At 31.9% G+C, this 285,978-nt stretch overlaps 31 protein-coding genes, 4 long non-coding RNA genes and 1 pseudogene across 61 annotated transcripts; 13 read left to right on the top strand and 23 right to left on the bottom strand.

Annotated features, from left to right (window-relative positions):
• The first annotated feature begins 13,368 nt into the window (after positions 1-13,368).
• On the top strand, positions 13,369-18,003 carry LOC137834679 (transcription factor MYB65-like). Of its 4 annotated transcripts, none has more exons than XM_068642807.1 (5): positions 13,369-13,512; positions 13,729-13,871; positions 14,687-15,051; positions 16,243-17,239; positions 17,569-18,003. In XM_068642807.1, the coding sequence occupies exons 3-5, from the start codon at positions 14,704-14,706 to the stop codon at positions 17,757-17,759; spliced, it is 1,536 nt and encodes a 511-aa protein (XP_068498908.1). In that variant the 5' UTR covers positions 13,369-13,512; positions 13,729-13,871; positions 14,687-14,703; the 3' UTR covers positions 17,760-18,003. The 4 variants fall into 4 exon arrangements, with proteins under 4 accessions (XP_068498908.1, XP_068498907.1, XP_068498905.1 ...); XM_068642805.1 differs by having other exon boundaries at positions 13,387-13,512; positions 17,557-18,003; XM_068642806.1 differs by having other exon boundaries at positions 13,376-13,871.
• Positions 16,036-16,626, bottom strand: LOC137834680 (uncharacterized). The gene is made up of 2 exons (XR_011084931.1): positions 16,490-16,626; positions 16,036-16,330 (listed from the first exon to the last, which is right to left on the bottom strand). It is a non-coding gene; the product is annotated as an uncharacterized lncRNA (long non-coding RNA).
• A 2,129-nt stretch (positions 18,004-20,132) lies between the features above and the next one.
• On the bottom strand, positions 20,133-26,203 carry LOC137834682 (vacuolar protein sorting-associated protein 26A). Its single transcript, XM_068642808.1, has 13 exons — positions 25,898-26,203; positions 25,628-25,681; positions 25,414-25,488; positions 25,120-25,194; positions 24,918-24,990; positions 23,988-24,032; positions 23,735-23,846; positions 23,536-23,602; positions 23,273-23,317; positions 22,666-22,721; positions 21,760-21,935; positions 20,601-20,811; positions 20,133-20,430 (listed from the first exon to the last, which is right to left on the bottom strand). The coding sequence occupies exons 2-12, from the start codon at positions 25,628-25,630 to the stop codon at positions 20,630-20,632; spliced, it is 909 nt and encodes a 302-aa protein (XP_068498909.1). The 5' UTR covers positions 25,631-25,681; positions 25,898-26,203; the 3' UTR covers positions 20,133-20,430; positions 20,601-20,629.
• A 2,145-nt stretch (positions 26,204-28,348) lies between these two features.
• LOC137836118 (proline-rich receptor-like protein kinase PERK8) lies at positions 28,349-30,595 on the bottom strand. The gene is made up of 5 exons (XM_068644977.1): positions 30,169-30,595; positions 29,926-30,074; positions 29,105-29,320; positions 28,598-28,747; positions 28,349-28,495 (listed from the first exon to the last, which is right to left on the bottom strand). The coding sequence occupies exons 1-5, from the start codon at positions 30,593-30,595 to the stop codon at positions 28,349-28,351; spliced, it is 1,089 nt and encodes a 362-aa protein (XP_068501078.1).
• Positions 30,596-32,057: 1,462 nt separating this feature from the next.
• On the bottom strand, positions 32,058-37,449 carry LOC137834683 (probable serine/threonine-protein kinase PBL26). Of its 2 annotated transcripts, none has more exons than XM_068642810.1 (9): positions 37,156-37,449; positions 36,598-36,731; positions 36,287-36,381; positions 35,741-35,937; positions 34,244-34,864; positions 34,000-34,148; positions 33,466-33,681; positions 32,935-33,084; positions 32,058-32,640 (listed from the first exon to the last, which is right to left on the bottom strand). In XM_068642810.1, exons 1-9 carry the CDS (start codon positions 37,304-37,306, stop codon positions 32,272-32,274), a joined length of 2,082 nt encoding a protein of 693 aa, XP_068498911.1. In that variant the 5' UTR covers positions 37,307-37,449; the 3' UTR covers positions 32,058-32,271. The 2 variants fall into 2 exon arrangements, with proteins under 2 accessions (XP_068498911.1, XP_068498910.1); XM_068642809.1 differs by having other exon boundaries at positions 32,073-32,640; positions 37,126-37,449.
• Positions 37,450-40,887: 3,438 nt separating this feature from the next.
• LOC137834684 (uncharacterized) lies at positions 40,888-45,459 on the top strand. 2 transcript variants are annotated; one of them, XM_068642811.1, is made up of 9 exons: positions 40,888-40,990; positions 41,088-41,225; positions 42,195-42,255; positions 42,683-42,734; positions 43,055-43,150; positions 44,137-44,190; positions 44,278-44,343; positions 45,058-45,136; positions 45,227-45,459. In XM_068642811.1, exons 1-9 carry the CDS (start codon positions 40,922-40,924, stop codon positions 45,302-45,304), a joined length of 693 nt encoding a protein of 230 aa, XP_068498912.1. In that variant the 5' UTR covers positions 40,888-40,921; the 3' UTR covers positions 45,305-45,459. The 2 variants fall into 2 exon arrangements, with proteins under 2 accessions (XP_068498912.1, XP_068498914.1); XM_068642813.1 differs by having other exon boundaries at positions 42,195-42,228.
• A 1,321-nt stretch (positions 45,460-46,780) lies between these two features.
• Positions 46,781-49,702, bottom strand: LOC137834685 (BTB/POZ domain-containing protein At3g05675). Of its 5 annotated transcripts, XM_068642817.1 has the most exons (3): positions 49,559-49,702; positions 48,575-48,665; positions 46,781-48,212 (listed from the first exon to the last, which is right to left on the bottom strand). In XM_068642817.1, exon 3 carries the CDS (start codon positions 47,875-47,877, stop codon positions 46,987-46,989), a length of 891 nt encoding a protein of 296 aa, XP_068498918.1. In that variant the 5' UTR covers positions 47,878-48,212; positions 48,575-48,665; positions 49,559-49,702; the 3' UTR covers positions 46,781-46,986. The 5 variants fall into 5 exon arrangements, with proteins under 5 accessions (XP_068498918.1, XP_068498919.1, XP_068498915.1 ...); XM_068642818.1 differs by lacking the exon at positions 48,575-48,665 and having other exon boundaries at positions 46,781-48,083; XM_068642814.1 differs by lacking the exon at positions 48,575-48,665.
• Positions 49,703-51,220: 1,518 nt separating this feature from the next.
• On the bottom strand, positions 51,221-145,770 carry LOC137834689 (ABC transporter C family member 12-like). Of its 5 annotated transcripts, XM_068642823.1 has the most exons (36): positions 145,618-145,725; positions 145,337-145,437; positions 144,791-145,200; positions 144,317-144,495; positions 143,790-143,829; positions 143,006-143,162; positions 142,740-142,854; positions 142,567-142,647; positions 142,406-142,430; positions 142,100-142,156; positions 65,173-65,351; positions 64,646-64,685; positions 63,855-64,011; positions 63,590-63,704; positions 63,417-63,497; positions 63,256-63,280; positions 62,948-63,004; positions 62,279-62,344; positions 61,738-61,812; positions 61,502-61,609; positions 61,239-61,373; positions 60,793-60,899; positions 60,612-60,705; positions 59,637-59,804; positions 59,408-59,548; positions 58,466-58,666; positions 58,263-58,361; positions 58,017-58,169; positions 57,371-57,756; positions 56,778-56,958; positions 56,265-56,588; positions 54,607-55,363; positions 53,898-54,019; positions 53,354-53,599; positions 52,097-52,514; positions 51,221-51,462 (listed from the first exon to the last, which is right to left on the bottom strand). In XM_068642823.1, the coding sequence occupies exons 3-36, from the start codon at positions 145,121-145,123 to the stop codon at positions 51,383-51,385; spliced, it is 5,502 nt and encodes a 1,833-aa protein (XP_068498924.1). In that variant the 5' UTR covers positions 145,124-145,200; positions 145,337-145,437; positions 145,618-145,725; the 3' UTR covers positions 51,221-51,382. The 5 variants fall into 5 exon arrangements, with proteins under 5 accessions (XP_068498924.1, XP_068498923.1, XP_068498925.1 ...); XM_068642822.1 differs by having other exon boundaries at positions 145,337-145,770; XM_068642824.1 differs by lacking the exons at positions 142,100-142,156; positions 142,406-142,430; positions 142,567-142,647; ... (5 more) ...; positions 145,337-145,437; positions 145,618-145,725 and adding exons at positions 65,645-66,054; positions 66,191-66,291; positions 66,472-66,582.
• LOC137836191 (immune-associated nucleotide-binding protein 9-like) lies at positions 81,421-94,069 on the bottom strand (annotated as a pseudogene).
• LOC137836192 (uncharacterized) lies at positions 94,974-96,224 on the top strand. Its single transcript, XR_011085202.1, has 2 exons — positions 94,974-95,275; positions 95,378-96,224. It is a non-coding gene; the product is annotated as an uncharacterized lncRNA (long non-coding RNA).
• Positions 97,522-101,005, top strand: LOC137834686 (uncharacterized). Its single transcript, XR_011084932.1, has 3 exons — positions 97,522-97,654; positions 97,722-100,448; positions 100,698-101,005. It is a non-coding gene; the product is annotated as an uncharacterized lncRNA (long non-coding RNA).
• Positions 101,047-108,579, top strand: LOC137834557 (uncharacterized). The gene is made up of 6 exons (XM_068642580.1): positions 101,047-101,070; positions 102,695-102,789; positions 103,109-103,204; positions 103,451-103,504; positions 108,370-108,435; positions 108,573-108,579. Exons 1-6 carry the CDS (start codon positions 101,047-101,049, stop codon positions 108,577-108,579), a joined length of 342 nt encoding a protein of 113 aa, XP_068498681.1.
• On the bottom strand, positions 120,638-124,081 carry LOC137834687 (disease resistance protein RPM1-like). Its single transcript, XM_068642819.1, has 2 exons — positions 123,566-124,081; positions 120,638-123,227 (listed from the first exon to the last, which is right to left on the bottom strand). Exons 1-2 carry the CDS (start codon positions 123,961-123,963, stop codon positions 120,794-120,796), a joined length of 2,832 nt encoding a protein of 943 aa, XP_068498920.1. The 5' UTR covers positions 123,964-124,081; the 3' UTR covers positions 120,638-120,793.
• LOC137834690 (WD repeat-containing protein 55-like) lies at positions 124,837-128,082 on the bottom strand. Its single transcript, XM_068642827.1, has 14 exons — positions 127,959-128,082; positions 127,834-127,866; positions 127,687-127,751; positions 127,509-127,596; positions 127,345-127,432; positions 126,752-126,858; positions 126,620-126,662; positions 126,475-126,525; positions 126,163-126,236; positions 125,962-126,019; positions 125,821-125,867; positions 125,627-125,700; positions 125,334-125,389; positions 124,837-125,155 (listed from the first exon to the last, which is right to left on the bottom strand). Exons 1-14 carry the CDS (start codon positions 128,072-128,074, stop codon positions 125,060-125,062), a joined length of 996 nt encoding a protein of 331 aa, XP_068498928.1. The 5' UTR covers positions 128,075-128,082; the 3' UTR covers positions 124,837-125,059.
• LOC137834692 (WD repeat-containing protein 55-like) lies at positions 130,108-133,073 on the bottom strand. Its single transcript, XM_068642831.1, has 12 exons — positions 132,979-133,073; positions 132,853-132,888; positions 132,710-132,774; positions 132,318-132,405; positions 132,166-132,238; positions 131,637-131,743; positions 131,506-131,548; positions 131,359-131,409; positions 130,918-130,991; positions 130,739-130,790; positions 130,593-130,642; positions 130,108-130,451 (listed from the first exon to the last, which is right to left on the bottom strand). Exons 1-12 carry the CDS (start codon positions 133,071-133,073, stop codon positions 130,319-130,321), a joined length of 867 nt encoding a protein of 288 aa, XP_068498932.1. The 3' UTR covers positions 130,108-130,318.
• LOC137834691 (WD repeat-containing protein 55-like) lies at positions 135,985-140,624 on the bottom strand. Of its 2 annotated transcripts, XM_068642828.1 has the most exons (16): positions 140,597-140,624; positions 140,366-140,475; positions 138,866-138,967; positions 138,737-138,769; positions 138,593-138,657; positions 138,415-138,502; positions 138,240-138,327; positions 137,883-137,989; positions 137,753-137,795; positions 137,606-137,656; positions 137,273-137,346; positions 137,072-137,123; positions 136,931-136,977; positions 136,746-136,816; positions 136,460-136,515; positions 135,985-136,301 (listed from the first exon to the last, which is right to left on the bottom strand). In XM_068642828.1, the coding sequence occupies exons 3-16, from the start codon at positions 138,958-138,960 to the stop codon at positions 136,257-136,259; spliced, it is 915 nt and encodes a 304-aa protein (XP_068498929.1). In that variant the 5' UTR covers positions 138,961-138,967; positions 140,366-140,475; positions 140,597-140,624; the 3' UTR covers positions 135,985-136,256. The 2 variants fall into 2 exon arrangements, with proteins under 2 accessions (XP_068498929.1, XP_068498930.1); XM_068642829.1 differs by lacking the exons at positions 140,366-140,475; positions 140,597-140,624 and having other exon boundaries at positions 138,411-138,502.
• A 3,434-nt stretch (positions 145,771-149,204) lies between the features above and the next one.
• LOC137834694 (immune-associated nucleotide-binding protein 9-like) lies at positions 149,205-151,680 on the bottom strand. The gene is made up of 6 exons (XM_068642833.1): positions 151,622-151,680; positions 151,172-151,379; positions 150,352-150,620; positions 149,915-150,079; positions 149,696-149,830; positions 149,205-149,573 (listed from the first exon to the last, which is right to left on the bottom strand). Exons 2-6 carry the CDS (start codon positions 151,368-151,370, stop codon positions 149,334-149,336), a joined length of 1,008 nt encoding a protein of 335 aa, XP_068498934.1. The 5' UTR covers positions 151,371-151,379; positions 151,622-151,680; the 3' UTR covers positions 149,205-149,333.
• Positions 151,681-154,200: 2,520 nt separating this feature from the next.
• On the bottom strand, positions 154,201-154,997 carry LOC137834695 (probable histone H2B.1). The gene has a single exon (XM_068642834.1). The coding sequence runs from the start codon at positions 154,891-154,893 to the stop codon at positions 154,450-154,452; it is 444 nt and encodes a 147-aa protein (XP_068498935.1). The 5' UTR covers positions 154,894-154,997; the 3' UTR covers positions 154,201-154,449.
• Positions 154,998-155,923: 926 nt separating this feature from the next.
• LOC137834693 (immune-associated nucleotide-binding protein 9-like) lies at positions 155,924-158,511 on the bottom strand. Its single transcript, XM_068642832.1, has 6 exons — positions 158,473-158,511; positions 158,024-158,246; positions 157,479-157,747; positions 156,663-156,827; positions 156,442-156,576; positions 155,924-156,329 (listed from the first exon to the last, which is right to left on the bottom strand). The coding sequence occupies exons 2-6, from the start codon at positions 158,223-158,225 to the stop codon at positions 156,084-156,086; spliced, it is 1,017 nt and encodes a 338-aa protein (XP_068498933.1). The 5' UTR covers positions 158,226-158,246; positions 158,473-158,511; the 3' UTR covers positions 155,924-156,083.
• Positions 158,512-161,847: 3,336 nt separating this feature from the next.
• On the top strand, positions 161,848-162,339 carry LOC137836119 (uncharacterized). The gene has a single exon (XM_068644978.1). It carries the CDS (start codon positions 161,848-161,850, stop codon positions 162,337-162,339), a length of 492 nt encoding a protein of 163 aa, XP_068501079.1.
• Positions 162,340-168,318: 5,979 nt separating this feature from the next.
• LOC137834688 (cysteine-rich receptor-like protein kinase 10) lies at positions 168,319-173,176 on the top strand. The gene is made up of 8 exons (XM_068642821.1): positions 168,319-168,855; positions 169,048-169,442; positions 170,703-170,825; positions 170,908-171,077; positions 171,169-171,379; positions 171,985-172,222; positions 172,321-172,471; positions 172,803-173,176. The coding sequence occupies exons 1-8, from the start codon at positions 168,470-168,472 to the stop codon at positions 173,109-173,111; spliced, it is 1,983 nt and encodes a 660-aa protein (XP_068498922.1). The 5' UTR covers positions 168,319-168,469; the 3' UTR covers positions 173,112-173,176.
• A 1,952-nt stretch (positions 173,177-175,128) lies between these two features.
• On the bottom strand, positions 175,129-177,821 carry LOC137836193 (probable pectinesterase/pectinesterase inhibitor 21). Its single transcript, XM_068645045.1, has 3 exons — positions 177,743-177,821; positions 176,391-177,414; positions 175,129-176,050 (listed from the first exon to the last, which is right to left on the bottom strand). Exons 2-3 carry the CDS (start codon positions 177,400-177,402, stop codon positions 175,314-175,316), a joined length of 1,749 nt encoding a protein of 582 aa, XP_068501146.1. The 5' UTR covers positions 177,403-177,414; positions 177,743-177,821; the 3' UTR covers positions 175,129-175,313.
• Positions 177,822-181,009: 3,188 nt separating this feature from the next.
• On the top strand, positions 181,010-185,004 carry LOC137834696 (cysteine-rich receptor-like protein kinase 10). The gene is made up of 7 exons (XM_068642835.1): positions 181,010-182,042; positions 182,242-182,367; positions 182,688-182,866; positions 182,938-183,148; positions 183,363-183,600; positions 183,766-183,916; positions 184,533-185,004. The coding sequence occupies exons 1-7, from the start codon at positions 181,271-181,273 to the stop codon at positions 184,839-184,841; spliced, it is 1,986 nt and encodes a 661-aa protein (XP_068498936.1). The 5' UTR covers positions 181,010-181,270; the 3' UTR covers positions 184,842-185,004.
• A 1,253-nt stretch (positions 185,005-186,257) lies between these two features.
• On the bottom strand, positions 186,258-189,117 carry LOC137834697 (pentatricopeptide repeat-containing protein At1g11290, chloroplastic-like). The gene has a single exon (XM_068642836.1). The coding sequence runs from the start codon at positions 188,969-188,971 to the stop codon at positions 186,548-186,550; it is 2,424 nt and encodes an 807-aa protein (XP_068498937.1). The 5' UTR covers positions 188,972-189,117; the 3' UTR covers positions 186,258-186,547.
• A 1,325-nt stretch (positions 189,118-190,442) lies between these two features.
• On the bottom strand, positions 190,443-193,333 carry LOC137834698 (pentatricopeptide repeat-containing protein At1g11290, chloroplastic-like). Its single transcript, XM_068642837.1, has one exon. It carries the CDS (start codon positions 193,193-193,195, stop codon positions 190,751-190,753), a length of 2,445 nt encoding a protein of 814 aa, XP_068498938.1. The 5' UTR covers positions 193,196-193,333; the 3' UTR covers positions 190,443-190,750.
• A 385-nt stretch (positions 193,334-193,718) lies between these two features.
• LOC137834699 (uncharacterized) lies at positions 193,719-196,798 on the bottom strand. 2 transcript variants are annotated; one of them, XM_068642838.1, is made up of 3 exons: positions 196,736-196,798; positions 195,927-196,105; positions 193,719-195,665 (listed from the first exon to the last, which is right to left on the bottom strand). In XM_068642838.1, exon 3 carries the CDS (start codon positions 195,633-195,635, stop codon positions 193,806-193,808), a length of 1,830 nt encoding a protein of 609 aa, XP_068498939.1. In that variant the 5' UTR covers positions 195,636-195,665; positions 195,927-196,105; positions 196,736-196,798; the 3' UTR covers positions 193,719-193,805. The 2 variants fall into 2 exon arrangements, with proteins under 2 accessions (XP_068498939.1, XP_068498940.1); XM_068642839.1 differs by having other exon boundaries at positions 195,747-196,105; positions 196,736-196,792.
• Positions 196,799-200,198: 3,400 nt separating this feature from the next.
• On the bottom strand, positions 200,199-209,532 carry LOC137836194 (uncharacterized). The gene is made up of 12 exons (XM_068645046.1): positions 209,490-209,532; positions 208,824-208,949; positions 207,045-207,153; positions 206,760-206,859; positions 205,424-205,497; positions 204,627-204,701; positions 204,208-204,532; positions 202,834-203,039; positions 202,451-202,750; positions 201,363-201,554; positions 201,187-201,275; positions 200,199-200,544 (listed from the first exon to the last, which is right to left on the bottom strand). The coding sequence occupies exons 2-12, from the start codon at positions 208,919-208,921 to the stop codon at positions 200,337-200,339; spliced, it is 1,776 nt and encodes a 591-aa protein (XP_068501147.1). The 5' UTR covers positions 208,922-208,949; positions 209,490-209,532; the 3' UTR covers positions 200,199-200,336.
• Positions 209,533-215,132: 5,600 nt separating this feature from the next.
• On the bottom strand, positions 215,133-216,068 carry LOC137836120 (zinc finger protein 3-like). The gene has a single exon (XM_068644979.1). The coding sequence runs from the start codon at positions 216,066-216,068 to the stop codon at positions 215,133-215,135; it is 936 nt and encodes a 311-aa protein (XP_068501080.1).
• Positions 216,069-218,521: 2,453 nt separating this feature from the next.
• Positions 218,522-219,391, bottom strand: LOC137836122 (zinc finger protein 1-like). Its single transcript, XM_068644980.1, has one exon. It carries the CDS (start codon positions 219,389-219,391, stop codon positions 218,522-218,524), a length of 870 nt encoding a protein of 289 aa, XP_068501081.1.
• A 2,772-nt stretch (positions 219,392-222,163) lies between these two features.
• On the top strand, positions 222,164-227,098 carry LOC137834700 (uncharacterized). Of its 4 annotated transcripts, none has more exons than XM_068642841.1 (6): positions 222,164-222,486; positions 224,223-224,295; positions 224,386-224,479; positions 225,634-225,762; positions 225,848-225,905; positions 226,288-227,098. In XM_068642841.1, exons 1-6 carry the CDS (start codon positions 222,454-222,456, stop codon positions 226,759-226,761), a joined length of 861 nt encoding a protein of 286 aa, XP_068498942.1. In that variant the 5' UTR covers positions 222,164-222,453; the 3' UTR covers positions 226,762-227,098. The 4 variants fall into 4 exon arrangements, with proteins under 4 accessions (XP_068498942.1, XP_068498941.1, XP_068498943.1 ...); XM_068642840.1 differs by having other exon boundaries at positions 222,171-222,486; positions 225,845-225,905; XM_068642842.1 differs by having other exon boundaries at positions 222,171-222,486; positions 225,691-225,762; positions 225,845-225,905.
• A 1,515-nt stretch (positions 227,099-228,613) lies between these two features.
• Positions 228,614-234,532, top strand: LOC137834701 (disease resistance protein RPM1-like). 4 transcript variants are annotated; one of them, XR_011084935.1, is made up of 4 exons: positions 228,614-229,128; positions 229,468-231,898; positions 234,136-234,209; positions 234,389-234,532. XR_011084935.1 is itself a non-coding variant. In XM_068642845.1 (3 exons), the coding sequence occupies exons 1-2, from the start codon at positions 228,731-228,733 to the stop codon at positions 231,893-231,895; spliced, it is 2,826 nt and encodes a 941-aa protein (XP_068498946.1). In that variant the 5' UTR covers positions 228,614-228,730; the 3' UTR covers positions 231,896-231,898; positions 232,800-233,327. The 4 variants fall into 4 exon arrangements, 3 of the variants coding, with proteins under 3 accessions (XP_068498946.1, XP_068498947.1, XP_068498945.1); XM_068642845.1 differs by lacking the exons at positions 234,136-234,209; positions 234,389-234,532 and adding an exon at positions 232,800-233,327; XM_068642846.1 differs by lacking the exons at positions 234,136-234,209; positions 234,389-234,532 and adding an exon at positions 232,254-232,742.
• A 963-nt stretch (positions 234,533-235,495) lies between these two features.
• Positions 235,496-238,706, top strand: LOC137834702 (uncharacterized). Of its 6 annotated transcripts, none has more exons than XR_011084940.1 (6): positions 235,496-235,882; positions 236,226-237,001; positions 237,298-237,373; positions 237,531-237,752; positions 238,439-238,524; positions 238,652-238,706. It is a non-coding gene; the product is annotated as an uncharacterized lncRNA (long non-coding RNA). The 6 variants fall into 6 exon arrangements; XR_011084939.1 differs by lacking the exon at positions 238,652-238,706 and having other exon boundaries at positions 235,497-235,882; positions 236,226-236,347; positions 236,511-237,001; positions 238,439-238,638; XR_011084941.1 differs by lacking the exon at positions 238,652-238,706 and having other exon boundaries at positions 235,500-235,882; positions 236,226-236,347; positions 236,784-237,001; positions 238,439-238,638.
• A 9,963-nt stretch (positions 238,707-248,669) lies between these two features.
• Positions 248,670-264,087, top strand: LOC137836123 (uncharacterized). The gene is made up of 29 exons (XM_068644981.1): positions 248,670-248,909; positions 249,006-249,038; positions 249,118-249,182; positions 249,273-249,360; positions 249,448-249,535; positions 249,786-249,892; positions 249,980-250,022; positions 250,119-250,169; positions 250,429-250,502; positions 250,652-250,703; positions 250,798-250,844; positions 250,959-251,029; positions 251,260-251,315; positions 251,474-251,508; positions 257,466-257,852; positions 259,693-259,815; positions 259,908-259,940; positions 260,023-260,087; positions 260,178-260,265; positions 260,342-260,429; positions 260,916-261,022; positions 261,112-261,154; positions 261,249-261,299; positions 261,538-261,611; positions 261,755-261,812; positions 261,907-261,953; positions 262,074-262,147; positions 262,385-262,440; positions 262,619-264,087. The coding sequence occupies exons 1-29, from the start codon at positions 248,815-248,817 to the stop codon at positions 262,712-262,714; spliced, it is 2,295 nt and encodes a 764-aa protein (XP_068501082.1). The 5' UTR covers positions 248,670-248,814; the 3' UTR covers positions 262,715-264,087.
• LOC137834704 (WD repeat-containing protein 55-like) lies at positions 254,702-257,711 on the top strand. The gene is made up of 12 exons (XM_068642848.1): positions 254,702-254,796; positions 254,887-254,922; positions 255,001-255,065; positions 255,369-255,456; positions 255,536-255,608; positions 256,031-256,137; positions 256,226-256,268; positions 256,365-256,415; positions 256,783-256,856; positions 256,984-257,035; positions 257,132-257,181; positions 257,323-257,711. The coding sequence occupies exons 1-12, from the start codon at positions 254,702-254,704 to the stop codon at positions 257,453-257,455; spliced, it is 867 nt and encodes a 288-aa protein (XP_068498949.1). The 3' UTR covers positions 257,456-257,711.
• A 321-nt stretch (positions 264,088-264,408) lies between the features above and the next one.
• LOC137834703 (cytochrome P450 78A5-like) lies at positions 264,409-269,831 on the bottom strand. Its single transcript, XM_068642847.1, has 7 exons — positions 269,446-269,831; positions 268,522-268,721; positions 267,642-268,286; positions 266,971-267,121; positions 266,551-266,700; positions 265,843-266,012; positions 264,409-264,958 (listed from the first exon to the last, which is right to left on the bottom strand). Exons 1-7 carry the CDS (start codon positions 269,708-269,710, stop codon positions 264,851-264,853), a joined length of 1,689 nt encoding a protein of 562 aa, XP_068498948.1. The 5' UTR covers positions 269,711-269,831; the 3' UTR covers positions 264,409-264,850.
• Positions 269,832-274,663: 4,832 nt separating this feature from the next.
• Positions 274,664-279,350, bottom strand: LOC137834705 (WAT1-related protein At5g07050-like). The gene is made up of 7 exons (XM_068642849.1): positions 279,033-279,350; positions 278,886-278,948; positions 278,116-278,232; positions 277,767-278,022; positions 276,921-277,082; positions 276,186-276,337; positions 274,664-275,009 (listed from the first exon to the last, which is right to left on the bottom strand). The coding sequence occupies exons 1-7, from the start codon at positions 279,239-279,241 to the stop codon at positions 274,820-274,822; spliced, it is 1,149 nt and encodes a 382-aa protein (XP_068498950.1). The 5' UTR covers positions 279,242-279,350; the 3' UTR covers positions 274,664-274,819.
• Positions 279,351-285,978: the final 6,628 nt, after the last annotated feature.

The raw sequence follows: 285,978 nt of genomic DNA on the forward strand, positions 1-285,978 counted from the left end.
TCTGGGAAAAATTTCAGACCAAAACACCCAAGGAGTAAGGCATAGTAAGTCCCAGACAGAGAGTGAACAAAACTTGTTTTCTGAAAAAAAAAACGTTCTGGCTTTTCTTCCCTGTATCTTCTTTTTGTGATTCGTTTATGGACGTGCCTCCCCACCTTTGTGCAAACAACATATGAAAGTAATCGTGTGAACTTTTTCAGCGCAATTCGGACGCAGAATAAAAACTGCAGAAAGTAGGTCGAAATTTCAGAAGTTTTGGTAGAGAATATAGCTTTGCTTTGAGCGAAAATTTCTGAAAAATTCTCCCGAAATAGTTTTTTCCTGAAATTCCACATAAGAATCACCACTGAATTCGGGCAATACGCGACAAATTTCAGGTCAAACAGATGAGTATTGAACCACCAAAAAAATCAAACAGTTTCACACACGAACGAACCATCCTTTCGGACTGGCAGTGGTCAATAAAAAATTTATTGCCAATCTTGTGGGACGAATCCGGGGTTCAAATCTCTGCCAAAACTCAATAGACACAGTGACGAACGTCTGGTAAAAATTTCAGACCAAAACACCCAAGGAATAAGGCGTAGTAAGTCCCAGACCGATAGTGAACAAAACTGGTTTTCCGAAAACAAAACGTCCTAGGTTTTCTTCCCCGTATCTTCTTTTTGTGATTCGTTTATGGACGTGCCTCCCTACCTGGGTGCAAACACATATGAAAATACTCGTGTGAACTTTTTCAGCGCAATACGGACGCAGAATAAAAACTGCAGAAAGTAGGGCGAAATTTCACAAGTTTTGGTAGAGGATAGCCTTGCTTTGAGCGAAAATTTCTGAAAAATTATCCCGAAATAGTTTTCTCCTGAAATTCCACGTAAGAATCTCCACTGAATTCGGGACAAAACGTGTCAAATTTAAGGTCAAACGGATGAATATTAACCCACAAAAAAAATTAATGATTTTCACACACTAACGAACCTTCCTTTCCTCCCTGGCAGTGATCAATAAAAAATGGATTGCCAATCTTGTGGGACAAATCCAGGGCTCAAATCTCAGCCAAAACTCAATAGACACAGTGACGAACGTCTGGTAAAAATTTCAGACCAAAACACCCAAGGTGTAAGGCGTAGTAAGTCCCAAACCGAGAGTGAACAAAACTGGTTTTCTGAAGAAAAAAACGTCCTTTTTTTCTTCCCCGTATCTTCTTTTTGTGATTCATTTATGGACGTGGCTCCCCACCTGGGTGCAAACAACATATGAAAGTACTCGTGTGAACTTTTTCAGCACAATCAGAATAAAAATCGCAGAAAGTAGGGCGAAATTTCACAACTTTTGGTAGAGGATAGCCTTGGTTAGAGCGAATATATCTGAAAAATTCTCCCGAAATAGTTTTTTCCTGAAATTCCACGTAAGAATTTCCACTGAATTCGGGACAAAACGCGACAAATGTCAGGTCAAACGGATAAGTATTGACCCACGAATAAAATCAAAAAGTTTCACACACGAACGAACCTTCCTTTCGGCACTGGCAGTGGTAAATAAAAAATTTATTGCCAATCTTGTGGGACGATCCAAGGCTCAAATCTTAGCCAAAACTCAATAGACACAGTGACGAACGTCTGGTAAAAATATCAGACCAAAACACCCGAGGAGTAAGACGTAGTAAGTCCCAGACCGAGAGTGAACAAAACTGGTTTTTCGAAAACAAAACGTCCTGGCTTTTGTTCCCCGTATCTTCTTTTTCTGATTCGTTTATGGACGTGCCTCCCTACCTGGGTAAAAAAAACATATGAAAGTACTCGTGTGAATGTTTTCAGCGCAATACGGACACTGAATAAAAACTGCAGAAAGTAGGGCGAAATTTCACAAGTTTTGGTAGAGGATAGCCTTGGTTTGAGGGAAAATTTCTGAAAAATTCTCCCGAAATAGTTTTTTGCTGAAATTCCACGTCAGAATCTCCACTGAATTCGGGAAAAAACGCTACAAATTTCAGGTCAAACGGATGAGTATTAACCCACGAAAAAAATCAAACAGTTTCACACACGGACGAACCTTCCTTTCGGCCCTGGCACTGATCAATAAAAAATTTATTGCCAATCTTGTGGGACGAATCCAGGGCTCAAATCTCAGCTATAACTCAATAGACATAGTGACGAACGTCTGGTAAATATTTCAGACCAAAATACCCAAGGATTAAGGCGTAGTAAGTCCGTAACCGAGGGTGAACAAAACTGGTTTTCTGGAAAAAAAAACGTCCTTGTTTTTCTTCCCCGTATCTTCTTTTTGTGATTCGTTTATGGACGTGCCTCCCCACCTGGGTGCAAACAACATATGAACATACTCGTGTGAACTTTTTCAGCGTAATCAGAGTAAAATTGCAGAGAGTAGAGCGAAATTTCACAAGTTTTGGTAGAGGATAGCCTTGGTTGGAGCGAAAATATCTGAAAAATTCTCCCGAAATAGTTTTTTCCTGCAATTCCACGTAAGAATCTCCACTGAATTCGTGACAAAACGCGACAAATTTCAGGTCAAACGGATGAGTATTGAACCACGAAAAAAATGAAACAATTTTACACACGAACGAACCTTCCTTTCGACTCTGGCAGTGATCAATAAAAAATTTATTGCCAACCTTGTGGTATAAATTCAGGGCTCAAATCTCAGCCAAAACTCAATAGACACAGTGACGAACGTCTGGTAAAAATTTCAGACCAAAATACCCAAGGAGTAAGGCGTAGTATGTCCGAAACCGAGAGTGAACAAAACTGGTTTTCTGAAAAAAAAAACGTCCTTGTTTTTCTTCCCCGTATCTTCTTTTTGTGATTCGTTTATGGACGTGCCTCCCCACCCGGGTGCAAACAACATATGAAAGTAGTCGTGTGAACTTTTTCAGCGCAATCAGAATAAAAATTGCAGAAAGTAGGTCGAAATTTCACAAGTTTTGGTACACGATGACCTTGGTTTGAGCGAAAATTTCTGAAAAATTCTCTCGAAATAGTTTTTTTCCTGAAATTCCTGTAAGAATCTCCACTGAATTTGGGACAAAACGCGACAAATTTCAGGTCAAACGGATGAGTATTGACCCACGAAAAAAATAAAACAATTTCACACACGAACGACCCTTCCTTTCGCCCTAGCAGTGATCAATAAAAATTTTATTGTCAATCTTGTGGGACGAATGCAGGGCTCAAATCTCAGCAGAAACTCAATAGATACAGTGACGAACGTCTGGTAAAAATTTCAGACCAAAACACCCAAGGAGTAAGGCATCGTAAATCCCTGACCGAGAGTGAAAAAAACTGGTTTTTCGAAAACAAAACGTCCTGTTTTTTCTTCCCCGTATCTTCTTTTTGTGATTCATTTATGGACGTGCCTCCCTACCGGCGTGCAAACAACATATGAAAGTACTTTTGTGACTTTTTTCAGCGCAATACGGACACAGAATAAAAACTGCAGAAAGTAGGGAGAAATTTCACAAGTTTTGGTAGAGGATAGCCTTGGTTTGAGGGAAAATTTCTGAAAAATTCTTCCGAAATAGTTTTTTTCTCGAAATTCCACGTAAGAATCTCCACTGAATTCGAGACAAAACGCGACAATTTTCAGGTCAAACGGATGAGTATATAGCCACGAAAAAAATTAAACAGTTTCACACACGAACGAACCTTCCTTTCGGCACTGGCAGTGGTCAATATAAAATTTATTGCCAATCTTGTGGAACGAATCCGGAGCTCAAATCTCAGCCAAAACTCTATAGACACAGTGACGAACGTCTGGTAAATATTTCAGACCAAAACACCCAAGTAGTAAGGCATAATAATTCCCAGACAGAGAGTGAAAAAAACTGGTTTTCCGAAAAAAAAAACGTTCTGGCTTTTCTTCCCCGTATCTTCTTTTTGTGATTCGTTTATGGACGTGCCTCCCCACCTGGGTTGAGAAAACATATGAAAGTACTTGTGGGAATTTTTTCAGCGCAATACGGACACCGAATAAAAACTGCAGAAAGTAGGGCGAAATTTTACAAGTTTTGGTAGAGGATAGCCTTGGTTTGAGGGAAAATTTCTGAAAAATTCTCCTGAAATAGTTTTTTCCTGAAATTCAACGTCAGAATCTCCACTGAATTCAGGACAAAACGCGACAAATTTCAGGTCAAACATATGAGTATTGACCCACGAAAAAAATCAAACAGTTTTACACACGGACGAACCTCCCTTTTGGCCCTGGCAGTGGTGATCAATAAAAATTTATTGCCAATGTTGTAGGGCGAATCCAGGGCTCAAATCTCAGCCAAAACTCAATAGACACAATGACGAACGTCTGGTAAAAATTTCAGACCAAAACACCCACGGAGTAAGGCGTCGTAAATCCAAGACCGAGAGTGAACAAAACTGGTTTTTCGAAAACAAAACGTCCTGGATTTTCTTCCCCGTATCTTCTTTTTGTGATTCGTTTATGGACGTGCCACCCTACCTGGGTGCAAGCAACATATGAAAGTACTCGTGTGAACTTTTTCAGCGCAATATGGACGCAAAATAAAAATTGCTGAAAGTAGGGCGAAATTTCACAAGTTTTGGTAGAGGATAGCCTTGGTTGGAGCGAAAATTTCTGAAAAATTCTCCAGAAATAGTTTTTTCCTGAAATTCCACGTAAGAATCTCCGCTGAATTCGGGGCAAAACGCGACAAGTTTCACGTCAAATGGATGAGTATATAGCCACGAAAAAAATCAAACAGTTTCACACACGAACGAACCTTCCTTTCGGCTCTGGCAGTGATCAATAAAAAATATATTGCCAATCTTGTGGGACAAATCCGGGGCTTAAATCTCAGCCAAAACTCAATAGACACAGTGTCGAACGTCTTGTAAAAATTTCAGACCAAAACACACAAGGAGTAAGACGTAGTAAGTCCCAGACCGAGAGTGAACAAAACTGGTTTATTGAAAACAAAACATCCTGGCTTTTCTTCCCCGTATCTTCTTTTTGTGATTCTTTTATGGACGTGCCTCCTTACCTGGGTGCAAACAACATATGGAAGTACTTGTGTGAACATTTTCAGCGCAATACGGACCCAGAATAAAAATTGCCGAAAGTAGGGCGAAATTTCACAAGTTTTGGTAGACCAAAACACCAAAGGAGTAAGGCGTCGTATATCCTAGACCGAGAGTGAACAAAACTGGTTTTTCGAAAACAAAACGTCCTGGCTTTTCTTCCCCGTATTTTCTTTTTGTGATTCATTTATGGACGTGCAACCCTACCTGGGTGCAAGCAACATATGAAAGTACTCGTGTGAACTTTTTCAGCGCAATACGGACGCAGAATAAAAATTGCTGAAAGTAGGGCGAAATTTCACAAGTTTTGGTAGAGGATGGCCTTGGTTTGAGCGAAAAAATTCTGAAAAATTCTCCCAAAATAGTTTTTTCCTGAAATAACACGTAAGAATCTCCACTGAATTCGGGACAAAGCGCGACAAATTTCAGGTCAAACGGATGAGTATTGACCCACGAAAAAAATCAAACAATTTCACACACGAACGAACCTTCCTTTTGGCTCTGGCAGTGATCAATAAAAAATATATTGCCAATCTTGTGGGACGAATCCGGGGCTTAAATCTCAGCCAAAACTCAATAGACACAGTGTCGAACGTCTTGTAAAAATTTCAGACCAAAACACACAAGGAGTAAGACGTAGTAAGTCCGAGACCGAGAGTGAACAAAACTGGTTTATTGAAAACAAAACATCCTGGCTTTTCTTCCCCGTATCTTCTTTTTGTGATTCGTTTATGGACGTGCCTCCCTACCTGGGTAAAAAAAACATATGAAAGTACTTGTGTGAATTTTTTCAGCACAATACGGACACAGAATAAAAACTGCAGAAAGTAGGGAGAAATTTCACAAGTTTTGGTAGAGCATAGCCTTGGTTTGAGGGAAAATTTCTGAAAAATTCTCCCGAAATAATTTTTTCTCGAAATTCCACGTAAGAATCTCCGCTGAATTCGGGGCAAAACGCGACAAGTTTCACGTCAAATGGATGAGTATATAGCCACGAAAAAAATCAAACAGTTTCACACACGAACGAACCTTCCTTTCGGCACTGGCAGTGGTCAATAAAATATTTATTGCCAATCTTGTGGAACGAATCCGGGGCTCAAATCTCAGCCAAAACTCAAGAGACACAGTGACGAACGTCTGGTAAAAATTTCAGACCAAAACACCCAAGGAGTAAGGCATAATAATTCCCAGACAGAGAGTGAAAAAAACTGGTTTTCCGAAAAAAAAAACGTTCTGGCTTTTCTTCCCCGTATCTTCTTTTTGTGATTCGTTTATGGACGTGCCTCCCCATCTGGGTTCAAACAACATATGAAAGTACTCGTGCGAACTTTTTAAGCGCAATACAGACGCAGAATAAAAATTACAGAAAGTAGAGCGAAATTTCACAAGTTTTGGTAGAGGATAGCCTTGCTTTTAGCGAAAATTTCTGAAAAATTTTCCCGAAATAGTTTTTTCCTGAAATTCCACATAAGAATCTCCAATGAATTCGTGACAAAACACGAAAAAATCAAACAGTTTCACACATGAACGAACCTTCTATTCAAACCTGGCAGTGATCAATAAAAAATTTATTGCCAATCTTGTGGGACAAATCCGGGGCTCAAATCTCAGCCAAAACTCAACAGACACAGTGACGAACGTCTGGTAAAAATTTCAGACCAAAACACCCAAGGAGTAAGGCGTAGTAAGTCCCAAACCGAGAGTGAACAAAACTGGTTTTCTGAAGAAAAAAAGCGTCCTTGTTTTTCTTCCCCGTATCTTCTTTTTGTGATTCGTTTATGGACGTGCCTCCCCACCTGAGTGCAAAAAACATATGAAAGTACTCGTGTGAACTTTTTCAGCGCAATCAGAATAAAAATTGCAAAAAGTAGGGCAAAATTTCAAATGTTTTTGTAGAGGATAGCCTTGGTTGGAGCAAAATTTTTTGAAAAATTCTCCCGGAATAGTTTTTTCCTGAAATTCCACGTAAGAATATCCACTAAATTCATGACAAAACGCAACAAATTTCAGGTCAAATGGATGAGTATTGACCCACGAAAAATATCAAACAATTTCACACACCAACGAACCTTCCTTTTAGACCTGGCAGTGATCAATAAAAAATGTATTGCCAATCTTGTGGGACGAATCCTTGGCTAAAATATCAGCGAAAACTTAATAGACACAGTGACGAACGGCTGGTAAAAATTTCAGACCAAAACACCCAAGGAGTAAGGCGTAGTAAGTCCCAGACCGAGAGTGAACAAAACTGGTTTTCTGGAAAAAAAACGTCCTGACTTTTCTTCCCTGTATCTTCTTTTTGTGATTCGTTTATGGACGTGCCTCCCCACCTGGGTGCAAACAGCATATGAAAGTACTCGTGTGAACTTTTTCAGCGCAATACGGACACAGAATAAAAACTGCTGAAAGTAGGGCGAAATTTCACAAGTTTTGGTAGAGGATAGCCTTGGTTTGAGGGAAAATTTCTGAAAAATTCTCCTAAAATAGTTTTTTCCTGAAATTCCACGTAAGAATCACCACTGAATTCGGGACAAAACGCGACAAGTTTCAGGTCAAACGGATGAGTATTGAGTCACCAAAAAAATCAAACAGTTTCACACACGAACGAACCTTCCTTTCGACACAGGCAGTGGTCAATACAAAATTTATTGCCAATCTTGAGGGATGAATCCGAGGCTCAAATCTCCGCCAAAACTCAAGAGACACAGTGACGAACGTCTGGTAAAAATTTCAGACCAAAACATTCAAGGAGTAAGGCGTAGTAAGTCCCAGACCGAGAGTGAACAAAACTAGTTTTCCGAAAACAAAACGTGCTGGCTTTTCCTCCCCGTATCTTCTTTTTGTGATTCGTTTATGGACGTGCCTCCCTACCTGGGTAAAAAAACATATGAAAGTACTCGTGTGAATTTTTTCAGCGCAATAGGGACACAGAATAAAAACTGCAGAAAGTAGGGCGAAATTTCACAAGTTTTGGTAGAGATAGCCTTGGTTTGAGCGAAAATTTCTGAAAAATTCTCCCGCAATAGTTTTTTCCTGAAATTCCACGTAAGAATCTTCACTGAATTCGGGACAAAATGCGACAAATTTCAGGTCAAACGGATGAGTATTGACCCACGAAAAAAATCAAACAGTTTCACACACGAACGAACTTCCTTTCGGCCCTGGCAGTGATCAATAAAAAATTTATTGCCAATCTTGAGGGACGAATCTGGGGCTCAAATCTCAGCCAAAACTCAACAGACACAGTGACGAACGTCTCGTAAAAATTTCAGACCAAAACACCCAAGGAGTAAGGCGTAGTAAGTCCCAGATCGAGAGTGAACAAAACTGGTTTTCCGAAAACAAAACGTCCTGGCTTTTCTTCCCCGTATCTTCTTTTTGTGATTCGTTTATGGATGTGCCTCCCTACCTGGGTGCAAACAACATAGGAAAGTAATCGTGTGAACTTTTGGAGCGCAATACGGACGCAGAATAAAAATTGCAGAAAGTAGGGCGAAATTTCACAAGTTTTGGTAGAGGATAGCCTTGGTTTGAGCGAAAATTTCTGAAAAATTCTCTTGAAATAGTTTTTTCCAGAAATTCCACGTAAGAATCACCACTGAATTTGGGACAAATTGCAAAAAATTTCAGGTCAAATGGATGAGTATTGACCTAAGAAAAAAATCAAAGAATTTCACACACGAACGAATTTCCTTTCGGCCCTGGCAGGGATCAATAAAATATTTATTGCCAATCTTGTGGGACGAATCCGGGGCTCAAATCTCAGCCAAAACTCAACAGACAAAGTGACGAACGTCTGGTAAAAATTTCATACCAAAACACCCAAGGAGTAAAGCGTAGTAAGTCCCAGTCCGAGAGTAAACAAAATTGGTTTTCCGAAAACCAAACGTCCTGGCTTTTCTTCCCCGTATCTTCTTTTTGTGATTCGTTTATGGACGTGCCTCCCTACCTGGGTGCAAAGAACATATGAAAGTAATCGTGTGAACTTTTTCAGCGCAATACGGATGCAGAATAAAAATTACAGAAAGTAGGGCAAAATTTCACAAGTTTTGATAGAGGATAGCGTTGGTTTGAGCGAAAATTTTTGAAAAATTCTCCCGAAATATTTTTTTCCTGAAATTTCACGTAAGAATCTTCACTGAATTCGGGACAAAACGCGACAAATTTCAGGTCAAACGGAGGAGTATTGACCCACGAAAAAAATCAAACAGTTTCACACACGAACGAACTTCCTTTCGGCCCTGGCAGTGATCAATAAAAAATTTATTGCCAATCTTGTGGGAAGAATCCGGGGCTCAAAAATCAGCCAAAACTCAACAGACACAGTGACGAACGTCTGGTAAAAATTTCAGACCAAAACACCCAAGGAGTAAGGCGTAGTAAGTCCCAGACCGAGAGTAAACAAAATTGGTTTTCCGAAAACAAAACGTCCTGGCTTTTCTTCCCCGTCTCTTCTTTTTGTGATTCGTTTATGGACGTGCCTCCCTACCTGGGTGCAAACAACATATGAAAGTAATCATGTGAACTTTTTCAGCGCAATACGGACGCAGAATAAAAATTGCAGAAAGTAGGGCGAAATTTCACATGTTTTGGTAGGGGATAGCCTTGGTTTGAGCGAAAATTTCTGAAATATTCTCTCGAAATAGTTTTTTCCTGAAATTCCACGTAAGAATCTTTACTGAATTCGGGACAAAACGCGACAAATTTCAGGTCAAACGGATGAGTATTGACCCACGAAAAAAATCAAACAGTTTCACACACGAAAGAACTTCCTTTCAGCCTTGGCAGTGATCAATAAAAAATTTATTGCCAATCTTGTGGGACGAATCCGGGGCTCAAATCTCAGCCAAAACTCAACAGACACAGTGACGAACGTCTGGTAAAAATTTCAGACCAAAACACCCAAGGAGTAAGGCGTAGTAAGTCCCAGACCGAGAGTAAACAAAATTGGTTTTCCGAAAACAAAACGTCCTGGCTTTTCTTCCCCGTCTCTTCTTTTTGTGATTCGTTTATGGACGTGCCTCCCTACCTGGGTGCAAACAACATATGAAAGTAATCATGTGAACTTTTTCAGCGCAATACGGACGCAGAATAAAAATTGCAGAAAGTAGGGCGAAATTTCACATGTTTTGGTAGGGGATAGCCTTGGTTTGAGCGAAAATTTCTGAAATATTCTCTCGAAATAGTTTTTTCCTGAAATTCCACGTAAGAATCTTTACTGAATTCGAGACAAAACGCGACAAATTTCAGGTCAAACGGATGAGTATTGACCCACGAAAAAAATCAAACAGTTTCACACACGAAAGAACTTCCTTTCAGCCTTGGCAGTGATCAATAAAAAATTTATTGCCAATCTTGTGGGACGAATCCGGGGCTCAAATCTCAGCCAAAACTCAACAGACACAGTGATGAACGTTTGGTAAAAATTTCAGACCAAAACACCCAAGTAGTAAGACGTAGTAAGTCCCAGACCGAGAGTGAACAAAACTGATTTTCCGAAAACAAAACGTCCTGATTTTTCAAGCAACTTTTTTAACATAGCATATTCACGAGGTACTGAATGGAGGGTAGAAAACTCATGATTTTTTGAAATAATAATAAAAAATAGATAATACTTTTTAATAAAGGATATTAAATATATTTTTAGAGATTTAAATGTATACATGAAAATCACCCATTTCTAATGTAAATAAATCGTTCGCAAAATAAAATTTGTATTTTTGTTACGCATTTTTATTCATGAGAACTCTTATTAATTATACTCTAAAATCAACTAAATTCAAATAAATGATATTAATCATTGATTATTTTTTAGAACAAGTCAATAATATATATTTTGAAACAAAATTCTTTGAATGATTAAGAATAATCTTCCTTTTTCAAAATTGTAAGGCATGATCAATACACATTTCAGCTATATATTGCAATGTCGGGTCTAAAAGATTCTTTTAGATAAAATATTTAATATGCACCAAGCTTTAAATTAAGAGAGGGAAAAAAAATAGACTAAGAATTTTATGCTAATTACATAAAATTCTTATATTTTTATTTGTTGTCTCACAGCTTTTTCTGCATTACTCTAGTTGCATATATCTTCTACCCAAACCATAACCAAAACTCAAGATACAAATTTACTGTCAATAAATACAAACTTGCACCCTTTAATGCTACTGATATTCTTTATTTGACCCAACATCTATCTAGTAAATTTGTGTATTTCAACAATAATAGTAACTATCTAGTGTGAAAAATTCATGTAAATTTGTGTCATTTTTTTTTACTAAGATGAAATTTTATATGATAATTATTAAAATGGATAAAAATTTAAAAATTTATTAAAATAGATAAGTTATGTTAAAATGACACGATTCTAGTTGAAATGATTATATGGAAGTTGTATCGCCTTGACATAACTTAAATTCAAATAGATTGAAGTCGTGTCATCTCTTCATAATGAAGTTGTGTCACATTGATACAACTTCTTCATGATGAAGTCGTGTCACATTGACACAACTTATAAATTTTGATGATTTTTTAAAATCTTATCATTTTAATAATTAATGTGTGAAATTTTACATGATTGATAAGAAATCTCACTCATGAATTATGTAAATACAAATAGATATGATTTAAACATATCATTAAGTAAACTTGTATGCATTGTATAAAAATTTATATAATTTAAATATGCTAGTTTATTTATATATTATGAGTGTAGTTGTTTGAAAAATTGTCTCTTGTTATTTTTTTTTTCAAAAAATTAGAGGAGACTCAATCATATTTTTTTAAATTATTTATTCTATTAAGAGTTGTAATATTTTATATTTAACTCATGAGTGAGCTTTAAATTTCATCTTAGATTTAAATTAATGATTAGTATAATATTAATTATTTTATTGAATATTGAATTATTTGGTGACACAACTTGGAATATTCATTATTTTTACTCAAATAATATGCTATATCAAATCTCATTTTATATTTTTATGAAAATTTTGATTAATATGTATTTTGGATTATTTTTTTAGTGCAATTAATTGGAATACTTGAATGTCTTATACTTGACAAAAGCATTGACAAGAGCAAAAGTACTTTTCTCCCATGCTTTACTAACCACATACACTCAATTGCATTATGTTATTTATAAATATGAACAAATATAAATTCAAATCTATAATTTATAATGAATACTGTTATTATATAAGCATTATGTTATTTTATAAACATTACAAACTTTTTTATGATAATAATATTTATAAACTACCATAAAATCATATTTTTTTAATAAATATATTAATAATTATAAAATAATTATTCATTCATATTATATAAAAAGATATTTTGTATTGAGATATTTACTATGCAATTTTACAAATTATCAAAATCAGGTAAAATTTTTAAATAATATGAAAGTTGATAAGTTGTGAGAATGTAATACGACTTGAGTTGAAATCTGATTATATTAAAGTCGTGATATCTTGTTCAATTTAAATACATTAAAGTAATACGTTCCTTACCTATTTTAATAATTTTTTAAAATTTTATAACTTGTTTATTTTAATAATTTTTTTTAAAATTATTTATTTTAATAATTAATAAGTGAAATTGTAAAGAATCATCTAATATAATTACTAACCGATTTCATTAATAATAATTAATTTATAAACATCAATTTATATTTTAAATATTATTATAGTAGGTAATGTTCTCATTTATAACTTTATTTCTCTCAATCTAAACTAAAATTCAGCAATAACCATGAGTTAAGTAATTTTTTCTTTTTCATGAAAATCAAATACTAATAATCTATCAAAAATATCAATTTCTTCTAATAAATATTCTTCCATGCACATAATTTCTTTAAATTTTTTTTTTAACATATTTGTCATTATTAATAATAAATGAAGTAAATTAAAAACATATAACACCCAGCTCATTCATTGAAGCTCACATAATTATAAAGCTATGATTGAAGATAGTAAATGTTGACAATGTTGAAGTCAACTCTGGATAAAAAAATATTATTTTTTCATTATAATAAGTAAAAAAATATATTTATATATAATTTTTTATTTCTTAACTAATAAAGCGATTAACAAGATAATTTAACTGAAAAATAGTAAAAAATAATGCCAATATTATTTTATTATAATTAAGTCGAACTGAGGTACATCTAAAAATATCTCAACATAAAAAAAGAATTTAATTTTTTTATAAATAAATTAAATTTATTTATATATATAAAAACTAATTTTTTTTATAGGTTTTAACTTAGAAAAAAAATAAAAAATCATAGCTTGCAGCACTATATATATTTGTCTCTTCACTTCATATTTTTCTCTTTGTTCACTTGTTCTCTCACTCTCTTCATTTTGTTTTCTTTAACCCTTTTTTGTGCATGAAACTGCGAATGTTTCAGCCTTTGATCTCATGTTCTTCTCTCTCTTCCTTCGATCCTCTTCCAACCACGGTTCTGTTCTCATTTCCATTCCCATTTCTCTCTTTCAATATCAATTCTCAATTCCATTTTATTGTTTTTGTAATTCAATTCATTGAAATTCCCAAACCAATTCATTGTTGCACTCTGTGTGTTAATGTTGCATGGAATTCACTCTGTTGGGTCTAATTATCAGTTTTTTATTTAAATTTAAATTTCTTTGTTTTGCTTTTCATTTCTGAATTGCAGGGACGCGGTTTTCCTTCAGTTTTTAACTCAGGTTCAGCTTCTCTGCCAGCAGCAATAAGATTCATGTTGGTTGGGAATTTGAACTAAAATCTTTGGGTTTTGGATTTTGGATTCTAGCTTCAATACTCTCACGTCCTGTTTAGGTATTATTATTAATGATATTATGATTATTTATTATTATTATTGGAATTGTTATTTATTAATAAGTTCCCTTTCCTTTGGAAGAATTTTGGACGTGTTAAGATGTGAAGTCCCTGCAAATTTTGTTGAAGTGTTGAACGTGCAATTTGCTCTTTTGATCATGTTTCTTTATTTTGTTTTATTTGCATGATATATTTCTGTAACCTGCTTCAGGCTTGTGGGGAAAATGAATTCTGTGTTGTGGGTATGGTCTGTTGGTGAAATTTTTTGTTTTTCCATCTCCAAGATAAAAGGCTTATGTTCCTCTTTCTATTCACTTTGTATTTGGGTAAGAATGGTGAATACGATTTGAAACTGTGATAGTTGTACTTGGTTTTAATTTGGGGTCTGCTTTCCTGGTTTACAGATGATCATCAATAGTTTTTTGTTTAAGCAGAAACTTGTATTGTTAGAACTTATATGCATACTGCTTTGCTTGCCCTCTGTGATTTACAAATTTATAAAAGGATCTGCTTGGATTTTATGGTGCTTTTAGTTTTAATTGTTTCCCTTACGTTTAAGGATTATGGTATCTCTGTTTTTGAGGCACCTTGGTAAAGTTCTTTTTCTGGTTTTCTTCTTTATTGTCTCGATCGTGGAATTTCATTCTACTTGTGTATTGATGTGTAATGCAATGTGGTCCCCTGCACAAAAGTAACACCCGAGGGGAGGAAGAGAATGAAAGGGAATTTAGTGGCCTGCTTCGCAAAATATATTTTTTTTGGCTTCTGTTTTTCATTTTCTAGTACTTTAATATGTGATTCAAAACTCATTGCAGAGACTATTATTTAAGAGATGAGTCAAATAACACATGACATTGATGACAATGTGCATGGTGAGGATCAGACTGGGTCACAGTTGAACGATGAGGGTAATGGAGGAGGTGTTGTTCTGAAGAAAGGACCATGGACAGCTGCTGAAGATGTTATTTTGGTGGACTATGTCAATAAGCATGGAGAGGGGAATTGGAATGCAGTTCAGAAGTATTCAGGCCTTTCTCGTTGTGGAAAAAGTTGCCGACTGCGATGGGCCAATCACCTAAGGCCAAACTTAAAGAAAGGCGCATTTACTGCAGAAGAGGAGCAGATGATTGCTGAACTCCATGCCAAAATGGGAAACAAATGGGCACGCATGGCAGCACATGTAAGCAGACTGCACGTTTTTGTTGCCTTACGTATTTAGTTATTTTGTTTCAATTTGCTGTTTCTTTCACTTTTTGCTAAAATCTATGAATTTTATTTGCCATTGTTGATGTCAGTGTTGTGTACACCATCCTATCTTCTAACAGTGAACATCATATCATGACAACCATGTCTTCTTTTTCATTTGACTTGTCCCTTACAATATGAAATCAGTTTGTTACATTTAAGAATCTCAATGCCATTGAACAGAATAATACAGTTTTGTTGCCATTTAGTAAGATTCTGAATTTAACATAAAGCATTCTGCATAAATGTCATTGAATGCCGCAACATTTAAGTTTGGCAAATTTTTCACAATAGAGAGCCTTGTAAGTTCTTTCTAGATAGTTCTTGGACATCATCGTGTCTATTTTGGGAAAGTACTCAGTATCATGGTACTGTGTCCTTGATGAGACTTGTCTCTGAGCATCTATTTGATTTTTCTCTCTCTTAGATATGAAGATAGACTAACATAATTTTTTACCTTCTTCATCATAATTTTAGACCATAAATATTAGAAAATAGCACGAAAAGGAAAACTGTTAATGCTTAATATGAAAAAGGTAACCTATGTCACGTTTTGTTTCCTGTCTGATAAAATACGACACACCACAAGGTAATATGCCAAACTGGGGAATTGACAATCATATCAATTTTAAAGTACATTCAGATTTTTATTGAGATTGCATTTATTGTGAACCTGTGGATTTCTTTTCCTTGCATATCACATAAGATTGACAGCAAAATTCAGTTTCTTCCTAGCTTCCATCACCTTTTCATTGAGTCCAAATCACCATCATTCTCTCAGTTTGAAAAGCATATGCAATCAGTGAGTCTTTATTTAAGATCACAAACAATGCTGCTATTGCCAGGGGTGGAAGAGGGAGATTCCAATACTGGTATTTCTACCAATACCACCCTCCCAAAGAAAAAGAAATAGTGAGTGAAAGAAAAGACATGTGAGAGATTAATGCTAATGAGTAAACAGAGGAGACTAATAAAACAAATGAGAACATATTTTTTCTTAGAAGCTGGAATTACCCTTACAAATGGGAGAGGAGGCTAGCAATTGCTACACACTTTTCTTTTTCTGTTATTATTATGGTGTATTAATTTTCTCTATCCATGATTATTTAGAATCTTTTGTTTTCAGTTGCCTGGTCGTACAGATAACGAAATAAAAAACTACTGGAACACCCGGATGAAGAGGCGTCAACGGGCTGGTTTGCCACTTTATCCTCCTGAAATAGTTATGCAAGCATTTCAAGATAGTAAGCATGGCCAAGGTACTGGTGAAATCAATGATGGAGATGGATGCCACCATGATTTCATGGAGAAAAACAATTATGAGATGCATGATGCAATATTTGACAGTCTGAAGGAAAATCAGGGAATCTTACCTTTTGTGCCTGAGCTTTCTGATATTTCTGCTAATAGCATTCTGCCAAATGTTCTTGGTTCTCCTCCATACTGTAATTTCCTGCCATCGACATTACCTAATCAGGATCATCTTCAAGAGACATCAGTGTCTTTTATTGGTTCCAATGAATTGAACACTAATGGGTTTTATCCATTCAACCACTTTAAGGATAATACTTCTGGTAAGATTGCGGAATCATTTGGATTGCATTCTCCCCTTGATCATGGTGCCTCCTCATATGGCTCAATTTGTTACAGCCATTCATTATCGAATGACAATTACTCTACTTCTAAGCCGACTTCTGAGGCTGTGAAGTCAGAGCTCCCTTCACTCCAATATCCAGAAACTGAATTTGTTAGCTGGGGTTCCTCTCCCCCGCCTCCATTGAATGAGTCTATTGATGTTTTAATTCATTCTCCTCAACCACCTTATGCACTAGACTCAGGTTCTTCGCCACTCAGTTGTTGCTTCCTTAATGAATTTCTTTATCAGCAGGCGAAGGCTCTCAATTATTCAAAGAATAATTGGTCTGACAAGAGTTCAAGTTCATCCATTGCAACTCCCGTTGACAGAGCTGAGAGCTCGGCTTTGAATATGTACGAGACAGAGTGGGAGGATTATGCTGACCCTGTATCTCCCTTTGGTGCAACTTCAATCCTTAATGAGCATCCTGTTGTTGGCACCAATGGAAAGTCGTGGGATGGATGGGAACCTTTTCAGACCTTTAGTGGTTAGTACCTTCTAGTCTTCTAGTGTGATATGATAAGGATGATATCTGGAAAGCATTCACTATTTTCTGCATACATCCACATATATATTTGACACTGAATTTTTTTTTTATTTAGGTTATTTTACTTAGCAAAGCTTAATTATGTCATGTCATGCATATTCTGGATCATAAAAAGTTGACTCGTCCTAAATAAATTAAATCAAAAAAATTATTTCCTATGAAGTTTGATGAAAATAAAGTCGGTGGATTTTTCTCTTAATTCATGTGTTAAGTTTGTTAGTTGCAACAAATATATCGTGAAGTTGAGATTTCATTAGAAAAATCTGCAGGCAACAATGAGAAATTGCAATCAGTTGATCAAGTTTTGGCCCCTAAGAGTGAAAATCAATCCATGTCTCTGTTGAATCTCACTTGGCCAGATGTCTTACTGGCCTCAGATTGGCACGAGCTGTATTCTGAGCATGACGGCATGAACCACGCTGGTATGATTGATGCTAGTGATGATGTCAAGAGACAGTAAGCATGTGGTGGCTAGTGGAACTCATTCTTCAAATACAGGAGATTTTTTTTGCTTGTGGATTAACATGACTCTTTTTTGCAATTGTCTGATATTCATTCAGAAAACTGCTCAACATATGATTCAAAACTTTTATTATCCATTTATGTTTACTCCCTAATATGGGTAATAGGTGTAACATAACATCTACTGTCCAAATAGTCTAATATGGGTATGACTTGTGTTATCAAATGCCCAAGTAGAGAAACTGTTTCTTTTTTGTAGCTTTATAGACCCTATTTCTTTGTTACATTTATTATGTATGTCTTCAAACACTTCAAGACAAGTTACCTTTGCAGGGTTTTGAATAATTTGTGGAATAACACTGCACTTGGATTGTAGCTCAATGGAATGAAAATTGTCTTGCATTTTCCTCTGGATTTTTACATAAAAACAATATGTTAATCCCATTTTTAGGGGAAGAAAACAAAAACCTAAAAAAACTACCCGGCCAACCTTCCCACACCCGAGTCACACCTTTGTGGTTCTCCAATAAGAAAAACCTTCAACCCTTTGCCTAATGACGTTAGCTCACGGCCTTTAGGGGTTTCTTCACCCAAATTACCTCCAAAATTCACCAAATCAAGCTTAATCCTTTTCATAACAAACCCCAACCAAGAATCCACCAAAAAGACCAAGAATCCACCAACGTTCTCATCTCCCTTACCTCTTGCTTCCGCCACTATCACCAAAGTTCTCTCAAGAACTTATCCTAAATCACCTCTAACCTTTCAAGAACCGTTATATCCCAAAATAAATCTCTTAAACCTTTTAATCTTGGCCTAACCGCAGCCTTAGCCACCCTTTTCCATACTACAACTCAATTTCTTAGAACCTACTTTAATATAAAGTAAAATTCCTAAACTTCCCCTTACTCTTAGTTGAAAATATTCTAATTGAGGCTAATTTAAAAGTAATTTGGTTGAAATTGAGTTGAAAATACCATGATAGGAATATAATTGAAGATATTTAGGATTTGAGTTAAAGATATTATGATGGAAATAGTTGAAGATACTCTCATAAACAATGGACTATATTAAAAATGTTTAAGATGAAAATGTTTTCATCAAAACGTTAGTTTGAAATTATTCTAAAGGATAGAGTTAAAAATACTGAACTCAAATTATAATTACTATGATAAAGATCGAGCTAAAACTATTTTTTTTTTTTTTTTCAAAATCAAAATAAATATACTCTAAGAATAAATATACCATAAGCAACTAAGCCGAATAAAAAATATATTAGTAAGTTTAGAGAATATATTTTGGAAATAATCATTGTTCCCTTCTTAATTGTAAGACCCAAATATTTTCTAAAGGGTAGGTTTTCTAAATTCCAATATAAACTTAACTGATCAAAATAAAATAAAAAAATCAAAGCAAAGGAAAAGTCTCTATTCTGGTTACTTTTCTCTTATAACAACTTTTCACTACATTTAAAATGCTAGGACACGTCCATCTTATTCAAATTTAAAATGACATTCTTTTTTATGACCAAAAGAAGAAGATAGGAAAATGATATATATTATAGATAAAATTGTATCAAAACACTATTAGAATAAAACTGATTTTTCTAATTTTTAGAATAATTCTAGATGAAATATCGTAATCAGATTTACAATGAATGGATAAAAACAGTTTTTTTTTTTTTATCAAAAACCATATTTTTTTTAAAGACTTGGAATATATATATAGACACGAGTTTCTTTTAGAAAGATTTGGATCATAAAATAGTAAATAGTAAGTATAAATGAGTTTCATCATTGTTAACTACAAGATAATCTCATCTTGTATTTACTTAATTACATAGAGCATCTAATATCATTCTCTATTGATATAGTCTAAAGTCATGTTAATAGTTTAACTGTCTAAAGTCATGTGTTAATAGTGAACTACAAAGCCAAATAAAATGTACACATATATTCTTAATAAAAAAATTGTACAGAAGTGTCTAACATGCTATTCCTGTATCTGAAGATATTACCATTTCTGGATGTTACATTAATTATTACCTTGTTCACAATTCATAACTTTTTGGTTTCCCCTTAATTAAGAAAAGAGAAAAGTTTCTTTAACACCATCAACAGTAAATAGCATACAGTTAACAAACACTTATAATAATATAATATTAAATAAAAATGAATAAAATGTTAATTTATCGACACCCTTAAGAAAAGGGGGGAAGGAGGGTTGCCCCAATTATTTGAAAACATTATGTCAACATTCTTTTTACATTTCAATAACCTCTTTCATTGTTTGCAAAATATTACACCATCCTCTTAGAAGAGGTTGTTGTGAATGTAAAAATACAAGGAGAATTTATGCAATTTCACGAAACTACAGACAAAATGGGCTCAAATGGTACATTGAGTACAAAGTATGGTCACTGGAATAGATGTAACATAAAGTAGAAGATGGCAATGCATAGACAGATAAGCCATCAGATTTCGTCTCTTAAAAAGAATTGAAAAAGGATATCATTATGTTCATGTAGTAAACAAAGCAAAGTTGAAAACAAAAGGCCAAAGTACTACAGATATCACACGTATACAAATCACCCACTTTCTCACGGGTATCACTGATCCAATACATTTCTGAAGATGCTTCCTTCGATGTCATGTTTAAAAATTACAGAACTGTCAAGACATGAATGAGAGATCAGTCAATGTACATGTTTGAAAGTGATGAATTTCAAGCATGATAGAATACCAATCCATTTTACCACTTAAGAAGCAGGATTCAAGTGACTACTTCCATATGTAAGAGCTCTCAATGTCCATCACAATTTTTTTTATTTGTTACATACCTAATACGCATTCCCTTTATGATGTGTAATCATGAAGTTTCTTCTTGCAGCCTATACATTGTGATTTCCTGCTGCTTGAAATATCGCCTGTCCTCTTCATCAACCAACACGAGATTTAAAAAGTACTTCACACTGAATTTGTTATTAATGTTGCGATGAGTTGGTGTCAGCTCATAAGGACTGAGGAACAGTCTGATCGGAATTGATTCACCTGTAAATACAATCACACACATAAAGGTGAAATGTATTTTCATTGAGGTGAAATAAACATCTGTTTATTGTTTTCAGTTTTAATCATTGTCTATGCGATGATGTACGAAAACATTAGCACATTTTTACAAATATATTAGTTTAGGGCTTTAAAGTAATGTTAATACTTTGGCATAAAAGATTTGACAAAATTGTTGTCTATAAATATCTTGAGACAACCTTCTTTTATCTCGGCTTGAGACCAGTTTCTGTAAAGTTTGACAATTTTTTATATTTTGATACACTCTCTTCCCTGGAGACATGCTTAAATTATACTAACCTACGTAGAGAAATGAAATGAGTTACAAATTTAGCCGATTCTAACATAAACTAATCTTAACAGTGATGATACGACCAAGTCTTCTAAAAACATATTATTAAAAGCTTTGTTATTAATTTCAGAACATCCATGGCATGGCTTTCGAAACTTCACCTAAAACATTCATATATTTCTCAAATATCAATGATTTATAATTAATAATTTTTAAAATAAAGAGCTGTAGTTTACCAATCAATCCAGAGAAATGTAATTTATCTTAATATATACATAAAAAAATGCAAGTTTTTTACGTCATTAAAATCAACATCTAAGCGGCAGAAAATTGTTGCCTTAATTAATGTTTTGCTCATAGCAAACATAAGTTATGAATACAAAGCCAGTAAAATACATGACATCTCTGGTAAAAGAGGGAATTAAAAAAGATTTAAGAATATGTATGTATAATTATGAGATATTATGCTTCAAAACATTTTTTATCTTAAAGTTCAGTCAATACAAAAGGGGTAGTTGGTTTACCCCCCAAAGGTATATGAAAACATAGATGATAGGTCTAAAACATTTTTATGTTATCCAGATTAATTTGTAAATAGAAAGTACAAAAGATGTAATCCAATTTCAGGGCTAACCTACCTCTAACAGGAGCACCATCCATCAACTCAAATTTAGCCAATGTTTCTGTCTCAACATGGGTGTTGGTCCCTGACCCTGTGGATTCTCGACGCCTAATCTCAAGATCCATGTTTTTTATCTTGATTCTGACAAGTAAAAAGTATATCTTACCAATGATGACATCTTTCAAATGATACCTGAAGAGTAGTAAATATGAATAAGTATTTGCAAGTCTCCCCAATAAAGTACAAATTAGATGAGAAAAATATCTTCTCTTCAAAACAAATGCACTAAAGCTCTATGCAATATACAGTACTAAGATGCACAGACATTTCTAAATTAGCCATGTCATGTCATAGCCACGTTGAACATATCCACGTTGAACACTGCACAAACATTTAAAAATCTTAGCTGCAATTTTATAATTTTTTTCCTATATATTTCAAACTTTCATGCCAACATAGATTGGTATACTACAATAATTAGATAAATTTTTGTATTTCATTATTATTGTTACAACTTTACAAGTCACAAAGTTTAAAATTTCAATTCAATCTTTTGATTAAAATGTCTATTTCAAATGAATTTTAAATATTATATTATAGTCATGATGTGTCCTATAATTTATAAAATTTACTGTACGTATTTTTGCTTCATAGATGCATTGTTTTTTTTGACAAAAATATCTTTGGTGCAGATAACTGCTAAATTGTCTAGGTGTTTCTATTATAATCAATAGGCATCGTGTAAATGGAAAAACAAATTCATAGGTAGGTCTACAAGAACAAGATAACGCAATACATATGTTTCATACTGCAAGTATGAACAGAAACTCCACAGGAGACAGGTTGGTACATAATTAAGATAAACAGCCAGGTAAAAGTAGACACAATTCCAGTCAAATAGCCAATTAAATTTTCAGCTTACTTGCTTTTATTGTATTCAAATTCAATGTGTAGACAGTCTTCAATTCCAACTTCCATCTGTCCAAGGTACAATACCATGAAATATAATTAAGAAATGGAACTAGCTAATAACAAAGTTGAGGTAAAGCACACAAGGAATAAATTTTATTAAGAGCCATTATTCCCAATATTGGCACCAATGTGTTTTCAGAATCAAGAACAAGGCACAGACGATAAAATGAACACTCCTGGGTTTTGAACTCCCTCTATCTCCCAATTTCTTTACAATTTCCCACACAATAAATTACTCTGCTCAGAACCCCTCTTCGTATTTCTATACAACATCAGGCACTCGACTCACTAAGTAACCCACTAACTGACCCCTTACTGATTAACTAAGGCCCTCAGCTAACAGAGCTATCACAATAACTACATGCACCAGCAGATACTTAGCAACGGGTAAATCAAAGGCAATGGTTGACATTGATGTTATGGCTTCACTTTATCATTGTTCCTGAGTCATTATTGTTTTTGATTGATTGAAAATTGTGAAAATGAATATCACAGTTTGCAGCAATGGATATGTGCTAGACAGAATTAAAATTTAATTACCACATCATTACGCTCACCTTGATGCTATTGTTAATTTCTGGAGGTGGAGAATAATTCCGAACCTGACAGATGAAGAAAAAATATAGAAGTTAATGAAAAAAGTACATACACAATACAAACTTATTTCTTTTAGATGGGGTAGTGTACTCAAGTGAATTATATACTCTACAACTACATCCAACACAACATTGTCCATGAATGAAGCGATTTCATAAAACAAAAATAAATTTGATATCGGAGACCACAAATCAGAAATTCCATTTCCTGAAAAAGAACATACCACGAAATCCTGGTATTCTATTATGCTTCCAGCATAGCCCCGATTAATGGTCACTTTCAATACATACCTGGAAATTGCAAATGCATAAAAGCATAACAAAATATCATATTCATCCTAGCAGAATAAATATTTCAGAAAGACTACAAACAAAGATCATATGCATAAACAGACAAGTCCATGGATCTACAAAGTATCTTACCTAAGCCTCACATTCACCCCATTATATGTTTCATATGGCATTTCAACAGTAGAAAATTCAAATGCGTATGTTTTCCTCTCATAAATTTCTCCAGGAACATCTAGTTCTCGTACTGCAGAAGACAGTAAAAAGAAAATATGTTATTCCACAACAGTAGGCATCCCAAGGGTCAAATTGTACTAAATAAAGACCAACTACAACCAGGTAGAATATTTTCATTCAAGAATGGAAGTGGCAGAGAACAGCCGATTACCAAGGGAAGTAAAGTCATAAAAATTTCCTCTGTCAAAATACATCTCTGCACAACGAAACAAAATTCAAAATGAACTTATCAGTAATAAATTAGGAAAAAGATAACTGTCACAACAAAAATTATTCCCAAAGTAATAACGATGAATGGATAATTGATTTTTTGCCAGCCATTACCAGTAAAAAATTTAACAGTTACATACATCATTGTAAAAATAATCTTGAAGTGCTCAAAAAATTGAAATAAGATTATCAATGTCAGGGAGATCACAACAGTTTCAGATGCAGATGCTCAAGAGAGAAAAGGGTGGGTACAACAAATCCAAAGAAAACAAGTTCCATAAACTACTTTGATAAAACTGAAATGAAAAGCTTCAATTAGGAAATCCAACTTTCTGCTGTACATCTTTAGGACTGGAAGTGTTCTGTAAAATAATTGAGTTATGTTTCCCTAAGATTATAAGAAAACAATGAATAAAATTTAAGAGTAGCATGCATCCCTGATGCCAGATTGATTTTTAAATGATTCCAGACTCCTTAAAGGTATGAAGATCAATTACATAGAGAAAATCACACATCTATCTTACATGTGATGCAAATGTAACATGCCTAGGAGTTCTAATCGTAATTGAGCATTCAATACACGCGATAGAAAAGGACAAAAATAGTAGATAATGAAAATTTTATTTTAGAGGAAATGGAGAATCATATACTTTGAATGGTAACTGACAAGGTAAATTCCTTTATGCAAGCGCAGCAAAATTCCACAAAGTACAACAGAATTTTTCTATCATTATCAGTTTCATCACTTATAATAATACTGAAAAGATTTTTAAACAACAACTCATTCTACTTCTTCCTTTTGTTTTCTTCCATTGAGATTTTCCAGACACATAACACATTGAAGAATCAGAGAGGTTAGTCAAGTACGAACCTATCTGTCCAAGGAGCTCAACTTTTACACCATTGTGATCAATCTTCTTTCCTTGCATTGGTTCTACAGTAATCTAAAAATGGCAGCAGATAAAATAATATTAACAGTGAGGTTGACAATATATCAAAAGTTACTGAAACACACCATGAGTTTAAACTTAAACTCAATGGTCCAATATTATGAACAACAACAAATAACATACCTTCCCAGCAATGTTTTCTTGACTTTGGAAAAGTGGGACTGTAACCGTTTGACCATTTTCCTTTTTAAAGGGAACCTAAAAACCCACAGAAAGGAAATCAACCAAAACTAGCATGTAAGACACTACAACGATACAACGAAAATCAAAGCTATTGAAAGATAACAATTCCCCTCCCACCACCCTGAACTTCCACTAGCATCAACCTTTGCCTTTTGCAACATTATTACAAAATGCAGTTGCTACAATGCGATGTATACCATTACTTATAAAAACAAAACAAAAATAGCTGCTTACCTGCTTCCGGTTCTTCCCATCGTTAAACGAGATCACGACATTACATGCAGGCTTGAAAGCTCCAAGCAAGTAATTCTATATATTTTGTTTAAATTTGGTTCCCCAAAAATAATCATAAAGAGTCATCACCACCACCAAATCAAGTGAACAAAGGTTAGAACAACAACAAAAAGGAACATAACCAAAACAAGAAACCCAAGAAAACAAAACTCACCATGCTGCTCAAAATTCAGTATTCTTCTTTCTACTTCAGTGCACACACCAACACCTGAGAAGCACAAATCTACTAAATTAATACCATTCAAACAAAAAACAATGCTCCTGATTCACAGATCTTCAGCCCAAACCCAAATCAAAATAAGTCAATGTCCAATTGGGTGTCCAAGATCACACTAAAACCCCCTTTTCAGCCAAATTATCAAGTCCTACCATTATCCCCCTCCCAAACCCTAAAACCCGATATCTAACGAAATTGAAGAGGTACCGTGTGCGCGATTCCACGGATCAACAAAAGGAAACGGTGGAGAAACCGCGATTATCTGCCACGTGGTTTGATTCGGTGAGAAAGCGATGAACGAAACGCATAATTTGAAGTGAATCGGAAATTGAGTGAGCCCTAACAGTAAAACGTGAAAGGTAGAAGAAGTTGCAGAATCTTGTCTTCTTATTCTTCTGCGTTTCTACAGCCAAAACGCATTGTCGTTTCGTTCACGCTTTGTGTCGTCTTGTGTTTTCTTTCCGAATTCACCTCTGCTATGTCCCATGTGGACAGCAACAACGACAAAATAATAATCTTTTTTTTTTCTGATAAGAAAATATAATGTAGTAATTTCGAAAATTTTAAATAATCAAATTTATATTTTTTTCTTAAAAAAATAAGAAATTTTTAATTTATAATAACAAATAAACATTTATCACCAAATTACATCAAAATTTTGGATACCTAGATGAATAAAATAAAAAATAATTTCTTTTGTAAAAATAACATTTTATTATTAATAAAATTTATTAAATTATATATATATATATATATATATATATATATATATATATATGTATGTATAAGTATATGTAAAATACAAAGTTTGTTTCGCATCTTATATGGAAAAGTTTTTTTTCCCATTTATTTCAGTAGTTTTGAAGATAAATAACTTATCTTTAAAATAACCTCTTGTAAGAGAAAACTCTGCAAAAAAAAGCTATTTGGATAAATTTTCAAAAATGAAAATTTTTTCTATTATCTTTTAGTTCCATTCTTATATAAAACATTTTCTTTAAATTAAACTTACTTAATTTAAAATTGGGTTTTAATAAAGTTACTTAAATAAATGTTTATTTTGATTTTAATCCGTTATAAATATAATTGAATATTTTAAAAACCAACAATGCTTCTTGTAAGTTACTTTGAAAAATATATGAAGTTGAGTTTTTTTTTAAACATTTATGGTAATGATAGTGTACATTTTTTAGAATTCAAGTGATAATTCTAATAAAACTTATATGAAAAAGGAAGTCTCTTCTTCCTAAGAGACATTCACCTTATTTCATCTTCTTTAAGTTTTCTTTACTTTCTTCTTTTTAACTCTTGTTGTTTAGTTTTTTTTAATCTTATTTTTACAAATAATCTTTAGTTTAATTTGAAATTATTGTTTAAATGTATAAAAGGTTTCATACTTATTGTTTTATTTTGTTTGCTTTGTATAAATATAATTTTTAAAAATATGTGAAATATCACCGTTATTATTGAAATATATATATTTTTTATTAAGGTTAGACACAAAGACAAAGAGAGATGAATATATACACATCTTTGTTCAATTAAAAAATCTTTAATATATTTCGTTTAAGACAAGATGAAGATTTCCATCTTAAGTCCTGGAAACCTCTCCACCAAGAAAGTAGTGAAAAGAACCTAGATATTTGAAGAAAAAGTAATTACTTAGAATGAATGGATATAAGAGAGTTAATGTCATGAGATGAAGAATTTCTGACAATGATATCATCGACATAAACTAAAACAAAAAGAGTAGAGTTATTCCATAATTTAATGAAGAGAGAAAAGTCACTTTTGGTTAAATTGAAGCTTAGATTTTGCAAGATATAACTGAATTTTTGAAACCAATATTTGGTCCATACCATAAATTGCAAACTCTTTTGTTTAATTGAACCCTTTGTTGGAGATCTCACATCGACTAGAGATTAGAGCCTTTCATTGTATATAAGTGGGTGCAAACCTCAACCCTATGAGCCGGTTTTATGGGGTTGAGTTAGGCTTAAAGTCCACTTTCGTAACATGGTATCAGAGTCATTTTCGAGCCTATCCAAACGAGGGGTGTGTTGGAGATCACTTTCGTAACATCCTTTACCATCAACCTTGCTTTGTGACCTTGAAAACTACCATCTATATTGAATTTGTCTTTAAAAATCTATTTATAACCCACAATAGATATTTTTTTTTGTGTGTTTTTTTAAATCAAGTGTATTTTATTTTACTTAACATTTTTTATTACCTAACTAAATTTGAGTGTTGACTCATGGTTATTTATGGTTATTGACTTGAGGTTGAGTTATGTTGTCATTGGATCACGTGTGTGTATAGCTTAATCGAATATATAAAAGACAATGTTAAATAAACGTGACTTAAAACATCCACAATATAAAAAAATATAGTCTAAAATATCGTTTAAAATACCAAAAATTTAAAAAAACATGATCTAAAGTACCCACAATTTATTAAACGTTGCTCATAATTGTCCACTATTATTAACCTATCACTTAAATAAATAAGCAACGTTTTTGCTATATTCTTTGATCTAAAGGAAAATAAAACTTACTTTTTAACAAACAACTAAAAAATATTGCTTAATCTCAATTTAAGTATTGTTTAACTGTAAACATGACCTAAAGTAAGAAAATGGTGTAGGGTTTTCATCTTTCATTGTGATTCTGACCACTCTTGTGATGGTGAGGAATAATCTGTATGATCTTTTGAGGTAGAAGAAGGGCTTGAGATTAGAAGGTTATGGTCTTTTCTCACAATGCAGCTACAACCTTTGCCTATCTGATTTAAGGCCTTCACCACCTATCATCAAATACAAAATCACCTTATAGAAAACAGCAGAATATGACAACTTTAGATGCCATTCATGTTATGGAATGGAACTGGCTTGTGCAGTAGACTTACTGTACTCATGTGCAATCTCTTTTCGGGATCCCTCTGAAGACAATTTCCAGCCAAACGGCTCATCCAATAGAGTTGATGGCAATCATGGGAGTTGATCATTCTGCCATCAATAAGGGCTTGGCATTTTCCTTCCTTCAGTAGTGGTCTAGCCTGAACAAGAATCACCAACTAAATATCCTTGGAATTTGCATTTTTGTGTTTTTTTTATAAAAGCTTTCATATTAGGCATCATTATGCAACTTGACATATCAGTCAGGCTGACATCTCAAGTAATATGAAAAAAATATCATTGTTGTGTTTGCTTATGAACTCTATTTGCTAATTAGAGAGCTAATCATCAACTAATAGACATTTCAAAGAAATTTAAAGTGTGACCAATCTAATTAATATCATGTTAGTTGGTTTAATATCCAACATTGCAGCAGAATTAAGCAGCAGAACATGCAGTGATGCCAAAAAGAAAGAAGAAATGATACTCAGTTTATATGCATAAAGCTTTTCTCTTACCCATCCCACCAGACCTTTATCAGCAACCCTTTTGTCTGTGGTTCTCATTCCAGTTATTAGCTGTAGCAGAACCACCCCAAAGGAATACACATCAGTCTTAATTGACACTTTTCCAAATTCTGCATATTCTGGTGCCATATAAGTCAGATTCCCAACACACTCTGTAGAGTATGAGGAGTCTTCAATCACAGTTCTAGCCAAACCAAAGTCCCCTAGCTGATAAAACACAAATATAACTTCTTAGTTGAACTTGATGAGGTGATGAATCTTTTGTCTGTGGAACCAAATTGCAAACTTACTACATGATCACTCATCATTAAAATAAAGTAAATAAAATGTGCATGTATATAGCAATATGGTGTTTCTAATATTCCATTATAAATGAAAGCCTATATGGTAGAGAGTAGATACTGCAATTTTGCAAAGGAAGAAGCATTGTTAATAAAATAAACTAGTTCTCCATTCTTTTGAAGACCATGTAATATGTATTTTGTTTTATATATCCTAATGTATTGACCGGATTAAAAAATGGATTTTAAGTTTAATTCAATCTTATAAAACTAACTTATAAAATGACACCTACTTATATACTACGAAATATCCTTATCTCTAGTCGAATTGATTTAAGATCTCCAACAGACTATGTATAGTATTACCAATAAATCATGGTCATGTGTAAGAAGAATGTTGTTTGTTGTCATATTTCTGTATATTATGTTATTCTATGTAGTAAGATGAGGTTAGCACCCACTTATATATTACGAAATGTCTTTATCTATAGTCGATTTGGAATTTCCAACATAGACTATGCATAGTATTACCAATACATCATAATCATGGGTAAGAAGAATGTTGTTTGTTGTCATATCTCTGTGTATTATGTTATTCTCATGCAGGTATAACAATCCTTTGGCAGCTCCATCAGCTACTTTCACCCTGTCTTGCCAATTAAGAAGTTTACGAGAATGTTCTACACAGTAAGAAGCCAAAGTTAGTATTTACTATCAATAAATGCACACATTCATAATCTTGGTAGTGTAAGTTTGGTTTGATTTTTGTCATACGTGATAAATGTTGGTCCAATGAACCATTGCAGACATATTCATACACAAGAAGTCTATGGTTTCCTTCTGAGCATGATCCTAACAGCATCACCACATTCTCATGTATTGCTTTGCTGAGTGCATCAACTTCAGACTTGAATTCCTTCTCTCCTTTTCGGTTTGCACACATGTGTTGCTTAACAGCAATCTTCTGTCCACACAACTCCCCTTTATACACAGAACCAAACCCCCCTTCTGACAGAAAGTTCTTAGGGGAAAAACCTTGTGTGGCTGCATGCAACTCAACATATGAAAACTCTCTTTTTTTGTTTCTTTCAAACTGTGGTCTTCTGTTATGGCACACAGAGCAAACAGATTGTGCAACCTTTTGGTGTGTTTCATGGTTGCTCATGTGCTGTTTTTCTTGTTCAACTTGTGGATTAGACATTTTTGTTTGAGCATAGAGAATGAAAATGCACAATGCCCTATTTGAAGGATTTTGCCAACCTTGAACATGGAGCCAGAAAAATTGGCCTTTTGTGAGACTATATATATATATATATATATATAAATATGCATGTTGGGGCCTTGGTTTTCCAAGGTTTACTAAGTAGAAGAGCAATATAACTAAGGACCTTAAATCTATCTTTACCATATGACATTGTAGTAGATTCTTTTCAGCCAATCTTTGAATATACCTGAATTTTGAATGTTATCAATTTTCTTCCATTTGATCATACACCAATTTCTTACAATATGGTGATTATTATTGGTTTGAGGAGTTTTCATAATTTTCATATGATGCAATAGAATACAATTTTCTATTACAAAATATAAAGTGTTTGATCATTAGTTCTCTTCCTTGATTTGATGCTTTCCATTAATTAGATAGTTGTAGGTCGCATTTATCAAGCTTGTGGTTGTGATTTTCTAGCTATATTTAACATTGTAAGAAGTTATTTACAAATCAATATAGTTACAATAACAAAGACCAAGATTCCAAAAACCTTGATATATAGTCAACTTTTCTAAAATCTTCACACTTATGGCAAAAATGTGATATTTTGAAAAAGTAAAATCAAAAGAAAAGGAAAATTATCTTGTGGGGTTAAGATTTTAAAAAGAAAAATGTTGAAGATAGAGACATCTCCATAGTAGGAGGAGTATTGTCTATGGGATGTTTTGGATTGAAATGTTTTAACTTTCGAAAAGAGCTAAAGTTAGAAACGTTGTTGAAAACAATGTTTGAGAATTCAAGATAAGCGTTGGACATGCTTGGAATAACAATGTTCAAGAGATTGAATCACAACTTGTAGGCTTTTCATGTATATTTTAATAATACCCAACAACAGTGTTGAAGCAATTTCTTCACACACAAAATTCTTCAAAAATGATTTTTAACCAATAAAAATAAGATTTAGAATAAACAATTTTATGTTCATTTTAATAAATTTTAACCAATTAAAATATTAGTATGCACTACTAGAAAATCATTAAATAGAAACCAATTTTAGAGACTAAAAATAATTAGTTGTTATATTGACTAAATTATATATTATTTTAGAGACTAAAAAAATTATTGGTTTCTAAATTAGTTTTTATTATTGATAAATAGTTTCTAAATTGGTATCTAATTAGCTGTTAAGGTTTTAACAACTAATTATTTAGATTCTAAATTTGGTAGCAAAAATCTTGATAGCTTCAAGATTTTGGAGAAAATATTATTTGTCTGTTGGAGATCCAACATTGACTAGAGATAAGGACATTTCATAGTATATAGATGAGTGCAAACCTCATCTTATAAGCCGATTTTATAAGATCGAGTTAGGCTTAAAGTCCACTTCTTAATATGGTATCTAACATTTCATAATATATAACTGGTGCAAACCTCACATTATAAGGTTGAGTTACTTTTGTCACCATATAGTTTATTGATAGGAGAAAGCATTTTAAGCTTCATGAGAGGATGAAACTAAATCCATCCATAATAATACTTCATCCCAGAAGATAAAATTCATCTGAACTCAACTGGGTAACCATATTATATCACAAAACAACCACTTGAACAAGTGGAAACTTTATTCCTTTGAAGGAACTAAACTTAAACATTCTCCCTTATTTCGCCTATATACTAAGCCTAGCATCTAACAATTGAGAAACCTCATTGGATTTTGAAATTTCCATTGCTTCACCATTACTAGTTGACTCATCATGAAAGCATGAGCTACTTAGAGGGATGCTCTGAATTGGAGGGGATGGTGGCTGTCTTAAATTCATGTGCATCATCAGACTTATGCTATTACTATCTATGGATTCTGAACTGTGGCTGTGAGCTATTAATTCATCTTCAAATTTGAAGGATTCCTTCATTTCATCTTCAGATTCATCAGAGTCTGATGCAGTATAAATCGAATCTGATCTTGCAGGGGAGTAATCTCTTAATATGATGTCACATGTTCTGCCTTCCACTATGTCAGTCAAAGCATCAACAACCTGTAGTGACAGATATGAAGTCAGGTAAAATAAAAAACCATCACCTTAGAATCTGCTCATACATTTTATCAAGTTGACCATGAATGTTATTGTTTTTCATATAATCTAGCTCTGTTTCTAACATATTCTTTACTTTAGATGATTGTTGTTAGTTGAAGTGTCACCCTAGCTAAGATATCAAGTTGCATAGTGATGCATAACATGAAAGATTTTATAGAAAAAAAAACATATTAGGCTTGTTCAAAGCTTATAAATAATAAACAAAAGAAGATAATTTCCAAAATTGTAGCCTACCTGAATCATATTTAGTCTCCTCTGAGGCTCCCTGCTTAGACATTTCTCTGCTATCCGAACCATCCAAAATAGTTGATGGACATCATGAGACCGAATGATCCTTTCATCAATTAAATCTGGATAGTTCCTCTCTCTTAAAAGTGGCCTTGCCTGCAAGAAATTTTCTTTTGGATATTCATTGGCAAACAAATTATGATATTTAGTTATGTGTATTTATCAGAATGTTGGAGTTAAACTTATAAATCAGACCAAACACTTCTATAAAGTCAAAATGAAAAGAACATTATCAACAACAGTAGTTGATTCTGTTCATGTACTTAAAGGTCAACTGAAGAAAAATATAAATTAGAATAAATGAACTACCAATTCTGCCTAAATGTCTTAAATGATTGAAGAAAAGATCCAAAAGGGACTAAGATTTTAGCATATTGGTGAAATTTATTTGAATCATGTTGATGCCTTGATGAGCTGAGGTTGTACTAAAGCATTAAGATACTTAAAATTGAAATTTCATGGCCTCTAGATTCTTACCCATCCCACAAGACTTCTTCCTTCAAGTCTTCTATCAGTAGTTCTCATTCCTGTTATTAGCTGTAGTAAAACCACTCCAAAAGAGTATACATCTGTTTTGCTGGAAACTTTCCCATGTTCAGCATATTCTGGTGCCAAATACCCCAAAGTTCCAACAACTTCTGTTGAGTGTATTGAGTCTTCATTTTGATTTCTTGCTAATCCAAAGTCTCCTAGCTAATAAATTCACCAGGAAACAAAAAATGTTGGTTTCAATGAAGTTCAGCTTCTTTATGGAATTAACAGTGAGCTTATATAGTACTCTCAGGCTATCATGTCATTTTGCTGTCTCATTTTCACAATTGCATATTAAGTAATGCTCACAATGTATTCATTCTTAAATGTTCCATCAATTATTCAACAATTGAGCATTGTCAATAGTCTAGACTAAATCTTCCAAAGCAATATTGCAATTTACATTTGAATATGTATGTCATATTTTAACTAGCATCATATGAGTGCATATATATGTAGATTCAAGACTTGGTGTATTACCAATGGTCGATGATCATGTGTTATAAGGATATTGTTTGGTCTCACATCTCTGTGTATCATGTTGTTCTTGTGTAAGTATAGTAACCCTTTGGCAGCTCCTATTGCTATATTGATCCTATCTTCCCAACTAAGAGGTGATCGAGAGTGTTCTACATCAATTTAACAAAAGTTAGTCTCTGATAAGATGTATTAAGAAAAACACAAGAAGAAACAAAAAATACTAAAAAAAATCCTGATTTCTTACCTGATAGATGTTGGTCAAGTGAGCCATTGCAAACATATTCATACACAAGAAGCCTATTAGTTCCTTCTGAGCATGAGCCTAGCAGCACAACCACATTCTCATGTCTTGCTTTGCTAAGTGCATTCACTTCTGACTTAAATTCCTTCTCTCCTTGGAATCCTGCATTTTTATGCTGCTTAACAGCAATCTTCATTCCATTAAGCAGTCCTTTGTAGACAGATCCAAATCCTCCTTCTGACAGAAAGTTCTTGGGAGAAAATCCTTTTGTAGCAGCACAGAGCTCTGCATAAGTAAAATCTCTCTTCAATCCAACTTTTGGTCGTCTATTATTGCACACAGAACAAAGTGGATTTGCAAATTCTTCCTCCGTATGAGATTTTTCATTATTTCTACCGTAGTTCTCTCTTTTATTTTCTTTCAATTGGTTAATTTCTTCATTCTCTGAAATGTGAAATAGTGATTGGTTCCCTGCTGTTTCTTGTTCTATATTTGAATAGAGATTTCCCTCTTGGTATTGCTGGCCATACCGCAAGCTTCTGAAACTTGAAGTGGAGAGTTCTGTACTCCACTGACTTGAGACTCCAAATGATGTCAACATATCACTTGATGAAGACCTGGACACTGCTTGATGTAACATTGGTCATAGTCAGTTGTACAACTTAATCATCAAAAACAAATATATAGGATTTAAGTAGTATCATACATAATTGGTTTTGGTCTAGTCCCCCCATATTTTTTTTTTGTATTTTTTTTAATAATATTTTTTTCATGTGATGGCAGATGGTTGTTGTTACTTGAGCTGAGATGTCATGTTGCATAGTGATGCCTAATTGAAAGCTTTTATAAAAAAAAAGTACTATCATACATCATTGAATTAATGGAGATTTTACTCAAGTTCTTTAGCTGTTTTATTTAGCAGTGAATGTTGCTAAAGGTTGTTAATGTGACTATTACCTCTACAAGAAGTAACTCAACAATGATAAACTTCCACCATAATTTTTATTTTGCAAGATTCTTGATTTAAAATTGAGAATCTTCAGTACATGAAATGGAAGTAGATAGGATTGATTGACCAAAAGACTATCTATTCAAAGTTAATACAAATTTACCATCTTAGATATATTTGCAGACTCTTTGACACATAGGATATGACAGAACAACAGGATTCCTTGTGTTTATGGCAAGGATTTTCACTATTTGATAGCACTGACCACCAACAAGATTCAAATAAATTTTTACTAAGTTATAATTGAATCTTCTGAATTTTCCATAGATTTGAGAAGTGAATTATTACAGTTCATCTAATTAAAAGCTTTTGACATTGTAGGTGGGGTATTACAGATATTGCTGTATGAGGTTTGTTATGCTTTCCAATTTGTTGATACCATGTTTAGGGAAAAAGAGAGAAAACACATAACCTGTCTTTGACATTACATAAATATTAATTTAAATATATTTGTATACTTAGACAATATTGTTATGCCAAAAAATACTCACTCTGAAGAGAACGTTCTTCCTCTTCACTTCCTGGAAACATTTCTTTATAGCTTACATTTTCTTGCCTGTCAACAAGTGATTTGGTGCTGGATGTTGATTTTGGATCTTTCAACCTCTCAATTGAATTGTCACTTGTTATCCTATACATGCCACAAGGATGCTGGCGCATGAAATACTTCAAATCTTTGTGGATCTGTCTGCATTGGGGCAAAATGCTATAGCTTTAGCTCAGTGTATATAAATAACATTGCATAGGTAGTCTATGAATTATTTGATATCATAAGCTAGTTTCTGTTTTTGTTAGAGAAACTAATTCTCCTTGACATTAAATTAGCAGTTTTGCAAGTTTCAGTATGAATTCTGCTTAAAATACATCTGTATAACTGAGTTCTGAAAAGATTAAAAATAATGGAAGATCCTATATATTATCATCTTTTTATTCTCAGAGTGGGAATTTTTTGTACATTGTGTATTTGTTCTCTGAACATGTGCAATTCCATCATAAGTATAGAGCAAGACAAAACCATATGGAAGTTAGAAATACACCTAAATAAAATCAAAGTTGTCGCCTGAAAATCCTTGGCAGCATTAGAAGCAACTTCTGCAGTAGGGCCTACAAGCACTTCAATTTGGAATCCAATCTGTGAAACATCATTCCAAAGAAAAATTTCATTAACCATTTTCTTCTTAAACATTGTGTAAAGTTCTCTTCAGTTTATCAGTAAACATGCATAAAACATTCATCATATTGATTTTAGTACATCACAAATATGTATAGATTTTCGGCTCCACATCTTGTCAAATCCCTTCTCTAACTGTGTTATGTGATATTTCAGAATTATATGGATTGTGCTAACCTCATTCGATTTACAGTAGTTGGAGATCTCCTTGATCTTCTCGTTCATAAGATATTCTTTCTTTTTTTTGGTATGCCATTTTGCAATTATTTTCTGGTTTGTTGAGCTGGTATCAAGTCTGACCATGTAACCCACTAAAGAGAAAAAGAAGTTAGCAACATCAATCACAATTAGTAAGTGAAAGGGCTTATTCAAAATTTGACTTTTCTTCATGTATTTTATTTCATATCCTTGTTTTCTTCTCTTTTTTATCAGATCAACCATCCCTTTGGTTAGATGAAAAAGAAAAGAAGATAAAAATAGAAAAGCTGAATGAAAATAGCTATGAAGAAGAGGAAAAGTTAGTGTGTTTGGTTTTAAGAGCAATACTGAACAAATGGAACAAAACAAATCAGTGAAATTGGTGAAAAAAATGGACTGAAAATAAGATATGGATCCTAGAACTTTGGTTCTCTCTCATTCATTTCCTCTCTACTTTCCTTCTACCAGATAAGGTAAGGGACAAAGAAAAATTTTGTGAATTCTTACTAGGCTTTCTTGGAAGAAAAGAAAACATACTGGGACTGCTAATCCAATCAAGGATAGCAACAATTATAAGCTGATCTCCAGCTTTAACAGAAAACTTTTCCAGGGCTCCAAGGATAGCCTTTGAACTAACACCTCTTGATGCATCCTGGATCACCACTACCCTCTGAGTTTCTGTAGTCATCGTTTTTTCTGCTTCAAACACTTTCTCTTCAAGTTTCCAACAAGTTATTAGACACAAAAAAAGGTGTGTTGAAGTTTTATGTGAACCTGTACATTTCCTAGACCAAATGATTCCACACTAAATGCTTAGCATTGCTTCAAACTTTTCCCAAATATGTCTGATATTTGTTTTTATATGAAACAAGTGAAAATCATCAGCTACTAAGTATAAGGGGTTGGTGTTATATATACAATAAGGATTTGATATATCAGATCAAACATAGTCAAGTTAGGAAAACTATAAAAGAACATATTTATATATTGTAATTCTGTCAAAACATAAATTATAGGGGACCTCTGAGATCAAACACATTGAATGTCAAATTCTCAAAACTTATTCTTTCTCTGACACACACTGATACTTATAGAAAAAAAGTGAGTTAAAACAATTCCAAAGGATAAGGGTAGTGATGAATCCATCAGAGCCAAGAGAGTGTTAGCAATAGCATATTCGCATATCCAAAAGGAGCTCTGAAACTTTCCTCCAGTTTATGAGAAACCAAGAGAATTTATTAGCTTAATTTGAGAATATTATATTCTTTTCCATTTACTTTTATGCTTCATTCATTGAAGAAGTTTTTGTACACATGTTGCAGAAATCAAAAACAGGAAGAAAGAGCTTAGAGTGTGGCATAGTAATCTATGTTCTGGCAAGAAATGTAACATTGTTGGCAAGAGATTTGTTTAATCTTTCTGGTTCTGTCTCTGAGTATTGATTGAGACTTTGCACGTGTAAGAGCTGGACAAGGCAAAGTAATTCCTTAAAAATTGAATTGACAGAATTATTATATTGCTGGTTCTGGTTTTTGTGTGATTATGTCATCATCATGTTCTGAACTTTTTTTTTTTTGAGGTAAGACAGACCAATTCGGCATGGACAATATCATTTCATAGTTTATTTTAAGGTTTGATTGTACTTTAGTCTTCAAATTTTAGAATAGATTCTATTTTCTAATTTCTTAAACTTGGAAACAATATTTTAGTCTTGAACATAAAGTTTAATTCTTTAAGTTTGATGTTTAAAGCTTAACAATATTTTTTAAAAATATTTCCCTCCTCTAAATTTAATGTTGAAAAATTAAAAAACATGTTTTTTTCAAAATGTTCCGATACTAAAATTCTAATGGTGGCAATAGAGCCACACTCATCCTTATTTGATCTACAAATTCATAACTCTGAAAGAGAAAAAAATTCAAAGATAGACACTTTTGAATGATCTACAAATGCATAATTCTAAAGAGAAAAAAATTAAAAAAATAGACGTTGTTGTAATTTAGGTATGAAGATCAAGAGGTTATGAAGTATTCATATTGCAAGTGATGTAGAATTCTTATAATCTTTTATGTAATGTACTTCCATAATTTAATAAAAAAATCTCATCCTTATTTGATATTTTTATGTGTATTCATGTTCATTTTATTTTAATTTAAACCATTATCCATCATCCGTAGTTAAGAGTTTATTATTTATAAGAATGAGTTTTCTTCAACATTTTTCTTGTGTATACAAGGATATTTGAAAATATAATGACAGGAATTTAAATTCTAATTAATAAGAATTTAATTAGAATATTGATATTCATGCTTTAAAAGAGTATATTATTTTATAAATTTTACATTAATTCTATATTTGTCTAATCACATTGAATATCACTGAGGTTGACATATAGTAAAATTGTTGATTTTTTATAATGATTATTATGCAACTCATTCTAAGAATAATTTCTGATTTGATGATGTTATATATACAAATCTTTTTTATTGATTGAGTATACATAAAAGTTCATACTTTAAAAAAAAAATTAATCAGAAGAGTTCAATAGAATTATGTGAAAATTTTCGTAAATATGTTTATTAGAAATCATATTGTGTATCCAACTTTTAAAATAACTATTATAAAATGTATTCGTCGTTCCATACGACCAATTTGAAATTTAGCATGAAAATCAAAATAACATCTAAACAGATATTTAACGAGACTAATCAAAGATAAAACATTAAGTAATACATTCTTAATTATAAATCAAATTTTTAATCAAATCTAATAACAAACGGTCCATGATAATTATATAAATAAGCATAAATTTCAAAGAGTGGGAGTAATCATTTAGTATTAATTGTACTGAGTGCCGAACATTGAAATCTTATTTGAGCATCATAGTGACTTTTGTAGATACTATCTTAGCCCGAAGTTCACGGAGACAAAGAGTAGATAATGAAAGAAGTGTAAGGAGTTTATTCGAAAGAAAGGAGAGAAGGGTAGACTGACCGACCGACCGACCGAAAATGAAGATAATCGTTTTCTTGATTTTAACCCCGTTCAAAAACATAAAAAATAATCAATTTATGTAATTTATAGTTAAATGATAAAATACTTTTATACTATTAGTGCATAAATAATTTATTCTACTTAAGATATATTGACATTGAAAATACTCTATTTTACTGTACCCAATTGAATATTTTCTTATATGAAAAAAAATGTTAATTTGCATACGATTTACTTTAAAAGTTTTATCTAAGTGATCGCTGGTTAATTGTCAATTAAAAAAAATGTTAAGAACTTATGAAAAGTAAACTTAAGTTCTAAAATATGGTGCAATTTTGAGTATAAAACACCTTTCTATTATTGATGATTTCAATTATCCTAGTTATAAACTACTAAAAATATAAATATAAATTAGCAATGTCAACTACACCAAAATTATTGAATACTCTAGTGCGGTTTCTTAATGCCACATAAAGTCATAAACTTCACCTAACTATTGTAAATGATAAAGTATTTATTATTAAAATGTGATTATTTTTGTTGAAATCATAAACTTTTGACGATTTTTACAATGCTTCCATAAAATAAGACCCCTTTTAAATATTTGCATGTAGTCTTTGTACATAATTATAAGTTTTCACAATTTTATTCCTTGTTATGTTATGTCACAAAGGTATGAGGACACATGTAAATTATAGGAAGAAACACTTAAAATTATCAATTAACATATAACACACATTAAACACTTTTGGGAAGGGATAAAACTATAAATATTTGCATGGCTTAAATAAATTTATCCCCAATGTACTATGGATTTTGATTTTAAGTACAAAATAATATAATTTTTTTTCAAATTGAATAGTTCATAAATTAAATATTTTAATTTAATTTTCTTCTTATTTGTATTATTTTATTTTCCACTCGTTATGATGAATCAAAATATTTAAGATATTATTTATTTTAAAATTTGATGTTTTTGTTATATATATATATATATTATCTTGTAATAAGCTTTAGTAATGAAAATTATTAAAATAGTAAAAGTTAAATAATAAAATTGTAATTTAAAATATCATATATATTTTATTCTCAAGTCATGACATTATTAATAATTCAACACATGGTAAAAATGTCAAATGTGTATAATTTTGAATTTAAAATAATACTTCTCGAAATTGAAAGTTTAAGATGAAATCATATAAAAGTGTAAAAAATTATTGGTAAAGTTGTTTCAGTTTACCTTTTAATCTTTCCTTATTCACAAAACATATTAATTATTCCTTTTGTGAGTATTGGCAGTGTCATCAGAATGTGTCTTTTTGTTAGACATGAACCACACTTCATTTCCACACTCCTTTCTCATTCTCACCCTCCTCAGGTATTGTTCATTTTCAGCCACATTCCACACACTTTTCGTACTTTTCGTTCCAAAGTTGTGATCTTTTTCATTTTCTGCCATCTGGGTATCTCTCTAGTTTGCGTCTGAGGCCTTCCCCCGGAGGAGGGTTGGCACCCTTTTCATGCAATGTCACTTCCCTGAATTGAAGAACAATTCCCGTTTGTGCCTCACCACCGATGGAAGAAGGCTTTGTTCAAGTCACAGCAATGACAGTGTAAGCAATGTAACTTGTTATTGTTTTTTTTATGTTGATTTTGTTGTGTATTTTGATTCAATGCGTGTCATCTTTATTGCCAACCAATTGAAACCCATGTTGTGAGATGTTAGTTAACCTTGAACAGCCTGGTAAAGAAGAAAGGATTTGGAAGGGTAAAGTAAGTAATGGCAGTAGTAAATGAGAAACTAAGTGTTGATACTCCATTACATTTGATCATGATTTGTTATGTCCGTACACATGCATACTATTGGTTTTCAAATTAACGATCAAGATCACTTTACACCCTAGTGAGTTGCTCATTTTAGAGAAGTTTACTCCTGTGTCAAAAGGAACTAGGCTTTGGAGTGTGTATCTATGTAGCACGAATAATCACACGCACACTGGACACTAAAATATAGGACATGAAAACACGGATTTATATATTAGATAATTTCGAATCATCGTCCTTGAAAGACACTTTAGTTTAAATTTATTTAATGACAAATTAATTTGAATTTTTGGAAAAGTACTGTATTTATCTTTTTTATGATTGTGATAAGAATAGTGAGGAATTGTCAGAGAACTAAAAAATGTCTTTTAATTTGCACAATTATCCGATACATGTGGTATGCGTGTCAGTGTCCAATATGTGTAACCAACTGCACATTCCCTCTATTCGGACCTGAGGCCTTTTTATCTGGTTCCAATCATTGCCACCCTCTTGAATTACAGCCTTGTTCTCAAGGCTGGATGTAAGGTCTATCAGCCTTGTAAAGTGATTCTAGCATGCATTGGATTGACATTATCTGGTTACTACAACTAAATGCTTGTGATATTTCATGGAATCTTCTTTTTGCACCTTTTCTTGACATTTCTTCCACATTACTTTTACCATTCATAATTTATCTGTTTCTTTTACTTTTCCTTTGTGTGCTTATATTTTTACTAATTGGACTGTTGTGTTATCTGTCATTGGTTTAAGGTCAGACACCAGAGCTATCAGATGCATACAGCCATGAAGGTATATTTGTATTTCCAAAATTATGCAGTAAGTAGGATTTGCATTTTTAAATTGTTCCTAGTTTCTAACCATTATTTTAAATGGGGGACAATATTGGATGCTCACATTTGGAGGTCCAATTTTTAGATTGCCCATTCACTTTTTGAATTTTGATTAATGTGTAGAAGTTGAAACATGCTTTTAGCAGTGGCTGTGCTGTTGAAACATGATTTCTTGAAAAAAGTTTGAATAGTCTAAGAATGTACTTATTTGATGAACTTCCATTGCATATGGACCAAGTTTCCGTTGCCTATCTGGTTGATTATGCATGGGAATTAGAAAGAGATGAGTTAAACTGTGCTCATAAGGCAAAAGTAGTCAGCTAAATCGTTATATTAGTTTATGAATGTCAATTTTGTTTAGCTCTTACATTGAATTTTAAGTATCATAATTACCAATGGCAAGATATTTTCAGGTTCATCAGAAAGCGCAGAGAATAAGAAGGGAAAGTCAATGACAAGCAATGAGTATGTACAACTTGCCCTGCAATATTTTTTCATCGATTGTAAGAGACTGGAAAAGATGTTTTATCTGATGATATCTTGGTATATGTATTATTTTCTGCTTTGCTTCTAGCATCCTTAAGGTTGAAGAAGTTTATGAACAGTAATTGATGCTTAACTATCCTGACTAAGATGCTATAAATTCAAAAACCAAGTATTTGATCCAGTCTGGTTCAAAGCACTGAACACATGTTATTGCATTATCTTCCGGGGAAGAAAGTGGAGGAAGTGGGGGAAAAAAGTACTTGATTGATAATGTAACCCATACTTATTTATTATGGCAGGATCCTGAAGAAACTGAGGAGATATGGAATTTCTGGAATCCTTTCCTATGGACTACTGAACACTGCATATTATCTCACAACATTTCTTTTTGTGTGGTATGTGAACATTTGTGTCTCTTATCATGCATTTTTGCTTCGTGTTTTCTTGGAGAACTAGTTTGTATAAGAAAGGAACTATAAAATTGTATTGAAAGTTCTTCACATCTTCCTTCTTCTCTATGTTCTCTCGGCAAGGATTGTTACGTGGAAAGTTCAAATTGCTCTACCCTTTATAACTATTTCAAGTCTGCACCTAGAAATAAACACGCTTTATGTTTGCTAGGTATTTTTTTGTATGCAAGGGAGTCAAAAGGAATGATAAGGACATGATGGAGGATTCTGTTTTGATGTGTCTTATAACAGACCAATGGAGGCAGGGTGTATGCTGGTTCAGGTTCTTTTTGCAGGAAACAAAAACTGTGTTTTTTATGTGGTGTTTTGATTGTTGTGGAAATCCCTAAGTGTGTTTGCTGATCATCTAGTGGTCTCACATGTGGATGGTAGCAGTAGAGGTTGTGGTGGGGATTCAGACTTGTTGGGGGATGTAAGTCGAAGTTGTAAACTCCAACCAATCTAAGTGCGAGATGGACCCTGGCAAGTAGGAAGTTGGTTTCTGATAAAAGTGAGCTTAAAAGGAGCAAACAGGGAAAGCCAAAATCCAAAAAGGAGCGAATGGAAGATGCTGCATTGAAGTGATTAATTCTGTGACAAGTGCTACAATCGTGCCACTGCAAACTGGGTAGAAGGAATGTCATTGAGGTGGTGGAGATAACCAATATTTTGGTGTATTTTGATGGTTTTGTAGCTGCAGTTTGCAGTGCTTATAGCATTCCAATACGAGCACGGTGCTAGCTGAAATAGGATGTCTAGCTTATGCAGCAAACTTTATCTTTCTATTGCTTCTGGGGTGTTTGTTCATCTCTTTATTCTTTGGAGATTCTTAATGTGGTTTGGTTTATGTAAAAGGGTTGGGATACCCCTTTTGTATCTCTCTTAATTTAATTTCATTCTTTGCTGATCAAAAAAAAAAAAATGTTTGCTAGGTTTTACATTGCTCCAGCACCTGCAAAGATGGGTTATGCTGCAGCTGTACAAAGGTAAGCACATATTACTGTCATTTCTCCTGTTGTTTGTCCATTATGGTTTGTTGGTATGAAGTTTAACAAATTCACAATGATGTGTAGATTTCTCAAAGTGATGGCCATGGTGTGGGCTGGTAGTCAAGTCACTAAACTTCTAAGAGCTGGAGGGTGAGCTACCTGAACCCTTTCACATTGTTGGTTTGGTTGTGTAATGCATGCTGATATGTTCCTTTCTCGTGCCCCAGTTAAGCCTAAAACTTTGTAAATATAGTTAGAAACAATAGATTGTAACTTTGTGATTAAGTTTGAGCGGTAAGGATGACATTTGGCATTTAGCTTGTAAACATTGTTCCGAAATTCATGAAACTGTAAATTTCGTGTCACGTGGTGGCACAGCGGTAAGGTTGTGCCTTGGTGACCAGTTTGTCATGGATTTGAACCCAGAAGCAATCTCTTTGCATGTCCAGGAGTAAGACATGTGTAGAATGACCCTTTGGCATACCTTTGCATAGTGAGGAAACCTATGATTGTAGGGTATGTTAGTTTATTTTTTCTAATTTCCATGCTTCTAAGCAATCGAAGTTGTTAAAAATGTTTTATGTACTATATGTTGAAGATTTCTGAGATTTCACATCGACTAGAGATAAACATTTTATAGTATATAGGTGAATGCAAAACTTATTTTATAAAGTTAAGTTAGACTTAAAATTCACTTCTTCTTAATATATGCTAGATTGTTCTGTCAGTGTTAGGTTTATTGTTTACATCTATGATCTGTAAGCACATTTAAACTAGGAAAATCCCTTTGTAAATTGGAATACATCAACATCTGAGGTTAGCACATGACAACCATTTGAAACAATGGAGTTACTTCTTATGCAGAGCATTGGCACTGGCACCTTTTGTTGACAGAGGATTGTCCTGGTTTACTGATAAGTTTAAGTTTGGATCACAAGGGAAGGTAAGCTTGAATTGAATAATACCTTTTTGTCCTTAAATTATTTGATCATTCTTGTTGTCTGTTGTGAGTTATTTGGTTTGACATGTTCAGGCTTTCATGGCTATAGTGGGATTCTGCCTTGCATTGGCTCTCATTGTATTTTTGGTCATCACACTGCTTTGGGCTTGAAGCTCTTCTCTTCCTCCTTATAGGGACAACATTCAATTTCCTTGCTACATAATAATTGTTGCCACATAATAATTGTTTTCCTCTAAAATACACTATTGTTGAAATTTTAGCTTGTTATATATGACAATGTCTCACAAAATTGCACCTTTTTTTAATGTATGTGTTACTTTTATGTTGTTTGGTTTCAGAAAAAACTAAATTATTCTTGCAAAGTAGGAGTGCAAGTGGAGGCAATTGCTTCCTGAACCCAATGATTTTTTACCTGCAACCAATCAACTTTTGAATTTCCTAAATTGACTTTCATTCCAGAATGAAAAATGTGGAATTAAAAAATATATTTTGGAAAAAAAAAATTGGAAAACCAAAATCTCATTCTGGAAAAGATATTATGAAATATAGAGAATGTATTATGGAAAACAAAATCTAGAAAAGGAATTTTGGTATTTATTTTTAAATATTTTTTTGAAGGTGATAATTTTTTTAAGATGTTGATGATCCAATTCAACATAATTCAATTACAATTGAATTGCTAAGTAAAAAATGAAAATCAACTTCTTCTAATTTAATTAAATTAAATTGAGTTATATTTGAAATCATATTAAATTTGACTCATTCATGATATCTTACTCCTAATGAAAATATCTCTTTGAAAAATACTTATAAATGAACAAAATTTGAAGAAGAAAAAATAGCAAAACATTTTTTTCTAAAATTAAAATTTTCTCGTACATAAATTAAAAATGTTTTTTTAGATAAGTTAGTACACGCAAACAAATTCACTAATAAATAAGTTAATTAGCATTTCAAAAGGTTTATTTTTAATTTTTTTTTCTATAAGCTCTTAAGAAAAAAATTAATACACGTCTATTTTACAAAGGAGGCTTTTAGATCAACTTTCTCTTTCACCCAAATTTCATCATTAGTCTTAAATTTGGAGTGGTTTATTAAATTTAAAAATATTTACAGTTAAAATTTTACTTGGAGACTTAGTAGGATTATTTTAAAAATAACAAAGTACAAAATGTGGAAGGTACAATGAAAATTTCAAAAGCATAAATATATAACCTCTTTTTTTATCAGCAACATAAATATATATAACCTCTATTGCATATTCAAATTAAAATCATATTTTCTAAACATTATCAATATATGGTGTAAGAAGAATATGCCTTATTTTTTCTTAAATATACTCAATGATAGATCTTAACCAATAATTTTGGATTACCAAAATAATATACTTAAACTAAGCCTAATTTTAATATGTCTAATTTTCATATAAAGCTACTAGAATCCATTTTTTTCTGGGATAGCAAGATAGCATGAAAAACTTCTCTTCTTACACACATCCTTACCTATAACAAATGATATGGAAAAATTGCATCTTCCTTGATCAATAACAATATTGACTCCTAACTCTGCTCTTGAAGCAAAAACTTCTGTTGAGAAGGTTCCCCCCACCCTTATAAGGCCACTGAATATACTTATGTTTCTTGTAGTCTTATATATATTTGTGCTTCATAGGTTTGAATAAATACAGGTAAAGTGCCCTGGAGAATGAGTATTAGATACAGATACATAAAGCAAATTGAAGTATGGGGCATCAAAGACTGTGTGATCTTACAATGTTGAAGCAAAATTTGTCCAAAATTATAAACTTTTGAAAAAGAAGGAAAGGCCAAAGGTTAGTATTTTAGAATCAAACTCAAGGGCTCCTCAGCAGTATCACTGTGGCCATCTAAACTTTCCACTAATCTCCTTTTGGCAGATTTGGTTCTATAACACCAGACCTCAAAAGCCTCACTCAAGTCAGGGTATCCAATTTCCCTACTTCTGATCCAGTCTGCCAAAATCTCTGCTTGATCATTTGATGGCAAAGTCAATATCAGTGACACAATTGCTCCCTCAATGGCCTGACACAAATCTTCACTCATCTTGTAAGGAAAACCTGACTCCTCAACAGCTTTTGAATCCAGCAAGGGCTTCATCTTTCTGACATATGGAAACCAGGTCTTCAGTAATTGCACTCTACATGGAGATGGAAGAATCACACTACCATAACCAACTGCTTCCAAAACTTTACATGCTACTTCTATCAATTTCACTTTCAGCCCCCACATGGCATGGTCAAGTTTCTTGTCTTCAATGATCCCCAAAATCTTACTTGAGACTGCAGCCCAGTTAGAAACAAAATTCTTCATCAAATCCATCTTTGGGAGCACATTACACATCCATTCAAGATCAGATACCCTTTTCATTATCCTATCATACACTCCCTCCGGCTCAGGGGAAGTGTCCAAAAGCAAGGAACACAGATCTGTTTCAAATGAATGAATGATGTTGTACACACCCATTGTTACTGCTGATTGTACTTCGCTGTCGGATATGATGATTGTAGTATCTCCATCTTCTCCCAGCATGAAGTCAATTTGCTCTTGGGCCGAGATTCGTAGCTCATCTCCGAATGGTAAACACGGTCCCTCAATAGACACTGCAAAGCGAACGGCTGAAACAAATATATCTTTTGTAGAGCTTAAATCTCCAGGTTTGATGTTAGGTACTTTTGACATGGCCATTTTAGCTGTTTCAATACTAAAATTTTGCAATTCCCTGTGCTCATCCAGAAATTACCTCCATGTTTGGAAAATACACGCTTGAACAGCAATGAGCGATTTCTACCTATTGATTATGCTCATTGCAACAGAATAGCTTTAAGTGGGAACAGCATGACCACAGTCTGAGTCTCAAGTGCATTTCAGAGTTGGAAACATAATGATATGATCTATACGAAGTCCACTTTCATTTGTCAGTGAAATACTTGAAGGAGAAGAAGCATTCAGATTCTCAGGTGACACTAATCTTTCACCAGTAGTATACTAGTATCATAGCCAAGCTTGCAATGCAGATTTAACTGGAAATATTCATGTACAATACGAATCACCCTTCGAGCAACAGAATAATTTAAGCCTCTAATAAGCATGATACAGAGAATTAAAAACCAGGCATAAATTCCAGAAGGGTGCACATGCATTTTTCAAGCACAAGAAAAACCAGCAAATTGACATAAAACATAACAAATAATCTCTTGCAAACTATAACAAAAATAGCTCACCAAAATAAAGGTATTTAAATTAACCAAAGTTTAAGAAACACAATCACATCACAAGAAAGTACAGGGCAACACATGCACAGTCTTTAACATAAAACAAATGTAAAGGCTCCTCACTATGCTAAAATGTATGAGGGAAGGTCGTTGTATGTATGCAGCTTTACCCTTTCATTTACAAAGAGTTTGCTTCTGAAATTGAACCCATGACCAACTGGTGACTAAGCACAACTTTACCATTGCGCCATGGCATGCCCTCTACACACACCAAAGTGTTTAGAAATGGAAAATCAGAGAAGCTGCTTACACCACATCCATATTCTTTAACTCTGAAATGAACTAAACCAATACTCCTACCTACTGCTGGTCATTAATCAATTGAACATGATCACTCCTTTTTCAAAAATCATTTTGGACATATTCTGGTTAATTAGCATAATTTTTCAATTGAACAGTTTAACAAACAACACATACAAACTAGAGTATGAATATACTTTCCTTCACACAAGCATAACCATTCCATGATACAAAACATTATCAAGTTGAATTGGAGCCTATGGTTATTGTGTGCAGTGACATACTAATGCTTATTTCATGAGAAGAGATGTTATAGAAAGAAAAAAACACAAAAGGAAATAAAATATTACCCACAGATCACAAGCTTTCAAACTAAAGCCAGCATAAATAAAAAATAAAAAATAAAAATCTGGTCTCTCAGAAACATGTTACCAGCACCCATGACTCTTTTTTTTCTTTTGTCAAAGTATAAAAGAATATTTCAAGTGGAAACATAGACAATGACGAAGACCATTGAAAATATGAACCGTGAAAGCCAAATAAATCCAAAAGATATGAAAAATTCAAGCTAGGAGAACAGATATCAACACCCCCACATACACAAAAAGCAACAAAAAAGAAAAGAAAAGAAAAAAAGAAAAACAACATAAAGTAAAATAAATACATAAATAAAAGGAGAAAGTAATCAATTTGCGACTTGGGAAAAGCTTCAGTATCTTAATCAAAAAAAAAAACTGGTTATCTTTGTGCTAAAAGAGTGTTTTTTGATAGATCAAAAAGCAGAGATTTTTACTTAAAAACACAAACATAACCATGTGACAGCAATTAGAAAAAGAAAAAGACAAGAAATTTACCTTGCAATCCGAAAAACAGAGGAGAAAGAGTGCATGATTTCATCTTGGTCCTATCCTCACATATCACCACCAGCTTCATGGCTAGAAAATAGAAACCCTAACAATACTGTGTCGTTTAACTCCAAGCTTTTATCATACAGAACTGAGATGCACTAAGTGCTGTTTAAGAATTAAATGATTTGTTTTACTGGAATAGAATTTCAATAATTATTTAACATAAAAAATTATTACATATTTTTTTTTTAAAAATAATGACATGATTTAATGATCTATAATATTATAACTAAAATTTATAAGTTGGATTTTAATGAATTTATATTGTAAGAAAGTTGTAACGATACAGAGGTTTTTTTTTTCAAAATTACAAGAAAGAATGAAAATTAAAAAAAGGAGTTTGTATAAAAATAATCTCAATACAAAAGTTTCAATCTTCTAATAATTAATTAGTTTTATTTTCATGTTTTTATTATTCTTCTTATATTTATTTAAAGTTATAGTTTTTATTATATAATAAGAGTGAAGAGTGAAGATTAAGATTTATTTATTAATTTAATTGAAAATTTATCACAATAATGTTTTTCACAGAGAAAGTTAAGTCATATACACGAGTATCTATATATATCCAACAATTAACATAAAAGAAATCTTCTTATAATATATTCGGATAAAGATTTTTTTAAGAAGTTTATTTTTATATAAAATTTTAAATATTTTATAAAAACATACTTTGTTTGAATGAAAATTTTAAAATAAATTAAATTCTAAATATTAATTTATTTTATTATTTAAAATTATATAATTTTACAATTTTACGTGAATTTCACTTAAAAAAATAAAATCTTTTATATTTTTTCCCGTATATATCTCTCTCTTCATATTTTTAATTCTCAACTTTAATTAGAATGTTGTAGATTCAATTTTTATTAATAAACACAATATTTTGACATTAAAGAAAAAAAATTATATAAAAAAATTAGTTTTAAAAAGTCTATATTTATAATACACACATTAAACTATTTTCTTTATTTATAACAAATTCATGTAAGCATCTCCTCCCCAACTTAAAAATTGCTTATTTTAATGCTTACACAAGCCTTTTTTTTTTATTATCTTTTAATCTCTAATTTTAAAAATTTTAAGGATTAAAATATATTAACACAAATTATTAAACTAAAATTAAAATCACAAAAACCTAACAATAATTAAATACATAATTTATGATGGAAGTGTCTATCTATTATATTTTTATACCATTATAAATACATTTATATTCTTGACTTAAATAAGTTTTGGGATCTTTTTTTTTTTCAAGTATACTTAATTTGTTGACATCATTGTTATTTTTAGATAATAGTAAAGTCAATAGATTATATAATGAAAATGGACCATATCAATCTTTTTATTAAGTACTCAAACTAAAAAATCAGAAGTGGTCCACAACTTATTTAAGCCTCTATTAATTAATTAATTTAATATTTAATTTTTTTCCAATAAAATGTTTTATGGAATTTTTAATATTATATTTGAAAATAAAAAGGTCAATTCAAACTATTTCTTTACCAAATAAAAAACTTAACTTTAAGAAAAAAGTAAAATTATAAAATTATTGAATATGGATAACTTGGTAACCCTATGAACATAAGAGAAAATGACAAAGTACTCTTGCTCAATTGAGCTATTGTGAGTTGATATAAACTCCTTTAACTTTTCAATTTCTATGGATACAAGAAAAAGACAAAAAAAAGTGAAAATGTTAAAAATACAGAGAGGAATTGGTGTAAGAAACAGGGAAAACAGTTCTAAAGAATCTTCTCAAGATGTATGTTATTGAAAAGATCTTCCATCAAAATCAAGTTGTATTTGTTGAATGTTGTCTTTAGGCAACCTCTTCAAGATAGCAAGACCTGGTGAAAATTGAAAATAGAATCAGCAAATTCAGTGGAAAAAAATAGTTGTTTAAAGTAAAAGATTGATAGTTGCAGAAACATTATTGTTAAATTTCCCACTTAATATTACTTCAGTCATTGTATTTTATGATTACAGCATCAATTTTGTATTGGTTTGATGGGAAAACTGTGATAGCAACAAATACTTTTACTTGAGTGTGATTTTTTTTTTCATTTCTTTGTTAAATAGTATGATCTGGTTTGTACAAACTTTTTGCTGAGTACTTAGAAGAGAAGAAAATAAAAAATGAATCAAACTTCTTACTCTAGTTAAAATTAACTTATGCAAAGAGAAATTTGTGACAGTTAAATGGAAAGGTTGTATGAAAGTAAAAAGGAATAAACTGATTTGAACTTAGCAAGAAGTTTAATTCATTTTAGCTTCTACAGAGGTAGAAGTACTCACTGAAAAGAGAAATGATAGATCGAGATCTCACATCAACTAGAGATTAAGACATTACACAGTATATAAGTGAATTCAAATCTCACCATAATAAGCCAATTTTATGAGGTTAAGTTAGGCTTAAAGTCCACTTCTTAATATGCATGTGAAGCTTTTATAATGTTATTTTCATATGATTCTAATGTTTACCTTCAATAACTTTGTTGAGAGTAGACCACCATCTATCTGTTGGAATATGGTATTTATGCAGTGTCTCTTCTATGGCTTCATCATGCTTCCCCATCAGAACCTCTTGAAGTGTTGTAGCTGCATCCTTTGTTTTATCAAGGATATCTCCATTGTCTTCACCACTTGGTTTTTGAAGCAGATGGTGTAATGAAGAAAGGGTAGAAGCTATGGCAAACTGTGTAGCAGCAGTCCAGTGAGTAGAAGCTAATTGTCTCATATGGTTTTCTAACTCCTTCTTATATTCATCATTGTTCTCTGTTCTTCCAAATACTAGGCTACATAGATACTCAGCATTTGCTTCACCAGTACTTTGAACCATCTTGTAGAAAGCACTTCCTTCATTTTGTAGGAGTTCCTCTGGAGAACTGTATTCAAGGACCTGGAAAGAATCAAGGAAGATGAATCTTAATGTTGAATCATCTTTATTGACTTACACAATGTGAAGAGAGAATCCCCCAAATCTGCTAGGAGCAAATATGATATGAGCACAGTAAATTCCTTGGACTCAAGGTCAAGGATTCCTCCAAAAAGAACAAAGAACCTGATAATTCTCTTCTCTTTATTCATTTCAATTCATGGTTTATACAGTAGATGAATTACTACAGTAGTGACAAAATACAATAACAAAATGCAAAACACTATCAGAATGCAGAAACAACATTCCTCCTATCAAAATATGACATATGAGTGGTACAACAACCATACATGGATGACTAAGACTTTGAAAAACTCACATGACTTTGGTCTTTTAATTTTATGAGTCATGATAAGATCTAATGATCAATATTTATTCCTCTCACTCTCAAAACACTTGAGTTCAAATACATTTCCTATGAATGTAAGCTTTATTTCTTAATTGAGACTCACTTCCAAGTTGGTCCTCATACTAAAAAGTTTTCAATTTGGTCTCTAGTATGCAATTTGATCTAAGGGGTTGTAATACAGTGAAGTATAGGACTATAGGGACCAAGTTGAAGGTAGGTGTCATGTGTAGTGACTTAAAGTATTATATTTTGGTCCGTCCCTACACCATTCAATCTTGTTCAATTTGGTTCTTATACTTCATCATAACTCCATGCCAATACCATTGTTATAACAGTAACCATTGAGAACAACATTCAGGTATAGTGAGAACATGTTCTTGTAGTCCTTATAGATTCACAATACTTGCGGCATGAAAAAAATTCAATTTTTGTTACTCATGGTACTTGATCATACCCGGCCAGAATCAAGCAGCAGAATCCGATTGCAGTCAATGATTGTATTTAGTCTATGTGCAATGATGAGCATTGTACAGGACTGAAATTCCTGTCTGATAGTTTTCTGTATAAGGGCATCAGTTCTAACATCTACAGCAGCTGTAGCTTCATCCAGGACAAGAACCTTCGATCTCCGAAGCAATGCTCTACCTAGACTCAGAAGTTGCCTCTGTCCAACACTGAAATTATCTCCTCCCTCTGAAACCTTCATGCAGTGCAAAAGATTAGATTCTCATATTTCATATTTTCAGTTGATAATTCCAAAGAACATGTCTCTAGGAAAAAACCAATCATACAAAGGTATTAATAAGATTATGCCACAATCTTGATATGGTATGTTAATGTGGTTGATGTGTTGTAATGTCTGTTGGATTGGATCCTTAGCTGGTTGGGTGATAAGAAGCTTGTGTTGGGATAATGTGTATAAGGGTTTAGATACCCCTGAAGTGTCTCATTTTATTTTATTTATTCTTTGCTGATAAAAAAAAAGTCTGTGTACCTACCTGAGCATCTAGACCAAATGGATTTCTTCTTATTACGTCCTTCAGATGTGCCCTTTCTAAAGCCTCCCATAGATCAGCATCATTGTGCTCATTAAATGGATCAAGATTGAAACGAACAGTCCCTTAGAGAAAGGAAGAAAAGTTTTAGAATGGAGAAGTTTTACTCAAGCTAACAAACCATGTTTATTCACACCTAATTGAAAATTTAAAATTATACTATATAAATAATCATGTCTTAATCTCTGTATTCTCATATTGTTAAGAAAGAGAACACTGACCGACAGTTTTCTAATGCAAACATTCTTCACATTTCAATTATAATTCACTGATGATTAACATGCAGGTCTCAAAACAAACAATTCCTGATTTTCAGTTTTTTCCATGGTTATGAAAAAAAAGGTATAAAAAAAAGCTTATTTTGGTCTATTTGCAGTGTTTTTCAATATCATGGAATCATTTACTGCCACATTATGATAATTTGATTATCAGCTCAGAACCACTTACAAGGTCTTTTTTTTCCAATAATATGCTAATTCATGATTGGATGATAGTGTATATACCTTTACACTCATGACATCTTGGCATAACAACACCTTCATAAGGATTTTAATCACAATATAAAGCATTGCTTACATTGGATTAAGACCAAACTCATGTTTTTGATTATCAATATCTGAGATAGAATAAGAAGTCTGTTAATGGAACATACCAGAGAAAAGAACTGGAGACTGTGGTATGATAGTAAGAACTTTTCGTAGATCTGCTAGTCCAAATGTAGAAATATCACAACCATCAATGATGATTCTTCCTTTTGTTAGTTCCACAATCCGAAATAATGCATTAAGCATGCTAGATTTTCCTGCACCAGTTCTTCCAACCACCCCTATCTTCTCAGTTGGAGGAACTGTGAAGGACAATCCATGCAGCACTGGAGGAAGTTCAGGCCTGTATCTCAGAACAACATCTTCAAACTCAATTGATCCGGAGGTTGGCCATCCGGGTGGCGGCCGGTTGGTCTCGATTACACCTGGAGCCTCACTTTCCAGATTTATATATGTGTCAACACGCTCAACAGCATTTAAACTGTTTTCAGCTCTACTTGCCTGCCTAAGGACACCACTCAAGAGATTTGTTATGTTCAAAGTATAACTGAGAAGTAGACCCATTGTAGATGCAAACAAAGCCTGGTTTGAAGCCCTTGCATTCTGCAAGACTGCAGATGTTGCTATCATCCAAATCATGAGGCCTCCTAATGTTTCTAGCCTTATGGTGAGCCAACGATTTGAGCTTATGTTCACAAGAGTGAATCTGATGTTGTTATCCATGTATTTTCCATTAATGTGTGCCATTCTGTCATATGCTTTATAAGCACGGATGCTTGACAAACCATTCAATGATTCACCAAAATGTGCATAAACAGGAGATCTTGTAATGGAATCCATGCGCTTTACCTCTCGAGCCGTGCTCTGTCAAGCAATGTGTTAGTAGAAAAATACCAATAACTCAAACTAACACCACATTGTGTTAACTGAAAATACTAAACTCTAGTGTTATTAAGAAGTGGAATTTAAGCCTAACTCAGCGTCATAAAATCGATTTATGAGGTGAGGTTTGCACCCACTTATATACTATGAAATAATCTAATCTCTAGACGATGTGAGATCTCCAACAGGTCTTAATTTCCAGAAGGGTGTTTTCTTTTGTCTCGCCTTCACTTGCACACCATTTTGATTTTTGACACATTCATTATGGTTCATTAGTAACTTATACTTTACTTTGCTCTAACTTGTTATTCCATTCCATGTTGATAAATTTTCCTTCATTTAGAAATTAATATCTTCACAAAATTATAAATCATAATAGCAATATTGCAAAAACAATGAGATTAGGAAGAAGTAGGTTATGACTAGGAATCTAGCTGGGATAATGTTACTGTGATTCAGTTATGAAGTTTGGAGACTATATAATGAAAAATGTTTACAGTGGATGCAGAAGAACTTCATTCTACAGACATGTGAAAGATTTCCCTTATAGTATCTACAACAACAAAGTACTAAAACTTTTAACCAAATAAATTTTAGTTAATCCTGATCAGCCAATTCATGGCAATGCTCCTAGCCTGGATTTTGGCCAAAACAAAATCCTAAATTTCAGTGTAAATTGCTGTGACAAATATATAATGCCCATATAGTGTTTTGTACTTTTCCATTATTAAGTTATTAGTTTTTATTCATCTATCTCTCTAGCAAGCAAAAAGAAACATCTTTATTTCAAGTTATCCAAATTGCAAAAGTAGATAAAACTAACTTGGCATGTAAATAATTCTAATGAGACAGCTCTAGAACAAAGGAGAAGTATGGAGCATACCTGATAATATATATAAGCTGCATAAAAGAAGATCAGAAGTGGCATTATGGCCCACAGGGAAATGGTGCTCACAGTGCCTATAAGAACAAATGTGGAAAGCAGTTGCCAAACTTGCCCCAAAAAGTTGTTCACCAAGTTAAAAACATTGGTATCTATATCTCCAGTATCTTTTGCAAACCTATTAATTATGCGACCAACCGGATTAGTTTGGAAGAATACCATAGGAGCTCGGAGGATTTTATCCAGCATTGCATTGTGCAATCTTTTGGCAGCACGAAGACTTGAAACAATCAACCAATAAGAGTTGGCAAGTGCCACAGATACCTGAATGCAACAAAAGACATTCATTTCATTTTCCTTAATACTGAAAACTGAGTAGAAAGCTACCATATGGCAAGTCAGAAAGCTTGTTGAATGATGAATATTTTCTTAAACAATGCAAATTCCTTAAGGGTAAGGTGAAAGATGCTTAGTACCAAGAGAAAAAAGAAATAGAGACTCATTGCATAATACCTGTCCAAATGAGAAAAGTGCATAGATCAAAAGAAAATATGCCGGATTACTATCTGCAGTGGAATCTTGAGATGTCCACACGCTTAACCATGTGCTGCTTGAAATTCTAAGAACTTCTGTTAAGGTATAACATCCAAAGAGTATGGAAACTACCCACAGTCCTCCCAGTGCTGATTTGTAACTGTAAATTTGGATTTATAATCACAGGTCATAATCAAACTAGAGCATCTAATTTCATTCAAGCAACAAAGAAGTTCTATTATATATTATAAAATAGAACAGAGATGAACAAAAAGAAAAAAGGAAGGCAAAAGATATGAGAAGAAATATTTCTTCTATTTAATTTTCCTTACTTAAATCAAAGCAAAGAGTCTGAATATATACAAACAATACATTTATTCTAGGTCTAATTAAAGAGACATAATGTAAAATAAAAGTTAATAAAGACTAGAATAAGAAAAAACAAAATAAAGGCTAGACATAAGTACAAAAAGAAACAGCTAAGAATTAGAAAAGACAAAATTAATATTAGCTTTAACAATAACTCAAAGGAAATAGATTCATCTTTTTCTGAGCTTTCATGGCAATCTTACCGCATTATAACTCTCCAACTAACGACGCCTGTTTCCCTCTCCTCCTTCTTAACAAGTACTGATTTTCGTAATTTTCCTTTCTTCTCATAGCTTGCATCACTTGGTAATTCAACAACTGCTTCATTATTCAAGGGTAAATCTGTATCCTTGTCATGACTTTCAGTATCTCCGTTATTATCTGCTTGTTGTTCCATTTTCCCTGCATTTTCCATTAGTTTCTGAAATAGAGGCCCACTTTTTGATAACTCCTCAAATGTTCCCTGCTCCTTAATCATTCCTTCACTGACCAGAATGATTTTATCTACCTGAGGGAGAAAATGTAGCTGATTGGTGACAAGAACCCTGGTTTTTCCTCGCAGTTCTTCCTTTATACAGTTCCTGAAAACCTGAAGGCAATTGCAAATCAGACTATGTGAGGTATGATCATAGCTATTTTCAAACTTTTATATGGTCAACCATTAAGGTGATTTCTAAAATTCAAATACTTACATACACTATAGAAAAGAAAGGCAAATCTAATAATGTACATGAGCAGCCATTCCTTATATCAGTTTCTTGATGATGAAATTCAGTTGGGTTTGAATTAATGTCAATGATAATATCTGTTAAGATGGAAGTAACATTTGATAAGAAATAAGAATGATACCTCTTGAGCAATATGAGCATCAAGAGCACTTAATGGATCATCGAATATATATACATCTGAATTTGAGTATACAGCCCTGGCTATGGAAACTCTTTGCTTTTGTCCACCACTAATATTGACTCCTCTTTCTCCAATCTCTGTAAAATCAAGTCCCTGAAAGGATATAAATGTGATGATTACAAAAGGAAAATTCCCATTAATTTTTAGAGAAGTAATAGAGAAGATGACATTTATAAATTGTCTTACAGGTAGTGAGTTGAGATCATGCTGTAAAGCAGTGATATCAATGACCTTCCGATATCGTGCATGCTCAAATTTTGATCCAAATAGTATGTTTTCACGAACCTGGGAAAAGAAAGCAATCAGAATGATAAATGATGACATACATTTTTTTATATGAAAATTTAGTTTAACAAGAAGAAATGAATCGAAAGCAAGCTTCAACTCACTGTGGCATTGTAAATCCATGAAATCTGAGGCACATAAGCAACAGTGCCTCTAATTGTAGCATTTCCATCGGCTAAAGGTGGTAACTCTCCAATCATTGCTGAAATGAGAGACGTTTTGCCTTCTCCAGTACCACCAATGATTGCAACTAAGCTGCCAACTGGTATTTCCACATTGATATTTGATAATGTTGGTTTCTCTTCCTGTGCATTGAATACAATTTACATGTACAAAGTCAAGTGTGCATAATGCCAAAGTAATTAAATGTATTTGAAAAAAAGGAACATTGTAGCTTCACATTCATCAAAAGCAACATCATGGTCACCTCTAAAATCTAGCAGGAATGTTAATATTCATATTCCTGTTGACTTAGAGTTGGCTTATTTAGAGAGGGTGGAAGGTAGAGGGGAAGCCTAATCAAAGTTTTTGTAACATGATCTGACATCACACTACCATCTTCGAAAACTCAGATGAAAATGTTGGCTATTGGTAATTCTTGTCTATAATGCTTCTGTTAGCTGTAACACTTGAGTTGCTAAGCCAGGGACCCCATGTAAGTCATGGAGAGCCAATTCCAAGGTATGAATTTTTTTCAATGCTAGAGACAAAAATGTTTCATAAATCTTTTTTTTTATCTGCAAAGAATAAATAAAATAAAATGAGACACTTCAGAGGTGTTACAACTCTTATACAGACACTTCAGGGGTGTCCCCCAACTCTTATACAAAAATGACCATGACCAACCTGCTCAACACCTGACCTATGTTTCATAAATCTAGTCATTTGTGTTAATGGTGAATGTGGAAAAATGGTGTCACCTAAACATATCCATGCCTTCTAATTTTGAAAATTGAAATGCAATGGTGTACTCCTTATATACCAAAAGGTTAAGAAAGCTTTAACAAAATTGTGGCTGTGCAAACAAGGATAGTTGAAAATTTGACCTTAGGATCCCACGAAAAGTATCCATTCTCAATTGAGATGGCTGGAAGACCAGTTTCAATAGGTGGATTTTGTTGTAAATTTCTCTCCTCTGCTAAGAACAGTTCCTCCAAACGTTGCAACGAGACATGTGCATTTGCTACCTGTAAGAAAAGAAAATCAGTAAGCAATGACTTGACACATAATCAACTAAAGCAAGTGTTAACTGAATTGACAAGGGACAATACCAACCTGACTTAGTAAGTTTGGTAGCATATTTAAAGGAAAGCGCAAAACTGCAAACAGAGATAATGAGGTAAATGCTCTTGCAGGTGTCAATTCTCCACCCAGTAAAGTGAAAATTCCAAATGTGGTAACCGTCACAAGAACAGGGATGCTGTTTAGTATAAAAGAATTAAGCTGCAATGGAAGACAAGTAGTTAGCAGGAAAGCTATAAATTTTCACAATCTAGGAGAACTTCTATGCTGTAGAAAATGTTTACAAGCATTTTAAGAAATTGTTTAGTTATGTGGCAGATGCATATATAGAAATATGCAATTGAATATGTTGTGTGACAGATGAAGATGTATCCAAAAAAATCAAACTGATATTAAATTCCAATTGAAGAACTTGTGGATCCTATCAGCATGTGACTTTGCACAATACTTCTGAAGAAATAAGAACTGGTCACACTTTTAAACAATCTTGAATTTGGAGTGAGATCACAAGATATTACAATAAAATGGCATGTTTTACCACATATGTCAAGCTTAAGAACACTGTCAATATGCTTTCACATTCATCCTTGATATAGCTTGAAGTCCTTAAGAACATAAAGAGATAATATGAATACTATTACCCGCAGGAGGTCTACATAACAGTGAAGTTTATTATTATCTTAGAAAGCAGTTTCTTGAATCATACCAGGTGATCTTTCCCTTGAAAACAATTTTACACTGATAAGGTATTGTATATTAAATTAGAATGTACTTATTGACCTTGAAAAGCCATGAATCTTGTGCTACTTTTACTTAAAAGTATTTAGTTACTTCAATTATTGTAAATGAATAATACTGTGCATGTTACTTAAGGTGTCAGCTAGTTGTCAAGTTGCATAGTAATGCCTAGCATGAAAGCTTTTATAAAAAAAAAATGAAAAATACTGTGCTCTCAATACAGAATATGGGAAAGCAAAATTCTAGAATTGTGCCAAGGATCATTCATACAGCATATAGCAGCTGGGCTTTGCGGAACCATGATAGCTCATCATCTCGTATGCTTAGAATTCTAGACTGAAAGCTTGTTTCCCATGCATAACATCTGAATCATATCAGCATATCACAGAAACTGTTAAAACACAAACTAAGCTTGAATGTTGTGAGTGAAGATTTTTGAAAGTGTTCATACTTTACAGTATCCATGGCAGATAGAATTTCATTCATCAGACCAACCCTTTTGTCTGTCTGTTGCAGTCCTTCCTTTGTCAGTTTTCTCATCCTGCTAATCACAAATGTCTGCTTGCAAAAGCAATAAATTTAGTTATTTATTCATTACATCAAAACCTATAAAATATAGAGAATCATTATCATTTGGAAGACGAACAAGATACCAAATATGAGTTTCAACTTATACTAAATTCAAAACTCTCCAACATTTTCACTCTTATGTATTAAAATTAATTGAAGAAAAATCTTAGAATGTGAATTTAAACTTAACCTCATCCTAAAAACCAACTTGTAAGGTGAAAGTTCTCGTCAGTTATATAATTTAGACAATAAATTTATTGTTGATGTGGAATCTTTAACAACCATAATGCACATGTTCGAGGCTATAAAAGAAGAGACAAAACTTGCCTGCAGTGGGATAATAAGAACTAACATTAATGATCCAACAAGTGAAGCAACCCCTAGTTGCTGGTATAGGAGAACCATGGCTACAGTGATACGGAATGGTGCTGACCATAGCCCATGAAGTTGTTGACATATTTGCTACAGATAGCAAAACAAATTAGCAATAAGGTTTATACCATGGCAGCATTTCACACTCCAAATCATAATAATAAAGAAAGTTCAGCATATAAGTTGACTTCAATATTCAGTCTAAGCAACAAAAGAACCTGTAATGCATTGGCATCTGTTGTAATCATATTCATAAGCTTCCCAGATGTGCACTTCTTTCGTCCATCATTAGTTAACCTCAAGGATTTTCTAAATATAGCAGCCACCTATAATTAGACAAGGTCACATTATATATACTTTGTTGATAAATAAATTTGGATAAACCTGTTTATTGAGGGATGAGTATATTGGATGAATAGGGTAGCTGGACTCTAAAGAGAAAGAGAAATCATACCAAAGTTGATCTAAGCCGAAAACCAACACGCATAACATTCTGAAAATACTGTGCTTCACAAAGAACACCAGCTGTCTGGAAAGATTGAGTTGAACCACTAGTTAGTTGTTCTTTTCTTCGTGTTAGTAAATGCAATCAAAAGTATAAAATAACAAACTGTAATCATTGTGAGAGAAACAAATATACTCCTCTATCATTCTTCTTACATTAAAGATATCAGGGAAGTTCTAATCCTACTTTTTTCCATGAGAATACAGAAAAAAAACTAGAGTGGAAATATTCATTTTGGATGAATTATTTGTATATGAAAGTACAAACTAGCATGAGAAGGTAAGGGTGATTGCCCTTTGATCTGAATGAATAGCACCCCATCTGATTATTCTGAGGCATGCTATAGAACACATACTAAATGAAGTTTTTTTCTGTTTTTGCCAAGATCTTTGAAAATTATGTACTCATGCTGCTCATATACTGTAAAACCCTTAAAACATGTTTTACATTGGATCAAAACTCTTTAAGCTATAATAGACAGAAGCCATACCACTCCAACAAATATAGAGAAGGCGTAGATGTAACCAATCCAGGATGGATCTTCTCTTTGCATTGACTGTCATTCACAATAAGAGTAAAAAGTGATGATGTAGATAGAACAAGCCAGAAACATACTTGTAGAAATGAAATCAGAAGCATAACAACGAAATTATCATTTAAAAAGGTAAGACTGTGATTATAATTTATAACTAATGTTGATTCTTTAACATTACATGAATGGTCAAGATTGAAGTGACTTGGTAATGGCAATGTTTTATTTGCAATCAAATACCTCTGAACAAGGAAATTTGCAAGACAATACAATCCAAGTTTGAAATTGAACTCAATCTTCATGTTTTTTATTTATAAAGCTTTCATGTTAGACATCACTATGCAACTTGACATCTCAGCTAAGCTGACATCCCAAATAACAACAATCATCTGCCATTCAATCTTCATGTTTTAGTGCTTAAGATGTTTCTATGTAGTAAAGGATGATATGATTTCAAAACAAGTAGGCATGTGAATTAACAAGTTCTAATTCTTGTGTTTGTGTCCATTCTTTTATTTATCATGTCTATATGTTGTTGGGTTTATCAATATATGATTCTGCTTCTCTGTGCCCTTTATTTTCCGTTCACATCAAATCTAATTTGGGTATAAGGAGAAATAAACTTACATCTAAGAGGTGATTCAGCAAAATAGGTCCCACAAACTGAGAAAGATCATTACCAATCTGCAAAGATCATTAAAAATTTCAAGTTCCAAATGTGTCAGTGCTATAAAACTGCATAATGTTATTATATATATATGCCTTTTCATCTACAATTTTTTGCAAACTCTACACAGAATCTAACTGTTTATACAAAGAAAGCATTTGTAAAAGATGCTCTAATGAGACTACTGGTTACTAGAAAATGTTTATTGATTCATTTGAACTTTGAAGCAATCAAGTTAAGCATCAAAACTGAGGGTCAAAATGTTCACCTTAAAGATGCCTCCCATCCAAAACCTGACCAAATATTGAAACCAAATCACATTAAAATACTAGAAAATAATATTGCTAAGCTCATCTGGTAGAGTCCAAATAAAGACTAAACAACTAATAAAAGGCAAAAAAGTATTATCAAAAAGCTGCATTTAAGAACCTTTTCCCCAGGCTACTGTTCAATGCTCTTAAAAGACACGGGTTCGAGCTTTGAAATTCTGACTTCCAACAGTTTTGGAACCTGCATTAACCATAAACTAGTTTCAATTATTCATATAGGGTGTGAGAATTTCATAGAACCATATAGTAAGCATGGAGAAAAAGAATACAAACTTCTCAGTTAATGTCTCTGCTTCATCCCATTTGTCTAGCTTCCAAACATCCTTTTCAGTTACAGGTTTTCTGTAGCCTTGCTTCATGAGTGGAGTTATCCATCCAAAACTTATTCCTACACAGGATGCAGAAAACATGTTAGTTAATAGATTCACAAGGATAGAGACTACTCAGTTGCATAAAAAGGAAAAAAACCAAAAAATACACTGCAACTTGTAGTCAGTAAAACAAATTGTAAAGCTAAGAAATTATTGATACTACTCACTAGAGAATACATTGGCTTGCCTCTCAGGGCAAACTTGATCTTCTCCACAAAGAGGTTCATATTCACCATGGTCGGGTAGATCAGTGTGCATTGTCGAATGGCCAGAATAAGGAACCAAATTAGGAATGTAAACAAAAAGTAAGGCACCAAACAACACCTGCATCAGAAAAGTAGCCACAATAAGTTCATTGTGATGTATCTGATTTGCTTAGTGACAAACATGTAACCCTCTAATTGCTATTCCATCCCAATCTGCATTAACTTACAAGTTGCTACTTGTATACCATGCTACTGTAGGATCACAAGAACAAACCACTCTGAATCTGAGAGGAATTGCCTCATGTTTTCTTAAGAGATGTTAGTATCAATATTCATCTTTTTTTTATAAAAACTTTCATGTTAGGCATCATTAAGCAATTTGACATCTCAGCTAGATTGACACATCAAGTAACAACAATCATATACCATAACATAAAAAAAAGTATTATTAAAGAAAAGAAAAAAGAAAAAAAAAAGGGAACTAGACCAAAACCCATATGTTAACAAAAACGATACATAGGTAGATATCATATTTCATCTTAAAATCATTTAGTATCAAGTGAAGTATCCCAACATATACATAAAACCATTTGGCATTATTGGCCTAGGTTTGCAACTATGCAATGAATATCAAGATGGTAGCCAGTTTTAATAAACCAACACACTTCCTAATATTGCAGTCTAGAAATGAAATCACTGTACATTGTGGAGATTGTTTTGATCTTCATTAATGGAGGAAATCGGGAATTTACCTGGCAGATGACACTGCTAATGTACAGAAACAGAGCAGATCTGAAAAATTGAAATCAAACCTTAATTATCTTGCTGCATATACAAGAACGAAGTAATTTTTTTCTTTCCACTGATTCATTTCATTGAGATGTCCAAAATTCATTTCCTCTTGCATTAATTTCCTATCCTAATCATGACACACTAAAGGTAATGAACTTTTTGTACAAACAACTGACATTTTTATTTGCTTTGAAAAATATAAATGAACCTATCGTTTGCTAATTCAAAAATTCAATTGACTTTCCATGCATACTAATCTCAAACTGGTAACCCTACATTCATTAGATTCCAGATTCTGTCAGTACACTGAACAAGCTTATTAACATACATTTCAGTTGGTATGTTCATCACATATTAAAATAAAATATTACAGGAAAAAAATGTGCTACCAAAGCAATAAAAGCTTACTTCTTAGACAGTATGAAATAGAATGCATTATTGTCCTAGAAGTGAAAAGACAAGGTATTAGGCTTAATTGAAAGCTAACCTGCTGCAGTAATCTTTCACTGATAGAAGAAGGTTAACCGCCACAATATCTCCCACTAAAAGATATAAAACTCCACAACGCACCAACCATCTAAATTTTCTGATATAAACATTTGTTTCCAAGAGGATGAGAGTTATCATTGAGCTCCAAGTAAGTGTTTCAACAACCAGTGCCGCTATCTGCAAAACCACAAAAGAAAAAAGCAGTTAAAATTGCACATTCCAACCAAATTGTGCAATTTTTTATTGCAGTATGACATCTAACTCCCAGGTATCAAACTGAAGCCATCATCAAACAAATATCAACTTTGAATGATGGAACACACTGTGAATTCAAGAAATCTCATTTTGTTACTTGAGGTGTGAGCCTAACTGAAATGTCAACTTGCATAGTGATGTCTAACATAAAAGCTTTTAAAAAAGCAAAAGAATCTCATTGGGGTATAGTATGCAACTATGCATGATACACCCACCTCAAAAGGAGCGAAGCCTGTTTCCCCACTGAGGTTGAAAGTGGAATTTCCAGTAAACAACCTCAACAACGGTTGAGCAGCACAATAAGCAGCCAACATTCCCAGAAGATAATTATAGTAATTTGATCTCAAACAAAACCTCTGAACCTTAGCATTGCAAGTGATAAGCCATATCCGATACAAGCACAGGCCTATAAGAACCAAATTGGAAATGGAGATAACAAGAGTGTTGATTGCACAAGGTGTATAGGATCCAAAAGCACCATCCACTGCTTTATCCCAAATGCTGTTTTGTGCTGGCTGGCAGTACCAATTCAATGGTTCAAACCCCATCTTTTGCTCACTCTTCCAACACAAACCTTCCACAGAATTCACCAATAATGCTCTAAGATCTCTTTTTCAAGTAGTAGCTGCAACATCAAACCAAAACACCATCCCATCAGAACAAGAAAAACAAAGTGGGGTGGCAAAATAAATGAGAAGAAACACCACTCTCTGCTTAACCATAAAAAACTTCAAATACAACAATGTGAGTGTGACTCCCACCTTTTCGGTTCACACCATAAAACCAACATGAGCCAAAGCTACACTTTACAATCTTAGTGTTAAAGCTGCATGAAGATCCCTCTTAAACTTTTGTACCTAAACTGAAAACAAGGAAAATTATATTATCAGTGAGGTTAGTTTCTGACCCAATTCACACACAGTACTGTGAACAGGATTCATGTGTGACCCAGTTCACAATATCACTAGAAAGACCAATCTCTGGCTTAAGTTTGAGAAACTGTGACAGAAAAAAAACTGAAAACAAGGAAACTAAATGGTACCAAAAAGTGACAGTTACAAAAAGAAAGTGAAGGTTGAAAATAAGTGAGAGCACAATGGTGGGGTGGTATGAAAAGACATATATGGAGTATACCATTTGACTTATTGTTGTATGACAAACATTATTTGATACTTTATAGATAACATAATGTTTTAGATTTAGTGAGTGATGAATATACGTTTAGTATAGGTCTGTGATACACGACAGAAGACAACGTTGAAAAGGTTGAACAAAAATCTTAATGAGACAAACATTGTTCCATATGAAAACTCATTGCTAACGTCACGGCTTACGGGTTAAATCTCATACCTTAGTTAACCAAAATGAAAATGAAGATTCTCTGGTTTCAATATAGTTTTTTTATAACATTTTACGAAGTTATGAAAATTGATAAAAAAAATTATTATGTGTTCAATAATGAGTTTTAATGTGGGACCAAATCCACGACCTCAATGACGTCAATGGCTAGTGCCCGTGAGTGGCCACTGAGACTCCAAAGAGAAACATTGAGAACTTAATTCTTAAAATATTGAAGTTCTTAAAATATGAGACTTCATCATACAAGTCTTGAAAAAAATCTTCAAAATGATACAAATTGTATTGAAAATGTGTTGTTAACATCGCTTATTGTTATAATATATATGATTTCTCATAGTTTGTCATTAATCCTTACCTCACCTTGAAAATTCACTTCATACCCAACAAATGTGAAACCATACAAGAAAAACCAATTTTGTGGTTTTTGAAAGCCAAAGTAATTTGTGTTGCATTTATGGTGAGATACCTTTTTTTTTTTGGTGATGGTTGGATAAGTAAGAAAAGTAATTACCATCTATTAAGTAAATAACTAATGGATAATTTTTTTTTCAGGTACTTAATATGAAAATTATGAAAATAAATCATTTTATATATGAAATGATTGTTAATTTTTTTTTAAATTCGTATTTATTTTGAATGAAAATTAATTTTATATTATAATACATAGGAGAAGAAAAAAAATATAGTTAATCTATAATTAATCGAATAAATGATGTTATAGAAAACTAATTAAGTTAAAGTAAAATAGATAGCATCAATTAAATTGTATGATAATAATTATCCTAATTTTATATAGAGAAAGATCTCCACAAGGTTGTGAAAATATTCACATGTGATGCCTATGCACGACACTAGGTCGGCAATGGATTGAATATTTTATTAACGTATGTTTGAAATAAATAAATAAATGAATATGTCGTTTACTATTTTATTAACTCATTTCTAAATAATGGATATATAATCATGCGTTTAATGAATATTTTAAATATTAATAATTGTATGTGTCTTTTTATTATTGAATTATGAGAAATAATAGATAGTTTATCAATTTTATAAATAAATAATTATGATAAATTTAGTAAATAAAAATTAGTTAAAAAAATCGCATTACCGATTTGTTATATAAATTTCCAAGAATATCAATTCCATAAGCCATTTTCAGCAACTACTAACTTATTCAAAAAAATTGCTAATTTTTTAACGTCATTTCCCAAGTAGAGGTTATTAAAGTAGTACATAAATATGAAAAATAGGATGTTTTCCTTGTGAAATGAATTAATTAATATGAATAATAAAAATAATTATATAAAATGGTATTTTATGGTGAATTTTTTGTTATAAAAAATATTAATAAATAGAAATTAATAATGTAAAAAACATATAAAAATGTATAAGATTTGTCATTAAATAATAGTTATTATATAAATAAAATATTAAAAGGTAACTTTAGTAAATTATTAGCTATTTTAAAATGTAGTAATTATTCTACTAAATAATTTGGAAGGCTTTAATGATTTCAAAAATTATTTATTTAAATAATGAGATAAAAGAGTAGAGACACATGCTTATCTTATATTTTACACTAACGATAACTTTTTTTAATCTTTTACACTCAATAGTTCTGATGTTGTGCAGTGCTAACAGAAAACGAGATAGGAAGGAAAAGAAGATAACTAAAAAAATTTATAATGGAGAATTTTTAATAAGATTTTACTGATTTGAAAAAAAAAATTACTAAAATAATAAATATATTTTTGAATGGTGATTATCGAGAAGATCAAATATAAAAAAAAAAAAAATCTCTAAACAATAAATCTTCATTTCTAGAAAGGGAAACTACCAACTACTCGGATGAGTATTTCTTACCAACCTTGACCACCTTTCCATCCCCATCCACCTCCACCACCAGCAGAACCACCACCACCACCACCAGAAGGAGCTGCATTCTTCCCCCATCCTAAGTTATCACTTCCAGATCCACCATTACCTCTGTTCTCTTCGTTCCTGTTCCAAAAATCATTTTTCACATTGTTCAATAAAACTAACACAATTCAATGTAAATTTGTAATATTTTATGGTGATTATCCTTCTAAACAATAAATCCTTCATTTCTAGAAAGGGAAACTACCAGCTACTCAGATGAGTATTTCTTACCAATGTTTGCCACCTTTCCATCCCCATCCACCTCCGCCGCCTCCACCACTACCAGAAGGATCTGCATTCTTCCCCCATCCTAAGTTATCACTTCCGAATCCACCATTACCTCTGTTCTCTTCGTTCCTGTTCCAAAAATCATTTTCACATTGTTCAATAAAACTAACACAATTCAATGGAAATTTGTAACTATTTGAGCACATATTCAGTAATGTTCCAGAGTTCAAACTCAATTCTAATGAACTTCAAAACAAGCTCACTCACCTCTCTTCGTTTGAGTTATTTCCACCCCAACCACCATATCCTTGGCTATTGCCTTGGCTTCCTCTCCATCCTCTTCCTTCATCAGGACCTTGTCCCCAATCACTACCCTTGTAGCCATCACTGTAGTCACCATTGGAATAGTTCCTACTCCCATGGTTATTTCCACCCCAACCACCACCTCCTCCTTGGTCATCACTAACTTGGCTTCCCCACCTTCCTCTCCCCCGTCCTCGCCCCCGTCCTCGCCCTCTTCCTCGATCCTCACCATGTTCAAAACCACCATCATTTCTATCACCTTGCCTTCCTCTACCTCCTCTTCCTCTTCCCCTGCCCCTACCCCTACCTTGTCTCCCACCACCATTGCCTTCACCAGAACCCCTCACTTCCCAACTCTTGCCTGCAGCAAAGGAATCATCACCACAATCATCACGAGAGCCAGACCTAGGGCCGAATCCACGTCCACGGTCTCCACGGCCACGTCGAGGACCACGACCACCCCGATTATCATTGTAAGCTAAAGAAGGGAGAGATTCAAATCAGTCAGGTCAAAATATACAAACTAGAATAAAAGAAAAGAAAATTACCATTTGACACGCACCTTTATTTTCTTATATCTACTTTATAATCTCTTTAAATAATAAAATATTATATTTAATTCATAAAAATAAATATAAATAGAATTTTGGAACAAAATAATAATATTTATAATTGTTAGATGGAGGTATAAAATATGATAGTTTTGCAAAAAAATCTTCAAGGATATTAAAGTGTGCATGGAAACCCTAATTCAATCTAAATTCAATAATCTTCGTAAATTTCTTCCAGGAATTAATGTCACACCGTAAAATTATAATGATAGCATGCATGTTTGACAATAGTATATAGGGCTATGTTATATTGCAACAACATTTGCTTCTTTTTATCTCTCTATGATGCAGTCTTTTGTACACAGATGTGGAGCAATTGTTGAAGTAAGCTTGCGTATGAAGAAAACATGATGCTGGAGATCATGAAATGCAATATTTCAGGGGGTTAATATCAAGTAAATTTGAACTCCATTCCTTGAACGAATAAGCATACTATTTTCCCCAAATTTCAAAACTTTTATCGTTGTATGTTTAATAAATTAAAAACATCAAAATATACAACTTTAACAGTCGTAGTTATACCTTTTGATTCAGACTGATCTACACTGTTGTTTCTCCACCCTCCAGACAAAGACTCACTAGCTGAACCAACTTTTATGCTGGATTTTGCTAGCGCAACATTATCATTGATATGATTTTGAAAATACCCCACTAGCAGCTCAATATTTTCGAAAATTTGCTTCCTAAACTTGAATCCTTTTGGATGGATAGCCACAAACTCATGATGGGGATTTGTACTTCTAATGTAAGACAAGATGAAAGTGCCAGGATGCTCATATGAAATGCCAAAGCCATATGCTATCCTGTTTGGATATTCGTCCTTCTCATGTTTTAACCGTTCATCAACCTCAGCTTTTGTGCCATTCTTAAATTTTCGGAAATTAAGCATAGCTTTCAGGTGAACTACCAGTGGATTGACATATAGTTCAATAACCTATTTTCACGACAGAGGAAATAATTAGCTGAAGTAAAGAAGTAAATCACAAAAGGATCAAGAAACCACAAACACAACGTACACTAGGAATACAAGTATGAGTCCTATTGATATGAAAAAGTTTAATAACATATAAAGAAAAGACCCACAAACACTAAACCATAAAATTTTGGGTTGAAAATGATATTATATTATCTTATATGAACATCCATACCTCATTGGTGATGAATCTCTCCAATAGAAAAAATCCCAACAAGATAAACAAAATCTAAATGGAATTGCTTTTGAATTAATTATCCATGGACCAATATACAATTAACTAGGAAAAATATTCTAGCATTACCTGCTAATGTCTTAAATGTAAAGGCATTTATATTTTACGCATAAATTGACTGAATTTAAAATAGGAGCCTAATCGTGACATACAATCAGAAGCCTTGATTTTCATATCGTGATTCATTGCTCTACCGGAAAAAAAAAAAGAGAGAAATTTCAAGTATTTAATAAATTGGTATGTTTGAACGCAGGAAACAAAAAGCACGTAGATGGGATATGGAGGAATTGAAGCCTCTGAAATGCATCTGAAATCTGAATTAAGGATGCTGACCTGATTTATGTCCTCAAATGTTTCCTCTCCTATTTTCAATGTCTCTCCAAGTTCTGCCAACTTTTTTAAATCACTACCCTTTCCACCTTCCACGATGTCTTTGTGTACATAAACACCATTGCAAATTTTAAGAGAGATGGTCAAATAATATAGACCCCTTGAACTTGGGTGAAAGATATATTTCCCAAGTTCCTGATCTGCAAGGAACTGTTCAATAAAGAATATATGAAATGAAATCATCACAAAGTGTCTGGAAAAATTACATTAACTCAACTATCAAACAACAAATAAATTAACCTGTTTTGCTTGATCTGCAGTTATATTTTGAAAATTAGGGTGAGAAATCATCCTGGGCATTAAATGTTTATTTCCAAGCTTCACCTTGTTTGTTCCCTCCAATTGACTCGTTGAAATGGTCTTTCCTTGATGGTAATAAGGATCCATGTCATGGAAACTTTGGTCGCCATTATTCTTCAACTCACTCACCTTACAAGTCAGATTTACTCGGCATTTGCTCTTGTCAACTAGTTTGATCTTGCATGCTAGAACAGCACCTTCACGCAATTTTTCTGTTAAAGAGATATTCTCAGTTTCATCTGAAAAGTCTTCCTTAAAAAGTACTGCAGTCAATCCAGAGTGAAGGACACAAAATGCCAGTGGAGGCAGCACCTTACGAACTGTTGCCTGGACTCTTTTTCCTTCTACTAGCACATCCTCAGTTTCTCCAGCTATCATGCAAAACTCCTCATCTTGGGTTGGTTCCGTATAAGGCCTCCTAGGATCTTTAAAACCATGGAGTAATTCCATCTTTATGTCAAAAAGGGTAACCCTTTTGTTCTCACCGTTTTCTATTTCCAATCTATCAGCATATTCATTTAAATCAAAAATTTTGAGCAGGTCTGGATCATTTTGAATACATTCAATTGCACTCTCTTCGGAAACATCAGCTTCTGGATTTTCCTGAACAAGTTTCGTGTAAACAGCTCTTGCTAATTCCTCAGAGAGATTGTACGACTCTGGATGAATTCTTGTACGGTCCAGAGTATTGACAACTACATCATCGCAATTAGAAACACGTAAAAAGCCAACAGCATTGCAGAAAACCCTCTTTGTGTTCAGCCCAAATTTAGCGAAATCGCTTCTATTTCTCACACCAGCACCACCAAGTAATTCTCTACTCAAAATACCCGCTTTCTTGGGTCCAAGACCAGAAACAAACTGCAAAGGAGCCAACAGCCAGTCATGTCTGACGGCCAAATTTATGTCTATGCCTACTTGATTTGTAACATCTGTCATGACCCATTCAATTATCTTCAACTTCTCATCACTTGTTAGGAATTTCTCCAGGGGGGTCACCTTCCAAGATACAATTTCATTTTTCACTCCACATATTGTTGCCACCATAGCCAGTGGGTTTAGAAGGTAACGCCCAAGAGCCACAGCTCGCCTGACAATGCCTGAAAAATTTCAAAAAAACAGGGATACTATATAAAAAGTACATTAAAATGTCAGTAAATAAAAGGGAGAGAGAACAGAAAGAATGCATGGCAACTGCTTTCTTAGCTTCTTAATCTCCTATGGATTACCATGCTGTCTAGGAAGCTGTCTCGTGGAAATTTCTGAATCTTCATAAAGACGAGGCAAGCCTTCATCCCCTAATACAACTGTAGGTGGTCCTTTCATTCCTTGACTGAAGTTTTGAAAATTGTGCTCTGAGTCTGAGATCATGGAAATAATCTGATTGACAGTAGAAATAATTCATTCAATTCATGGTGTCTATTAACAAAAGGAACAAAAACCATGTACTAAAGATAAAGAAGCTAAGGAAGCAGTGGCGATATACGGGCAACAGTAAGATAAAATAAATACTACAGAAAAAGGTGTTTCTGACATGGTGCAGCAGGGCACTGAGCAAAATATTTCATCTCATACTATGAAAATAACTTGGTTTTAGCTACTTCTTTTTTACCTACAAAAGCCAAAAGAGAATCCAAAATAGCATCCTAAAGTATTTGCATCTGCCTTGCAACCCAAACCTTCGTAGAAAATTTAAAGCAACAAAGCGGTTATGTTGAGCTTTAATGTCTCATTCGAGCCCAACATAAATACGATTTTCTTTAATTGAGATGCATTCACATCACTCAAGGATGCTATGACAGATTCTTCCCATTAAAATGCATGATCAGTATTAAGTGGGAGGAAGGGTTAAAAATCGTGTATAATCGAATAATTAGTCCCATCAAGGAACCCAGGTATGCTTAAGGATTTAGCTTACCTCGTTAATCTCCTCCCTCAACCTTAAACAGGACGCATTATCTGCTCCTATTACGATAACTTGTGGTTGATGTGTCGTTAGGAACCTGAGGACACACTGTTGATCATTTTTCCTGCTCTGCTGGTCAATGATTTGTTGAGATCGCAGTGTAAGCGACCGAGCATGTATCACATCAAGCAATTCTCCTTCAGAGTCCAACATGACAAATGTTGTACCTGGTTTTCCATTTCCCCAACAACACGCCATTACTCCCTTCTGCTGTACAGTGTCACTAACATCTTTCAAATACGGTGCCACAGAGACCCTGTTCCATAATTGCATTGCATACTTCATTAATACGCAGTTTTTAGCCTTAGCATTTAACAACATCCGTGCTTCCTTCTCCATAGAAGGCAAAAGAAAATTTAAAATCACATCCTGGAGGATTAATTTACGCTGTTCATTCCAAAGCCTAGTTGATATTCCTTCACTACCTTTGAGGTAGGCATCATTACAGGTCATTGTCAATTCATTTATGGTATGATCAGGCAATTGTATTTTAACTTGGAGAAGCTTCTCTTCTTCAGCCTTCTGAATTAATAGCCACTGGGAATCCTCAAACTTCGGGAGAGGTTTGTCCCGCAACCACTTAACACCAGCAAATTCATGAAAGGAATCTATAGTTACATTTCCTTCCAGTGTAGGGTTAGTTGAAACTAAAGCCTTGTCAAAAAACATGGTGCGGACATATTTCCTGAAAGGAATCTCACTGCTTAGCATCACTGCTGCCTGAAAAATAAAATTGTAGATTAGTAAGATAAATTTATCAATAGACTTTGAGTTATGAAAGACGAAGTAATGAGTTCAACAAAATACCATGTGCCTAGCCCCTTTAAGTACAGCTTCGGAAGTTTGAAAGGTTTCACACTTGTACATTGAAGCTATCTGCTCTGGAGATTCCTCCAGATATTCTTCTGTGTTTGTTCCCTAGAGTTCAAGAATCACTTGAGTCAATTGTCACCTAAAAGAGCAAATGTAATTAAGAAAATATTCACGCACATGTAAACATAGTCAAAATTTACCACTTGAGAAAGAGTAACTAAAGAACTGAATTTCTCAGGATTGCCAAATTTGCTTGAAAGTGACCCGAGTCCTGCCTTATTGCAATTGTAATAGCATGATTTCGTCATAGGCCTTCTAAAACCGTCATCAAAAATCTCCTCGGCAGGGGGAAACTGCAAATTAAACCTCCTATCAATATCATCAATCTCAGTCTCTGTTTCAGCATTCTTGAGCATATTGGTGATTGAATAAAAAATCTGCGCGTGAAAACTGGATTCTTCAACAAGGAAAGACAGTTGATGTTTTTCCTCAAAATGTTTGTTATAGTATTCCATGAGCAGGTCCTTCCGCTTCTGAAGAAGCCACCACTTTTTATCCAATTCTTGGATTATCCAGAGCATCTACACCAAGAACGAAGGTACTCCATCTATTGTTATGGTATTCCATCAAGTTCTAAGGCATTAATTTATTTCATTCAGTAAATTTTCTATTTTAACCATATGCCTCTGCAACACAAACAGTAAATTTGAAATCACCTTGTGCCATTTCAATGATATATTTTCTGATTCATCGTCCGATTTTGGATCTTCTAGAAGACTAAGGCATTGTTCCTTACGGTACATCGCAATAAAAGGAATCTAAAAGAATAAAGAAAAGACAATTTTAAGAAAATCTAAAAGGGAATCTTAATTGCTGTATAACCCAAAAATGTAGGTAAAATCATATAATCCTTACATCATGTTTCATTGTAAGGTGTAATTCCAAGAAACTAATAATATCTTCCCTTTTTGCTGTATGGACCAGTCTGCAGGAGTTAGCCTCACTAAATAATGGATTTATGTTCGATGCTAGTTGACCTAGTATCCAAGAGCTTTCTTCTTCTAGACTCATTCTGTCAATTTGAGATCCTACAATGTCCTGAATTATCTGTGAAAAATTGGAACATATCACAATTCAAATCAAAATATTTTTATAAAAAAATTTATATTCGTATTTAGTAATCAACAAACGTTTTGAAATTATGACCTGCATCCTCTCAGGTATATCTATGTCAATATCCTCTCCAGCTACACACGTGTCAGCAGGGATGAGCGATTTATACTTGTTAGGATCAACAGGCTGAATTTGATAATTCTCCATGTGCTTTTCCAACCGACCTTCCTTGCCAAAACTACGTTTGACTCCTTTTGAAAGTGAAGGTGAATGCTTTATGCCTTTAAACTTTACTTGTCTATAGTCAATGTTGACAAAAAAATCACATATTAAAACTTATTATGACATAGGTAATGAGATCAGAGTAGAGCCAGTAAAATAACTACCGGCATATAATTTCACAAGTCTTCATGTTTGTTAACCGCTAAATACCTGAGAAAATCTGCCTTCTCGAGGAAGACAACCTCTTCATCCACTATAAAATCTGCCAAGTCATCTTCAGCAATATCATCAAAGAATGATTCTGGAATAAAGGACTTCTTAATCAATATACAACAATAGTACACAGATGATTAGATTATCGGATCACACTGCAAGCTATCATACCTCATTTTAGTACCCAAATGAAAGAGAAAATGAAGATAATAAAACCATAAGCATTTACAACTCACCTCCGTCATTGGAAGAGTATTCTATCAGTCCAGAGTCTACACGACCCTTCCTAAGCCTCTTCAATTTTCCATCTCTCTGGAAAAACCGAATGAAGATGGAAGAAGTATGATATATGACAAAAATAAGACTCTCTGGTGCTTAGAAGTATACACACAGAAGAAGTATTTGTAGAGTAGAGGCGGAAACTAACCAATGCTGCTTCTTCTTCATCGATGCGCTTGTTCTCACGAATTAACTCAAGATCCTCATCATCAAGGACAATGGTTCGCAATGATTTCCTGAGAAAGGGTAGCAAAAGGACACGGTTTAATAAACAATGCAGATGTATGGAATTGCATAACAGGATTATGATGTATGCAACCTCTTTTTCTTCTTTTGTGCTTGTTTTTGACTTTCTTCTTCAACATCTTCTTCATATTCCGGGTCATCGACAATAAACCCATCAGTATCAAAATCATCCAAGTCTTCCTCTGCTTTTCCAAGTGAAGCCAATAAACAAATAAATCACAATTTGTTCATTCAAAGACCACCATCATCAATGTATAAGTGTTCAAGTAACCATGACAGATTCAACATGTGATGATAGCAATGTAATAAAGCTAAAAATTGCACCACCAGTAGAATATAACAAAACCTCAAATTGAAAAAAATAAAGAATTTTGCCCAAATACTGCCCTAAACAAAAGGGTAAGTACTCATGTATATATCTAAATTTGAATTTCTAGGAAAAACACAATAGGAGAGACAATGCCTGGTTCTACTGAAAATTTGACTTATTACAAATTAAATTGATTAAATATAATAAACAACTACAAAACTGGAAACAGTAATATTTAGAAAATGTAGAGTTTAGTTGGTATGAATATCATTGTAAACTTTTGTCCTCAAAGATATTTATTTTCAAAAGTTCATTTTGATAATTTATTTTAAATTTATTGATGGTTTACGCATTTTCTTTTACTTATTCAAATAGTAAAAATTATGCATTATATCTAAAGTTTGAATAAAATAAAGGGCAAAGACTATAGTCATAGTGGAAATAAGGTGAAACAGTGAGTTTTACTAAAATAATTTAATATTATTTTTTTTTAACGTTGCGGTTGTTGTTTTATTTTTTATTCATGACTTTTTTATAAAATGGACTAGCTTATTTGCGTTTATTTTTTAAAAAATAAGTATTAATTAAAAAAAGCCAATTCATTTTTATTTTTATTTATTTTAAAGATAAAAAGACTTTTCTGTTCTTTTAATAAATAAGTAGTTATTTCAAAATACTTATGTTAATTTTGAACAAATATGTACTTTTTATACAGAAGGAAAAAAAGGAGAAGAAAGAAAAGAAAAACCTAATATCTAACACAAGAGGAGATAACTCAGATCGGCATTTCATCCGAAATCCATATTAGGATATTACTATATTATATTAAAAATGTAAAAGATAAATAACGTGTTATATTAAAAAATATAATATACTCTCTTTTAAAAACAACAACGACACTATTATATAATCTTTATATAACTTTAATAAGATTTTCTAATATTTCCTATTTATAATATTATTTGCTGTTGATAAAAAAAAAGTTTAATCAGATTTTAGGTTAAACTGGAAAACTTTTTATTTAAATTCTTAATGACAATACAGTAGTTGTAAGAATTCATAGGTTATAACTCTTAACAGCTTAAGTTGGTAGGAAATTCCAGTCATAATATATACCACTTCTCTATGGTTAATATGACCATTTAAGAATTTAATTTAACTACTTGGTACAACTAATTTTTTTTTTCATATTTTTAATATAAAAAACCACATAATTAACTTTTTTACACTTTCATCTTAGGAAAACCACCAATAAATCCCTAAACATGTAAAAGTTATTGAAAGAACAGAAATTCTACTCTAGTATAAGAAGTAAAAAATAACTCTTTCCAATTATCAGGTTAATAATAAAATAAAAAATTTAAATTAAATTTTTAAAGCAACATTACCAATGTACTAAATTCATCATTATTAATGAATTTTAATTTTTTTAGCATTTATTAAAAAAAACACATATATTCATAACATTCAATAAAGATACATAAAAAAAATAATTCATATAAACTATCAAATACACCAAAAAAGTTGTTCTAAATCGTCCTTTTCATTGAGTATGAGTGTAATAGTAGGATATTTTGTCATTAGATTGCATCATGAAACTCTATAAAAAAACATTCTTAATATTTTAGAATAGATTTGGCATTAAATAGAAAAGTTCAGATCTATTGAATATGACTTTATTAATATTTTTCAAAAAAAATCTTCAACTATCATTTAACATTATCAACCATAACAGAAAACTTCACACTACAACACTTCTTACTACTAACTCTGTGTTTGTTATGTGTTATGTATATATATATATATATAAACAACAGATAGAGAAATGGAGAAATGGAGGAATAAGTTGATATTGAGCTTTGAAGAGTTTCATAAACAGTTCTCACCGTCTTCTTCTGCGTAGTCAGGATCAGGTTCTGCATTTCTTCCTATGCTTTGGATTTTCTCTGGAAAACAGATATCAGGTAGAAGAACCACAACAATAGAGAAAAGAAAATGCAAATGAAAAAAACACAGCATTAACAAATGAATATGAGTAAAATAAGTATGCAGAGAAAGAGTTAAGAGGCGTTGTTATTGATTTTCACCTTGTTCTTCGCCGCCGCCACCATGTTTCTCTATTCTCACAACCTTCCTCATTGCTGAAGCTAGCAAACCCTAGACTCTGGTGAGAGGTTTTGGAAATGCAAGAATGCAGTGTGCAATGCAGAAGGCGTGAGTTAAGTGGTGTTTCAGAAAACTGTGAGAGTGTCACGCTGGCGATTCGGTTTTTGATTAGCCAACGAATGCACGCGTCTCTTAATTTTCGGTGTACCAGCGTGCCCTTTGTATTTCTGTTTATATACACGAATGCCACCGAGAATTTGTTCATGCATCTGTGGTTGTGATCTTGCCACGTCAAGATAAGGGCTACGTGGGCACGTGATATGAGATTAAGAATGCAACAGGTTGCAAAGGGTAGATGAGTCATTTTGAAGACATGGCCATGCACAAACTGGGAAAAGCATTGTAACACCTTTTCGAATTTTTAATAAAAAATATGTTATGTGTTCATTTTGATGAATGATAATTAATGTTTAACTAACCTTTAGTATTATTATTATTATTATGATATTATTGCCGATAAAAAAAAATATTATTATTATTATTATTATATGAATTATGTAACATTGATTTTAATAATTATATAAAGTATTATAAATTTTGCAAGTTTTTTTAACTAAATGCTGACAATATTTGTGGTGAACCAAAATTTGCATTGATAAAGCTGTAACTACTACAATTTAAACATATAAATTTTATATTTTATAAAGATTAAAACCAAACAACATCATGATTAAAATTAAATAACAATATAATGCAAGATGGATGAAAATATAATCTATTAAATACAACTTAATAATAAATTAATGTTATTTTTTTAATATTAATTAAGCTATATAACTTTACATAAGAAAAATTTATTATTTTATAAATTAAAATCAAATTTTCACACTTTTTATAATTTGAAATAACTGAAACCCTTCTATATAATACAAAAAAATTAAAATAAGTAGAAACAAAAATATTTCACTTGAAATAATTAAACATTTATTAATGAATTAATGAATTTAAGTCTATGATTAAAGGTTAGTTAATGTTTGTGATGTTTGAAAATTTTAGATCTACCTGAAATTCTTATATGGGTCTTTGACACCAGTAAGATATATTTTTCATGTAAGATTTAGAGTTTTTAGAGATAAATTTTAAATGAATAAAAACTTGACTAGTCTATAAATATATTATAAAAGTTCATTCTTTATTTAGTTAAAAATTATATCTCTTTAAAACAAGAGATTTTATTTGGTTGATGTTGTTAGTAAACACATTACTTTAGGTAAGAGGAATCTATTTAAATATGAATATTGAATTAAAGATGTGAAAAGTATTATTGATACATGTATCTGCATGTAAAAGTATGATTAGACAAGTAAGTCTATGATTGTGAAAAGTTCAAAATATGAATTTTAAAGGTAAGAAGTTAAGATTATTATTTTGGATGTATGGAGTGATTGTTTGAAAATATGTGTTAGAAAATTTTATGTTACTTTTTTGTTGGAGAAATTTGTATTTCTAAGTTGATATGGCTCAATGTGTGAATTATCACTCAAGTAACACTAAAGTTGTGAGTTATAATTTTTTTTTTATCAAAAAAATAAAATAATAATAGAGGTATTTTAGTAGTACATCAATCCTTATATAGAAAACATACATGCTTGACTTGAGAGAGATTAAAATAATTCTTTATTCTTTGGAGGGAGTAACTTTCAAGTGACAAAAGGTAAGTCAAACGCTAATATGTGATGTTGGGTCATGAGGTTCATAAATATGTGAGGCCATGGTTGCTTAAGTGTTGATGAGGCAATGTGATTGATGTTCTAGAAGTTATTAGATTCTATGATAAGTAGCAAAACTCAAGCGTTGAGATGATGCTCAAAATTTTGGATGATGTTCTAGCAACGAATGAACATTGAGTAAGAGAAATGTTATATCAATTCTTTGTCCTCTGTAATTGATAACTGGTGTAAAATTGCTCAAGCAAAGAAGTATTTATTTGTGTAAGAAAGTTAGGTTGTTCAAGCAAAAATAACTCACTTAAGTGTTGTGTCTCTAGTAGCAAGGTGATTTGTTGGTTTATGCAAGATGTTTTTTACATAGGTTGATAATTTTAAATGCATGTGTGTAGAGATTGATTGAAAATTTTGGAAGAGACAAAAGTTTCAAATAGAATTTTAGGGAGTCAAATATATTTTAATATACGTTTTTTCAAATATATTTTTTTTTACAATATAAGAAGAGTAGGAGAGGAGAAAAATAAGAAATTGAAACATATTTTCAAGTAATTTAGAAAATATAATTATGTATTTATCTTTAATTCAAATACAATTTAGTTACATAACAATGCTTTAGTATATACTTATGACATTAAGAGAAGTATTATACACAATAGAAATTAATGTTTGAAGATGCTATAATCAAAGAATGGCACAAGGTGGTTTTGGCCTCACTTCCCTAAAAGCAAAAGGAAGCAATATGTTAAAAGGAAAAGGAAGACCACGAGGTTGATTCCCTAATTCTTCTTTTAATCTCTCAATTTCTTCATTTGAATAACATTAAACCATCAAACCCACCAAAGTGTTAAGCACGTTATTCCAAGCAGAATAACAAACCCAATGGGCCATCCCTTCACAGATGACATTATCGCTACACCTCTTCCCAGTAAATGGAGGAGCCTAACCATGAACCTTTATGATGGTTCCACCGATCCGGACAAGCACTTAAATATTTTCAGGACGCAGATGACTCTGTATACGGTTGATCAAACGGTGTGATGCAAGGTCTTCCCCACGTCACTTAGAGAAGGACCTCTTGGATGGTTTAGTGACCTTCCACCAAACTCTATAGCCAGTTTCGATGTTTTGGAACTGAAGTTCACCACTCAATATGCCATGAGTAGACTCCATCGGACGTCCTCCATGTCTCTCCTTAACGTTAAGCAAGAAAGAGGATAATCATTGAGAGCTTTTATGGACAGGTTCAACAAGGTATGTATGGGTATACGAAATCTGAACCCTGACATAGCGATGCACCATTTGGTTTCGGCCATACTACCTGGACGGTTCACAAAAAGTCTCATCAAATGACCACTATATAACATGGATGAATTAAGAACAAAGGCGACAAAGTTCATGCAAAATAGAAGAACTTGTTCAAGCCAGCCACCTCCTTAAGTTTGTAAAACCCATATCGGCACCACGGTTGCCCTAACGCGACGTTGATTACTCCAAAGATAAAGAACGTTCTGGACGAAGGGACTACCGAAACCGCGACGACTACCGCCGCACGAGTCGTAGGAAACGAAGTGAGAGTCCAGTCAGACGGACGAGACCTCGAAGTGAAAGCCCTGAACGTAAAAGCTGAACCAAGCAGAAGGTTCGCGAGGTCATCAACACAATTGTGGGCGATTTAGTCTTTTCATTCGACCTCCACACATCGTTGACCGTACATACCACCAATCACATTCACAGACAATGATTTCACTGCAATTGACCCCGGTCAGGACGACCCCATGGTTATAACCGTGGAAATTGATAAGTTTGCAATTGCTAAAGTCCTCGTAGACCAAGGTAGTTCGATCGACATCCTATATTGGGAAACGTTTAAGAAAATGCATATTTCAGAGGCAGAAATACAACCTTATAACGAGCAAATAGTCGAATTTTCTAGAGAGCGAGTAGATACTCCAGGGTACATTGATTTGTTCACCACTTTCGGTGATGACTATCTCAGTAAAACTATCAACGTCCGATACCTGCTGGTCAACGCCAACACATCTTACTGTTGGGTTTAATAGTGCTAAAGTTCAAGAGGGGGGGTGAATTGACCTTTTAAAACTTTCTCGCAGAAACAGTGTTTAACACAGTTTTACAGAAAATAAATCGATTTATGTGAAAATGAACAGATTTATTTCAGCACTGTTTTTGTTTGAAACGCTTTTAATACAGCAAGGTTAATCACAAGGCTATGCAGATAGATTTTCCAGATGCACACACACAGATATCAGAATGAAAAACAGTGAAACACCAAAACAACAAACTTCAATTTCAAGCAAGTGATTAGGGTTCAATTGATAGCATGCTAATTAATTGAGTGACCTTTGCAAACAACCTGTTCCAGTGACTTTTAACAGACTATGAGTGTTCTTCTTGATGTCAAGCAACTTTCCAGAAATTAAGAACAATGAATCACAGAACAGCAAGCTTCCACTTTCAGCAATTGTTTAAGGTTCAATTAATAGTTATGACAGTTTTTTGAACAGCCTATCACAGTCAATGTGTTCCAATGGCTTTTAGCAGATTATATATGTTCTTATCAGATTCAAACAGCTTTTTCAGAAATCAAGAACAGTATGCACAGTGCCCAGAAAGAACAGATTTATTTTCAATTGAACAGATTTATTTCTTTGCTGTTTTATCAATTATGCAGAAACGAAATTGCAGAGAGTGAGAGAGAATGAACACAATCAGTTATACTGGTTCACTCAACCTGAGCTACATCCAGTCTTCACCAACAACAGGTGGAAATCACTAAAACACAGTACAACCAAGTACAATTCCCACTGTTCTTGAAACCTACAAGAACCTAGGTACTCTTGTTGAAAAAACCTATTTCAGCACACACCCACTCTTCAAGAAACCCTATCAAGAAGAGTGTTTAATCAAACTTTTACAAGAAATGAAATTGAAACGACTACACCTGATTGAGGATACACAGATCTGCCTTAAACCAGTAGGCAAGATTGCTTAGAACAGTAGCAGCACCTCACACCAAGCTTTTGGAACCAAACCAAGAACAAGCACTTTGTGATTTTTGAAATCTTTGAAGAACAAATGCTAATCCTTTGTAAACTTTTGATTCTCTGATGTAAAACTCGTTTTTGCAAATGTATGAACAGTTATTAAACTCAGAAAACAGTTTCCATTTTATAGAGAACCAACTTATAACAGACTTTTGAAAAACAATTAAAGCTGTTATAAAATGAACAGATTGAAAATAAAATGAACTGATTTATTTTCAAAAAACAGTTAGAGAATTTGTTATGTGAGGACTTAGTCAGTTATTCTGGTGCAGGGATAGAATTGAAAAACGTTTAAACAGGACATTGCACCAGAGACAAAATGAATCTATTCATTTACAGATGAATAGATTTATTTCTCAAAACAAAAACAGAGAAAGCTTAACTATTTGAAACACAGTTGTTTTGAGAGATTTGACTTAGTCAAAAATACTTGATGCACAAAATCTAATATTTATAAGATTTAGCCAAGGCATCAGTTTAAAGAATGAATCTGTTTATTTTAGAAAAAACAGATTTATTTTTATGCAGAAAACGTGCTTTTTGAAAAACATGTGAAAAGCAGTTTTATGAAACTTAGCTTGTTCTTATCTCCTGGTCAGTGGCTATGAGGTGAGCTACCTTAACAAAAAGCATACTCTTAGACAACCTATAAGCACTACCTAAGATACATTTAAAGCAACATAAAATACACATGTAAAGCACCTAGGTCTTCATCAAACATATGACTTGGAGGAGCAGCAACCTTCTTCAACACTTACAACATATTACTTGGTCGTCAGTCCATAAATAGGTTGAAGGTTATTTGTCTTGACCCCTCACCTAGCCATGAAATTCCCTTCTGTCAATGGAGATATTGCAACAATGCACGTAGATTAGAAAACCGCACGAGAATGTTATGTAGTCAGCCTGAAAGTCGAGTCAACTAGACGGCTCTATGCAACCACGAACGACCGATCCCCAAGCCGAACAGGTCGGTCACCAGAAAGGCGCTCTAGAGGAAGAGGTTCTAGAAGGCACTTGGTTGCTCTTGTTGACCTAGATCCCCGATTAGATGATCCTCGCATGAAGGCTGTGGAAGACCTTCAACCCATATTCCTTTGCGACAAAGACCGCAAAACGCACATGGGAACGTCCCTCAAGCAGGACGACCGAGAGGCAATCAGTAAGACGCTAACAAAAAATGTTGACCTTTTTGCTTGGACTGCTGTAGATATGCGGGGAGTAAAATCTGATGTTATCACTCATCGCTTATTTGTCTATAAAGAAGCCAGGTCGATCGCCCAGTAGAAAAGGAAGTTGGGCGAAGAGCGGCGCAAGGCTGCCCGATAAGAAATTGATAAACTAGTACAGGTTGGGTTCATTCAGAAAGCTCGCTACACAACATGGTTAGCCAACGTGGTAATGGTCAAGAAATCAAATGGCAAATGGAGAATGTGTGTGGATTATACAGATCTTAACAAAGCATGCCTAAAGGATTCGTATCCTTTACTCACCATCGACCGACTGGTTGACGGCGTGGTCGGACATCATATCTTAAGCTTTCTCGATGCATACTCATGATATAATAAAATCCAAATGCATCATCATGACAGGGAGAAAACCGCGTTTAGAACAGACTCCGGCAACTTTTTCTATGAGTTAATGTCGTTCGGCCTAAAAAACGCCGGAGCTACTTATCAACGCTTGATGGATTACGTTTTCCATGACATGATGGGGCGGAATGTGGAGGTATATGTAGATGAAATTGTTTTAAAAACTGACTCGTGTGAGCAACACATCTCAGATTTGAAAGAAGTTTTTCAAGCCTTGCGCAAATATCGCATGCGTCTAAACCCTTAAAAGTGTGCGTTCGACGTAGAATGTGGAAAATTCTTAGGTTTCATGCTCACCCATTGGGGCAAAGAAGCAAATCCCGAGAAGTGTAAGGCTATTACAGAAATGCAAAGTCCCAGCAGACTCAAAGAAATTCAACGACTGATCGGTCGACTCACTTCATTGTCTCGATTCGTACCTAAGCTTGCCGAACGAACGAGACCCATCATCAAGTTGTTGAAGAAAACAACCAAATTCGAATGGACGACCGAGTGCGAACAAAATTCCCTTCAGCTAAAGGCATTTTTAGCGTCTCCTCCAGTTATCCGAAAACCGAATGCACGAGAGCCCATCATAATCTATCTTGTTGTCTCCAACAAAGCAGTAAGTTCAGTCCTTGTGCAGGAAATAGGAGCAGAAGAACGACCAGTATATTTCATTAGCCGAGTATTGCATGACGCGGAAGTTAGGTACCAAATGGTTGAGAAAGTCGCACTAACGTTAGTCATCACCGCACGATGGATGCGGATGTACTTCCAGAATCATCGGGTCATAGTTAAAACTAACTACCCCATTATGAAGATTCTCACCAAATCTGACTTGGCGGATGAGTGATAGGGTAGGCGATTGAATTATCATAATTCCACATTGAATACTGATGAGCATATATTTATTCTCACTCACTAGCCTTATTCATAGATTATTGGACTATAATAATAAATAAATTCATTGTTTTAATTAATATTCTTATAATTGGGTTTATTTGGGCCTTAACTATTATTATTGTTAATTTTGTGTTTTTAGAGTAAATTATCCGGAGGAAGCATCTACCTTTGTGAATGGGCCAAATATGCAAAAGTTCAAGTTGCTTCTTTAAATCAAAACAGAAAACAAATTTTGAGGAGAAGAAAGAGAAAATAAAAAGCTACAAGATTCCAAAAACAGAATTGGAAGCAAATCTTCTGCAAAATAAAAAATTATGGAAAGTGGGAACTGTTTACAAAATCTAAACTGCAATATTTTCCCTAGATCCTTGGAGCAGAAAAGCCTATAAAAGGACACAAGCATCAAGGAGAAAAGAGAGAGCTTTATAGGGTTTTCTTAGTTTATTTTCTTCTTAGTAATTCTTTTGTTTTGCTAGTAGACGCATGTTTTACTGGTGAGTTTCAGTTGAATTAGATTGGCGCATGTTCAATCTGGTTTAGCTCTGTTGGAGGATTGAGAAAATATTAATCTTTAGAGAACCTATGAAGAATTCAATGGTGTAAGAACTTGGGATCAACCACTTTTTATTTGCTATTTTAATCTTTTTTATATTTTCTGCACAACTATCTCAAACCCCCTTTTTATCTTATTGTTATTGTTAACTTTTATTGCTTGCAGATAGATTTTAAACCCTGATCAACTGATTTTACTATTGGATTCGTTGGGAGACGACTTGGGGATATTTGTCCACAATTATACTATCATCTCTCTAGTGTTAGACAAGTCTATGCTAGAATCATATTAATTTGACAGCAAAACGACAATTATCAAATACCAACCCAGGGGAGCCATTAAATCTCAAGCTCTCGCTGACTTCACAATAGAACTCACCCTGCCGAAGAAGGGGAGTCTAGATGGACCTTGTACGTAGATGGTTCCTCAAACAATCATTCATGCAGAGCAAGAGTCGTGTTAGAAGGACCGAGCGAGATTGTCATTGAATAGGTCATGAAGTTCGAATTCAAAACCTCAAACAATCAAGTCGAGTATGAAGCCATAACTGTCGGTCTTCACCTGACGATCGAATTAGAAATAACTACTCTAATTTGTAAAAGTGACTCTCGCCTAGTCATCGGACAACTTACAGAAGAATATGAGGTAAGAGAAACTTTGCTTCAACAATATTTCCATTTCGTGAAAAATCTCATAAACAGATTTAAGAAGATCTCGTTCCACCCCGTCCGGAGGGAAAATAATACTCGAGTGGATGCCCTTTCAAGGCTAGCCACCGTCAAACAGAAGGAAGTTCATCGTTCGGTCATACATGTGACTCTAATTAAACCAAGTGTTGGCGCTGAAGAATGCATGGCGACCGACACTCAGCTTAACTGGATGACCCCCATCAAGCAATACTTTATAGAAAGAGTATGTGACCCGCACCTAGAAAAGACAATGAAGCAACAGGCCACCCGGTTCATACTCATTGACCAAGACCTCTATAGGAAAGGATACTCTCGCCCACAACTAAAATGCCTTAATCCCAAACAAGTCACTTATGTGATGACCGAATTGCACGAAGGGGTATGCGAGACCCATTCGGGAGCTCGAACCATGGCTGCCAAAGTACTACGAGTCGGATATTACTGGCCGACCGTACAAGGAGATTGCACAGAGTTTGTTCGGAAATGCTTGAAATGCCAAGAGTATGGCACCCTATCACATCAAAAGCCAGAAAAATTGCATTACATTTTGTCTCCCTGGGCATTTGTGAAGTGGGGGATGGATATCATTGGACCCTTCGCACCTGGCAAGGGGCAGTGCAAATTTCTGTTAGTCGGCATTGATTACTTTACCAAGTGGATCGAGGCCAAACCCTTGACAGCCATAACTACCCGAAACGTCCAGAGTTTTGTATGGAAGAATATTGTTTGCAGGTTCGATCTACCTCAAGTTATTATCACAGATAATGGTCGACAATTCACCGACCGAGGGTTAGCATAATTCTATGAAAAACTCAGCATCAAACATATTGCAAGCTCAGTCGAGCATCCGCAAACCAATGGTCAAGCTGAAGCTGCCAATAAAGTCATCCTCAACGAGCTTAAAGAGAGACTCGGTCCAGCCAAAGGAAATTGGATTGAAGAACTTCTGGAAGTCCTGTCGGCCTACCGGTGTACCCCACAATCAACAACTCAAGAAACACCATACAACCTGACGTACGGCACCGAGGCCATGATTCCGGTCGAGATAGGCGAACCCTCACTACGTCGGCATACGTTAGATTTGGACCTAAATAAAGAGAGTCTATTGGTCGACCTCGACCTCATCAACAAGCTAAGAGACAAGTGCAGGATACGAGAAGAAGCATGCAAGATACGGGCAACAAGAAGTTATAACTCGAAAGTGAAGCCACGAAGCTTTCAAAAAGGAGACTTAGTCTGGCGCATGCGCAGTGATGCTTGGAAGGACAACATAAAATTTTCAAGTAACTGGGAAGGACCATTCCGCATTGCCGACACAGCGATCGGAGGGGCGTATTACTTAGAATATTTGTCAGGAAAACCTGTACCGAGAACGTGGAATGCCACGCATCTTGAAAGTTATTCGTTAATCCAATCCTTCTTTATCAAAACCTTCGATCAGAATTAATATCATTCATACCGTTTGTTCCGTCAATACGTGATACTTAGTAGAAATGAAGTTATATAAAAAGGGAAATGCAAAAGCAATTGTTCAAGAGCAATGTAAATAAAAGTAAAAGAGTTTCAAGCCCACACCTTGGGTCCAGGTAGATACGTCACATCATAATATTTCAATGGTCTCGTCCGATTGAGGGGTCTCCACTGCTGGGTCTTCCATGATTTGGTCAACACCTTTAACATCATCACCCCCAAGCGGCACCAGTTGACCATTCACTATATCTTTGCCCAAGTCATAACGAGAGTCGTCGGCCGGCACGCCATGGAAAAAAGCAACCTGACGGACATCTTGATTGAAACTCTCCTCGTTAATACGTAGCATGAACCCCTAAAGTTTTTCAATCTCACCATTGAGGGATTCCTTATCGGTCGTCAGGTCAGTTTTCTCCTGCATAAGTTGGTCCCATTCGGCCATCACTTTGGCAAGCGTGGCCTTCAGAGCCTCTTGTTCTTCAAAAGCCAGCCGATTCTCTCTCTACTTCTCCTCTTGGCATTTGTCAACAGCCTCCAAGGCATTTTTCAAAGAGAAGGTTGAGTCGTTAAGCTGGGTTTTTAGTTTAGGAATCACGATCGACTCAGCCCTTTTGAGTTCGTCACCAATAGCCCGACTTACCACTGTCGCCCGACACTGGAGTTCCACCATCTCTTCAATTAAGTCCATAGTGGGGACAACCGCCAGGATACCTTCGTCCTCCGGTCGAAGCTCAAATTGCATAGTGGGAGCAACCCTCATCCCTAAACCCACATACTTACTGGCCTACCCGATGAGGTACCCACCTCTGGTCGTTGCGCCTTCGACAGACGTCCTCTCTTCTTGCTCACAACCGAAGCAGCGACAGTGGTCTCGGGCGGCACCGTCTATATAGCAATCGGTTGAGGTGCAATCCTGACAACGATATAATTTTTGCACCCCTCAGCCTGCCTCTTCATGAACTTGCTCAAGCTCGGATCCATCTTCAGAATGATGTCTGCAAAACACATGTAAAATTATACTACATTAAAACTAATAGCAGAATGACCGAAAGCAAAGAAACTCGTACCATTTAGATCTGCCCATTTCTTGGACGACCCATACAGAGCTATCAGTTCTCGAGTAGGAAGTCTACACGGGAGTTGGTTTACGATCAAAAGTATTTCTTTGTCGAAAGAGGATAAAGACTTCCAAAATCGGTTGTCAAGGGGGGGGGGTAGGTTTCTCGGTCCAATGGAAAAGAAATTTGGTGGTTCCATCAGCATTATAAAAAATATCTCGACCATCCGGCTCAACGAAAACTTTAAAATAATACCCCTTAAAATTTTTATAAAAGTGGTAAAAGCAGCAAAACGTACATTCCCGGGCCGACTGGACAATGACAACCAGCCCACGGGAGTACTCAGATGGGTATTATAATAATACAGGAACGACTCAGGGTGGGTTTAAGGCCAAATATCTGGCACAAGACTCGGAAGGCTTGCAAAATTGCCCACGAATTTGGATGCAACTGGGTAGGTGCGACATTAAGAATCCGAAGGACTCTCATAGTGAAGTCATCGAAGAGAAAAGTTATGTGCAGATGGGAAAAGAACGTGCTATACACAAAGAAAAAGTCGTGCGGCGCATTTTCACGACCGTGGCACACACGGTCGGTCACACTGCAAACGTCCACAACCAAAGCCTCGGTCGGATAGTCGGATTCTAGAAAAATTTTATTTACAACAAAGAATTCATCTAAGTCATCAGCGGTCCTAATTTTAGTAGGAATCTTAAGGACAGATGGATCGACCCAATTATAACCCATTCGGCATTCGAAACGGCACAAAATCCCCACCGTTGAAGCCATCAGATGAAACAGTGTACACCAAAACGGAAACTCTACCAAACGTCACATCTCTACTACGCATTCAATGATGCCAGCTGTCAAGCATTATCTTGGAAACCCCAACCATCCTATACGACTCTTCGGCTATCCACGCCCTCGAACCTGGGGGGCAAGTGTACCGGTCGGTCCCGGACGACCGAGGCTACACATTAAATAATAAAGTGTAGTAAATATATTATAAAAGTTCATTCTTTATTTCATTAAAAGTTATATCTCTTTAAAATTACATTTTCTTTGAGATTTTATTTGATAGATGTTGTTAGTAAACACATTACTCTAGGTAAGAGGAATTTTTTTAGTATATATTTCAATATGAATATTGATTTAAAGATTTGAAAAGTATAATTGATACATGTATCTGCATGTTGAAGATGATTAGATACGTATGTCTATGATTGTGAAAAGTTCAAAATATGAATTTTAAAGGTAAAAAAGTTAAGATTATTATTTTGGATGTATGGAGTGATGGTTTGGAAATGTGTCAGAAATTTTTATGTTACTTTGTTGTTGGAGAAATTTGTATTTCTAAGTTGATATCGTTCAATAGGTGAATTATCACTAAGTAACACTTAAGTTGTGAGTTATCATGGTTTTTTTATCAGCAACAAAAGAATAAATAATAGAGGTAATTTAGGGATACTTCAACCGTTATGCAGAAAACATAGATGCTTGATCTATGATTTGAGAGAGATTAAAACTATTTTTTATCCTCTAGAGGGAATAACTTTCAAGTGACAAGAGGTCACCCAAGCGCTAATATGTGATGTTAGGGCATGAGATTCTGAAATATGTGAGACCAATATGGTATGGTTGCTTAAGTGATGAGGCAATGTGATTGATGTTCTAAAAGTTCTTAGATTCTATGATAAGTAGCATAACTCAAGCCTTGAGATGCTCAAAATTTACTATATAATACTATATATAACATGTAGTGAAAAGGAATAAAACATCTTTTCAAAACCCAAATTTATAAACAAAAGGAAAGGGAAAAAAATTAAAATCATTTTTTATTACAATATAAGAGCAAGAGAGGAGAAAAATAAGAAATTGAAACATTTTTTTCCAAGTAATATAGAAAATAAAATTTTGTATTTATCTTTAATTCAAATACATTTTAGTTACATACCAATGCTTTGGTATATATTTATGCCATAAAGAGAAGTATTATAAAATACATTACTTAATCACAATAAAAATTAATGTTTGAAGATGCTATAATCAAAGAATGGCACAAGGTGGTTTTGGTGTCACATTCCCAAAAGGAAAAGGAAGCAATATGTTAAAAGGAAAAGGAAGGCCACGAGGTTTATCCCCTAATTTTTGTTTTAATCTCTCAATTTCTTCATTTGATTGAATTTGAATTAACTTATAATTTTCTTCTGCTTATAATTTTCTTTTGCCTGAATCCTAGCAATTCTTTCTTCTTCCAATATTTTTCAAAGATTTGTTGTTTCTTCCTTCATCTTTAACTCCACCTGTATATTAAAATAAAATTATTTAAAAAAACAAATGAATTTTTTAATTTTAAAAAATTATTTAGTGACTGATTTTTGCAACTAAAATAAATTGGTCGTAAATTGCTACAAGATAACATGTACCATATTAGTCATTCATTTTAACTCATCCTCGTATTGTTGTTGCATTTGCATTTTAATTTCCACCATTTCTGCTTTTGCGTATCCTTTGAGAGAGTCAACCGCTTTTTGTTGATTATCCCTCAGTTTTGTTTTTTCCTATGAAATAAAGTGACCAATTCATTGTTATTATATACATAGTCTCAATATTCAATAATCATTTTCAAGTTTATAATTTCACCTTCAATTGCATAAACAATTCAATTGTAAATGCTTGTCCATCATTATGTGATATAACCATGTTCACAAGATTTAGAAGTTCTTCAACTTGTTGTGATTTCTTTTTTTTTATCTTTAGTCTTATTATCAAAAAGCACTTTTCGATTACCACATAGAATCCAAAGATCCTACACAAATGTTACAATTTTATCAAAGTCAACAAAAATTTAAAACATAATATATAAATATTTATTTGAGATATTTAGACAACTAATATTTGACGTAGTAAGAGTGATGAAGAAAAATATTGAACAAAATATCAAAATAGGTAAGAAGTATAATAATGATAAAAAATCTTAAAAGGTATTTTATTTTTCATCTTGAGAATTATAAGAATGAAACTAGTAGGTATTGACACAAATAATAATGATAAAAAAAAATTTCAGAGGTTGTGGACACTTGGAACCTATATAATCCTTAAGTATTTCCTTATTTTCTTCTAGCTCATCTCCTCCGGTGAAGACAACAATCATGTAGTCAACAATTTTGTGTGCAAATAATGCTTTCAAGGCAAGAAAAATAGCTTGTTCCTAACGAGTTTTAATAGAAAAAAACCATAAGAATAACATGAATCCCATCCTTAACCATATCAATACATTTAACTATTTCCTTTCCAACTGAATGAGTTCCATTGAAAAGTCCTGCAAAACAATGTTACATTTTAGATTTATTATTCATGAAATATAATTTATTTATTTGTAATCTCTATAATTCTTGGATTTTGAGAATTCAAAATATAAATCATCATAATTTTCAAGTACATAAAAATAAAAATCTTTATATTCAAAGAAACAACAATTTTCTAAAGATTCAAAACAACATGTCACTATATTTTCCAAATCATATTTTTCAAATGCATAAAAATAGATTTCTTTATATTTGTAGGGATGTAAAACATATGCTTTTGATGATATAAATTCAAAGTAAAAACTACATTTAAAAGGTGATAAAAAATTTAAGAAAATAAAAAATTAATCGAACTAATATATAATTGCTTATTTATAGTGAAACTTGAAACACATTTAGTACTTATAAATTTTCAAGAGAAGAGATAACAATCACACTGATTTTAACTCAACTTAAATATATAATATATAACCATTTAAGGAATAAAAAGTTATTGCATTATACCTGGAGTATCAATAACATTAATAATTGGTTCATCTTTAGTTCTCTGCAATTCACAGACACGTGTTACACCAGAAGAACTTGTCTTTGATTTGAAAGTTTTTCTTCCAAGAATACTATTTCCTGTTGCACTCTTACCTTTACCAGTATGTCCAACTAAAACTAGGATTCTAACTTCATTAAAGGAGAAAGTTTTATCCATCACACAAATTTACAAGAAAAAGACATCTTCAATAGAATAAATGTATAATATAATGACAAATAATATGATGAAATATTTTAATAAAAAATAAATTTTAAAATAAAAAGTAGAGATCATAATTAACAATGTTAAATTAAACAACACTATATATTAAATAATTTATTATAAAGATTCAAATGATATGCATAATTTACAATATGTTTATGAAAAACATAAGAAAAAAATGAGTAAGATTAGATATAGTACATGTTATATCTCTACTTTTCAATTATATGATTATTTGATTTTTTTTTTCCAACATTGAAAACTTTTGTATAGAAAGAAATTATGTTTGCCTGAAATAACAAGAAATCCTAGCATATAAGAAATCATTTTAAAATGTGTTTAAGAGTAAGAAGAAAATAATATACCTAAACAAGACATTGGGAAAAGAAAAATGAAATTTGAAGTTGAGTTCAAATGAAACAAAATAGTGAATTATAAGTTCTCCACCTCTTGAAATACTTGGACATTAGAAAAGTTACCTAAATAAAAGAAAAATAGATAAGATTCATAAAAAAAAAAAAGTTTTTAAAACATGAAAATTTCACATGTAACTTTTTCCAAAGTCCCATTTTTCTATATACACTTTTCTTTGTAAAAATTTATTACTATTGTTATTTTCATAACCCACTTAAAAACACAAACAATATATATTTGATATTTATTTACCAACCAAAAATTATATTCTCAATTAAGTTAAAAAAACACATAATTATAAATAAAAAAATAAATGATATATCATTATTAATAAAATAACAAACTAATCAAATGAAGTTAGAGACACTCTACTAAACACAACAAAGATAATTATAAATAACACAAAACAATTAAACAAGATGAAATTATCAAAACTCTACAAAGTAAAAGTGAAAAATTAAATAAGATGATATTAGAAATTAAAATTTTTATAAAAACACTTAATTTTTATTATTTCCAACCTATTCTCTGAATATTTTTAATGATTATATACAAAAAGTTATGTGTAAACAAATTAGATCAATTCTCCGTCTGACCGCGGTCTGAAATAACAAATTGGATAAAGAAAATAAGAGAAAACGGTGTTTGGCCAATTCTCCGCCTGACCGCGGTCTGAATTAACAAAAGTATAAATAGATAAAGAAAAGCGTAGGATTGCAGACTCTGAGCTTTCACTCCCATTTCCAGGTTCTCCAACTATTTATCTTATATATGTATGCGTTCTGATTTTTTTCTTTTATATAATCTGCAACCTGTTTGACGGTGATTCACCTCAAATTTGCATTTCAGGCTTGTACGATGGATGATTCCGATTCCGAGAGCTCCACGGCTTCTTCTGGCGCAGGGGCTCCGCCGCCTCCGCCTCCTCCGCCTCCTCCGCCGCCTTCGCGGCCTTCGCGGCCTTCGCTGCCTCCGCGGCCGCCCCCCCTCCCCTCGTCGCCACCGTGGTCTCCTCCCTCCCCTGTCACGCCATCCATGATTGAGAGGATGCTTCTTAACTACTCACCAAAATCACCATTTCCTTCAGTAGACCGGCGGTTCCCCAACTCCCGAAGCATTTTCTATCCGCCGTGGGATAGCCGTCATGTGAGTATTCAACCTCCCCCTGCTCCGCTGGTGTTAGGAAGTCGCCTTCCCCTGCCGCCGGGGTTCCGGCATCCGCTGCCGCCGAATCCCCCACCAGAACCTCCTCTACCTCCAATTTTAGCAATGAGGTACCAAAGCCGCAGCCGCACCTTCTCTCCTGATCCAATAGCGGAGGATTTCCTCGCGCGTACACGAGCCCTACCTGATATGTCGCCGCGTCTACCTGATTCGGCGCCGCATCTACCTGATTCGTCGCCGCGTCTACCTGATTCGTCGGAGGAGTCGGAGGAGTAGTTCGTCGTCGGAGTAGTTCGTCGGAGTAGTAGTAGTAGTAGTAAGCAACACTTTTAGATACCGTTTGTTGTGATTTACTGTGTAACATTTTATGCGTATTAGAAGCAACTTCTGCAGTAGGGCCTACAAGCACTTCAATTTGGAATCCAATCTGTGAAACATCATTCCAAAGAAAAATTTCATTAACCATTTTCTTCTTAGACACTGTGTAAAGGTCTGTTCAGTTTATCAGTAAAAATGCATAAAACATTCATCATATTGATTTTAGTACATCACAAATATGTACAGATTTTCGGCTCCACATCTCCTCAAATCCCTTCTCTAACTGTGTTATATGATATTTCAGAATTATTTGTTAATTATATGGATTATGCTAACCTCATTGCACTACAAGAAAATTTTAATTTAACTGCAAATAAATATTGAAGGCCATAAGTGGACACTAAATAGTGTCCATTAAACCTTCACTAAACCTTCATTATTAAAATAAATTAAATAAGGTGTGAGGAAAACGTGAGTTATTTCCACACAAACTTAAAAATAATAAAAAATAAAAATAAAAATAATGATTGCGTTGCTGAAAGGATAGTCACTAAAATTATAAAAATAATTAAAATTTAAATATTTGAAGGTTAAGCTCATACTAAAAGTTTTAAAATTAAATATAAATAATATAAAAGTTAAGCCCTCGCAAATTGCACACAAATAATTAATTTTAATTTTTCTTTCATTTTTTAATTCTCACATATAGTTCAGTATCTTCAATTGTCCTTCTTTGTATCTTGTGGTAACTGCACCCCATGAGGCCGAGCAAATTAGAAGCCGGACCAGGAAGGCCTCGTTGGGAAGAAAAGGAATCAAGAAAGCTTTTTACTAAATTTACATCCACATATTTAAAGTAAAATCCTCGTCCATATTATGTTCTGATGCATTTGATGTTCCCTGAAAGTGCAAGAACAGAACAAAACATCAGTCTAGCAACTGGTATTAAATTTATCATTTTAAGATTTGCTATATATGAAATAAATATTTTAAAGACTATTTTTTTACTATTTAGGAAACTTGATATTAAAATTAGAGGATTAAATCAATGTCAAATGAATGATAGAAGTAATGATAAAACAATAATACCATAATATTAAAACAATAAAATAATACTTTTATTTGATGAAAATTAGATATTTATTTTTAAACATGTTATGTAGTAATAACCATATTTGTTTCAAATATTTATTTTTATCATTACACGGTAAAATAATAGTAATTATCATATTATAATAAGAGATCTAAAAATATATAATATTTACTCTACACCATATTTGACTATTATCTTGAATTTTAAAATTGATTACTAATTGGATTTCGAATTTTACAGGTACATGAATTTTATATATGTGTGTATATTTCTAGTTTTTAAATATTTATGATATAGGATGCTGTAGTTTGTAATCATCCCTTTTTAAGATTATAATATTGTTTTTCATCATTTTTTGAATTATAAATTAGTATTATTAACTTTTCATGTTAATAGTGTAAACTTTTACAAAGACAGTACACATCCTTATTAAACCCACAACATTTGAGAGCATTCAAGCATTCAAGCATTGACGGAGGCATTAAGCATTGCGACGACGGAGGCATTCAAGCATTGCGACGGAGAGCATTCAAGCATTGTGTACTAACACCGTAAGTTTCACATTTCCTTTCGTTTTCAATCCATCTACAGTAGTTAATTCGTGTTTCGTGGCTCAAGGCTCTTTGTGGCGGATTGGGATTGCGGAGGAACAAGCCTCGCGGCCACGCTTTCGGCGTTGGCGAACCCTCAGAGTTGTGCCTCGTTCTACTGTGAGTTTTCTCCCTTCGTTTCTATCTTGATTTTTTTCATTAGAGTGAGGAGCCATGGGTATAACAGCGTCTTCTGGATCACTAATACCTAGGTGGATGCTTAGGTAGTGGAATGGTTTTGAAAGGTAGTGGAAGAAGAAGCGTTGGGACAAACATAAGCTTAAGCTAAGCTAACCTCCAGTGTTTTATATGGCATGGTTTTGATTTATGGTTAGTCTTCCAGTTGCTTAGAATGTGTTCTTTTGATGCTGCAGTCATGGAATCTTTGTACCTATGCAATTTGGATTGCTCTAATGGAATTAGGTTAGGTTGTTATGTTTTGTTGAATGTGTGGAAGGTATAAATTAAGAAGCCTAAGTTTATAAGAAGTTTGGTTCTCTTATTAATAAAAAAATATAGAATAATTATGTAGTAAAAATCTGCATAATTTCCAGCATTAGCAATACAAGTAGCAACATGGCTTTACAAGCATTACCATGCCTTTACAGCAATATAACACCAGAATTCCAGCACTGCAGGGACAGTAACAGTTGAACATTAGGGAGACATAAACCAGAACATTTCTTTCTTTGTAACAATTTTTCATTTCTTTGTTCTTCTTTTCTTATTTATGTAACTCTCTTAAAATCTAAACTTATTATTTTTAAATAAATTATGCAAATTAGTAGAGAGATTTTTTTAAACAAATAATTACAAAAAGTAAAGATGATATATATTTTTATTATAAGTGATGCAAATATGATAACTTATAATAATCTACCAGAATCAACATTTATGTGAAGTACAGAAGACAACCTAGTTCAAGTACAAACAATTTTGGTATACTTGGATTTGTTTTGGTGCTGTGCTACTAAGTATGGATACTACGTTTTTATTAGTTATTAAGAGTGTTTTAGGATCAAATTAAGAGTGAAGAATTGATGAGAGCATTAGGTTTCTAAAAATCAGAAAAGCGATTATGAAGCCTTGAATGTGTGAGTATAAGGTATAGGATATAGAGCCATTCATAATGTCAAAGGATGATTTCAAATGAGAGATTGAAAAGGAACAGCAATATATCTGGTTGGATAATTAAAAAACTCATTCTGTCACATCCCCTCGCACTTATCTTATACAAAACTATTGCACCATGTTGTTTCTAGGGTAACTCAAATTTTCACTACATAAGCTTCAGGTTACTATTATTATACTATAATGCTATGCTGTGGAACCATTCCCAAAACCTATGGCTGATTCTGTCAACAAAACAGCTCTTCCCCTTAGGCCAACCTATGTAAACCTCTACAAGTGGCCAGAATCTGATGTAGAATTTGTGAAGAGTGTGAATTCTAACATCTGTGTAGGTTCTAATGTGCAAACATTTCTACCCTGCTCTGCTAAGGTTGATGTTCTTCATGATTTTAATCCAAATTCTCAATCTACATGCTTCTTTAGCTTTTCATGTTCTGCTACTTTATACTATGTTGTTCTATCTATGTTCTTTTTTCCTCCCTTTTTTTCTGATTTAAAAAAAAAACAGAAGGAAAAGATAAAGAAGTGTTGTATACAAATTTCAAGCAAATTTGCAGCAGTGTTTTGCCAATTTCTTTCTGCTGCAGATTGATTTAAGTTATTACCTCTTGTAATTATGTGAGAAAGAACTTGAATAAAAGTTATATAAGCTTTTTTTTTATGTGTCTAATATGTATTATTATTAGTTGAGTTGTTTGTAAATACTTTAGTACCATACAAGTGTGTATTGGCCCTTTCCAGTGCCTACGAGGTGTTATGTTGTGTTAGACAAATTAATCTTATGAAGTAATTATATATGATTAGCTGATAGGAAATTTATTTAGAATTAAAAATAGTTAAGAAAAAATATTCTAACATTTAATTAAGCAAAGATAGTTACATGTATTTGTAGAAACTAATAAATGTTAGGTAGGACAGATGTGAGTATCCTTGAAGCTTGAATACTGGCAGGAGATCCTTGAAGCTCTAGGTTCTGGTATTCACACATATTTTTGTCTTTAACTGGGACTGGCTATTTGAATTTCTCTGGTTTTTGAATTCCTTCAATTCATTAATTCATCTTATGCTTTCTTAGATTCTTTGTCTTTATTACCAATATCCATTTGAATTTAAATTATGCTTTCTTAGATTCTTTGTCTTTATTACCAATATCCAGACTGATATGTGAGGTAGGATGTGGAAACACTTGCCAGGGGATTTGTGAAGCTTTAGGTTTTGTTACCCTTACATTTCTTGTGTCTTTATTTGTGACTGACTAAACTTCAATTTTGGATTCTAAGTTTTGGTTGGATTCATTGCTAACCTTGTAGTGTGACTGGCAGTCTGGATAACATTTGGATTCATCTATTCTATTCTAAGAATTGTTTTGCACTTTGCAAAAAATCAAACTACCCTATACCTGAAACGAATGAAAGCAAATGAAAGAGCCGATTAAGCAACTCAAATAGCTGCTCAAGCAAATCAAAAGTGTGCAATGTTAGAGGATAAAATAAAGTTCATGGAGCAAAAATTAACCATGATGATGGAGCGGCAACAAGTTGACACCTCAACATGCACAAGTCAGGTTCACCCTCACTATGCTCGGAACCTTGATGATCTACCCCTACCTTGAGTTCATCATTTTGTAAGTTTTCTTAAAACCTTTCTTAAGTTTGGTTTGTAGTTTTCTTGACAAGAATTTATGCAATGCTATAGAAAGACATGGAGAGGTTGAGTCATTTATGTATTACTCACATTGCATGCATGACTCTTTGCATGTTTTTATCTTCTTGGCAGTGTTGTGATGAGCATGTTTTTATCTTCTTGGTAGTGTTGTGATGTGCATGTTTTTATCTTCTTGGTAGTGTTGTGATGAGTGAGTGTGTTCATGCAGTAAAAGTTCGTGATATAAGCAAGGGAAAAAGGATTGCAATTTTGGGTAAGTATCTTATTGGCAGTGTGTTCATGCAGTATCTCTCATTTTTCTGTTTTGGGAAAATATTGCAATTTTGCAATTTTTCTGTTTTGGATTGTGACATCTATCTTTGCTTAAAACATTTGGCAAGTGTCATTGCCTTTCAATGTTCAATCACAAACTTCTTCATTTTGGTGTAATTAGATTAACTGTGGAAATCAATCCAAAAATTAGAGATGGTATTGTTTTATATTTGGATTATGCATGGATCTGTAAATTCGGGTCGATTCTCCTCAGTTTTGAATCATGGTACAGAGTTGAGTAACTCATGGGATTTTATGGTACTGGAATGGTACTGTTTCTAAGGCCAAATAATTGCATTTTGATTATGGTGATCAAACTCTTAACGCCACCCTAAGAAAAATGTGAAGAGTGGCTTGCTTGAATTGACTTTTACAATTTGTTGTTGGCATCCACAATCATTATCCTTTTCTTTTTTCCTTTTATTTTTGGCGAAAACTTGTTTTATTCTCCTCAGCATCTTTATAGGGCTTGTATGATGAGTGAGCCCTGTAGTAGATGGCTTGCTTAATAATTCATATTACAAAGAAAAGTTAACTGCACGACCACATATGTATCTGACTAATAATTTTTACTGACTTGCACTAGTTTGTTGCCTTGCCTCTGAACACCAACATGTGGAGGAACTTCTCAGTACAATACAATTGGAATAGAAAACTTCATTCTATTAATTTATTCATCATTTTTTTTATCTGTGAGTGCTATAGACGTTGAATTCCATGATGGAATACAGCTTTACAATCAATGATGGATTTATACAAAAGTAGATGCCCACCGATTGATTGGGTTAGTGCTTAGTTATGTCATGACATGTTATAAGATTTTGTGCATTGTATTTTTAATCTTCTTTAGTCATTATGAATTTAGATAACAGTGAAATGTATGTTATAACTAATTAAACTTAATTCTTATTATCCTTTATAACATCTCATACAAAGGCACCAAATAATACAAACATCTTCTTTTGTTTTTTAGTTTTTAACTTATAAAAAAAAAACAAATTAAAAAATATTAATATTTAATATTTAAAATCTAAACTTTTATTTAAAAGTGGAGTTCAATAGCTGCTGTTTTTTAGTTTTTAATTTATCAATTTATTGGTGTTTTTTTCTTTTTAATGCTATTGCAAAAAAAATTAAAAAATATTAATATTTAATATTTAAAATCTAAACTTTTATTTAAAAATGGAGTTCAATAGCTGCTGTTTTTTAGTTTTTAATTTATCAATTTATTGGTGTTTTTTTCTTTTTAATGCTATTGCAAAAAAAATTAAAAAATATTAATATTTAATATTTAAAATCTAAACTTTTATTTAAAAGTGGAGTTCAATAGCTGCCAAAAATAGTGCATACAAAAAAAAATTATGTGTTCACATATCCAAGGTTAAGCCCATTCTAATTTCATTGTTTTTTTTACCAAGCCCTCGCTTTATTCTAATTTTATTGTGCCCCTATCCAAGGCTAAGCCCGAGCTTTTTTTTTTTAATTTTATTGTCCCCTTATCCAAGGCTAAGCCCACGCTAATTTCATTGTCCCCCTAGCTAAGCCTAAGCCCTCACTTTCTGCCCAAGGCTAAGCCTCCACTTAAGTTAACATTTGTAATTTTTTTGTGTTGCCAACTTGTAGGCAAAACCCACGCAAGCCAACTTATTGCGACGCCACTCACCCGACACTTTTTTTTTGCTATGGGGATATTAGCTTCAAAGTTGTGTGAAGGCAAAGCCCACGCTAATTGCATCTTTGCGTGGGCTTTTTGTGATTAGTGTCCGTCTTTGGCCCAATCTAATAAATTTTTTTTTGTAGTGTTCGATTTACAGTAGTTGGAGATCTCCTTGATCTTCTCGTTCATAAGATATTCTTTTTTTTTATTAGTTTATGGATATCAATTTTGTTTAGCTCTTACATGGAATTTTAAGTATCAATGGCAAGATATTTTCAGGTTCATCAGAAAGCGCAGAGAGTAAGAAGAGAGAGTCAATGACAAGCAATGAGTATGTACAACTTGCCCTGCAATATTTTTTAATCGATTGTATGAGACTGGAAAAGATGTTTTTATTTGATGACATCTTGTATGTATTATTTTCTGCTTTGCTTCTTGCATCCTTATGGTTGAAGTTTATGAACAGTAATTGATTCTTAACTATCCTGACTAAGATGCTATAAATTCAAAAACCAAGTATTTGATCCAGTCTGGTTCAAAGCACTGAACACATATTATTGCATTATCTTCCGGGGAAGGAAGTGGGAGGGAGAAGGGGAGGAAAGAAGTAATTGATTGATAATGTAACCCATACTTATTTAATATGGCAGGATCCTGAAGAAAATGAGGAGATATGGAATTTCTGGAATCCTTTCCTATGGACTACTGAACACTGCATATTATCTCACAACATTTCTTTTTGTGTGGTATGTGAACATTTGTGTCTCTTATCATGCATTATTGCTTCGTGTTTTCTTGGATAACTAGTTTGTATAAGAAAGAAACTATAAAATTGTATTGAGAGTTCTTCACATCTTACTTCTTCTCTATGTTCTCTTGTCAAGGATTGTTACGTGGAAAGTTCAAATTTCTCTACCTTTTATAACTATTTGATAGTATACCTAGTCACTTCAAGTCTGCACCTAGAAATAAACACGCTTAATGTTTGTTAGGTTTTACATTGCTCCAGCACCTACAAAGATGGGATATGCTGCAGCTGTACAAAGGTAAGCACATATTGTAAGATAATCGAATCCCCGCGTCCCTTCTCATTCATCTTGAATATCATATATACAATTATTGTGAATTATTGTCCAGCGTAATTACAAGGGACTAATTATAAGCAATAATGACAACCTAATTACAAGGGACTAATTATAAGCAATAATGACAAAATATTCTATTCTATCACACCCCCGCAGTCGAAGCGGGAGGTTCACGGACGCTGAGACTGGTCCGGAAATCATCGAAGAGAATACGAGGAAGTCCTTTGGTGAAGATATCTGCAATTTGATGTCGAGATGGAACATGAAGTACGCGTGCCTGACCACGAGCTACTTTTTCCCGTACAAAGTGAATGTCCATTTCAATGTGCTTGGTACGCTGATGTTGAACAGGATTACCAGAGAGATACATTGCACTGACATTGTCACAATACACCAAAGTGGCCTGAGGAATAGGAAAATGGAGCTCTAGTAAGAGATTGCGAAGCCAACATGACTCAGATACAACATTAGCAACACCTCTGTATTCTGCTTCTGCACTGGAACGGGAGAGAGTGGGCTGTCTTTTGGAAGACCAAGATATAAGGTTGTCACCCAGAAAAACACAGTACCCAGATGTGGAGCGTCTGGTGTCAGGACATCCACCCCAATCAGCGTCAGTGTAGGAGATGAGTTTTGTAATGGGGGATGGTGATAAATGTAGACCAAAGTGTATGGTGCCCTGGACATACCGAAGGATGCGTTTGAGAGCAAGCATGTGTTCTGTCGTGGGTGCATGCATGTGGAGACAGATTTGCTGAACCACATATGAGATGTCAGGTCTAGTGAATGTGAGGTACTGTAAGGCTCCTGCAAGACTGCGATAGAGAGAGGGATCCTCATAAGGAGTGCCAGATGACGTGCTGAGTTTATGTTTGGTATCGACAGGTGTGGCAGTCGGTTTGCAGGATGTCATGCCAGCACGTTCAAGGATTTTAGAAGCATAGGTGCTTTGACTGAGAAAAATGCCGCCAGGGTGGCGAGAGACAGCGATGCCCAGAAAGTAACTCAACGGACCAAGATCTTTCATTGCAAATTCAGTAGCCAATAATGACATAATTGATTTGCGAAGGACATGAGTAGAGGTAATAAGAATGATGTCGTCCACATAAAGAAGAATGTAGGCCATGTCAGAGTGTTGTCGATAGATGAAGAGAGAGTGGTCTGATGTGCTATGTCGAAACCCAATGGTAGTTACATAGTCTGCAAAGCGTTGGTACCATGCTCTAGGTGCTTGCTTGAGACCATAGAGTGATTTCTTCAGACGACAAACATAATCTGGATGATGAGAATCATGGAAACCTAATGGTTGATGCATATAAACAGTCTCATGAAGATCACCATGTAGAAAAGCGTTCTGGACATCCAGTTGATGAATGGGCCAGGATTTAGAGAGAGCAATGGTGAGTACTGTTCTAATAGTAGCCGGTTTGACCACTGGGCTGAAAGTCTCATCACAATCCACACCTGCAACCTGTGACCTGCCATCACAAACAAGGCGAGCCTTATAGCGCTCAAAGGAGCCATCAGAATTTTTCTTATGTTTGAAAATCCACATGCATCGAATGAGATTGGCATCACAAGGACGAGGAACTAAATCCCACGTCTTATTTCTAATAAGAGCATCAAATTCAGATTTCATTGCGGATTTCCAATTGGGGTCTGATAGGGCTATTTTGTGATTTTTGGGTAATGGAGAGATGGAGTGGTTTGAGTGAGAAATTGATAAGTTAAATAGTTTACGGGGTTTGGTAATGCCTTGCATACTACGGGTGGTGATAGTACGTGTAGGTGGTGGTTGAATTGGTGGGGGTGAGCTATTGGAGATTGTAGTGGGTGGGTTGATTGGAGGGGTAAGGGTCGATGATTGTAGGTTAGTTGATGGGGGTGGCTGGTCAGTGATGGTTGGTAATTGGTTATGTGTGGCTGGTGGTGGTATTTGATTTTGCCACTGATGGATGAGGTAGGGGTGTGGGGCATCGTTTAGAAAGTGATAAGAGGGGGGTGAGGGTGAGTGTATCTTGGTGAAGGGAAATTGAGTTTCATCAAAGATGACATGCCTCGAAATTATTAATTTTCTGTTTGACAAATCAAAGCATTTGTAACCTCTATGATTGGAAGGATAACCCAAAAAGACACACGGGGTAGAGCGAGGTTGTAGCTTGTGAATGGTAGATGACGGGAGTAACGGATAACATAGGCAACCAAAGACTCGTAAGTGTGTGTAGGTGGGATCACGATGGTATAGGAGTTGTGTAGGTGACGTATTTTGAAGTGTTTTGTAGGGAAGAATATTTAACAGGTAAGTTGCCATGTGAAGGGCATGATGCCAAAATGATTGGGGAACAGAAGAATGGGCTAGCATGGTGCGCATCATATTATTAATGGTTCTTATTTTTCGTTCCGCTTTCCCATTTTGTGAGGATGTGTGAGGACAAGAGAAGCGAAAAACAAGACCATGGTTGGCGCAATATTGTTGGAATAGCTCATTATTATATTCACCGCCATTGTCACACTGAAAAGATTTTACACTTAGCGAAAATTGTGTTTGAATAAGATTAGTAAGTGACTGAAACATTTCAAAAACTTGAGATTTTCGACTAATAGGGAAGGTCCACAAGAAATTTGTAAAATCATCTAAGAAGAGAACATAATATTTATGACCAGCAGAACTTAAAATTGGAGAAGTCCACAAATCACTATGTAAAATATCAAAGGGCATCAAAGTTATTGTTTGAGAGTTAAGAAATGGCAATTTAACCTGCTTGCCTAAAACACAAGAGTCACAAATAACAGAAGAATTAAAAGGTTCACAACATATGAACTTATTATTGCGAAGGGAATTTAAAGCGTGGGCGCCAGGATGACCAAGGCGACCGTGCCAGAGACTAGACGTAAGACCAACAAAACTTGGGGAGGTGGTGACTGGATATAGATCGCCAAGGCTGTCACATCTCATGAGAGGCATCCCTGTCTGAAAATCAGAGACAGTAAAACCGAAAGGGTCAAAGGAAACAGAGACATTGTTGTCAGTGGTGAGTCGCCTAACAGAAATTAAATTTTTAATAATATTCGGGGCATGTAGGACATTGTTTAAGTGTAGAGGTTTGTAAGGTGTGGCTATTTGTGTGTGTCCGGTGCCGTGAATTGGAATACTATGGCCATTACCAACAATGACTTTCTGATTTGAATTACTTAAAGGAAGATAAGACGAGAGATTACCTTGTGATGCTGATGTGTGAGTTGATGCGCCAGTATCCATGTTCCACGGAGCGTCAGGAGTCTGGAGAGACATGGTGTGCATAGCTGCCTCGATGTCTGTCGGTGTCGGAGATGTAGTAGCAATATATGCCTGAGGACGCTGTCCTAGGATGCCTGGCTTCGGAGGACCGGTAGGGCGTGTCCACTGAGATGTGGGATATGGGCACGGAGGCATGGTCCATGGTGGTGGAGACCAACCCCATTGGTGCCAGGCTGGATACTGTTGCTGTTGCTGCCAAGGAGGAGAGGACCATGATGGAGGAGTATTGGAAGCGCCAGACCGAGATGCACTGCGGTTACCACTCCTACCTCCGCGGCCTTGGTTGCCACGAGGGTGAGAGCGGTTGCCAGAGTGACGGGTGTTCTGCTGAGAGGTGTCGGTAGAGGGTTGCTGCTGAGTGGTGTGCAAGACAGTATGAGAGCCCGTGCTTGTCATTTTAGCCATACCTGCTTCTTCCAAAGAAAGCATAGAGCGAGCCTGATAGAAGGCTGGTAGAGGATTACTCTGTCGAATCACGGTTGCAACGCTGCGGTAAGCTTCTGGAAGACCAGATATCAGTTGAAGGACCAGACGGTGGTTGTTGACAGGAGAGCCGACATTCCTCAACTGGTCCGAGAGCATCTTGAGGCGCTGACAGTAGGCAGATACATTGGCGAAATCCTCCATACGAGTGGTAGAGAATTCTTGCTCAAGAGTGACAGCACGAGCGTTCTGATTGTCCTGGAAAATGTCTGCCAAACGGTTCCAGGCTGCTGCTGCAGTGGAATCAGGTTCCAGAATGGTCGTCAGCAGATCAGTAGAGATGGTGGAATAGATCCACTGAAGAACGGTGGCATCAAGAGTGATCCATTGTTCATAGTCGGCGCTAGTAGGAGCCGGCGGTGGTGTTGTTGTGAATGGAACGATGTGATGCAAGACGCAATGGGATCGAGCATGGATGCGGAAAAGCTCGGCCCAGGTTCCGTATTGATCTTTTTCCATCTCAAGAATAATAGGAATGTTGTTCCTAATATTGGAGACAGCAAGAGCGGGATGAAAATCAGATTTCTTCATGTTGGGTGGGGAAGTTTCGTTTGAAGGAGAAGAATCAGAGTCAGACATGAATGCGGAAAAGAACGAGACGAGGAGGAGAGGTGGGGCGGCGCGGAATGATCGCGGCGCGGTGAGGTCACCGGAAACGGGTTCAGACGATCGTAGGAGGAGGGACGATCAGAACGGCGCGGATGTGCAGGGACGGCGTTGGCTCGTTTGCGGCGCGTGTTGCGGTGTTTAGGGAAGGATCAGTTTCAAGTCTGATACCATGTAAGATAATCGAATCCCCGCGTCCCTTCTCATTCATCTTGAATATCATATATACAATTATTGTGAATTATTGTCCAGCCTAATTACAAGGGACTAATTATAAGCAATAATGATAGCCTAATTACAAGGGACTAATTATAAGCAATAATGACAAAATATTATATTCTTAATATTCTATTCTATCACATATTACTGTCATTTCTCCTATTGTTTGTCCATTATGGTGGGTTGGTATGAAGTTTAACAAATTCACAGTGATGTGTAGATTTCTCAAAGTGATGGCCATGGTGTGGGCTGGTAGTCAAGTCACTAAACTTCTAAGAGCTGGAGGGTGAGCTATCTGAACCCTTTCACATTGTTGGTTGTGTAATGCATGCAGATATGTTCCTTTCTCGTGCCCTAGCTAAGCCTAAAATTTTGTAAATATAGTTAGAACTATGTTAACTTATGTTCCTATTCCATCTATAGATTGTAACTTTGTGATTAAGTTTGAGCTGTAAGGATGACATTTGGCATTTAGCTTGTAAACATTGTTCCAAAATTCATGAAACTATAAACACTACAAGAAATAAGTAAAATAGTGTAGGTCTTTGAGACGCAAACAGGAAAAAGCCCACACAAAATTGCTTTTAGCGTAGGTTCAGCGTCAAACATAAAATGGAAGCTAATATCTTTGATAGCGTGGGATTGAGTGGTGGACGTAATTAGAGTGGGCTAAACCTACGCAAAATGGAAGCAATTTGAGTGGGCCAAATCTACGCAAAATGGAAGCAATTTGAGTGGACTAAAATTACACAATGTGGAAGCAATTTACGTGGGCTAAAACTACACAATGTGGGCATATTTTCATTGGGTTAAACTTACGCAACGTGGACACATTTTGTTTTAAATTAGTGTGGGTGTAGCCTACACTTCTTGGACACTAATTAAATTAAATTAAACTCATGAATGAGTTTAGCGGACACAAATTTGAAATAATTTAAAATGTTAGTATGGGTTAAGCCCACACAAATTGTGAAATAATATATATATATATATATATATTTAAAAATCAAATTTGAATTTTTTAAAAAATTAAATTAATACCATATTAAATTTGAATTACTTTTCAATGAATCTAAATCCAATTTATGAGAAGTACTGGAAATGTCTGTGTATCCGCATTTTTTATTTTATTATTTATATATAGTTATGTTCCATCTTCATCGTTGTGTTATGTTTCATCTTCATCATTGTGTTATGTTCCATCTTCATTGTTATGTTATGTTCCATCTTCATCATTGTGTTATGTTCCATCTTCATTGTTGTGTTGGTTCCTCCACTGGGTCTTCTTTACTCCTTTGTATTAATGCTTCTACGCCATGTGGATATATGAAACACACAAAACAAAATATGGTTATGTTTACGGTTGTAGTGTCATATGAAAAAGAAATTGAGAAACTTACTCATTTGAGAGCAGAGTGAACGAGGGGAATTGGAGAAGAGAGTGTGTTGGACGGATAGTCACTCATCTTAATTCAACCAAGGGACCAAACTTCATGCGCTTGATGATGACAATTGTAAACCAATACAAAATCTTATATACAAAAATGCAATGCATGTAAAGAAGATTGAACAATTAGAATAAAACCAAAAAACAATAGAAAAAAAAATGAGGATGAGAGTACGTACTTCTAGAAAGGAGAAACACAAGAAAAGGTGAGAATGCTTGTGTTTCTAGAAGAAAATGATGTCAGAGATGAGAGGAAGGTTTCACATACATTAATAAATATTGTAAGGGCAATTGAGAGAGGGAGGAGTGAGAAGTTTTTGATAGAGAGGAAAGTGGGAAGTTTTTGATAGAGGGGAAGGTGGGAAGTTGTTAAGATGGTTAATTATATTTTAATTAAATAATATTTATCTTTTAAAAATATAAGTATATTAAATTTTATAAATATTTATTTTTTCTAAATAATAATTTAATGCTTATCAGAAACTTATAAATTTTAAAAAATAAATATTATATGTATTAAACTTTAAAGTGATATTTACTTAACGTGATTAAGGTTTGAATAATTAGACATTTAATAAATTTATATTTTAATTATTAAATTTAGTTATTGTATTATGTTTAATAAATGCGTCAAAAATATTATTTAAATAAAACAATCATTTATATATTTTAAAACATTAATCTAATAACATAATTATTATATGGAATATATAATCGAATATATAATTATTCATTTATTTTATTATAAATAAATAAATATATATATATATATAATATTTTTATTATAAATATACTTAATACTTTTGGGGGCATTGGGGCATGTACAATTTATTTTGGGATGAGTTTTAATAAAAGTAAATTCAATAATTAATTATGAACTTGTGTGTGAATTATTTTTTTTTTCAATCTAGTAGTTTAAAGTGTTTGAAGTCAATTATTTTTAGCATATTTATTTTAGAGGAAATAAATTATGTATAAGGGAGGGTGAGATAACTTGAACATTTTGTGCCAGATTCATCAATTTATATTTTCTTGAGTTCATTCATTTGTTTAAGATTAGAAGGTAATTCCTAAATGTATAAAATGGAATTTCATAATAAATATCTAAAACTCATTTTCAGATAAATATTTATAATTTTTATTTTGATTATTATGTTGTGTATTATGTATTTATATTTAATTAAATAAAATATAAATAATATATTATTTGTTTCAAAACTATGAATAGTTATCATCCATTAATATTACAATCAAATTAAATTATATCATAACCATAAATGTAATATTGATATATTATACCAATAATATCTATAGTTTAAAATTAGAATACACATAATATCTTGTAAATCTGCCTTCGAGAACCGTATATCCACAGATACAAACAAAATATAAGAAAATTTTTGTTCATGATAAATAATTGAAGTTGTCTTTCGTCCAATGTCTTCGAGAACAGTATATCCACAAATATAAACACAACATAAGTGAAAGATTCTGTTTGAGAAATAATTGAATGAAGTTGTCCTTCATCCAATGTCTTCTTCGAATCACTGGAGACCATCCTGACTGACTCAAAGGAGCAAAACCATTCTCTATTAAATACCATTGTATCCTATTTTTGTGTTCATTATTGAATCTTTAACTCATTGGTTTTAATTTACAAAGGGGTTTAGAGATGAGTTTTTATTAGTTTGTTTTTTTTTTAAATTAAAAATATTACTATGATTGTTCTTACAAGGTCGAGTTCCTCTTAGAGTAACTCCTTCGATCTTCGTCTTCTTGTCCTCATGGCTTCTAGGCTTAATGATTCTCCGATTCGCACTTCCTTACTCCGAGATGAGTGGGATGGGTACCTGCGAAGGTGCTCCAACGCTCAAGTTAGTCCGAATAAAATATGCAGATGAGTTAAGAGTGAAAGAATACCTTTGACGTTGGGTTTCCTTTGGTATTTATAACTTTGGGATGAGCCTCAACTGTCATGGGCCTGCTTTTGGACTCATAAGAAGACTCAATTGTGCCTTAATCATAGTTTATAATTAAACTGGTTTAATTACAGTTAATCACAGGTTTATTGTCTGTTCTTAGGTTCATTCGGCCTTGTCGACCATTTGACCTCTCGATCATCTGGTAATACATTTGTTCCCCATACTCAAGTGAAATTATTAAAATATAACGTAGAGTCTATTAAAATGCAAACATATTATTAGTTAGGTTACCATTCAACTTTATGTGAAATTCTTCTTCAATAGATTACTATTTTAACATAATTCAAATATATATATATATAATTAAATGTTTTAATATTAAAAAATATTTCTTTAATTTAATTGTATCAAATTGCACATCTCTCACTCATCAAATTCAAATTCATGTTTCTAATTATACTATTTCATATGACACATCACCAATAAAAAAAAATATAAATAATAATAAAAAATAAAATTTAATTAAAATTTAAAAGTTATTATTTTTCAAAAATACACTAGTCTCATAAAACATCACATAATAAAAAACATTCAAAAAAATTATATTCTTTTATCCTCCACCCAATTTTATATTTTTTTTCCTAATAAACCAAAATAAATACTTATTTACAACCTTTATAAACTTATTATGGATTTAAATTTAATTTAAAAATACATTTAACATTTAGCATGGGCTAAACCTTCACGGTCTTAATATTTTATTATTATTTGTATTTAACATAGACATTTATTTTATTTTTAAAAAAGTTTAGTGTGAGTTTTACCTTTATTACACCCACGCTTGTTTTGGTATTTTATTGTTTTTTTAAATGTTAGTGTAGGCTTACTGTGGGCTAAACCTCCACAATCCTAATATTTTATTATTTTATGTATTTAACGTGCACATTTATTAATTTTTTTAAAACATTTAGTGTGAGCTTTACGTTTATTATACCCACGCTTGTTTTGGTATTTTATTGTTTTTAAAAAAAATGTTAGTGTGGGCTTAGTGTAGGCTAAACCTTCACAATCTTAATATTTTATTATTATTTGTATTTAACGTACACATTTTTTAATCTTTAGAAAAAAACTAGTGTGAGTTTTACGTATATTACACCCACGCTTGTTTTGGTATTTTATTTTATTTTTTAAAAACATGTTAGTGTGAGCTTAGTGTAGGCTAAACTTTCCTAATCTTAATATTTTATTATTATAATTTTTAGAAAAAATTTAGTGTGACCTTTATGTTTATTACACCCACGTTTGTTTTGGTATTTTATTTTATTTTTTAAAAAATGTTAGTGTGGGCTTAGTGTGGGTTAAACTTTCACAATCTTAATATTTTATTATTATTTTTATGTGTGCGCTTGTTTAGCGGATGCAATATATTATTATTATTTTTTTAAAATATCTAGCGTGAGCTTTATATTTACTAAACTCACGCTAGTTTTATTTATTTATTTATTTATTTGTTAGAAAAACTTAGTGTAGGCTTTACGTTAACTAAACTCATGCTATTTTAATTTTTTTCTCTCTCTTTCATTTATAGAAGGCATGACCCTCACTATTAGTAGCCACTCTATTGCCTTCACAATTTATTAGCAACTAATTCAACATTTTCTTGTAGTGAAAAGTTTCGTGTCACGTGGTGGCGCAGCGGTAAGGTTGTGCCTTGGTGATCAGTTTGTCATGGATTTGAACCCAGAAGCAATCTCTTTGAATGTACAGGGGTGAGACATATGTAGAATGACCCTTTGGCATACCTTTGCATAGTGAGGAAACCTCTGGTTGTAGGATATGTTAGTTTTTTTTTTTAATTTACATGCTTCTAAGCGATTAGAGTTGTTGTAAATGTTTTATGTACTATGTGTTGGAAATTCCACTTCTTAATATATGACAGATTGTTCTGTCAGTGTTTGGTTTATTGTTTACATCTATGATCTGTCAGCACATTTAAACTAGGAAAATCCCTTTGTAAATTGGAATACATCCACATCTAAGGTTAGCACATGACAACCATTTGAAACAATGGAGTTACTTCTTATGCAGAGCATGTAGCAAAATAGGCTTTAAAACGAACAAAAAATGGTTTCTCGAGGCGTGAGTAATCACTGTCCGTAAGGACTTATCCGCGGTGTATTGCGCAAGTCCCCCAGGATACAATAGGAACTTCCCGGATATTTCCGAGGATCAAAACTAGCAAGTTACTCTTTATAAGAGTAATACCCAATGGAACCCAATGTTTTATAATATTAAAATAATCTAATAAAGATGAGAGAGAAAACTAAAAATTAAAGGTGATAGGAATAGGAGTTTCACGGTGGTGTTGGGTGAAGAAGATGAAGAAGATGAGTGAGAGTTGTGTCTTCTGAGGCAAAGGGTTGCGGCTTTTATAGATGAAGAAAGTAACTGCATCCCACTACATGAGCAACTCTGCTTCCACGGTCAAGGCGGTTCCGAGCAGTTTGCAGAGAGAAAGGCTACGTCTTCCCGGAGAGTGCGGAGCACATTGGATTTGTTGAGAGCACACACGTTCTGAAAGACCCATTCAAGGTAGGAACTGTTACTGGAGGTCCCCTTAGGTTGCGGAACGTTGGGACTCTATCCCACGTTCAACCTCTGAGAAACGACGGTTCCGAGTGTTGGTCCTCTACGAACGAGGGTTTTGGAGGTTTGTTCGCTCACTCAGATTTTCGTTTCTGCACATGCTCTGTTTCTAGGTTTTCTGTTTTGCAATATTATAGAATTTGTTTTACAACAATCCCCCACATATTGCAAAAGATAAAGAGAAAAGGAAAAAATTATGGGTTCATCTAAGATGTAATGCATCAGATCTGGTATAGCAAGCTATATGAACCAGTCTTAGATTGATGAACGTAACACATAGTGTAGTTGGTATAGCGAGCTATATGAACCAAGACACTTAGTATGTGTTAGAGGTTTATCAGTCACAATACACCCCCACATTACTTGCTGTTATCGTTGTGTTGCGCTACTAGGCCATGCGCGTGCCTAGTATTCATGAGTGTTATAGAGATCTTGCCAAGATCTCATGCAAGCGGCCTCACTTGACACTCATATAGGTGATTTCATCAAGTGTATGCTGCAAATTATACACCACCCATAAGGGATATGAAAATCATTAAAACTTTGTAAATCGTTAAAACTCTTTTACCTCTGAATTTTAACCACAAAGTTTATCCTCTCGATAACGCAGTATCTAGCACTTTCACACACACCATATGAATGGACAAAATTGATTTTAGATCAATATCAGTGCTAGCAGAACTAACAAGTGACTTGTTTTTACCCATATGAACCTTATTCATGGGATCTCCAATCACAAAGGTTGGGTTTCCATCACTTGTTTGTTTGCAAGTGGCTTAAGTCCCATTCCCCTCGATGTTTCTAAAATCATTTTTCTCCCTAGGGGTTTTGTCAGAGGATCTGCCAGATTTCGTTCTGACTTGACATAGTCAATAGAAATCGTTCCACTCTTTAACAGCTGTTTCACCAAATTGTGTCTCAATTGTATATGTCTATTCTTTTCATTGTAGCTTTTATTTTTAGCTATAGCTATTGCCAATTGGCAATCACAATGCATTGATACAGATGGGGTTGGTTTCATTCCTAAAGGAATGTTTGCTAAAAAGTTTTTCAACCACTCAGCTTCACTACCAGCCATTTCTAGAGCAACAAACTCAGATTCCATTGTTGATCTTGCAATAATAGTTTGTCTGGCTGATCTCCATTTAACTGCACCACCCTCAAGTGTAAATACATAACCACTAGTGGATTTTGTCTCATCTGAATTAGAGATCCAGTTAGCATCACTGTACCCTTCTAGCATAGCGGGAAATCCACTATATTCAATGGCATAATCCATTGTACCTCTCAAGTATTTCATGAGTCTCGCAAGTGCTTCTCAATGATCCTGACTAGGACATTGAGTGTATCTACTCAATCTACCTACTGCATAGAAAAGCTCATTAAATGCAATAAGCTCCAATTATCTGGGCATACTGAGTTTGAGAAATAGATTCTCCTCTGTTCTTCTTTAATTTAGAGTTAGCATCATAAAGGGTACTCACTGACTTAAAGTCATAGTAACCAAACTTCTTTAGAAGTTTCTCAGTGTATTTTTCTTGGGATAGTAATATACTATCTCCCTTCCTTATGATTTTAACTCCTAGAATCACACTTGCTTCACCCATGTCTTTCATCTCAAACTTAGATCCAAGAAACAATTTTGTTTTAAAAACTATATCATTGCATGTACCAAAAATTAGCATGTCATCCACATACAAACATATAATGACATATTCACCATTTTCAAATCTAGAATACACACATTTATCAACATTATTGGTAGAAAAAACTTCACAAAGTAAAACATTATCAAGTTTTTCATGCCATTGTTTTGGTGCTTGTTTCAAACCATACAAAGATTTTAAAAGTTTGCATACTTTTTCCTTTTGACCTGAGACTACACAACCTTCAGGTTGAGTCATATAAATTTCCTCTTCTAATTCACCATTCAGAAAAGTTGTTTTAACATCCATTTGGTGAATTACTAACTTATGGATAGATGCTAAGGCTAGCAATACACGGATAGAGGAAATCCTAGTAACATGTGCAAAAGTATCAAAGTAATCTATGTTATGTTTTTGAGTAAACCCTTTAGCAACTAATCTTGCCTTATATTTCTCTATGGATCCATTAGGATGGTACTTCTTCTTAAAGATCCACTTACAACCAATGGGTTTTGCTCCTTTAGGCAGATCTACTAAGGTCCATGTATTATTTTTCTTTATTGAATCAAGCTCAGTTTTAATGGCCTTATCCCAATGTTTAGCATCAAGAGCACTAGTAGCTTCTACAAAACTTATTGGATCATTCTCAACTAGATAAGTATAAAAGTCATCTCCAAAAGATGTTTCCTTTCTCTGTCTTTTACTTCTTCTAACATCCTCACTCAAGGTATCACTAACACTATCTATAGGTTGTTCAGATGTACCACTACTCTTTAGCGGAAAGATGTGTTCAAAGAACTCCGCGTTTTTTGTCTCTACTATAGAGTTGCGTTCAATTATATCACTATTAAGAACTAGAAACCTATAGGCAGCACTATGTTCTGCATATCCTAAGAACATACAATCAGATGTTTTAGAGCCTATTTTCCTTTTCTTAGGATCAGGTAACATCACTTTAGCTAAACTCCCCCACACTTTTAGGTATTTCAGATTAGGTTGATAACCTTTCCACAACTCATAGGGTGTTTTACCAGTTTTCCTATGTGGTATCCTATTTTGTAAAAACACGCAGTAAGTAGAGATTCACCCTATAAATTATCAGGAGCATTAGAACTAATAAGCATGACATTCATCATTTCTTTAAGAGTCCTATTTTTCCTTTCAGCTACTCCATTAGACTCAGGTGAATATGGTGGGGTTACTTCATGAATAATACCTTCTTTTACACAATAATCATTAAATAAAACATATTCACCACCTCTATCTGATCTAATTCTCTTAATTTTCTTATTCAGTTGATTTTCTACTTCCGCTTTATAAGTTAAAAACATGTCAAAAGCTTCATCCTTATGTTTAATTAAATACACTTTGGTGTATCTAGAAAAATCATCTATAAAGGTTACAAAATAATTTTTACCACCTCTAGACATGATTTGTTTTAAATCAGCAAGGTCAGTATGAATTAAACCAAGAATTTCAGTTTGACGTTCTACAGAGAAACATGTTTTCTTCGTTATTTTAGATTCTACGCATACATCACATTTACTACATTGTTTTTCATGCATGTTGATTAATCCTAGTCATTGCAATTTTATAACATACGAAGAATTCACATGTCCTAATCTAGCATGCCATATATCATTTGAGTCAACAATATAAGCAGAAGATTTAGATTCATTCATAATTTTAGAAATGTTTAATACAAAAAGGCCTTGATCACAATATCCCTTTCCCACAAAAAACATTGTTCTTTGTCATAACAATCTTGTCAGATTCAAATGACACTTTAACCCCAACTTTGCTTAGTAATGCCACAGAGACCAAATTAACTCTAATTGATGGCACGTGTAGCACATCATTCAAAGCTAGAGTTTTACCAGATGTGAGCTTCAGAAGAACTTTTCCTTTTCTTAGGACAAGAGTTGTCCTGGAGTCACCGAGATATACTTGTTCTTCTCCATTTCCCACACTTGTGTAGGAGGTGAACACATTTCTGTTTGCACAGATGTGTCTGGTAGCCTCAGAGTCTACCACCCATTTGCTCACATTTGTCATAAGGTTTACTTGTGAAACGACTGCCACAATAGTATCTTCCCCTTCGGCTAGATTTGCCTTAGGAGGATAGTCGTTTTTGGCCCTATGTCTGCACTGAGGTGCATGATGGCCTGGCTTTCCACAGACAAAGCAATTACCCTTTTTCTTGAAAGTGGGGTTAGTTCCACTGGGACGAGAGAATTTGTTATTAGGTTTCTTTTTGTGATCAAATTTTTTCTCGTACCTTTTTGGAGCTGGTTTGTCTTCTATCACGTTTGCTTTGGCAGACAAAGCTTTGGCCTTTGCAGCAGCGCACTCCTTCCTGTTTGTGTCTTCGATGATGATGTGGGTGATCAAATCTGATAGAGACATCTGTTTTTGTCTGTGCTTCAGTTGTTGTTTGTAATCCGTCCAAGACTTCGGAAGCTTTTCGATCAAGAGTTCGGACACGAATTCCTTTGGCAAGGTTATGTTTTCAGTTTTGATATCTTCAATCAGCTTGTGATATTCGTTTATTTGGATTTTGATGTCTTTGCCTTCGATCATCTCCCAGCGGTAGTAGTTTGCAATTACGAACCTTTGTCTGACGATGTCTTTGGCAGTATATTTGAGGATAAGAGAATCCCAAATATCCGGCCTAGCATTCCAGCAATGTACGCGATATCCGGGCGAGTACAGACTTGAGCATACATAATGCTTCCAACTATAGATGCATAAGGTATCATCGCCATTTGCTCTTTTTCAGCCTCTGTTTTTGGACATTGAAAAGAACTGAAAACATCTCCCTTAATTACTGGAGCCACAGAAGGAGAGCAATGCTGCATGTTATAACGAGTGAGGACACGGTCAAGGTAGGCCCTTTGGGATAATCCCAAAATCCCCTTAGCTCTATCTCGGTATATTTCGATGCCAATAACATAAGCGGCCTTTCCGAGATCCTTCATGTCAAAATTATGTGAAAGTATGCGCTTTGACTCATGCAACATGTTTATACTATTACTTGTCAATAAAATGTCATCTACGTAAAGGACAAGTATAGTAAAGTTGCTCCCACTCATCTTGAGGTAGGTGCATTGATCCACTTGATTCTTAAGGAAACCTTGTTTCTTCATAACTTCATCAAACTTTATGTACCACTGTCGTGAGGCTTGCTTCAGCCCGTAAATGGATTTCTTCAGCTTGCAGACTAGGTGTTCTTGACCTTCAGGTTTAAAACCTTCTGGTTGTTGCATGTACACGTCTTCATACAAGTCGTCGTTAAGGAAAGCGGTTTTGACGTCCATCTGATGTAGCTCTAGATCAAAGTGAGCTACGAGGGCCATTACGATCCTTAAGGAGTCTTTTCGAGAGACAGGTGAAAAGGTCTCTTGATAATCAATTCCCTCTTTCTGAGTGAACCCTTTTGCAACCAATCTTGTTTTGAAGCGTTCAATGTTTCCATTCTAATCTAGCTTGGTTTTGAACACCCATTTAGATCCTACGGGTTTTACTCCGTCGGGTAATTCTACTAGATCCCAAACATTGTTTTTCTTCATGGAGTCAAGCTCATCGAGCATGGCATTATTCCATTCAGAAGACTGATCACTAGTAATGGCTTCATTGTAAGAGGTAGGATCAGTATACCTTCCGACATCCATTTCTGCTTCAGTCAGATAGGTTACATAATCATCAAAATTAGTAGCAGTTTTAGTTCTAGATGACCTCCTAGGCTGATTAGCGGGTTCTGCATTGTACTGATGTTTGTCGTTCAGGGTGCCTCCATTCTCGGATGGATTTAGAGTAGCATCAGGTTCTGTGATTTATTTATGGACGTGCCTCCTTACCTGGGCGCAAACAACATATGAAAGTACTTGTGTGAATTTTTTCAGTGCAATATGGACCCAGAATAAAATTGCAAAAAGTAGGGCAAAATTTCACAAGTTTTGGTAGAAGATAGCCTTGGTTTGCACAAAATTTTTGAAAAATTCTCCCGAAATAGTTTTTTCCTGAAATTCAACGTAAGAATCTCGACTGAACTTGGGACAAAACGCGACAAATTTCAGGTCAAATGGATGAGTATTGACCTAGGAAAAAAATCAAACAGTTTCACACACAAACGAACCTTCCTTTCAGCTCTGGCAGTGGTGAATAAAAAGTTTATTGCGAATCTTGTGGGACGAATTTAAGAATCAAATCTTAGCCAAAACTCAATAGACACAGTGATGAATGTCTGCGAAAATTTTTGAAATCTCGACTTGTGCAAACAACATATGAAAGTACTTGTGTGAATCTCGACTGAATTTGGGACAAAATGCGACAAATTTCAGGTCAAACGGATGAGTATTGACCTGTTTGACCTAGGAAAAATATCAAACAGTTTCACACACAAACGAACATTCCTTTTAGCTCTGGCAGTGGTGAATAAAAAGTTTATTGCGAATCTTGTGGGACGAATTTGGGAATCAAATCATAGCCAAAACTCAATAGACACAGCGACGAATTTCTGGTAAAAATTTCATAGCAAAATACCCAAAGAGTAAGGTGTAGTAAGTCCCATACCCAGGGTGAACAAAACTGGTTTTCCGAAAAGAAAACATCCTGGTCGTTTATTTGTTTTACTATAAACAAATTAGAATGATATTCTTGATTTCTTTAAGTAGTAGCAAGCTAAGCATGCGTAAACCATAGTTTTGTTTGAAACATGTGAGAGAATATATAATTAGAAGTCGCCTTTAAGCTAAACCAACTTATAAGATAATGTTTGCACCTACTTATATATTATGAAATGTTCTAATTTCTAATCGATGTGGGATCTTTAAGAAATACACATTGATTGAAGATTGATTCATGAAATGGAAATTCAAAATACAGAAATCAAAAACATATATTGTTGATAAGAGCATCATTATAAATTCAAACTGTTACAAGAACAAGAATAAAAATGTCATGAGGAAACAATAGCTTTACCTTTCAGACAGTGGCTAATGTGGGAATAGGACGCAACTCATAGTCATGGAATTTTGGTCCAACATTCTGACGAATGAGGACAAGGGGAATATGCTTGATCACTGAATAATCTTGTCCACCCTTTTCTGGATCAATGCTTTCTACCAATTCAGGTGGCATATCAGCAAAGCCAAGAAACTGAAGGTTTTTCAAGTGTTTGAGGCCATGAGGCACCACCTTCATTTGGGGGTTATCTTTAAATCTGAAGTGCTCAAGACCAAGCAAAGCTCCTTCATCTATAGACAAAGAACTTAATCTGCTTAGTCTAGTAAGATCCACTTCCTTCAACCTTGGAAAACCTCCTCCTCTGAAGTGCAAACTTTCACCAACATATGCATCATCCCACATATTCAGCCGCAACAGATTTGGCAAATCTTGCAGTGAGTCCAGTGGATCTCCTTCCAAATTTGATAAACCAAGCCTTAACTTCACAAGATACTTAAGTTTTGGAATCCAATCAGGCAACTTTGTAACTCTAGCTTTCAAATTCAACACCTGAAGGTAGGGTGGTGGAGTTGATGCAAAGTTCAAGTCAATGATTTCATCCTTAGTTTTAGCACTTACATTGAGAGATTCAAGGTGGCTCATCTCTCCTATTGCACTAGATAATGCATTTGAGTATTCTGTTTGCACTCGCCTTATACCTAACTTCCTTAACTGTTTCAACATCTTGAGCTCTTGCATAAGGTCTAATCCACCATGATCAGCCTCCAAAAAGTACAGCTTTTGTAAGGATTTCAAGCATCCAATACCCTTTTCCATTTTCACCCCAGTTGTGAAATTCAACATAGAGTACTGTCCTTCATATTTTCTGTAGTAGACTGGAAGAAGTCGTAGCTTTGTGAGGTTTTTTATCTCTCTTGGTAGTACTTGCACCTGTGTTTGTCTTAAATCCAATGTTTCCAAGTTCAGCAACTTTCCAATGGATCTTGGAAGAACCTCTACTTTTGTATGACTCAAGTTCAAGTACCTCAGGTGGAAAAGATTCCCCAAATTATTAGGAACATGATTCAACAAAGTTCTTTCAAAATCAAGAACTTTCAAAAGCTTAAACTTGGCAGATAATCTACCAACAAAATCTTCAGGCAATTCACTTCTGGTGAAAACATAAATAGCACGAATGCCCAAGTTACTAGTTTTCCTCAGCACATTGTTGGAACAAGTAGCTATGGAAAACCTTCTAGTTATTCCAACACTGTCTAGTTCATCATCTTCATGCATTAAGTGGCAAAAACTTAACTCATTCATCTTTCTAATGATGACTTCACGCAATAAATCATGGATCTGACAAGTTTTAACTTTACCATCAAAGCCAACTCTGGAAACTTGAACCAAACTTCTACCTATTAACTGTGTCAAGTAGTCTTCAGCAACATCCTCCATAGGCCTTATCTCCTCATTTTTTACCAACCCTTCAGCCATCCATTGCCTGGTCAATCTCTTGCGACTGATGGAGTAGTCCTCAGGATACAGACCAAAATACAACATGCATGATCTCAAATTGTGAGGAAGATCATCATAACTAAGAGATAAAATCCATTTCAAACTATTTAAATGTGTATTGTGCTCTAGCTCCATTCTCAGATTCTCACATACCTTACTCCATTCAAACATGGTTTTTGCTTTTGTTGCCAAAAGACCACCAAGACAAACAATTGCTAGTGGTAGCCCTCCACATTTTTCAACAATACCCTTTGACATGTCCTCAAGCTCAGTTGGACATTGTTCACCACCTGGTTCAAATCTAAATGCCTTCTTGCAGAAGAGCTCCCGTGCTTTGTTTGGAGACAGAGGTTGGAGTTTGTGAACATGAACAACAACTGATTTCTTAAAATACTCTGCAACTTGCATCATTCTAGTGGTGATGATGATTCTACCTCCTTTGTTGTTATTAGGCAAGGCATGCTGAATCTCATCGGAAAATTTTTCTTTCCAGACATCATCAAACAACACCAAATACCTCTTTGACTGAAGGTATTGCCTCACTTCTGTTACTAATGTCTCATCATCCATCTTATGCAGTCCCTTGGGAATAGGCTCATTAGCATCCTTGCAAAAATTTTGTATCATTTCTGTCAATAGCTTCCTCACAGTGTATGATTCAGAAACTGTGATAAAAGAACCACAGTGAAAGTGTCCTTTCACTTTTTTATTATTGAAAACTTGTTTAGCAAGAGTGGTTTTTCCAAGTCCTCCCATGCCTACCACAGAAACCAATGAGAGTTGGTCGGTTCCTTTTATCAAGCAACCGATCAATTCATCTATTGGGAGTTCTAACCCCACCACTTCAGTTTCTTCAATGAAATGTGCAGCATTTCTTGGATCACCCCATTTGAAATCTTTTGCCCCTCTAGAATTGCTTGTTGATCCATCTTCAAATGAAGATTGAAACTTGTACCTTGTTAGAAATAACACTTGCAATTAGAAAATAAAATCTCAGAAAGTTACAAAGGTGAAGGTTGAGTTACTTACTATACATTTAGAAGCATTGTTCTTGCTTATAAGCTATTATTCATTCTTATATAGCCATTGAACACTTATCATTAGTATTATATTTATATCTATTTAGTCTTGTCTTTAATTGACAAAGTAGTATATTTTTCTCTATTCTTGTTTTCTTTATATAAAGTTTTCCGGTTCAAAATCACTATGGAACTTGACATCTCAACTATATTGACACCTCAACTAACAGCAATCATTCACGAAAAAATTATTCTGTTATTTAGTATAACATACCTTTCACTTCTTTCCTTGATTCCTTGAACTGCTGACTTGATATCTTGAATCTCAGATGCAATCTGGTGACGTGACTTCAAGGTTTTGATGTGGTGAGCAATCTTTTGGAGTGAAGCTATCCATGGTAGATGACGGTTGACCCTATGTGCCACATCCATTATGTATTCATCAATGACATCTTCTATGGAAAAAGATAATTCTCTCAACTGCTTCACCCATGTTTTTACTCCTTCATGATCTCCAGCTCTTCTATCTGCATCCTTTAGGAAGGCTTTGATGCTCTCTAACTCCTGTTTGATGTCTGAAAAATCATTTCCAAGGCCCTTCAACAAACTTCCTTCTTCTCTTAAAAGTTGGTACAGCAGTTCCAAAACAGAGGATACTGCACTATCTGCCATTTCATCTCAGTGATGTAGCTTCAAAATCTAGCATATATGATGTTTTGGTGAATTTGTGACTACCATAGCTCCTTTCATTTTGTAGATTTAGTTATGCTGCTATTTGCAACTTGTTAGAGGAATCTTTGACTTAATGCATAAAGAAAAAGTAGGAGTCTTAGGTACGTCAATAATCTATCTTGTCTAAATAATTGTGAATTCCTTATTTATGCAAGGCTTTTTAGTCCCTATATCATATATTATAGCTGAAAAATAAATTTCATCTCTTAAAAAAATTAATGTCATCACAATTTTATTTAAAAAGTTCAATTTGAAGTCAGATTTTTTTTTTTTAAATTCAACGTGATCCTAATTTTTTCTAAAATAATTCAATGTGATGGTTCAATTTTTTTAAAAACAATTCATTGTGATAATAATACATATATAATTTAATGTAGAGTAATAGAATGAATGAGATAAATCTATTTTAATAAAATTCCCAAAGAAAAATATCTTTCTTTGGTATTTTTTATGATTAATTCTTTTATGAAAAGTCAATGGCTTAGGTCAACTTTCTTTATTCCATAATTAAAGAGTTGCATTGGATTCTGCTAGAATTTGAGAAGTTCTTTACTAATGGATTTATTTTTACTCTTTATTTTAGACGTGAGCAAATCAAAGTCATTTGGATTACAAATAATTAATTAAACTGAATATAAAAGAATGCAATACTTTTTATGAAAAACTAAATTAAACTATTTATTTAATTCAATTTTAGAAAACTGAACAACTAAAGGAAGGGATCAATGCACAACTTAAATTTAAAGTATTATGATAATTGAAAATAAAAAAATATTTACATGGTCACTCACTACTTGTTCTTTAAGTCATCTACTTTTGGGAAAATTTAATTTGTTATCAATAAAATTAAATCAAGTTGCAAATTTTTTTTTTAAAATATTTCAATATTAAGAATGCATCCAATATATTAAGTTACATTTTCTCATTCTCATTTTAGATGAAATTTCTTTGTTGTTGTCAACACTGTAACAAACTGTTATTGTAGTATCTTAAGAAAAACTATATTTATGTTGGATTAGGATTTCATTTATATGCTCTAGGGTGGGTTTACTGCATGATTTTCACTGACAAATTCTTGTGTACATCGTTGTATGAATCTTTTAACTGGTAGTATACTATCCAAATCCCATAGCTGCACAAAAGAATAATCAAGAATGTTCAGACTATTAATTTCTTTATTAAAATGTAATGAAGTTGGTGAAAACAAAGAACAGATTTATGACAATCACGATAATGACAACCTAGTATAAACAAGAAAAGAGGAAAAAGTTATAGTAAATATAATATTAAGAAAGTAGAACAAAAAGTACCTTTAACCTTTTATCATATGCGATACTTCCAAGGAACTTTCTATCATGAGAGAATGCTACAATACCACAAAAATTCTAAGTAAAGCTTATAACAAGTCAAGAACATGAAAACATATGCTCAAACACGAAAGAATAGGGGAGAAAACACAAAAATCAAAAATCATGAATGAAGTCACAAAATCACATCACAATAAAAATTATCGAATTCATGCTAAGGACATAAAACAATATTTTTCATATGCAAGCTGAACAAATCACATTAAATGTTAAGAGTGGAAGAGACTATATGTTACCAAGACACTCAACCAGATACCCTGAGTGTTCAGCTATTGGGTGGACTACGAAGTTGGGAAATATCCCGACCAAACTGAAAAAAAAATAAAAATAAACACTAATATAAATGAAACAAAGAACACAACAAATAAAAGATAGATTGAAGCAGTATTCATAAAAGAGGTATAATGTTCTCCAACAACCAAAGACTGACTTGATAATCCCATTCTCTGATCCAGTAATAATTGTATCTTCATCAAGCTAAGAATAAGATCAAAGAAAGTTGATTACAAAACCTTAGAATGATATTAAAATATACTGAAGCTGAAATATCTGTGTTATGTTGTTGATTCACCTTCAACATTGCATGAACAGGGTGGTTCATTTCCTCCCAGGTACGACCAGCAGTGGAACTGAAACCAATTAGTTATAACATTAGTTGGAGATGTATATGAAGAAATTCAAGCTAAGGAAAACATCCAACTAATATCACTCAGCCTCTCCTCCAAATACAACATTTTGATCCTCTAATTCTGACACATTCCACATCATATACCTACTATCTTTGAAGCATTCCCATAAATACTGAAAGATTCCACGTGATGATCCGCACATAACTTTCCTACCATTCTGATCACCCAGTCAAAAAAGTAAACATCAGTCATATCATCATTTTAGAATGTTTAGCCAAATTATAAGAGTGTTGATGGAAATAAGAAAAAATGTTTTGAAAAGCAAGATAAAACTATTAGCAAGAATACAAACATAAAATGTATTCATTAAAAATACTTTTTTAATAACACTTATTCCATAAATATTTAAAAAAGCATAAAAATTGACTGCAAGTTCATGCCCTTAACTTTAATACCTGCATTAAAACAACAGACGACAACTCATAACATTCGGCTAGATCTTGCACCTTTCAATGAATCATGAAGGTTAAAATTCATAAAATAAATAAAGAGAAGTAATGCTTTAAAAGGAACTAGAAAACAAAAACACATTCAACTTACTGTACTGGTTCGAAGATTGCAAACACACACAGTCCCACCTCCACTAACAAAAGAAAAAAAAATGATGGAAAATAAAAATTTAGACTATATCCATTGATATTTTAAGGCAGGTGAACTACATGAATTTGTTACCTTGTTGACAACAGTTTCATTGCATCTGATGCAAAAGTCATGTCTGAAATGTATTTTTCATGGGCATAAAAATTATTGCAACAAGAGCGTGTTCTGATATCCCAAACCTACAACAAGTAAGAGAAAGATATTGAGAAAATACTAATAGTCGACTTTCAAGAATCATTAAAAAAAATCATTTTTTAAATTGGTATCTAATTAGTTACCAAGGTTTTAACCACTAATTATTTAGATTCTAAATTTAGTAGTAAATTAGATACCAATTTAGAAACTATTTATCAATAATAGAAACTAATTTAAAAATTAATAATTTTTATAGTCTTTAAAATGTTTTTAATTTGGTTACTATATCAATTAATATATTGATTTTTATTGAATGATTTTCTTATAGTAATCTCTAAAAAATCAATATTGCAACTATCTTCAAATAATGAGTGACTTTTAAACAGAATAGCATTAAAAATAAAATTAAAAATATAGATGTAAGAAATAAAATAATCAATGGTTAAATATTGAAATAAGGAATTGTGAGGAAGGGATTGTAGTGAATATGATAGAAATGAGTGAATATGTATGTAAAATATTATTAATACCTTTATAAAACCATCATCATCTCCTGAGGCAACTGTAAACTCAGTCAAGTTTATCAATCTATTTATTGCTGGAGACGTAGTATATCTCCTATATGGCAACAGAAACCAAATAAAAATTCTAAAGCAAATCAGAAGAAATGTGTAGTTGCAGTAAATTTACTCACTCATGAGCATTATCAGTACGAGTAATCGTAATTCCCGTCTCCACATCAGAAGCCTGTATAGAGCAATCTGCAGAAGCCGTCAACAGCACTAGAACACAAATATAACGATAAGCATTTTAAACTCAAACTCATCATCTCAAATCATACACAACATCCAAAATCAAATAAACTGCATTACCACGCCCACAATCGATGAATCGAACAGCCCTGCAAGAATCTCTGTGTGCATTAACTTTCAATTGCCTGAAAGAAAGAATAAAAAGTAAAATAATATTAATAATTGCATACAACAATCTCACAAAATCAAAAAGTTCAGAATTTACACCTCTTAGGGACAGTATCAGGACTAAAACGGTATCTGCAACACATACATATTCAATTCAATAATTAATTATCATGAATGAAAAAGATATAAATAATAAAAAATTTGTTAGGTATGAACGAACATACAGGTGAATGTCACCGTTAATTAGAGCCGTGGCGACCAGATTATCTGACGGATGAAAATCAACGTCAAATGGAATTTCTTCCAAATTGATCTCTTCCACAAAATTGATCTCTTCCATACTTAACCTATTTAGCAATACAAAGTAGATTATAGGAACTCAGAAACTTAAACTTTAGATTGTCTAAAAAAAAACAAAACAAAAATTCAACTTTACCTTTTTAAGAAGATCCAAGATCCACACAAGAATAGCAGAATTTGTGAACAGAATGAATAAGGAAAGAGGAGGTTTATAATTGGAAAATGGTTGTTACAAAAACAAGGAAAAATCTTATTGTATGTAATAATACATACTACAAGAATATTGTTTATAAATTAAAAAAATAAAGAAAATTTTGGCTAACTAATAAATAATTTGCATAAAATAAGTTCGTAACATTTTATATTGTATATATTTTTTAAAATAAAGTTGTATATGATATAATTAAATTATATTTCCTTTCAATTATTTTAAAAGGTATATGTATCGTTATAACTTATTAATATTTTTCTTTAAGTTCAATTAAATATCAAAAAGGCAAATCACTTTGTTTACTAATCCCATACATTTCATATTTTGAATTAAAAATTATTTCCAATTATTAATAATATCAATTTAAATATATATGGTGATTGAAGTATATAAAACTTTTTGTTGTGAGCTGAGAATTTTGAAGTATGAACATTGATTATAGATATTCCACTTCCCTCCCTCAATAAGGAATATCCCATTTTCTTCAATTCCAATGCTTCTCCACCATCTTCAAAAAAAATTTATGTTGGACAAATAAACAAGCATCATAACACAAGCAAATAGTCATAGTAATATCACAAAAATTAATATTATGTAATAACTATTATAATAGAGGGAAACATGAATCATTATATTAGAAGGACATTTGCATTTCTTCCATCCCCACATTCCTGAGCTATGTGCAACAAAGAATGAACTTTATTATAATGACAATGAAGCTGTATTATAACATTAAACAAGGGTCTGTTAAGTTCATTCATGGCTTGAAATTGTTGTTCTTTGTCAGGTATTTGGATGTTGCCCTGCTTCAACAGCAAGAACCACTTCAGAATCAAGATATGGAAATTCAATGAGCCTACAAAGGAAACTGATTTTTTTTATGAGAAGTGTTACGAAGTGGACTTTAAGCCTAACTTAACCCCATAAAACTGGCTCATAGGGTTGAGGTTTGCACCCACTTATATACAATAAAAGGCTCTAATCTCTAGTCGATGTGGGATCTCCAACAAGAAGATAAGAACACAATCTGAACACCCATCAATTCACAGCTATTCAAAACAAGATGGTAAGGTTAAGTGATGAAAAACTATAGACTACTCACCTAATGAAGAAATAGCTGAAAACACTAAAAATTGGTGTTTGCTTTGAGTTTACTGATTTTGATGATCTGTCTCAATTATGATTAACCAAGTTGTATGGTCCAAATTAAACAAAGAGTAGAGATGAATCATTGTTGGAGATCCCACATCGACTAGAGATAAGGACAATTCATTGTATATAAATGGATGCAAACCTCAACCTTATGAGCCAGTTTTATGGGATTGAGTTAGACTTAAAGTCCACTTCGTAATAATCATCAATATACCCTTGTATTTGATCACCTCTATAACCATGCATCTTAAGTTCTGTAACCATCATCTATTCGAGGTGTCTGGGGAATAATCTCGGTATATTCAATTTCTCACTTTACTTTGCGTGTTTTAATTTTTTACTTTATTTTAATAATTTAATTATTATAATAACTAATTATATTTTATTTTTTAAAAATTTATTTAATAAATGTTTTGTAATAAAAACTTTATCATGCGAGATCAAATGTCTTGTAGAAAGAAAAAAATCCTTATTTTCAAGAGGATCTCTTTTCTCTGCTAAGCTATTTCTGAGACGACGATGACGAAGTCTCTTTATCTTTGTTAGCTTTATAGTTAGCTTTGATAGCTTTATCAATTGCCTCTACTAAAACCCTTCTATTCATCACCCTTTTACATTTATCAACCCTCCTTTCATTAATTCTCTGCAACATCCATGAAGCCAGATCGGGAGCCGAAGCGGGAATGGTGCGAGTCGAAGCCAGAGCCGAGGTGAGAGCCGATGCGAGAGATGAGGCAAGAGACGAGGTAAGAGCCGAGGTGAGAGCCGAGGTGAGAGTAGAAGAGACGAGAGCCGAAGTAAGAGCCGAAGCCAGAGCCGAGGCCAAAACGAGAACCGAAGCCGATATATCTTTCATAGCTGATTTATCTTTGTTACCTCTTTTAGCTTTGTATATTGACTCCGTTAAAATCCTTCTATTAATCACCCTTTTACTAATGTTCGGCAACATCCTTGAACTCTCTTTATCCTTGTTAGCTTCATTGTTAGCTGCGGAACCAAAACTTGGGACGGGATCGGAAGCAGAATCAGAATCGACGGAACCAGCAGAAGCAGACTGTGACTGTGAGTCAACTATTGGTTGGATGACTACCAAACTGGAAAAATAAAATAACACCAATATAAATGAAACAGAAACAAAATTTAAGTAAAATTCAAAGAAGAGGTATAATGCTCACTCCAACAACAAAAGACTCACTTGATAATCCCATTATCTGATCCTCCAGTAATAATTATATTTTCATCAAGCTAAAAATAAGATCAAAGAAAGTTTATTACAAAATCTTAGAATGATAAATAAAAATATACTGAAGCTGAAATAACTAAGTTATGTTGTTGATTCACCTTCAACATTGTATCAATAGAGTTGTTCATGTACATGGAGAGACCAGCGTCACTGCAATTGAAACCAATTAGTTAGAATATTAATTGAAGATGAATAACAATCCAACTAATGTCACTCAGCTTCTCCTCCAAAAACAACATTTTAATCATCTAATTCTGATACATTCCACGTCATGTACCTAAAATTCTTGAAGCATCCCCATGAATACAGAATGATTCCATTTTGTAATCTGCACACAAATTTCCTACCATTCTGGTCACCCCAGTCAAAAGATGTAAACATCAGTCATGTGATCATTTTAGAATTTGAGTGTCAAACACATTCAATACAAATAAAGACATTGAATACGAACATGTTGGATATGCTGTACTAACATTATAAATTGATAACAATTAAATTTCTTCAAGATATTTAGCCAAATTATAAAAGTGAGGATAGAAACAAGAAAAAAATGCTTTCAAAAGCAAGACAAAACTATTCTCCTAGTAAACAAGAATACAAGCATATAAAATGTATTCATTAAAATACTTTTTTAATAACACTTATTCCAGAAATATTTAAAAAATTCTTACAAAAGTATAAAAATTCACTGCAAGTTCATGGGTCTTGACTTTGATACCTTCATTAAAACAACAGACAACAACCCAGACATTTCAGATCGAGATTGCACCTTTAAAAAAGTTATGAAGAGCAGTTAAAATTCATGAAATAAATAGAGAAGTAATCCTTTAAAAGGAACCAAAAAACAAAAACACATTCAACTTACTGAATTTGTTCGAAGATTGCAAACAGAGAGAGTCTTGTCTTCACTAACAAAAGAAAAAAATTGATGGAAAATAAAAATTTAGACTAACTCTATTGATATTTTGAGGCAGATGAGCTATATGAATTTGCTACCTTGTTGTCAACAGTTTCATTGCATCCGATGCAAAAGTCATGTCTGAAATGTAATTTTCATGGGCATTAAAATAATTGTAACAAGAGCGTTTTCTGATATCCCAAATCTACACAAAGTAAGAGAAAAGAGACAAAAGTAAGAGAAAGACATAGACCTTGTTAACTTTAATCTTCTTGTACGTTTTTTCTTTGTACCTCTTGTCTCTTGTGTATAAGATCGGTTTAGGGTTCAGGGTTCAGAGTTTAGGGTTTAGGGTTTAGACGTGTCAATAATACTAATTAATAAAACTTTGTTTTGCTTTTCTCTCTGACAAGTGCTTTCTTTCTCTTTCATTCTATTTCTCTCTTTCAAAGCCTCTCGATAATCTCTATTTCTACTTCTGTTACATGAAGTTAAACTTGTTCACTTCTGTAATCATAAGATTTATCAATTATTGCTACCATCCAATATCACAGAAATGATAGAAATGACCGAATATCTATGTAAAATATTATTAATGCATAGGAATTCTCACAAAAATTCATATACCTTTATAAAACCCACATCATCTGGTGAAACAACTGTAGACTGGGTCAAGTTTATCAATCTATTTACTGTAGCCCTATATGAGAACAAAAACCAAATAAAAATTATTCTAAACCAAATCCCAAGAAGTGTGTAATTGCAGTAAATCTACTCACTCATGAACATTATCAATATGAGTGATTGTAGACCTGGTCTCCACATCAGTAGCCAGTACAGAACAATCTGAAGAAGCCGTGAAGAGCACTAAAAGACAGATATAACAATAAACATTTTAAACTCAAACTCATCATCAAAAATCATCCCTTTATGGTTTTGAGCTAACTTGTTAGTTATATTTTTGGGTATGTTTTTCTCACTTTATGATTGTTCTGCCCCAATCATAAAGAAGAGTTTCTTTTGTGGATGATACAGGAAGTCCACTTCTGATTCTGTATATAGGTTAGGATAACCTTGAAGTATCCCTTTTAATTTTATTTATTCATTGCTGATAAAAAAAAAAATCATCAAAAATCATACACAACATCCAAAATCAAATAAATTGCATTACCACGTTCACAATCGATGAATCGAGCAGCCCTCTTAGAGTCGGCGTGTGCATGAACTTCCAATTGTCTGAAAGAATAAATAATAAAATAATATTAATAATTGCATGCAACAATCACACAAAAACAAAAAGTTCAGAATTTATACCTCACAGGGACACTATCATCAAGACTAAAACGGTATCTGCACCACATATATCCAATTCAATGTAATAATTAATTATATGAATGCAAAAAAAAATAATAATAAAAAAAAGGGTAGGTATGAACATACAGGTGAAGGTCACCGTTAATTAAAGCCGTGGCGAAAAGATTATTTGACGGATGAAAATCAATGTCAAACGGAACTTTTCCCAAAATCATCTTCATACTTCACCTATTTACCAATGCAAAGTAGATTATAGGATCTCAGAAACGTGAAATTTGAGATTGTTTAAAGAAAAAACAAAACAAAAATTCAGCTTTAGTTACCTCTTTCAAGAAGATCCAGATGACAGATTTTGTGAAAAGAATTGATAAGGGAAGAGCTTTTAGATCGATATATCTATGAAAACTGGAAAATGTATTTTATGTCAATATTTTTTTGGTATATTTTCCCTATTATATTTCTTCTCTTTTAGTGTATTTTTATACATTAATACATAAATGATAATACATATCTATCTCACCATTAAAAATAATTCATTAAAAAATTGTACGAATTTGGGTTATAAATATTTACAATGTTCTTACCCTTCCAATTACCTGCTACTTGTTTTACCCCTGATTCTGCCTAAATTTGCATTAGATACATAAACTAGAATTAAAATCATCCACTTTCTACTAGATGCTCATGAGTATGATAAAATTATCTTAATGCTTATGATAAAATTAGAATAAAATAGATACTTAGAATTTCTAATCTTATTATATTCAACATGATATGAGTTTGGACTATAAATTAATATAAATTGGATATTAGTTTTCTTTTACTAAACATGTTTTTAAGCTTCGTGAAATTACATCTTCAAAAATAGCTAAATAATGCAAATATTAAAATCTTGTATAGGAAAAAAAACACCTGTTTTCCTATATAAAAATTTCTTTTTAAAATAATAATATTTAAAGCACATAATACTAGCAGTTATTCCTTGTTGATACCATGGTGTATTGACTTGTTGCAGAAGGTCAAAACTACTACTTCGGCTCCACGATGGGCGCTAATTATACTTGTGTTGGGGATGAGACGTAGTGCTTTGACAGGTAACACAATTGTTGATCTGTCGGTGATCCTTGAGTTTCTTCAAGTTCTCTTCATTCGTTATTGATGCTCCGTTGGTTGAGATATCTGCGATTGCACCCCGACGTTCAAGTCAGCGTTATGATTCATGTGTATTTTGGTAGGATATGAGAACGTACCTTACTCTTTCTTCAAGAGAGTTCTATTTATAGTATTGGTCAGTGGACTTTTACCTTTATGGGCTGAATATCAGTCGGCAACTGACGTGTAGTGGCTCCTTAACGTCAGGGAAGTGCATCTTTCAGTTTGATCAGTTTTAATCATTATGTTTTTGTAACTGCTATTTATTACGCTGTAAATATTATTTGACTTAGGCTGTCGGTTTCTCGGTCGAAACTGGCTCGTCCGGTCCCGACCGGTACTAAAACTAATAAAAAATAAAGAATAATGTCTTGTCTTACATAATACGACATAATTGTGATATTTGCAGATATACACATACACTACTAATTTCGTCAATTGACATGTTTAAAGTGTTAGAAACTGTTTTTTTTTTTCAAAACAGAATGAACTGTGATTTATCTTTTTTGAAAGCAGTTCCTTTAATACAATATGATTCATAAGTTAGTAATAAAAAATCTCGTTTACTATCACTATACGCTATCCATTATCAGCTTCACTCGTGTCACTTGTAATTCTTCTAAAGTGATAATAATAATTAAGATTAAAAAAAAAAAACAAAGTATATCAGTGTTAGCAGTGAATAATATAAACGAGTTGGAGATTTCCAAGGCTAACTACTTTTCTTTATGAACAAAATATTAAAATTAATGAATACAATTGGCATGTTTTACCAAACCCATCTAAAAATGTTATCAAAACTATAAAAAAATCTTGCACATGATACATTCTATTAAAATATCTTCATTTGCTAGAGTCTAATTTTTATAAAATACATTAAGAGTGAGTAATTATCTCTCAAGCTTAAAGATTGGAAATTTTCTCACTTAGAATGCTATGAAAGTCCTAAATACTATATTACAACTTAGTTTTTGAGTAGCAACACATAAGTATGATTTTCGCCAAATTCTTTAGGCTTCTTCTTCCTGCACCCCCACAATTTTGTAAATTCCAAAACTGATCTTCACCTTTTATTTAAAAAAATTAGAGTTTTTTAGGTTACCGGATTCATCAATCCGGGAGTGATTCGTGTTCTTTTTCAAATAAAGGGTGTTTCAAAAGCAACTTGTTGATTTCTGGATTGCTGAATCCGGAAGTCTAATTTTTGTTATGGATTGATGGATCTGGAAGATTACTGGATTCACCAATCCGGAAGATTACTGGATTCACCAATCTGGAAGATTACCGGATTCACCAATCCAGAAGATTACCGGATTCACCAATCCGGAATGCAAAAAAATAAATGCGGATTTCCTATTCTGTAAAATTACCGAATTGCATTGTCCGGAAGAAGAAAGAGTAGTGTGGGTCTTATGTGTATTTTGGAATTTTTTAAAAATAATAGGGATATTTTTGTCTTTGCATTACATTATGGGGTGCAGGAAGAAAAACGTAGGGGTGCAGGAAGAAACTGCCAATTCTTTATATGATCACTTACTTTCTTTTTTCCGAAGGTTGCTTGTTTCCATTCAGGTAGCTATTGCTGAGAAATGACCCAAAAAAAAGAAGAAGGAAAGTTTGATTCTTTATTTATCATTTCAAGCTTCATTTAATTCACAATCCTTTACTGAAGAAGTTTATTTAACAATTAGATTTAAAAACACATTTATTTGCTTTAATCTTTGAACTTTTTGTAAGGCCATAGCATTAATAACTCAATTCCAACATAGGAATTAATCTATTTACTATTTAATTTAAATTCCTTGAAACCACAACATCGTCCAAGCAATTTCTACTATTTCATCTTTTGGATCGTCTCATAATTGCACATCATTGTGTTTTTCTTATATCTGATAGTAATCAATATGTGCAATACTGCAATCATCATCAATATGTGTAATACATTACTCATCAATAAATTAACACATATGCATATCAATGTATAGAATCCAGGTAGAATTAACATATATAAGTATACAATACAATGATTAACAATAAACATATAAGTAGGTAGGTTCAAACATTATGATGCAAAATAATGCAAAAAAAAATATGAACAAACATAGATCTCTTTGGAAATTAACCAAATGTAACACGTTGTAAAGTAGGATCGTCTCAACACATTAAAAAATGTTCCATTTCATCATTGTTGTGTGTTTCTTGTATCTTGTAGTATGCTATCCAAATCCCATAGGTGTACATCGTTGTTGTTGTTATATGTTTCTTGTATCTGGTAGTATACTATCCAAATCCCATAGCTGCACAAAAGGATAATCGAGGTTTCTTCATTAAAATGTGATGAAGTCGGAGAAAACAAATGATGAGTTTACGACAATCACGATAATGACAACCTAGTATAAACATGAAAAGAGGAAAAGGTTCCAATAAATCTTAAGAAAGTGGAACAAAGGAGTACCTTTAACTTTTTATCATATGCGATGCTTCCAAGGAACTTTCTATCATGAGAGAATGCTACAATATCACAAAAAATCTAAGTGAAGCTTATAACAAGTTAGGAATATGAAAACATATGCTCAAGCACGAAAGAATGAGAGAGAAAACACACAAATCATGGATGAAGTCCCAAAATCACCTCATAACAAAAATTATCGAATCCATGCTAAGGACAAAAAACAATATTTTTCATATGCAAGCTGAACAAATCACATTAAATGCTAAGAGTGGAAGAGACTATATGTTACCAAGACACTCAACAAGATACCCTGAGTGTTCAGCTATTGGGTGGATGAAGTCGGGAAATATCCCGATCAAACTGAAAAAAAAAAAAACACCAATATAAATGAAACAAAGAACACAATAAATAAAAGATAGATTAAAGCAAAATTCTTAGAAGATGTATAATGCTCTCCAACAACAAAAGACTCACTTGATAATCCCATTCTCTGATCCTGTAATAATTCTATCTTCATCAAGCTAAAAATAAGATCAAAGAAAGTTTATTACAAAACTTTAGAATGATACAAAAAATCTCTGAAGCTGAAATATCTGTGTTATGTTGGTGATTCACCTTCAACATTGCATTAATAGGTTCAGTCGTGTTCACGAAGATACGACCATCACTGGAATTGAAACCAATTAGTTATAACATTAGTTGGAGATGTATAACAAGAAATTCAAGCTAAGGAAAACATCAAACTAATGTCACTCAGCCTCTCCTCCAAAAACAACATTTTGATAATCTAATTCTGACACATTCCACATCATATACCTAATATCTTTGAAGCAATTCCATGAATACAAACTGATTCCACGTCGTGATCCGCACACAAATGTCTCACCATTCTAGTCACCCCAGGAAAAAGATGTAAACATTAGTCATATGATATTTTAGAATATTTAGCCAAATTATAAGAGTCACGATAGAAATAAGAAAAAAAGGCTTTAAAAAGCAAGACATAACTATTCTCCCAAAGAGCAACAATACAAACATAAATGTATTCATTAAAATACCTTTTTAGTAACACTTATTCCAGAAATATTTAAAAAATTCCTACAAAAGCATAAAAATTCACTGCAAGTTCATGGGCCTTCACTTTGATACCTTCATTAAAACAATAGACATCAACTCATACCATTCGACTAGAGTTTGCACCTTTAAAAAAATCATGAAGGGTGATTAAAATTCATGAAATAAATAGAGAAGTAATGCTTTTAAAGGAACCAGAAAACAAAAGCACATTTAACTTACTGTATTTGTTAGAAGATTGCAAAGAGACAGAGTCCCGTCTCCACTAACAAAAGGAAAAAGTTTATGAAAAATAAAAAGTTAGACTATACCATTGATATTTTGAGACATGTGAGCTACATGAATTTGCTACCTTGTTGTCAAGATTTTCATTCTATCCGATGCAAAAGTCATGTCTGAAATGTAATTATCATGGGCATTAAAACATTTACAACAAGAACCTGTTCTGATATCCCAAACCTACAACAAGTAAGAGAAAGATATTGAGAAAATACTAATAGTCACCTTCAACAACCCTAAAAGATCAATATTGCAACTATATATCTTTAGTGGGTGACTTTTAAACAAAATAGCATTAAAAATATACATGTATGAAATAAAATAATCAATGGTAGAGTATTGAAATAAGGAATGGTGAGAAAGGGATTGTGGTGAAATGGATTTGATATGATAGAAATGAGTGAATATGTATGTAAAATATTATTAATACCTTTATAAAACCCTCATCATCTCCTGAGGCAAAGATAAACTCTGTCAAGTTCATCAATCTATTTATTGCAGTCCTATTTACTGAAGATCTATAAGATAACAAAAACAAAATAAAAATTCAAAAGCAAATCACAAGAAATTGAAATTGCAATAAATGTACTTTCTCACTCACTCACTCATGGGCATTATCAATTCGAGTAATCTTAGATCCGGTCTCCACATCCGTAGCCAGTATAGAACAATCTGCAGAAGCTGTGGAGAGCACTAAAAGACAAATATAAAAATAAACATTTTAAACTCAAACTCATCATCAAAAATCATACACAACATCCAAAATCAAATAAATTGCATTACCAAGTCCATAACAAAGGAATCGAGCAGCCCTGCAAGAGTCAGTGTGTGCATGAACCTTCCATTTCCTGAAATAATAAATAATAAAATAATATTAATAATTGCATGCAATAATCACACAAAAACAAAAAGGTTCAGAATATATACCTCACAGGGACACTGTCAGGACCAAAACGGTATCTGCAGCACATATATCCATTTCAATATAATAATTAATTATCATGAATGAAAAAAAATATAAATAATAAAAAATTGGTTAGGTATGAACGAACATACAGGTGAATGTCACCGTTAATTAGAGCCGTGGCGACAAGATTATCTGACGGATGAAAATCAACGTCAAATGGAATTTTCCCCAAATTTATCTCCATACTTCACCTATTCAGAAACTTGAAACTTGAGATTCACCCCTTTCAAGAAGAGGTACACAAAGGAAAGTTTAAGAATCTATCTTTCACAAAGTACATAGGGATGAACATATCCAATTACAACGGATCAGATCAATAATCACTCATATTTTACCATCATAAAATTTATTTATATATTATTAAATGTTTTCCGAATGGTTTGAGTCTAACCAGATCTATAAATAGGTGATGATTCTAAAAAAAAACACATTAAACTTAAGTGAAAAATATATCCAAACTTATTTTTTTGAGGAAAATATAAAAAATTAATATTTCAGAATTAAAATAATTTAGTCAATAATGAAATTAACACTATCACTTTTTTATAATAATATAAAAAATTAATTTAATACTTTATTATTTTGTAACAAAAAATTTCAGTTTTTGATAATAAATTACATATATCTATATCTATACATAATACAATTGAATGAAGGGACCACAAACAAAAAAATTATAACATTACCAAAAGAAGAAAAGGGATAGGTGGCTCACTACATTGAAGTCAAATAAGTTTGTTTTTTCTACTTTTTTTTTTTTTAAATAATCTTCTAACCCTATATGAACCGGAGTCCACGTAGATTTTAAAATATACTAATTTACATTAACTAAAACAATTACTTCATATTTTTACTCTTGTAATATTATCATATCCTTCTTTAAATATATATTTTTTTTATTTCAACTCCCTCATACTTTCTATTTCTTCAATATTAATTTAATGCTAAAAATATAAATTGTTGTTTAATAATTAAATAATATTTTAAATTCAGATAATTAATTTTTTAAGTGTGTGTTTTTGTCTAGATTCATTCTTCCTCTTCCTCTTTGTGTCTTAATTGCACATATTTGGAATGACTGAAATCGAAAATGGAAACAAATCTCTCCTTAGTAAATTGGAAAAATCCACATGAATGTCTTCATTTAAATATTCTAGTAAATTACCATTGTTTTTTTGGATTTAATGTCTCAAATACATCTTGACCCACTACTTGATTTTACCCTATGGAGTCACTTATTATATGACACCTTTTCCTAACTTCTTTTCCACGTAGAAGAAAAAAAATTTCACCATAATAACTATAGTTGGTCAAGGAGATGTTCAAATATATGAGTTTCAAGTTATACTAAATTCAAAACTCTCAAACATTTTCACTCTTATGTATTAAAATTAATTGAAGAAAATCTTAGAATGTGAATTTAAACTTGACCTCATCCTACAAAACCAACTTGTAAGTGAAAATTGTCGTCAATTATATAATTTAGGCATATCTCTTGTTGACGTGAAATCTTTACAACCATAATACACATGTTTGAGGCTATAAAAGAAGAGACAAAACTAGCCTGCAGTGGGATAATAAGGACTAACATTAATGATCCAATAAGTGAAGCAACCCCTAGTTGCTGGTATAGGAGAACCATGGCTACAGTGATACGGAATGGTGCTGACCATAGCCCATGAAGTTGTTGACATATTTGCTACAAAACAAATTAGCAATGAGGTTTATACCATGGCAGCATTTCACACTCCAAATCATACTGATATTAAAAGTTCAGCATATAAGTTGACTTGAATATTCAATCTAAGCAACAAAAGAACCTGCAATGCATTGGCATCTGTTGTAATCATATTCATAAGCTTCCCAGATGTGCACTTCTTTCTACCATCATTAGTTAGCCTCAAGGATTTTCTAAATATAGCAGCCACCTATAATTAGACAACTTCACATCATATAAACTGTGTTGGTAAATGAATTTGGATAAACCAGTTTATTGAGGGCTGAGTATATTGGATGAATAGGGTAGCTGGACTCTAAAGAGAAAGAAAAATCATACCAAAGTTGATCTAAGCCAAAAACCAACACGCATAACATTCTGAAAATACTGTGCTTCACAAAGAACACCAGCTGTCTGGAAAGAGTGAAGTATTTTTAATAAAAGTTTTCATGTTAGATATCATTATGCAACAGGTGAACCACTAGTTAGTTGTTTTCTTTGTGTTAGTAAATGCAATCAAAAGTATAAAATAGTTATATGACATTAAAAACAAATTCTATTCATTGTGAGAAAAACAAATATACTCCTCCATCATTCTTCTTGCATTAAAGGTACCAGGGAAGTTTAATCCTAGTTTTTGCCATGAGAATACAGAAAAAAACTAGAGTGGAAATATTCATTTTGGATATGAATTATTTGTATATGAAAATACAAACTAGCATGAGAAGGTAAGGGTGATTGCCCTTTGGTCTGAATGAATAGCCCACCACTTGATTATTCTGAGGCATGCTATAGAACACATACTAAACGAAGCTTTTCTGTTTTTGCCAAGATCTTTGGAAATTATGTGCTCATGCTGCTCATATACTGTAAAACCCTTAAAACATGTTTTACATTGGACCAAAACTCTTTAAGCTATAATAGACAGAAGCCATACCACTCCAACAAATATAGAGAAGGCGTAGATGTAACCAATCCAGGATGGATCTTCTCTTTGCATTGACTGTCATTCACAATAACAGTAAAAAGTGATGATGTAGCCAGAACAAGCCAGAAACATACTTGTAGAAATGAAATCAGAAGCATAACAACGAAATTATCATTTAAAAAGGTAAGACTGTGATTATAATTTATAACTAATGTTGATTCTTTAACATTACATGAATGGTCAAGATTGAAGTGACTTGGTAATGGCAATGTTTTATTTGCAATCAAATACCTCTGAACAAGGAAATTTGCAAGACAATACAATCCAAGTTTGAAATTGAACTCAATCTTCATGTTTTTTATTTATAAAGTTTTCATGTTGGACATCACTATGCAACTTGACATCTCAGCTAGACTGATATCCCAAGTAACAACAATCATCTGCCATTCAATCTTCATGTTTTACTGCTTAAGATGTTTCTATGTAGTAAAGGATGATATGATCTCAAAACAAGTAGGCATGTGAATTAACAAGTTTTAATTCTTGTGTTTGTGTCCATTCTTTTATTTATCATGTCTATATGTTGTTGGGTTTATCAATATATGATTGTGCTTCTCTGTGCCCTTTATTTTCCGTTCACATCAAATCTAATTTGGGTATAAGGAGAAATAAACTTACATCTAAGAGGTGATTCAGCAAAATAGGTCCCACAAACTGAGAAAGATCATTACCAATCTGCAAAGATCATTAAAAATTTCAAGTTCCAAATGTGTCAGTGCTATAAAACTGCATAATGTTATTATATATATGCCTTTTCATCTACAATTTTTTGCAAACTCTACAAAGAATCTAACTGTTTATACAAAGAAAGCATTTGTAAAAGATGCTCTAATGAGATTACTGGTTACTAGAAAATGTTTATTGATTCATTTGAACTTTGAAGCAATCAAGTTAAGCATCAAAACTGAGGGTCTAAATGTTCACCTTAAAGATGCCTCCCATCCAAAACCTGACCAAACATTGAAACCAAATCACATTAAAATACTAGAAAATAATATTGCTAAGCTCATCTGGTAGAGTCCAAATAAAGACTAAACAACTAATAAAAGGCAAAAAAGTATTATCAAAAAGCTGCATTTATGAACCTTTTCCCCAGGCTACTGTTCAATGCTCTTAAAAGACACGGGTTAGAGCTTTGAAATTCTGACTTCCAACAGTTTTGGAACCTGCATTAACCATAAACTAGTTTCAATTATGCATATAGGGTGTGAGAATTTCATAGAACCATATAGTAAGCATGGAGAAAAAGAATACAAACTTCTCAGTTAATGTCTCTGCTTCATCCCATTTGTCTAGCTTCCAAACATCCTTTTCAGTTACAGGTTTTCTGTAGCCTTGCTTCATGAGTGGAGTTATCCATCCAAAACTTATTCCTACACAGGATGCAGAAAACATGTTAGTTAATAGATTCACAAGGATAGAGACTACTTAGTTGCATAAAAGGAAAAAAAAACCAAAAAATACACTGCAACTTGTAGTCAGTCAAACAAATTGTCAAGCTAAGAAATTATTGATACTACTCACTAGAGAATACATTGGCTTGCCTCTCAGGGCAAACTTGATCTTCTCCACAACGAGGTTCATATTCACCATGGTCGGGTAGATCAGTGTGCATTGTCAAATGGCCAGAATAAGGAACCAAATTAGGAATGTAAACAAAAAGTAAGGCACCAAACAACACCTGCATCAGAAAAGTAGCCACAATAGGTTCATTGTGATGTATCTGATTTGCTTAGTGACAAACATGTAACCCTCTAATTGCTATTCCATCCCAATCTGCATTAACTTACAAGTTGCTACTTGTATACCATGCTACTGTAGGATCACAAGAACAAACCACTCTGAATCTGAGAGGAAGTGCCTCATGTTTTCTTAAGAGATATTAGTATCAATATTCATCTTTTTTTTATAAAAATTTTCATGTTAGGCATTACTAAGCAATTTGACATCTCAGCTAGGCTGACACATCAAGTAACAACAATCATATACCATCACATGAAAAAAGTATTATTAAAGAAAAGAAAAAAAAATAAGGGGACTAGACCAAACCCCATATGTTAACAAAAACGATACATAGGTAGATATCATATTTCATCTTAAAATCATTTAGTATGAAGTGAAGTATCCCACATATACATAAAACCATTTGGCATTATTGGCCTAGGTTGGCAACTATGCAATGAATATCAACATGGTAGCCAGTTTTAATAAACCAACAGACTTCCTAATATTGCAGTCTAGAAATGAAATCACTGTACATTGTGGAGATTGTTTTGATCTTTATTAATGGAGGAAATCGGGAATTTACCTGGCAGATGACACTGCTAATGTACAGAAACAGAGCAGATCTGAAAAATTGAAATCAAAGCTTAATTATCTTGCTGCATATACAAGAACGAAGTACTTTTTTTCTTTCCACTGATTCATTTCATTGAGATGTCCAAAATTCATTTCCTCTTGCATTAATTTCCTATCCTAATCATGACACACTGAAGGTAATGAACTTTTTGTACAAACAACTGACATTTTTATTTGCTTTGAAAAATATAAATGAAACTATCGTTTGCTAATTCAAAAATTCAATTGACTTTCCATGCATACTAATCTCAAACTGGTAACCCTACATTCATTATATTCCAGATTCTGTCAGTACACTGAACAAGCTTATTAACATACATTTCAGTTGGTATGTTCATCACATATTAAAGTAAAATATTACAGGAAAAAAATGTGCTACCAAAGCAATAAAAGCTTACTTCTTAGACAGTATGAAATAGAATGCATTATTGTCCTAGAAGTGAAAAGACAAGGTATTAGGCTTAATTGAAAGCTAACCTGCTGCAGTAATCTCTCACTGATAGAAGAAGGTTAACCGCCACAATATCTGCCACCAAAAGATATAAAACTCCACAGCGCACTAACCATCTAAATTTTCTGATATAAACCTTCGTTTCCAAGAAGATGAGAATTATCATTGAGCTCCAAGTAAGTGTTTCAACAACCAGTGCCGCTATCTGCAAAACCACAAAAGAAAAAAGCAGTTAAAATTGCACATTCCAACCAAATTGTGCAATTTTTTATTGCAGTATGACATCTTAACTCCCAGGTATCAAACAGAAGCCATCATCAAACAAATATCAACTTTGAATGATGGAACAGTGTGAATTGAAGCAAAGGAATCTCATTTGTTATTTGAGGTGTCAGCCTAACTTAAATATCAACTTACATAGTAACAGGAAAGTTTTTATATAAAAAAAAGCAAAAGAATCTCATTGGAGTATAGTATGCAACTATGCATGATACACCCACCTCAAAAGGAGCGAAGCCTGTTTCCCCACTGAGGTTGAAAGCTGAATTTCCAGTAAACAACCTCAACAAAGGTTGAGCAGCACAATAAGCAGCCAACACTCCCAGAAGATAATTATAGTAATTTGATCTCAAACAAAACCTCTGAACCTTAGCATTGCAAGTGATAAGCCATATCCGATACAAGCACAGGCCTATAAGAACCAAATTGGAAATGGAGATAACAAGAGTGTTGATTGCACAAGGTGTATAGGATCCAAAAGCACCATCCACTGCTTTATCCCAAATGCTGTTTTGTGCTGGCTGGCAGTACCAATTCAATGGTTCAAACCCCATCTTTTGCTCACTCTTCCAACACAAACCTTCCACAGAATTCACCAATAATGCTCTAAGATCTCTTTTTCAAGTAGTAGCTGCAACATCAAACCAAAACACCATCCCATCAGAACAAGAAAAACAAAGTGGGGTGGCAAAATAAATGAGAAGAAACACCACTCTCTGCTTAACGATAAAAAACTTCAAACACAACAATGTGACTGTGACTCCCACCTTTTCGGTTCACACCATAAAACCAACTTGAGCCAAAGCTACACTTTACAATGTTAGTGTTAAAGCTGCATGAAGACCCCTCTTAAACTTTTCTACCTAAACTGAAAACAAGGAAAATTATATTATCAGTGAGGTTAGTTTCTGACCCAATTCACACACAGTACTGTGAACAGGATTCATGTGTGACCCAGTTCACAATTTCACTAGCAAGACCAATCTCTGGCTTAAGTTTGAGAAACTGTGACAGAAAAAACACTGAAAACAAGGAAACTAAATGGTACCAAAAAGTGACAGTTACAAAAAGAAAGTGAAGGTTGAAAAGAAGTGAGAGCACAATGGTGGGGTGGTATGAGAAGACATATATGGATTATACCATTTGACTTATTGTTGTATGACAAACATTATTTGATACTTTATAGATAACATAATGTTTTAGATTTAGTGAGTGATGAATATACGTTTAGTACAGGTCTGTGATACACGACAGAAAACAACGTTGAAAGGTTGAACAAAAATCTGAATGAGACAAACATTGTTCCATATGAAAACTCATTGCTAACGTCACGGCTTACGGGTTAAATCTCATACCTTAGTTAACCAAAATGAAAATAAAGATTCTCTGGTTTCAGTATAGTTTTTTGATAACATTTTACCAAGTTATGAAAATTGATAAAAAAAATTATTATGTGTTCAATAATGAGTTTTAACGTGGGACCAAATCCACGACCTCAATGACGTCAATGGCTAGTGCCCGTGAGTGGCCACTGAGACTCCAAAGAGAAACATTGAGAACTTAATTCTTAAAATATTGAAGTTCTTAAAATATGAGACTTCATCATACAAGTCTTGAAAAAATCTTTAAAATGATACAAATTGTATTGAAAATGTGTTGTTAACATCGCTTATTGTTATAATATATATGATTTCTCATAGTTTGTCATTTACCTCACCCTTGAAAATTCACTTCATACCCACCAAATGTGAAACCATACAAGGAAAACCAATTTTGTGGTTTTTGAAAAGCCAAAGTAATTTGTGTTGCATTTATGGTGAGATACCTTTTTTTTTGGTGATGGTTGGATGAGTAAGAAAAGTAATTACCATCTATTAAGTAAATAACTAATTGATAATTTTTTTTTTCATGTACTTAATATGAAAATTATGAAAATAAATCATTTTATATATGAAATTATTGTTAGTTTTTAAAAAAAAAATTTAAAATTCGTATTTTTTTTGAATGAAAATTAATTTTATATTATAATACATAGGAGAAGAAAAAAATATAGTTAATCTATAATTAATCGAATAAATGATGTTATAGAAAACTAATTAAGTTAAAGTAAAATAGTTACCATCAATTAAATTGTATGATAATAATTATCCTAATTTTATATAGAGAAAGATCTCCACAAAGTTGTGAAAATATTCACATGTGATGCCTATGCACGACACTAGGTCGGCAATGGATTGAATATTTTATTAACGTATGTTTGAAATAAATAAATAAATGAATATGTCGTTTACTATTTTATTAACTCATTTCTAAATAATGGATATATAATCATGTGTTTAATGAATATTTTAAATATTAATAATTGTATGTGTCTTTTTATTATTGAATTATGAGAAATAATAGATAGTTTATCAATTTTATAAATAAATAATTATGATAAAATTCAATAAAAAATTATTAGCTAAAAACTCGCATTGCCGATTTGTTACATAAACTTTCAAGAATATCAATTACATAAGCCATTTTAAGCAACTACTGACTTATTTATTAAAAAAAATGCTAATGTTTTTAACGTCATTCCCCACGTAGAGGTTATTAAAGTAGTACATAAATATGAAAAATAGGATGTTTTCCTTGTGAAATGAATTAATTAATATGAATAAATAAAAATAATTATATAAAATGCTATTTTATGGTGAAAAACTTTTTATAAAAAATATTAATAAAAAGAAATTAATAATGTAAAAAACATATAAAAATGTATAAGATTTGTCATTAAATAATAGTTATTGTATAAATAAAATATGAAAAGGTAACTTTAGTAAATTATTAGCTATTTTAAAATGTAGTAATTATTCTACTAAATAATTTGGAAGGCTTTAATGATTTCAAAAATTATTTATTTAAATAATGAGATAAAAGAGTAGAGACACCTGTTTATCTTATATTTTACACTAACCATAATTGTTTTTAATCTTTTACCCTCAATAGTTCTGATGTTCTGCAGTGCTAACAGAAAACGAGATAGGAAGGAAAAGAAGAAAACTAAAAATATTTATAATGGAGAATTTTTAATAAGATTTTATTGATTTGAAAAAAAAAGATAAATATTAAAAAAATTATTACTTATGTGACATTAATTTTATTTTTTCAGAATAAAAAATATTCATCTAAACTAAAAACACTGATTCTTTAGTTGAACTGAACAAATTTTCAAATAAAATTCAATTAAAACATAATAATTAAATAAAAGAAATACATATTAAAAAAAACGTAATTTAAAAGTTTTTGTTCTTAGAACAAAACTAAGTATATGCCTGTGTAACATTGTGGAGACCGTAAAATAATGCTAAGGAAGTTTCTTGAAAAGAAACTTTATACACCAAAACATAATATTTATGCTGAGTTTTACAACATTATTTGTAGTTACAGTGAAATGTTTTAATAATTTTTTTTTCAAAATAAAATAATAATAATAATAAATATATAGTAAAAAATAAATTAATTTTTTTATTATAATCTAGATATTTTTAATTATCAAAATTTACATCAATTAAAAAAATCATAAAATATAAATGGATACAAATTTAAATCTAGACTTTATAAAATTGAAATAAATTTAAAGTGGATTTCTTAATAATATCATAATAATTTAAAATATATTTTATCGATAAAAAATCATATTGTGTTATATAAGTTGACTGAATACAAACAATATTTTTATTTTTTACATATTTATCATTTTTATTTTCAATTTTCCCTTACTTTTCTTCTTTATTAAATAAAGGTTACTAAAGAAAGAAAAAACTATGATAATACTAGATCTATTATTTAAATTTTTGAAGAAATTTGTATTTCTAAGTTGATATGGTTTAGTCGGTGAATTATCACTCAAGAAACACTAAAGTTGTGAGTTATAATTTTTTTTATCAGCAAAAAAATAATAATAATAGAGATATTTTAGGAGTACATCAACCCTTATATAGAAAACATAGATGCTTGACCTATGACTTGAGAGAGATTAAAATTATTCTTTATTCTCTAGAGGGAGAGTAACTTTCAAGTGGCAAGAGGTCACCCAAGCGCTAATATGTGATGTTGGGGCATGAGGTTTTGAAATATGTGAGACCAATATGGTATGGTTGCTTAAGTGTTGATGGCAATGTGATTGATGTTCTATAAGTTATTAGATTCTATGATAAGTAGCAGAACTCAAGCTTTGAGATGCTCAAGATTTTGGATGATGCTCCAGCAACAAATGAACATTTGAGTAAGAGAAATGTTATATCAATTCTTTGTCCTCTGTAATTGATAACCGGTGTAAAATTGCTCAAGCAAAGAAGTATTTATTTGTGTAAGAAAGCTAGGATGTTCAAGCAAAAATAACTCACTTAAACGTTGTGTCTCTAGTAGCAAGATGATTTGTTGGTTTATGCAAGATGTTTTTTACATAGGTTGATAATTTTAAATGCACGTGTGTATAGAGACAAAAGTTTCAAATAGAATTTTAGGGAGTCAAATATATTTTAATATACATTTTTTCAAATAATTTTTTTTTACAATATAAGAGTAAGAGAGGAGAAAAATAAGAAATTGAAACATATTTTAAAGTAATATAGAAAATACAATTATGTATTTATCTTTAATTCAAATACAATTTAGTTACATAACAATGCTTTGGTATATACTTATGACATTATAGAGAAGTATTATAGAATACAAATACTTAATCACAATAGAAATTAATGTTTGAAGATGCTATAATCAAAGAATGGCACAAGGTGGTTTTGGTGTCACACCCCCAAAAGGAAAAGGAAGGAATATGTTAAAAGGAAAAGGAAGGCCACGAGGTTGATTCCCTAATTTTTCTCTTAATCTCTCAATTTCTTCATTTGATTGAATTTGAATTAACTTATAATTTTCTTCTGCCTTTTTCCTTGCAAGTCTCTCTTCTTCCAATATTTTCCAAAGATTTGCAGTTTCTTCCTTCATCTTTAACTCCACCTGTATATTAAAATAAAATTATTTAAAAAAACAAATAAATTTGTTAATATTAAAAGATATTTAGTGATGGATTTTAGCAACTAAAATAAAATGGTCATAAATTGCTACAAGATGATATGTACCATGTTAGTCATTCGTTTTAACTCATCTTCATATTTTTGTTGCATTTGCATTTTAATTTCCATCATTTCTGCTTTTGTGTATCCTTTGAGAGAGTCAACTGTTTTTTGTTGGTCATCCCTCAGTTTTGCTTTTTCCTATGGAATCAAGTCACCAATTCATTGTTATTATATACATAGTCTCAATATATTTAATAACTATTTTCAAGTTTATAATTTCACCTTCAATTGCATAAACAATTCATTGGTAAATGGTTGTCCACCATTATGTGATATAACCATGTTCACAAGATTCAGAAGTTCTTCAACTTGTTGTGATTGCTTTTCTTTATCTTTAGTCTTATTATCAAAAAGCACTTTTCGATTACCACATAGAATCAAAATATCCTACACAAATGTTACAATTCAATCAAAGTCAACAAAAATTTAAAACGTGATATATAAATATTTATTTGAGATATTTAGACAACTAATATTTGTAGTAAGAATGAGATTGAATAAGAGGTGTTTAGTTAAATATGAAAATAAAATTAAAATTTCAAAAGAGGTAAGAAATATAATAATGATAAAAACCTTACTAGGTATTTTATTTTTTGTCTTGAGAATTATGAGAATGAATATAGTAGATATTGACAGAAATAATAATGATAAAAAAAAACCTTCAGAGGTTGTGGACACTCAAAACCTATATAACCCTCAAGTGTTTCCTCGTTTTCTTCTAGCTCGTCTCCTCCAGTGAAGACAACAATCATGTAGTCAACAATTTTGTGACCAAATAATGCTTGCAAGGCAAGAAAAGTAGCTTGTTCCTCTTCTGAAAAACGAGTTTTAATAGAAAAAACCATAAGAATGGCATGAATCCCATCCTTAGCCATATCAATACATTTAACTATTTCCTTTCCAACTGAATGAGTTCCATCGAAAAGTCCTGCAAAACATATTACAATTTAGATTTATCATTCATGAAGGTATAATTTATTTATTTGTAATCTCTATAATTCTTGGATTTTGATATATGTAATGTCTTCTCTTTCTTTATTCCTTATAGTAAAATTATGTAACGTAGAATAAAAACAAAGAAAAACAACCAATTTTATAGGATTCAAAATATAAATCATCATAGATTTTAAGTAAATAAAAATAAATTTCTTTATACTCAAAGAAACAACAATTTTCTAAGGATTCAAAACAAAAAGGCACCATATTTTCCAACCCATATTTTCCAAATACATAAAAATAGATTTCTTTATATTTGTAGGGATAAGAAAATACATAAACTAAATTAAAGTGATAAGAAAATAAAAAATTAATAGAACAAAATATATAATTGTTTATTTTACGTGAAACTTGAAACACATTTAGTACTTATAAATTTTTCAAGTGAAGAGATAACAAAGATGAAATAATCACACTCATTTAAAATTAAATTAAATATATGATAAATAATCATTTAAGGCATAAAAATATATTGTATTATACCTGGAGTATCAATAACATTAATAATTGGTTTATCTTTAGTTCTCTGTAATTCACAAACACGTGTTACACCAGATGAACTTGTCTTTGATTTGAAAGTTCTTCTTCCAAGAATACTATTTCCTGTTGCACTCTTGCCATTACCAGTACGTCCAACTAAAACTAGGGTTTTAACTTCATTAGAGGAGAAAGTTTTATCCATCGCACAACTCTGCAAGGAAAAGATATCTTCAATAAAATAAATCTATGTACAATATAATGACAAATAATATGATGAAAAATTTCCATAAAAAATAAATTTTGAAATAAAAAGTAGAGATCTTGATTAACAATTGTATTAAATTAAACAACACTATATATTAATAATTTATTATAAAGATACAAATGATATGCATGATGTATACTATGTTTATGACAAGCATAAGAAAAAATGAGTAAGATTAGATATAGTACATGTTATATCTCAACTTTTCAATTATATGATTATTTGATTTTTTTTCCTAACATTGAAAACATTTTTATAGAAAGAAATTATGCTTGCTTGAAATAACAAGAAATCCTAGCATATAACAAACCATTTAAAGTGTGTTTAAGAGTAAGAAGAAAATAATATACCTAAACAAAAGACTTGGGAAAAGAATAATGAAATTTGAAGTTGAGTTCAAATGAAACAAAATAGTGAATTATAAGTTCTCCACCTCTTGAAATACTTGGAAGTTAGAAAATTACCTAAATAAAAGAAAAATAGCTAAGATTCATAAAAAATAAAGTTTTTAAAACATGAAAAAATTCACATGTAACTTTTTCCAAGTCCCATTTTTTTATATATACTTTTCTTGAAAAATTTATTAGGATTGTTATTTTCATAACGCAAATTTACGTTAAAAACACAAACATTATATATATTTGATATTTATTTACCAACCAAAAATTATATTCTCAATTAAGTTAAAAAACACATATTTATAAATAAAAAATAAATGATATATCATTATTAATAAAATAACATAAAATAATCAAACAAGAAGTTAGGAACATCCACCAAATAATGATAATTATAAATAAGATAAAATAATTAAATCAAATGAAGTTAGAGACATCCTATTAAACACAGATAATTATAAATAACACAAAATAATTAAACAAGATGAAATTATAAACACTCTATAAAGTAAAAATAATTATAAAACAAGAGAAATTAAATAAGATGATATTAGAAACTCTTACAAAATTTATAAAAACACTTAACTTTTATTATTTACAACCTATCCTCTGAATATTTTTAATAATTATATACAAAAAGTGATATGTAAACAAATTGGATCAAGCCCATTTGTATCACTCTTTTTGGTCAAAGAAAATAAGAGAAAAACAAACAAAAATTCAACATAAATTACTATTTATTATGATATGGTAAGCTTTATTGCATTTGATAACTATAATGGAATTTTCTCATTCTCTTCTTTGTAAATTATTTTAGTGTATTGTGTAAGGCAAAATAACTGTTTTTTTTTGTGTTTAAGGTTTAAGTTCTTTTGTCTTTTGTGTTATGTCAACCTTGTCAATAGTTGTCTTTTCCTTCATTTCTTTGTTGTTGTCCAAATCTAAGGAAAAAGAGGAAAGTAAGGTGAGTTATCTTCTTCTTCCATTCTAGGATTAGGGTATTGTTGTTTAGGGTTTAGGGGTATTAAATAAATTTTAGTTTAATTTTTTTTTTTATTCATCCTTTGTATTACTTCCTATTTTTATTACTTCTCTTTGGTAATTTTTAGTCTCCATTTCTTTATGATTCTTTCTTCATTTGCTTACCATTATTTTAACACCTTGTTTCCTATATGTAGAATTTGTAATTTGGAGTTAAAAAATGGATTTAAAAAATAACATAAATTAGAGTTATATAGAAAATGTTATAAGGAAAACAAATTTTCTAATTTTGTTTTGAAATTGAAACCTTAATTAGTTGTTTTAAAATTTTGATGAACTTTATTTGTATAAAGAAGTGATATGCAAGTCATTGATTATACATATATATAAATTATTTGTGATTGCATATGATGATGACACTAAAGTATCTAAATAATTATTTTAAAAAAACTATACATTTTATATTAGATTAATCTTTATAAATAATGGTTAAAAAAATAAATCTATCTTTTTTATAAATAAATATACATTCATTCCTGGATTCATTGCTGGATAATCATAACACAAAACATGATATGCATACAAACTTTACCACTAAAGCATGAGAGAAACCATTAAAAAAGGAATACAAACAACTTGAGGAATCAACAAATTAAATGCAAAATCTTGCAAACAGCATCTCAATTAGTTCATCAAATTTCCAAGTTCATTCCAAGAACAGCATCTCAATTAGTTCATCAAATTTTCAAGTTCATTCCAATAACAGCATCTCAATTAGTTCATCAAATTTTTAAATTCATTCCAAGAACAGCATCTCAATTAGTTCATCAAATTTCCAAGTTCATTCCAAAAACAGCATCTCAATTAGTTCATCAAATTTTCAAGTTCATTCCAAGAACATCTCAATTAGTACATCAAATTTCCAAGTTCATTCCAAGAACAGCATCTCAATTAGTTCTTCAAATTTCCAAGTTCATTCCAAAAACATCTCAATTAGTACATCAAATTTCCAAATTCATTCCAAGAACAGCATCTCAAATAGTTCATCAAATGTCCAAGTTCATTCCAATAAAATAATAAATCAATGTTCAATGGAGGATCAACTTAAACACATTCAGCATTTCCAAGGGGCCAAAGCTAGCTTTCAATGATATCCCTAAAGGTTTAAAAAAAATAATAATCAAAAAGCTCTTAAAAACATTCATTCAGATTGATCAAATGACTTCAACAAAATTAAAGTTAATACATTTTAATCACTGTAGTTTCAAAAATTTAATTTAGATCTCAAACCCCAACAACAGTTCAACCCAAAAACAGCTTTCAAAATGGGGTCCAAACATATAACCAAAGCTAATAAAGAATTTATCTACGCTACCAAGATAGAGAACTTGAAGAACAATCTTCAAAAGATTATTTTGCACATAAACACAAGGAGTCATAGATTTCTGAAAATATAATACTCACCCATTACACAAATTCCATGTACTTTTCCAAACAGAATAAAACCCTACCACACACCTTCCTTACACAATATCAACCTAATACTATTTCTTCAATTAAAAATGTATCTACCAATGCAATCTAACAATAGGCCTAACAGATACATGGAAAACCCTGGAAGCAAGAAGTTACTTAGTTCAAGAGCTGGTGAATTTGGTAACTGCCTTGGTTCCTTCTGAGACAGCATGTTTGGCCAATTCTCCGGGCAGCACAAGCCTGACCGCGGTCTGAATTTCCCTTGAAGTGATGGTGGGCTTCTTGTTGTAGCGGGCAAGTCTAGAAGATTCTTGGGCAAGCTTCTCGAAAATGTCGTTGATAAAACTGTTCATGATACCCATGGCCTTGCTTGAGATGCCAATGTCAGGGTGAACCTGCTTCAGAACCTTGAAGATGTAGATCTTGTATGTCTCCACGTTCTTCTTGTTCCTCTTCTTCTTCTTGTCAGCGCTGGCTCCTCCCTCCTTCGGGAGCTTCTTTCCAGCCTTCGGCTTCTTCTCCGCCGGAGCCTTGTCTGCCACCGTGGACTTCTTCTCCTCCGCGGGCTTCTTCTCCGCCGGCTTCTTCTCTGCCTTTGGTGCCATGGCCAATTGAGAATTGAGCACTCTGGAGAAAACTAGAGTTACGAATTGGGAATTGAAACGATCGAAACTGTAACAGGTAAATTGTTGAAAACTTCAATGAAAAGAGCTTGCAGAGATTACTAATATATATAGAAAGCTTCTCGCGTTCTCATTGGTTAAAGGGGTTTGGCGCGGATCGATGACGTGGCTGTCCTATAATCTGTGCGCAAGTAAAAACATTGACGGACAGGATTGATTAGAATTGAATCCAATGGATGCAGATTGATGAGTTCGCTCGCGATTAAACACTGATAAATGAACGGTTGAGATGCTTTTCTGATTTCATCAAGATGCATTTACGTTTTATAGAATATTAAATAAAGTTCACAGGATATACCTATTCCAATCTGGGATAACTTCAAACCACACCTCATTCCAAACACACAGTTTTGTCAACTTGATAATATTTGAACTTATAGTAAAAACTTGAAACAAAACACAAAATATAAAATTAAAATTACCATTAACATGAAAGCCAAGTGAAAGAAAAAAAAGTCACATGACCTAAATAAAATAAAAAAACATTGTAAATATTGCATATGATCGAAACAGTGTATAACTTATATTTGACCGAGATGCTCTAAAGTGTTTAGTTGAGTAGTCTTCAACAACTAGATCGACTGCATATCGTCAACTCAAAGCAAAAGTCTCTTAAATATAGATTTTGTAGAGAATTCATACGTAATGTAGGAATTAGCAGTGATATTTGTGCTAATTTAAGCTCATAACGAGGATCCAATGTATCTTTATAAATAGATTGATCAACGTCAAGTTAGGGTACGTATTTTATAGTATTTATTATCTTCAATTATCGAATACAGAATAACAAATACTAACTTGAGTTTTGAAAAAATCTTTTATAGATACCATTTTGTCCTTGAGTACTGAATATCGAAAATCGTTAAGAGCCTACATCAAAAAGACCAAAATTCATACATTGAAAAATATGTGACATTCCTGATTCATAAAAAAAACAAATATGAAATTAAAATAAAAAAAGAAAAACAACTATGATAATGAAAGAATTGTTACAAAATAACAAATTTAATTCAAAGACAATCTAGTTAGACAACAATCCTTGGCATATGTTTACAACATTTAGAAACATTTCATATATTTACACAATTTGAAAATGTTTGAAGATGATATGATCAAAGAATGTGACAAAGAGGTTGAAGTGGTCTTCGTCTCTCAGAGAATATATTCAATAGGTTAAGTGGAAAAGGAAGTGAAGTTCTTCTATTTGCTTCCACCAAATCTTGTTTGAGTCTACCAATTTCACCATTTGATTTCATTTTATAGGACTTATAATTTTCTTCAATCTTAAGTCTAGCAACTCTCTCTTCTTCCAATATTTTCTTAAGAATTGCATTTTGTTCTTTCAACTTTAATTCAACCTATATATCGAAACAAAATTATTATTTTAAAGAGCAAATCAGCAAATTTAGGTTTAAAATTGTAATATAAAAACCAAATGTATGAAAAGAATAATATAAAGATAACATTTACCATATCAGTCATTCTTTTGATCTCTTCATCATATTTTTGTTGTAATTGTATTTTAATTCTTGATATTTCTGCTTCTGAATATCCTTCTACTGAGTCAAATGATTTTTGTTGGTTTTCTTGCATTTTTGCATTCTCCTGCACAAATGAGTGTTAAATTCATTGTTAATTATAAATAATATATTCCAAAATATTTTTTCAAAAAATGTATAAAAATTGTTTACCTTTAATTCCTTGAATAATTCATTAGTAAAGGGTTTTCCACCATTATGTGATATAACCATGTTCACAATGCTGAGAAGTTGTTGAACTTGTCTTAATTGTTTTTCTTTATCTTTAGTATTATTATCAAAAAGCACTTTCCGATTGTCACATAGAATCAAAATATCCTACACACCAATATTAAAATCAAGAATAATAGAAAATCTAATTGCATTAAAATACACAGTAAAAAAAATCATTAAATAACAATCAAATTAAATAATAATAATATTTAGAGATAAAAAAAAATTAATTACTATATTAACTTAATTATATACTAATTTATAGACTACAAAATTATTAGTACTTAAAGTGGATTTTATTATTAATAAAAATTTATAAAATGATTTCTAAATTATTATCTAATACCAAAAAATTTAGTAACTAATATTTTAGATTCTAAATTAGTTTCTAAAAGACTAATAGAGACTAATTTAAAATATTAAGTAGTTAGTAATTAAAACTTTAGTATTAGATACCACTTTAGAAACTACGTTAATTTTTTTTATTAATAATAAAAACTACATTAGATACCAATATATTTTTTTTTTACTTTATGAAATAATCTCTAATTTAGTCTATAGTAACTAATATTTTGGTATCTAAAACTAGCTATTATTTTATGAGTTTCTTGTACTGATAGTGAATTAAAATATATAACATTAGTAAGCAATTCTTTTATAATATGAAAAATCTTATACTTAGTAAACATATATATTTTATTAATGAGTAAACTTTTAATCATATTATTGTTATAAAATTATCTAATAATAACACACCTTAAGAGGTTGTGGACACTCGTAACCTAAATAATCTTCAAGGGTTTCTTCATTCTCTTCTAGTACATCTCCTCCAGTGAAGACAACAATCATATAATCTACAATTTTGTGTCCAAATAATGCTTGCAAAGCAAGAAAAGTAGCATATTCTTCTTCAGAAAAACGAGTTCTTACTGAAAATACCATAAGAATAGCATGGATTCCATCCTTAGCCATTTCAATACATTTCACTATTTCTTTACTAGCTGAATGAGTCCCATCATAAAGTCCTACAAAAAATGGTAAGATGTATATAATTAAATATTTTTTATGTTTAAATATATTTCTAATCTCTAAATAATTATTACAATTTTCAAATAAAATGAAATACACAATCATATACATTACTAGAAAATAATTAAATAGAACCCAATTTTAGAGATAAAAAATAATTAGTTGTTATATTGACTAAATTTTATAGATTAAAAAAATACTGATATCTAAATTAGTTTATATTATTGATAAATAGATTTTGTTAATAAGAATTAAAGGTTATTATATTTTACCTGGGGTATCAATAACATTAATAAGTGGTCCATTTCTTATAATAGTTCTCTGCAACTCACAAATACGTGTTACACCAGCAGCACCAGCCTTTGATTTGAAAATCCTTCTTCCAAGAATACTATTTCCTAAAGCACTTTTACCATTACCAGTGCGACCAACTAAGACTAGGGTTTTAACTTCTGAGGATGAAATTTCTCTCATCTTAATAAACTCAAGTTACAACTGCAAGGAAAATATACCTTGGATAAATTTGTTGCAATAGAATAAAAAAATGTGAATATGATGCAAATAATATGTTAAACATTTATGAGAAAAGGTTTGAATAAGAAATTCTTAATCAACAAATGTGTTAAATTATATAACATGATGATGCAGTTAGTAATTTATTATAAACACATAAATGCTATGCATAAGAGAACATGATCAATAATATAAAAAAATATAATACATGTTGTATATTTCTCAAGCTTTAAGTGTATGATTATTTGAATTTACTAATCTTGCAACCTTTTTATAGTTTCTGGTGAAAGAATTTACTCTTGCTTGAGGAAGCACTAATTAACAAAACCCCTAACTTCTAAAAAAGAGCATAAATCTTTGTGTGTTTAAGAGTAACAAGAGAATAATATACCTTTACCTAAACAAAGGGTGTGGGAAAAGAATAGTACAACTTGGAATTGAATTAGAATGAATTTTTTTTCAAACCACCTCTTCGAATACTTTAAAAAATAGCAAAATATTACCCCAATAAAAGAAAAGTAAATACAATGCTAAAAAAAAGTTTGCAATACATGAATGCAAGGAAAAAATGAGGAATTTTCCTTCCCACTAGACAATACCCTCATTTTCCACTAAAAATGGATGTGTTTTTATTTTAAAATTCATTTAAATTAGCATTAACCAAATTGACACTAGATTTATTTAATTTTTTTAAATGAATGTGGATAAATGATATAAGTGTGGATGAAGATAATAAGAGGTGTATGAAGGAGATGAGAGTGTGAATTAAGGAGACCAATGTGAGAAATTATATAGAAAAGTGAAAGAGAAAAATTATAAGTAGAGAGATTTGTGATTGTTAAATCTAGATCTTTAGATTAAGAATAATTATGATTCATATTGGTTGTTATAAAGATGCACACATCCATAGTATATAGATCAATGTCAACTAAATTGAATTAACTTAAATAAATATTAAAAATATCTTATATTAGTATCGGTCTAATCGACGCTATTAAATAAATAATAAAATAAATAAAATTTATGTTGGTCTAACTTAAATAAATAAGACTAGTGAACTACACTGTCATTAACCTTATTTTTTTTAATATTTATTTCAGTTAGCATTAACTAAGACGACACTAATACTAATATAAATATTTTTACTTATTAAAAAATTAGGATTAGGGTTACTCATATCTTTCGTGAAGGGAATGTATGTGCTGATAAATTGACTAATTTATAATTTATAAATAGATAATATTTTCATTGGTATAATAGACTACCATCTAGTCTCTTCTTAGAATTTTGTATGAATAGTCATAGTGATGCCTAATATGAAAGTTTTTATTTAAAAAAATGTTAAAAATAGTTAATTTTTTATTAGACCAATTCTATTAGTGTCTTAGATTAAATAAATTCTATTAGAGTAAGTTAAGCTAACATTAATTTAACACTAATACAAATACTTTTTTACTAAAAATTATCATCAATTTATAATGAATTAAGTCGTCTTTATTTTTGTAATTAGCGTCAGCTTAATTCATAAAAAATATATGTTTTACATAACATAAAATTAAATTTAAAAACAATTGTATGCCTTTTAAATCTTTTTAAAAAAGTTAGTCTTCTATACTTATTTTTTATATTCTGATTGAAACTATTATTTGGAAATTAATTTGATATTTTCTGATAATATTTCTATTGTATACATATTATTGTGTATGTCTATGTCACCTTATGTTTATATTGTACCGGTAGGCACCGACCGACCGACCGGATGCACAATAAATGTAAGGGCATTTATGTAACAAGCTAAGGTGGTTAAGATACACCTCCGAAGAATAAGGAATATGCGTTTAAAGAAGATATGTTCCCCGGGTATTCCGGAGCACGACTGGCAAGACATATCCATAACCACCCTGAGCCCAAGGGACAGAAAGCCCATTAGGCAACCCTATAAATACTGTGATCAAGCCAGAGAAAGGTACGTTTTCATTCACTTACGAAACTGCGCTTAGAATCTCATACTTACTTGAGCGTCGGAGTGCCTTCGCAGGTACCCTCCCCCGCCCGACCGAAGTGGATAGCACGAAGGGACGACCGACCAAAGGAGACAGCAAGAAAGGACAATCGACCAGAGGAGAAGAAGATCAACACGTCAGCAATTACACCACGTCAACCGACCGTGCCTGGGCCCCATCTCTCCACTCAGGTACAATTGGCGCCCACAAAACGAGGACGTTCCCCCACACGGCGTTCCGGACGACACATGTCCCGTCGTCAAATGATAGCCCTTGTTGACCTCGACCCTCGCATGGACGATCCCCGTATGGAAGCAGGAAAAGACTTGCATCCATTCCCGCTTCGCGATGATCGCCACACTACGCACATCGGTACTTCGCTGAAACCGGACGACCGAATAGCCATCGGGACGACACTTGTTAAAAATGCCGATCTTTTCGCCTGGACGGCCGCTGATATGCCTGGCGTAGACCCACAGGTTATCACTCACCGATTATCACTGTATAGAGAAGCTAAGCCAATAGCTCAAAAGAAAAGACATATAGGCGAGGAACGACGTCAAGCCGCACGTGAGGAAGCCGACAAATTGTTACAGGCTGGATTCATTCGGAAGGCCCATTACACCACATGGCTAGCCAACGTGGTTATGGTGAAGAAAGCGAACGGAAAATGGCGTATGTGTGTTGACTACACAGACCTCAATAAAGCTTGCCCAAAAGACTCGTATCCTCTGCCTACCATTGATCGTCTCGTCGACGGTGCAGCCGGGCATCACATCCTCAGCTTCCTTGATGCCTACTATGGCTATAATCAAATCCAAATGCACCCGGCCGACCGGAAGAAGACGGCCTTCATGACTGATTCCGGCAATTTCTACTATGAAGTGATGCCCTTCGGACTCAAAAATGCTGGAGCCACTTATCAAAGACTAATGGACCACGTATTCCACGACATGATTGGTAGGAATGTTGAAGTCTATGTCGATGACATCGTCGTTAAGTCCGACTCATGCAAACAACATATTGCCGACCTAAAAGAAGTTTTTCAGGCCCTCCGCCAACACCAGATGCGACTCAATCCGGACAAGTGTGCGTTCGGCGTCGAGGGGGGGAAGTTCTTAGGTTTTATGCTAACTCATAGAGGCATAGAAGCTAACCCCGAGAAGTGCAGAGCTATCTCCGAAATGCGAAGTCCCAACTCCATTCAGGAAATTCAGAGACTTATCGGCCGACTCACCGCACTATCCAGATTTGTTCCTAAACTCACCGAACGAACGAGGCCCATCGTCCGACTACTGAAAAAAGCATCCCGCTTCGAGTGGTCGACCGAATGTGAGGAAATTTTCCTCGATTTGAAAACTTTTTTATCAACCCCGCCGGTCATCCAGAAACCGGACGCACGAGAACCCATCATAGTCTACCTCGCCGTTTCACACGAAGCTGTCAGCTCAGTCTTAGTGCAAGAAATTAATTTTGAAGAACGGCCGGTTTACTTCGTCAGCCGCGCCCTTCATGGAGCCGAAATCCGATACCAGACGATCGAAAAGGTAGCCATGGCCCTCATCATTACCGCCCGATGAATGCGTATGTATTTTCAGAATCATCGGGTTATTGTTCGGACAAATTACCCTATTGTAAAGATCCTCACTAAGCCAGATTTAGCCGGACGAATGATCGGTTGGACGATCGAACTATCCGAATTCCATATTCAGTACCAACCATGCGGAGCGATCAAGTCGCAAGCTCTCGCCGACTTCGCAGCTGAACTCACTACTTCTTCAGCCGACACCGAACATTCATCATGGATCTTATATGTTGACGGCTCCTCCAACGAGAGGTCGTGCGGCGCTGGAGTTGTTTTGGAAGGCCCCGGCGAGATTGTCATCGAGCAGGCCCTCAAATTCGACTTCAAAGCTTCAAACAATCAGGCCGAATATGAAGCCATATTAGCCGGTCTACGTCTCGCTCAAGAATTAGAAATCACTAAGTTAATTTGCAAAAGTGATTCTCGGCTTGTCATCGGTCAGCTTAACGACGAATATGAAGTCCGAGAAAGCTTTTTACAGCGATAATATCACTTAGTCAAACAAGAGATGAGCACCTTTTCCGAAATTTCTATGCAGCACGTTCGACGCGATCACAATACCCGCGCGGACGCCTTGTCCCGATTAGCAACCACGAAGTGTAAAGGAATGCATCGGTCGGTCATCCATGTTACGCTTGCACGCCCAAGCATCGACCTACAGGAATGCCTGACGACCGACACAGAATCTACTTGGATTACCCCAATCAAGCAATATTTACTCGACGACACATGTAGTCCTCTCGGCGAAAAAACCATGAAGCTGCAGGCCGCCCGTTTTGTCTTAATCGGCGACGACCTTTATCGCCGAGGTTATACCCAACCACTCCTTAAATGTTTGACACCAGACCAAGCTTCCTATGTCATCCAAGAGTTGCACGAAGGAATTTGCGGAACCCACTCCGGCGCACGGACAATGGCTGCCAAAGTATTCCGGGCCGGATACTACTGGCCGACCGTCCTGGGTGACTGCACCAATTTCGTCCAAAAATGTCTTAAATGCCAAGAGTTTGGCACTTTGTCCCATCAAAAGCCTGAGGAACTCCATTTTATTTTATCACCTTGGCCGTTCGTCCAATGGGGTATGGACATCATTGGTCCTTTCGCCCCCGGTAAAGGCCAGTGTAAATTCTTACTAGTCGGCATTGATTACTTCACCAAGTGGATCGAAGCCGAGCCCCTGACTGCAATCACCGCCCGCAATGTTCAAAATTTCGTATGGAAAAATATCGTTTGCCGCTTCGGGCTTCCACAAATCATCATCACCGATAACGGTCGGCAATTCACCGACCGAACATTAGCTGAATTTTACGAGAAGCTCCACATCAAACACATCGCTAGTTCAGTCGAACATCCGCAAACAAACGGACAGGCTGAAGCTGCAAACAAAGTCATTTTGAACGAACTGAAGAAACGTCTCGGCCCAGCAAAGGGCAACTGGACTGAAGAACTCTTAGAAGTCTTATGGGCATATCGCTGTACTCCTCAGACAACTACACAAGAAACGCCGTACAGCCTAACGTATGGCACCGAAGCTATGATCCCCGTCGAGATTGGCGAACCCTCTCTCCGCCGGCAAACCCTTGATCTTGATCTAAACAAGGAAAGCCTCTCGGTCGGCCTCGATCTCATCAACGAACTCCGGGACAAGTGTAGAATTAGAGAAGAAGCATGCAAAATTCGGGCGGCCAGACGATACAACTCCAAAGTTAAACCAAGATTGTTCCACAAAGGCGACTTAGTATGGCGAATGCGGAGCAGCGCACGGAGGGAAGGAGGCAAGTTCTCCAGCAATTGGGAAGGACCTTTCCGCATAGCAGATACGGCAGCCGGTGGAGCCTATTATTTAGATCATTTATCTGGGAAGGAAATACCGAGAACGTGAAATGCCACGCATCTCAAATTTTATTACAGTTGAACTTTAATAATAAAAGTGCACTCTTTCCTCGCTCGGTCGGTTTTTCCCTAAGGAGGGTTTACGACCGGGAAGGTTTTAACGAGGCACTAAATTAAAATCCAAATCTCCTAGTCCTTTACTCAATTTATATCTCGTTCGGTTTCATAGGTATTTAACGAAATCAGAATTATATATGCCTCGTTCGGCATCAGAATTATTACTTTTAACAGAATTATATATGCCTCGTTCGGCATCAGAATTATTACTTTAACGTAATCGGAATTATTTATGCCTCGTTCGGCATCAGAATTTATCGGATTTATATATGCCTCGTTCGGCATCAGAAATATTATTTTAACGTAATCAGAATTATTTATGCCTCGTTCGGCATCAGGATTTGTCGGATTTATATATGCCTCGTTCGGCATCAGACTTATTACTTTAATGTAATCAGAATTATTTATGCCTCGTTCGGCATCAGAATTACCTTATTACTTTAATGTAATCAGAATTATTTATGCCTCGTTCGGCATCAGAATTACCTTATTACTTTAATGTAATCAGAATTATCTATGCCTCGTTCGGCATCAAAACTATCTTATTACTTTAATGTAATCAGAATTGTTTATGCCTCGTTCGGCATCAGACTTATTACTTTAATGTAATCAGAATTATTTATGCCTCGTTCGGCATCAGAATTACCTTATTACTTTAATGTAATCAGAATTATTTATGCCTCGTTCGGCATCAGAATTACCTTATTACTTTAATGTAATCAGAATTATCTATGCCTCGTTCAGCATCAAAATTATCTTATTACTTTAATGTAATCAGAATTATTTATGCCTCGTTCGGCATCAGAATTATCTTATTACTTTAATGTAATCAGAATTATTTATGCCTCGTTCGGCATCATAATTATCTTATTACTTTAATGTAATCAGAATTATTTATGCCTCGTTCGGCATCAGAATTACCTTATTACTTTAATGTAATCAGAATTATTTATGCCTCGTTCGACATCAGAATTATCTTATTACTTTAATGTAATCAGAATTATTTATGCCTCGTTCGGCATCAGAATTATCTTATTACTTTAATGTGATCAGAATTATTTATGCCTCGCCCGGCATCAGAATTACCTTATTACTTTAATGTAATCAGAATTATCTATGCCTCGTTCGGCATCAGAATTATCTTATTACTTTAATGTAATCAGAATTGTTTATGCCTCGTTCGGCATCAGAATTATCTTATTACTTTAATGTAATCAGAATTATTTATGCCTCGTCCGGCATCAGAATTAACTTACTATAACGAAATCGCAATTATGTATTACTCGTTCGGCATCAGAATTATCTTATTACTTTAATGTGATCAGAATTATTTATGCTTCGTCCGGCATTAGAATTATCTTATTACTCTAACGTAATCGGAATTATCTATGCCTCGTTTGGCATCAAAATTATCTTATTACTTTAATGTAATCAGAATTATCTATGCCTCGTTCGGCACCCAAATTATCTTATTATACCATAATTGGAATTATTTGTGCCTCGTTCGGCATCCACATTACCTTATTCTTTCGAAAATCGAAATTACCTATGCCTCGTTCGGCACCCGAATTCGTAAATCATTACTTTCAAACCACGTTTAGAAATTATCGTTCGGCCTACGCACTACAAATATTAGCTGAAATTATAAAATATTCAAAATGCAAGTGTATATTGCCCACATGTCGGGCCCAGCAATTTTCTATGGCACATTGTTCATTACTCTTCAAATGAGGCGTCCGGCTGTGGGCCAGGGGTCTTCGCCTCGGCCTCCTCATCTAAATTATCATCGGGGTTGACCGGCACCAGCTTTCCATCAACTACTATTTTTTTTATGTCGTACCGGTCGTCCTCCAGGGGTGCTCCATGAAGGCAGGCCGCTTTTTCGATGCCTAACCGAAAATATTCTTCGCTAATGCGAACGTCCCGTCATTCCGTTAAATTTAATGTCTGACACCTCGAAAGGCACAACAATCATTACGACTCTTCGGCTTTTATTCACCTCGAGCCTGGGGGGCAAGTGTACCGGTAGGCACCGACCGGCCCACCGGATGCACAATAAATGTAAGGGCATTTATGTAACAAGCTAAGGTGGTTAAGATACACCTCCGAAGAATAAGGAATATGCGTTTAAAGAAGATATGTTCCCCGGGTATTCCGGAGCACGACTGGCAAGACATATCCATAACCACCCTGAGCCCAAGGGACAGAAAGCCCATTAGGCAACCCTATAAATACTGTGATCAAGCCAGAGAAAGGTACGTTTTCATTCACTTACGAAACTGCGCTTAGAATCTCATACTTACTTGAGCGTCGGAGTGCCTTCGCAGGTACCCTCCCCCGCCCGACCGAAGTGGATAGCACGAAGGGACGACCGACCAAAGGAGACAGCAAGAAAGGACAATCGACCAGAGGAGAAGGAGATCAACACGTCAGCAATTACACCACGTCAACCGACCGTGCCTGGGCTCCATCTCTCCACTCAGGTACATATATGACTTATATTTAAATAAATAGAAGATTGTGTTAAGTTGTTTTTAATTTTATGTTTGGGTGTTATGTTTAAACATTTTTAATATTATTTTTAAACGAGTTAAGAGTAAAATTTCAAGTTTTTTTATTATGATGAGATATCAAATACAATATGTAGTGAAATATAGAAAAAAAAAGTACTAGTGCATAAATCAAAATTTGATGTAACGCGTCAATGAATAAAATAAAAATTACACGTTGAATCTTTTACCAATAGTAACATGAAGGTGTCAGTCATAGTTAAATAATATATATTACATGTGTTAAAATATGTATGCAAATTTCATAATTTTTTTTTGGAATGAACTATATACTAAATGAATAAATCAATTACCTCGTAAGAGATAACTTTTATATTAATTTTTTAATTATTACTTTTATTGATTTATTGATTTTGTATATACAAATAAAGTACAAGTAAGAAATGAAGTAAGAAAATGAGTAATAATCACTAAAAGAAAATCATTAAATTCTATTATTAAATAGAATTTAAATTTAGTCAAATTAAATTATATACTATTTTAAAGAGTAAAAAATTATTAGTATATAAAGTAATTTTTATTATTAATAAAAATTTATAAAATAATTTTTAAATTTGTATCTAAATTAGTTACCCTACTAATATTTTAGATTTATAAATTAGTCTTTACAAAAATAATAGAGACTAATTTAGAATATAGAGTAGTTAGTAGTTATCTTGGTAACTAATAGTTAGATATAATAATTAATTATTTTAGTATCTAAAATTAGTGTTTATTTAATGATTTTTGTGTGTGTAGTGATTAATTACTATATTTACTAAATTAGAGACCATTTTATTATTAGTATCTAAAATAGTTTCTATTATTAATAAAAATTTATAAAATAATTTTTAAATTGGTAACTATTAGCTACTAACTACTTTATATTCTAAATTAGTCTCTATTAATTTTACATACTTTTGTTAATTTTATATAGAAATAAAATAAGAAGTTGTTAAAATGATATATTGAATTATAAGATTATGTATTCTATTGTTAATCTTCTTTTATATCTTAACTTATTTTCAACCAAGGTGACATAAGATAATTTGTCATGATCATTTAACAATAATTTTTAATTGTGATTAACAATTACAAGTTTTCAATATAATAATCTACTTCAACTTTGTCCCTTTATTATAAGTATTCATTGATCACATGTATTTTTCTTACAAATATTGTTATGTATAAAACAATTAAACAGAGGAACTAAAATAGTTTTGAACTAAGAAAATCCAAAATATATTTATTAAATAACTCAACTTATCCTTTATTCTTAGGATTTTTTTTATTAGTAAAAAATAATAAATAAATATGAATCAATTAAGGGATGATTCAATCTTTACACAGAAAAAAATATATAGAACATGATTCCTTACTTTATTTCAAACTCCATCTACTTGTTTTTCTTATTCAAATTTATGTCTTAAACCTTTGGTTTGTCTACCTTCAATTTAGTTTTGGTTTTAGCTTGTTGATTTATGGTTTATGGAAATTTTGGTAGATTTTAGAGTTTTTTTAGCTAATTTTCTATTGACTGACTGTTTTTGATAAGTTGCATAAGAGTTAGTTTCCTCCTCAAGTGTTTCATATTTATTTATTTATTATTGTCGATAAAAAATTCTATTTCAAAGTCTCAATAGTCTTATATATGATGATGTAAAATGTAAAAATAAGATGATTTTTCTAATCAATAGGATTTAATAATAAATCAACAGATGATTCATCTACTTCAAGTCATTAATATTTCAATATTTCATTCTTGAATTCAAAGTGGTTCTTTCTTCAATTACCTATGACTTGTGATGCTTTCATATTCTAGAAAGTTAGCCTGAGTTGAAACCAGAAAGCACCACTTTAATATTCTAATATGTCAGGGAAACATGAACAATCATCCATTAACCACCTTATTCAACATATCATTATAAATTCAAAGTAGAACATTTCTTCACTTAGCTCATGTTTTTGGCAATTGACTTTGAACACACACACTCATTTTTATACATATACACCTTTTTTTATTGTTAATACTCTACTATGGCAATCCTAAATTGTCCTATATTGATACTATAATTAACATGTTGCTATGCCAATAGATGATTTCATCACTCAACAACAATGGCAACAAGAATCCCAAGATTTGTTGGCTTCTTCATGACCCTTTTCACCATGGCAAGTGCACAATCTCTGAACTATGTGAATGATGACTGCCACAACTCAACAACAAAAGAACAAGCCATAACCCTAGCATTCAGAACCAACCTTAACAGCACCCTCTCAAGGCTCTCTTCTGATGCTGCAACAAGCAAGGGTTACAACCACACCACCACAGGAAATGGCAGCACACCGGTTGATGATGATGCTGTGTATGGCCTCTATGACTGCAGGGGTGATGTCACAGGACCCTTCTGCCAGTTCTGTGTCTCCACTGCAGCCTCAGAGATTCTCCAGCAATGCCCTAACAGATCCTCTGCTGTCATATGGTACAACTACTGCATTCTCAGGTACTCAGATTGAGTCCAATGTCCAACTACTTGTATTAACGTACGGTAGCAAATCGTTGATTTCAATATAGTTTGAGAGTTCGAATATCTGTTCCAAATGTTTGTATAGACAGATTACATTTGTTGTAAGAGTCTTAAAAAAATTGTTTTTTTTTATTCAATTTATTGATTGTTATTAAAAAAAATTATCAGGTACTCAAACAACAACTTCTTTGGGAACCTTACCACAACCCCATCATGGGAAATTGTGGAGGCCAAGAACAGCACTGACCCAGAAGAGCTTCAGAAAGCTGAGAGCTACATGCAAAGCTTGAAGAGAGAAGCCACTGTGGAGAGCAACAAGTTGTATGCAATGGGAGGGTTCAATTTGAGTGATGGTGAGGAAAGGTATGGGTTGGTGCAGTGCAGCAGGGACCTCACCAATGATGAGTGCAGCCAGTGCTTGGATGCCATGATACAAAAAGTTCCTCAGTGCTGTGGTACAAAGAGATCATGGCAGGTTTTGGCTCCAAGTTGCCTTATAAAGTATGATGATTTCATGTTCTACCAGATTACAGATCAAACTTCTTCTCCTTTGCCTAATCCAGGTACATATATAATTACATAATCAAGATCACTTTGTTTAGATAAACTTTTTATCAAACTAAAATCATACTTACATTTAAAATTCATATGGGATGATTTTGAAATTATTCATGTGTGATATGATAGTTGAAATTTGAAGTCTTAGATTTCATTTATGTGTGATGATAGTTGAAATCATTTGTGTGTGATGCTAGATCATTGTTGAAATCTCTAGGTGAGTTGTGAATTTTCATTTTTCATTAAGAAAAAATCATACTTAGATTTGATGGTGAATGTATTTTAAAGATTGTGAACTTGTCCTAATCACAGATCAGTTTTTCAATTTTGTTTACTTATTGGTTTGTTCAATTAGTAACAGTAAAACACAGTTATGTGTAACTATCAAGGTAAGCTCTTGATTAAGTTCTGTAATAATGACAATAATAAGTGTTCAACAGACTTGACTTTTGAACATGTATGGCTTAGAAAACATTTGTGTTTGATAGAGAAAGCTTGCATTTAATTTATTGGTGAAAAGACAGCTTCACTTTTTTTTTAATTGTGAATCATTCTTCTTGTCACTTTCTATCAGAAAAGTATTCATATCAGATTAATATTTTTATTTATATTTTTCTAAAGTATTTCAAATCACCTCAAAAATATTGAAAATGATTTTTCAAACACTGGACATCAGCATGGGAAAATAATATAAATAATCAGAAATATAATATTTATGTGTAATTTGTCACTGTTTCTGTTTCACTTTAAATTTGTAGAAATACTTATCTTTGTGATAGAAGATAAATGGGCTCATACTTTTGGGTGAGTATTTCCTACACTTCAATAATTTTTTCTACATTTTTTTAACCTTTTGAATTGATTAATTTAAAATATCAAATTACATTTAAAAGGGCTTAAATATATATTTTTTTCTGAAAATTTTTGTACTTAAAATTATTATAAATATGCTTTTAAAATTAATTAATAAAAATAATAATAAAATTAGTATATCATCTATAGTTAAATGGGAATGTAAAGCTTAGACAATGAATGCATTTAAATTAAATTCTAATAAATTTATTTTTATTTTCTTATATTTTGATGATGGAAAACAATATCCAAACAAGAATTATAAATATATAGTGTCCTTTAGTCATATTGAATCCCTAAAAAAGTTGGAACTTTCTTAAATTATAATTATATATATATATATATATATATATATATATATATATCAGAGAAAAGAATTTGCATGTTCATATTTTTTACTGTTGCACTTGCAGCTAAGAAGGGAGGTTCCATTGGCTCAAAAACATTGATCATAATCACTGTGAGTGTATTAGTGGCACTGATTTTTCTTTGTTGCTCTATCTACTACTTGTGGAGGAAGTATGTGACAAATAAAGGTGATTACCATTACATTCACATTCTGAAAGCATTCATCTGTGGAAATAAAACAAAATACAAACTAAACAGTTTCTTTGGTAGATGAATTGATATCAGTGAACACCCTCAGATCTTTTCATGGCTATGTTCAAAGAGAAGAACCACTGAATGTAGACCTTCCAACAATCCCTTTAATCTGGATTCAACAGAGCACTAATTACTTTTCAGAGTTCTCTAAATTGGGAGAAGGTGGATTTGGTTCTGTTCACAAGGTGTCACTGAATTTTGGATTTGTTTTCACAATTTTGCTTTGACTCTTTCTTGGCATTATCCTTATCTGACCTTTTCATGATTCTGTTTCAGGGTAATTTAGAAGATGGAACAGAAGTTGCTGTCAAAAGACTCTCTAAAGCATCTGGTCAAGGTTTGGAGGAGTTCAAGAATGAAGTGATCTTCATAGCCAAACTGCAACATAGGAACCTTGTGAGACTCTTGGGGTGCTGCATTGAGGAAAATGAAAAGCTGCTTGTGTATGAGTACATGCCAAATTCTAGCCTTGACTCTCACCTGTTCAGTATGTTTTGACAAAACTTGATCCCTTCACTTTTTATAGTCCTCATTGTTTCTACAAGTCTATAGAATACTGCATGATTCTTGGTCTCATAAAAATGGCTAGAGGGAGATTAAGTATGGCATTAGAAGTTGCAAGAGAATTTCACGCAACTCTACAGAGAACATGCTAATAGCAAAGCTGGTTTTGCAATAGGAGTTTGGAGGTGTAACTTTTGTCAAAAACTGAAGAAACTATATTATACCTTTCTGTGAAGAACCATATGTGTATGCATATATGATGAAACATAACCACAAAAAATTATTATTGGCATTCTTCCAATTCTGACACAAACACCTTGTTACTAATAGCTTTGGTGAGAATTATTACTTTAAGAATATCCAAATCTTGATTATCTAATTTTCTGATACATGTATGGTGGTGTCTTGGTATCTTTAATTTTGTACATTGTTTCTGGTGTGTGTCAGAATTCAATGAGATTTCTTGAATAGACAAGAAAATAAATAGTTTCTCATGAATCACACAAGTTTCATAGACAAGTTGGTCATGGTTTTGTATTCCACATATTACAGTGCTAACAACCCTTTCCTCTGTCACTTGCATACCAGATGAGGAGAAAAGAAAGCAACTAGATTGGAAGTTAAGACTGAGCATTATTAATGGAATTGCCAAAGGACTTCTGTATCTTCATGAAGACTCCAGACTTAGAATAATACATAGAGATCTGAAAGCCAGCAATGTACTTTTGGATCAAGAGATGAATCCAAAAATATCAGATTTTGGGTTGGCAAGAACATTTGAAAAAGGCCAGAGTCAAGAAAGTACAAGGAGAGTTATGGGCACCTAGTATGTGTTGGTGGCAACTGTTCTATATCATGACACATTAATAATATGTAATCAATTACACAAATTTGCTATGCTAAGTGTTTTTTGATTTTTAACAGTGGATACATGTCTCCAGAATATGCTATGGAAGGATTATATTCAGTAAAATCTGATGTCTTCAGCTTTGGAGTTCTTCTGTTAGAAATCATATGTGGGAAAAGGAATAGTGGATTCCATCTTTCAGAACATGGTCAAAGCCTTCTTGTACATGTGAGTTTCATGATATCATAACATCAAGAAATAGATACTAAAGAGATATTTTTGTGAATTTCTAAACAGTTTTATCAGCTCTGATCCATCTTCTTCTGATGCATCTTTCTAATCCATCTTAATCTATGTTAATAAGTAAGTCTAACTCAATCTTATAAAACAGGTTTTCACCATATAGTAACGTGAATTTTTAACATTTTTCATGAGGCTTGATGCACATAAAACAATTTGTATAACATCATTTTTTTTGTGTCTGTTTCTATAATATCATTATTTGATTACATCTGAAATTTCTCTCTCAGATAGAAACAACATTTCTCTTTGCATGCAGAGTTGGAGACTTTGGGGTGAAGGAAAAAGCTTGGAAATGTTAGATCCAATGCTGGAAAAGACATACAAAGGCAGTGAAGTTATGAAATGCATACACATTGGTTTGTTGTGTGTTCAAGAAGATGCAGCTGACAGACCAACCATGTCCACAGTTGTTGTCATGCTGGCAAGTGACACAATGGCACTTTCCAACCCTAATCATCCTGCATTTTCAGTTGGAAGGAAGACCAAGGAAGAAGAATCAACATCAAAAGGATCCAAGGATCCTTCTGTTAATGATGTAACAATATCAAACATTTTACCAAGGTAGTACAAGAAGAAATTACAAGTTTACTACAAATAAATAAGTATCTTAAATTTTCATTTCTTTACTACAAATTAGTTGTTAAACTTTATCCTATTTACTACTAAAAATATTTCAACAAGAAAATCATGAAATAAAAATCAGTTTTAGAGACAAAAAAAAATTAGTTGCTATAGTGACTAAATTAAAAATCATTTTTTTAGTTTGTAAATTAATTTATATTATTATTAAATAGTTTTTAAATTGTTATCTAATTAGCTACTAAGGTTTTTGTTACCAAATTTAGAATCTAAATAATTGGTAGTTAAAATCTTGGTAGCTAATTACATACCAATTTAGAAATTATTTAACAATAATAGAAACTAATTTAAAAATAAATAAAAAAAATTATTTATTCTTTTATTATAGATTATATATTATCAATGTGCCATAAATACATTATATTAATTTCTTTTAATGTAATTTTTTAAAATTCAAAAAAAATATGAATGATGTGTCTTACACAGAAAGATCTTTCAAAGAAAAATTATGCTTTCTACTTAAATAATATAAATTTACTTAATTATTATTATAATTTAATATATCATTAACACTTCTTTTAAATCATAGAGAAGTTGAAACATACAACACCCATAGTTGTTTAGTCTCTCACTTAAATAAGGATTTATTATTGTAAAATTATGACATTACAAATTACTACTTTCTTGTTATAACATATATGTATATAGAAATATATATTACAATTTATAATGATATTTATAAATATACCATATATTAATTGAAAAATATATAACGTTTATAAACTTACAATTTAATAATATTATATAAAAAAATACGGACACATGCATTTCCGCTTAATTATAAATAAAGAACACATATATTTAGGTATTACACGTAAAAATATGCTACTTTGTGGCAACCATGTAGGGCCAATATTTGACCTTATTATATTCAGTAACCATATGTTATTATTTAGCAAATAAATATTATTTATTTATTTACTTGTGATGTCAATTTTTTTTAATGAATATTGAAAGATTGGTCTAATCATGAAATAGAAATTAATTTTAAAAAAATAATAATTAATTATTATAAATTATGGTACTTAATTAAATACCAATTTAAAAACTATGTATAATAATAAAAATTAATTTAATTTTTTTTTAAATATTTTTAAAATAATCTCTAATTTAGTTATGTTAACTAATTATTTTTTGTTACTAAATTTAATTTTTATTTGATAATTTTTTTATTTATTTTTATATTTAAATTGACAAATATATATCATTTCAAACTTAACTTTTGTATTTTATATTATTTAGATTCATCTTAATTAACTTTATATTTTTGTATTGCTTTGATGTTAAATTATTTTTTTTAATTAAAACTTTAAACTCTAAACCTTAACGATAAGATATTTTGGGTTTTGATGTTATACTTAAATTTCACAAATGGTGTTTTGGTTCTTCTTGGGAGTAAATCACAATGCTATATTAGAAATAGATCTTAATGATTTCCACTTTCAAAATTATATTATATTATATTTTTTTTTAACAAAAAAGTTAGAAGTAAAAATTTATGACATTATCTGTTTTTATTTTAAAAACTTTATTTTTAGTAATTACATAAGTTTCCTTTATAAAAATATATTGTATGATTATTTAAAAAAAAAATAAAAGAAAAATTAAGTGTAGAGAAAGAAAAAAAAAAGTAATACTGAGAGAAATTGACGAAGCCATATACTTTATTAAAATATAAGTCATTAAAGAATTATACTTAATCTACATTTGTGAAGTAGTTATTCAATTTTAGAAAATATTTTAAATTCAGACTTGATTTAGTTTCTATAGGAACTATATACAAAAGAGTTAGATTAAAACTCTAACTATCATCAACTCTGTGGATGGATAAAAAACTTTAATTAGTTTTCTACAAACTCTTCGTTATTTCTTTGTTATTAATATTTATCTTCATTCACTCTCAATTCAAAGTGACAAATTCATATAATAAAAATTAAAACAAATTTTTAATGAGAAAGTCACTACTAAATTGAGTATACAAAAGAATGTGTCAATGTGTTGAATCAATAAAAAAATATTATTATTTTCCAAAATAAATCAATAAAATAAAAATAATCAAAGAATAGAGAAAATCCTAAACATGATATTAATTAATAATTTTTTTTTATAAAAAAATTCATCTTTTTTATCACCAGTCAAGTATCGTCTTCTTGTGCCTATAATGTTTGGGGATGCCAGGGAAGTAAGGAATCCCAGTAACCTGAATCCAGTTAGTTCCATGAAAGAACTTAGAAGGTGAAAACGAATGTGCGGCTTTTGAATTGAGATTCCAAATCCCAGACCAATTCACACGCTTGGATTTGTCTGAACCAGGGCCAGTATTGTGATACTCGGCATAAAAGCAAGTATCCATACCAGTAGGGCCTTCTGGTCCTTGCCATGGCAAATACCCGTCAGCATGAATCAAATCATCAATGTTAGTATCCATGATAATGGTCCTAGAGTAATTCTTCCATGGACGAGCTAGGTAAGCTTTATTCTCAAATCTTACTGAGTAAAACTCAGGGTCAGACACAATGGACCCCCCTTGGATTACTATTCCAGATGGTTGTTGTTTCTCTTTTCTACCTTGTGCCGTCACAATGCATTGTTGATTTTTCATTGGCTTTCGAACCACAAAAGTGCAATTTTGGAAAACAGCAAGTGCATTTCCAAACACAAAGTCGATGGTACCTGAAATGGTGCAATCCCTATAGAATTGACGCATGGTGTGTACATAAAGTGTATCTTGATACCCATCCATTGAACAATTGTAGAAGATAGACTTGTCTGCTTGGACTCTCAATGCCACTGCCTGATGTTTGTGAGGTCCAGCAAAGTTCTCAAATCCCATGTTGATGGCCACAAAGTAATCTCCTTGAATAGCTGCATGGATAAGGCAATTAATTAGTTTATTCAAACATCAAAAGTTCCTTACATTTTACAATTTTTTTATACTTTTACTCATTAAAACTTTTGTTTCACTAAATTTTATGATTTCATGTTTATTAATTAGTTTATTTTGGATCAATTTAAAAGAGTTCAAAAGGAAACATTATATTTCCTTAAAATGTTAAAAAGGAAAAAGACAATTCAAAAAGTGAATTAAATTTTATGAAAAAGTAGCATATGACCTTTGTATGAACACAAAATAGTGTGATGGAGAACATCATTAAAAAAAATTGATCTTATTTTCATAAGCGAGTAAACATGATAGCAGACATACCAACGGTGGCAGTTCTATAAGTGTTGATTCCATCAATGAAGTTTTTGTTTCCTATTATTCGTGTCTTTTTTCCACCATCACCAATGAAAACCACATGAGTCATATCCTTTGTAACTTCAACATACTCTTGGTAGGTGCCCTCCTTGATGTAGATCACAAATGGCTTTTTATTTTTCTCAGGCACTTGCTTCAGTGCCTCATTAATGCTTTTGAAATCTCCATTACCATCTTGAGCTACTGTCACATTAAGCTTGTGATTAAATAAACTTGTATTTGCATTGGGTAGTCCTTGATGATCAACCCATGAAGGTGACTCAGAATCTTGAAGGAGGCGACGTCCGAGTAATTGTGTGACATTCAAATTTGTAATAGTATCACCCAGTTCTGTTACAAGGGCAAGAGCATTGCTACTCATATGCATGCTTGTCATTAATGAATCCTTCATCTTTTGACCAGCTTCACTAGTGGTATTATCAAACCCATCCAAGCAAGTGTCTTGGTATGTAATTGCACCACTAAGCCAAACTTTTATATTCATGAGGATTTTCTCGATATTTATCAGCTCAAACTCGCTTATTCCATCAATTGACCTTGACAACTCCCCAATTGAAAGATCCATGAGTTGTTTGCATGTGTCAAGTGCCATCTTGGCTCTAGGCTCCTTCTCAACGTCATGCAAGAGATTAGTTTCTTTGAGTTTATCACCAATTTTTGTAATAGTTATATTGAAGGCAATTTTGACAAGTTCTCTTGGATCTGTGGTGTTTCCAGCCCCTGCTATGAGGCTTTCTTCACATTCTTTCTCATAATTTGTGGGATGACAAAGACTTTGGACGGCTTTTACGGTGGAGGCAACATGGTTCTTTTTGTTATCAATATTCTCTTTATCACCATTTGAACCATTATCAATAAGGTTGATACCAAATATGACAACCCCAACTATAGCCATAAAGAATAAGGCTGAGACACCAATGATGATTCTCTTTCCTTTATTTTCATTTCTCTCAGACATTTCAAGTAGCTCCTATCATATATGGATTTAGTGTAAGATTAGTCGATGTGAGAAAATGAAAATAATCATGATTGTTCATAAACAATGTTATGAATTCTAGATGTTTGAAGTTTTAAAATTGTCATTGTATCATCTTTTAGTAGTAGCACAACATCCAACTAGTCATCTAACATTAACAACAATTATGAAGTAATAAATTATGTTATAATTATTTGCATATAATGTCATCATCAACAAATTTGGAAAATCTAAAGATATAAATAAAAAAAAATTCTTCTTTTAAAAGATTCAAAATCTAATAGTCGCATATGCATAAAATAATCATATGTGAAACAAGAACCTTGAACAGAGGTCGAGAGAAATGAAAGATCTAACAAAGTCTTTGAAAGAATTTGTTTTCGTATATTGAGGTTCATAGTAAAGAATTATTTATACACACCAAAAATGGTATTTAACCCCTAATTAAGTTGAATCATTCCAATGCAATTAGTGTTTGTCAAAATGCCAAATAGTTTTCTTTTCTAAAATAAGAGTAACAAACCCTAAAACACCGTTACTAAGTTTTATACATAGTTGGTGTTAGTGTAATTAGTGTTTTCTTAAAATGTCAAATAATTGTATCTTCTAAAATAAGAGGAATGTATGTAGAACAGAGATACTATGTTATATATAGTTGCTTGCACACGTCTTAAGCAAGTGTAAAAATTAGATTTTTTTTTATTTTTATCTTACTATTACCTGCTCATAACAAAAAGATTTACATAAATAGTTTTTTTTTTATTTGTATTTCAAATAATTAATATCGTGTGTGATATTTTTGTATCTATATTAATTTTATTCTCTCCAAAATTTAGGAGGAAAGAAGTGTATTGAAGTTGTTTTATTGTAAACCAAAATTTTTCACAATTTAACAATAGGTTTCACAACATCAAACTAATTAGTTTTTTAACTTGTGGTTGACAAGGAATTTCCTAAATTTATTGAATATAATTATTTTTTCAGATAATACAAATTTTAGATGTAAAAAAATTATATTTTTTTTAATAACATTTAATGTTTGGAAGCGTTTTCTAAAACAAAAATTAATGTTTGGAAGCGTTCTTCTACAAAAATTAAAGTAATGAAAATACAGTAAAAGAAAATTCTTTATTTGCGGGTGATGGTTTTTTAATAAGGGTTAGGACACTCCTAAAGTGTTCCGTTTTATTCATTTTATTCTTTGTCAAAAAAAAAAGTAAAAGAAAATTATTAAATACAAATTAATTTTAGAGACAAAAAATAATTAGTTGTTTTATTGACAAAATTAAATACTATTTAAGATACTAATTTTTTTAATATCTAAATTAGTTTTTATTATTGATAAATTTTTTTTTATTATTGATAAAAAATTTGATAAATTTTTTTTAAATTAATATCTAATTTGATAAATAGTCTAGAGTGTCTATTTATAAAATGGAAAATTAAATTTCGAATGCCAATTAAAAATTTAAAGAAATTATTTACCACAGCAACATAATTTTAGTATTAATTAGGCTAAAATTAAAATTTGGGGATGAATTAATTTAGATGAAATTAAAAGTTAAAGCGTTTATTTGTAAAAAAGGTAGGGTTTAAATATTAATTAAGATGAAAGTAGACTTATAAAAAATAAATCATATAATTAGTAAATAACTTATTTCTTAATTACGTAGTTAGATGCTTAATCTCTATTCTATGCATATGAAAATAATATTAGTCAAAAGAGGTTAATCTTTTAAATAGATGTCAATGTTTTAAAAAAAATAGTTCAACACTCTTCTTTGACCAACCAATATCGTAATTAAAAAGTTGACCTTCAAACTGTTGTAGTCATTAATAAATAATTAAAATATATTATATGATTTAACAATTGAATTTATAAACAATAACTTCTAAAGAAATTTTATTTTATTGTTATATTATGTTTCATATTCACAAATTATTGTCGTGTACTGAAGATTCAACATTGATGTTATTTTCAAACTACATTACTAACCTACTTTTTTGAGAACAATTTACTAATATAATTGCATGTGACAATTAACCTAATTTTTAAAGAAAAATTAACTAATTTAATGTTAAACATTTTTTATTAGTACTAATTAAACTTAAATGGAGTAACGAATATAATTTTAATTTATTATACCATGCATATTGTTATATTTAATTATAAATAAAAGGTCAATGTTCTTAAAATTATTTGCAAAAATTTAAATAGGTTCTTAACATTTTTTTAAAAATTAAATTAGATGAAGCATTTAAAGAATAGACTCCTCCAATCAATAAATTAAACCAAAATTGTTCACAATCCCAATAATTACAAATTTATATTTATTATTTTTAATTCACGTTGACATTAAATAGTTACACAAACTAATCCATTATTCTTTCTCATAAATTATAGATAATTTTGTTTTTGAAGTAAGCACATCTTATTTTATTAGTTTAACAACCATGTTCATACTTATTAAAGAAACCCTTCCAACACGTATCAAGTTTGACTCATAATTGCATTTAAACTATAATATTGAGACAAAATTGGTTATTTTTCCTTGATCATAGCCAAATTACACTTTCCCATTTCATCATTTTTTTTGTTTTTATGTCATAATCAGTGTAGTCTCAATCTGTCAGAAAAATTTGAAAAAAATAAATAAAAAATGATCAAGTGTTTGGATCACCCAATCCAAGACTTATGCTTTCAACATTTATCAATATCTTAATCAAACATGCTGCATTGCCATTTGTAAATTTTACAAAACACACATGGAGCTCCAAAATTGTTTTAAGTTTCTCAGAGGTACCAATATTGAATGTTGACCATGATTATGCTTTAAAATATTTAATTATATTAAAAAAATTGAAGTTTAACTCAATATTATAAGATCGATTTATAAAATAAGATCCAAATATACTATTTATCCTCATGCTAATATGAGTTAATTCATGTGTTAGACTATATATTTATGAGTGATTCGATTATATTATTAAAAAATAAATTTTAAGGTTAACTCAAACCTTACACAACCTCCTTATATACGCTACAAGAAAATCACTATATAAAAATCAATTTTAAAGATAAAAAATAATTAGTCACTATATTAACTAAATTATATACTATTTTAGAGACTAAAAAAATTATTAGTATCTAAATTAATTTATATTATTAATAAAATTTATAAACTAGTTTTTAAATTGATATCTAATTAGATACTGAGATTTTAGCTTCCAACTTTCAAATCTAAAGTATTTAGTAGCTAAAATCTTAGTAATTAATTAGATATCAATTTAAAAACTAATTTATAAATTTTATGAATAATAAAAGTTATTTTATATACCAATACTTTTGTAGTCTCTAAATTAATATGGAATCTAGTTAATATAGTTAGTAATTATTTTTTTGTCTCTCAAATTAGTTTTTATTTAATGATTTTTTTATAGTGATAAAGTGATGTTCGCATCTTATGAATTATCTTTATCTCTAGTCGCCTTCTCGACTCTTGGCATCTCGAACAAACTATTTCTATACTTTTTTTTTTGAAGCTTTGTTCATGAGCTATAAACACCAGCCCTGTGGTATTGATTTTTCAACGTGAGAAATTTCTATTCTATCTGGCCCAGCCTCACAAATGCACGCGCTTCCTAATAGGAACCAAGCTATATGAAAATGGTCAAAAACTTTATGCTACAAGCATCTACTTTAACCAGATTCTCAGAACATGAAAATGAGCATGATATATTAATTCAAACGTTTGACAAAATTGACCATGCATAGCTTCCAAATCTAGCCCTCTGAAGCACTCCTTGCAGAATTGTGCTGATACACAGTGGTGATTGCAGCAAAAGAACAATGATCTATCAATGGTTGTTCATCATCAAATTGGTGTACCTTGTTTGCTTTGTTGCTGGTCAGAACAGTAGCAACTCACAACCACTTGATTATAGATATGCTTGTTTGGACCAATCTTCTGTTCCTCCCTCTGCTGCTTACAAAACCAACATCAACAATTTGTTCACTTCCCTCTCATCTGATTCTGCTACCAGCAATGGTTTTGGGAATGGAACTTCAGGTATTGATCAAGACATGGTTTATGGACTCTACCTTTGCCGTGGTGATGTGAACACCAGCCTTTGCCACTCATGTGTTCAAAACTCTAGCATCTTGGTCATGCAGCACTGCCCCAACAATGCCTCAGCTATTTTATGGTACCCCTTTTGTCTTGTGAGGTACTCAAACCAGAATTTCTTTGGCAACCTCACCATTCGGCCAAGGATTCCTATGTTTGATGCCACACAGAATTTCACCAGTGCTGGAGAATATGACAGTGATGCTCAGGTTCTGATGAATGGTTTGATACAAATAGGGTCAGAGGCACCCTTGATGTTTGGGACACATATGTTCAACATAAATGGCACTCAAAGAAGGTATGGTTGGGTGCAGTGCAGCAGAGATATTACACCTGAGGAATGCAGAACATGTTTGAGCAACATGCTTGAGGATGTTGAAAATTGTTGTCAGGAAAAGAAGGTGTGGCGTGTCTTTTCTCCAAGTTGTATTGTGATGTATGAAACTCAACCTTTCTTCTCGAATGGTACTGATTCTGCTCCAGCACCTCAGCAAGGTATGAGTTCAGTCTTTTTCACCTTCATTCTAGTGCCAATTTTCTATGGTTTATAGGATTAGTGAAAATTCATTCCCCTAAACTTGAATTGATGGTTAAAATATTGTTATTAACATCTTTTGTTGAAGCTTATCTTGTCACAGATTTTTATTTCCACTTCTCACCATTTTACACAAATGAATCTTGCTATTTTCTCTAGATAATGAAGCCACAGATGGGAATAGCAGAAGGTGGTGGGTTATAGTAATCATTGCTGTAGCTGGAACTGTAGCACTAGCTCTATTGGCTATCAGCATATACTACTGCTACTTGAAAAGGAAAAAAGGTAAGCAAGCATAAAGAGCATTGGATAAACATGTTCAGAAGCACTTTTAGGAGAAGAAAATAGATAGAAGAAAAAATGAGATAAAGCTTTTCCATAAACTAAAATTAGTAAACTAATTTGTAAAAGTTTTCTCATGTTAAGTACTCCAAAAGTTGATGTTGAACTTTTATATAAGCTAATTTTAGTTTATGGAAAATTTAATTTCCTATTTTCTGTTTTTACAAGTGTTTCTAGAAAAAAGAATTATCCAATCATATCATAACTCTAAAAAGTTCTGAAAGCCAAGGCTATGTTTATGTCTGATAATTTCATTTTTGCAGATAAACAAAGTATACAAGAGGAGGGACTAAATTCAATTTTTTCTCAAGAACAAACAGATAGGGAGGAGAGTATGAACACTGACTTTCCTATGATGCCTCTGAGTACTATTCTAAAATGTACAAACAACTTTTCTGAGGAACAAAAACTGGGGAAAGGTGGATTTGGACCTGTCTATAAGGTACATAACATTTACTTGTTTGATTTCTCCCCTTGCAACATTCTTACTTAGAAATTTGAAAAATGTTCTAGGGTACATTACCAGATGGAAGACAAATTGCTGTTAAAAGGCTTTCAAAAACTTCAGTTCAAGGTGGTGAGGAATTCAAGAATGAAATCATATTGATTGCAAAATTGCAGCATCGCAACCTTGTGAGACTGTTGGCTGGCTGTGTTGAGCAAAATGAAAAGCTGCTAGTCTATGAATACATGCCAAATTCAAGCCTTGATTTCCACCTATTTGGTATGACTCCAAAACAATGCTCAAGATCTTAATAAATATACTTAGATATGAACTTCTCTGAGTTTGATTACATATAATAGAAGTTAGTTCATGCACACAGTATTTTGCTACCTAGTTCATATTTGCTATGGATATAGTTATATTTCTTACTTAGAATGAAATGTTTATGAATATAGTGATCATATTTCTTAGAATTGCATTGTTTTGCTGTCAGATACCAACAAGGGTGTCCATCTGAATTGGATAAACCGATTAAACATTATAAATGGGATTGCTAAAGGGCTTCTATATCTACATGAAGACTCAAGACTGAGGGTTATTCACAGAGACCTGAAAGCTAGCAACATTCTTCTAGATCATGAAATGAATCCCAAAATCTCAGACTTTGGATTGGCAAGAACATTTGGAGGAGACCAGAAGCAGGCAAACACAATTAGAGTTGTTGGAACTTAGTATGAACCATTTTCTTTCTTTCAATTGTGCACCAAATTCTTCACATTAATATGTAACTATGAATTGCCATATAGCATCACATCTTATTTTCCAGCCTTTTTCTCTTGCTGAATTTACTTGCAACATGAGATTGATAAAGTTTACTGTTACATTGATTTGAGCAGTGGATACATGGCTCCAGAGTATGCTATGGAAGGTTTGTTTTCAGTGAAGTCAGATGTTTTCAGCTTTGGTGTTCTTTTGTTAGAGATCATCAGTGGAAAAAGGAACAGTAAATTCTATCTGTCAGACCAAGGCCAAAGTCTTCTCGTATATGTATGTTTCCAAACTTATGTTTAGGTTTAAATATTCTTGCATCCTATCTATTTATCACCTTGGTATCATCTCGTATAGGTATGTTTAGGTTGAGTTGGGTTTAAAGTCCACTTTTTAATATGATATCAGAGTCATTTAGAGCCTATCCTAACGAGAATTTGTTGAGTTTATGAGACCATCTGTTATCGGGTCTCTATCGAACCACTCATAACGAGAGAGATGTGAGTTGGAGATCGCACATCGACTAGAAATAAAGACATTTCATAGTATATAAGTGAGTGTAAACCTTACTTTATAAGTTGTTTTATAAGGTTCAGTTAAACTTAAAGTCTACTTCTTAATAATATGTTCATGCCACTACTCTAGATTTTGTTGTAATTTTTCCATTGACATGTTTTATGTCCCTATTAATTTTGGTTTTACCTGTTTTTTCAATCTAAAAACTTCATTCTATGCATGGATGTAAAACATATTATCTAGAAGAGTACTAATAATAAGGGTATTAGAAATAAAGTGTTTGAGAAAGTGTTGCTAGCATTTCTCTATTATGTAACCTTATGTTGTATTCATTTTCTTGAATTGGTTGTATCTAAATCATATACATTTACAATGGTAGGCATGGAACCTGTGGTGTGAAAGCAAAGGGTTGGAATTGATGGATCCATCAATAGAAAAATCAAGTGTACACAGTGAAGTTGTAAAGTGTATGCAGATTGGACTACTGTGTGTGCAAGAAGATGCAGCAGATAGACCAACAATGTCAAGTGTTGTTCATATGCTTGCAAGTGACACAATGAGTCTTCCCAACCCCACACGCCCTGCATTTTCTGTTGGAAGAACAGTCATTGAACAAGAGTCTTCATCAAACACTTCTATGCAATACTCTGTCAATGAAGTAACAGTGTCTGAAGTGATACCAAGGTGATAAATAGATGAGATGCAAGAAATGTGTGTAAGTAATGTCTTTAGGAACATGAAATCATTCTTTGGTGTGTCTATAAAAGTGATTGAGTTTTCTACTGTTAATTCAACTTAGTTGTATTTTTATGCTTTAGTTTTGCAAAATAGATTAGTTCTTCTGGTTTCAATTGCTAAATTTAAAACAATGAAATTTAATCAATAATTAATTTATCATCAAATTTTGAAACTTGGAAAACATGTTTAATTTGGATTCAAACTTGTGTGATCATTCTAACACGAACTTTAGATACTACTAATAAGTTTAAGGAAGTATGCATGAAAAATATTTTGCATATGTAATAAAAAAGGCGTTATAAAAAGTCTAGATAAAAATAAATCAAATTATAATACTTAAATGAATAATTTACGATTGATTTTATAAGATTAAATTAAATTAAATTAAAATAAATTTTATATAATAAAAGATAAAATGTATATTTACTTGATTTAGTAATTTTTGTAAGGTTAAATATCTTTTTCCTTTTTTAATTATAACACAAATTTGATTTTTTGTTTATAGTTCAAATTTTAGTTCTTCTTTAGTACTTGTAGTAAGAGAACTATTGGAACGAATTTTTACTATTTTTTTACTATTGGAACGAATTTTTACTATTTTGTTACGTAACAAACGAATTTTCAGCGTGCATAATGTTATAATATTATAACATTATAATATTATATTATAATATTATACTTTCACACTATAAATCAATATGAAATATTTTAACATTTTAGTATATACTCGAAATTTAGTTTGTCACGTAAAAAAAGACAAGGACCCAATCTAGTAGTTATCTTACTACAACTAACAAGGAGGTTTAAAGTTTGAACTAAATGGACGAAAAACAATATCGCGTGAAAATACAAACATATTTAACTATTTTCTAATTATGACTTTTTTTTCAATTTCATTTCATTAATAATAATATTATTATTACCATAAATTTAACGACTTATTTACATCTTTTTAAAGCTAAGTTTAATTTGAAAATATTTAAAATAATAACATGAAATTGAAAAGAATCATCAATAATAATGATAAAAAAACTACTAAACCTATTTACTTTTTAGAAAATAAATATAAAACATTGTAAAACTAATAACCTACACTACAAGAAAATCATTAAATAGAAACCAATTTTAAAAACAAAAAATAATTAGTTGTTATATTGACTAAATTAGAGACAATTTTAGAGATTGAAAAAATTATTGGTTTCTAAATTTGTTTCTATTATTGATAAATAATTTCTAAATTAATATCTAATTAGTTTCCTTAGATTTTTTCTAGCTATGTCTATCTTTTCCTTTTGCTTATTTTACAAATTTGTCCTCACTGCTCTATTTTGTACTTGATCTTATGTAGTATCCAAGCAAAACTCTGTTTTCTAATTCATTTTTTCATTACACTGTACTTATAAACAATTGTTCATTAATAAGCACATCTTAAAAATATACAAACCAAATAACCCAACTGTGTTTTGTGGTTACTGATATTACAACTTGCATCTGATGTTTTTTCTAGTAGCAATGGTGATTTGAAAGCAGGCAAAAGAAGATGAAAAACTTATAATGCAAAAATATAGTGGCATAACTACTAATAAAGTGAAAAAGAAAGAGAATATTCTAATGAATCTTATTTGAGTAGGTTATGATCCCATAAAAGGATAAGATTCACCAGTAATCCCCACAAGAACAGTTTCCATTTTTGAAATGATGGAACCTACGTAAATCACGCACTATAATTTCTCTTCCTGTCACAAGTGAAATGTACTTGGTGGCTTCATGGCAATCACCACAAACTCTTAGATTCTTCCTAATGTGTATTGTTGTGCCAGGGCTTGTATTCAGAAGTCCATAAGCAATAGCAAGCCTCTCACTATGGCTACTGAGCAATTGTTCTTTCAGGTTTTCTTCTACATCCTGAATTGAATTGGTTTCAGGCACATAACCAGCACCCTTGATCTCATCTCCAAGAGTCTCAAGAAAAGCATAGATTCTTTTGGATTCAGGATGATTGGTACTTCCTGAGTAGAATGTATGAACTTCATTTCTCATCTCCACCAAACTGCAGCCTGGAGTTTTGTGGAGTCCCTTCTTCTCCATGACTCTTCTCACCTTGGCTACTTTATCCCACATTGAATTAGAGGCATATATGTTGGCAAGCAACACATGATACCCTCCCTCATTTGGATCTAACTCAAATAGTTTCTCTGCAACCCTCTCTCCCAACTCTACATTTTTATGGATTTTGCAAGCACCTAGCATTGCTCCCAGAACAGAAATCCCTGGTTTGACAGTCATCCCCTGGAGGAAATTCCAGGCATCATCTAACCGACCTGCACGACCAAGGAGATCAACCATGGCACTATAGTGATCCAAATTAGGCTCGAAGTCATAATCTTCCTTCATGCTTTTGAAGAGGAAGAGACCTTCTTCCACAAATCCCGAGTGACTACAGGCTGAGATTACAGACAAAAATGTTATATCATTTGGCTTAACAGCTCCCTTCTGCATCTCTTTGAAGAGATCCAGAGCTTCTTTTCCGAGGCCATGTGTCCCATATCCATCTATCATTGCATTCCATGTTATCACATGTCTCTCCTGCATCATGTCAAAAAGCTTTCTTGCAGTTTTGATGGCTCCACATTTTGCGTACATATCAACAAGAGCAGTGGAAACAAAGACATTCTTGTCCATGTAAGTTCTTATTGCAAGGCCATGAATCCACTTAGCCTGGTGGTTGACTGAGAATTCTGCAAGAGCAGTAATTACCCCTACCAACGTAAAGCAATCAAGTTTAGTGCCTTGAGATTGCATCATACAGAACAGATTCAAAGCCTCCTCTACACACCCGTTTTGTGCATATCCTAATATCATGGCATTCCAAGTGACATTTGTTTTCTCCTTCAAATGATCAAATATTGAGGCCGCTATATCAACTCTCTTGCACTTGGAATACATGGATATTAATGAGTTCATGACCGACACATCAAAATCAAGTTTCAGCTGATCCAATAATCTGTGAACAAACCTCCCTCCTTCAAGATCACCTAAATTAGCGCAAGCAAGTAAGGCCCCCATAATGGTAACCCGCGTAGGTACCTCCCTTTCATCCAACATCTTCAGAAAAGTTGCATAGGCTTCTTCAGATTCTCCATTTTGCGCACTACCACCAATCACTGTATTCCATGAAACAATACTCTTTCTACTCATCCCCTCAAAAACCATCCTTGCAATCCTTGCAGACCCGCATTTGAAGTACATATCAAGAAGCGCATTTGAAACATTGACCAGTGATTCAAATCCTGATCTAAAAGCATAACCATGAATAGACCTTCCAATTCTCAAAGCCTTCATGTCTGCAACAGCCGGTAAAACACTGACCAAAGTGACAGAATCTGGCTTTTGGCCAGCTTCCTGCATCTGCGAAACCAAATGCAACGCTCTCTTGGCAAAGCCATTCTGAGCATATCCCGCTACCAATGTTGTCCAAGTAACCAAATCCTTCTGCGGCATTTTTTCGAACATCTTATACGCATCATCCATCTGCCCACACTTGGCATACAAATTCACAGCAGCAGTCATGGCAAACAAATTGGATCCAAACCCATTAGTTATTAACTGCCCATGAATCTCTCTACCCCTTTTGAGGTCCAAATTCCCTCCACACAATTCCAACAAGCAAGTATAATCACCCACAACTGGTCTAACCCCATCACACATCATCCTATGGAAGAAAGACAGGGCATCATCCAAGCTTGAGTTTTTTGCATACCCTTTTAGCAGGGCATGGTAAAGCACATCGAGCTTGTGCTCAACAGGTTCAAAGACAGAAGCTGCTTCACTGATACTGCCAAATTTGCACAATAATCTGATAACCTTGGCCAGAAAAACGTGTTCATTGTAGAAACCGTTTTTGATGACAAGGGGAAGGATTTGATAAAGCTCTTTCTTTGAGGTGCAGTTTTCTAATAGTATAGCTGAAGGGTGTGTATGGTAGAAAGAGGTTGCTGTTGTGCTACTTTTGGAGTTTGTATGGGTAATTGTGTTGGACCAAAAGGGTAAAGGGCACAGATCAAAGAGCTGCAAGCTCATTCTGGCTCCTTTAGATTAACAGTTCCAAGTTCTTTGGATTCATGGTACTGTTTTGTGACCAAACAATTGAAGATTACATGCATGAAACCATGGTATTGGTCTTTGAAAGTCACGTGAGTGGTGTTTGAGTTGGTTCTTGCATGCATGGGAACAAACATCAGACATAGAGTAGTTGAATATTCAAAGGTCATATTTATTTTATGATAATAATAATAACAATAGTAATAAAATAAAAAATACTATATTAATGATAAAATAAAAAGCCTAATAAAACATTAATATTAATAGTAATAAAATCATCTTGAAAAATTAACTTTCACTCTTTCTTTTCTAATATCAATAATAAATAATATAATATTAATATTAACTAATAATAATAAAATAAAATTTGTATTTTTTTACTTTAAAATCAAATAATCTAAAAAAGTTATTTCATTTCTTTTAAACAAAAACCCTCTAAAACTTTACTCTAATGAATTTCTTTTTTTTTTCCTCTCTTTATTTCTTCCTGAAACGAAACACTTCATTGTTCGAACATATATTACCAAATTTGAAAAGGTATGACATTTCTATTTTACTTTTATCCAACAAAATATAAAGTATATATATACATATTATTGAGTGTATGAATTAAAAAGTTAGTTGATATTAAAAAAAATATTAAATAAAAATTAATTATATAAATAAAAAATAACTAGTCACTGTTTTAATTAAATTAGATTTTATTTTAAAAATTAAAAAAATTATTAATATTTAAAATAATTTTTATGATTAATAAATAATTTTCAAATTGATATATAATTAGTCACAAAAATTTTAACTATCAATTTTAAAATATAATTAGTTGGTAGTTAATTAGATACTAATTTAAAAACTATTTATTAATAATAGAAATTACTTTATATGTTAATTATTTTTTAATTTATATAATAATATTTAATTTAATTAATATAATAATTAATTATTTGTTATTTCTGAAAGTAATATTTATTTAATGATTTTTTTTGTAGTAGTGATGAAAGTAATATTTATTTAATGATTGTCTTGTAGTAGTGACGTAAGATGATAACTAATTGGATATTTGAAAGTTATTAATCTAACGTATTAAAGTACAAGTGTTTGATAAAATTATTTTTTTCTGAACTTTTTTAAAGAATAAAACTCTGTAAATTTTTTAGAAGAACATGTCAACCTTTACAATTAGTTAAATGGTCGATAACAATGTGTTTTCTCTGAACTTTCTCTTATTCAGATTCGATCAGTGACATCTCAATCCTCTTATTTACAAGGGATTTATTTATGTATCGTTGCCTCTGGTCAAATCCTAATTTAAGAGAATCATGTTAACAGAAAGTATAACATAAAAAGAATAAAGAAAACTTCTCCAAAATCCTTTTCAGAAACACTGATAAACAAAGAACTTGTTAACATGTTTATAACTTGGCAAACCAATTTGTATGAACAAAAGACATTCGCAGACCAAGACAGCACTATTAACATTTTTATAGGATCAGATTATAAATTTGTTCAAAAGAAATATACAACTCAAGAATATAGTGGCATTAAAACATGACACTACTCAGGAAAACAGTAGTATGATCACTGCTAAAACTTGGCACTAGAATAACCATTGATTTGGTCAAAGGTTGATGCAAATAATGCCATTGTTCTAGGGGAGCAAATTTCAACTAGTTCTTCCAATGAGGTACTCAAGTTACCCTAGTCTAGGTCCTTGTAGAAGGAATCATGATGGAATGATGATAACAAAGGTTTAGTGATTCACCAGTAATCCCTACAAGAACAGCTTCCATTCTTAAAATGATGGAACCTTCGTAAATCACGCACAATTATTTCCCTTCCTGTCACAAGTGAAATGTACTTGGTGGCTTCATGGCAATCACCACAAACTCTTAAATTCTTCCTAATGTGTATTGTGGTGCCACGGCTTGTATTGAGAAGTCCAAATGCAATGGCAAGCCTCTCACTATGGCTACTGACCAATTGTTCCTTCACATCTTCTTCCACATCATGAATTGAATTGGTGTCAGGCACATACCCAGCAGCCTTGATCTCATCTCCAAGAGTGTCAAGGTAGGCATAGATTCTCTTGGATTGAGGATGATCAGTACTTCCTGAGTAGAATGTATGAACTTCATTCCTCAACTCAACCAAACTGCAGCCAGGAGTTTTCTTGATCCCTTTCTTCTCCATGGCTGTCCTCACCCTAGCAACCTTTTCCCACATTGAAGCAGATGCATACATGTTGGCAAGCAATACATGATACCCTCCCTCATCTGGGTCTAACTCAAATAGTTCATCTGCAACTTTCTCACCCAGTTCTACATTTTTATGGATTTTGCAAGCACCTAGCATTGCACCTAAAACAGAAATTCCTGGTTTGACAGGCATATCCTGGATGAATTTCCAAGCATCATCTAGCCTTCCGGCACGACCAAGGAGATCAACCATGGCACCATAGTGATCCATTGAAGGTCTCAAGCCATAGTTTTCCTTCATGCTTTCAAAGTAGTAGAGGCCCTCTTCCACTAAACCCGAGTGACTACAAGCTGCTATAACAGAGAGAAATGTTATCTCATTTGGCTTAACAGATCCCTTCTGCATGTCATCAAAGAGATCCAGTGCTTCTTTTCCATGGCCGTGTGTCCCATATGCATCAATCATTGCATTCCATGTTATCACATGTCGTTCTTCCATCATGTCGAAAAGATTTCTTGCAGTTTGAATGGCTCCACATTTGGCATACGTGTCCACAAGTGCTGTACAAACAAAGACATTCTTGTCCATCAAAGTTCTTATAGTGAGTCCATGAATCCACTTAGCCTGCCGGGTAACTGATAAATCTGCAAGAGCAGTAACTACGCTCACCAATGTAAAGGAATCGGGTTTGATGTCATGAGATTGCATCTCACAGAATAGATTTAAAGCTTCATTTATACATCCATTCTGTGCATAACCTAATATCATGGCATTCCATGTAACGATTGTTTTCTGTTTCAGATTACCAAACAGTGAGGCTGCAATATCAACCCTCTTACACTTTGAATACATGGATATCAAAGAATTCATAACTGACACATCAGAACCAAGTTTCTTTTCCTCCAACAGTCTATGAACAAATCTCCCTCGTTCTAGATCACCTAAATTAGCACAAGCATGCAAAGCCCCCATCATACTAACATTAGTCGGTTCCACCCCTTCATCCAACATCTTCAAAAACATCGCAAACGCTTCCTCAGATTCGCCGTTCTGCTCAAAACCATTAATCATCGTATTCCACGAAACAACATTCCTGCTACTCATCCCCTTAAACACCAGCCTTGCATTCTTCACCGACCCACATTTGAAGTACATATCCAGCATTGCCGTCCAAACATTAATCTTAGACTCAAACCCAGCTCTGAAAGCGTAACCATGGACAGACTTTCCAATCCTCAAAGCCTTGACATCCGCCAGGGCCGGCAAAACAGTGACCAACGTGATGGAATCTGGCTTCTGGCCAGCCTCCTGCATCTGCAAAACCAGCTGCACAGCCCTCCTCGCAAGGCCATTCTGTGCAAACCCCGCCACCACCGTGTTCCATGAAACCAAGTCCCGCTGCGGCATTCTCTCAAACATCTTGTACGCATCCTCGACCTGCCTGCACTTAGCATACAAATTCACCACAGCAGTCATGGCAAACAAATTGGACTGAAACCCATTAGTTATAACCATTCCATGAACCTCTCTCCCCCTCGTGAGGTCCAAACTGTCACCGCACAGCTGCAACAAGTAGGTGAAGTCATACACCACAGGACTAACCTCATCAAACCTCATCCTACCAAAAAACTTCAGGGCATCACGTAAAGCTGAGTTTTTCGCGTACCCTTTGAGCATGGTGTGGTAGAGCACGTCGAGCTTCTGCTCCACAGGCTCAAAGACACGTGCTGCTTCAGTGATGCTGCTGAACTTGCAGAACAAGCTGATGAGCTTGGTCTGGAAGAAGTGCTCGTCGTAGAAGCCGTTTTTGATGACGAGGGGGAGGATTTGGTGAAGCTCTTTGAGAGAAGTGCAGAGTTCTAAGAGTACGGCTGAAGGGTGTCTGTAGACATGGGAAGGGATGAAGATTCTCTGGTAAAGAGGAACTGATGTTGGTCTTTTCTTGGTGTTTTGGTTTGTGATGTTGGGAATTGGTGCGGGGCGTAGAGTGATGAATTGGGTACACATTCTCCTCTGAGGTGTCTCACCTTGGACGCAATGCAAAGGTACCCAACTTCTTTGGATTCATAAGTAAGAATCGAACTTATATCAGCATGTTCTCAGAGACATGAATAAAATGTAGAACAATTTTCTCTGTCTATTTTTGTTTTCATTTACCCTTTCATTTGGATAATCTATACAAATAACTTTATCTTAAATAATTATACATGTTACCAAAATAAAATTCTAAAGTTTGCAATTTTTTTTTTGTATATATATTTTCTTCTCTTTCCCATATACTTTTTCAGAGTCAATTTTGTTTAAACTACAATTAGACACTAAATTTCCTTTCTTGAAGAAAATTAAAAAACTTTGATACACCATGTTAAAAAAAAGACTAATCATTTAGCATAGGTTGAAAAAAAAAGTTCATGTCTGCTATGATTCTAGTTTGTAAAAAGTGTTGAAAATAAGATGGGTAGATTTAATTAGAAGCTTTCTCTTTTTTAAGGTTGGTTTCAGAAACAAGAGACAAAAGAACATAAGCCACTAGTAAGTAATTGATGCATTTCATTGGAAAACAAGAACAATCCATGAAGATAGGCATTGCAGCAATTATAGAAGACTCAAAAAAGTCCTACAGTCTCATGAGAGGAGGAGAGGTGACAAAGCTCCTAGGAAGACTGAATATGTCATTCCCTTCAAAAGGGGATGTCCACTCTCTCAAACCACTAAAAGATGAAGTGTTCCTACTCATGCCAACATTTTGTAGCCCTGTCATGCATGAATTGCTCATCCTGTTGCCTGAAATGTTTCTGGACAATGCTGAGATCCCTACCCTCAATCCACCTTGCTTAGAAGACAGGGAAGTGCAATCCAAAGTCCAGTCAACTCGGGTGTAGTCGAACTCCGGCATCATGCCGTCGGTGTTCCAATCCACATTTGAATGTGAGCTGAATGTTCTTGCTGCACTCTGACCAGAAAACAGTCCAAGGGAAGGTGGAACTGTGAGAGAAGGTGAAGGTGCACTTGTGCTCCACCGAATGGAAGGCCAGGGTGATGAAGTATGCATTGGCTTACAAAAAAACCCCACCTCAGATGATGAGGAATCTACATGTCCAAAGACATAGGGATGTTCTTTATAATAAGCTTGGTAAAATTGCTCCAAGTTCCCATTAGCCACACTTCCTCTGATGTGGTTTTGTAGAAACATCCCATTTGACCTTACATTTTCAGCAGATGGATAATTGTTTGCATACAAACCTGCTGTCCCTGAAGATAAGGCATCTACCCTAGAAATAGGGTCCTGCTTACCATTTGTCAATAGTGGATGCCGCTGCATCATCACTACTGGCTCCCTATCCATTCCTTGGAGGAACATTCTCCCCTTATTCCCAAAGGAACTAAGCTGAACCTCTATTTTAACAGATGGGGATGATACTTGTGTGGAGGGTGCCATAGTATATGCAGCAGAAGGGCTTGATCTTGTAAGAACCCATCTTTTATCTGGCTGTGCAATTTGATGATTCAAGTGTAGAGACAGCAGATTCTTGCTTTGAGGATCACCTACACTGGAATACTTGAAATCACCTTCACCCTTTTGTCTTTGCTGGGTTGAAACTGAAACAGATGACCACCCTTGTGATCTCATCAGACCATTGATTTGAGCAGACTCTTCTGGCTTCAATTGGGTCACTGAAGATTCTTGCTTCTGAGACTTTAAAGTATTTTCTGCCTCATGAAGATACCCTTCACAGGCAACAACTACCCTTTCAACTTCTTGCTTAGAACAATTGTACCTTGTCTCCATTTCAGATATTTGCAGAAGCTCCTCACTCGCATCAATTTTCAAATTAGCCCTGAGTCCAACATTGGAAGCACTCTTGGTGTGAGCTTCATTTGCTTCAAACAGCCATGCTACTGATTCCTCTATCTTTCCATCATTTAACATTAAGGCCAATGTTGCTTGATCAGAAGAGAACCCCATTGCCACTAAGAGTTGTGCAAGTGATTCTAGTTTCCTGGACATCAGATACCCACAACATCGTCTATGCAGTTCTTGAGCTCTCCTTTCCCTCTGGCGCTGGTGTTTCCTCTCGTTCTTCAGCCGAATCTTCTCCCTTCTGTCATTGTCAGAGCCTGGAACACTGTCCTTCCCAATAGAAGACTTTCTCACTTTCTCTTTATGGTCTTCTGATTCGCCAGAGCAGCTGCCATTGTTAGAAACCGAGTCACACTCAGACACTGTCCCTTGAAGACTACTTGGATGCTCATATGTGTCATCTATCCTTCGAAAATGACTATTGTTATCAGTTGGACTGAAAGTAGAAACTAGTGTTGTTTCCATGGAACGAAATGCACTTGAAACTGGATTATATGCAGTAACAGTTCCATGATTACTAGTTGGGGTGGCGTTCCTTTGATCCTTACCAGCCTTGGATTTTGATTTCGATTTCATAGGAGACATCTATTCAGTTTTCAACTTGTTGCTTTGTTCCTGCCACAAGTACAAATACATAATCTGGAAAATGGAAGAATCATTGAGAACCAAAACCATCAAATTTCAAAGATAACATACATGAGATCAACCAATCCATATAGATGGGCCACAACTCACAAGAAACCCCAGAAATAAGGTTAGCATCATCATAGATGGTCCTTAATTTTTTTTTTTGTATAAATGGAGTGGCACTAACACACACACACACAACAGAGTGTGCTTAAGATGAAGGTGTTATCAACTCCAAACTGATAATACCTGTTTCAATGGCCTGTTTCACCTTCTTGGTTGAAAAACAAAGCTAAGCAAAACATCAGAACACATCTAATTGATGAAAAAGTTCCAAGAGTTTGATTACAAGCTTTCCCTCAGCAGTTTAAACAGATTAGTAGGAGGCAAGCACCGTTGAAACCATCAATGCAAACACAATTTGAAACCTAAAAGACAGAAAAATGAATGAATAGATCAAGATGGGTTTTAAACGATAATGACACAGTGAATTTTGCAACAAGTGTTAGAAAATCAACATTAAACCATGAAAACAGTCCATGATGGAGATATTCAAAAGTCAAATGTTAAGGGCAATGGAGAGCACTGTTAAGAAATTAAAAGTGGAAAGTTTTTTATTGGAATATGTATAAATATGTGCTATGATTTCTTAATGCACTTCCATATGATTTCTGATAACAAAATTCTTCTAGGTCAATGGTTTAGGAGCCCTATTCCAGCACTCATTTCCATAAATTTCTAACAACTGCATTTCACAGCCCCATTTTCTCTTTCAAACTAGCCCATCACACAATGCACCATGAACACCCCATCTTCTTGTTCTCAACCCTCTTAAAACATGATTATAACCATCTGAAAAAAACAGAGATGGGTTTAAGAATAACATCTTCAAAAATCCAAACTTTAGTCCAATTCCTTCACCCCAACCAACCAAAAGATTCAGATTCACACCCCACAAGAACAAAATGAAGAAAAATAAGACACCCATCAACAAACCAAATTCCCAGATCACTGGGCAATCTGCATCCTTCAAGCTTCAACAGATCACAGAAGCATACCTATGTTGTTGTTATTATTGTGTGTTTTCTGGTGTTGCTTCTCTTTCTTACAATACATGACTTGTCATAAATAAACCGAATAACAATGTTTTATAATATCAAACATAACCACCATTTCCACTTGTCTATTTTTGTGAATTACACGTGGCACAAGGTCCAAATATAACAGGGTCAAATGTGGTAGTTTTTAGGATGAACATTGAAAATGAAAATCATATGAAGAAATAAAAAAAATAGTAAAATTGATTAGTTGAATGTCCGAGTCTAGCGAAATAAACCAAAACCATTTTTTTTATTTGTTTTGAATTACAAATTTAACCTAAAAAACAAAACAAATGTTCATAGAAAAAGAAAAAGTCTTTGCCTTTCCGTGGCTCACGTTCAGTCACTCACTTAGAATGTTGTTAAAAAAAGGAATGTTAAGAAAGACCAGTTTGGTTTAATAAAAAGTCAATTGAAAATGTAATAATAATTAAACAATATGTGTGCATTTATGTGTTATATTAAATTGAATTTATGTGTGTATTTAGAAAATTACAATAGTATATATTCATTACATTTTAAAATTATTACAACACTATATTATTACAAAAAAGCATTATTATTATCATCATTATTACAAAATAACAATGATTACTTTATTAATAAATAATGTAAAATTATGTGGAATAGCACTCCTATATATATATATATATATAAAAGTCTTTTTTACATGGGTTAATTTTTTAATTAGCATGTAAGTTTTTTTTACATAAGTTGTTCTAAGTTTTTATAAAAAACTTGTCATTTCAAACACTTTTGTGTTTACATATGTTGTTTCATATTATCATAATATCTCAATTTGAATAGCATGACACTCTTCTATGAAAAGTTAACATAAAAATGTTATTTCACTAGTTTATTAATAAAATGAGTATTTTTTTTTAAATTATGTAAATGGATAAGTTGTGTAAGGTGATACAACTTTATTCTATTAAAGTTGTGTGAGTTTGAAACGACTTACATAAAACGGAAGTGAAATCGTGTGACCTAAAAATATTCATGATAAAGTGATGTAGAATAGAGACAATTTTTCGGTGCAACAAATTTATTTAATAGTTTAAGTGAAATCGTGATACATTATAATGATTTTCGTTGTTGAAGGTTAACAATTAAACTACTTCATTAATATAAAAGTCATGCATTAGACTGAACTCATCAAAATGTAGATCGAATTCTTCACTAAAATGAAGTCACGAACGCTTTCCATGACTTTTGCTTCATTAAAGTAATTAGTGCTTGCAAGACTTTTAATATTGGTAGAGATGAGTTAGACTGCAAGAGGTATTTTTGGTTGATAAGTAGATGGAAATGTACTATTTGAACTCCATTATGTTGTATAAGGGTTGGATCATCCCTAAAGTGGACGCATTTAATTTAATTACTATTTGTTGACAAAAAAAAAGTCCTCACAAGACTTTCTTCATTAAAATATCTAGTTATTTAATTTTAGGAAACTAAACTAGAAACATTCCATGGTGACTTAAGTATTTTTATTTTTTTTTTTAAAAAAAGAGTGAATATTTAAATAAATAATAAATAAGATGGAATTTTAAAATACAATTCACAATATAAAATAAATTATTGCACGTTTATTTAAATTAAAACGAATTTAAAGATTTCAATTAAAAGTTATAGTCTAGTTTTTGGATATTCTCGTAGGTAACAATAATATTTATTAACAATATTATTGAATTAAAATAATTTCATAATGTTAAAGAGATATAACAAGCAAACATTGAACTGCAAATAACTACAACCAAAAATTACGAAAGGGATATGAAACATAAAATAAAATAAAACGTATGATAATAATATTCATTAAAACGTAAAATTAATGAATTATAAAAACAAGAATCAACTCTTGTTGAACCACAACTTTTAACAAAAAAAGTTGCATGCAAATGTAAACATTATGAATAGCAGTTCTAAGAAATCTCTAAAGTAGTCTAATGGTGTCAGAATTTCAATGTTAATCTTTAACAAACGAAAATCATTCTGACCGAGTATGTTTCACTTTGCTAAAATAAATTCGTTGTATTAAGCAACGTCATATCTGTTTCACTTTTTTTTTATCAGCAATCAACAATATATATACACAAGAATCATTTCAGGAGTGATTCAACCCTTATACAAAAAGGTATGAGTAACCTAACTCATATAACACCTTTCAAACAATTAAGAAACAAAACAACTCTTGACATATCACTACAAGAAAATCATCAAATAGAAACCAATTTTTAGAAACCAAAATAATTAGTTGCAATAGTAACTAAATTAGAGACCATTTTAGAAACTAAAACAAAAATTGGTTTCTAAATTAGTTTCTATTATTTTCTATTTTTGTTAAATAGTTTCTAAATTGGTATCTAATTAGCAACCAATGTTTTAACTACCAATTATTTAGTTTCTAAATTTAGTCTCTAAAACCTTGGTTACTAATTACATACCAATTTAGAAACTATTTAACAATAATAGAAAATAATAGAAACTAATTTAGAAACCAATTTTTGTTTTAGTTTCCAAAATGGTCTCTATTTTAGTTATTATTGCAACTAATTATTTTGGTCTCTAAAAATTGGTTTCTATTTCATAATTTTCTTGTAGTGTATCCTGACAGAAACTACCCTCCAACCTTAAACCTGTTCCACATAACTTCACCATACACACTGAAGTCATTCCTATGTCACATGACTTCATGATAGCTAAGTTGGGACACTGTCCTTTTATGATTTACTTGGTGATACTAACAAAATTGTTCAACTTTTATCCCCCAATCTAAATACTCTTCAACATTTTCTCTGCCGTGAAAGAGAGAAGAAGGGTTGAACTTAGTCTCTTTAGAATAATTATGATGAGATCTAGGTTTATTCTGCCTAGGAAGCTTTTGGTAATAATCCATATTATGATGGTTGCTAAAAGCTCTCTCACTTTGAGAATATGGTTCTCTAGAATGGTCTCTTTTGTTGTTAGAACCCACCACATGTTTGCTCCTAGGTTCATCATGAGTGTTTAAGTATCTAGACCTTAAGTTCATATTTTTTTTTTAATTTCTTTCCTAAGATTATAATTATCATCTATCCTAAGATTACTATGAACATTAGATCTATGGACACTAGACCTATGTTAACAATCACTCATCTTATTTTGAAAAAACATAAGTTTGTAAGAAGGTTGAACTGTCAAATATTTTCCAAATTTACTCATAGGAAAGAGAAGTGAGTCATTAAGATCACCTAAAAACCAAGCTAAAGTTTTCCTCAATATTAGCTTTCACCAATCTCCCTTAATGGAAACTCCAATTAAATTTTCTTAAAAAAAATATTTTTAAAATGAAAACAAAATATTAAAGGAAAATTTTGTTCTACTCTATGGTTTCCTAAGTAAGGTTCAGTAGTCCTATGGACCCTTGACACACACACTCACAAGCATATATATATATAGAGTAAAAACATAATATCATATTTGATAGAAGTAACTATCATTATAGTTGTTGAATATAAATATATCTCAAAGATCTTTCAGAATTATAAAATTAATTTCTAACAAGAATAGACTTCTTTTAATTATCATGGAGACAATTCTCCCATCCTCCATATTTTGAGGTGAAGGTTCCACCACCATGAAGTTGTGCATATTCACATATTGTTTCTCTAGCACAATGATCCCATGATATTGCAATATCCTTTAGTGACAAGGGTTGACTTAGCATTTTAAGAGAGAGTTTTAACTTCAATTTGGCTTTGAATGATAGATCCTCTAAATCCTTGCTGTTCAAAATGGAAAAGAGAGAAGCTAAGAATTTTCACTTTTTAAACACAAATATTAGGGCAACAATGGAAGAAGAAGAGTTGTTATATATGAGATATAATTATAATTGTTGAATGTAACGGGTTTAATTCATAGTTTATGTTATTCTTTTCTTATTTTCAATTTATAAATAAACACTTCTATGCGTGTATTTTATATAAGGGATATCAATCCTATATTTATTTTCTTGATTTTTAATAATACATTACAAGAAAATCATTATATATAAATCAATTTTAGAGTTGTTATATTGACTAAATTAGATACTATTTTAGAGACTAAACAAATTATTAATTTTTAAATTAGTTTCTATTATTGATTTTTGTTGCCAAATTTAGAATCTAAATAATTAGTAGTTAAAATTTTGGTAGCTAATTAGATACAAATTTAAAACTATTTATCACTAATAAAAACTAATTTAGAAAACAATAATTCTTTTTAGTCTCTAAAATAGGATCTAATTTAGTCAACATAGCAACTAATTATTTTTAGTCTCTAAAATTGATTTTTATTTAATAACTTTATAGTAATGATAATAAAATAAACTACTAAAACTATCTTGATAAATAGAAATAGAAGAAAAGATAATTCAATTCTCAAACCTGGCTTGTGATGGAATTTCATCTAGAATGACAATTGAGCAATTTGGATAGCTTATGGGAATGTGCAACCAAAGTGGGTTGATTATTGGCTACATGATCAAGATTATAGTCAAGAAAAGGAACAAAAACAAAGCAAAATAAGGTTATATATGAAAATTAAATATAAATCAATTCACCTTTTTGTGAAAATCATGCTTTGACATTGGGTTTAGATTAACAGTCACTGAATTGAAAAACAATTTGACAGTTAATCCTTCAGCAGGTGCAATTTGTTCTTCTGGAAAGATTTTACTTGTGTCAATGACTACCTCAGTGTCAATTAGTTGCTTGTTTATCTCCTTTATCTCTTCTGAAAGAGTATAATTTTCCTGCAAAAGTTACCAATGTTCATGTTATATGAAATGTGTTAGTTTTTATATACAAACATCATCATATTAATGGTTACTGGAGCAGGATCAAAAATTGAGGTTGTACCAACTGTGATCATGCCTTAAATCAATGAAGGCATGAAAAAATATATCTGTAGTTAAGTATACATGTTTTTAATAATATAACATGTGACATTTTTTAGCAAACAATATTTTTGGTAAACACAAATATAGTTTATATATTTGTTTCAAAATATTAGTTTCTGTTATGATCTCAAGTCCGAGAGATAGCATCGCTAGGGTCAATTACCGCATCCGAGGTATTGTTTGCTTTGGAGGTCGGTGTTCCGTCACGTTTTTGTCCTAAAAAGGCACTTCAATGGGTTGAGGGAGAAAAGAGTATATAAACTGTCATTGGTCTCGACTCCGGAGTGATGTGAGACTATATTGGCATACGAGAACAAACCCTCAAGTCGAGGTTTAAGGGAAGTGGATTCCCCCTAGCTGAGGGGCTAAGGAGCCTCTTCGGCCTCACGGTGGGCGCCAATGTTCCGACCTCAAGTCCGAAAGATAGTATAACTAGTGTCAATCACCGCATCCGAAGTATTGTCCGTTTTGGAGATCATGCTCCGTCACGGTTTTATCCTGAAAAGACGTCTAGAAGGGTTGAGGGAGGAGGGAGTATATGAACTGCCCTTGACCTAATGTTCTGACCTCAAGTCGTATCAGGTGTTTTTGATATTATTTAGGTGATGAAACTATAATATTTTGAAACAATATTTTTGATAAACACAAATATAGTTTATATATTTGTTTCTATCCGGAGAAATAACATCGCTAGATAAATCATGGTATATTAAACACAAATATAGTACATTATCATTTAGGAAGTTTACCTGAGCAATGCTTGAATTTGATGAGAAATGTTGATCTGAACTAGTTGCTTCCATGAAATTATCACCAATAGTGATTGCATTAACAAAACGATTGATTTTTGTTTCTCTTGGACCAAATTTGGTACGAGTCAAATATCTTGCTTGTGAATCTGTGACAACAACACCATCTGAGTCTGAGTCTATTACACCAATGGGTGGTCCATTCAATGGTTCAAGTGTTGACTTGTCATCACTCAAATGGAATATCATTCCAATCTCTCCACAAGAAGCCACCAATGCTTCTGCTGATATGGAAGTCAACTACAATTTTACCATAATTATAAACCTTTTAGTATGCATATAAAAGCCTTTTGTCATGAAATATAAATAGGTTTTTATCTAACCACTTTAATCAAGTGTTGCATTGCAGGGCTTGAATCATCAGAAATGGAACTATGATCTTCAAGATTTTCTTTCACTTCTTTAGTGCAGTTTTCATGTATTTCATTGCAGTTTTCATGTATTTCATTGAAGTTTTCACGAATTTCAGAACTGCTAATGAGAGGTGGGGTTTCACCACCTGTTTGTTCTTCTTCACCATTTCCAAATTCTGGTAAATAAAAAAAAATGTTTGTTATTAACCCTTGTGTTAATATAAATCATTAAAAAAAATTATGAAATAGAAACTAATTTTAGAGATAAAAAATAATTAGTTCTTATATTAATTAAATTAGATATTAGTTTAGAAACTAAAAAAAATTATTGATATATAAAGTAGTTTCTTTTTTATCTGTAATGAACTAATAACATTAAATAAAAGGCAAATTCTTCCCGCACCATATCAATTTTAACCTCCACCATATCAATTTTTTAAATTTCCAAAACTATCCTTATTCCAAATTAAAAAAATCCAAAATAATAATTATAATTGAGAAATAAAAAAATACATGTTGAAAAAAATTTTCTGAACACAAAACTAAAAATATATTCTGGATAAAAAATTTCAGAATTCAAAAAGAAATCCAAAATATTTTAGATAAAAGTTTCAAAAATAATTTTTCCATTCTTGTGTAAGGTTATTTTCGTTATTTAGGAGGGGTATTTTTGTCATTTTCTAGAGCTGATTGGGTGCATGCTGAAATTGATATGGTGGAGGGAGAAATTGTCTAAATAAAATTGGACAATTAAGGAATACCCCAACTCGTATACCCAAAAGAGGCTAGATTCTATCAACATACCATCTCAAAAACCTATATACATGTTATGCAATCTTATAAGGGTTGATCTTTGTTATTCTTTTTTATTATTGGTAGAGATGGAATAAACAGTAAGGTTTTTTTGATTGATATGTAGATGAAAATGTACTCTTTGAACATCATTATGATGTATAAGGGTTGGACCACCCAACCCATTTAATTTCATTGCTATTTGTTGGAAAAAAAATGTTATGAAATGACTTAAACATAAAAACCTAACTAGAAGTCCACAACATCAGATAATGGTGCAACAACCAACAGAAAAGACCAAAACCACAAGCTGTCTAGAGTTCTCAGTTTCTTTGGTAATTTCTATAATTGATAAATAGTTTCTAAATTGGTATCTAATTAGCTACCAATGTTTTATATTCTAAATTTGATAGGTAAAGCATTGATATTATGTTTTTAATCTTTAAAATAGTATCTAATTTAGTCAATATAATAACTAATTATTATTTTTCTTCTAAAATTAGTTTTTATTTAATGATAATGAATATATTAATTGGATTGAAAAAATCATACCTGGTTGTATAATATACTCTTCTGGTGGATGAGAAGTGATACTATGCAGGTCCAATACATGTGTTATTGGTTTCTTTGCAGATGCATCTTCCACTTTCTCTGCAGATGTTTCTCCCACTTGAGAAATTTTTGGTTTGGAAGTGACAATTTTATGTTGCTCAATAATTTGTATATATTTTTCCATCTTATCTACTCTTTGCTCAAAATCAGAGGCAATTTCTCTTTTATTGGTTTTGAACACTGCAAAAGTAAATTCCAGTGCCCTCATATGATGCTCACATTTTATCATGTCAGGTGTCTTTGGTTGTTCAGGAATGGCCTGAAACTTTAGTACAATCAAAAACATTAATCAGAAACAGAACACAATATTCTAAATCAAAGTTTTCAAATTAATTTATAAACTTTAAAATCTTATCTACCTGCTCAAATCTTTTGCTCAAACCTTTGTAGAGAATGTTGAGTTTTGTGCAATATTTGTTTTTTGTCTTTTGGACCTGCAGTAAGAATATGCACACAAACATTTTCACTTCATAGAGCTTCAATTTTGCTTATAACTAACTATCAACAACAATAACTAAATTGAACTGTTTGATGAAACTCTTTAAGTAACTTTTCATATTAGTAATATTATAACTCTTTCTTCTTCCTATTATTAGAAAATGTACTTTAAGTCTAACTCAACCCCATAAAACCGACACACCTCTCACACCAAGAGTGACAGCTGCTCGTGCGTGGGATAATATATTATGGGTGGTGGCTTGATAAACCCAACAAATACTCGCTAGGATAGTATCGAAATGGCTCTGATACAATATTAAGAAGTGAACTTTAAGCTTAACTCAACCCCATAAAATTGGCTCATGTAGTTGAGGTTTGCACCCACCTATATACAATGAATTGTCCTCATCTTAGTTGAAGTGGGATCTCCAACGCCTATCTTTTTTTTTTCTTTCTATAACATTAACAGAGTATGTGTGACACTTTCTCTTTATTTATTTATGATGTTTTTATATTATCATATTAAAAAAATTATATTATAGGTATGGGGTTTTTACAATATAATATTAAATTAAGCATGATAGTTTAATTCATGTTCTACTAATTATATTCAATACTAAGATCGTATTTTTTAACTAATAGCCAATAATCAAGATATAAAAATTATGCAAGCAACAAAAGTCACATCAAACGAAACAAAGTATATGTTTAATGTTACCTTCTGATACATTTGTGTCTGCCATTCTGCACTTACTTCTTTCTCTTTCTCTTTCTCTTTTTCTTTTTCTGTTCCTACAAAAAAAATAGAATTAACACATATTTAGTCAACTATTAGGAATATTCCATGCACAAAAATTCAATCAATTGAGTTATAGTTCAAAATATTATCCAAAATATTATAATTTCATTGGTTAAATAACAAAAGTTGTCATTTGTATACATCAAACCAAAATACCAAACAATCATACAACTAAGATTCTTAATGACTCAGAAACCAATAGTGTTTGTTATACCAACAAAACTACATGTTAGGATGTCATGACTCAACACAAAATCCTACAAATCCAAAACATAACAAGATCCAATAAGGAAAAGTAGTTCAAGATCATGTTGCTGTTAAAGCTCCCAAAATGACCCTTCAACTATGTTCTCAACCTTTATAATCTATTCTTTCTTACTGATAAAAATAACTATAACAAAAAGTTCAATTTTTGCAAGATGTTTGGTTTGATAAGGCTAATTTATTCTTCTCACTTGTAACAAGTTTCACTTAATACATATGTCTATATATACTTAACATGGGAGAATGATCTTGGTGTTGGTCATGGAGGTGAATGAAGGATTTTTTATAAGGAAGATAACCTAGTAAGAGTTGGTAATGTCTTAGGTACTCTTCAATTTGTAGAGATTCACCAAATCAATAAGTGTGCTAGAAACGTGTGCTACTCATCTTTTGATAGTTAATCAACTAGTAATTTTCTATAGCCTCAATTGTTGATAAAGAGTTTGCACTAGCTTAAAAAGAAATTGGAAGAGTTGTGTTCTTCCAAAAGTTCCTATATAATTTTAGATGGATAATTTTGACTAGGTTCTGAGTTAATTTATGTAAAAAAAAATACAATCCAATGTACATATATTTTTTATTTGGTCTACCTATAATGCATACTATGTACTTAATATTTAGTTTAATTTTTTTTATTAGTAAAAGAATAAATAAAATAAAATGAGACACTTCAGGTGTCTTCCAACCCTTATATAAGACACTTCACGGGTATCCCAACTCTTATATAGACACTTCAGAGGTGTCTCAACCCTTATACATACACTTTAGGGGTCAACCTGCTCAACACCTGACCTGCAGACAATCTTCAGACTCTACAGACCACCAAAACAATCCTCAAGTTGAAAGGAATGGTAAGCCAGATCAAAAGAAAACATCATTTACCATATCAATTAATTTATCTACACATTTTAATCATTTTTAAAAGGATGAAAACCAATTCTAAAATATAAACTAAACAAATAATTAGTTCATGTCACTAAATTGAGCACACCTGAGGTAGAGACTTTTGAGGATAAGATATTGGATTCCTCACTTTGAAATGGTGGCTTTGTTGCCTTCATCTTTGCTGATATTCTTGTCATGTACTCAGCCTACAAATATATATGCAATGACTAAAATATATTTTTTTCACTATATATATAAAGTATGAGAAATTTAAGCTTTTATAATGATATGATTTTCATATATAAATTTAGGAAAACATGTAATTATAAAATAAAAATGGACACACAAAATAAAAACAATAAGATGAGACATGTAAAGTAAATTAAGGTACCTCCTCTTTGGCTGTATCAAACACCTCTTCTTCGAATCTTTCAACAGACTTCATAAGCTTAGGTACATTTTGTGAAGAGAGAGAATCTCTCTTGATAAAATATTCAGCACTGTGAAATCATTATTTAGTGCAATTAGATTCAAATAAAAAGTTACAAAAACTACACTAGAAAAAAAAAAAATAAAGTCAATCAATCAAATATATAACCTAAAAAAGAATCTTGATTTAGGGTTTAGAGTTTACTAACCCTAAATAAAATCAAACTCTTTGAATCAATAGGAATCTAATGGAAAGATACATACAAATAAGAATATAAATTTAATTAAAAGTACATCAATGAAATTATTATTACTAAACATGATTTTTCTTAAAATAAAGCTGAAAATCATTTGGTATAATTTTTTTGACAAAAACTGCAAACATTCTCATGCAATTTTTCGGGCAAAAAATATAAACTCTTTCATGACACATAATTACACAACTCCTTGTACACCTAAAAGACTTATTGAGTTATAATAACAACTTTCATATTACTCAATGTCGAACTTTGATGAATATTCACTAATACTAACACTACTAGAAAATCATTAAATAGAAATCAATTTTAGAAACTAAAAATAATTAGTTACTACATTGACTAAATTAGATACTATTTTAGAGACTAAAAAAGTTATTGGTTTCTAAATTAGTTTCTATTATTGATAAATAGTTTCTAAATTGATATCTAATTAGCTACCAAGCTTTTAATATGTAAATCAGTTTCATGAACAATCCATGCTTGAATTCACCTACCTAACGTGAGAATAGACAACACAACCAAATTCTCATATTCTTAAGGTTAGGGGATAGTATTTCACTATTCCAAGAACATTATGTTGAAAACTTCTCACAAAATTTCATTATTATGAATCTAAACAAATAAGTATCCCTAATGATGTTAATTCTCAATTAAAGAATAACAGAGGAGAAACAATTTCCTAAACTCAATATGCCCAAATCATTTGAATTTTACCATATTTAATGAATTTCATTAGACTTAACATTTCTTATTCATTAAGTAGATTGACTAGAGATACTCTTCATCTTAATCAGGACTAGAGGGGAGAAATATTTGAGAGGTAACATGGAATGTATTATTGAATATAATGAATTTCCTATCATACTATAAAGGCTAACTAAATTTTATGAGACATAGTTCACTAGTGGTTATATGTTTATACAATCTGGTGGTGATGCCGATGTATGGAGTCAAACCAAGCAAATTATTATAGCTAGATCATCAATGAAATCAAAGTTGTTAGCTTTGAAAATGTCTGGTATTAAAACAGAGTGATTGACAAACTTCTTAATTAAAATTTCTTTGAGATGAAACCATTAATTTTTTCTTTTCTCTCATATTTTCTCATTTTTCTTTTTATAAATGGTTTAATGAATCACATGGAATACTCGAATTAGTTATAGGTGTAAAATAACAAAGTTGTAGATTATATTATATGTTTAAAGATTATATAAAAAAAATTATGATTGATTTTATTGATAAGGATAAAGAGTATTGGTAATATTTTTTTTATGTGTATAAAGGTTGTTCCTTACAACTCATGTCTATCTAGTTGAACAAAGATAAAGAGTGTTGGTAATATTTATGCCAATTTCCATCGTACATTTTGTAATAGTTACACAACAACCCAAGTAAAAAGAATTTCAACATATCAAACTATATTTAACCAATGTTATTATCATCAACAGTTAACAATAATTTTGTAAGTAAATTCTTCTTACATTTTCTTCACCATCATGTTACGACGGTCTCTAGATCTCCATCCATTAGCCTCAATAGTGGTTGCATTTGAAATAGGTCTCTTTTTGTTTTTCTCCATTTTATATGTGAAGATACTCAATATTTATCTGAAGAATTCACAAAAATGTGTGAAGGATATAAATAAAGAATAAAGGAAAAACTATAAATTGAAACTCTTCACCCTAAAATCTATCAAATTGAACATGAATCCAACAAATTTTATGAGTCGTGTTTAATTTTTTGAAAAGAGATTGTAAAAACATGCACACACACTAACTAATTTCACCTTATTATGATTCTTAACAAATATTCACTACACACCAAAGTGTCCTTTTAAGAAGAGTTCATCATCAAATGAGATTCAAGATTTCAAATTCATCACTAAAAAATTGGGAATTTGATTTAGATCTTTTTTAATACTCTTTATAACCTATGTCGACTCATTCTATCTAAGCAAATGGGGATGTGAACCCTAAAAATGTCATTGAAAACTATTAGAACCCTTACCACTAGAAAAAAATTATTAATACAAAGAATAAAAGAATAAAACAAGCACAAATTAAGCACCAAAGAACAAAAAATAAAAGAAAATTCTTACATGAACAAAAATAACATGCATAGAAAAAAGACACACAAAATATTGGTACCTATTTTCTACTTCACCAAGGAAGAAATGTGTGTATAAAGTATATTAGCTTCGTATAGTGTAGGGGTCTATATATTGTGTATAAAGATGGCACAAGCATTCATACGCGTAATGTAGTGTTATTTAAATAGAGACGTTACTTTTTAGACTTAATAAACAAGTTTGAGAGTTTAAAAGTGTAACGTTTTAAGTATAATTAAAGTTAAATTTATACCATTAGACAAATGTTTATGTCATTTTTTTGTTATTAAATACAAAATGGTTCATTAGGATAATTAAACTAGCAATTTGAAAATATGATTTAATGAACCATCATATTAAAAAATTAATGAATTGATAAAGTATTTGGTTCAAATAAACCTCAAAAACCAATTCATAAAAAAGAGATAAGAATAAATATGTTGGAATTTTTTTTTAATAAAAATGTCATTATAATTATAATTTTTAGTTTTTTTAAGATTTTTTTTTAATTAAAAAATAAATAAAATAAACTAAAACTAACCTATTAACAAATGACATTTGTCAATTTAAGAAAAAATTAACCTTTTCAATTTATGAAATGTGATTAATTATGATGAATTGATTATGGTATGATGTGAAATCTAAGTATCTTGACACATGTATTATTGAGTTGGTAAAGTATAATATGTGTATTAAGTTGATGTATTTTAAAAGTTATTGAAAATATAATCTTAATTAATTAAAATATATTTTGTAGTGAAATAACTAAATAGGGTGAAAGTATTTTTTTTAATATTCAATTTGGGCATACATTTTTTTTGTTTTTTAATTATGAATTATGCATCGAATATAGGTGCTAGAAAAACTTTGATTCGGTAAGTTTTAAACACAAAAACAATGAATTGAAGGTTTTATAATGATGTATAATGAATTATTAGACAGAAAAGATGTATAATGAATTTTGTAAAGCATAGAAAGGAAATAAATAAAGGGAAAATAAATTTGATTGTAATATCCAAAGTATAGATAAAGTATTAAAAATAAAGGAAAATGTTGCAAAAGAAAAATATTAAATGCAAGAAAGAAAGAAAGAAAAAAATTAAATAGTATAAATAAAATATATCTATAAAGTATACAAAGGAGTTTTCCTTTTTCTTTATGCACATCTAATATTTTTGCAACATTTTCCTTTATACACATCTAATATTTTTTCCCATAAAAAAACATCTAATATTTTTATTTTATTTTAATTATATTTTAAAATTAAAATATATATATATATAATAATATATAGAAGGATACATATTTAATATTTTTATTTTACTTTTAATTATATTTTAAAAATTAAAATTAAAATTAAAAAACTATTCAAATATTAAAAGTGATTTAGTTTGAAAAAGTAATTTAAACTAATCCTCTTACTCTTACACTTTGTTTAAATTAGAAAATAAATTTGATAGAATGAAAAAATAATTAATTTAAGAGAAAACATTAAAGAAAATAAAATTATTTAAATTAAGATAAATAGAATAAAGGTATTGTATACTAAAATCAATAACAATAATAAAATAAAGCCTGAGGAAATGAAACCAAAGTGAAGTAAAAGAAAATGAAAAGTATAAAATGTCAATCAAACAACTAATACAGTATTTATTTAGTAATCGTTATAATGATTTAGTAATTGTTATAATAGCTAATTAGAGAATATTTTAAAAATTAAAGAAAAATTTGGTTTTTAAATTAGTTTATATTAGTGTTAAATTGTTTATAAATTAATATTTAATTAGTTATTGTTTTCTCTATCAAATTTAGAATTTAAATAATTGGTAGTTAAAATATTTGTAGTTAATTAGATACTAATTTAAAAACTATTTAACAATAATAAAAATGAATTTTAAAAAAATATTTAAATTTATAAAATAATTTTTAATTTAATCACTATAACAATCAATTATTTTTTATCTAAAAAATTAGTTTTTATTCAATGATTCTTATTTATTAATTACTTATTGCTCATAAAAAATATTAATGATAATAATAAAAATATTAAATGTATGTAGCAGTTATGTTCAGTTTGAGAATAATTTATAATTTAAAAAAATATATTACAGATTACTTTGATAGGTTTCGGTTTTTTTAAAATTTCTAAACACCAGTTGTATAAAATGATAATTTAAAATATATTAATAAAATATTTTTTTATGATGTAACTTTAAGTTTATATATATTATAAGTTACATTTATTTATTTTTTAGAATGGACATTTTTTTTAATATAGAAAGTGTAAGTTATAACTACAATTAGTTTAAACTGACTGAAACAAATACTAGTGATTCAAAATACATTAAATAAAGTTACTCCAAAAATTAAATTTAGATTACTTAATTTATATCTCTCAACTTTCTTTTCCTTTTTCTTTTAATATAATGGTAGAAAAGTAAATTTAAAAATAAACCTTTACATTTTACACAACATACTTTCCCAAAAATATAAAATTAATAAATCTAATTGTTTATATATATATATATATATATGTGTGTCTGTGTGTTTTAATATATAATTGTCTATAAATTAGTAGTAAACATTACACTTATTATCATTAAATAAAATAAATTATTTAATATCATTTTAATTAATTATAATATATGTATTGCATGGTTTTAAAATTAATAAAATAATTATAATAAATTATTCTAAATTTAATACCAGTAAAATATATAATAAATTTTATTTATTTCTTATTCTTAATAAAATATAAATTTTCAAATTAAAAAAAATACATATTAATGCAATATATATATTGATTGTGTGATAATATCAAATATTAAAATATACAATTAAATTAAATTATAATATTATACTGGAAGATTAAATTTTCATATTAATAAAAATATTAGAAAATATAATACTAAGAAATAAACTATTACTAATTCAATAAAAAATATCTTTTGGAAATTTTACTACTAATTTTTTATTATTATTATTATTTTATAAATTTTACTGTGTAAGTTTATTTTTTATTTATTCATTTCATCGTTATTTTGACTCTAATTCGTTAAAAAAAATTAACTGAGTAGTAACATTTAACTGAAAAAAGTTTAAAAACATTATTATACAACCATGATTTTAAAACCACATTGTATGAACTTTTCTTATTTTTATTTACAATATTTGATGACAAGTTATAATTTCATTAAAATTTAACAGATAAATAAAATATGCGAAAATTAAAAAGTCAGATTAAAACGCCTTAAAAATATTTAAGTAATAAAATTTGTAAAGTAATGATGGTTGAATTATAAAATATTCAATTAAGTCTTATATTTATTAATTAAAATATAAAATTAAATTTAATTAGTTATTATTTGTTATCTTTAATATAATATATTAGGAACGTTATTAACAAAAAAATATTATTAATTTAATATATTAAATGTAATTAAATATATAATAAATTTTTATTTAATAATATCTTTTATTTATAATTTATATTTTACTGTAAATTAGTATTAAATATACTTTTCGTTATATTATATAATTAAATTAAATAATTAATTATATATTCGCTAATTATAATATATTTATCAGATACTCATAGGAGTTTAACTTACCATTGCTAAAAAAAGTATGATGAAACTAATTTTTAATTATTTGTCATTATTATTAAAAATAAATTTATTGTGTTAAGATAAAAAAATATAATTATTCATTGTATTAACTAAATTAAATATTATTTTAAAAACTAAAAAAATATTGGTATCCAAAGTATTTTCTATTATTAATAAAAATTTATAAAATAATTTTTTAATTGGTATCTAATCATTATCTACCAAAGTTTAGTTATTAATATTTTAAATTTTAAATTAATAAAATTAGTCTTTATTAATAGTTTTTTTAATTTATGAAATGATCTCTAATTTAATCAATATAATAATTAATTAATTAATTTGGTTTCTAAAATTAATTTTTATTTAATAATTTTATTGTTGTGTTGAAATTAAAAGCTCACTTCAAAAGGTATTATAATGTATATTACATTTTTTTAATCACTTTGTTGTATATATTTCTCTAAAAAAAATTCTTTATTTTTTTTTAAGAAAGCTCAACTTTTAATTTAACTATCACATTTTTATTTCCTCATCACCTTAAGAGTGATTTTTTTATCAATAAATAAATAAATAAAATAAATTTGTGAAAGTGATTGAATAGATAGAGGTATGACTATGGTTGTTTAATAGATAGAGGTATGACTATGGTTGTTTATTTAAACACGAGTTAATAGAAATATGTTTAAGGAATAAGATCTCATGTCTTTTGCAATTATTATTTAGCCTAAAGGTGTAAAAGAGTTTGAACACTACGAGAAAATAATCAAATTATAGTTAATTTTAAAAATTAAAATAATTAGTTATTATTTTACTAAATTAAAGACTATTTTAGAGACTAAAAAAATTATTGGTATTTAAATTAGTTTCTATTATTAATAAAATAGTTTTTAAATTAGTATTTAATAATTAACTACCAAGGTTTTACCTACTAATATTTTATATTTTAAATTAGTCTTTAAAACACTAATTGAGACCAATTTAGAATCTAATATATTAGTAGTTAAAACTGAAGTAGCTAATTTAGATATCAATTTAGAAACAATTTTATAAATTTTTATTAATAATAGAAACCATTTTAGATACAGATAATTTTGTAATCTCTAAAATAGTATATAGTTTAGTTAATATGGTGACTAATTATTTTTTGTCTCTAATTTTGGTTGTTATTTAATGAATTTATTGTAGTAGAAGGGTATGAACAAATTTTAGACTAATTTGTGAATGATCATTGCACATACAAAAATTCCTAAATTGATTTTAACTGTAATTTGCAATGTGTTTTATTTACTCAAGTAGTTTAAATCAGTCTATAATTGACAAGTGGTTAATTGTTTAAATAGCTTCTAGGTAGTTCAAATTTTAATCTAACCAAATTGAAAATTACTTGTTAAAGTAAAATTAATTAGGGAAGTTTGTATACAGAAAGATCAATATATGGAAGAATTTTTGGGATATAATTTTTGGCTTAATGATGTTAATTACATAGTCTATTAATTAAATGTTCAAATCTTTTCAGGACAAAGAATGTGGTTATTAATCAAATAATATACCATTTCAACTTCTATTTAGTTCAAATTTGATGTAAAAGCATAACCTTTGAAATTACTTGTTGAATTAAAATTACTTGGACATTCAAAAGCTTCTTTGGTGAAGAAATTAATTCTGTGATGTAATTTTAGCTTCAATAATGCTTGATATTGTCATAAACAAAATCCCTTGATTTCCTAACAAGTTTAAATATTTTTTAACCCTTAATTTACATAATTTTGAGGATCACCTATTAAGCCATATATTAAACTGGTAAATAACATATTATAATACTAATTTTCATGCATCTTTTCGTTTTAGTTTTAATTAAATCATAAATTAATGTTCATAATGGAAAATCATAAACTCATAATGAATGAGCAAATAAACTCATATACCACACCACCCATCTACAATTTAAAAAAATATCCGAGAATGTTTGTTTTTGAAATACAATTTGACATTAAAATATCACACTGTTGGGATAATTAAAATAAGAGAGTGATCTCCCATCAAACAACAACATTGATAATTACTCATATCAAAAACTAAAGTTTAAGTGATAAATCAATTTCATCAGAAGAAGTGGAATCCGAGATTTCTTCCTTTTTGGAGTGATCACCATTATCCTCTATATTCAATGGAGTCAAATTTGATCTGGTAGTAATATTTGTAGAAGATTCTCCAAGAAATGGAATATTGTTTCTAGTAGTACCATGATCATTTTGTTTCCTCAAAATTGTGTCATTTCCCATAATCCTAATTCCGGTATTTTCCCGTAAACCAAGAGAAGAAGAGTTTATCATCTCTTGTCTTGACAATGCTTGACCAAACCTCAAACCTAGTGAGGATGAAGGATACATAGGCTTGTGAATCATGGAATCCATCCGAACCCCAAGTGCCCTATTATAAGATCCATACAAGGAGTGTGTGGGATAAGGATAATAGAGAATATGAGGGTTCCCAAAAGTACCACCATCAATTCCTTGACGACGCTTTGCAAGAGCTCTTTCTTGTTTATGGGCATTTTGGTGTCCTCCCAGTGCCTGTGAAGAAGAAAACTCTTTCTGACAAAAATTGCAAGAAAAAGTCTTAGCCTCTGATGATTTCTCTTCTTTGTTGTTCTCATCTCTCCCTTGAGTGTGATTTGTCCTAGAAGATGAACCCGTGATATTTATTGGATTGAAAAAATCTAATTCCACTTTTGACCCACAAATTGATTGATCATTGGAAAACTTAGCAAAATCTAACACCATTTGAGGTTTGGAATTAGAAACCTGACCTTCTTCAAATTTGATACCCTTCTCCATCGTTGTTGTCACCTCGTCCTTCTTCCCTTCTTCTTTATGGCAAATATTTTGTGAGGTGCTAGAGGCTTCAGAGGAATAATCTTCCAAATTATGCGAGGATGCCATGAGATCAATTGAAGGGAAAAAAGATTCACTCTTTTGAATTTGTGGAAGTGATTGAATAGACAAAGGCATGACTATGGTTATTTATTTAAACATATGAGTTAATGCAAATATCTTTAATGAATAAGGAATGAGATATCATGTCTTTTGCAGTTATTATTTAGCATACAACTATAAGAAGAGTTTGAAGAGGTTTGAACAAGTTTTTGACTTATTTTTAGCATGATCTTTGCACATAAAAGAAATTCCTAAATGGATTTTAACTGCACCTTATATGTGTTATTTACTCAAGTAGTTTAAATCAGTTTATAATTGACATGTGGTTAATTGTTTGAATGGCTTCTAGGTAGTTCAAATTTGAAGTCAAACTAATTGCAAATTACTTGTTACTTAGAAAATTTCTATATAGAAAGATCAATATATGGAAGAAATTTTGGGATATAATTTTGGCTTAATGATTTTAATTGCAAGTCTATTATGGTGAATAATTACTTAAATAATTCAAATCTTTTCAAGACAAAGAATGTGGCTAACTCAAATAATATACCATCACTACTTCTATGTAGTTCAAATATGATGTTAAAGCAAAATTGGAAACTTTAAAATTACTTGTTGAATTAAAATTACTTGTGAGAAATTAAAGGAAGTAATTTTGTGATGTAATTTTAGCTTCATTAATGCTTGATATTGTCATAAACAAAATCCCTTGATTTCCTAACCAGTTTAAATATTTCAAATATTTTTTAACTCCTAATTTACATAATTTTAAATGATTACCTAATTAGCCATATATTAAACTGGTAATTAACATATTACAATACTAATTTTCTAATAAAGATGCATATTTTTGTTTTAGTTTCAATTAAACCACGAATTCATAAATATTCTAATAATGACTTAGGTTTTAGTTTCAAAGACTTTTTTTTAACAAAATTGATTTTTCATTAAGGACTTATTAACAAAATTTCAAATGGTCCTAATTTCTAAATTTTTTTCTGATGATTCACATAATTTCCTATTTTAATTACAATAATATTCTTGTCATTGTTGATTTTCAATGAAGAACTTATGACACACAAAACTTAGTGGCTCTCTAATTTGTAAATAATCAACATTTTTTTTTTAAAAATTTCAATAACATTGTTGACATATTTGTGGAAGTTTTACTTTTTAGGAAAGACACAATTTTGTATTTTTTGTGTGTATATTTTGAAAGATTAAAAATGTTTTGATATGATCATATACAAGTTTTTATGTATGATAAGTTTTATCTTTATAATAATTATTTTAAATATTATATTACCAAATATTAGTTCACAGTTTATTTTAATATTGATGGTTATCATTAAAAAATAGAATTATGATTTTTTAAAAATATTCATTACATTAAAGGTTATCAATTTATACTAATAACATTTGATTTGTGTTGAGTATAACAATCTATGAGTATATTACAAGGATTTGGATCTATATATACATAAATTTTAATAAGTGGTATGTTATATTTAATTAGTTACATCGTTCAATTCATTTTCACTAATAACCCAAATTTAACATTAAAGTGAGTAATAAAATTATTAATTCAAATTACTCATTAAAGTAAAATTATTTAGGTGTTTATGAGTTTATTAGTTAAAGAAAAAAAATAGAAGTATTGGAGTGTGTCTATATTTTCTAAAATATTTCTAACTATTTTATCTAATATTATATTTTTATTGAAGATTTTATGTTGATTAAAAGTATTGAATTGATAAAAACGATAACCATGTTCTTAAGGGGTGTAAATTAAAATATAATATGAAATCTATTTTAGAATAATTTTTTAATTTGGATTTTTAAAATATTTTTGTGGATTTTAAATATTTTTTTAGAATATGTTTCAAGATTTTTTTTCTTCTGAAATCTCTTTTCTAGAATGTACTTTTTATTCTAAATTTGTTTTTTTTTAATGAAAATTTGATTTTTCAATTCTTTTTCATAATTTTATTTTCGGAATACAAACTCTGTTCCACGTTTATTTTTTGTATTTTGAATTTTCAATTCCAAAATGAAAGATAATTTTGAAAATGAACTGATGGAGGTAACAATTCATCAGATGTGCATAGCCTCCCATAACTTGCACTCATGATTTAATAAAATGTTTATTATTATATTGTTATTATTATTACTTCTTTTAAATATCTTTAAAAGTTTGTTGTGTTATATGTATTATAGATACTGTATTATAAGTTTTAAAAAGAGTATTAAATTAGAATTAGTTGGGATAAATACAAAAGAAACATTCTTCTTAATCATTGTAGGTATCAAAATTCAGTATGGAAAATCACAAACTCATCACTAATGAGCAAATATATCACACCACCCATCTACAATTAAAAATAAAAATGAAAAAAAAATAAGAGAATGCTTATTTTTGAAATATAATCTGACATTAAAATATCATAGTATTAGGATAATTAAAATAAGAGAATAATCACCCATAAAACAACAACATTGATAATTACTCATACTAAATAAGATCAAAACTAAAGCTTAAGTGATAAATCAATCTCATCGAAAGAAGAAGTAAGATATGAGATTTCTTCTTTCTTGGAGTGATCATCGTTATTCTCTATCTTCAATGAAGTCAAATTTGATTTGTTAGTAACATTTGTAGAAGATTCTGCAAGAAATGGAATATTGTGTCTACTAGTACCATGATCACTTTGTGTCCTCAAAGTTGTATCACTTTCCATAATCCTAATTCCAGTATTTTTCTGTAAACCAAGAGAAGAAGAGTTTATCATCCCTTGCCTTGAAAATGCTTGACCAAACCTTAAACCTAATGAGGATGAAGGATATAGAGGCTTGTGAATCATGGAGTCCATTCGAACCCCAAGTGTCCTATTATAAGATCCATACAAAGAGTGTGTGGGATAAGGATAATAGAGAATATGAGGGTTCCTAAAACCACCACCATCAATTCCTTGACGACGTTTTGTAAGAGCTCTTTCTTGTTTATGAGCATTTTGGTGTCCTCCCAGTGCCTGTGAAGAAGAAAACTCTTTCTGACAAAAATTGCAAGAAAAAGTCTTAGCCTCTGATGATTTCTCTTCTTTGTTGTTCTCATCTCTTCCTTGATTGTGATTTGTCCTAGAAGATGAACCCCCGACATTCATTGGATTGAAAAAATCCAATTCCACTTTTGACCCACAAATTGATTGATCATTGGAAAACTTAACAAAATCTAACACCATATGAGTTTTGGGATTGGAAACATGACCTTCTTCAAATTTTATACTTTTATCCTTCATTGGTGTCACCTCAACCTTCTTTCCTTCTTCTTTACGGCAAATGTCTTGTGAGGTGCTAGAGACTTCAGAGGAATAATCTTCCAAATTATGTGAGGATGCCATGAGATGAATTGGAGGAAAAAAAGATTCACTCTTTTGAATTTGTGGAAGTAATTGAATAAATAGAGGCATGACTATGGTTATTTATTTAAACATATGAGTTAGTGCAAATATCTTTAATGAATAAGGAATGAGATCTCATTTCTTTTACAGTTATTATTTTGCATACATCTATCATAAAAGTTTGAAGAGGTATGAACAAGTTCTTGATTAATTTGTGCATGATCTTTGCACACAAAAAAATATTCTTAAATTGGTTTTAACTGTTCTCGTAGGGTGTTATTTACTCAAGTAGTTTAAATTAGTCTATAATTGACATGTGATTAATTGATTGAATAACTTCTAGGTAGTTCAAATTTGAATTCAAACCAAATTTTGCAAATTACTTGTTAAAGTAAAATTACTTAAAAAGTTTCTATATAAAAAGATCAATATATAGTAGAATTTTTGGGATATAATTTTGGTTTAATGATTTTAATTTATGGTAAATAATTACTTAAATAGTTCAAATCTTTTGGGTAATGTAGCTAATCACTCAAATAATATACCATCTCTAGTCTATGTAGTTCAAATTTGATGTCAAAACAAAAAATGGAAACTTTGATATTACTTGTTGAATTAAAATTACCTGGACATTCAAAAGATTAATGGAAGTAATTATGTGATGTAATTTTAGCTTCATTAATGCTTGATATTGTCATATATAAAACCCCTTGATTTCCTAACCAATTTAAATATTTAAAATATTTTTTAACCCTTAATTTACATAATTTTGATGATCAACTAGTAAGCCATATATTGAACTGGTAAATAACATATTATAATACTAATTTTCTAATAAAGCTGCATCTTTTGGTTTTAGTTTTAACTAAACCACAAATTCATGTTCTAATAATGATTTAGGTTTTAGTTTCAAAGACTTAACAACTTTTTTTATTAAGTATTAAGAACTAATAAGTTCTACCTCAATTGCTTTAGTAAGAATTGTAATTTTGTATTAAATCACATTCTATAGAGAAAGCTGAGAATGAATTTTGGAAAATTTACTACACATCTCAATCTTCAAATTTCAAATTTATCCACCTCAATATGTAAATTTTATATCTAATATAAAATTATTTCTCACACTATGTATGCAGTTGTGATTTAGCATAGTCACGTTAGTATTGGAAAAATATCAATACTCTTAGTAAAAATAGCAAAATATTGGAATATTCAAAAATAAAATAAGAAAATAAATCTGTTCCGCATAATCCACAATCCGAGCGGGTGTAGGGGAGACCAACCAACCCACTAGTCCGCTTAAATAAAAATAGTTTTTTTTTTCGACACCCATCAAATTGCTTTGTCTACTTCATCAAATCTGGAAATCAAATTTTGGAAGTGAAAATAGTTTTTTCATATTCTGAAAGGTAAAATAGTTGTTTGGATGAGTTATTTTGGATTTTGTTTTTCTCTTGGAATTTACTTTTATATTAAAAATTAAATTTCAAAATTGATGAGATGTAGGAAAAACATTAGTGGAGTGCATGAAGAAATATTTTAATAAAAAAATACAAAACAATTTATGTAGACTAACCAACATTTATGTGAGGCGAGCCAGCAAATGCAGCCCGCATCACTTTTGCGAGAGTTAAATGTGGGACGGACTAACACGTGTTGTCACCCTTACTTAAAATAATAAAATATTTCATATTTGTAAAAAATTATAAAAATGGTATAAAACAAAATCAAACAAAAAGATAATAATTCTTTTTCTTATTTTTATTTTAGATTAAAGAAAATTTTACTGTTACTTTTGACACCCTCATATTCCCTTGTTCTCACCTCTATTTTTCTTCAATTTTCCTTTTTACCCTTCAACCTACCTTCACTGTTTTCTCTCACAGAGTCCCACTCACCTAACACTCACACAATCTCACACAATTCAACCTCTCCTCACTACCAATGGCATGTGCTCTCAATGCTATCTCTTTATATTCCTGCATCTCCATACCTTCTTGTGCCACCCCATAAATTTTTCGTATTTCAAAAATACCCTTTTCAATATTCCGGATTACATAATCCAGAAGTCTTTTTCTAGATCCAGAATTAGCTTCTGGATTATGTAATCCAAAAGTCTTTTGTGATTAGCTTCTGGATTATATAATTCAGAAGTCTTTTCTATACATAAGATTAGCTTCTGGATTATGTAATCCGGAAGCCTTTTTTTCCAGATGTGTTATTAGCTTCCAGATTATGTAATTCGAAAGTCTTTTCTCAATATGAAATTGACTTTCGGATTATGTAATCGGAAATATATCTGGATTACATAATCCATAGACTTATTATTTCAAATCTAAGGGGTGAAAGAAAAAGATAAAATGATATTTTCACATTTAATATGGGGTGACATAAGAAGGTACAGAGGTGTAGGAAGAAAGAGTCCTTTTTATATCTGTTTTGAATGCGTTTTGTAGGGATTAAAAGTAATTATAAAACAAATAAATTTTTAAATTTTATTGCATTTGATTTAATTTTTTATTGTATAGATGTTTTTTTTATTTAAATTTTAAAATTAATTATTTAAAGGGTAAAATTGTAAGATTTTTTTTTTGTTTTTTTTTTAAAATTCAAATTTCTCTAAAAAACTTTTAAAATCAAATTTTTTAGCTTAAAATAAAAAACTGTCAAAATTATTATATTTTAGTATTATAGAGAATACAACTGAAAAATTTGATAAATTTATTCTTATTCTTATAAGTTATAAATTTTAATTATCTAACTCATTATTTTGTTCCATCATAATTTTTGTTGCCTCACAGGCTTGTGACGTTGCAGTTTCCTTCTATCGTCATCACAAATTGTTTCATTGTTTTGGTTTCCTTCGTCAAACTCGTACGGACGGATATTCCGCTGAATCGACACCTCGTTGGTTTCTGAGACAGCCCTTCGGATCTGAGACCAGACCAGATTGCCACGCTTCCTTTGATTTTGTCTTCCGCTTCCTAGTTTCTTATTCTCAGCTACAAAATTTTCTGCTTCTTCTTTTTCTTCTGGTTTCGTTCCTCTCCTGATTCAATACAATGAGAAAGAAGCTCGACACCCGTTTCCCCGCTGTAAGAAATTTTTTGTTTTCACCTATCAAAGTTTCTTCTTTGCGTGTTACTCTGCTTTTGGGTCTCCGAAAACTGTGGAAAGTGAAAGGAATGGTTTTTCCGACTTTAATTAAGTGTTTCGGGTTTATGATTATTGGGAGTTTCTGGAATGGAGGAGTGGTTGAATTAATTGGGTAAACTGTAATTCAGTGTAGTTTCTGGGAATTTCTGTGTTTGTGGTTGGTAATTAGTACTATTCGAATTGGAGTTCTAGGAGGGAGAGTTTTGTCCATTGTAATACTCTACACTACTTGAGCAGAATGGTCTCAGGTGGAGAATACTCGTGCCAAGTACTAAAAATGGTTTATACTCATGAGGGTGATTTGCAGATTTGTGATGTTAATTTTGGATGCTTGTCTTTGTTGGATTTTTTCTGTAAAAAAAACATTTCATATAAAAAAAGTAAGACACAATTTCAAGACACACTCTGGCGCTTGTCAAGTTTATACTCTATTTTTATAGGTTAGGGATAGTCCTTGGATATATTCTTTATCATCATAACGACTTGAAGTGCTATAGAAGATTTATCTAAATGGTTATGCCTTTCATTTACCATGTATTTTGCTGTTTTATGTATCAATTCTCGGATTAGGTGACAAGTACATTATTGTTCAAATATATAATAACCTGATATTTGGAGTCTTGTCTTGATTCACTTTTTTTGCGTAATGTTGCTGTCTACAAGATTAGTTTGAGAAAGTTTCCAAAGCTTTTAACGTGTACACTGATGTGATAACTTCCTTTGATAACATGATATATGATAATCAGTGTTTTAAAACCCGGCTTGAAGACAACTGCCTTTGTGTTATAACCTCGTCTTGATCTGTGTAATATAACCTTGAGCACCTACTACATGAATAGCTTTCTCGAGCTCCTATCTGTGCAACTTCTCATGCTGGCAGAAGCTTCTACAACAGCTTCTCGCTTGTTACGTCAATTTTAAGGAAAAATAAAGGCTAAAGATCACACTTTAGGTATCAGAATAGACCTGGGCTACCTACAACTTCTCAACTTACCACATGACACTGATTGTTTGGAAAATTTGACAAATAATATATATATACTATGTACAAATATTATGTGCCTTTCATCGGTTCTTGCGGTTCCACTATCCACTGGTTTGACCTGTAACCCATTAACTCTGTACCTCTACTGAGTTGACAACCGGTCCAATTTTTAAAACATTGATCATAATGCTATTATTCTTTTAGAAAATATACTTGTCATTATAATCAGGGAGAGCACACAATAGCATTACTGCCTAGTTCTATCCATCAGTTTTACCCATTATACTTTCCCAACTTAGAAGTAATGTCTAATTAATAATACTTGTGATTACATTGTTTGCCTTGCTTCTGGTACTTACATTGTTTACCTCGCTTCTGGTACTTGCATTGTTGACCTTGCCTTGCTTCTTGTCCTTACATGATTTTCCTCGCTTCTTGTACCCTTTATTTTGCTGACAGATATACCAATTACCATATCACCAAATTTGGAGCATGGGGAAGGGGATACAGTGGGAATTAGATTCTATGAGATGGGAACTAAGTTTTCAGTTGAACCATAATTCTCTTAACAAATAGGATTATAGGAGTGTTATTCAGATTCAGTTCTTCCACTTTTCTGTGCCATTATTTAATTTAAGGAAAGAGGTATTTTAAGAGAATGCTTTATCTTATGGAAACTATAATTTTTAGGCACGAATAAAGAAGATAATGCAAGCAGATGAGGATGTTGGAAAGATAGCATTGGCAGTTCCTGTTTTAGTATGTAAGTTGCTTTTACATACTACCTAGTCTGTTTCCTGCCACAGCTTCGTCATTTCCCTCATTGTTGACGGCACCCTTGAATTTTTTACAGCTAAAGCTCTGGAGTTATTTTTGCAAGATCTCTGTGACCGCACTTATGAAATAACTCTTCAGAGAGGAGCAAAGACCATGAATGCACTGCATTTGTAAGTCAATGAATATTTTAATTTAAAGTTGTTTTTACCTCAATGAACCTTTTGGACTGAAGTGTTTCCATTTGTGGGCGTATTTTACCCTGTGCTGAAATTTGTTTTAATTTTTTTTAGTTGTGTTTTAATTATTAAACACTTGTTAAAGATGGTGAAGTTCAATGTTACGTATGAAAAAATCATACCCTATATTTATATATCTCTTAATAATTTCATGTGATAATTTATTGATTTTGATAACTCTATTGAAATCTGCTTTTGATTGGACTAAGTCATTTAACTCGTTCCTTTAGTTCAACCGAAAAACAAACCACATGTTTGTCCTATGTTGATGAGCATAATTTCTCATTTGGTCTTGGGTGTTAGGTAAATTGGGTCATAGGCCGTAGCTCATGAAGCAATTCAACCCTTTGTTCCTTTTAGCAATAATGGAGTTTTCTTGACCACACATAGCATGAAAAGTGGACATTTTTCTTGAAGCATTCTAGTTCGCAAACTAAAATTAAGCCCACCTAAGTGAAGGGGGCCATTTGGCTTTGTTCCAGTCAACCGCTGTAACTGTGCTAGACATTGGTTAGTTACATCCATTTGGGGATTATGAGTGGTGCTCATATGAAGTTTGGTGTCTTCACTCCGGAACAGTTCTTTCCAAAAATGACCCAAGAAAATATGTTCTCTATCAGAGAAAACTGAGAACGGAAATCTATCCAATGAATCACCTCCTTGGCTGAAAATGGATGAGCTAATGGGAAAAATGTACAAAAACTGTTATCCTGTACACCACTACAAAAATAGTGTCCCTTCCTTGTAAAATAGGTGACTTCATCATTAAGATTTCAAATTTACCTATATTTTGTGGTTTCTTTTGTATCTTGTGCTATATTTGAACGTAAGTTGACTTACTTGTCTGATTGACTCCTTTTTTAACTGAAAACCCTGAGTAAGATGATATGATACCACTGTAACCAACCCTAGGAGTTACAAGTTCTCTTTCTCTGATGTCTCTTTTCGCATTGTTAAGTTAAACTATATAATATTCAGGACCTGTTTGATTATGACATACTACCACTTCTCTTTCCAGTTTCTCCAACAGATTTACATCTTGAGTATATAGCAAGTCTAGTCTAACCAGTGGAAAATGTAAATTGCAGGAAACATTGTGTACAAAGTTATAACGTATTTGACTTTCTGAGAGACATTGTCAGCAGGGTTCCTGACTATGGGCATGGACATGGCCATTTTGAGGGTGGAGCCGATGATCGTGCCCTTTCAAAGAGAAGGTTTGAAGTTCAATAGCCGTTATTTTTTTCCTTGTGGTGCATCCATATAAGCAATTGATACATTTAAGAATGCCACATCTAGCAGGAAAGCTGCTGGTGTTGAGGGCAATGAAAGTGATGAAGAGTCCAAGAGGAGTAAGATGGTAATTGCATTTCCATGAAAATCCGTGATAATACATAATTATATTTCTTAAATAAGGGTAAAGTGACACACACACTGACAATGGTGCAAAACTCGTTACATTTACACTGTCTCATGACTCTTTGCCGGAAATGACTCTTGTTAATTCTACCATGGAATTGTATCTAGTTATCATGTGAAAGTTCCACTTCATTCTAAATTTTTTGAATGATTAAATTAAAAGTAGTGTTATTAAGTGGATATTTTTGTTTTTCTTTTGTTTTTAGAGTAATATCATTTATTAGAAGTTATTCTTGTTAGGAAAGGAAGTTGTCTTGTGTGCAAGACGGCCTAATCTTGGACTTCTATTGTTTTGGTCAATAACCTTTTTTGTTTTCTTGCAGCGTGAGTTGGGCCACACCGGCACTCCCGGTAGGGGAAGAGGCCGAGGTAGAGGAAGAGGCCGTGGTCGAGGGATTCGACCTGTTGAAACAGACATCGGTCATCAGCAGGTTGAGTCTGAGCCTTGCTCCTCTATTCAACAAATTAGCAATGATATTCCTAACACAAGTCTGCCAATAGATAATGGTGTGCAATCCAAGGAGTGTTCAAAGGAGAACTTTGCAGCTCATGAGGAAAGTACTCAATCTTTCCGTAACATCGATCTGAATGCTAACTTAAACGAAAATGAAGACAAAAATGCTAGTGCAGCTGTTCAGGCTTCAGTGCCTGAGCCTGCTGACATGGACATTAAACATGAAGAAATTCCAGGCTGGTCCCTATCTGAAGTCGACAAGATGGCCATTGACACTATGCAACTTGCAACCCTTGGTAGTAGACTAGAAGAGGATGATGAAGATTATGATGAGGAAGGGTAAATAACATGCACCTTGGGGGATTAGCTTTGTAGGAAGAAGCTCTTGGTAACTGAAGAACAACTACTTACTAAGTTACTACTGCTACTATGATCACTATCCTCTAGTAATCACTGTATGTGTCCCATGCTAATCTGATGACCCTTCTCTCTAAACTGATATGTATCTGTTCTCCTGTAGCAGATGTAGATTTATTTTTTCTTCCCTAATTGTAATGCTAGCATCATACACTTTTAGGATTTAAATGGATGTTGTTAGTTGACAACCACCTTACTAGTTCAGGATCAAACTCTTGGTGTATCTGGTTTACTAGTTGATTTCTTTATGTTAGATTACTCAAGATACTTGTTAACTGATAGAATAGTTTTTTAGTTATATGTTCCACAATTTGAGAGTAAATGCATATCAATGCATGTCAACTACATCAAAAAAAATGAAAGAAACATAATTATCTCATTGCTGGAGAATATTTTACTTTGAATATGTTTGTAACTGAAGTTTTGGAAGAGAATGAAGGTAAAGTTTTGATTTCTTAGATATACTCGAATTTGGTAATTTTTGAAAGAACTATAGTGATAAATTAGCATGAACTTAATATTATAATCTCTTGTTTTTCTATGAACATCATAACTCTTAGCTAAAAAAAAAAAAAGTTATCTTCCTATCCTTTTTTGCCTTCAAAACACAATTCCCAAACATATCAGAGACCGTTTCTTCCTGCACCTCCATCACGTCTTCAGTCACATCCATAAATTTTAAAATTCCCAAAATTACACTTCAGTAAAAAGATAAAAATTGAAATAATGTTTCATACTAAGCCAAAATTACCCTTCAATAAAAAGAAAAAAATTGAAATAATGTTTCATGCTAAGGATTACTTATTTTTAAATTTCCAAAATTACTTTTCAGTAAAAAGATAAAAATTAAAATAATGTTTTACACTACAGATTACTTAATCCAAAAGTAAAAAATTACCAAGCAAAACATTTCAAATTGTAAATTTTTCTTTGGGAATTTAAAGACTAAAAAATTTGTTAGTATCTAAATTAATTTCTAATTGATAAATGATTTTTAAATTAGTATATAATTAGATACCAAAATTTTAAATACCAACTAAATAATTAGTAGATAAAACTTAGGTAACTAATTAGATATCAATTTAGAAACTATTTATCAATAATATAAACTAATTTAAATACCAATAACTTTTTTAGTTTCTAAAATAATATATAATTTAGTTAATATAAAAACTAATAATTTTTTTTATCAATAAAACTAGTTTTTAATTAATGATTTTTCAGTAATGAAAGTTAGTTTGAAATATATTTTGAAAATTTAACATGGTTCCAAATTTTTAAGAAAATGTGATTCCTTTCTAAATTGTCCATTTCTAAAAAATGTGGTTTCTTTTAAATTGTTCTCACTAAAACGGATTTATCTCAGTTATAAATGTATGTGTTTTGATTTTTTTTTTAATAAATTTAGACCACATTACAATTTTTTTTTTAAGTATCCACAATCAAATTCAACCTTTTAAATAAAATTGGAATCACATTAAACTTTATATGAAGAGAAAAGTTTTGTTAACATTATATTATAAACAGTAAATAACATACTTTGACCCAGATGAATAAAATATTTATTTATTAAAGTGTAAAGGGCAGGATGTTAATATATCAGCACTCTTATAAGAACTGGAAAATAGAAATTAATTTTTAATATAAGAAGTAAACGGGTACCTTATATAAACAAATATAAACAAGGAATTCACCATTCTTTACACATGGTATATTACTGACCTACCTAACACTCATACACCTACTTTTTCTTCATGTATTAAAGCAAAGATTCCTCTAACAAGTTGAAGATAGCAGCATATAACTAAATCTACAAAATGAAAGGAGCTATGGTGGCCACAAATTCACCAAAACATCATACATGCTAGATTTTGAAGCTACATCACTGAGATGAAATGGCAGATAGTGCAGTATCCTTTGTTTTGGAACTGCTGTACCAACTTGTAAGAGAAGAAGGAAGTTTGTTGAAAGGCCTTGGAAATGATTTTTCAGACATCAAACAGGAGTTAGAGAGCATCAAAGCCTTCCTAAAGGATGCAGATAGAAGAGCTGGAGATCATGAAGGAGTAAAAACATGGGTGAAGCAGTTGAGAGAATTGTCTTTTTCCATAGAAGATGTCATTGATGAATACATAATGGATGTGGCACATAGAGTCTACCATCATCAACCATGCATAGCTTCACTCCAAAAGATTGCTCACCACATCAAAACCTTGAAGTCACGTCATCAGATTGCATCTGAGATTCAAGATATCAAGACAGAAGTTCAAGGAATCAAGGAAAGAAGTGCATGGTATGGTATAGTAAATAACAAGAATAATTTTTGGAAGTGATTGTTATTACTTGATATATCAACATAGCTGAGATATTGAGATGCTAAGTTGCATAGTGATGTCAAACAAAAAAAAAGTTTTATATAAAAAGAATAACAAGAATGGAGAAAAATATACTACTTTTAAAGACAAGACTAAATAGATATAATACTAATGATAAGTGTTCAATGACTATATAAGAATGAATAATAGCTTATAAGCAAGAACAATGCTTCTAAATGTATAGTAAGTAACTCAACCTTCATCTTTGTAACTTTCTGAGATTTTATTTTCTAATTGCAAGTGTTATTTCTAACAAGGTACAAGTTTCAATCTTCATTTGAAGATGGATCAACAAGCAATTCTAGAGGGGCAAAAGATTTCAAATGGGGTGATCCAAGAATTGCTGCACATTTCATTGAAGAAACTGAAGTGGTGGGGTTAGAACTCCCAAGAGATGAATTGATCGGTTGCTTGATAAAAGGAACCGACCAACTCTCATTGGTTTTTGTGGTAGGCATGGGAGGACTTGGAAAAACCACTCTTGCTGAACAAGTTTTCAATAATCAACAAGTGAAAAGACACTTTCACTGTGGTTCTTTTATCACAGTTTCTCAATCATACACTGTGAGGAAGCTATTGACAGAAATGATACAAAAGTTTTGCAAGGATGCTAATGAGCCTATTCCCAAGGGACTGCATGAGATGGATGATAAGACATTAGTAACAGAAGTGAGGCAATACCTTCAGTCAAAGAGGTATTTGTTGTTGTTTGATGATGTCTGGAAAGAAAATTTTTCCGATGAGATTCTGCTTGCCTTGCCTAATAACAACAAAGGAGGTAGAATCATCATCACCACTAGAATGATGCAAGTTGCAGAGTATTTTAAGAAATCAGTTCTTGTTCATGTTCACAAACTCCAACCTTTGTCTCCAAACAAAGCATGGGAGCTCTTCTGCAAGAAGGCATTTAGATTTGAACCAAGTGAGCAATGTCCAACTGAGCTTGAGGACATGTCAAAGGGTATTGTTGAAAAATGTGGAGGGCTACCACTAGCAATTGTTTGTCTTGGTGGTCTTTTGGCAACAAAATCAAAAACCATGTTTGAATGGAGAAAGGTATGTGAGAATCTGAGAATGGAGCTAGAGCACAATACACATTTAAATAGTTTGAAATGGATTTTATCTCTTAGTTATGATGATCTTCCTCACAATTTGAGATCATGCATGTTGTATTTTGGTCTGTATCCTGAGGACTACTCCATCAGTCGCAAGAGATTGACCAGGCAATGGATGGCTGAAGGGTTGGTCAAAAATGAGGAGAGAAAGCCTGAGGATGTTGCTGAAGACTACTTGACACAGTTAATAGGTAGAAGTTTGGTTCAAGTTTCCAGAGTTGGCTTTGATGGTAAAGTTAAAACTTGTCAGATCCATGATTTATTGCGTGAAGTCATCATTAGAAAGATGAATGAGTTAAGTTTTTGCCACTTAATGCATGAAGATGATGAACTAGACAGTGTTGGAATAACTAGAAGGTTTTCCATAGCTACTTGTTCCAACAATGTGCTGAGGAAAACTAGTAACTTGGGCATTCGTGCTATTTATGTTTTCACCAGAAGTGAATTGCCTGAAGATTTTGTTGGTAGATTATCTGCCAAGTTTAAGCTTTTGAAAGTTCTTGATTTTGAAAGAACTTTGTTGAATCATGTTCCTAATAATTTGGGGAATCTTTTCCACCTGAGGTACTTGAACTTGAGTCATACAAAAGTAGAGGTTCTTCCAAGATCCATTGGAAAGTTGCTGAACTTGGAAACATTGGATTTAAGACAAACACAGGTGCAAGTACTACCAAGAGAGATAAAAAACCTCACAAAGCTACGACTTCTTCCAGTCTACTACAGAAAATATGAAGGACAGTACTCTATGTTGAATTTCACAACTGGGGTGAAAATGGAAAAGGGTATTGGATGCTTGAAATCCTTACAAAAGCTGTACTTTTTGGAGGCTGATCATGGTGGATTAGACCTTATGCAAGAGCTCAAGATGTTGAAACAGTTAAGGAAGTTAGGTATAAGGCGAGTGCAAACAGAATACTCAAATGCATTATCTAGTGCAATAGGAGAGATGAGCCACCTTGAATCTCTCAATGTAAGTGCTAAAACTAAGGATGAAATCATTGACTTGAACTTTGCATCAACTCCACCACCCTACCTTCAGGTGTTGAATTTGAAAGCTAGAGTTACAAAGTTGCCTGATTGGATTCCAAAACTTAAGTATCTTGTGAAGTTAAGGCTTGGTTTATCAAATTTGGAAGGAGATCCACTGGACTCACTGCAAGATTTGCCAAATCTGTTGCGGCTGAATATGTGGGATGATGCATATGTTGGTGAAAGTTTGCACTTCAGAGGAGGAGGTTTTCCAAGGTTGAAGGAAGTGGATCTTACTAGACTAAGCAGATTAAGTTCTTTGTCTATAGATGAAGGAGCTTTGCTTGGTCTTGAGCACTTCAGATTTAAAGATAACCCCCAAATGAAGGTGGTGCCTCATGGCCTCAAACACTTGAAAAACCTTCAGTTTCTTGGCTTTGCTGATATGCCACCTGAATTGGTAGAAAGCATTGATCCAGAAAAGGGTGGACAAGATTATTCAGTGATCAAGCATATTCCCCTTGTCCTCATTCGTCAGAATGTTGGACCAAAATTCCATGACTATGAGTTGCGTCCTATTCCCACATTAGCCACTGTCTGAAAGGTAAAGCTATTGTTTCCTCATGACATTTTTATTCTTGTTCTTGTAACAGTTTGAATTTATAATGATGCTCTTATCAACAATATATGTTTTTGATTTCTGTATTTTGAATTTCCATTTCATGAATCAATCTTCAATCAATGTGTATTTCTTAAAGATCCCACATCGATTAGAAATTAGAACATTTCATAATATATAAGTAGGTGCAAACATTATCTTATAAGTTGGTTTAGCTTAAAGTCGACTTCTAATTATATATTCTCTCACATGTTTCAAACAAAACTATGGTTTACGCATGCTTAGCTTGCTACTACTTAAAGAAATCAAGAATATCATTTATAGTAAAACAAATAAACAGTTGAAAGACAAAAATTTCAATGAGACTGAGGAGAGACAATGAAGAGCTACAAGAAGAAAAGTCAGGATGTTTTGTTTTCGGAAAACCAGTTTTGTTCACCCTCGGTCTGGGACTTACTACGCCTTACTCCTTAGGTATTTTGCTCTGAAATTTCTACCAGAAATTCGTCATTGTGTCTATTGAGTTTTGGCTGTGATTTGATTCCCAAATTCGTCCCACAAGATTCACAATAAACTTTTTATTCACAACTGCCAGAGCTTAAAGGAAGGTTCGTTTGTGTGTGAAACTGTTTGATATTTTTCCTAGGTCAATACTCATTCGTTTGACCTAAAATTTGTCGCATTTTGTCCCAAGTTCAGTCGAGATTCTTACGTGGAATTTCAGGAAAAAATTATTTCGGAAGAATTTTTCAAAAATTTTGTGCAAACCAAGGCTATCCTCTACTAAAACTTGTGAAATTTTGCCATACTTTTTGCAATTTTATTTTGGGTCCATATTGCGCTGAAAAAATTCACACAAGTACTTTCATATGTTGTTTGCGCCCAGGTAAGGAGGCACGCCCATAAACAAATCACAGAAAGAAGATACGGGGAAGAAAAGCCAGGATGTTTTGTTTTCGAAAAACTAGTTTTGTTCACCCTCGGTCTGGGACTTACTACGCCTTACTCCTTGGGTGTTTTGGTATGAAATTGTTACCAGACACTCGTCGTGTTGTCTATTTAGTTTTGGCTGAGATTTGATTCCCAAATTTGTCCCACAAGATTCGCAATTAACTTTTTATTCACCACTGTCAGGGATGAAAGGAAGATTTGTTTGTGTGTGAAACTGTTTGATTTTTTTTCCTAGGTCAATACTCATCTGTTTGACCTGAAATTTGTCGTATTTTTTCCCAAATTCAATCGAGATTCTTACGTGGAATTTCAGAAAAAAAAACTATTTCGAGAAAAATTTTCATAAATTTTGTGAAAACCAAGGCTTTCAACTAGCAACGGAAGATTCTACATTAACCCTTTTTTTTGTTTCATCTCCTTTTGTATTTGATATGACTCTCTCAAGCATACTGAGATTGAATGTAACTAATCCAACTCTCTTGTACTACATATTTATCTATATGATATCCTTTTTATTCTTAATGATTAGAATTTTGTTCTTAATGTTAAGATGAATTAATCACTCGTCCTTTGATGATTTATATTCAGGTTGAAAAATAGATCTAAATTTGGGTTGAATCAAATCATCTAATATAGATTTGAAATTATTATTCGAATCAAGTTTGAAGCTTAAGGCAAAGGTTCTGCTACGATAATTTGATGAATCAATTGTTAGAATAGAATCTTTAGAAGTTCTAAAATCGAGGAATTGATTTATAAGGATCTTTAAACTTTCAATAACATTGAAAGATTAAGTACGTATATAGATAATCAAGGGAGTGCAGAAGACTGAGATAGGTGAAATTGAATGTCAATACCTTTTATCATTGTTATAACCCAGTTTTATTATTACTTGCTTCAAGTTAATTTCATAACTCAACCATAGATAAAACTTATTGAAAAACTCTTTTTGTAAAACTTTTGTGTAAGTTTAAAAGTAGAATATAGGAATTGTTGTTCTTGTATGAGTGGTCGACACAACGATTGAACAATTGATTTCTTCTGTTTGATCGTATTTCACTTCTTTCTTCTTTTACTATTAACTCTTAACTTCGACTTTCAGTCGGGAGTGTACCTCAAATAAGTGTTTCGTATTCAATGCAATAATTATTATAATAATGATGTAACATAATTAACCATCGTATTATGGTGTTTTGGCTAATTATAATACCTTGCAGAAATGGATCATGAAGATAACTACAATAATCTTTCTATTTCCTTTTCTTTAACAGGAAAAGCCCAACAAAAATGGCTGCAATCTCACCCAAACCAGAGTTTGACAAGATGGGAAGATACAGTGAAGAAGGTTTTATCCAAATTTTTCCCTCTCTTCCCTCCTTCTACATATATTTCCATGTGAAGATTGAGAAAGATAGGGAGTTTTATTGAGAAAATGTACAAAACATGAATTTGATGTAACACAACTTAACATCTTTTGTAATGGGATGAGACCACAGACTAAGATGTTGTTTGATGATTTTGCAGGCAGATCAATCATGATGAAGGACTTTGAAGAAGTCATCACAATTATTGATGCAGTAGCATCCAGTGATAATCAAGCCCACACCAAAACATGAATTTCAGATTTTAGAGTTAGATGCACAAAATGTTATCTTAGGTTTCTTTGACATTTTCAAGAATGTTTAATTTGATCAATACAATTTTAAAATTGTTTCATTTCAATAAAAAAATAAAAAAATCTCTTTCTACTTATAGATGCATGATTGTAAATATATCAACACTATTTTCTATAATATTAAATGTTTTCTTTGTAAAAATATTTCTAAAGAAGGATGAAAGAATTTATAACTTTTTGTGTGAAAAAATATCCTAAAAGACATATTTAATAGCTCTTGGGTCTTGTTTTTCCCTTTACTATATGTGAACATGTACAAATGATACACCCCAAATATTCTAGGTGGAAGCTTAAATGTATGAGTTATGTTATGTATGGATAAAATAAGTGTAGAAATTCCATTGAACTTTTTAAAGACAAAATAATAGAAGATAATATTAATTAAATAGGTCAGAGTAAGTATAGCCTTCCCTAAAAAAATTTGAAACATTACTGCTCCAGTTTGTTCTAATAAGTGCTATTTTTTCATTCAACAACTCCATGTTGTTTAGGTTTATACATATGAAGATTCATAAATTATCCCTTCCTTTTTAAAAAAACAATTAAGATATGATTAAAATAATCTTTAATATTATCAGACCTAATTTTCTTGATAATAACTCCAAATTGATTCTTAATGAGTGACACAAACTATATAACAACACACTACAAAAAGTTTTAATTTTAGTAGGAGTTTATTAATGGAGGTTACTATAACCTCTAGTAAAACACAAATATAGTAGAGGTTTTTCTAAACCCCTAGTAAGACACATATTTACTTGAGGTTTTCTAAACCCCTAGTAAGACATTGAGGTTTTCCAAACCTCTAATAAAGCCAATAATTTTTTAATAAATAAAAATAAAATATTTTAATTTTTTTTTCTTGGCTTCTCTTTTTTTCTCCTTTTTTAACCTAAGATTAGTAAAAACTAGAAAACATAAAAGTGATGTTGAGATAGTTTTTTTAGTTTTAATTAAGTGAGATGGTGTCTTTTCTTTCTAACCTAAGAAACGTCTCCATTCACACTCTCTCTAACCCTAAAAGTTTCTCCATTCACACTCTAAAAGCTTCTCTATTCACATTCTTCTCTAACCATAAACGCTTCCCCTTTCACAATCTTCTCTAACCCTAAACACTTCTTTAATCTCTCATCTTCAACAACAAATTCGAACTTAGTTTAGAATTCTCGTCATTCGTGCTACGCCATTTTGGTTGTGGATGTGGTGTTATGTCTATAACTTCCTCTCAATAATTCATGATTCTTCGCTCCGCAACTCATGGTTCGTCGTAATTCTTCGCTCTACAACTCATGGTTCGTCGTATTCGTGGCGAGGTTCATACACACATTGGTGCTTCCATCTAGGTATTATTGTCTATTCTATTTGTTTGGATTATTCAATGCAATGCCTGTATTATTACCGTTGTTTCAAATTGGGGATAAACTTGAAATCCAATAAATTGGGGATAATCGAGTTTTACCTCTGTTTTGTATTATGCAATTGCTGTATATTTTGAATCACTGTTCCACTGCTTGTGATGGATTATTATTGGCCTGTTGTGTAGGAAAGAGTTATTTTCTTATATCGTATGTCGTTATTATAATTTTTTTAAATCCAAAGACTAGTTTTTTATGTTTTTAGGAGTCTTTTATAAAGATTACAGTAAAAAACAGGAAAATAAGATTTGGTCATTCACTATTTTCAAAGGATAAGTGCTAAAATGCCCAAGAAATTGAAGCGAAAAGTACTTCACTTTGCAAAATGATTCTAGATTTCTTGCCTCAATGCCAACTTTTGGAGCACTCCTTTTGTATCTCTGCAGATTTAAGGTTATTTTCTTCAATACTTGGGCCTTCATTTTCTTTAATACATAGTTTCTATATAATTGAAATCTGGTCTTCTAACTTTAGTCCATTATTTTTTTAACATCTTTTTCGAGTGATATTCATGGCCTTTCTTTCTCTTTGCTTCATATTTTTCTAATGATGCCAGGATTTCCAAGCTTACATACGTATTCAACATCTCTATTCTCACATTCAGTAGTTTCTCTTATTCTGTACAATCTATGATTTTAATCCTTCTATTATTTTTAGGATACTTTATTGGAACTTGAGTTTCAAGGTGTAAAAAAAAAATCACCATGCTTCAATTGTTAAGTTTTTTTCAGCAGATGTTATTTTAATTCAGTGACAAGTGATTTGATTCCATGAATATATCTCCATATTAAAGAGATCATCTAACATATTAATTTGTACGTTCTCTCAGTTTGCTTCTCTTACAGATAAGAGATAAATCATGTATAAAGCATTTAATGTTCCGAGATCCTATATTTTTGGTACACAAGACCTAAGATTTTATTTGTCATATCTACCGCAACAAGGAACCTTTCACAATACAGGACCTTCATGGGTTTGTGGAGTCGTAGTGATGAGCATCAAAGATGATCACATTGGCTTTCCTGGGTTGTCTCAGTTGGATCCTATGTATGTTAAAAAGTATTTTGTATTTTTTTTTGTTTAAAGACTTACATCCATTAGTTGTGTTGACAAATGGTGTTGGCAGATATTCCTTCATTTTGGTTGTTGTCAACGCAAGTCCAAACACTATAAAAAATTATTTTTTTCTTTTGTCTGCCATTCTTTTGTCTGTCATTCTTTTTTTCTTCATCTTCTTGAATCTTCTTTTTCAGCTATCTTGACACATCTCCTCTTCCTTGCTTTTTATTTAGTAGTTGTCTTGCTTGGATGCTAAATTAATAATGACGTGTTTATACTGACAGAACAACAATCCTACTATAGAGATCTGCATGTCAAGCCCCTTGGCCTTCTCCTTACTTAGATGCTTTTGGTGAGGAGGTAAGTTTACCTTTTGATAGATTTACTAACATACCAAACATTATTCGTTTCTTCTCTGCAACCAAGAAGCTGATAGAACCAAGTAATTTATATGATTATTTATACCAAATGTTAGCTGGTTATAATTTATATATTTTATGTGCTTTGGTTTTTGTAGCCCCCTTCCTGTCTTGAGGCCATTGGAGAGCGATTCAGGTTCAACATTCTCAGATATTATGAACTATCAAAGGTTTGTTTTGAGTTCTGTGTTGCAAATGATAAGGGGGAAGTTTACGGTTCCATCTATAAGTGTGGGGTAGGCCTTATAAATGTTCTAGAAGTGCATAATGTTTTACAAGAGTTGGCCATTGGAGTGAATCAAGCTCTTCTGATACCTCTGGTATGGAACTCATTACTCCCTTTCATTGATATCTTATAATCTTCTATTAGAATAAACCTTGAATAACTGCTCATAACTATCTATTTTAAATTGTCATGATCATAGAAAAGAAAGGGATAAGTTTAGGTTTCAACCAATTATTAGGTTGTTAAAAGGTATATAAACTGGAATCGATTGATACCGAACTAAATTGAATGATATATAATAAAATTAAATTGTTTAGAAAGACACTAAACTAAAATTATTATATTAGTGTAGTCTTTAGAAGCGGAATAGTTTCTAAAAGAACGTTTTGAACTAATTTGGATTATAACTTGAGATTGAAAAATATTATCTAAGATTTCTAATGGTAATAATTCAAAACACTTCAGATGTTTCAAATAAGAAACAATTTAGAGTAACTCAATTTTGTTCAATTCATCAAAACCATGATGTAATTGAGTTTAATTGAATTTTAAAATAGTTCACTTCAGTTCATGCATTTTGCCCAGTTCTACCAATTATACCAACATTTTACTTTTCTTCAAACAGGTGTGTTAACATACTGTTTTTTAGGAATTATATTAGCATATTTGCACCTATTATTTTCATAGTTATAACTTATAGTACTTTCTTACCCATATTTGTATTTCTATCATATCCATACTCATAATCATTTGCAATTTATCATTTTTTTTTGTCTTCAGATGTAGATTCAAATTGTTAAACCAGATTCAGCTGAAAAGGGTAAATCTACTCACAAGGAAACAAAACTGATTCCGAAACAAATGTAGTAAGTCAAGAGTTCTACATTTCATCAACAAAGTTGTCCTTCAGGATCTTACTAGAAGTGTAAAAAAAAATATAACATTTTATTGTTATTTTAATTTTCAATTTTGTCAATCATTTATATTGTGCAGCTCAAATATGGAAGTAATAAAGAAGCACCAGTTAATGGTATTCTAAGGGTTGTGTGATGTGATTCCAATAGCCACACAGAAGAAGAGTCTTGACACTTTGAGGAATCACCTTGAGCTGGAAAATATAGAGGCACTTTCTTAGAAGTTTGATCATGGTTCTAAGTCAAGAACTCACCAATAACAAGTACCAAATCCCAAACTCATTTGGATGAACCAAATATTGTCAAATTGAATCAACAAAGGAATTTAAAAAGAAGAGACCGAACAAAATTGAATTAAAATCAAATGTACCGAACAGAATTAAGAAACAAACAGAATATAGGTGCTGGAAAATTAGAAGAACCGAAACAACAACAACTCAAAACACAAGGCAACATGAACAAATTGAAGAAGAAGAAAGGAAGGAGAAGAGAATGCTCATGAAGATGGAAGAATGGTTGGATGATCACGCCACTAGAAGTATGGATGCTCCTAGATGAGTGTGCAAGCCGCCACTTGAGGAAACCATGGTCCTTCAAGATAAGACTAGAGTAGAAGCTCAAAGCTCTCCAAATGCTCACTCCAATTTTGAGTATAGTTTCTTTAGATAAATTCAAATATGAATTTTACAAGGAAGGCACCTCTATTTATAGCCTAAGGTGCTGAAAAATGAAAGCTAAAACAATTCAAAATTCCTTCCAATTCAAACTAGAACCGGCGCCTATTTGCAAAGCAAGGAAGGTGTGATCCTTTCCTTCACTTTGGCACCCCCTATTCTACTCCTACACCTATCTACTAATACACCCCCCTAAAGCTCCTAACTAAAGCCTAAAAGATGCTATAACAAAAGAGGTTTCTAAGGTTTCCCTCTAAGCACCTTCAACTAAAGACACTACAGAAAGAGAAAATAAATGTCCTCTAGCTCCCAAGGCTTTGAACATGCTTCTTGTAATCCTTTGAGGTGGACTTTGACCTCCATGGGCGTCCTCCATTTGTGCCTCCACCTCTTCTTGAGCTTGATGAGTGGCCTCCATGTTCTCTTGGGCTTGATCTCCATCATACTCCCCGAGTTGGAGAGAATTCGACCACGAATTCTGGAGACCTACAGAAAAAGGAGTTAGATCGCTGACATTAAAAGTATGACTACCTAAGAATGTATCAGGCATATCTAACTCATAAGCATTGTCATTAATCCTCTTGAGGATTTGGAAAGGTCCATCCCCTCGAGGCATTAGTTTGGACTTCCTTTGAGTAGGAAAACGATCCTTCCTCAAGTGAAGCCAAACCCAATCGCCCTCATCAAACAACAATGCTTTTCTCCTTTTATTGGCAAGTTCAGCATACTTGCCAACCTTCTTCTCAATTCTCTTCTTGATGTCTTTATGCAAAGTTTTCACAAAAGAAGCCTTTTCAGCCCCATCTTTGCACAAGACATCTTCAAGAAGGGGAATAGGAAGAAGATCAAGAGGTGTTAGGGGATTAAACCCATAGACCACCTCAAAAGGAGAATGGGAGGTGGTAGAATTTACTACTCGGTTATATGCAAACTCAACATGGGGTAGTAAATTCTCCCACACTCTAGGATTCCCCGAAATAAAGCATCTCAATAGTTGTCCCAAAGTTCTATTCACCACCTCGGTTTGACCATCAGTTTGTGGGTGGCAAGTGGTAGAAATTAAAAGCTTAGTTCCAAGCTTGCCCCACAAGGTCTTCCAAAAGTGACTCAAGAACTTAGGATCTCTATCGGACACTATAGACCTAGGAATCCCATGCAAGCGAACCACTTCTTGGAAGAAGAGGTTTGCAATGTGGCATGCATCATCCACTTTGTGGCAAGGAATAAAGTGAGCCATCTTTGAAAAACGATCCACTACCACAAAAATGGAGTCCTTTCCCTTTGATGTCTTGGGTAAGCCTAAGATGAAATCCATAGATATATCTACCCAAGGCATTGAAGGGATAAGAAGAGGAGTATAAAGACCATGGGGATGCATTTTAGATTTAGCTTTGCGGCAAGCTATGCATTTATCACACAAACTATGAACATGTTTATGCATATGAGGCCAAAAGAAATGTTCATGCAACACATCCAAAGTTTTAGCAACCCCAAAATGTCCCATTAAGCCCCCCTCATGAGCTTCTCTAACAAGAGATAATCTAATAGAGCATTGGGGAACACAAAGACGTTTTCCTTTAAAAAGAAAGCCATCTTGAATAAAAAAATCTTTGTGTCCTCCCTTAAGACACTCTTGATAGAGGAGAGAAAAATCAAGGTCATCATGATAAAGTTCCTTAATGTGATCAAAACCAAGATATTGAGAGGTTAAAAGATTTAGCAAGGTGTATCTTCTAGAAAGAGCATCCGCCACAATATTTATTTTGCCTTGCTTGTGTTTGATCACATAAGGAAATTGCTCAATGAATTCCACCCACTTAGCATGCCTCTTGTTAAGTTTGTTTTGGCTTTTCAAATATTTAAGAGATTCATGATCACTATGTATCACAAACTCTTTGGGAAAAAGATAGTGTTGCCAAGTAAACAAAGCCCTAACAAGTGCATATAATTCCTTATCATAGGTGGAATAGTTGAGATGACTTCCCTTCAATTTCTCACTAAAATAGGCTATGGGGTGGCCCTCTTGAAGGAGAACAACCCCAATACCTATGCTTGAAGCATCACACTCAATCTCAAATGTCTTAGTGAAATTAGGAAGGGCCAAGATGGGAGCATTAGTCAATTTTTCTTTCAAAGTATCAAAAGCATTTTGTTGTGCTTCTCCCCAATGAAAGACCACATCCTTTTTCACTGTCATTGAGTGGTGCGGCAATGGTACCAAAGTTTGGGACAAATCTTCTATAGAAAGAAGCAAGCCCATGAAAACTTCGGACCTCATTCAAAGATTTCGGTGTAGGCCAATTTTGAATGGCCACCACCTTTGTTTTGTCCACATGGACCCCTTTACAACTCACAACAAACCCTAGGAATTCTATATGATCAAGAGCAAACATACATTTAGCAAGGTTAGCATACAAATGTTCCTTCCTAAGGGTTTCCAAAACTTGCCTAACATGCAACCTATGGTCATTCAAAGATAAGCTATAAATGAGAATGTCATCAAAGTAAACCACAACAAACTTACCAATGAAAGGTCTAAGAACATGATGCATGAGGCGCATGAAGGTACTTGGTGCATTAGTTAAACCAAAAGGCATAACTAACCACTCATATAAACCAAAGTTGGTCTTAAAAGCCGTCTTCCATTCATCACCCGGTTTGATACGGATTTGATTGTAGCCGCTTTTAAGATCAATCTTTGAAAATATTTTTGAACCATGTAATTCATCCAACAAATCATCTAGTCTAGGTATGGGATGCCTATACTTAATGGTTATGTTATTGATGGCCCTACAATCCGAACACATTCGCCATGTGCCATCCTTTTTTGGCACTAAGATGATAGGCATAGCACAAGGACTCATGCTATCTTGCACCCACCCTTTTTCAATCAAAGCCTCAACTTGTTGGCGAATTTCCTTGGTTTCACTTGGATTGGTCCTATATGCGGGACGATTTGGTAAAGAAGAGCCCGGTATCAAATCAATTTGGTGCTCAATCCCTCTCAAAGGTGGAAGTCCATTTGGAGGATCTTGAAACACATCTTTGAACTCGTCTACCAAATTTCCCAAGCAATGAGGACTATCAACAAGTGATTCTATGCTAAGAGTTCTAGGGATGGCTAAAAAAAGAGGATGATGAGCCACTATTTCCCTTTCAATGTCACGCCTAGACACAAGGAGTGTAGGCTTAGAACTCTTATCTTTTTTATCTTTTTTATCTTTTTCACTCTCCCTCTTTTTCTTCATGATAACTTGGTCCTCATGGACTTCTCTTGGAGAGAGAGATTTTAAAGTAACCTTGTGACCATGGAATTCAAAAGATAATTTGTTGGTAAAGCCATCATGTAAAACTTTTCTATCAAATTGCCAAGGCCTTCCCAAAAGAACATGAGTGGCTTCCATGGGCACAACATCACATAATACCTCATCTTTGTATTTTCCAATGGAGAAATGGATGAGGACTTGTTTATTAACAATTATTTCTCCTACTTCACTAAGCCATTGTAACTTGTAGGGCTTTGTATGAGAGATAGTAGGCAATCCAAGCTTATCTACTACTCTTGTACTAGCCACATTTGCACAACTACCCCCATCCACTATCAAGGAACAAATGTTGTTTTGAATAAGACATCTTGTATGGAAAATATTTTCCCTTTGACTTTCATCAAAAGGTTGTGAAACTTGTCCAAGAAGTCTTCTCACAACTAACAAGTCCCTTTCAAGTGGACATTCGCTCTCTTCCTCACTAGATGCATGAGAATGCAATGAATGCTTTGAAGAATCCGAATCATGCTCACTAACTACAATGCCCTCATGCATGTACATACTTCGTTTGGAAGGACAATTTGCAGCAATATGACCATAACCCATACATTTAAAGCATTTAGTGTTAGATGTTCTAGTGGGAGACTTAGGTCTAGACGTTGATGGCTTAGATTCCTTGGGTTTGAAAGAAGAATCTTTGGAAGGATGTTTAGAAAAAGAAGTTTTGTTTCTCCAAGACTTGGAGTAGTATCCATTATTGGAAGCATTTTTAAAAGAGTTTTTCTTAGCAAGTTGGGCTTCCACCTTCATTGCAAGATGAACTAAAGAGCCCAATGATGAATACTCTTGTAACTCAACAATGTCTTGGATATCCTTCCTAAGACCACTCACAAACCTAGCAACCATGGCTTCTTCACTTTCTTCTAATTCAATTTTAAGCACAAGCGTCTCAAGCTCCTTATAATATTCATCCACATTTAGCGCGCATATGATCCTTTAAAGAGTTCCAAGAGTCCACGGGAGGACCCTTGTGATAGATAATGTCCTTTACAATTCCATGCCACCATTTCATGGCATAATCACTAAACTCTAGGGTGGCTAGCTTGAGCTTATGCTCATCTTGGATCTCATGGATCTCAAAAATTTGTTCACACTTAGCCTCTCAATCTAAATACACATTTGGATCACTAGAACCATTAAAACAAGGTAGTTTGACCGAAGGAAGCTTGGACTTTGCATCATAATAGAAGTCATTGCCGTAGTGAATTCTTTCCCCATGGTGATGATGTCTTTGTCCATGGACTTGGGGTGGAGGTCTCCTTCTCCTATGCTCATCTTCACGGCCAACATCATTTGAAGAAGCTCTTGAAGATGGTCTATGAGAATGATGTCCATCATGGATAGAAGGAGATGGTCTAGCTTGTTGGACCTCCATCTTTTGCATTTTCTCTTCCAACCGTCTAATTGTTCTTTGAGCTTCATGTAATTCACCAAGAATGGAAGCTTTGGAAGGAGAATTCTGCTTGTAGGATGCATCACTTGAAGATCCAGCCATTTGTAATTAAAAACAGCAAACACACAAAACAGCAAACAAGTTAAAAATTAGCAAAAACAGTGAGCTGTAATGAAACTGCCGAAGTGAACTTAAGGCTGAAAAAGATATCACTCTCAAAGAAATAATGTTCTTGCTCCAATCTGATCTTGAGGCCTTGGAATCCTCAAATGAAATATGTCAAAGCAAGCACACCAATCTTAAGAGCAAACCACCACAAAACCAAAGAAACAATAAAGACAAACAAGAAAAGGTATAAGCAAGGAAAGGTAATTGCAAAAGGAAAATTATATGTAAGACAAACTCAAAGAGTAAGAATGAAAGACAATCAAGAAAATAAAGAACTCAATGAGAAAAGTAGGCACACAAAAGAATACCTAAGGAAAAGCACTAGAGTAGATGAAGAAAACAAAAATATTAGCTACTGGAAATTTTTTTTTTTTAAATGCAAACTGTGTTTGATATTCACTGATTTAACTGGAACGTTGTAGAGCGAACTGGATTATGAAATTTATACCACAGAAACTTCAAGATGTTAACTCAATAATGGCACTGGAATCAATTAAAAACAGTAAGCCAAATGAGAGAAAAAAAATTTTTAAAATCACTGCCAGATTACCGTATTTTTTTCGGCAGGAATGTACACTTTTTTTATTTTATTTATCATTTTTTGTGTACTTCATATTTTTGAATGATTCTTTTTTCTATTCTTTTCTAACACTTTGAATATCTCAAATCCAGAATTTCAGAATTTTACAGTACGTAAATCAGTTGCAATAAGGAAAAACAGTAAGCACTCTTTTCAGAAACAGAGGAATCCTAATAGGAATAAAAAAACAGAATGATGAACTAGCAAAGACATAATAGAAAATGATGTATTGGAACTTGTATAGGTCTAGAATACAAGTATGAACTCAATTCTAAAAAGAAAATGCACAAAGGATCAACATCAATTCAGAAAATTATATGACACCAAAGCAAGAAACAATCAAAACAATAAAAGTACTACTAGAAGTAATGACATATAAGGAATAACATGACTAAGACAAAACTTAACATGATTCAAAAATTAAAAGACACAACACAAATTGTAACAAGTGAAAGGAAGCTTAAGGTAAACTCTAGGAAGGATAATGCCATTCCAAAAGAGCAACCATACTCATAAGAATTATGAGTGCCATAAACCTTTCCACAAACACTTGGAGCAAAAAGAAAAAACAGCAAGAATACTCAATTAAAATTCTAAAACAGAAACTTAAATTGCAAGAAATTAAAAAGAGCTCTTGAAATAAAGTGCACACAACTCAACAATTAAACAAGAAGAACCTAAGACTCATGATACCACATGATGTGATTCCAATAGCCACACAGAACAAGATTCTTGACACTTTGAGGAATTACCTTGAGCTGGAAAATATAGAGGCACTTTCTTAGAAGTTGGATCATGGTTCTAAGTCAAGAACTCACCAATAACAAGTACCAAATCCCAAACTCATTTGGATGAACCAAATATTGTCAAATTGAATCAACAAAGGAATTTAAAAAGAAGAGACCGAACAAAATTGAATTAAAATCAAATGTACCGAACAGAATTAAGAAACAAACAGAATATAGGTGCTGGAAAATTAGAAGAACCGAAACAACAACAACTCAAAACACAAGGCAACATGAACAAATTGAAGAAGAAGAAAGGAAGGAGAAGAGAATGCTCATGAAGATGGAAGAATGGTTGGATGATCACGCCACTAGAAGTATGGATGCTCCTAGATGAGTGTGCAAGCCGCCACTTGAGGAAACCATGGTCCTTCAAGATAAGACTAGAGTAGAAGCTCAAAGCTCTCCAAATGCTCACTCCAATTTTGAGTATAGTTTCTTTAGATAAATTCAAATATGAATTTTACAAGGAAGGCACCTCTATTTATAGCCTAAGGTGTTGAAAAATGAAAGCTAAAACAATTCAAAATTCCTTCCAATTCAAACTAGAACCGGCGCCTATTTGCAAAGCAAGGAAGGTGTGATCCTTTCCTTCACTTTGGCACCCCCTATTCTACTCATACACCTATCTACTAATACACCCCCCTAAAGCTCCTAACTAAAGCCTAAAAGATGCTATAACAAAAGAGGTTTCTAAGGTTTCCCTCTAAGCACCTTCAACTAAAGACACTACAAAAAGAGAAAATAAATGTCCTCTAGCTCCCAAGGCTTTGAACATGCTTCTTGTAATCCTTTGAGGTGGACTTTGACCTCCATGGGCGTCCTCCATTTGTGCCTCCACCTCTTCTTGAGCTAGATGAGTGGCCTCCATGTTCTCTTGGGCTTGATCTCCATCATTGTGTATACTCAGATGCCATTTTAGGCCATAGGCTTAAGTTAGGCCCCACTTTTTTTCAAATATTTCTGTATAATGTATTTATATAGTGTGTAATATATATTTTATTTATGACTGCATATTTCTTATTATAATGAAAAACTAATTATGAATAGTTTGCGTTTTTCATGTAATTAAACAAATTTAATAAATATTAGATACTCTCAAGGAGCATTACTAATTACTAGTTTTATGTATAAATTAATTTTGCTTGCTAATGAATGCAAATTTTGCTATTAGATCATTATTTCAAACTCGATGAATTTGTGGTTAATCCTTCCTAACTAAAGTTGATCTTAATAAAAGTTTTTAAAGCAAAATGGCATAACATTGATTGATAACAAAATCATGTTCTGGTGCAAGGACCCATAGATGGTAGGCTTGATTTGTATGTCGTTTCACAGATTCCCTTATACTTACCACCAATATTTTTCAGCTCACCGGATACTTAATGAATAAGATGAATAAATTATTAAGATATAATTATTTGGTATTAGTACGAAATCGTGTACATTTTCTACATTAATAATTCAATATCTATATTTTTATTATGAAAAAATTATACCTATATAATATTGTGAAATAAAAAAAAGTTGAAGAGTAGTAGTGTTAGGTGGTAGAAGAAGAACATAGGGTATGAGAAAATAATGGGGCTATTTTGGTTTAACATTTTTATTATTTGTCATCTACTTTTTTATATATGCACCTCCTAAAAGTAATGAGGTTTTCAAAACCGCCGAGATTAGTGGGGGTTTTCAAAACCGTCGGGATTAGTGGAGGTTTTCAAAACCGTCGGAAATAGCGGAGGTTTTCAAAACCATCGGGAATTGCGGGGGTTTTCAAAACCGTCGGGAATAGCGGAGGTTTGCAAACCGCCGGTAACGTCTGTGATTAGTTAGCGACGCTGGATCTTCCAGGGGAAAAGCAAACCGCGGGTAACGCACTTAACGGGGGTTAAAACCGCCGGTAACGCCAAATATAACCTCCATTAAAAATAATTTTTTTTGTAGTGACAGAGCTAACCTCACATTTGTGTTTAAAGACTTGTGCAATCATCAATAAAGGTGTTAAATCATTTAGCCCTCAAAATATTATGAGCTTTAGAAGGACCACACACAATATATAAGATTTGTTATAAAAAAAAAAAACACATTACATGAGAGATCTTTAGTAAATTTGTTTATAGATATCAAGTTTGTGGACACTTTTGGAGGTTTGTGCACACACTTTTGGAACATGAAGCACATTTTTTAGAATTGTAGTTGGATATATATATTTGAACATCTCCTTGACCAACTATAGTTATTATGGTGAAATTTTTTTGCTTCTACGTGGAAAAGAAGTTAGGAAAAGGTGTCATATAATAAGTGACTCCATAGGGTAAAATCAAGTGGTGGGTCAAGATGTATTTGAGACATTAAATCTAAAAAACAATGGTAATTTACTAGAATATTTAAATGAACACATTCATGTGGATTTTTCCAATTTACTAAGGAGAGATTTGTTTCCATTTTCGATTTCAGTCATTACAAATATGTGAATTAAGACACAAAGAGGAAGAGGAAGAATGAATCTAGACAAAAACACACACAATGATGACTATTAAATAAAAATATAAATAGCTTATCTTATTTTGATTAAATAAAAGTATACTACTTAATATATAAACTTAAAAAATTAATTATCTGAATTTAAAATATTATTTAATTATTAAACAACAATTTATATTTTTAGCATTAAATTCATATTGAAGAAATAGAAAGTATGAGGGAGTTGAAATAAAATATATATATATATATATATTTGAAGAATTAAAGAAGGAGATGATAATATTACAAGAGTAAAAATATGAAGTAATTGTTTTAGTTAATGTAAATTAGTATATTTTAAAATCTGCGTGGACTCCGGTTCATATAGGGTTAGAAGATTATTTAAAACCAAAAAAAAAAGAGTAGAAAATACAAACTTATTTTTTATTAAAAAATAATAAAGTATTAAATTAATTTTTTATATTATTATAAAAAAGTGATAGTATTAATTTCATTATTGACTAAATTATTTTAATTCTGAAATATTAATTTTTTATATTTTCCTCAAAAAAATAAGTTTGGATATATTTTTCACTTGAGTTTAATGTGTTTTTTTTTAGAGAATCATCACCTATTTATAGATCTGGTTAGACTCAAACCATTCGGAAAACATTTAATAATATATAAATAAATTTTATGATGGTAAAATAAGAGTGATTATTGATCTGATCCGTTGTAATTGGATATGTTCATCCCTATGTACTTTGTGAAAGATAGATTCTTAAACTTTCCTTTGTGTACCTCTTCTTGAAAGGGGTGAATCTCAAGTTTCAAGTTTCTGAATAGGTGAAGTATGGAGATAAATTTGGGGAAAATTCCATTTGACGTTGATTTTCATCCGTCAGATAATCTTGTCGCCACGGCTCTAATTAACGGTGACATTCACCTGTATGTTCGTTCATACCTAACCAATTTTTTATTATTTATATTTTTTTTCATTCATGATAATTAATTATTATATTGAAATGGATATATGTGCTGCAGATACCGTTTTGGTCCTGACAGTGTCCCTGTGAGGTATATATTCTGAACCTTTTTGTTTTTGTGTGATTATTGCATGCAATTATTAATATTATTTTATTATTTATTATTTCAGGAAATGGAAGGTTCATGCACACACTGACTCTTGCAGGGCTGCTCGATTCCTTTGTTATGGACTTGGTAATGCAATTTATTTGATTTTGGATGTTGTGTATGATTTTTGATGATGAGTTTGAGTTTAAAATGTTTATTTTTATATTTGTCTTTTAGTGCTCTCCACAGCTTCTGCAGATTGTTCTATACTGGCTACGGATGTGGAGACCGGATCTAAGATTACTCGAATTGATAATGCCCATGAGTGAGTGAGTGAGAAAGTACATTTATTGCAATTTCAATTTCTTGTGATTTGCTTTTGAATTTTTATTTTGTTTTTGTTATCTTATAGATCTTCAGTAAATAGGACTGCAATAAATAGATTGATGAACTTGACAGAGTTTATCTTTGCCTCAGGAGATGATGAGGGTTTTATAAAGGTATTAATAATATTTTACATACATATTCACTCATTTCTATCATATCAAATCCATTTCACCACAATCCCTTTCTCACCATTCCTTATTTCAATACTCTACCATTGATTATTTTATTTCATACATGTATATTTTTAATGCTATTTTGTTTAAAAGTCACCCACTAAAGATATATAGTTGCAATATTGATCTTTTAGGGTTGTTGAAGGTGACTATTAGTATTTTCTCAATATCTTTCTCTTACTTGTTGTAGGTTTGGGATATCAGAACAGGTTCTTGTTGTAAATGTTTTAATGCCCATGATAATTACATTTCAGACATGACTTTTGCATCGGATAGAATGAAAATCTTGACAACAAGGTAGCAAATTCATGTAGCTCACATGTCTCAAAATATCAATGGTATAGTCTAACTTTTTATTTTTCATAAACTTTTTCCTTTTGTTAGTGGAGACGGGACTCTGTCTCTTTGCAATCTTCTAACAAATACAGTAAGTTAAATGTGCTTTTGTTTTCTGGTTCCTTTAAAAGCATTACTTCTCTATTTATTTCATGAATTTTAATCACCCTTCATGATTTTTTTAAAGGTGCAAACTCTAGTCGAATGGTATGAGTTGATGTCTATTGTTTTAATGAAGGTATCAAAGTGAAGGCCCATGAACTTGCAGTGAATTTTTATGCTTTTGTAGGAATTTTTTAAATATTTCTGGAATAAGTGTTACTAAAAAGGTATTTTAATGAATACATTTATGTTTGTATTGTTGCTCTTTGGGAGAATAGTTATGTCTTGCTTTTTAAAGCCTTTTTTTCTTATTTCTATCGTGACTCTTATAATTTGGCTAAATATTCTAAAATATCATATGACTAATGTTTACATCTTTTTCCTGGGGTGACTAGAATGGTGAGACATTTGTGTGCGGATCACGACGTGGAATCAGTTTGTATTCATGGAATTGCTTCAAAGATATTAGGTATATGATGTGGAATGTGTCAGAATTAGATTATCAAAATGTTGTTTTTGGAGGAGAGGCTGAGTGACATTAGTTTGATGTTTTCCTTAGCTTGAATTTCTTGTTATACATCTCCAACTAATGTTATAACTAATTGGTTTCAATTCCAGTGATGGTCGTATCTTCGTGAACACGACTGAACCTATTAATGCAATGTTGAAGGTGAATCACCAACATAACACAGATATTTCAGCTTCAGAGATTTTTTGTATCATTCTAAAGTTTTGTAATAAACTTTCTTTGATCTTATTTTTAGCTTGATGAAGATAGAATTATTACAGGATCAGAGAATGGGATTATCAAGTGAGTCTTTTGTTGTTGGAGAGCATTATACATCTTCTAAGAATTTTGCTTTAATCTATCTTTTATTTATTGTGTTCTTTGTTTCATTTATATTGGTGTTTTTTTTTTTTTCAGTTTGATCGGGATATTTCCCGACTTCATCCACCCAATAGCTGAACACTCAGGGTATCTTGTTGAGTGTCTTGGTAACATATAGTCTCTTCCACTCTTAGCATTTAATGTGATTTGTTCAGCTTGCATATGAAAAATATTGTTTTTTGTCCTTAGCATGGATTCGATAATTTTTGTTATGAGGTGATTTTGGGACTTCATCCATGATTTGTGTGTTTTCTCTCTCATTCTTTCGTGCTTGAGCATATGTTTTCATATTCCTAACTTGTTATAAGCTTCACTTAGATTTTTTGTGATATTGTAGCATTCTCTCATGATAGAAAGTTCCTTGGAAGCATCGCATATGATAAAAAGTTAAAGGTACTCCTTTGTTCCACTTTCTTAAGATTTATTGGAACCTTTTCCTCTTTTCATGTTTATACTAGGTTGTCATTATCGTGATTGTCGTAAACTCATCATTTGTTTTCTCCGACTTCATCACATTTTAATGAAGAAACCTCGATTATCCTTTTGTGCAGCTATGGGATTTGGATAGTATACTACCAGATACAAGAAACATATAACAACAACAACGATGTACACCTATGGGATTTGGATAGCATACTACAAGATACAAGAAACACACAACAATGATGAAATGGAACATTTTTTAATGTGTTGAGACGATCCTACTTTACAACGTGTTACATTTGGTTAATTTCCAAAGAGATCTATGTTTGTTCATATTTTTTTTTGCATTATTTTGCATCATAATGTTTGAACCTACCTACTTATATGTTTATTGTTAATCATTGTATTGTATACTTATATATGTTAATTCTACCTGGATTCTATACATTGATATGCATATGTGTTAATTTATTGATGAGTAATGTATTACACATATTGATGATGATTGCAGTATTGCACATATTGATTACTATCAGATATAAGAAAAACACAATGATGTGCAATTATGAGACGATCCAAAAGATGAAATAGTAGAAATTGCTTGGACGATGTTGTGGTTTCAAGGAATTTAAATTAAATAGTAAATAGATTAATTCCTATGTTGGAATTGAGTTATTAATGCTATGGCCTTACAAAAAGTTCAAAGATTAAAGCAAATAAATGTGTTTTTAAATCTAATTGTTAAATAAACTTCTTCAGTAAAGGATTGTGAATTAAATGAAGCTTGAAATGATAAATAAAGAATCAAACTTTCCTTCTTCTTTTTTTTGGGTCATTTCTCAGCAATAGCTACCTGAATGGAAACAAGCAACCTTCGGAAAAAAGAAAGTAAGTGATCATATAAAGAATTGGCAGTTTCTTCCTGCACCCCTACGTTTTTCTTCCTGCACCCCATAATGTAATGCAAAGACAAAAATATCCCTATTATTTTTAAAAAATTCCAAAATACACATAAGACCCACACTACTCTTTCTTCTTCCGGACAATGCAATTCGGTAATTTTACAGAATAGGAAATCCGCATTTATTTTTTTGCATTCCGGATTGGTGAATCCGGTAATCTTCTGGATTGGTGAATCCGGTAATCTTCCAGATTGGTGAATCCAGTAATCTTCCGGATTGGTGAATCCAGTAATCTTCCAGATCCATCAATCCATAACAAAAATTAGACTTCCGGATTCAGCAATCCAGAAATCAACAAGTTGCTTTTGAAACACCCTTTATTTGAAAAAGAACACGAATCACTCCCGGATTGATGAATCCGGTAACCTAAAAAACTCTAATTTTTTTAAATAAAAGGTGAAGATCAGTTTTGGAATTTACAAAATTGTGGGGGTGCAGGAAGAAGAAGCCTAAAGAATTTGGCGAAAATCATACTTATGTGTTGCTACTCAAAAACTAAGTTGTAATATAGTATTTAGGACTTTCATAGCATTCTAAGTGAGAAAATTTCCAATCTTTAAGCTTGAGAGATAATTACTCACTCTTAATGTATTTTATAAAAATTAGACTCTAGCAAATGAAGATATTTTAATAGAATGTATCATGTGCAAGATTTTTTTATAGTTTTGATAACATTTTTAGATGGGTTTGGTAAAACATGCCAATTGTATTCATTAATTTTAATATTTTGTTCATAAAGAAAAGTAGTTAGCCTTGGAAATCTCCAACTCGTTTATATTATTCACTGCTAACACTGATATACTTTGTTTTTTTTTTTTAATCTTAATTATTATTATCACTTTAGAAGAATTACAAGTGACACGAGTGAAGCTGATAATGGATAGCGTATAGTGATAGTAAACGAGATTTTTTATTACTAACTTATGAATCATATTGTATTAAAGGAACTGCTTTCAAAAAAGATAAATCACAGTTCATTCTGTTTTGAAAAAAAAAAACAGTTTCTAACACTTTAAACATGTCAATTGACGAAATTAGTAGTGTATGTGTATATCTGCAAATATCACAATTATGTCGTATTATGTAAGACAAGACATTATTCTTTATTTTTTATTAGTTTTAGTACCGGTCGGGACCGGACGAGCCAGTTTCGACCGAGAAACCGACAGCCTAAGTCAAATAATATTTACAGCGTAATAAATAGCAGTTACAAAAACATAATGATTAAAACTGATCAAACTGAAAGATGCACTTCCCTGACGTTAAGGAGCCACTACACGTCAGTTGCCGACTGATATTCAGCCCATAAAGGTAAAAGTCCACTGACCAATACTATAAATAGAACTCTCTTGAAGAAAGAGTAAGGTACGTTCTCATATCCTACCAAAATACACATGAATCATAACGCTGACTTGAACGTCGGGGTGCAATCGCAGATATCTCAACCAACGGAGCATCAATAACGAATGAAGAGAACTTGAAGAAACTCAAGGATCACCGACAGATCAACAATTGTGTTACCTGTCAAAGCACTACGTCTCATCCCCAACACAAGTATAATTAGCGCCCATCGTGGAGCCGAAGTAGTAGTTTTGACCTTCTGCAGCAAGTCAATACACCATGGTATCAACAAGGAATAATTGCTAGTATTATGTGCTTTAAATATTATTATTTTAAAAAGAAATTTTTATATAGGAAAACAGGTGTTTTTTTTCCTATACAAGATTTTAATATTTGCATTATTTAGCTATTTTTGAAGATGTAATTTCACGAAGCTTAAAAACATGTTTAGTAAAAGAAAACTAATATCCAATTTATATTAATTTATAGTCCAAACTCATATCATGTTGAATATAATAAGATTAGAAATTCTAAGTATCTATTTTATTCTAATTTTATCATAAGCATTAAGATAATTTTATCATACTCATGAGCATCTAGTAGAAAGTGGATGATTTTAATTCTAGTTTATGTATCTAATGCAAATTTAGGCAGAATCAGGGGTAAAACAAGTAGCAGGTAATTGGAAGGGTAAGAACATTGTAAATATTTATAACCCAAATTCGTACAATTTTTTAATGAATTATTTTTAATGGTGAGATAGATATGTATTATCATTTATGTATTAATGTATAAAAATACACTAAAAGAGAAGAAATATAATAGGGAAAATATACCAAAAAAATATTGACATAAAATACATTTTCCAGTTTTCATAGATATATCGATCTAAAAGCTCTTCCCTTATCAATTCTTTTCACAAAATCTGTCATCTGGATCTTCTTGAAAGAGGTAACTAAAGCTGAATTTTTGTTTTGTTTTTTCTTTAAACAATCTCAAATTTCACGTTTCTGAGATCCTATAATCTACTTTGCATTGGTAAATAGGTGAAGTATGAAGATGATTTTGGGAAAAGTTCCGTTTGACATTGATTTTCATCCGTCAAATAATCTTTTCGCCACGGCTTTAATTAACGGTGACCTTCACCTGTATGTTCATACCTACCCTTTTTTTTATTATTATTTTTTTTTGCATTCATATAATTAATTATTACATTGAATTGGATATATGTGGTGCAGATACCGTTTTAGTCTTGATGATAGTGTCCCTGTGAGGTATAAATTCTGAACTTTTTGTTTTTGTGTGATTGTTGCATGCAATTATTAATATTATTTTATTATTTATTCTTTCAGACAATTGGAAGTTCATGCACACGCCGACTCTAAGAGGGCTGCTCGATTCATCGATTGTGAACGTGGTAATGCAATTTATTTGATTTTGGATGTTGTGTATGATTTTTGATGATTTTTTTTTTATCAGCAATGAATAAATAAAATTAAAAGGGATACTTCAAGGTTATCCTAACCTATATACAGAATCAGAAGTGGACTTCCTGTATCATCCACAAAAGAAACTCTTCTTTATGATTGGGGCAGAACAATCATAAAGTGAGAAAAACATACCCAAAAATATAACTAACAAGTTAGCTCAAAACCATAAAGGGATGATTTTTGATGATGAGTTTGAGTTTAAAATGTTTATTGTTATATCTGTCTTTTAGTGCTCTTCACGGCTTCTTCAGATTGTTCTGTACTGGCTACTGATGTGGAGACCAGGTCTACAATCACTCATATTGATAATGTTCATGAGTGAGTAGATTTACTGCAATTACACACTTCTTGGGATTTGGTTTAGAATAATTTTTATTTGGTTTTTGTTCTCATATAGGGCTACAGTAAATAGATTGATAAACTTGACCCAGTCTACAGTTGTTTCACCAGATGATGTGGGTTTTATAAAGGTATATGAATTTTTGTGAGAATTCCTATGCATTAATAATATTTTACATAGATATTCGGTCATTTCTATCATTTCTGTGATATTGGATGGTAGCAATAATTGATAAATCTTATGATTACAGAAGTGAACAAGTTTAACTTCATGTAACAGAAGTAGAAATAGAGATTATCGAGAGGCTTTGAAAGAGAGAAATAGAATGAAAGAGAAAGAAAGCACTTGTCAGAGAGAAAAGCAAAACAAAGTTTTATTAATTAGTATTATTGACACGTCTAAACCCTAAACCCTAAACTCTGAACCCTGAACCCTAAACCGATCTTATACACAAGAGACAAGAGGTACAAAGAAAAAACGTACAAGAAGATTAAAGTTAACAAGGTCTATGTCTTTCTCTTACTTTTGTCTCTTTTCTCTTACTTTGTGTAGATTTGGGATATCAGAAAACGCTCTTGTTACAATTATTTTAATGCCCATGAAAATTACATTTCAGACATGACTTTTGCATCGGATGCAATGAAACTGTTGACAACAAGGTAGCAAATTCATATAGCTCATCTGCCTCAAAATATCAATAGAGTTAGTCTAAATTTTTATTTTCCATCAATTTTTTTCTTTTGTTAGTGAAGACAAGACTCTCTCTGTTTGCAATCTTCGAACAAATTCAGTAAGTTGAATGTGTTTTTGTTTTTTGGTTCCTTTTAAAGGATTACTTCTCTATTTATTTCATGAATTTTAACTGCTCTTCATAACTTTTTTAAAGGTGCAATCTCGATCTGAAATGTCTGGGTTGTTGTCTGTTGTTTTAATGAAGGTATCAAAGTCAAGACCCATGAACTTGCAGTGAATTTTTATACTTTTGTAAGAATTTTTTAAATATTTCTGGAATAAGTGTTATTAAAAAAGTATTTTAATGAATACATTTTATATGCTTGTATTCTTGTTTACTAGGAGAATAGTTTTGTCTTGCTTTTGAAAGCATTTTTTTCTTGTTTCTATCCTCACTTTTATAATTTGGCTAAATATCTTGAAGAAATTTAATTGTTATCAATTTATAATGTTAGTACAGCATATCCAACATGTTCGTATTCAATGTCTTTATTTGTATTGAATGTGTTTGACACTCAAATTCTAAAATGATCACATGACTGATGTTTACATCTTTTGACTGGGGTGACCAGAATGGTAGGAAATTTGTGTGCAGATTACAAAATGGAATCATTCTGTATTCATGGGGATGCTTCAAGAATTTTAGGTACATGACGTGGAATGTATCAGAATTAGATGATTAAAATGTTGTTTTTGGAGGAGAAGCTGAGTGACATTAGTTGGATTGTTATTCATCTTCAATTAATATTCTAACTAATTGGTTTCAATTGCAGTGACGCTGGTCTCTCCATGTACATGAACAACTCTATTGATACAATGTTGAAGGTGAATCAACAACATAACTTAGTTATTTCAGCTTCAGTATATTTTTATTTATCATTCTAAGATTTTGTAATAAACTTTCTTTGATCTTATTTTTAGCTTGATGAAAATATAATTATTACTGGAGGATCAGATAATGGGATTATCAAGTGAGTCTTTTGTTGTTGGAGTGAGCATTATACCTCTTCTTTGAATTTTACTTAAATTTTGTTTCTGTTTCATTTATATTGGTGTTATTTTATTTTTCCAGTTTGGTAGTCATCCAACCAATAGTTGACTCACAGTCACAGTCTGCTTCTGCTGGTTCCGTCGATTCTGATTCTGCTTCCGATCCCGTCCCAAGTTTTGGTTCCGCAGCTAACAATGAAGCTAACAAGGATAAAGAGAGTTCAAGGATGTTGCCGAACATTAGTAAAAGGGTGATTAATAGAAGGATTTTAACGGAGTCAATATACAAAGCTAAAAGAGGTAACAAAGATAAATCAGCTATGAAAGATATATCGGCTTCGGTTCTCGTTTTGGCCTCGGCTCTGGCTTCGGCTCTTACTTCGGCTCTCGTCTCTTCTACTCTCACCTCGGCTCTCACCTCGGCTCTTACCTCGTCTCTTGCCTCATCTCTCGCATCGGCTCTCACCTCGGCTCTGGCTTCGACTCGCACCATTCCCGCTTCGGCTCCCGATCTGGCTTCATGGATGTTGCAGAGAATTAATGAAAGGAGGGTTGATAAATGTAAAAGGGTGATGAATAGAAGGGTTTTAGTAGAGGCAATTGATAAAGCTATCAAAGCTAACTATAAAGCTAACAAAGATAAAGAGACTTCGTCATCGTCGTCTCAGAAATAGCTTAGCAGAGAAAAGAGATCCTCTTGAAAATAAGGATTTTTTTCTTTCTACAAGACATTTGATCTCGCATGATAAAGTTTTTATTACAAAACATTTATTAAATAAATTTTTAAAAAATAAAATATAATTAGTTATTATAATAATTAAATTATTAAAATAAAGTAAAAAATTAAAACACGCAAAGTAAAGTGAGAAATTGAATATACCGAGATTATTCCCCAGACACCTCGAATAGATGATGGTTACAGAACTTAAGATGCATGGTTATAGAGGTGATCAAATACAAGGGTATATTGATGATTATTACGAAGTGGACTTTAAGTCTAACTCAATCCCATAAAACTGGCTCATAAGGTTGAGGTTTGCATCCATTTATATACAATGAATTGTCCTTATCTCTAGTCGATGTGGGATCTCCAACAATGATTCATCTCTACTCTTTGTTTAATTTGGACCATACAACTTGGTTAATCATAATTGAGACAGATCATCAAAATCAGTAAACTCAAAGCAAACACCAATTTTTAGTGTTTTCAGCTATTTCTTCATTAGGTGAGTAGTCTATAGTTTTTCATCACTTAACCTTACCATCTTGTTTTGAATAGCTGTGAATTGATGGGTGTTCAGATTGTGTTCTTATCTTCTTGTTGGAGATCCCACATCGACTAGAGATTAGAGCCTTTTATTGTATATAAGTGGGTGCAAACCTCAACCCTATGAGCCAGTTTTATGGGGTTAAGTTAGGCTTAAAGTCCACTTCGTAACACTTCTCATAAAAAAAATCAGTTTCCTTTGTAGGCTCATTGAATTTCCATATCTTGATTCTGAAGTGGTTCTTGCTGTTGAAGCAGGGCAACATCCAAATACCTGACAAAGAACAACAATTTCAAGCCATGAATGAACTTAACAGACCCTTGTTTAATGTTATAATACAGCTTCATTGTCATTATAATAAAGTTCATTCTTTGTTGCACATAGCTCAGGAATGTGGGGATGGAAGAAATGCAAATGTCCTTCTAATATAATGATTCATGTTTCCCTCTATTATAATAGTTATTACATAATATTAATTTTTGTGATATTACTATGACTATTTGCTTGTGTTATGATGCTTGTTTATTTGTCCAACATAAATTTTTTTTGAAGATGGTGGAGAAGCATTGGAATTGAAGAAAATGGGATATTCCTTATTGAGGGAGGGAAGTGGAATATCTATAATCAATGTTCATACTTCAAAATTCTCAGCTCACAACAAAAAGTTTTATATACTTCAATCACCATATATATTTAAATTGATATTATTAATAATTGGAAATAATTTTTAATTCAAAATATGAAATGTATGGGATTAGTAAACAAAGTGATTTGCCTTTTTGATATTTAATTGAACTTAAAGAAAAATATTAATAAGTTATAACGATACATATACCTTTTAAAATAATTGAAAGGAAATATAATTTAATTATATCATATACAACTTTATTTTAAAAAATATATACAATATAAAATGTTACGAACTTATTTTATGCAAATTATTTATTAGTTAGCCAAAATTTTCTTTATTTTTTTAATTTATAAACAATATTCTTGTAGTATGTATTATTACATACAATAAGATTTTTCCTTGTTTTTGTAACAACCATTTTCCAATTATAAACCTCCTCTTTCCTTATTCATTCTGTTCACAAATTCTGCTATTCTTGTGTGGATCTTGGATCTTCTTAAAAAGGTAAAGTTGAATTTTTGTTTTGTTTTTTTTTAGACAATCTAAAGTTTAAGTTTCTGAGTTCCTATAATCTACTTTGTATTGCTAAATAGGTTAAGTATGGAAGAGATCAATTTTGTGGAAGAGATCAATTTGGAAGAAATTCCATTTGACGTTGATTTTCATCCGTCAGATAATCTGGTCGCCACGGCTCTAATTAACGGTGACATTCACCTGTATGTTCGTTCATACCTAACAAATTTTTTATTATTTATATCTTTTTCATTCATGATAATTAATTATTGAATTGAATATGTATGTGTTGCAGATACCGTTTTAGTCCTGATACTGTCCCTAAGAGGTGTAAATTCTGAACTTTTTGATTTTGTGAGATTGTTGTATGCAATTATTAATATTATTTTACTTTTTATTCTTTCTTTCAGGCAATTGAAAGTTAATGCACACAGAGATTCTTGCAGGGCTGTTCGATTCATCGATTGTGGGCGTGGTAATGCAGTTTATTTGATTTTGGATGTTGTGTATGATTTGAGATGATGAGTTTGAGTTTAAAATGCTTATCGTTATATTTGTGTTCTAGTGCTGTTGACGGCTTCTGCAGATTGCTCTATACAGGCTTCTGATGTGGAGACGGGAATTACGATTACTCGTACTGATAATGCTCATGAGTGAGTAAATTTACTGCAACTACACATTTCTTCTGATTTGCTTTAGAATTTTTATTTGGTTTCTGTTGCCATATAGGAGATATACTACGTCTCCAGCAATAAATAGATTGATAAACTTGACTGAGTTTACAGTTGCCTCAGGAGATGATGATGGTTTTATAAAGGTATTAATAATATTTTACATACATATTCACTCATTTCTATCATATTCACTACAATCCCTTCCTCACAATTCCTTATTTCAATATTTAACCATTGATTATTTTATTTCTTACATCTATATTTTTAATTTTATTTTTAATGCTATTCTGTTTAAAAGTCACTCATTATTTGAAGATAGTTGCAATATTGATTTTTTAGAGATTACTATAAGAAAATCATTCAATAAAAATCAATATATTAATTGATATAGTAACCAAATTAAAAACATTTTAAAGACTATAAAAATTATTAATTTTTAAATTAGTTTCTATTATTGATAAATAGTTTCTAAATTGGTATCTAATTTACTACTAAATTTAGAATCTAAATAATTAGTGGTTAAAACCTTGGTAACTAATTAGATACCAATTTAAAAAATGATTTTTTTTAATGATTCTTGAAAGTCGACTATTAGTATTTTCTCAATATCTTTCTCTTACTTGTTGTAGGTTTGGGATATCAGAACACGCTCTTGTTGCAATAATTTTTATGCCCATGAAAAATACATTTCAGACATGACTTTTGCATCAGATGCAATGAAACTGTTGTCAACAAGGTAACAAATTCATGTAGTTCACCTGCCTTAAAATATCAATGGATATAGTCTAAATTTTTATTTTCCATCATTTTTTTTTCTTTTGTTAGTGGAGGTGGGACTGTGTGTGTTTGCAATCTTCGAACCAGTACAGTAAGTTGAATGTGTTTTTGTTTTCTAGTTCCTTTTAAAGCATTACTTCTCTTTATTTATTTTATGAATTTTAACCTTCATGATTCATTGAAAGGTGCAAGATCTAGCCGAATGTTATGAGTTGTCGTCTGTTGTTTTAATGCAGGTATTAAAGTTAAGGGCATGAACTTGCAGTCAATTTTTATGCTTTTTTAAATATTTATGGAATAAGTGTTATTAAAAAAGTATTTTTAATGAATACATTTTATGTTTGTATTCTTGCTAATAGTTTTATCTTGCTTTTCAAAACATTTTTTCTTATTTCCATCAACACTCTTATAATTTGGCTAAACATTCTAAAATGATGATATGACTGATGTTTACTTTTTTGACTGGGTGATCAGAATGGTAGGAAAGTTATGTGCGGATCATCACGTGGAATCTTTCAGTATTTATGGGAATGCTTCAAAGATAGTAGGTATATGATGTGGAATGTGTCAGAATTAGAGGATCAAAATGTTGTATTTGGAGGAGAGGCTGAGTGATATTAGTTGGATGTTTTCCTTAGCTTGAATTTCTTCATATACATCTCCAACTAATGTTATAACTAATTGGTTTCAGTTCCACTGCTGGTCGTACCTGGGAGGAAATGAACCACCCTGTTCATGCAATGTTGAAGGTGAATCAACAACATAACACAGATATTTCAGCTTCAGTATATTTTAATATCATTCTAAGGTTTTGTAATCAACTTTCTTTGATCTTATTCTTAGCTTGATGAAGATACAATTATTACTGGATCAGAGAATGGGATTATCAAGTCAGTCTTTGGTTGTTGGAGAACATTATACCTCTTTTATGAATACTGCTTCAATCTATCTTTTATTTGTTGTGTTCTTTGTTTCATTTATATTAGTGTTTATTTTTATTTTTTTTTCAGTTTGGTCGGGATATTTCCCAACTTCGTAGTCCACCCAATAGCTGAACACTCAGGGTATCTGGTTGAGTGTCTTGGTAACATATAGTCTCTTCCACTCTTAACATTTAATGTGATTTGTTCAGCTTGCATATGAAAAATATTGTTTTATGTCCTTAGCATGAATTCGATAATTTTTATTGTGATGTGATTTTGTGACTTCATTCATGATTTTTGATTTTTGTGTTTTCTCCCCTATTCTTTCGTGTTTGAGCATATGTTTTCATGTTCTTGACTTGTTATAAGCTTTACTTAGAATTTTTGTGGTATTGTAGCATTCTCTCATGATAGAAAGTTCCTTGGAAGTATCGCATATGATAAAAGGTTAAAGGTACTTTTTGTTCTACTTTCTTAATATTATATTTACTATAACTTTTTCCTCTTTTCTTGTTTATACTAGGTTGTCATTATCGTGATTGTCATAAATCTGTTCTTTGTTTTCACCAACTTCATTACATTTTAATAAAGAAATTAATAGTCTGAACATTCTTGATTATTCTTTTGTGCAGCTATGGGATTTGGATAGTATACTACCAGTTAAAAGATTCATACAACGATGTACACAAGAATTTGTCAGTGAAAATCATGCAGTAAACCCACCCTAGAGCATATAAATGAAATCCTAATCCAACATAAATATAGTTTTTCTTAAGATACTACAATAACAGTTTGTTACAGTGTTGACAACAACAAAGAAATTTCATCTAAAATGAGAATGAGAAAATGTAACTTAATATATTGGATGCATTCTTAATATTGAAATATTTTAAAAAAAAAATTTGCAACTTGATTTAATTTTATTGATAACAAATTAAATTTTCCCAAAAGTAGATGACTTAAAGAACAAGTAGTGAGTGACCATGTAAATATTTTTTTATTTTCAATTATCATAATACTTTAAATTTAAGTTGTGCATTGATCCCTTCCTTTAGTTGTTCAGTTTTCTAAAATTGAATTAAATAAATAGTTTAATTTAGTTTTTCATAAAAAGTATTGCATTCTTTTATATTCAGTTTAATTAATTATTTGTAATCCAAATGACTTTGATTTGCTCACGTCTAAAATAAAGAGTAAAAATAAATCCATTAGTAAAGAACTTCTCAAATTCTAGCAGAATCCAATGCAACTCTTTAATTATGGAATAAAGAAAGTTGACCTAAGCCATTGACTTTTCATAAAAGAATTAATCATAAAAAATACCAAAGAAAGATATTTTTCTTTGGGAATTTTATTAAAATAGATTTATCTCATTCATTCTATTACTCTACATTAAATTATATATGTATTATTATCACAATGAATTGTTTTTAAAAAAATTGAACCATCACATTGAATTATTTTAGAAAAAATTAGGATCACGTTGAATTTAAAAAAAAAAAATCTGACTTCAAATTGAACTTTTTAAATAAAATTGTGATGACATTAATTTTTTTAAGAGATGAAATTTATTTTTCAGCTATAATATATGATATAGGGACTAAAAAGCCTTGCATAAATAAGGAATTCACAATTATTTAGACAAGATAGATTATTGACGTACCTAAGACTCCTACTTTTTCTTTATGCATTAAGTCAAAGATTCCTCTAACAAGTTGCAAATAGCAGCATAACTAAATCTACAAAATGAAAGGAGCTATGGTAGTCACAAATTCACCAAAACATCATATATGCTAGATTTTGAAGCTACATCACTGAGATGAAATGGCAGATAGTGCAGTATCCTCTGTTTTGGAACTGCTGTACCAACTTTTAAGAGAAGAAGGAAGTTTGTTGAAGGGCCTTGGAAATGATTTTTCAGACATCAAACAGGAGTTAGAGAGCATCAAAGCCTTCCTAAAGGATGCAGATAGAAGAGCTGGAGATCATGAAGGAGTAAAAACATGGGTGATATTTGTTTCCAATTTACTAAGGAGAGATTTGTTTCCATTTTCGATTTCAGTCATTACAAATATTTGCAACTAAGACACAAATAGGAAGAATGAATGTAGACAATGATGACTATGAAGAATATGTATATATCAAATTGCTCCTAAAGCAATTTCCAATTTGTTTCGTTTTAGGCTCTTAAAATTCTACAGAACAGCAAATACAAAATATTACACTAAAATATTCAACACCTTTTTTATCTGCCATACTATTTTCTCTTTGTAACCATTCACGCCCTGCAATGCAATTGAGTTTTTAACTGACACAAAAGCACAATCTCCAAACCAATATCCAAACACATAACATAGCATTATCATTCCAATATCAGTATATAAATAAACTATAAAGCATAATAGTGAATATGCTCTCAGGCTAAACAAGAGGGTCCACATATATTTTGATAGCTAACTCTCCAAGTACAGTTTACTTTGACTGAATACAAGAACAAACTTCCTTCAGAAGTAAAAAAGTTGATGACATCAGAAGTGATCCACATCCAGAGATGGGGAAGGAAAACCAGGCTCCAAAGAAACAACAGACCCAAAGTGCTTAAAACACCAAAAACAGGAGTGTCAAGGCCTGAAGCCAACAACACTAGGGCAATGTTTAAAAACAGGGAGGAAAAAAACTTGAGGTAAGAAACTCAGGTTAGATTCATCCTCCCAAAGACCATAATGAGCCAGAGAGCTTCCCCATTCATCTTGGAAAAAGGAGTGTAGTGAAACTAAAAAGGAAAGGTCCAGATATTTTTGGTGTCCTTGACTTAAGTAACAACACCAAGTTTATCTACATAGTATGTTTGTGCTTCTTTTCTTTCACTGGTCCCTTCTCACGAATAATATCTGTGAACTGGGATGACGCTGGAGAAGATTATCTTTCAAAGTTGTGTTTGAGTCATCATCTAAGCCTGAGCTAAGCCGTATCTGCATTCAAAACTAACATCAGTTACAGAACAATTGAAAAAGTTATATATTAGGTACAAATCATGCACTATAGCCATGGAATCATAACTCAGAAAATACTTTTATTTGTTGGAGATCTTGTTGGAGATCTCACATAAGTAACGATAGGTATGTAAGTAAAAGCAATCATCACCATACAAACTGATCTTATGAAATTGAGTTAGGTTCAAACCCAAATTAATAAAATATCAAAATCTATTCTAACTACTCTTATTGGACATATACATATTGAGTTATCCACTATTATTATTATTATTATTATTATTATTGGACTACGTTCACATGTCTTGTCCTGAAAACTTTGTATTTGAGATGTTTAATCCTCAACATAAAAGGTGTTAGACACTTTACATCAATTAGATATAATATAGGGAGTGGATAAATATAGAGGGCAACCTACAAAACTAATTTTTTGATGTTAAGGCAGGCTCAAACAGACAAACTCACAAATTTTAAGAGAATTAGTATATATCAGCCTACTAAAATCTATTCATTTTTCTGCACGTGCTACCATTGCTCACCATTTACCTTGGAACACCATCACAATCAACTTGCTTTAGTGTTACAAGTTAGATGATAAAGCAAAACATACATCTTACAAGCTAAATACACCAACTCTTTGTGTGCATCATAAAGTGTGCAACCACACTTTGCATTCATTCAGTTACTTTCTCTATTTCTCACTTTTCAATACATTATGTGTTGTTTGTTTCCTTTGCTGAATTGACAAGTACTTAATATTTGACCTTGTGTAATTTTATGATTTAGAGTTGTGTTCCCATCTTTCTCTCATTACATACATTACATAGGTAGCAAGAGCAAAAGCACTGATTAACGAGACAAACCTCATATTTATTTAGCAATGATGCCAACACGGAGGCAACAAGTTGGATGATAAATTTCTGTCCAATGCAGGCACGTGCACCAGATCCAAAAGGCAGGAATGCTGCATTTTCATTTGGATCATTTAGTACATATGAACTGAATCCTGTACTAGAAAGGTCTTCAGCAGAACCTGAGTTCAATATCAAAAGATTAGCAATAGATGTGTAACAAATATTTCTCCCTTACCACCTATAGAGAACATACAAAGAATTTTTTGAATATGAAGGTTTAATATCAGAATAACCACACTAGCAATTTTCAATCCCAAATGGACAGAATTTTTTTTTTCTCTTATTGACATGGCCAAATTGAATGGGTGGAGGAGGAATGGCAAGGGTGTGAGATGACAATGAGATGAAGCTAGAAATGTTAGGATCCAATTGCAACGTACAGAATTTGAGTCTGTGGAAGTGTTGTAATGCAGGTTGTGTGCTTCATACCCTAATGATATTATTAGACAATCAACCCCTCAACTCTGCATATCATGGACATTTCTAACTACTATCTGTACAAGATCCTTAGAAGGAACAGTCAATTCTTTTGTTACAAAATATTTACGAAAATACAATTCTCACAGTTCTGTTTCTTTTTCCATTGTTTCCCTTGTTTTATCTATGATTCTTGATTATCGAAATCCGAGACTGTTTTTGAAGTATGAAGGCTCATACCTGATTTATTTGTAACAGTTGAGAGAAATCGGTAAGGATTGAAATGACTTGCATCACTCCCCCAACTAAACTTATCCTTCTGTACCAATTCAACAGGTACAACCAATACAGCTCCAGCAGGTATGGTTACACCAGTTGCAAAGCTCAAGTCTGAGATAAGGAAGAACAGCAATGAATACAAATACCAATAGGAATACAGATAGAATCCTCAAATATATTTTAAGCCATTAAGAGTAATTAAAAATTAATTATTTCCAAACATTGCTCATACATCGTACTTGTGTTGCATAAATTACCACAATCTTCCGTTCAAACTAGCCCTAATTGATGATTTTGTACATGAAAAACTATGCTTTAAAAAATTATTTCATATAATGCTCTGTAAAGTAAACTATGCTTGCTTGAGAAGCAACATCTCACCATGTTTCAAAGAGCACCTCTGCAGCATGGAGCCAGTGGGCAGAAGGCGTGCAGATTCATAAATTGTAGCCAATAACAAAGGCATCCTATAAACATTTTCGTGCTCAAATTTTGATGGGTTTCTTCCTACTATGCTGATCTCCGAATAAACCTGCAAAAGCAAGTGAAATAAGTACCACGTGCATTCAATCAAATAAAAAAAAACAGAATTTGATAGTGAAAATCATGCAGTAAACCCACCCTAGAGCATATAAATGAAATCCTATTCCAACAGAAATATAGTTCTTATGAAGAAGATACTACAATAACAGTTCGTTACAGTGTTGACAACAATAAAGAAATTTCATCTAAAATGAGAGTGAGAAAATGTAACTTATGTCATGACAAGAGCAGATGCATAAAGCAGACAGAGCCACTGGCAAGGGTTAAATAAGAGGTATAGAGCAAGTGCATTTTCCTAACAAAGAATGTCTATTCTAGAGGATAAAAAATATTCAAACTATTCAAACAAATTCACCTTAACTAGCCCTCCTCTTATTAAGCAGATTGTAAATCTACATCATGATTTAACAATATTCATTATAGGAATTAGAATTTTGGTTTTCAGCATTGGAGAACAAACAAAAGTAAAATTATTCTCAGAATTGGATACAGAACAGACAAAATGAAACCTTATCCTGTATTTCCATATGCATGACAAGCCTAGTCAATACATCCGTGATTAGAACAGATGTAGTTTGACATCCATGAAATATCATGCGCATGACATTCCCACAAGGTTCTTCTTTACCATCTTGATGATCCTTGAGATCTCGAAAGAAATAGTAATCTTGGAACTCATCGTCAGAAGAGCATTGTGCACCAACTTCTGACTTCATTTCTTTATTAGAACTTTCATTATGTACATCTTGCTCAGTATGGCCATATAGTTTACAGCCTTTTCTGCAATGTTGAAGAATGTCTTGAGTTAAGCATTTCAACTTTGTGCATAAGCATTGGTACCTCCAAAATTCCTGTCTCCAGAAAGGAGTAACATTATAGGACGCCCAAAAGCAAGCATCTTTCGCGATCGTCATGAACAGTTCCTCATACATTGCAGCCTTCGGCGAGGCCAAGAAGCCATCTCCAAAGAACGTGACTCCCATTATAGTGAAAGCGATATGTTGAGAAACCAACCTGGAATCAATACCTCCTTTCTTTTTTATGTTTTCTATTTTATCTGTGATAAAGTCTGCAACCTTCAGAGGAATCATATCACCATTCTTCAGCAATCTTTCATTTAATTCTGTTGCAAATAATTCCCTTCTCTTTTGCACCTAAGGAAAATTTAAATTACATTCCAAATTGCTAGAATCAGAATTAGAACATCATACAAAAAAAATGTCAGGATCTGTAATTTCTGCAGACAACATTTAAAATGATGCATAATGAAAATATACAAACAAAAGAGTAGTTTGATCAGAACTAATAAGAAGGTCTCAAAACTGAATGAATCCCAGCATTTTAAGATTGAGTAGCAAGTTACATAATTCACCATAGATCACATGTCACCTTTTCAAATGAAGGGGCAAAGAGGCTTGATTGCCCAAAGGCTAGATGAAACAGTTTTCCTGTGTAAGGCAACTTATCCTCAGCTTTTATAAGCATCTCTTGGATTAACACTGGATCCCTTACGGACACCAAAAGCTGAGTAGGACCCAACCACAGTTTAACAATAGGACCATACTTTTTATGGGATTCTGACAACACATCTGAAAATCAAAAGGGTAAGTACACAATTAGCTTATAAATTTACATCCAGCCATAATATTAATCATTACTCGGAGCAAACAGCACATCATTACAAGCAAAACTGCAAAAGAACCTGAGTTTGACATTACTACACAAAATCCCTTTAATATACATTCTAGAATAAAACCCCACTGAGCAAAATAAAGAAGTAAGAAACTGGTTATTTCTGAAAATAACCACATAATTAGCTAATCCACAGGGCAGGAATATAAAAGAAAAAAACAGAAATCAAAATCCCATATCACAAAACCCCATATTATATTAACCAATAACTAGTAAAATCCAGATTAATAGCCAAACCCAAAATCCACTTCACTAAAACCAAAAAGACTGGTCCTTTCTAATAATAACCACATATTCAACTAATCAAGGCATCACAGGTAAAAACCCATATCACGTTCAAATAATCCACAGGAAAAAGGGATAATAAAACAACAATCAGCTTACGATTTCACAGCCAGTGAAAGAAAGGGGTGTTAGATTCCAGACAAATAATACCTTTTGAATAAATTTCTACTTTAAAAAAAATCATGATTAAGTTAAAGGTAAAAAAATCATGATTAAGCTAAAGTTTAAAAAAAAAAATCAGATTCTAGAGAAGTGAATAGGAAAAAGCTTCTAAAAAGTAGTTTATGGATCATTCTCAACAGCAAAAAAGAAAAGAAATGATCACAAAGAACCCACCAGTGAAGGTGAAATTTGGGCGCGAAAAGAGCTTGCAGCCGCCAAAAAAAGAGGAAGAGGGAGGCCCGGGAATGGTTCTAGCCTTGCGCCATAACCCAAAGAGGCTAAAGAGTCTTCTGAGCAAAAGGGTGGTGACAACAACAAGAGAAAGCCATAGAAACGCGTTGAGTTCTCGCGTGGCGAAGTCCCTGAGAAGCTCAGAGGAGTGTAGGGAATGAAGAAGACCCAACAGAGAGAAGCTGTTGTTGGTGCTTTGGTTCTCCATTTTCTGAATGAAAGAAAAGAGAAAGAAAAATTGGTTTTGTTATGAACTTTGAATGTTGACCATCACAGTGTTGGTTCTTAATGGAACCTGAGTTTACTCTTAATTCAGTTCTACATTATTCAAATTTTCTACTCAAATTGAGGTTTATGTATCAAAGAATAATGAGTTTTAGAAATAAGATTTTTAATTTTTAAGATTTTCTAGAATTTGTTTGATTAGTAAAAATGTCTGAAATTCTCAAATACTGAATTTAAAAAAAATTAACTAGAAGTGATTTTTTATAATATTATTTATATTAAATATTCTTGTTTCATCAAACATGAAAGAATACATGATTTTCTTCCTATAATTTTACAAATATATGCAATTTGGATTCTTATAAAAAATTATTTATATATTTTTTTAAAATTAACCAATTTTAGCTTATTATTAATATGTTTTTCAAATTCTAATATTGAATGGTTATGTGTGTGTCAACTATAAAGTTATCTATCTATGTTGTTAGATGATATATTATGCTACATTAATTTTTATAAGAATTAAAATTACAAGTTAATAAAATTATACAAATAAATAATTAGATTAACAGATAAATAAAAATTAGATAATATGAGATTCTAATACATTTATTAGTTAAAAAGTGTCACTATATTTTACAAGAAAATAAAAAAAGAATAATGATTACATAAAAAATAATAGAATGTAATTTCAAAATATAATTAAGAAAAAACAAAAAATATAAAAATTTGCATAGCAAAATAAAGAATTTCATTGTTACATATATTCTATTAGAAATTTAAACATTTTAAAGGTAAAATTATATATTCACAAATTATTTTTAAGAATCACCATTTAAATAGGTTGTTGTGTTATCTTAAATTACAAATTTATAAAATTAATTCTTATCTTGTATTATGGATATTAACATAGGTATTTTTGCATTTTTGGTGTTATTTGATAAAAAAAATTGTTATTATTATAATAATTATCCCAATAAGAAAACACTTATGAAAACATTTAATAATTATAAAAATGTAAATAATCATGTGCATCAAAATAAATTAATAAAAATATTTTTTTTTCATTTTATATATTAATTTAGAATGCTTAATTTAGGATAATAGTTTTTTCTTTGAATGTAAAGACTTGAGAAAGTTGGAAGGGCACGTGTGTGTGAAAAGAAGCCATTTTGGATTTTGGTTTCGTGATGTAATGGACAACCCACAGGATAAGTATTGACTTTTTTTTAATGGATAAATATTTTAAATAATTACTAATATTACATTAAATTAATTCTAAAATATATAGAGGTGGTAAAATAATGAATAATATTTTAAATAATTACTAATATTAGATTAAATTAATTCTAAAATATATAATTAGGTGGTTAAAAAAAGTCAAGGTATATTTTAGGCATTGTAAATAGGATTAGACTTGTTGAATTGACATAAATTGATGGGTTGGCTTTGTATTTTTCAAAAGTTTTTCAAAAGTGTGAGTCCTCTTTATCTAACTTACCTAACTAGTGAGTTAATGTCAATGCACAATAAACTAGTTTGTTACTCTATTTTTATTAAATTTAAATTTAAACTAAAAATAGTAATTTAAAAAGATTATTTTTTTATTATATTATATAAGAATATAAGTATGAATTATTAATTATAATGAAAAAATTTAATATGTAAAGATATATGTAAACAACACTTCTCTATACTATATGTAAGATTTTTCTCTCTCTCATCAGTATTGTCAAAATAAATAAAAAAATGTATGATGGTACACACACAACTTAATGTGGATAATATGTGACAGACTTGAAGAAGAATTTATTATCTATTAGAGGATTAGATAATTTCGGATGTAAGATTCATACTAAAGGTGAGATCTTAAAAGTAATGAGAGGGAATATGGTAGTGATGAAAATAAAGAAGGTTATGACAAACCTAAACATGTGTTTTGAGATAGTGATTATAAGAAGTATATGAGACTTAGGTTTGAAAATCCTTACAAAACATAACATTTTACTTTGACTCAAATAAATTACTTTACCTTTTTGCTAGTACTCTATGATAAGCAAGCAACATAAATTAAAGTTTGTTCGAATGATTACAAAACCCAACATATTAATCACCAATATTATCCCTTAAAAGTGTAAGATTGAAAGCAAATTTCTACTTCACTTCTTGGCAATTGTAAGTTATTCTCAAGTATTAGTCCTAACAATAAAACGGAGATAATGAAAATGCATCGAACATTATATACATCAAAGATGAAAAACTTTGTGTATTTCATGATCCATACAAGATCAAACATTAAATAAATCAAAGAAATCTCAAGTGTTACATTATATTTTGTATAAAAAGTTTTTAAAGCTATGTTGATTTAAATTTTACATAAACTTACATTATTGTTTGTTGTCAATTTTGTTCTCTTTTTATCTTTTATTTTAATTGTGACTTGTTATGTTATTATTGTGGTACCTAATAATAAAAAACTTTTTTTCTAAACCCACAAGCCATGCGCACTTTTTTTTATAGAAAAAAAAAACTAGATTTAGAAGAAGAGGAAGAGAAGAAACTTACCTAAAACAAAGCTTCTAAGATTGGATGTTCTACATATTTCTCTTGAAGATTTTGGAAAGGTAAAAAAAAAAAGACTAAGAATGAGTTGGCTTTGTTTTTTTTTTTTTTCTTTTTTGAAAGAAAGAAGAAAAAATTATTCTTCTATTTGTACCACCTGAAGCACTAACTACACCCAATCATTCTTTTACTTTATTTCTCTTGTAGTCCAACATAAGTAACCCAGTTTACTAAAGTTGTCACTCAATTTTTTTAGCATCACTCCTCTTTTCAGTACAATTTTCATATTATTTGTAATTACATAATTAGCCCCATATTCCATACACCGATAAAATGCCATATTAATTAATTAATTAATTTTTCACATATTCTAGCATGTTACAAAAGCTAAATTTCTTCTACTTAAGATGTTGGCAAGTGTTATTGACTAAAAATTTTAAAATTCTTAATAAGAAAGTCTCCATTGTACCCACCAAAGAACCTTTTTCATTATCATTATCCTTGTAAGTAAAAAAAAAGCCTTGGAACTAGCTTTGTGTGGATATATGGTTATTTAAATATATTTTTTATCAATTTATTCACTTAAATTTACTAATTTTTAATTCATTTGTTCAAACAATAAAAAATTTCACTATTTTTTTCTTTTTTTTACTCCATTCTCTTCTAAACGAAGTCTTAGAAAACATTTGTGATCACTGATATGGATTTTTAAATTATCATTATCATCAAATTACAAGTTATTTTGAAGATCAAAATAATTACTTACTATTAAACTAGATTAGAGATCATTTTAAAAACTAAATAAGTTATTGGTATCTAAACTAGTTTTTATTATTAATAAAAAAATTATAAAGTAACTTTTAAATGGTTATCTAACCATTAGCTACCAAGATTTTAGCTACTAATATTTTAGAGTCTAAATTAGTTTCTAAATAACTAATTGAGGCCAACTTAAAGTCTAAAATATTGGTAGCTAAAATACTGGTAGTTAATTTAGATACCAATTTAAAAATTATTTATAAATTTGTATTAATAATAGAAACCTTTTTAAATATAAATAATTTGTAGTCTCTAAAATAATATCTAATTTAGTTAATGTAGTGACTAATTATTTTTGTCTCATTATTATTTAATGAAATTTTTATAATGAGTATTATTTATGGCCATTAGATATATAACTACTCTTAATCATTCATATGTGACTTTAAAATTTAGATGCATGTAGGATTGTGAGAATTTGGCATAAAAATTGAGATTAATGCACTAAGACTGTATTCAGAACAATGTACAATGCTACAAATCAATTCAGAAAAAGTTGAAAAGCACTATCACCCTCAGTGGGATCTGAATCAGGGCCTCAGCTTCCATTAAAATGGAAAGTTGTAGAAAAATCCAAGATTCTTCAGACAAAAATCATACAAAAATAAACATAGAGATAAACTTCATCATTAATCAATCTCTTTTCTAAATTAATTAGTTCCAAGTGCTTACAAAATTAAACAAAGCTTATTACAAACAAACTATGATCCTTTTTTCATTCATGGGAACATTTGCTAAGAAGGTATAACATGATGGATCAAAAGATGACATGCTTGCAGAAAAATAAACAAATGAAAAATACCATTCATATTTTTATTTTTTAATAGGCCAAAACTTTTTAGTAAACCCTAAATGAAAACCACAACTTTTACCCGTTTTATGTAGAGAGGTAGAGGTAATTTTATAAGAATTTAAGGGTTTGGTTTGATTATATATTTGAGTTTTATTGTAAGGTTTTAGACTTGTTATATGTTGACATGATAACTTCATTTATAGTATTAAAATATTCTTAAAATATATACTATAAGAAAATTATTTAATAGAAACTAATTTTAGAGATAAAATAATCAGTTATTATTTGATTAAATTAGATATTATTTTATAAACTAAAAAAAATTAATATTGGTATCTAAAGTAGTTTCTATTATTAATAAAACTTTATAAAATTGTTTCTAAATTGTAGTCACCAAAGTTTTAGGTATTTACAACTTTATATTCTAAAATAATTTATATTAGTCTTTTAAATGAATTTAAAATCTAAAATATTAATAACTAAAATCTAGGTAATGAATTTAGATACTAATTTATAAATCATTTAATAAATTTTTATTAATAATATAAACCACTTTAGATACAAATAATTTTTTAGTTTCTAGTTAATATAATAATTAATTTTTTTTTTGTCTCTAAATTTGGTTTTGATTTAATGATTTCTTGTAGTTTATATTTGAGTTTTATTGTAAGGTTTTAGAGTTGTTTTTTTGAAAGGTTATGTCATAACCTCATTTATAGGATTGGAATATTTACTATTTTTGTCCATAAAAAAAAAACTAAATGAAAACAGAATTATAGGATTTTTTTATTAAAGATATTAGAAATTGAGAAAACAGATACATGTTATTATGAAAGAAATGAAAAGACATAGAAGAAGAAAAAAGCCTTCTCTATTCACATTTTCAAATATCTCTTATGTCTTCACTTTTGTCTGGTGTTAACTGTTAGATTTGAATGGAGGTTGATTGGTGAGATTGATGAGATGTGAAGAGGTGTTGTTGGAATCTGAATTTGCTTCAACCATTGGAGCCTTTAAAGCCAATGGAATATCCTCCACCACTTCTTCTTTCTGCTTTCCCCAAAGAACTGAATATAACCCTATTACAATCAAGATCCCACCAAGAACACTGCACCCACAACCCCAAAGTCAATTTCATATTCTCCAACAAATCAAACATTTTCTAATATTCTTTATGTTTTCAACATCTCTTCAAAGTTACATAAAGTTTAATTAAATATGTAACCCACCACCATCACTTAAAATAATAACTTGGGAAACCATGGTTTTTGTAAACAAAAGGTTGTTTTGTAGTCACTAGTTTTAATTTGTTCTACTAGTTTTGTTTTAAAATATGGTGACAATGGTGGTTCTATAGTATATATGCTTTCTCTAATTCTCTATGTATAATCTTTGTGGCTCAGAAAAGGTCATAATATTATATATATATATATATATATATATATATATGCTCCTTCATGTACAAGTATATATATTTTTCTTAAGACAATTTATAGATGTAATTAGGAGTTAATCTTGTGCATGTTAAATATTAGTGTTAAATTGTTCTTTTGGGGATAAAGAAAAGCTTGTAACATTAATGTGAACATTCTTTACACATATGGATATATAAAATTAAATTATATATAACTAAAAAATTCATTCAAATAAAATTAATTCTAAAAATAAAAAATAATTAATTATTATATTAATTAAATTAAATAACATTTTAGTTGGTATCTAAAATTTTAGTAGTTAAAATATTAATAGCTAATTAGATAATAATATAGAAATTATTTATAAATATTATAAAGTACTTTAAATATCAATAATTTTTTTAATTATTAAAATAGTATTTAAATTAGTTAATATATTAACTTGTTATTTTTTATTTTTATAATTAGTTTCTTGTTAAATAATTTTCTTTATATATATTATATATTTTTCTTTTAGTTGCTTAATTTTTTTAGTTTAAATATATGTATATACATTGAATTCCATTGATAGAGCTTAAGAGACAAAATTTTGTCTCAACATGTACGCAATTTATACTTTGTGCGAGGCAAAAGGCAACAAATCCAAGTAAAATTAGTGGTTTAATTTGATTTTTTTTTTTTTTGCATGATCCAATTATTAAAGACATTATATTCTGTGGTTTTACTTAATTTTTAATAGCAGTGAGTGCATAGTTGAACTAATTTATTTTGAAAATAGTGGTGATTTTTTAATATTTTCTGATAAAGTTTTAAAAGCAGTTATTTTTGTGGAAAGAAAGAAAAAAGAAGAAATGATTATAGAAATTTACCCTCCAAGAAAAATGTGTTCTGCAAGGATAAAGGAACCCATGAAGGCTACAATGATCATCATGAGAGGGCTAAATGCAGTTGCAAAAACAGGTCCTCTCTTCTTAATTACCAATCCTTGAACATAGTATGATATGCTTGATGTAACAATTCCCTATATAGTACAAAATTATTCAAATAATATTACACAAAAAAACCTTCATACTTAAATAACACTAACTACTCATAAATTTATCACTTCTCATCATCATTTTAAAAATCATATTTCATATTTTTTTATTACTAAACAAGCCTAAAAAAATTATTAAATAAAAATCAATCTTAAAAAAATAATTAATTATCATATTAACTAAATTATATACTATTCTAAAGACTAAAAAATTATTGGTATTTAAATTAATTTTTATTATTGAAGAATAATTTTTAAATTGGCATCTAATTAGCTGTCAATATTTTAGTTTAGATTCTATCTTGGTAGTTAAAACCTTGATAACTAACTAGATACTAATTTTAAAACTATTTATCAATAATACAAATTAATTTATATATCAATAATTTTTTTAGTTTCTAAAATAGTATTTAATTTAGTCAATATAACATTAATTAATTTTTATCTCTAAAATTAATTTCTATTTAATGATTTTTTAATAATGTAAGTATTATATTAAAAAAGCATAAAAAAATAAGATTTTAATAAAATTAAAGTGAAAAAAAAAATGAAAGAGTTTGTTCCTTACAGCATAGGCAGCAGCAAGTAAGTTCATATCCCAACCAATTGTCCAGACTGAAGGATTGTGTTCCATAACAAAAGTAACAGCAGTAGCTTGAACAGTGCCTATGAAGCATATCAGTGTTGTGAGGCTTAGCTGGTGACTTTTGTAGGTTTCAATGGCTTTGGCCTGTTCAAACAACCATCAAAAAATAATAATGTTTATTATGTAGTGTCAATGCAAACACAAGCATACAAAACAAAATTTTACTTTCAATAAATGATAAATGTTCCCCTTTTGAAGATTTTTGTTAAATGATTATGTATCATCCATCTTCATATCACATTTTATTGTTTTTTTTGTGTAAAAACTAAAGTTAATGTAGTATAAAAAATAAAAAAATTACTTAGGCATCTATTTTAACAAATTTAATCACATATATCCTTACTAGAAAATTACTAAATAAAAATCAATTTTTTGACAAAAATAATTAATTAACTAAATTAGATATCATTTTAAAAATTAAAAAAATTATTGGTATCTAAATTAGTTTTTATTATTGTTTAGTAGTTTCTAAATTGATATCTAATTAGTTATCAATGTTTTAACTAATCGTTTATATATAGCTAAAATCATAGTAGCTAAAATCTTGGTAGCTAATTAAATATCAATTAAAAACTAATTTGCATATGAATAATTTTTTTAATCTTTAAATAGTATATAATTTAATTAATATAAAAATTAATTATTTTTTATTTCTAAAATTAATTTTTATTTAATGATTTTCTATTTATTTAAAATATAAAAAAAATACGAAATAAACTTTTCTATGAGGTGTAATTAACTTAAGCAAAAGATAAGTAGTGGTCTTACTTGTAAAACAAAGAGGGATGCCCAAGCAAGTGTGGCAATGATTAAGAAAATGGAGCCAATGAGCCAATCTTTGTCTGAAGGTGTTGTTGAACTATTATTATTGATTTGACTTTGATGATTAAGGGCATGTTTGGTCCAAACTATTTCCACTTGAGGTCCTTTGTATAAGGTCATCAACATGGCCCCACCCACAGTCATCAATGTTCCAATCACCTTTGCTTGGCACCTCACCTTCTTCATGTTCATCTTCTCCATCCTTTATGAATCATTCAAATTATCATTTTTTACCAATCTTCATCATATACATTATTCAAGAAACCAAAAAAGTGATTTTAGCTTCAATTTTTACCTGCATAAAACTGACATTACAAAAGTCATGGCAGGAAGCATGTTGCTCATTGCACAGGAGAAGGTTGGGGATGTTAATTTCAACCCAGCGTAGTAGAAGTTTTGATCAATCACAGGCCTGTGGATACACCACCAACAAAAACACTTCAATTCTAACCAACTTGTTCATATATCAATGTATTTGGTTCTTTAAAAGAAACAATATTATTTTTTTTTCATTATTTTAACTCTAATTCTAACTCAACTTTATAAAATCGACTTATAAGATAAGATTTGCATTCACTTATATACATCGAGACCTACCGACCTACCAACTCATGTATGAAACTATATATTGTAGATGTCTGATTGTGGCCCGTTAACTTTATAAAATCGACTTATTAGGTGAAACTTGTATTTATTTATATACATCGAAACCTACCAACTCACACGTGAAACTATATATTATGGAGGTTCGATAACGGTTGGATAACAGATGGTCAGATAAGTCCAACTAAATCTAGTTAGAGTAAATTCTAAATAGCTCTGATACCATAATAAGAAGTGAACTTTAAGTCTAATTCAATCTTAGAAAATTGACTGACGAGGTTTATACCTACTTATATACTATGAAATATCCTAATCTCTAGTCGATGTGAGATTTTCAAAATTATTTTTCAAAATTTATAGATGAAATAAGTATAAGATTTGTTTGGAGAATTTTAGAGGTTCCATAAACTCATTTCACTTTTTCAATCATAGTATGCATGGACATAAACTTATGGAACTAACCCAAGTAGAGCCAGGATGAAAATTTGCATGAAAATTTTGAATGTTATCCTTGGTTGAGCTTTCCTGTGGAAATTGAAACTATGCATTAGCATTAATTTTGCTGCATTAACAAAAGATGATGTGCATGCATGTTTTTGTTCTATGAACCTTTCAAAGATGAAGGCAAATGGAGCTATGACAGCAGTGGCAAAGGCATGGCGATAAACAACAAGAACATAGTGGCTCATCCCACGGTTGAGGGAAACCTTGGTGATGATGTTCATGCCTGCATAGCCAAATTGCAGAGCAATCATGGCAAAGTAGTGTTTAGAGTTCTCAAGGAAGTTTGCACAAAACCTAGGCTTTTCAGTGGCCATTTTTTGCTGCTTTTGGAGAATTTGGAGAGACAAAACTAGACTAGTGTAGCATAATGGGAAGAACAACACTTGGAAGAATCAAGGTTTGTGTTTCTTCCTAGTAATAGCATGAGAAGGCACCTACTATTTATACCAACATGGAATCTATTCTCTATGTATGTATAGGAAATATAAAAAAATCATTAAATAAAAATCAATTTTAAAAATAAAAAATAATTAGTTCTTATATTAATTAAATTATATATTATTTTAAAAATAAATATTAGTATTTATTTAGAGTAGTTTTTATTATTCATAAAATTTATAAATTAACTTTTAAGATATTTAATTAGCTATTAATTACTTTAAATTCTAAAGTTGATAACTAAAATTTTAACATCTGGATATCAATTTAGAAACTAGTTTATAATTTTTATTAACAATAAAAATTAATTTAGATACCAACAATTTTTTTAGTCTTTAAAATAGTATCTAATTTAATTAATATAGTGACTAATTATTTTTTATTTTTAAAATTAATTTTTATTTAATAATTTTCCAGAGTTAAAATGTTTAAATTTCATGGCTTTTTCTTCTCTAGTGGGATGGAGGTAGGAATCACTTTCATTGGGCAGGTCAAAACGCATATATTGGTGCCTTTTTGATACACACAAAGTAAATTTTGATGGGAAAATATAATTAATATGTGAGGCTTTGTGATTGAATACAAGTATAAAAAAAACAAGTATAATTTTATTTGTTTGTATGAGTGCATAATGGAATCAAAGGGTAGATACTTTGCTCCCTAAACCATGCTATAAAATGAATTAGATTCTGAAAAAATTAGGTTGGATGAACTTTACTTTGGTGATTTCGATGTTCCAAAACAAATTAAGAATATGCTGTGTTTCACTAAAAGTAAACCAATAAAATAAAAAGAAGAACATCGACCAAACTTCCATGTATACTTAAAAAAAACTAGCTAAGTTCATTTGCAAAAAGAAATGTATATTAATTTCTCTTTAGTGTAGTGATTTTGTTTCAAAATATTCCAAGGGAATTTGAGCATTTACTTTGTGAATCTCTCCATATTTTAAATTAATTATTTTGTACCCTCTTCTATTCATTATTTGTAAGTTATCCACTTCTATAAACATTCTCACAAAACTAAAGTGGAGGTTATCCTATAATATACTTATATAAGTCGACAATAATTTAATAATTTGATACTACTTTTTTTTTTTTTGTCTAACATTAGATTATTTGATTAACTTTAAATTAAGATTTGTAAGATTTGTAAAGTAGAAGAATCAGAATAACAAGAATCAAACTTTAAATATTAAAAACACATGTTTTTTTTTTTAAATGAAGAACTCGGGTTGACACCAACAAAAGTGAATTTGTCAACAATGATACACTATAAATAAATGTTGAATTACTTATAAATATAATTTGTCAGTAATTATTGATGGATTTGTGTTCATCAATAATTATCGTCTATCCATCGATAATTGAGTACGAAATAATATTTGTCGATAAAATTCGTTGATAATTGTGTGCGTAATAAAATTCATTGATAATTGGACACTAATATTATTCGTCGTAAAATTTGTTGATAAATTTCACAATATTAATATAATTCTAATAAAAATAATAATAATAATAATAATAATTAAGGTAATAAAAGTAATAATAATTTTCTTAATAATAAATTTTTATAACAATAATACAAATAATTTTATTTTATATAGATATATAAAAAAATTAAAATATAAGTTTAATAAATACGTGTAATAATAATAAAGATAATAATAATAATATACAAAATTGTTATGATAATAATTATAATAATAGTATTAATAATAATTTATGATATTTATAATGTTATTTCTTATTTTGTATGTTGATGATATCTTGTTTGAAACTAATGATCTTGGTTTATTAAGTGAGACTAAGAAATTTCTCTAACAAAATTGAAAGGAAAAATATGGTTAAACATACTATATGATATGAATAGAAATATTTTGTGATAGATCTCAATGACTGTTAAGCTTGTTTAAGAAAACATATATTAATAAAGTTTTAGAGAAGATTTGAATGGATAAATATTCAAAATCTCTCGTTCCAATACATAAAGGAGACAAATTTAGTCTCATGCAATGTCTAAATAATGATTTGGAATGAAAACATATGGAGAATATCCCTTATGCATTTGTTGTTGGGAGTTTGATGTATGCTCAAACATGTATGAGGCCATATATTAGCTTTGCAGATATGTATTACCGGGTGGCCGCAAGGCCGACCAAACGACAAAGCCGACTAGACGACAAGATGCAAAGCTAAACACGTAATTAGGTATAAACAAGCCAACTTAAGTGATAAGCGCGGTTAAAGCACAATTGGGCCTTCGTTTGGACCCTAAAGCAGACCCATAGAAGTCATAGCCCATCTAGAGCAGTATAAATAGCAGAATAGGCACAACACCCAAGGTAACTATTCACTCCCTACTCTTCTGGTACCTAGCTCTCGGTCTGACTTGATCGTTGGAGTGTCTTCGCAGGTACTCCCCCCATCGTGTCCAGACCAAAGGAGATCCATCTGAAAGGAGCCTAACCGAAAGATGAGAAGATTGCAACAAGAGGAAGTGTTCTACAGGGTTTAGGTCTTGTAGAAACACAGTTGATATGATTGGTAGATAACAGAGTAATCCAAGATTGAATCATTGGAAAGTTGCAAAGAAAGTCTTAAGATACTTACAAGAAACAAAGAATCACATGCTTACGAAGATTTGGTTATCTTGATGTGATTGAATATAAAAATTCAAATTTTGTTGGTGTATGGATACAAGAATGTCTATATTTGGTCATGTGTATATCTTTTACCTAGATGAGTGATTTCATGGAAAAGCGCAAATGATTTAGTCATTGTTGCATACACTACCGATGTTTAATTTGTGGCATGCTTTGAGGCCACAATTCACGCTAATTGGTGTGAAATTTTATTTTAGGATTTGGAGTAGTTGACAATATTTTCAAGTTGTTGAGAATTTATTGTGATAATTTTGTAATTGCCATTTTTTCTATAAGCAACAAGTATTTCAAAGGTGCTACTAAGCATATGAAATTTAAATACCTGTTCGTTAAAGAAGAAATTCAAAAAACATAAAGTGTCAATAGAACATATTAGCACTGATCTTATTATGATTTGTTGAGTCTTTAACAAAAAGTTATTGACCATGTTCAGAATATGGTCATTATGTCTACTAGTGAATGTTGAATATTGTTATTAATGCCAAAGTATTATAACATTATCAGAAAAATGTTAAAAAAATAAGTAAATTAAATTAAATTAAATGACGTGACTCATGTAAAATATAATTATAAACCTAAATGTAATTTAATAAAATAAAGGCACCTAGTAGTAATGAGATTGTTCACCGTTGACCATAAAAAAGAAAAAAAAAATAAAAACTACAAAAACACATATTTAAAAAAATTTAAAAATTATTCATGTATCAAGACAAATGTTCTCTAATAGATGAGAATCATAAATTTTAAGATTCTTATTATATAAATTTGAACTAAAAAAATGTAAAAGTAAAACACTCCACTCTCAATGACTCATCAAATATATAGATAAAATAATAAAAAACAAAACCAAGACCATGGAAAATAATGCCAAATGAACATTGTATGTACAAAGTAAGCCAAAATTTGTGTACAAAACGAAATCACAAAAAGCAAAGTTAATAATTGAGAAAACAAAATGGTGGATCATCAAATGATGTCACAAATGTATTAAGAACAAATATATATATATAAAAAAAAAAAGATAAGAAGAAAACGTAATCGTATCTTAAAATGATAGTAAGATGTTTTGATAGATATGTGTTAAATTGGAAACAGTTGTGGAGTCTGATACACCTTCAAGTGGAGCACCAACATATATAATTCACATCTAATCATCTTCAATCATTATTCATCAACAACCCTACATAGCCATACTCATGTCAAGAGAAATTACTTATTAAATAGATAAGAACAATTGTCAATTTTATAAATAATATAGTAAAATTTAAGACACTAGAAAATGTATAACACCTCATGCATGGCTTGCTATATATGTGAATTAAGAAAACAGTGTCGATATACATGCACCAACTAATGAAAAACATGTACAAGACATGGAGTGATTTTGATTTATATGTAATTTCTTTTTACCAGTAATAAATAAATATGAATCACTTAGAGGTGATCCAACTTGTATATATTAGAAAATAGAGATGTCAAAACCTCTTTAAAAAAACAAAATGCTTACCAAAAAACTACCAACTAGAAATTCATGAAAAATCATCTAACAATGTATTTTTTTTATCAGCAAGAAATAATAAACTAATGTGAAACATTTCAAGAGTAGTCTAACCCTCATACAATTAGTCATGTATTTTGATAACACAAGATTGATTGTTTGTCTCATATCCAAATTTTAGATCATCCATAGATGCGTGTAGTATGAAAATGATTAAAATGGATCCGAATATTATAAAAAAAACTTGTTTCAATTATTAATAACAAATGTTAAGAAGTGGACTTTAAGCCTAACTCAACCTCATAAAACCGGTTTGTGGAAATGAGGTTTGCACCCACTTATATACTATGAAATGTCCTTATCTCTAGTCGACGTGAGATCTCCATCAACAAATAAATTTATTTCATTTTCTTTTGTTTTTTTTTAATTTTATTTCTCCATCCAAGTAAATCTCATTTGTTAGTCTAATTTTCTTCTTTTATTTCATACACCTCATTCAAAGCAATATATAATTAGTTAAAAAACTAATTCATTGACCATAAATCATAACTTGAAGACTAACAATCCTCAATTTCTAAAATAGTTTTCAGATTTGTCTATACAAAATGTTTTTCTATATGATGAAATTTTTGTAGTGATCCCACAAATTGCAGTAGCAAGGCATAAAAAAAGGAGACAGAATTTATGTGTGGTCGGCCACTGAAATGAAGAAGATGGGAATAGCAAAATGACCACAATTTATGAGTATGTGTTGGAAGCCATGGTGACACCACAACAACAAGAACAAACACAAGCTTCTCATTTCATCCATTTTCTTTCTTCTACACAACTATACCACCTTCACCATCTTTCAAAGTTTCCACAATATTATAAAAGTGAAAATAATATATAGCATCACTACCACACATGTCACATGTATATAGGGACAATTAATATATATATATATATATATATATATATATATATATTAATAATTGGTGTCAAATTTTTATAATTGCATTATCAATGGTCTTGTTTTTTCTTCAAAGGGGAAAAGTAAAATAGGAAAATGAAACGATTTTTTTTAAGTGTTAAGTGAAAAAAACTATCTTTATGACAAAACATATTTTGAAAAAAAAATTATTCTCATAAATTTGTAGATTTTTAATTTCTTTTAAAAATCTTTATCAAAACAAAATATGTCATAAAATATTTTAAAATTTCTATAAAATAAATAACTCTTTAAGAAACTCTCTGAGTAAGGAGATTAAAGAGATTACAGAGTAATTAGTACAATTGACAATTGATGTAGAGATTGACATCACAATTTTATTTTATTTTATTTGTATAAGTAAAAAACTAATAAATAATAGAAATATTTTGAAAATACTTTAATCCTTATATAAGCACGCTAGCCTAAAGATACTAACATAACTGCACATAAAACAGAGATTCAAAGTAAAACAACAACCCAAGCTATCATTATCCCACCTAATATTTTTTTTATAAATTTCATGCAAACCAGCGGTTCTAAACACCAATCGGAGTAAGAAAAACTAGCTATACTAACTTTTGAAGAAACCCACAACCATACTTTCAATTGCATTATAGTGAATATTTCGAGACAATCTATCCTCCTATTTTTCAAAATCTTCTGATTTCTATGTCTCCACAATCCACTTACGACTACTATCCACACACAATTCCATATCTGATTGACAACCTCATTGGCCCTAGTCATCTTAAAATTTAAAAGCACACGTTACTAATGAGTTCAAATATGTATCTAAGTGATTCAGGCATGCACACTATGTCCATGCAACGATTTATTATGTTATTATTAATATTAATATTATTATTATTATTAATATCATCATTATTGATATTAATAATATTATTATTAATATTAATAATTAAGTGTATATAAATATAGCATATAAAAATATTTTAGTTTTTTTTATAAAAAAAACAATGCTCACTTTATATTTTCAGGAATTAAAACTGTGATTTATCTGTATTCTAATTACAAGCCAACATTTTGTTGCCACGTAGAATCGTTTTAGCAATAGGATAATTATTGTACTAAGTTGATAAAAAGAGAAAAACAAAAACAACACCAATGAGAATACGTGAATGATGAAAATATAAAAAATAAAATAAAAAACTAACATTAGAAGGAACAATCCATTCATAATTTTGTCTCTTATCTTTTCCAAGTTTAACTAAGCATATATTCACTTAAAAGATATCATTATTTAGGTGTCTCTCCATAACTCAAACCAAATAAAGTTTATTTACTGTAAATTGTTGATAGGTTGATACATCCAATTGTCATTATAATTAAAAAGAAAAATATTTTTATTAAAATAAAATAATTTTAAAATAATTTTATATTATATCATAATTATAAATTGGTGCGTTTTCAATGTAAAATTATCATAATAACATTTTTCTTGAAAAGTGTAATTTTT

Source organism: Phaseolus vulgaris, chromosome 5 (genome assembly GCF_000499845.2).
Source record: "Phaseolus vulgaris cultivar G19833 chromosome 5, P. vulgaris v2.0, whole genome shotgun sequence".
Taxonomy (NCBI): Eukaryota; Viridiplantae; Streptophyta; class Magnoliopsida; order Fabales; family Fabaceae; genus Phaseolus; species Phaseolus vulgaris.

Bases quoted from the DNA above. Each gene is read 5' to 3' on its own strand.
- LOC137834679 (XM_068642804.1), top strand. From the start codon at position 14,704: ATGAGTCAAATAACACATGACATTGATGACAATGTGCATGGTGAGGAT. The intron at 15,052-16,242 runs GTAAGCAGACTG...TTTTGTTTTCAG, and splicing joins GGGCACGCATGGCAGCACAT to TTGCCTGGTCGTACAGATAA. The intron at 17,240-17,556 runs GTTAGTACCTTC...AGATTTCATTAG, and splicing joins ACCTTTTCAGACCTTTAGTG to AAAAATCTGCAGGCAACAAT.
- LOC137834682 (XM_068642808.1), bottom strand. The intron at 24,991-25,119 runs GTATGTTATTTG...TGCCATTTTTAG, and splicing joins AAGAAAACATTGCTGGGAAG to ATTACTGTAGAACCAATGCA. The intron at 20,812-21,759 runs GTAGGTTAGCCC...TTGTATTTACAG, and splicing joins GGATGGTGCTCCTGTTAGAG to GTGAATCAATTCCGATCAGA.
- LOC137836118 (XM_068644977.1), bottom strand. From the start codon at position 30,595: ATGTCTAATCCACAAGTTGAACAAGAAAAACAGCACATGAGCAACCAT. The intron at 28,748-29,104 runs GTAAGAGAAAAG...ATTCTTGTTCAG, and splicing joins ATAAAGGTCTGGTGGGATGG to GCTAGACCACTACTGAAGGA. The intron at 28,496-28,597 runs GTAAGTCTACTG...ATTTGATGATAG, and splicing joins AGAGATTGCACATGAGTACA to GTGGTGAAGGCCTTAAATCA.
- LOC137834683 (XM_068642809.1), bottom strand. From the start codon at position 37,306: ATGACTACAGAAACTCAGAGGGTAGTGGTGATCCAGGATGCATCAAGA. The intron at 36,732-37,125 runs GTAAGAATTCAC...TTTTCTCTTTAG, and splicing joins TTTTCTTCCAAGAAAGCCTA to TGGGTTACATGGTCAGACTT. The intron at 35,938-36,286 runs GTGTATTTCTAA...GCCCCAATGCAG, and splicing joins ACAACTTTGATTTTATTTAG to ACAGATCCACAAAGATTTGA.
- LOC137834684 (XM_068642811.1), top strand. From the start codon at position 40,922: ATGTGTCTTTTTGTTAGACATGAACCACACTTCATTTCCACACTCCTT. The intron at 42,735-43,054 runs GTATGTACAACT...TTATTATGGCAG, and splicing joins AAGTCAATGACAAGCAATGA to GATCCTGAAGAAACTGAGGA. The intron at 43,151-44,136 runs GTATGTGAACAT...AATGTTTGCTAG, and splicing joins ACAACATTTCTTTTTGTGTG to GTTTTACATTGCTCCAGCAC.
- LOC137834685 (XM_068642818.1), bottom strand. From the start codon at position 47,877: ATGGCCATGTCAAAAGTACCTAACATCAAACCTGGAGATTTAAGCTCT.
- LOC137834557 (XM_068642580.1), top strand. From the start codon at position 101,047: ATGGGATTTTATGGTACTGGAATG. The intron at 102,790-103,108 runs GTATGTACAACT...TTAATATGGCAG, and splicing joins GAGTCAATGACAAGCAATGA to GATCCTGAAGAAAATGAGGA. The intron at 103,505-108,369 runs GTAAGCACATAT...AGTGATGTGTAG, and splicing joins TATGCTGCAGCTGTACAAAG to ATTTCTCAAAGTGATGGCCA.
- LOC137834687 (XM_068642819.1), bottom strand. From the start codon at position 123,963: ATGGCAGATAGTGCAGTATCCTCTGTTTTGGAACTGCTGTACCAACTT. The intron at 123,228-123,565 runs GTATGTTATACT...ATTTCTAACAAG, and splicing joins ATCAAGGAAAGAAGTGAAAG to GTACAAGTTTCAATCTTCAT.
- LOC137834690 (XM_068642827.1), bottom strand. From the start codon at position 128,074: ATGGAAGAGATCAATTTTGTGGAAGAGATCAATTTGGAAGAAATTCCA. The intron at 125,390-125,626 runs GTAACATATAGT...GTGGTATTGTAG, and splicing joins GTATCTGGTTGAGTGTCTTG to CATTCTCTCATGATAGAAAG. The intron at 125,156-125,333 runs GTACTTTTTGTT...TCTTTTGTGCAG, and splicing joins CATATGATAAAAGGTTAAAG to CTATGGGATTTGGATAGTAT.
- LOC137834692 (XM_068642831.1), bottom strand. From the start codon at position 133,073: ATGAAGATGATTTTGGGAAAAGTTCCGTTTGACATTGATTTTCATCCG. The intron at 130,992-131,358 runs GTATCAAAGTCA...TGGGGTGACCAG, and splicing joins TGTCTGTTGTTTTAATGAAG to AATGGTAGGAAATTTGTGTG. The intron at 130,452-130,592 runs GTGAGTCTTTTG...TCACAGTCACAG, and splicing joins TCAGATAATGGGATTATCAA to TCTGCTTCTGCTGGTTCCGT.
- LOC137834691 (XM_068642828.1), bottom strand. From the start codon at position 138,960: ATGGAGATAAATTTGGGGAAAATTCCATTTGACGTTGATTTTCATCCG. The intron at 138,503-138,592 runs GTAATGCAATTT...TTTGTCTTTTAG, and splicing joins ATTCCTTTGTTATGGACTTG to TGCTCTCCACAGCTTCTGCA. The intron at 137,990-138,239 runs GTATTAATAATA...TACTTGTTGTAG, and splicing joins ATGATGAGGGTTTTATAAAG to GTTTGGGATATCAGAACAGG.
- LOC137834689 (XM_068642822.1), bottom strand. From the start codon at position 145,123: ATGGGGTTTGAACCATTGAATTGGTACTGCCAGCCAGCACAAAACAGC. The intron at 65,352-142,099 runs GTAAGTTTATTT...GTGGTTTTGCAG, and splicing joins TGCTGAATCACCTCTTAGAT to ATAGCGGCACTGGTTGTTGA. The intron at 56,589-56,777 runs GTATTATGCAAT...TGTTGCATTCAG, and splicing joins CACTTTTCTCATTTGGACAG to GTATCTGTGGCACTTGCCAA.
- LOC137834694 (XM_068642833.1), bottom strand. From the start codon at position 151,370: ATGGATAAAACTTTCTCCTCTAATGAAGTTAAAACCCTAGTTTTAGTT. The intron at 150,080-150,351 runs GTTTTTTTTTAT...ACATTTGTGTAG, and splicing joins AGTGTCCACAACCTCTGAAG to GATATTTTGATTCTATGTGG. The intron at 149,574-149,695 runs GTACATATCATC...TTTAATATACAG, and splicing joins TAAAACGAATGACTAACATG to GTGGAGTTAAAGATGAAGGA.
- LOC137834695 (XM_068642834.1), bottom strand. From the start codon at position 154,893: ATGGCACCAAAGGCAGAGAAGAAGCCGGCGGAGAAGAAGCCCGCGGAG.
- LOC137834693 (XM_068642832.1), bottom strand. From the start codon at position 158,225: ATGAGAGAAATTTCATCCTCAGAAGTTAAAACCCTAGTCTTAGTTGGT. The intron at 156,828-157,478 runs GTGTGTTATTAT...ATTGGTGTGTAG, and splicing joins AGTGTCCACAACCTCTTAAG to GATATTTTGATTCTATGTGA. The intron at 156,330-156,441 runs GTAAATGTTATC...TTCGATATATAG, and splicing joins TCAAAAGAATGACTGATATG to GTTGAATTAAAGTTGAAAGA.
- LOC137836119 (XM_068644978.1), top strand. From the start codon at position 161,848: ATGCGTATGTATTTTCAGAATCATCGGGTTATTGTTCGGACAAATTAC.
- LOC137834688 (XM_068642821.1), top strand. From the start codon at position 168,470: ATGGCAACAAGAATCCCAAGATTTGTTGGCTTCTTCATGACCCTTTTC. The intron at 169,443-170,702 runs GTACATATATAA...TTGCACTTGCAG, and splicing joins TTCTCCTTTGCCTAATCCAG to CTAAGAAGGGAGGTTCCATT. The intron at 172,472-172,802 runs GTGAGTTTCATG...CTTTGCATGCAG, and splicing joins GTCAAAGCCTTCTTGTACAT to AGTTGGAGACTTTGGGGTGA.
- LOC137836193 (XM_068645045.1), bottom strand. From the start codon at position 177,402: ATGTCTGAGAGAAATGAAAATAAAGGAAAGAGAATCATCATTGGTGTC. The intron at 176,051-176,390 runs GTATGTCTGCTA...TTATCCATGCAG, and splicing joins TTATAGAACTGCCACCGTTG to CTATTCAAGGAGATTACTTT.
- LOC137834696 (XM_068642835.1), top strand. From the start codon at position 181,271: ATGATCTATCAATGGTTGTTCATCATCAAATTGGTGTACCTTGTTTGC. The intron at 182,043-182,241 runs GTATGAGTTCAG...TATTTTCTCTAG, and splicing joins TGCTCCAGCACCTCAGCAAG to ATAATGAAGCCACAGATGGG. The intron at 183,917-184,532 runs GTATGTTTCCAA...TTACAATGGTAG, and splicing joins GCCAAAGTCTTCTCGTATAT to GCATGGAACCTGTGGTGTGA.
- LOC137834697 (XM_068642836.1), bottom strand. From the start codon at position 188,971: ATGAGCTTGCAGCTCTTTGATCTGTGCCCTTTACCCTTTTGGTCCAAC.
- LOC137834698 (XM_068642837.1), bottom strand. From the start codon at position 193,195: ATGTGTACCCAATTCATCACTCTACGCCCCGCACCAATTCCCAACATC.
- LOC137834699 (XM_068642838.1), bottom strand. From the start codon at position 195,635: ATGTCTCCTATGAAATCGAAATCAAAATCCAAGGCTGGTAAGGATCAA.
- LOC137836194 (XM_068645046.1), bottom strand. From the start codon at position 208,921: ATGGAGAAAAACAAAAAGAGACCTATTTCAAATGCAACCACTATTGAG. The intron at 207,154-208,823 runs GTAAGAAGAATT...ATGATTTCACAG, and splicing joins AACATGATGGTGAAGAAAAT to TGCTGAATATTTTATCAAGA. The intron at 201,555-202,450 runs GTAAACTTCCTA...TAACTTTTGCAG, and splicing joins CAAATTCAAGCATTGCTCAG to GAAAATTATACTCTTTCAGA.
- LOC137836120 (XM_068644979.1), bottom strand. From the start codon at position 216,068: ATGCCTTTGTCTATTCAATCACTTCCACAAATTCAAAAGAGTGAATCT.
- LOC137836122 (XM_068644980.1), bottom strand. From the start codon at position 219,391: ATGGCATCCTCACATAATTTGGAAGATTATTCCTCTGAAGTCTCTAGC.
- LOC137834700 (XM_068642840.1), top strand. From the start codon at position 222,454: ATGAGAAAGAAGCTCGACACCCGTTTCCCCGCT. The intron at 224,296-224,385 runs GTAAGTTGCTTT...AATTTTTTACAG, and splicing joins GGCAGTTCCTGTTTTAGTAT to CTAAAGCTCTGGAGTTATTT. The intron at 225,763-225,844 runs GTTTGAAGTTCA...TGCCACATCTAG, and splicing joins CGTGCCCTTTCAAAGAGAAG to CAGGAAAGCTGCTGGTGTTG.
- LOC137834701 (XM_068642845.1), top strand. From the start codon at position 228,731: ATGGCAGATAGTGCAGTATCCTTTGTTTTGGAACTGCTGTACCAACTT. The intron at 229,129-229,467 runs GTATGGTATAGT...ATTTCTAACAAG, and splicing joins ATCAAGGAAAGAAGTGCATG to GTACAAGTTTCAATCTTCAT.
- LOC137836123 (XM_068644981.1), top strand. From the start codon at position 248,815: ATGGAGATAAATTTGGGGAAAATTCCATTTGACGTTGATTTTCATCCG. The intron at 251,316-251,473 runs GTACTCCTTTGT...CCTTTTGTGCAG, and splicing joins CATATGATAAAAAGTTAAAG to CTATGGGATTTGGATAGTAT. The intron at 259,941-260,022 runs GTGTAAATTCTG...TCTTTCTTTCAG, and splicing joins CCTGATACTGTCCCTAAGAG to GCAATTGAAAGTTAATGCAC.
- LOC137834704 (XM_068642848.1), top strand. From the start codon at position 254,702: ATGAAGATGATTTTGGGAAAAGTTCCGTTTGACATTGATTTTCATCCG. The intron at 254,797-254,886 runs GTATGTTCATAC...TATGTGGTGCAG, and splicing joins ATTAACGGTGACCTTCACCT to ATACCGTTTTAGTCTTGATG. The intron at 256,138-256,225 runs GTAGCAAATTCA...TTCTTTTGTTAG, and splicing joins ATGAAACTGTTGACAACAAG to TGAAGACAAGACTCTCTCTG.
- LOC137834703 (XM_068642847.1), bottom strand. From the start codon at position 269,710: ATGGAGAACCAAAGCACCAACAACAGCTTCTCTCTGTTGGGTCTTCTT. The intron at 268,722-269,445 runs GTGGGTTCTTTG...TTTGATTTTCAG, and splicing joins CCCAAATTTCACCTTCACTG to ATGTGTTGTCAGAATCCCAT. The intron at 268,287-268,521 runs GTGACATGTGAT...AATTTTCCTTAG, and splicing joins TTGCCCCTTCATTTGAAAAG to GTGCAAAAGAGAAGGGAATT.
- LOC137834705 (XM_068642849.1), bottom strand. From the start codon at position 279,241: ATGGCCACTGAAAAGCCTAGGTTTTGTGCAAACTTCCTTGAGAACTCT. The intron at 277,083-277,766 runs GTAAGACCACTA...TTGTTTGAACAG, and splicing joins CATCCCTCTTTGTTTTACAA to GCCAAAGCCATTGAAACCTA. The intron at 276,338-276,920 runs GTAAGGAACAAA...TGTACTATATAG, and splicing joins TACTTGCTGCTGCCTATGCT to GGAATTGTTACATCAAGCAT.